A 288,358-nucleotide genomic window follows, 5' to 3' on the forward strand; every position below is an offset into this window, starting at 1 on the left:
TGGTTAACTTAGATTTCTGACAGTTACAAATTATACTTAATTGACTTAAAACTCTGATTCGCTAGGCCTATCATTTCATGCTTGTGGGACAAGGTAAATTAAATAATTCTCAGTTATTTTAGACCCGTAGAAAATGTTGTAGCTGTACTCTTAAGTTGTAGTGAGCAATCAACTCAGACCTGGTGTAAAATCTGGGCTAAGGAAGATGTTCATTATGTTTTACTCTTTTGATTTTTATGTGAGACCATTTTTGCCTTTAAAGTCTTACGTGTTTCTCATTCTCTACTTCTCGGTGTTCTGACTTGCCTAAATCAAGCAAAAGTTTCTGCATCTACAAAACCAAGCAAGCCCCAACCATGTTTACATTCTTTTCTGCATATTTCTTTGGCCAGCAGCACCTCAGCACTGAAGAGTGTTCAAGAGTAAACATCATTCTTTACATAGAGTCCAAGAAGAGGCAACCCAAGCAAATATCATGTGACTAGAAGTCTTTGAAAGCCAATATTTAGTAACCTCTTGTGTTCTTCACTTTCAAAATATTTGTCTCTGGAAATAATGTGAGAACGAGTTTGTCAAGGGGAAGTCAAAGTGGACAAAACTCAACTCTCAAATATTTCTCTCTATGGGTACCTAAGTAGGGGCTGTGAGTTGAACAGATCAAAGAGGCTACCTACAGCACCTGCGGTTCTTTTGCAAAGAACAAAGACTGTAATCTGAGATTCAAACTCTATACCTCAGTCACATTTGGTAGAGGAAGAAAACCTTGGGGTTTCAGTTTGGGGAATTTTTAGAGGATATAAAATTATGTGACATCAAGACAAAAGTACACATTGCCAAATTTAATTACAATTTTGGTATTTAAGTTCAATATTTTAAAAGTAAAAAGAAACCTTTTGATAATAATAAAAATAGATACTTGCTGTCAGACTTGTTTTTTAGACAGTGAAATGTTGAATGTTGACTGTTTAAATAAAGCACAGACATTACATTTACATCAAAATTTAAATAACTTTTTAAAATGGATGATAGAATAAGTTTAATAGAACACATTCTTTAAAGCAAACTAAAGATTTATTAAAGGACTATTAAAGTCTGCTCAGATGGTTGACAAATTCAAAATTACAACCAGATACAGACAGGTGGTCAATTATTTGAATTGCAAACTGAATTCAAACCCATTTATATTATTATTCCTGACAGTAAAGAACATAACATACTTACGTTTTTGAGAGGAGAGTTAAAATTATCTTCCCAGACTTAATACAAGTTTAAAAATTAAAAATAAATCCAATCTAAATACATAGTTAATATTACCACTAGAAATATGAATCATTAACTAGTACTTTGTAACCCAATAATTCACAAGAATTCATTCACTCAACTGATCTTTAATGAGCACCTACTATATGTCAGGTTCAGTGCAAGGGGCATGGGTAGAGTGTTGAACAAAGAAGATAAAATCCATTTTATCCTGGAGTTGGGAGTCTAGTTGGGGAGGAACAAACAAGCAGAGAGCCACAAGACAGAGAGTTAAATGCTATGATGAGAGAAGGACTGAGTTTACCGAGGGGTACCCAACCCATCCTGTAGAGTCAGAGAAGTGGCAGACTAGTGAACTGTTTGGGTCTATGGGTTGTCAGGAGGTAACCAAGTGAAGGGGAAAATCTTTCCATGCTTTATGTCCTTTGGAAGGGCCAAAACCAGCCTCACCATTAAGTAAGCTCTGTGAATTAGTAAAAAGGCCTTCTCTTAGTGAGGAGCTTGGTGCTGATACACTATGGCTCTGCTTTTGACCAAGAGGCTTATTTAGATTTAAGCAAGAAGAGAGGGTACAAAGAGAGATGTAGTTGGGTCCCCAAATGCCTGGAGTTAGAGGGATCTGTATCCTCAAAGGCTCCTCTCCAGGCATGGAAAGTAGGCTGTATTCCAGATGTTCATGTTCAAAGGGGCTTGGAGAATTCTGTCTGATTTGTAATGAGATGATGGTAACAAAGAAGCACGTTTATCTTGGCTTTAGTGAAACTCAACAAAAAGAGTCTATTGAACAGGTGCAGCCAGCACCTGGGAGACATGAAGCATTGATTGTAGGGAGAAGGCAGAAAGTTCTAGACTGTATAGAAAGGAGATCATCAAGAGATGTACAAATACCCTTGTAACAATAACCTTACAAGGGTTCAGTGGATTCCTCTGTCTAGCCCAGAAAAAGTCAGCAACCAAGGATCATTTAAGAGCCCTTGGGAATCCTTAGTGGGCCTGGGGAAGGAAGAGAAGATGGGACAAATCAGAGGGAAGCTGCTCAACTTTGTTCTATTTCAGTTGTGTTTTTGCTTATGCTTCACTGAACAAAAGCTGATTTGGCTTTAAAAATTTTTGAAAGCCTCAGATGCAGTTGTCCAGGCATATCTCTTAGCTTGGTTGTCTAGTAGGTGTGAATCCTTGGGGAATGTAACCTCTGTGTGCTTAGTGTTCTCTTGTGAGAATTTAGATAATAACGCCTACCTTAATGGGGTTGTTGTGAGGATTATATGAGCAAAGCCATGAAAATTGTTTCACAAAGGCCAGGAACGCTACCAGGTGTGGTTGTGTAGATTGGGCACTGTAAAACCCTGGGAGGAGTCTGAGGGTGCCTTGCTGAATTCTGAAGTTCAAAATCTGCATATCTGTATATGTTGGCTCTGGCAGGCATGTAGTAAGAAGGTGATAACTGGTACCCATTGTGAGGATGACAGGCAGAAACCTGTTATAAGAGTAGAGTAAACATAGAGAAAAGATAGAAGACAGCTATAATTGGATGGTAGGTAGTAAAATGATGGCCGGGGCACAACCCACCCACACCAATACTGAGCTAGGCAAAAAATTAACCCAGGCCTCATGGGTTGGTGTATCTGAGCCCAGCTCGAGAATGATGTAGGACAGAGCTGTTCTGGCAATGCTATATACTCAGAGGCCTCAGTGCTTGCTTCTAGGTAACCTTCTGCTAATATTCCCTTGGGGAAGAGTGTGACACATTTTTTGCTCTTGTTTTTTTGCTCTTGTTGCTCAGGCTAGAGTGCAGTGGTGCAATTTCATCTCACTACAACTTCTGCATCCCAGGTTCAAGCAATTTTCCTGCCTCAGTCTCCAGAGTAGCTGGGATTACAGGCGCCTGCCACCACATCCAGTTAATTTTTGTATTTTTAGTAGAGATGAGGTTTCACCATGTTGGCCAGGCTGGTCTTGAACTCCTGACCTCAGGTGATCCACCTGCCTTGGCCTCCCAATGCACTGGGATTACAGGCGTGATCCACCGTGCCCTGCCAATATGAATGATTTCCATTGAGCTTTGAAATCCTAATAGACAAGGGTTCTATGGAATTGAAAGCTGGAACAGTGGCATTTTTGATGTTGTAGGGGAAACCCAGACGTGAAAGGTGACCCTTCTGAATCCAGTGTCAGCAGGCTAGCATGGCTATCCGGATCACAGGTATCAGAAAGCCACTACCATCATGAGCACTTTGTGGTTTACACTGGCAGGTTACCAAGGCCACTGGTAGCAGATGCATTAGGTCTTTGCCTAAATGACCTGGCTTCTTTTGCAGTAATCAGCAAACTTTCTCTTGCAAAGTTTCTATTTCAACAAATTATTTCACTCTCAGAACAAGTTCACAATGAGAGTGAGAGGAAAAGATTAAAAGTAAGGAAATTTTCAACAGAGATTACACTCACAGTCTATTTTCCATGTATTTGGATTAAACAAAATGCATTTACAATTAATCTGAGATGGTAGAAGAAGAAATAAGATATATGTGTTGCTTCAATCACAGCTCGGTTTTCCTCCTAATATTACCTTCCACTTTACTGGGCTTTCCCACAAAATGTTAGAAATGAAACATCACTCCGGTGGAGGTACTGATACTTTGAATTTGTGTACGCCTGTGTTTAAAATGCCAACCGGCAGTGATCATTTGAAAGTAAGCATGACCTTCTGAGATTATAAGACCTTGAAGAGCAGAATCTTCACAAGGTTGGTCTTTAAAAAAAGAAATAATCATTTTGTTTTTGTTGCCATGAAATGACTTTAAATTTGATCCAGTTTAATACCTTTATTTAAAGATATGAAAATATAAGATCCAGGAATGGGAAGTAATTTCTGTAAAGTTCGGACATAAGACCTGCTGGAAGACAATCTTGCATGGGTATTTTGCATTTTTGCACATCTTGTGAGAAGAAACATTGAGGGTCTTCATTTTGTACTATCATTGAAAGGATGTTTGTTCAGCCTTGGAAGAAAGAGATAGAACTTTTCACAAGCAAAGGCCACACATGCTTACTCCTCATTATAAAAAGTTTAGATATCTTCAGCTCAGGGTTTCTTTCCTATGATAAGGGCACCTTATGTGCATGAAGCTATCTGGTCTCATTTGCACTGCCCCATGGGACTTGGTGGACAAGGGAAACTGATGCAAATAATGTTGCTGCTGATGATGCTTGCTGTGCTGTGAGTTAAATAGTCTTTTGTCTCTGACCCAGGAGTCTTGTGTTTTCTATCAACATCCATGAAACTGTGCAGGCTGATTTGTTAGCTTTCGAGTAGGATAAAATCTCAGACCCTTCACAATTATTGATCGGAGTAAAGGCCTGGAGCAGGAATTCTGATTCATGACTGGCGCTGTGGTGTTCGCTATTTAATATGAGGTTTGCAAACTGGTGTTTTTACTGAAGAATCTTTTCTAAATGAGTGAAACATGCCCACCCCCAAAACATACAGGAATGTTCCAACCTCAAACAGGACACAGATTGTGTGATTCTATGGAGAAATTATGATATTTTCAAACTCATCCTAGTGTCTTAGCTTGCAAACCAAGAAAGAAATGGAAATCCTGGTAATGTTTCTAGGATTTCCTCATTGGCATTGAGGTCAGGAGCCTGTACTCCTTCCTCTTCCTTCATACCAACAGCACTGGTATACTTTATTTCTATGGAGAGAGTCTATGGTTTATTTCTCTTTTCCCCATCCCTCCTTCTCATGTATGTTCAATTCAAATTCTTTTAAAGTCACTTTTTGCTCATAAGAACATATTTATCTCCTCCATTGTTCCACCTAGGAGTGTTCATTCTAGGTTTTTCTTCATTTTCATTGTTGACCCCAATGCTGCTGCCACCACCATTGCTGCCCTGAGTAAGAAATCTCCTCCTCCTGATTGCTATTCTCCTGAGCACACCTGTCATAAATCCTGTGGACTTCATTTGCCTTTGATCCTCTCTGACTTCCTGCTTGGTATTCAGAGCAGCAGAAAGGATGCCTTTCTGTTTCATCACCTTCATCCTGTCTGCTCAAATAGGAATGCACCCTTTTATCAACATGCCTCACAGCTTGCCCCGACTCTGTCATTTCAGGGAAGAGATCTGACTGGTGAAGAACAAGGAAATCAGAGCTGCTGCGCTGAGAAAAACAAGAGCTCTTGAGGTGATTGTAAGGATTTTCTAGGAATAATGAGGGAAGATTGGATTGTGCACAGGCGACTGTACTCCTTGGCATTCAAGAAACATCTTAGTTGGGGAACATACACCCGCCCAGGCTAATAAACACTTAAGCGTCGGTTTCAAGGACAGACAATAATTCAGGCTCTTGTACCCAAAAGCAAAATCATACTGATGATCATTACGGAATTTCTTCTTCTCTTTCAAATCCATTTTTGAACAGGTGCACACTCTATCCCCTGGCTCTCTTAAGAGCCATGAACATTTAATAAACAGAGAGAAAACTCAGAATTGCAGATGATGTTAGGGCATGGTCACAGACACCTCAAACTAGATTTTTACATGAGCCAGGAATATTCCATGGGAAACAAAGGCAGCTACTTTTTTATGTCTGGTAGTAATTTTATTCATTTTACATGTAACTTTTCTTTCCAAAAGAATATATCACTCCCCTTGCCAAAAAGAATGAATAATCCTTTTGGAGAGAAAAGTTACACGTAAAATGTGATTTTACATGTATACATTAAATACACACACACACACACACACACACACACTCACCTTACTGCTATCTCCTTTTGAAGAAAGGAAGTTCAATAGATGTTGCTAGCCTAGACAACACCACAAGGTACAGTTCAGTGTTTTCCAAGGTATCCCTGACCAAGTATATTGAGGGATATTTTGCTTGCTCCTTAAGGGACCCCCACTTTCTTTTTTATTCAATAGATAGAATGTTTCTGGGAAAGCATGGCAATAGAATCCCCCAAGGATTGCACACAGAAACACCCCTGAAGACACAGGCCTCCTAGAACTGCAGATTATCCTGTTGAGACCAGATCCTCAGAGATTCTCACTATAACTCAATTGCCTGAGCTGCCCATAACTTGCAGGCAGCCAACCCTGCTCCACAGGGCCACAGTTCTATGCTACATCCTTTCTGCTTCCAGTTCTAACACTGTCACACACATCAGGGTCATCTTGCAATATGTGTGTGCATTGATGCTTACCTAGAAGGTCCAGCCCTCCCTCTTCCCCCTGTGCCTTCCTCCCAGCAAAAGGAGTATGTAAGAATTTTGAGTTTTTGTATTACTCCTTTCTCATGCTGCTATAAAGACATATCTGAGACTGGGTAATTTATAAAGGAAAGAAAGGTTAATGGACTCAGTTCCACATGGCTTGGGAGGCCTCACAATCATGGTGGAAGGTGAAGGAGGAGCAAAGGCACGTCTTCCATGGTGGCAGGCAAGAGAGCACGTGCAGGGGAGCTCCCCTTTATAAAACCATCAGATCTCATGAGACTTATTCACTATCACGAGAACACCACAGGAAAGACCACCCTCATGATTCAATTACCTCCCACTGGGTTCCTCCAACAACACATGGGGATTATGGGAGCTACAATTCAAGATGAGATTTGGGTGGGGATATAGCCAAACCATCTTAGGGATGCTCTCATTATCTGTCTTTCTATCCTCCATCTTCAACACACACAGACACACGCATGTGCACACACATACACACACACACAGTGTGCTATTGAATTCCAGGCATTCTGAGGACAAGGCTGAGGTTATTGAGGACCCTGGTGCATAGACTGCGCTTGTGATTTATGGCTTCTCTTCCTCACACTTCCTGGTTAAAACCTCTTATACACCATCTTATGGAATCATCTGTTTGGAAAGAAATGCAAACAGTTATGATTTATTTTATTTATTCCTCTCTTTCCAGATGAGGAATGGTTTAAGCTGCATCTCATATGATCTCAGGGGACACAGCATCATCTCTAGAAGTTCCTTTAAAGAAGGGGGATTATGCTGGAATTATCTACTTTGTTAGAGCCCTTGAGCTGGAATCCTATCATGTCACAAACAATGCTGAAGGAATGTGCAAACTTCAAGAAACTAATCCCTAAGAGATGGTCTGCATTTCATCCAGATAACCTCAAAATTTATATGTAAGGCACCCAGGAACATGGGGCAGTATCAGTTTTTTTTTTAAATAAAGAAATTCTCCCTTGGCTTAACCCAGTCTCTTCCACCACCAAACACCATTTCTCCTGTTCTAGATATCCTGGTAATAGAGATTGACAGGTGTGCCTTCTCTTCTTAGAAGTCATTGAGCTTGTGAAGCAGGGCCTTTTCTCTCTTTGTGCAATTCCAATTCTTCCCTTGATTACCACACCATGGGCATGAGCTCCATGCCCAGTATTCAGCGTCTGGGTCCATTTCCTAGAGATTGACAATGTCTAGTGTCAGGGAGAGGAGTTCATCACAAAGAAACTATGCTGGAGATTTAGATTTGATTCACAGGCAAAAGAAAGAAAAAGGAAGGAAGGAAGGAAGGAAGGAAGGAAGGAAGGAAGGAAGGAAGGAAGGAAGGAAGGAAGGAAGGAAAGAAGGAAAGAAGGAAGGGGGGAATTTCAACAGCAATTCTTAGAACCATTCCAAAAAAATCCACCTCAGATAAATTATGCACAGTTAGTCCCCTAAGTGTACACACAAGGCATCTCTGTGAACTGTGCCTTTTCAGCTTCCGTCCTACTTGCATGCATGCCTGCTAATGGAAATCAATATTGCAATTAAATTGAGGAAGGGCACCTTCCCTCTAACCCTGTCAGCAATCATAGAACTTTGTTTATTCGCTAGTTTTTCTTCTTGATTCCTCTTTTGTATTCATGTATAATGATGATTAAAGGGGCTTCTGCCTGCCCTGCTGATGGTCATGCTTTACACTAGACTACCTTTCTTTCTTCTTATAGTTTATCCTTTAAGATCCAGTTCACTCATTATCCTTTGCATCATGTTATTCACCCAGCAGACAATATTTTGCTTGAACACTTCTAGTGATAGAAGATTCCCTGGTTCCTTATGGTGTCCTTTCACTATATTCTTAGAAAGGTTCCTATATGTTCAGCCATATTTAGACTTCCCTGTATCTTATGCCTATTGATTCTGATTCTACTCTTCTTGTTTCATAGGTTTATTTGTTCTGGAACCAATAGCACAGCTTTGTGTTGAATATGGTTTTATTTCCTTCATTAGCTTCAGCTACTTTTGCACCTCAGAAGATTATAACCAAAAGTCAAATGAATTGGCTCTTTGGTTTCTCCCTAATCCATGTCATTGGCAAGTTTGCTCAACAGAAAGTCAACTTATTTATTTCGTCATGAATAAAAATGCGGATCAAAGCCAGTCTGAGAGTTGAATTGGGGGTAGGTATGGAGTTGTTTAGCATTGCTGGAATCCAGTGAGAATGAATGTTCATTACATACAGACACCTATAATGAGAGTTAAAGAAATATGCTAATCATAGTGGTATGACAGCATCTAAGGCAATGAGACTTCTGAGTGAGTGACCCTGGAATAATGGAAGGAAGTCTCTTTTCCATGATTTCATAAATGGTTAAGTGGAAATTATTCAAAATTGGCAGCACACCAATTAGATTCTAGGAGGCATTTGTTTGATAATTCTTAAAGCCATATTAACATAACTGAAACCTAGCACTTCCCAGAGTGTACTTAATGGATTTCAATACAAATTCTTTGCAAAAAACAAAAACAAAAAAATCAGCCAAAATTTTGGAAAGTGCTGGCTTAGGCAAAGTTAAGCAGATTTCTTTCATTATTAGACTTCTTAAAGTTTAAATAGAGAGTTCTGACAAGTAAGTTTCTTAATGGTGTATAATTTATGGAACATTTCTTAAATTTATTTGCTGAGAGGACTTATTTTTTTCTCGGAATGACATGAAGGGTTATTGTTCTCTTGGGAAAGCCTACACTAATCAGGGTGGGACTAGGGTGAGGCAAGTGAGGCGCTAGCACCTGCACAACATTGAGAGCAAGCACCTCCTTAAATTGCACACCCTGGGTGCTTCATGGCTTGTACTAGTCCCAAACCTGGCTCTAAACCATGGGCAGTGGCACAGGCTAGCCAGGGAGAGACTTCTGGGTTTATGCATGAAGCTTTACCACAACATGTCTGCTGCAACCAGCCAGCTACTCAAACATTTCCTGAACAAATGAATTCAAACTAAAATGAAGAGATATTGTCCCTGACTACCGGGATCAGTAAACAAACTGGTATCATGGAACAGAGCACTGTGAAACGGTTACCAGTCCCAGGGAAAGACTCCAAATACATGGAGAACAGCGAAGATCATCAACACTATGCAAACCACCAGGAATAAACATCCAAACACTTCTGTCCATTGCATTTTGGTACTGACGTTGCCAAGGAAAACAAAGCAGTCAAGCACCAGATGGGACAACACTTTACTTACACAGAGAAGAGACAGAGCCAGATCAGCTTCAATGGCATGTCAGTCCTCCGTGGCCAGCAGGTTCGCACCCCACAACCCCTGGCGTCCAAGTAGGGCAATTTACCTAAACACACTCCTCTCCCATCACAATAGAAGGACTCTGACCCCTACCCCAAGGAATATGAAATACAGAAAACTGGAGACATGCCTGAGGGTCACTGACATTCATACTTAAGCAGAACTAAGGAATACTCATTGAGCCTGAAACAGGGAAAAACAGTCCCACACTTGGTAAGGAAGTGTTCCAGGCTCATGGCCCATTCTTATGTGGCCAAGCAGGGTCAGAAGACTGTACACATGAGACTGCTTTTCTCAGCAGATATCAACATAGCTATTCTGTGACTGAGCCCTTTTAATTCACCCTGTGCTGTGTGCATGAGTACGTGTACACACACACCATCTAGAATATGAAACTGCAGGCTTTCCTTGGTCCAGCACAGTCATGCGCGACTCTTCCTGGCTAAATACTGATGAACCTAAAGGCAGCATGGCTCATTCCCCACAGGGCCCCTGTTATATGCCAGGACTTGAGGAACGATTAGAACCCTGAGTTCAAGCTGAGAGGCAGTTGCCCTCTTCTATAGAACATGCCCTTGGCTTCTACTTCCCCATGGATGGAAGGTAAATCCTCAACAGGGTGCCACATCAGGATCAGGAGATCTTGTATCTGGGAGAGGCTCCACTTCACAGTTCCCCACCACTCCTACCCCTACGTGGCCTATCCATTCTTTTTCTTTTATTATCTCAAAGTTTCTGTGAGTCAGGAGTTTGGACTTGACTTGGCTATATTTTCTGCTTCAGAAATTCATAAAGTTGCAATCAATGTGTTGGCTAGGGCTGAAGTCTCACCTCAAGGCTCAGCTGGGGAAGGATGCACTTCTAAGTTGACATGGTTGTTGGCAGAATTCAGTTCCTTGTAGGTTACAAGACTGATGGCCTCAGTTTGTTGTTAACTATAAACTAGAAGCCTTCCTCAGTTCCTTGCCACATGGGCCTCTGTACAGGGCAGTGTACAACATAGAAACTTATTCCATCAAAACCAGAAAGGGAGAGAGTTTCCAAGCAATATAGACATTAAAATGTTATGTAGCATAATCAAGGAAGTGACATTCTGTCATTTTTGCAATGTTGTATTTGTTAGAAGCAATTCACAAGTTGTGCCCATACTCAAGGGAGGGGATCACATAAAAATGTGAATACTGGAAGTTAGGGAGAATTGACGCCATCCTGGGGAATGTTTTCAAAGTTCAGGGAGCTTACAAATATGCTTTGGTTTATATGTCCTGCATCTGCAAGGTCTTATTTTAAGCCAGTGGTGGGTAGCTCACTAGAGCCTTCTGTTGTTTCTCCTAAGCAGGGACACACAGCTTTGTGCAGGTGTATAGCCCCCCAGATGACCAGGTGTAAGTGGGATCTCACAAGGGTTCCTTTTGTCTATCTCATTTCACTAAATCTTCCTGTTACATTTCTGGCTGGTATGCTGTTCTGTTAAATCTCCCAACTAGGATGGACCCGAGGCTTATGTTATCCTTCCCTGTTTATGTTATGTTTGCCACTCGTAGCTTTCTTGTTTTCAACAAGAGGATTTTCCACTATCTGCCCCAAATGCTGCAAGTTCTCCTCTGGCAGGGGGCAGAGCTTCCAGGCATTATGATCTGTCCTGCCTGTCTGGATGGAACTTCTGCTCCATACTATCAGTGAGGGGGTGGTGCAGAGATGGGAAAAATTCCTAGCTAAAATGCCACAGTAGATTTTCTTAGATAAGTGCTTCTAAATTTTGTTGTATGTTCTTTGGCCAATTCCCAAAGTCTTTAAATAGTAATTTTTGGCAAATAAACTTAACACTGCTTTATGCAACAGTTTTTCAACTTCATCACTCAGCCATTCTGAAATTCCTGTCTCCAGACCTACAGAATCAGAAACCACATTTTAAAAATAGTTTCATGTGATTTGTATGCATAATAAGCTTGAGAAACAGTAGTCTGGGTGATTTTCAGAAATCCTAAATGAGAAGCATTCACATACGTACTGATATCCAAGATCCTCAGTTTGGAGGTTTCAGTACTATTTATTGTGGGATTCAGAAAAATTGAAAACACAATGCTTGTTTCTAGAATGTTAAATAGAAAAGTGTAACTATTTTCCCCATATATTAGAAAAAAATACTGTGCATATTACACTTATCCCAAATATACAAAAATAATAATTTATAGTTATTAGTGGGATATAGAGGAGTATAATCCTATCACCATATGGGATAAAGTACATCAACTCATAGTCCAATGCAGTGTCTTGAAAATGAAAACAATGGCACTGTAACTATAGGAGTACAATAAGAACTGAACTGATTAAATGTTTACCCAATTCATTAGAAAATTCTATTGACTCTACCTTTAAAAGCCATCTTGAATTTGTGGATACAATTGGTGTAACCATCCAGTTGCCATTTGGTTGGATACACCTGAAAGGCAATATGTGGAGCCGATCAAATCATAATTGACCCTTGAACAGCAAAAGTATTAGGGGTGTCAACACTCCTTGTAATTGATAGTCTGTGTATACTTTTTTACTTCCCCAAAACTTAACTACTAATAGCCTCCTGTTGACTGGAAGCCTTTATGGGTAACATAAACAGTTCATTAACACATATTTTTTATTTTATATGTATCACATACTGTATTCTTTAAAAATGTAAGCTAGAGAAAAAAATGTCATTAAGAAAATTATAAAAAAGAGAAAATATATTTACTCTTCATTAAGTGGAAGTGGATCATCATAAAGGTCTTCATCTTTGTCTTCACACTGAGTACGCTGAGGAGGAGGAGGAAGCGGGGGCTTGGTTTTACTGTTTCGGGGCGGCAGAAGCAGAGGGAAATCTATATACAAGTGGATCTGTGTAGTTCAAACACACGTTCTTCAAGGGTCAACTGTAGTTGACATCGAATCACCTTTATTCTTTCTAGCTTTGAGCAAGTTAGTAACTTCTCCATGTTTGTGTCCTCATTTATATAATGAGGGTAAAAGTATTTCATTTATAGGAAGCTGTGAGAATTAAATGAGTTAATATGTAAAAGATTAAAAACAGGGTCTAGCCCTCAGAAACACTATGTAGGCATTTGCTTTTATTATTCTCCAGTGTTACCACCATGGTCTGAGCCACTTTGATTTATTGTCTCTATTATTTAACAGCACACTGTCGACCTGGCCTTTCTACTTCTACTTCTGCTTCCTTAGCGTCTATTATCCATCCTGTTTTCATGGTGATCCTTTAAAAAATGTATAGGCCAGGCGTGGTGGCTCTCGCCTGTAATCCCAGCACTTTGGGAGGCCGAGACAAGGGAATCACTTGAGGTCAGGAGTTCGAGAGCAGTCTGACCAACATGGTGAAACCCCGTCTCTACTAACAATACAAAAATTAGCTGGGCGTGGTGGCACATGCCTGTAATCCCAGCTACTTGGGAGGCTGAGGTGGGAGAATTGCTTCAACCATGAGGTGGAGGTTGCAGTGAGCTGAGATCTTGCCATTGCACTCCAGCCCGGGAGGACAGAGTGAAAGTCTGTCTCAAAAAAAAAAAAAAAATGTATATAACTCTTTTACTTTCTTGTGGCTGCAATGTACTAGAGCTGGCCAGCGCTGACGTAGGAGAGAGCCAGTGGTGCTCATCTCTTACTAACTCCGCCTCCAGTGACTTCACTTTAGTATATTGGAATTGGCCATGGTAGGATATACACACCGTGGAGTTTGGCAAATGCTACAGATCACTTTCTTTTCTCTGGAAAGCTGTTTTTAAAACATTTACCAGCATACCACTAACTGATACCCTCCAAAACTTCTCACAACACTTCCAATAAGGTCTGAATTCCATCCTCTGTCCTACAAGGCCCTGAATGTTCTGAATCCTGCCTACGTCCCAATCTTTATTTCCTTTCTCTTTGCCTTGCTAAGTGCTCTCTAGTAAAATGGTTCTTGATCCCATCCCATCCCAGGACCTGAAAGCCTCCTCCTCATTCTCAGGGATTTCTTTTATTTCAAGTTTCTGCTCAAATATCATATCCTTTGAAAAGTCTTCCCTGACCATTTTACCTCTATCACTCTCTATCTCCCTATTCTTTGTTTTTCTTTATAACCCTTATAATTCTTTTATTATATTACCTGTGTAAACATTTAGTTACTACCCATTAGAATATAAGCATGGTGGTTCACCCCCATAATCCCAGAACTTTGGGAGGCTAAGGTGGGTGGATACCTTGGGCTCAGGAGTTCCAGACCAGCCTGGGCAACATAGTGAAACTCTTTCTCTACAAAAAACACCAAATATTAGCCTGGCATTGTGACTCGTGTCTGTAGTCCCAGTTACTTGGAAGGCTGAGGTGGGAGAATTCCCTGAGCCCAGGAGGCCGAGGCTGCACTGAGCCGAGATCATGCCACTGCACTCCAGCCTGAGTGATGGAGTGAGACCTTGTCTCAAAAAAAAAAAAAAATTATAAGATCAAGTACTTCATGTGTTTGTTCACTCTTCACTATGGACTACTCACTGTTCAGAGGAGTCCCTATTGCACGCAAGTTACCCAATAAATCATCATTAAATAAATGAATAAATTAGTGCTTCAGTATAAATGTATGACTTTGTTTAACCCCTAGCACACTAGGAGACTATTTCCCCTTACTCTCACCAACAATAGTAAGCTTTTAATGTTTGCGTGAGCAACAGAAAATGCTAAATGACACTTACCATGGGCTGGGTACTGTTATAGGTGCTACATATATGAAAACTTATTTCATCCTTACAACGATCCCTTTACTGATGACAAAACAGAGAGGCTGAATAACTTGCCCGTGGACCATGTAGCTAGTACATGGTAGAATGAAGTTGCAAACCTTAAACCCATGTTCTTAACCATTTTACTTTACAACTTCATTATTCCATTAAAAATGCTACCTATGATGATGAGCGGTGGCTCACGCCTGTAGTCCCAGTACTTTGTGAGGATCACTTGAGGTCAGGAGTTCGAGACCAGCCTGGCCAACATGGTGACACCCCGTCTCCACTAAAAATACAAAAAATAGCTCGCCATGGTGACGGGCTCCTCTAATCCCAGATACTCAGGAGGCTGAGGCCGGAGAACCCTTGAACCTGGGAGGCGGAGGTTTCAGTGAGCTGAGATCATGCCATTGCATTCTAGCCTGGGCGACAAGAGCGAAACTCCTGTCTCAAAAAAAAATGCTACCTATTGTTATTTTATTTTGCATTGCTTCTACTACTGGTGTGTGTGTGTGTGTGTGTGTGTGTGTGTGTAAGAGACTTTTGTATATTTAATGACCATGTGTATATTTTAATATAAAATACAACTGCAGGTTCTTTGCTCTCCATTTTTTTCCAACGTAAGTTGGGATTTTGATCTTCCCCTGATTTATTCATAAGAATCTTTTATATTTATATTTCAGGGCTACTGAATCTTTGTCAAGGGCGATTTTTCTTTGACAAATAAAACAATTTTTAGATAGTCAAATCGAGCATTTTTTTTTCTTTTAGACTTTTGGGATTTAATGATATGTTAGCAAATGCTTCCCTATGATTTAATTTTTATGTGATAATTTCATTTTAAAAATAATCCTTTGCCTTTAAAAAATATATAATGTGACTTTTAATCAGACTAAGTATCCCAGCAGTCTCCACTGTGGCAGCTCCCATGTGTCTGAGTCAGATCCTGAACCAACTGAATCAGAATTTCTGGAGTTTGATCCTGCATATCTTTACATTTCGGATGTGAACCCCAATGATATATTTTTCTTTCTGATGTTTCTTTTTTGCATACTAGTAAAATAATCACCCAGTCAGGGATATGCTGTACTTTAACCTTTCTTCACCTGACAATATATATTAAGTTTTGTTATCAGCATTATTGCGGTGTTGTAAAAGTTGTCTGGAAGTTTTCTTCTTCTGCTACCTCCTGGAACAATTTAAGTTGTAAAATGATTTCTTTTATTCTTATTCATCTCTACATTTAAAAATATATCTTGTGTTAATTCCGGCAATTTGTATTTCTATATGGAAATTATCTCCATTAAAACTTTAAAATATAGTTCTACATTTTTTGATCCCCCAGTATTTTTGGTTTTCAGTTAGAGTTCTAGCAAGTCTATATAAAATACACTGAGGATGGTAATCTGATGGGTTATAGTAGGAGCTATTCTTAGACTTGTATGGAAGCTCTGTTTGCATAGCATTTTATCTGAATTTGAAGAAAATCCATTGTCTGTGTCAAATATTAATATTCCAGAGATGTACACAAAGCAGATTTTCATGTATTCACTGTCTCTTTTCAAGGATATGGCTTCCCCTATAACTCCTAGATAGGGTCTGGAAAGGAATACAATTCTAGTCCCTTAATAGCATTAAAAGTAGGAAGAAAGATGTTTCAAAGTGAATGAGTCATGTAATGCTTGCCATTGTTTTTACCCTCACTTTCTATAACACGTACCGTAAATCTCTATTTCGCTTTGAGACGAATTGTGTCTTCTATACATTCTTTCCTGAATAAAGAAATGCCTGTCTTATTAGCACAGATTGGCTTTTTGTGTTGTTGAATCTTTACAAAAAAAGAAAAAAAAAGAAGGCTTTTTAAAATAGAGAAAATACAGAGTATCTGTAAGACTCCTTTCAACTATTATTTATATGCAAATAAATATCTACAATTAATCCTGCCAGATAGAAGGTGAAGAGGGTTAACAAGCATAGGAGCATAAAACTCAGGTTTTCTATGCGGCAGTTAGGATAATCCGATCCTGGGAAGACTGAGTGATACTATTAATCAGATGTGATGAAAGTGCAAACCAATTGCAATGAGCCACACAATTTGTGCAAGATAGAATAGCAAATTATATATCTGATGGGAAGTTAATATCATATATATTTTATTTTATTTTTGCTACTGAGTTGTTTGAGATATATATATATTTGAGATATATATATTTGAGATATATATATATATATTTGAGATATATATATATATATATATATCTCAAACAACTCAGTAGCAAAAATAAAATAAAATAACCCCAATTTAAAAATTGGCTAAGGACCTTCATACCATATGTAGATTGTTATTAAAAGATGTTAATAAATTTGATGACTGTTAGATGTGCTTTTGTGGGTGACTTTAGCTATTTAACAAGGATACCTTCAGTGTCTCTCATTATCCATCTCTCATTAAATAGACTCAGCCAATGATGATTCAAAATAACACCACCACCCATAAGAGTAGCTACCTCAGTTTTCATAATAATTGAAAAGTAAAAATTACCTAGAATGGTGTCCCCAAACAGGAGGTGGTTTTGACTAAATTATGTCACAATTAGTAGTGAAATATATCCATAAAAATTGATATGGGAGATTATGTAATAACATGAAAAGATGCTCGCAATATGTAGTATAAGGGGAAGAAGAAGTACAACATATTCTTTCAGTATTATAAAAACCCAAGAGAAAAAGAGAGAATAAGACCAAACCATAAATACCAACATGAAGAACAACTACTAACACACTAAATTACCTCCAAGTGTCGGGATTGAGGGTAAGCTTTGAATTTATTTTTAGTTTACATGTACCTGTTTTCTAAATTTCTAACTAGACATATTTCCTTTTAAAGAAAAGAGTTCTTGTGAGCACTTCTAATGTTTTCCTCTGCCTTCCATTTTCATCAGATTGATGACATCACATTCTCCTTCTCGTTGTCTTTTGTAGCTCCTTTCAATTTACTAGCTCACCAGCACACCCAGTCAGCAAACATTCATTGAACTCTTTGTAATCTGTGTATGCAAGAAATGGAGCTATGTTCAGATGATGTATAGGGAAATTAGACATAATCTCAAACTTCAAGGGGTTCACTATTCATGCCATGGTGCAGACTAATAGTTAAACGTAGCTCTACATTGAGTGCTCATGGAAGAGAGCACATGCTTAGAGTACAGGGCAAGGGCCTGGGTGTGTGTTGATAGGCAGGAATCAGGACTTGCTTTATTAGAATTGTGCCTAAAATGAAAAGGAACGCATGCAGGGTCCTCCTATGCAGGGTCTCCGTGGTATACTACAGGGACAATGGGGTATCTGTGCATCCACCTTAGAGAAAATGCTTTACTTGCTTTAGCGTGATGGAATCTTTTGCTTAAATGGCCCTGTGATATTGTTGGGTGTTACCAGAGTTTTGCTGTATGGTCCTTCTGCTGATCTTTGCCTTTTTGGGGGAGGAAGAGCTGTTTTCACCACAGCTTAGCCCCATCAAATTAAAGGGAAATAAACATATGTATAGAATGAACCCAGAAGAGGATTTGTGAATTCTTAATTTCAGAAATATATACTTTGTAGGATAGAGTTAGTAAAAACATAAAAAGGAGAGAATTCATTTTAAAGAGTCAGAATTATTTCGTGTACTTTAAAGCACAAATGCAACCCTTTAACAGTCTTATGAGATGTCATATAATCTGTTTCAGGCTTAATTAAAACAAAGCGATATATCTTTTCGATAATGCTACAAGTTACCATTCCCCACAATAGTTTCAGTCTTTACTTTTCTGATCATGCTAATATAGTAAACCCCTGAAATGTCTACTCCATTTTTAAGTTTGGGTTGATTTCTTATCAATGCTTGGCAAATACCTCTTTTCTATTGCCTGTTTTTCTGTGAGACCAACCTTGAAGAAGATGTAGATCTTTCTATGAAAGTGGTTGATCAGAATTCTGCATCTTTGTAAGTTCACTTGTTTCACTTTTATACCATATGTAGTTTGTTATTAAAAGATGTTAATAAATTTGATGACTGTTAGATGTGCTTTCTGGTTGATGTGAAAAATAATACTGTTAAGGAATGTGAACGTTCATCGATGAGTATTTATTAAAGTCTCAGACCTACCAAGCCTTTAGCTTAAGAGGTCAATCTTGGCTGCAAAAGTTGAAGAGAATCCAATTTGCTTATAACTAACAATATTTTGTTATTGCATCAGTATAACAGGTACTAGGAAACTGGCATACTCACATGCTACACAATACTTTGTGCTTTAAAAATCTCTGACATGTCTAGAAAAATGTGAATGTGTGATTTTTGCTGCAAACTTAAGGTGTGTTTAACTGAGCTATCTTTCTTAAAATAGAAGGTGGCCATTTTCCTTCATTTAGTGTTTTGTAGTATACAAAGTTTCCTGAACTGCTAGCCCTCGAAATGTTACATTTGACTGAAGCCAAAAGAACATGCTCTGAAAACAATATCCAGGTAATTGGGCACTTACATTTGAAATACACAAGCACAGCTATGATGGCCATGGCGAGGAAGGATAACATGCTGTTAAAGGTGATAGGTGCTGGGGCCACACTTGGGTCCAAGTGTTACTTCTCTCACGACTGGCTATGTACTTGGGGAAAAATCCTTTATACTCTATAAGAGTCCATTTTCTCATCAGTGACATAGAGATTATGGATATTATCTCACTGTGATTGTGAAGATTAAATGATATGCCTATATATAATGCTTGTAGCCTAGAGCCAGGCACATTGTCAACAGCCTTGATAACAGTTGGCAAATACTGTTTTATAAAGGAAACTGTGTAGTAAGTAGTTCTGCAGCTCTATCTTATTTTATTCTGGTTCTGTCCCTTACAAGTTTGTATGTTTTGGGGCATGTCACTTCACCTTATTACTCTTTAATTTTTTATTAAAAAGATGTAGATACCTAAGCCTAACTAGCCCACCTCCGTTTTCAGGTGTACTTGCAAGCTCCTATCAAATCTGGGTGGAAAGTGACTTTCTTAAAAAGATCCAGAGGCTGGGAGCTGAGGTAGACATGGAGACGCATTGCCCTGGTTCTGTCCAAGCTGCTCAGCCACCAGGGTTGTAGTTACCTGACAGCTGAGGCCTTGCTATTCTCGAGTGTCCCTGGTCAATGACCCAGCAAGGCGGGGATAGCCAGGGCCAGATCCTTTGCAGGTGATTCCCAACGAATACATGAGGAAAAAGATTCAAAAGAAGTAACTATTGTGGGGAAAGGTAACTTGTAGCATTATCAAAAAGATATATCACTTTATGTTTTAATTAAGTCTGAAACATAGATTATATGATATCTCAGAATGATGCAAGGGGCTGTCCAATTCCATTTCTGCCCCTCAGGAAATTTCAATCTTTGCTTGAAGATGCTTCAAGGCTGGTGGAGACCTGCCCAATACTCTGACAGCCCCACCTGCCCAATCCTGCTTCCATCCTTTTCACAGGTATTCTTCCCCAATAAACCTTTCTCACACCTATGTTCACCTCGGTGTCTGTGTCCTGGAGAACTCCACCTCAGACAGAAGCCAAGAGTAAAATAAATCAAGAACATCCAGCTGTCATCAGAATCAAGCAGGGTGACCAGGTAGACCTTGAGAAGCATTGAGGCAAAGAGGTTCCAGCCAGACCCTAGGGGAATGGCCCAGCACCAAGGCTCAGCTGAGGCTGTGTAGAGGGAGAGATGAGCATTAAAGCACCTAACTAATGTAAAACTGCCCCGTAAACTCCTAAAGCATGGTTCAAATGGCAGCAATTTTTCATCTGTGTGGCAATGCATTGTTTTGTACTTTGCAGCATTAGGGCACCTACATAATAAGGTTTCTGGGGTGTTGGGCACTGACTGCAGTCTTCTTTCTATTGGCAAAGTTGGTGTTATTTTAAAAAGCAGTCCTATACTCAGAGGGCTGAGGCAGAGTTAATGTGACAGCATTAAAATTCAGGATATGTGGAATGAACACAGGACCTTTGAGGCCAATGAAGTTCAGGATTTTTCTCTGGGCTGCCAGCTCCGGATTCTTACCTTAAGGGAAAACATGCTTCTGTTGAGGATTTTGATGAGCTGCATTTATGCAGCATAAGATAAGAATATGGAATTGTCAGAACTTGCTTTCAATAATCCCAGCTGTCTGTATTGGACCTTTATAAAGAAGTTTGTTGTTGAAAAATAACTGGATAAATTGTTAATTACAGTGCAAGAATGGAATGGACTTATGGCATTCAGCACGCATTTTAATGGACATTTGGTAAACGGTATATGGGGAAAAATGCACTGCTGTGTTCATTGCTTTTGTGCCCTTAGGATGGAGGCATTCTCTTTAAGCTACATAACTATCTTGGCTTCACTGTATCTGTAATAATAAATTCACCTGCACTTTTTTTTTTGGCCAGGATTCCTTTATATGACCAAATTTTATAGAACTTCTTGGTTTAAATGTCTAGCAGGACAAATTAGCTGTAAAGGTGTGCCACATATTCACAGTGCTGTGTTTTCCACTATAAAGATATACCTCAACACTTTCCACTAAGCACCTAAAACATACAGAAATGTTCAAGTGATGAGGGCAAAGAAAATCTGTATTTTCAATCTTGAGAAGTGTGGAAAACATGATGAAATGGTAAAAACTATTGTGTTTTCTAGTTAGAAACATAGAAGTTGTAAAATTTGGTTCCTTTACTAATATTGGGCATATGGAATTTAGAAGTATAACTATGTTTCAATATATTGTTGTTTATTGAAGTATAGGTTTTCCAAGTGAACTAACTTTTCATTAGATTTCATGTTTGTTACACCGGAAGCCTCAGTCAGGTTCTGAGAATCAAAACTGAATTGTAGAGGCTGGGCACAGGGGCTCACGCCTGTAATCCCAGCACTTTGGGAGGCCAAGGTGGGTGGATCACCTGAGGTCAGGAGTTCAAGACCAGCCTGGCCAATATGGCAAAACCTGTCTCTACTAAAAACATAATTAGCCAGGCATGGTGGCACGTGTCTGTAATCCCAGCTACTCAGGAGGCTGAGGCAGGAGAATCGCTTGAACCCAGGAGGCAAAGGTTGCCATGAGCCGAGACCACGCCATTGCACTCCAGCCTGAGCGACAAAGTGAGACTCTGTCTCAAAAAGACAAAAAACAAAAACAAACAAACAAACCGAATCAGAGAATATGTCTGGGGCATCGTAGTTTAAGTAACAGTAAAGTACTCTGAACTCTGACCTAAAACACCTTTGAGTAACAAAATAAAGTTTAAAAAAGAAGGAAAAGCATATAAACTTAAGCTACCTTTGCCTAATCAGCTTGATTTTTTAGCTATTGCTATCAAAGTTCTTGTTTGATGCATCTTTGCAATTTTTATCGATTTCTGATGTACAGTGTTTTATTTGATAGAGGCAAGGTACACAGAAGCTTTCTGTGAGGGGAGACACCTGGAATCAAGTTCTATACCAACGGGTTCTGTGACCTGGGCCCATCCCCAAAGCTAAGAACTCTTGGTCTCCTTATGTTCAAATAGAGGCGCTACATCTAGATAGGCTGAAAGAGTCTGTCTTACTCCAACCTTTAATTACCTAGTCTTCCCCATACTTATTTCTTAATTTTGCACTTTCAAAACACAAATAAAATTTTTGCATGAAACAGAAACCAGAGGTCTCTGAAGTAAACTATAAAAGGAGGCCGGGCGCGGTGGCTCATGCCTGTAATCCCAGCACTTTGGGAGGCCAAGGCGGGCGGATCACAAGGTCAGGAGTTCAAGACCATCCTGGCTAACACAGTGAAACCCCATCTCTACTAAAAATACAAAAAAAATTAGCCGGGCGTAGGTGGTGCACGCCTGTAGTCCCAGCTACTCGGGAGACTGAGGCAGGAGAATGGCGTAAAAGCCGGGAGGTGGAGCTTGCAGTGAGCCAAGATCGCGCCACTGCACTCCAGCCTGGGAGACAGACTCCATCTCAAAAAAAAAAAAACAAAAAAACTAGAAAAGGAACCCAAGACAATATTAGGTAAAATCTCTGCTATCCTCGGCCAGCTGCTTTCCTGGGTAGATCCCTTAGAAGTGTCTAACAGTTGTTAACCTTTGAAAGTAACTTTCACAGCATCAGATCCTGAGAAGTCCTGCCTGTTCATAGTCCCTTCAAAGGTGGTAGAAGTGGAGGCTCACTCTCATTACTTTGTGCCTTGAATCCAAGAGATTTGCAGCAGTATGAATTTTCTGACAGCAAAATTATTCTCTTTTCCTAATAGGCTTTTTACTTGGTTTTGCTTTGTACTTGTAAGAAGAGATGCACTTGGATTAACTGGGTCATTTGGGAAAGAATGTCTGCCAGATGTACACTGTATGATTCAGATATTGTTATTACTGAAGACATACCATTTTTTTCATCTTCAGGAAGTTTGACAGTTGAATCCAAACACATCTTCATTGATTGCAGTGTTTGTTATATTTCCAGACACTTTAAGAATCCCAATTATTACTGTTTCATGAAGAAAGTTTTTTTTTTTTCTTTAGTAAGCACCTGCCCTCCCCCAGACAACGTGACTCTTTCCCAAGGAGTTCCTATAGAGTTTGAGTGATGGTGTACGCTCGACTTGTTATTTTCTTGCCCATTCTTGAAGACAACTGCTAGGAAAAGCATCCAATAGAAGTTCACAAACTAGAAAAAAATTGGATTTTTTTTCTGGTTTTTCAAGTGAAAAATTCAGTACTCCCCAAAGACCAAAATTTGTTCTGCTTTTGATATTAAAAAGAATATTTTTTTCTGTTCATCTTCTTCCTTGGGATTATATTAATCTATTGCCATATATAATTTTACAATTACATGGGGCCATGGTATGATTAATATATATGACATAAATATGTATTATGGAACTTGCATGAATACTAAAGAAGAAGGACACTGATTCACTGCGGGACATTTGGGAAGTAGCTAGCTGACCTCCTGGAGACTCAAATCCCTCATCTGTGCAGGAGGCACTACTGCCCTCACAACGTTTCTGTAAGAACCAAATGAGGGGCCGGGCGTGGTGGCTCACGCTTGTAATCCCAGCACTTTGGGAGGCCGAGGCAGGCAGATCACGAGGTCAGGAGATCGAGACCACGGTGAAACCCCGTCTCTACTAAAAATACAAAAAAAAAATTACCCGGGCGTGGTGGCCGGCGCCTGTAGTCCCAGCTACTCGGAGAGGCTGAGGCAGAAGAAGGACGTGAACCCAGGAGGCGGAGCTTGCAGTGAGCCGAGATTGCACCACTGCACTCCAGCCTGGGCGACAGAGTGAGACTCTGTCTCAAAAAAAAAAAAAAAAAAAAAAACAAATGAGGGAATGCATGTGGATTGCAGCACAGCACAGTGTCTGGCAAATAGTACACTCAACAAATTACATGACAATTTATTTTCTCATGGAGAAACATGTTTTCAATTTCTGAATCATATTAACCACTTTAAATATTTTATAATCTGACTTAATACATGCTTGTAAGAGGGGAAGAAAAGTTTGACATAATATATTGCTCTGAGAATTTTCCTCTTTATTCTGGGAAACTATACATGTTCATGACCAACTGATGAGTGAATTTGGTACAGATCATTGGAAATGCCTTCCCCCCCCCCCAATTCTTGGTAAAGAACTTAGGGTTATGATATTAAGAGACATTTTAAACTGCTTCCTTCTTTTCTTTTTAAGCATCTTAAAGGCAGGTCGTCTAGATTTACTCATTAATATTTGCAAATTGTCATGTAAATGCTTATTACTAGTACAATTATGGCTTACCACATTGACAATAAACTGAAGAAAAAAAACAAAATATCTAAATCCAGCAGCAAAGATAAGAGCCTCCTTCTATGGATGACTCCAGGGAAAATGCTTACATACTAAATAGAAAGAGGTATTAGTTTAAGAATTAAAAACAGCAAGGTATACTGTTAGAGCTAATGTGGATCAAATATTACCAGAATCGGTCACTTTTTAGTTATTCCAAAACACAGGTAACATACTTTTACTTTCATAGAGTTGGAGAATTTTAGAAAAGTTAAACTGGTCTTTATGGGTAAACTTTTTCAGGTTTACAAAGTTTTAGTCAATTATAAAGCTTGAAGGATTAGGAGATAGCCAACCCCCTGCAAGCATTTCTAGAATACTGTCTATCTGCCAAATGTCACTTGATTATGTGCTTAAGGTGGACAGAGAGTTCATGTGTTTGACTTATGGATCAGAGTTGCCATAGTACTGGGTCCCAGGTGAGTCCACGGTATGACAAGGGGAGCTTTTATGGGGTATACAAAGCAAAGATTCATTTCAGGAGAGCAATTATGAAAATAAAGATATTTTAAAGTAACCCTAGTCCCTGACAGAAATTGGAAACTTAGGGCAAGAGGTGGCTAATGCCCAACAGTGTGCTGGGTAAAGGCTAAACAATTGGCTCTTACAGAGGATAAGTGGGAGGCCAATTTCTGTGGTGTAGAACCCACCATGGCCGATTTCAAGTTACCAGCATGAAAGCACTGAACACATGGATGGGTAAAGATACTAAGAATTGGCTCTCGCAAGATGAGCTCCAGCACACCACTGACTCTCTCAGTATGGTTGGCTCATCTATGCTTAATTTCTGGTTGGCTTATCATAAAATGGAAAGTCTTACCGTGGTGAATCATTTTTTAAAATATTTTCTTTCATTTTCTTACCAGGGACATAAGAATAAATTTAATCAAAGTAGATAAGGAGAAGCTGGATAAAGATGGCCCATGGTATAGCCTGGAGGGTGTCATTTATACCATAGTTGATGTGGATGGTGCCTCCTGGAGTTGTGTAGGATAGGGCCTGCATAGTTATATGTGGTGGCCCTGCCACACCTTCATCTGCTTGACTTCACCATTTGTCTCTCTCTCTCTCTCTCGCACACACACACACACAAACACACACACACACACACGTGCCCAGCAACTCATGATGGATTACATCATATCTCCTGCTCTGTGCTAGGCAGTTATTATTCCAGCTCATTCCCTTCTTCCAGTCTACACTTGACCTGTGACTATTCAGGCTCCATCTGGTACTGGTGGTTCTCACAGGATACTGGAGCAAGCCTAGAGGGGAATCAGGAAGAGGGAAATGGGGACCTCTGAAAACAGTGTTCATCAGCTATGTACAGGTGTGTTTCAGGACGCAGTATGGGAGGCAAGGGTAGAGAAGGCACAGGATACTCACAGTTCTGTCACTAGCTCAGGAGCACTTAGGCACAGTGTTCATTATCTGGGGGAGGAAAAAGAATAAATCAGTGCTTCTACATTCAGCTAAATTACCCTTAAAAGACCTCGCCACTCAATTGGCTTCCCCAGCTGAGTCATGGCTTCCTGAGCAGCCAGGGGGCCTAAGGAAGACTCTGTGGGTGGCTCTGAATGGGGCAATAACACAGTGCTAATCCCACCAACTTGGTCATGAGCTTTTAAAAAAGAACAAGCAGCCCAGTTGATTGATGGTGTTATTTTGGTTTTTTGTGGGAAGGAATTTACTTTGGGAGTATAGGGAAACAGACACTTGTGCTGCTCAGAGCTTTCAAATGCAGGGAGGATTTTAGAGGAGAGAATGTCATGTTCCCAGACTTTTAGGGCACACCTGAGAGCATTATCTGGCAGACCAGGACTCAAGGGACTTGGCAGCAGGCACAGTCAGGCTCTGCCTAGGCACAGCTCTAAGTGTGGTCTACGGCTGAGTGCACAACACTGGCGAACCGGCGCCCTCCTCTCCCACATACACATTTACAACATGCTCATCACCTCTTCCAAGGATGGGAAACCCAAAATAAATAAAAATAAATCTGGCTACCATGTTCTTTTCTGCCAAAAATAACGAATAAAGCAGTCATTATAATTTTTCTAGGATATTATGGATCTTTCAAACAGAACGCCAAACTATAAAGATGTGTGGAATATGAGCACAATATACACTGTGTGAGTAAAGAAGCTACAGGCTGCGGGTTAATAGGAGAACTACTTCAAAGAAGCTGTGGGAAAGCTAAAAGGAGTTAGAAGTAAGGGAAGGTTATTAGAAGGTCATTAGGCCATTTCATGGAACCCAAGAGCAGAAAGGCCACGGATGTATGGACTGGAACCAGGATTGGAGCATGGGGGAGCCCTGCACGGATTGGGGCCTTTTTCCCCAGAGTGTGGGTTCGTGCCTCTTCAGCTGCAGATCAGTACTCTGTACATAGGTCTACAGGACAGAAAAGGATGGCCAAGAGCTCCTGAATTTTACATGTTCCAGTCCAGGGATGAAAGAGATTTCTCTTTCCAACCCAGTCTACAAAATTGATGAGGAAGAAACTGGAGTTTCCCCAGGTCAGGTGTGACCCCTGATCAATCAATTGTGGATGGGCACAGAGTCTGGGGAAGGATTTTGATTAACCGGGCTCAGGTCTCCTCTGCCCGCAGAAGTGAATACTACTTTGCCTCCTGCTGGAATCCCTCTCTGTCCATGAAAATACACAATAGACTATAAGGGTCAGGGGTTTGGAGTCAGGCAAATCTGAGTCTCACTTATTAGTTTGCAACTCTGGACAAATCACTTAATCTCTTCAAAATTCAATGTCCTCATTTATAAAACTGGACTAAAACTATTGGCCATGCAGCATTGTCAATCTAAAAGGATGCTGGGTGGGAATTTTCCTCATGCCCAAAAGTGAGGCCAAAAAGAACTGCGAAGAAATTGACATTTCTCTGGCGCAGCGGTTCTCAGAGTGAGTCCTGGGAGCATCAGCATCAACCTCACCTGAGAAATTGTCAGAAATGCAAAATCTTGAACTCTAGCCTAGACTTACTGCATCAGAAACGTTGGACATGGCAACCAGTGATGCATGCCGCAGTTTGAGAACTTCTGCTCTATGGACCTAGAAGGAACCTCCAAAGAGCCCTCCAAAGTGGACCACAAACTCCTGGTGGAGGCCAGTTGAATCCAGTCCTCCCAGGTAACCTCTTCTCAGACAACAGTCTATAATGCAGGCTATGGGGAGGACAGGCACAGGAGGGAATCTCTGGAGTCCAAAATATTTGGATATCGAGGGTCTAGTGTGGTTTACGTGGGAAAAAATAAGATTTCTCCACCTTAAGCCAAGTGAAGATTAAAGATTGGGGGTGTTTGAAACAATGGGGAATTAAGTCTCCCCTGGCCAGGTGCTGTGTAGCTGTGGAAAATTGCAGGCCTGCTTTGATGCCAGCACTGTTGGAAGAAATTTTTGGGAAAATATTTCTCCTCTCTCAGAGCTTCTAGACCCTGAAGAGAGAGGGGAAGCAAAGGGAACTAGCAGACCATGTCTCCTCCTCACTGAAGGATAGGCCAGCCAGATAGGCAGGGGAGGGTAGGAGACTGTGGCTTTAAATGGGAGGAGCTAAGCCTGGCATACTGTAAAAACACTGTTCCAATACCCGGAGGTAAATAGATGCCATAGGATGTGACCCATATGGCATTGCATCATTGCAAAGAGTGATTTTTAAAAAGAGCTGTGTTGAAGGCAATTAGTAGAAAACAAAAAAATAAAAGTATTTGAGATGCTGTTTGGAAAATACATAAGCGTCGGGGATGGTTAATAAAGCATTGTCATTTATTGAGTGCCTCCACGGTCCAGACTCTTCATTAAGCAACTAAAAAAAAGAATCACATTACATTTTTATAACAACATTGTGAGGCGGTTGTTATAAATTCCCACATTACAGAGAAGAAAACTGAGGCCCAGGGGAGGGGAAACAGGTGGCCAAAAGCACACACTGAGTCAGCAGAACCCAGCCCTGGCCACCATGTGCCTCTCCCTGACACTGAAGCCGCATTGTAACCATTGCTTGTTTAGGGTGGCTATTTTAATAATACGTTAATCCCTAAATCAGGGATGTTACTCATTTCCTTCTGGAATGGAATCCTTGAGCATTCCGATTGCAGATCAGGGTAGGGAGACTGTCTCTCTGTGTTTCATTAGTTCTTGTGGATCACTACACAGGGGTCCTGGCCAGGGGCAGGCTCTGCGCTGCTGTTTCAGAACCGGGAGTCGGCTTTTCAGAGCCGGTATTTATTAGGTTGGTGCAAAAGTAATTGCGGTTTTTGCCATTACTTTTAGTGCCAAAATCGCAATTACTTTTGTACCAACTTAGTACATGACCCTGTTTTGCGACTTAAAACTCAAGGCAAAGACAGTCCAAGTGCTAACTTTGGTTTCTCAGACAAAGCTCTAGATAATGCCTACGAAAGGGCTCTGTAAATCTTGAAAGGGCCAACCAGTGTGCAGCCTCAGGAGTCACCTGGACTCCACTCAGAAAGGCTGCAGAAGTCTCTTACTTTGACAGTGGCGAGGGCTGGGCGCGGTGGCTCACGCCTGTAATCCCAGCACTTTGGGAGGCCACGGTGGGCGGATCATGAGGTCAGGAGATTGAGTCCATCCTGGTTAACACGGTGAAACCCCGTCTCTACTAAAAATACAAAAAATTAGCTGGGCGTGGTGGCGGGCACCTGTAGTCCCAGCTACTAGGGAGACTGAGGCAGGAGAATGGCGTGAACCTGGGAGGCGGAGCTTGCAGTGAACCGAGATTGCTCCACTGAACTCCAGCCCAGGCGACAGAGCGAGACTCTGTCTTAAAAAAAAAAAGTGGCGAACGGTGCTTGCCGGCGTCTTCCAGCCCTGAAAGTAAAATCGAAGCCATTCAATGCCTGTCTCTCCCTTGCACACACACACCCGTTTATGAGCATGAATCACAGATTTCCAAATAACAAATATGAACTTTAGAAAAAAAAAAAAACACCCACCGCATAGCCCAGAGCCTTCCAACCCCCCTTTCCAGCTGTCGATCAAGGCGGATTCTGACTAGCCCAGGAGGAGGGGGTGGGGAGGGGGAGCTATTAAATCAGGCCCCAGGAGGTTCAACACTTGCAGCAATTTGTAGTGAAATTACCAGCTGAACTTGGTTTAGAACCTGGCTGGAGCCCTCCCTGAAGGGTGTGGTGTCAGAGCTGAGCAATTTGCTGTGGGTGAAAGCTTTGTGGTTGATTACTGAGCTAAGGAACAGGTCACCGAAAACCAAAGGAGCCGGAGGGTGTACCGTGTACCGGAGAAGCTTCCAGCTGCGAGAAGCCATGCTCAGGTCACGCTCATTCTTTTCTAAGCATCTAGAAATACATTGCTGTTAATTCTAATAAAACTTCAGCAGGTCCTCAAATAACATCTTTTCATTCAACGTCTTTTTATAACATTGATGAGAAAAAAGATAAAAAATATCAATTCCTGGCCAGGGCTACCATCTGCGTTTGCAAGTTCTTCCCATTTCTGCCTGGGTTTTTCCTGGGTACTTTGGTTTCCTCCCACATTTCAAAGATGTGCATGTTAGGTTAATCTAAATGGTCCCAGTGTGAGGGAGTGTGGGTGTGGGTGTGAGCCCGCCCTGGGATGAGATGGTGTCCTGGCCAGGGCTGGCTTCCACCTTGAGCCCTGAGCTGCAGGGATAGACTCCAGCCACCTGAGACCCTGAACTGGGATAAGTGGGTAATCAATCACCATCCTTGTGTTTATTAATCTTCTGTCAATGTATGTATAGCTTGCATGTATTTCAATGTTGAATATTATAAGGGTTTTGGTCTTTATTTAGAAGTTTGGGGATGTTTCTGTGACCGGAAATACGCTGTAGAAACTTAACTCTTGTTTATCTCAATTAGCCTAGGATAAAACTGGTTTTGTTACACATCATTTTGCTTAATGCTGTGGCTTCCAAGAACTGATAGATGACATTAAGTGACGACTTTCTTAGCTAGCTACGCAGGCTGACTGGTTTGCAAAAGAGCTCCAACAACATCCTATTTGGAATGGAGACCAGTCTCACGAGGCAAAGCCACAGGAGCTTAGCTGTTGAGGAGTTGGCTCTTCCTTCCAAAGACCTGCCTCTCCTTGTCCAGAAAGCCTAGGCCACCCAAAGGGACTGTGTCCTGACAGAAAGGCAGGCTGCCTGCCAGAATAAGGATCAAAGCCCAGAAACTCAGCATCCCTCCCCCGACTTCATGTGGCTCACACAATATGAATTGATGCTCACACTTTACACTTGTAATTGTGTCTCTACATTTATTATTGATAAAGTACTATCTTAGGTATGATCTCATTTAATATTTACAACTAACCTGGGTGTGGTGCTTTTAAGCCTCATTTGACAAAAAAGCAAAATAAAACATCCAAGTGTTTGTCCCAACAGGCATAGTAATGAATGGCATAAAAATCAATGTTGAGAGATTTGTCCAGTATGTTTATCAGTACCCCCTAGTATATACTTCATGTGAGATCTTTTAAGAATTTGTGCACAGAGGCCGGGCGCGGTGGCTCACGCTTGTAATCCCAGCACTTTGGGAGGCCGAGGCGGGCGGATCACGAGGTCAGCAGATCGAGACCACGATGAAACCCCATCTCTACTAAAAATACAAAAAAATTAGCCGGACCCTGTAGTCCCAGCTACTCGGAGAGGCTGAGGCAGGAGAATGGCGTGAACCCAGGAGGCAGAGCTTGCAGTGAGCCGAGATTGCGCCACTGCACTCCAGCCTGGGCGACAGAGCGAGACTCCATCTCAAAAAAAAAAGAATTTGTGCACAGAAAAAAATCCTACAAGAAATCATCTGTTCTTCAGAGTCAGGGTCCTGTCTCTAATGATTATGGGTCGTGGGGCTCCTCAAGCTCTCCTTTTCCTCTAGGCTTCCAGGAAGACCAGAACAACCAATAGAGGGCAATTCTTGCAACTCTGTGAGCCTTCATGCATGGTATATTTGCTTTCTCTTTTCTTTGAGCTAATTTTTCTTCTAATTAACTTGTCTGTATACAGAAACTTTAGATTCTTTGGGAACTGAGGACAGCCATAAATAAATGCATAAATATAATAGCAACAAGCAAAAATGTGAATGAGAGAGCTGGCCTCCAAGACAGACCTCCTGATTCCAAATTCATTTCCACATCACCACATGGTCTCGTCTGGCATTTCTGCTAGAGGATCCTTGGGACAAAGTGCATTTTGCTTCCTGAGAGATAGTGTATTAGTCCATTATTACATTGCTATAAATAAATATCTGGGACTGAGTAATTTATAGAGAAAAGAGGTTTGACTGGCTTGTAGTTCTGCAGGTTGTACAGGAAGCAATAGTGCTGGCATTTGCTTCTGGGGAGGTCTCAGGAAGCTTGCAATTATAGCAGAAGGCAAAGGGGGAGCAGATGCCTTACATGGCAGGAGCAGGAGCAAGAGAATGTGGGGGGAGGTGCCACATACTTTAAAAAACCAGATCTCACGAGAACTCACTCACTATTGTAAGAATAGCACCAAGCGATGGTGCTAAACCATTCATGAGAAATCCACCTCCATGATCCAATTACCTCCCACCAGGCCCCACCTCCAACACTGGGGATTACAATTTGACATGAGATTTGGGTGGCAACAAAGACCCAGACTAAATCAGATGGGAAGGTAAGGGACATGGAACACTGCAACCACATTACTACGCCTTCACCTGCCTGAGCAGCAGGGATCTCAGGCCGCATCAGAGCAGAATGGTCTGGAAGTTGCTGGCCACATGCCACTGATTTTCTCTCCCAGGAGCAACCCAGCAGTCTTTCCTTGAGGGAGAAATTTAATTACAAGAAATTTGCAAACATATTTGGGAAGAAAGGTAGGGCAGTTATTCTTTAATTAGATAGAGGCTGGTTTTAATCGCTTTCCTGGCAGTGTGTCCCCTTGGGAGTCTGGTGCTTGTGCAAATGAAGACTTGAGTAGAGAATTAGAAAAGGAGCTTTGGTTTGGACATTCCTCGCCACTGGATTGGCTACCACATTCAATCCTAAACTGCAACCTGATAGAGTTATTTTCAGATTTCTGAACCTTACTTCCATCAATGTGATGTTGCTTCCAGTCTGCTGGAGCCGAGGGGCAACAGTAGAGCTGATTATTTGGTCTGCAATGGCCCTAGGTCAGAGCAACAGGCATGCTCAACAATCCTCTGCTGGAAAATTCCAAACTCCTCAGGCCCACTTTCCATATAAGGAGTCTGTGTGCAAGTGTGTATGTTCCAGAGTATTTGTACATGGAAATGAGAGTGTGTGTGTGTAAGCATGTGTATGTGTGATTGTGTGTGTGAGTGCATCAGGGTGGGTGAGTGTGCATGCATGCATGTGTACGCATGAAGAAATATGTGTTTCTGTGTGTATTGGAGTGAGTCAATGTATGTGTGCATGAGTAAGCATGTGAGTATAAGTGTGTGCGTGAGTGTATAAACATGCATGTGCATATGTGTTTGTGTATGCATGCCTAAGGGTGTACGAATGTGAATTGCATGAGTGTTTGAATGAGAATATGTGTGAGCTTTTGAGTGTGAATGTGAGTGATCATGTGGTTAAGTGTGTGCATGTGTGTTTGCTATGGTCTCTCTAGTTGCATTAGGAGGAGGAATGGGGGAAAGAGAATGAAACCAGAATGGGCAGATTGCTCCACCTCACCCTGAACTGATGGAGACAAAAGCGCAGAGTTAAAACTGTTGGCTACAGTGAAAACTGTTGGCTACAGTTATCTCCCTCTCACACCTAACCATCCTTAAATAAGTAAGCGAAAGCAGACAAACAAGATTCCCTGGAAAACAAGATAATGAAGTAATCTTCCCATTTGGCTTCCCATGCAGGGTCCACAGAGAGACAGGCGTGTGGAACAGCCTGCAGGCGGGTTCACAACACATTCTATGTCCACCCAAGCTTGTTCTGAATTGCACAGATGGGATGCTCCAGCCAGAGTGATTTCAGTGAGCAGCAGAACCAGTGACATCATTTTGGCTGTAAGAGAGTGGAGTCCCTAAGGAGGTCTTGTTTCCCTCATTTACTGAAAACACAAAACGCATCAAGGGCAGAACTGGGGCCAAACCCCAGCGTTCTTGATGTGCATTTAGAAGATAATTTATCCTGGTTGCCTCAGAGATGCCTGCTTACGCACGTATTGTCCAGTCTTCATACTAATCCCTTCTTCCCAGCCCATCAGATGCCGTCTGGCTCATGTCTGGGATATTTATGCTCTGTTATCACTGGTCTCCTTTTTCACCCCATTCTATTAATTACTTCCCCTTAATCAACTTTAAAATTGCCTTGAGGATGTCACTCCCTTGTTCAGAGATATTTGCTGGCTCCCCATTAATTAGAAAATAAAACCTAAGATATTTAGTTTGCAGCCAAGATTCAGTACAAGCTAATTCTCACCGTTCTTATTTTTGACATACCTTCTTCTACTTTATCAAAACTTGTCTACTAATTGCATAAGTAACATACCCTATTTATTCATTCTTTTATTCAAAAAATACATAATGAGCGCTTTTCATGTCCCAGGCAGCACACTAGAGACCATAGCACCTGCTGTGAGCAGCTATGCTACTAGATTCTCTGTAGGAAATATTAATATACAGGGCTTCTGTGTGTACCACTTCAGGGGTGCCATATACAGAGATCACAATATGATGATGCCTTTTGGATTTTGTAGTGTGTCACCTCTATGTGTAATTTTTACAGCCTTGAAAGGGGAGTGGTTACATTAAATTCATTTTATGGTTGGAAAAACTAAGGCACAGTGTGGGCATTGAAATTCAGGGACCTGTATTCAAAACCATTATGTATAATTAACATTGTTCTCTTCTGCTGGTTCTCCGGGAAGATACACGATCATACACTTTTTCTGTTTTTAATTTGTTTTGTATGCTAGATTTGATGAAGAGAATTAACCAATCAACCTTCATCAAGGCAGGTTTGCATTTTCTATTTCTCTGTAGCTGCATCAGCCCATCTAAATTCTAGACTAGAGTCAACGTTCTGTCATTGGATGGGCATGAGTTTTGGGATCTGACTATTCTTAATTCAAATTCTGGCTCTGTTTACTAGCCTAGGTAATATTCACCAAATTAGTTAACCCTATGAATAAATTTATCATTCATTAAAAGGTTATAATATATTACAGATATTAAAATACATACTATATATGTTGCAGAATTTGTAGATAGATTGAAATACAATGGAAAGCAGAGCCTTTAATGTAGTACCTGCCATACAATCTAGTACTCAGTGAACATTAGCCATTGCTTTCCCATCACTGTACTCAGATTAAGGGGAGAGGCTGCTATTCCTGCTATGAGAGGCTTCTCTGGGATGAATGCTTGACACAATTCTCTGCCATTCTCAGGGGAATAAGGTAAGAAGCATACTCTCAAAGGTGTGCCCCTCAGGCCTCTGTCAAACCAGATTATTTCTGGGTCAGCTCTGAAACACACTTCCACAAATTATTTCTAAGCCTTTGCTTGTGGACATTTCTGAACCACAGTCCAGGGATCTAAGAGGGAAATTATGTCCTCCAATGCCTGTGTTCCTGGGAAGGAACTTTCTATACTTTTCCTGTTTCTCTCTGGGTAACTTCCCATACCCTACCAAGGGCAGTAGGACGGGGCCCAAGGATTGCAGGGTGCCGCCCAGTATGCAGTTGGGATGCATCACAAATGCACAGTGTCTGTCACACAGTCACACTGCACACGATCACTGCCAAATGGTCTCTTCCCATTGCTCCAATCAGCAAGTACACTTTTAAGCCTGAAGACTTGGAGGTTATGAATTTCATGTTGGTTCTATGCCTGATGCCAAATTAGATTAGATTCTACTTTCAGGCTAAAAGAAAAAAAAAACAACTTTTCTTTGGAAAAAAATATTTTTTGTCCAATTTACATCTTAGGTTTACCATGGGGGCTTTAGCTTAAAGTTGTTCTCATTGGAGATTCTTGATTGGCTGGAAGCCCCTGGGCTGTGCTTATAAGAAGTGGCCAAATAACAATGGAATGATACCAATAGTGGTACTGGGTAATATATTTAAGCATCACGTTCATTGTTTTGCATTCATTATGTCACTGCCAATGACTCCAGGCCACATACCAGACACGCTAAAGGAGCCTTTCCTAAAATACAGATTTCCAGGCCACCACTCATACCTCAGAACCTAGTGTAAAATTCTATATTTAAAAAAATATTTTATTAGTGATTCTAGTGCATAGGAATACAGCAAAAGTGGAAAAAATCCCAAGGGTGATAACTACTATCAATGACTGGAGTAGGAAAAGTCATTTCCTAAGGTCCTTTAGGAAGGGGTGAAATTGTAGACTGGAACTCAATCCATCCTGATCTCAGAGCTTGAAAACATAACCCTTACCTTAAGTGAAACAGGTCCAAGAGCACAGACCAATCCTGTGGGATGCTGAGGGTCGCTACCTGTGTATTCTGACTCAATGGGTCTAAGAAAAGGCCCAGGAATCTACATTTTACAGAGCCCTCTGTTACCCTACATGATTTTGATGCAGGTGACCTGAGAACCATATTTTTATAAAACTCCTCTACTTCCTTCAATCTAAAGAAAAAAATGCAAACATGCTTTCTCCTAATTACTTGGCCTACTTCTTAGCTCATCTAGTCAAATCAGCCATTTCCACTGACATGTCATGAGATCCTTTTTGTTTTTCCATTTCTCAATCTTTCTTATCTCTCTATGAGCAGATGACCAAATAATTCTGGAGTCTAGAGTTCTGAGACCTTAATCTTTTTTTTTTTTGAGACAGAATCTCACACTGTCACCCAGGCTGGAGTGCAGTGGTGCAATCTTTGCTCACTGCAACCTCCCCCTCCCAGGTTCAAGCAATTCTCCTGCCTCAGTCTCCCAAGTAGCTGGGATTACAGGAGCGTGTGACAACGGCCAGCTATTATTTTTTTTTTGTATTTTTAGTAGAGATGGGATTTCACCATGTTGGCCATCATTCTGCTCTTTACTAGATTCAATCTTCTCACTTTAGTAGAAATTCCTGTTCACAATTTTCCTTCTCAGATCTACACAAATTTACATTATCTGTGCCTCCCTAAGTCATTTTCTAGCACTCTTGCTCCCATTTGCTAAGATGACTATGCTGGTCTTATTCTGTACGTATTACATGTGAGGAGTTCTCAGGCAATTTACTTAAAAGGCCTTCCCGTGCACAAAGTGAAAATTCTCCCTTATGTGAAAGGCTGTATGAGGAAGTGGAAGTGTTGGGTGTGCACTTATCATGACTATTAAGAACTGAGCCATGATGTGGACTTGACAACGTGAGAATTCTAACTTTGCCGTGCTGTAACCACAGCATCTTAAACAAGTTATTTAATCTTTTGGGGATCTCAACGTCATTATCCATGAAATGAAGATAATATCAGGACTATAACAAGAATTAAATGATAACACATGTAAATGTCAATTAGAATTACATTCAAAGTCAGACAGACTTAGATTTGAATTCTCCCTCTGCCACATGCTTGAAGTTAACCTCAGCAAGTCTCAGGTTATAAAATAAATTTAAAATTGTCTACCTCATGGGGCGTGGTGGGGAGTGAGTGCAAATGCTAATGTTCAGAAAATTCCCAGAACATTTCCTGGCACATAGGAAATGCTTCATAAAAGTTAGTTATTATCCCCATCTCCACTCCCAGAGGCCTGTTCAAAGAATCCACATTGCTAACAAGCCCAGATCACACTAACTCATAGAACCCCTGATGTTCCAGGTACCTAGAGTGAGTGTCTCAGAGAATGGGGCCCAATACAAGAGGGGAAGCCTGAAGAGTCTTCATCTTCATCTAAAGGGCTGACTATGGGGGTCCCAGAAAAACTCTGCATACCCTAGAGTCACATTATAAGAAGTTTTTTCTTTTAAATTCAGGAAATTGCCTATAACATGTTTCAGAAAAATGACCCTCAACCATGTCATGTTCCCACTGAGGCTGCAGACGCACAGAGCCTGTGTCCACCCCACTGCATATCATTCTTTGGGCTGAGTCTGTTAGCTGTGGTCTCAGAATCCTTCTTAACATGGCATGCATGCTGAAACCTTATTTGCTCTCTCTTCAAGAAAAGATCCCTAAGCTGAGCTTAAACTTCATTCCATCACATACCCTGCTCCAAGCCTGTCATCTCAGAGCAGTGACTCTTGACTTTTTGTTGGCTTCACATTTATCATATCTGTAGTGATTTTGCCACAGTTAACGATTAACTTTGCATCAGCCCAAAGGGCCCCACAGGCTCAGATGAACCAGAAGTATTTTGCCCCTTTATTTTCTTCAAACCTTTCTCTAAGAATAGCAACAAAACCAGAAAGCCCTGGAGCCTTCATCCTCATTTATTTCACTGCCTGGATATAATTTAAGGAGATGCACTAAAAACGTCAAAAGTGAACAAATTGAAAAGAGTGTTTCAATTCTCCAGGCATGAGACAAACTCTCCAGGAAACTAATCTTTAAAATATTTGGAACTGACCAAAGATTAATTTTAAACCCTTAAGTGAAAAGTGATGATTTTTGTCCTCATCTGCTGGGTACAATACTGCTCACTGAGGTACAGTGGGAAGACAGTCCCTCTTTTCTGTTCCCACCACCCAAGGCAGGGTCCCCCATAGCAGAGGCATCTATCTCTGCTTCCTGTTTGCGCCATTTCAAAGGGTGGCGCTCCCATCTCTTTAAGCTGCCGCTCTTCCAACTTGGCAGGGCTGATTAGGAAGACCCAGTTCCTGACCACTGATGCTTTGCTACGCTAAGCTGGAAAATGTCTCCCTCTGCCCTTGAGAAGGGGGTCTGAAAGTTTTGTGAGATTAACACCGCAGCAACATTCCAGTGTGTTTCACGCTGCTGCCTCCTGTTTCCCTTGAAGTTTTCACCAGACCCTGGAATTCTTTTTCACTTCCTGTTCTGAGCCATTGCCGGGCACTCATTACCCACCAGCTGTGGCCCAGCTGCTGCATTCTACACTAGAGGTGGCGCCCTGCACCTGGCGGGTGAGTCATTCCCCTTCTGCCTGCTAGCACAGTGCATTAAGCCTTCCGGGTGGGTCTTTGTTTGGAAAGCAGCTCTATAAATGTCAAGTATTACTAACTGTCCAGGAGAGAGGTGGGAAAACCAAAGGGCTTGGGAAGACTGAAGACCTGAGCAAAACCTTGTTTGTTTGTTTACTTTTTTTTCTCCTGTTCTTTCCTTTCTTATCTGCCACGCTACTTTGGATTTCCAGACTAGCCAAAGGATTGAAATGACCATCCCCATAAATACGTAAATTGACACAAATCTGGAAATACTAATCATTTTAAAATAAAACCGAGATCAGTAGTATTGCTCACATTCGTAATAACTTTGGCACATAAGATAGAAATGTAGGCAAATCAGGCTTATTATCTTATCCATAAAAAGCTTTCAGTCTAATACAATGAAAGACAATATGCACAATAAGTGTGTGTTCATGAAATCAGGAAATAGTTCCGTTTCCTTGGAGACAGCAAAGTGTGTCAGGGCGTGGGTATCCCATCTTGGTAGCTACTGTGGCTGTTTTTACAACTTTTTGTTTTTTTTTTTTTTTTTTTTTTGAGACGGAGTCTCGCTCTGTCGCCCAGGCTGGAGTGCAGTGGCGCAATCTCGGCTCACTGCAAGCTCCGCCTCCCGGGTTCACGCCATTCTCCTGCCTCAGCCTCTCCGAGTAGCTGGAACTACAGGCGCCCGCCACCACTCCCGGCTAATTTTTTGTATTTTTAGTAGAGACGGGGTTTCACCGTGTTCTCGATCTCCTGACCTCGTGATCCGCCCGCCTTGGCCTCCCAAAGTGCTGGGATTACAAGCGTGAGCCACCGCGCCCGGCCACAACTTTTAACTCTGCTTGTTTTTTGAGTCACTCCTTCTGATATATCCTCTCATTAGAAGGCCGAGTAATCTTCCTTAGATTCCAGTTTTATCAGTCTTTTTCTTTTTTGTTGTTTATAAAATCTTTCATGTTTATTTTAATTTGAATTTCAATGAAAATATACTCAAATTTTGTACACTTTTTTGTTGTTGTTGTTGCTTTTTATTATTATTATACTTTAAGTTTTAGGGCACATGTGCACAATGTGCAGGTTTGTTACATATGTATCCATGTGCCATGTTGGTGTGCTGCACCCATTAACTTGTCATTTAGCATTAGGTATATCTCCTAATGCTGTCCCTCCCCACTTCCCCCACCCCACAACAGTCCCGGGAGTATGATGTTCCCCTTCCTGTGTCCGTGTGTTCTCGTTGTTCAATTCCCACCTATGAGTGAGAACATGTGGTGTTTGGTTTTTTGTCCTTGAGATAGTTTACTGAGAATGATGGTTTCCAGTTTCATCCATGTCCCTACAAAGGACATGAACTCATCATTTTTATGGCTGCATAGTATTCCATTGGGTATATGTGCCACATTTTCTTAATCCAGTCTATCATTGTTGGACATTTGGGTTGGTTCCAAGTCTTTGCTATTGTGAATAGTGCTGCAATAAACATACGTGTGCATGTGTCTTTATAGCAGCATGATTTATAGTCCTTTGGGTATATACACAGTAATGGGATGGCTGGGTCAAATGGTATTTCTAGTTCTAGATCCCTGAGGAATCGCCACACTGACTTCCACAATGGTTGAACTAGTTTACAGTCCCACCAACAGTGTAAAAGTGTTCCTATTTCTCCACATCCTCTCCAGCACCTGTTGTTTCCTGACTTTTTAATGATGGCCATTCTAACTGGTGTGAGATGGTATCTCATTGTGGTTTTGATTTGCATTTCTCTGATGGCCAGTGATGATGAGCATTTTTTCATGTGTTTTTTGGCTGCATAAATGTTTTCTTTTGAGAAGTGTCTGTTCATGTCCTTTGCCCACTTTTTGATGGGGTTGTTTCTTTTTTTCTTGTAAATTTGTTTGAGTTCATTGTAGATTCTGGATATTAGCCCTTTGTCAGATGAGTAGGTTGTGAAAATTTTCTCCCATTTTGTAGGTTGCCTGTTCACTCTGATGGTAGTTTCTTTTGCTGTGAAGAAGCTCTTTAGTTTAATTAGATCCCATTTGTCAATTTTGGCTTTTGTTGCCATTGCTTCTGGTGTTTTAGACATGAAGTCCTTGCCCATGCCTATGTCCTGAATGGTATTGCCTAGGTTTACTTCTAGGGTTTTTATGGTTTTAGGTCTAGCATTTAAGTCTTTAATCCATCTTGAATTAATTTTTCTATAAGGTGTAAGGAAGGGATCCAGTTTCAGCTTTCCACATATGGCTAGCCAGTTTTCCCAGAACCATTTATTAAATAGGGAATCCTTATCTCATTGCTTGTTTTTGTCAGGTTTGTCAAAGATCAGATAGTTGTAGATATGAGGCATTATTTCTGAGGGCTCTGTTCTGTTCCATTGATCTATGTCTCTGTTGTGGTACCAGTACCATGCTGTTCTGGTTACTGTAGCCTTGTAGTATAGTTTGAAGTCAGGTAGCGTGATGCCTCCAGCTTTGTTCTTTTGGCTTAGGATTGACTTGGCGATGCGGGCTCTTTTTTGGTTCCATATGAACTTTAAAGTAGCTTTTTCCAATTCTGTGAAGAAAGTCATTGGTAGCTTGATGGGGATGGCATTGAATCTATAAATTACCTTGGGCAGTATGGCCATTTTCACGATTGATTCTTCCAACCCATGAGCATGGAATGTTCTTCCATTTGTTTGTATCCTCTTTTATTTCATTGAGCAGTGGTTTGTAGTTCTCCTTGAAGAGGTCCTTCATGTCCCTTGTAAGTTGGATTCCTAGGTATTTTATTCTCTTTGAAGCAATTGTGAATAGGAGTTCACTCATGATTTGGCTCTCTGTTTGTCTGTGATTGGTGTACAAGAATGCTTGTGATTTTTGTACATTGATTTTGTATCCTGAGACTTTGCTGAAGTTGCTTATCAGCTTAAGGAGATTTTGGGCTGAGACGATGGGGTTTTCTAGATATACAATCATGTCATCTGCAAACAGGGACAATTTGACTTCCTCTTTTCCTAATTGAATACCCTTTATTTCCTTCTCCTGCCTGATTGCCCTGGCCAGAACTTCCAACACTATGTTGAATAGGAGCAGTGAGAGAGGGCATCCCTATCTTGTTATGTACATCACCATCATCAAAGACCAAAAGTAGAAAAAACTACAAAGATGGGGAGAAAACAAGCAGAAAAACTGGAAACTCTAAAAAGCAGAGCGCCTCTCCTCCTCCAAAGGAACGCAGTTCTTCACCAGCAACGGAACAAAGCTGGACAGAGAATGACTTTGACGAGTTGAGAGAAGAAGCCTTCAGATGATCAAACTACTCCGAGCTACAAGAGGAAATTATCAGTTTTTTTTATTGCTTTTGTTAAAATCCTTAGAGACAACTGTGGAAAGAGCAAAGGCAACCCACTCAAGTGTAAGAGAAAATCTTCCTAAATTCATCCTTTCAGTAGCTAAAAAATTACCCCACACACACCTTTTTTAAAAAGCTGTGATAACTTATCTACTATTGTTTTGAATGGCATGATACGATAAAGATGTATATCCCAAGGTAGACATTTTTCAAGAAACTATTTATATAATGACTCACTCTTAAATAAGATTTTTGACTTTTGGAAGAGATTTTGTTAGTGTACGCATCTCCAAAGATCTATTGTCATTGATTAATATCCAGGATATCAAGCTTAGAAAATGTTATTTTCCTGATGTTTTGACTTTCTTAGGATGTAAATACTCAATACACCAAACCCAAGGCAGTATTAGCAAGTGGAAGCTTACAAAGTGAAAGACGTCAAATGAGCATTTGATTATTTAGGTTATTTAGCTGAGTCTTACAACCCACTGGAGCTTTTTCCTTTCATTGAGTTAGGCAAAACTCTTTGGGGGTTCTTGCTGGATTCAAAGTCTACTGAATTATGAGCAGGCCCAGGCTTCTCTCAAAGGGAAAACTGTCCAGTAAACTAAGAGTTATTTCCCTCATACTAATTTCAAAATGTATTTTCAAAACTGATTCCAATAAATGCCATACTCTGAGGTACGATTCATAGTTGAATAAGAACTTATGTTACATAGGCTTATCATATTAGTTTCCTACTGCTGATGTAACAAATTACACAAATGTAGTGGCTTAACACAGCACTAGTTTACTATCTAACAATTACGGAGGTCAGTTTCAAAATGGGTCTCACTGGGCTAAAATTAAAGTGTCAGCAGAGCTGTGTCCGTTTTGGAGGCTCTTGGGGATAATCTCTTTCCTTGCCTTTCCCAGTTTTAAGAAGCTGCCTGCATTTCTTGGCTTGTGGCCCCTTCCTCCATCCTCAAAATTAGCAGTTTTGGGTGGAGTCATTTTTCCATGCTGCCATCTCCCTGGGTCTTGTTTCTGATTTCTTCTTTCACTTTAGGTATCTTTGTGATTACACTGGGTCTACTGGGATAATTCAGGATAATCTTTCTATATTAAGGTCTGCAAAATAGCACTCTTAATTCCACCTGAAATCTTAAATCCTCTTTGTCATAGAAGGGAACATATTCAATATACACTGAAAAAGATTTTTCTTAAAAAAGAAAGAGGCTTTATTTCATCAAGCAGTTTGCTTTTGAGGAGATGCAGACTTCCACATAAAACTGAAGTGTGTTCTGAGAGAACAAAAAGAGGGGTTGAATTTTACAGAGAAAGTTCCCACCCAGGTTTCCACTCTGGTCCACCATGCAAATGAGGGATGCAAGCTTGTTTAGTTCAGATTGGTTGATGCTTGTTTTGTTCTGATTGGTCGAAGTAGGTCACAGTCTATTAGTTAGGTCCAGGTGATGAGATGGGGCTTTCTGGCTGCCATTGATTCAGGTGGTGTAAACAGGAACAGACAGGTATAAAAGTCCCAAAGTTACAAGAGCTTGTGGTTTCTTCAGGAGCCAGAGTATGTGTGTGACCTCTAGTCAGCAATTGGCTGCTTGGCTCCATTTTAAATTCAGCCCCAGCTAGCCACTCAGGATCCATCTTGAGGGGCTGGCTCTTTCAGCTTCACACACTGGGCCTACTGGTATGACCCAAGATAATTTTCCTATATGAAGGTCAGCTAGAGCAGTCTTAATTCTACCTGCAGTCCTTTGTCATGTAAGGGAACACATTACTAGTTTCCAGGCATTGAGATGTAAACTGCTTTGGGGCCAATATTCTGCCTATTATATGTAGTAATAGACATTTGAGGTTTTAAGTCAACCAGTTGGTGGGGGAAAGTGAATATTTAAGGGAAATTCAACCAAAAATTAAAATGAAGACTTGAGTGCTCTATGAAGTCTCAGATCCTATTCTGGGAGCTATGCTATTGGATGTTTATGAGCAAGCACCTACTCAGAATCAGACACTATCAAATCTGCAAGTATTAAAAAACAAATAAGAAAGTCCCCATCTGTCCTCCAGTAGCTCGCCACTGGGAGAGAAAGACAAGCACATTCACAGCATAAGAAGCAGACACTGACCGCTATGGTGCAGAGAAAAAACCGCTTCATCCTGGAGATGACATTTGGAAAGACTAAAACAATCAAGATCCCCCGCCCCCCACCCCCAGAGGCTTGCTGCCACAAAGATATGATAGTTTTAACCAAATAAAATGAATTTTCCTCATATTGACACATTTAAACACTTACAAGACCCTCTGACCACATTCCTATGGCTTCTCCTAGAGCCTGGGAAGGGGCCAATGTGAGAACACTGAAGTGTAAGTTTCACTTGTTTCTTCTCTGACAGTTGGACTTTGTTCTGCTGATTAGATCAGCTCCCACAAATGTCTTCATCCCTTGAACAGAGTGTCTCACATAAAGCAAGCTATATTTTTATTTCTCTCATAAGCCTGAGATGCAGGGACTTTTAGGGTTAACAAAAATCATGGGTTTCCCTAAATACGTTTACAACATTAAGGTCAGTTTCAAAAGACTACCATAGGCAGCCTGGCAAGAGAAAAGAAGTTAGAAGATGACAGCCTGGAGCTTGAGGTTGGGAGAATGGAAGTCTAAAAGCAAGCCTCATCTTGCAGTCCACTTTGTGACTCTATACCTCAGATCTTGTTTTGGATATCATGGCATAGGCTGTTAATTTCCCCCCAGAATCCATTGTCCTGACCTTTTTATAATACAAGCTTCCTCCTATAAACAACGTGTGACTTTTATCAGAGCACTTGGCTTTCAGGCTGAACTAACGTTTCCCAGCCTCCCTTGCAGCTAGAGGTATGATCGAGTTCTTGCCAATGGAATGTGAGCAGAAGTGATGTGTCTAATTGTAATGTCATTTCCTTTAAAGATATTGCTTGTTTTCCACTTTTTCTCCTTTCATTTCCTTTTGGTGAAGAAACGAAGAGAATCAGAGTACCCACCTTGGATTCTGATATGAAAGATGTAGGATAAAAGAGCTATTCCATCAGCCTGGAAAGATTACTCACCAGCAAACTCTTAGGTAAAAGTGAGAGAGAAAAATAAACTATTTTATTTCATCCACTGAATTTTGAAGGCTGTTTGTTACAGCTACTTAGACTGACACTTAACATGGTAAAATAAGTAGTTAAAGGATCATCTTCATTCATGGAAATGTTCTTCCTCCAACAATGAATATACTATTGCCCAGACACTTTCTGAAAAATGACCCACAACCCAGGTTGAAATCACCCAGAAAGTTCTCTTGTGTTTCTGTGCTCTGGCCTGGCCTTTGTAGTCCCTAACTACAGAAAATAGCTGCCCTTTGAGCAGTATCCTTTGAATGTGAAGAAGAAAATATGAGCATAATTATTTCATTTCTGTCATGTCCTCTTTGCAAATATGTAAGACTGAGTGCTTTGCCTGTGAAATTCTCATAGTGGGGACCTCTGTGCTTTTCTCCTGCTCACCTGCTTTTTCATTCAAACCTGTAGTGGGAGGAAACCTGTCAGCGTGTGTGGGTGACAAGAGTGAGTGAGAACTGGATGTATGGTCTGAGGTTACAGGAAAAGGTTGTTTATGTAGCCCCATTGGTACTCAGGAGATTGCAAAATGAAGCATTAAATTCAAATTTTCTGACTCACGATCCCCTTGAGAGAAGGACTTCAGAAGACACAGGTGTGCGGTCTACTGAGATGGAGGTTTCCTTTGCAGTGGATTTCTGTGGAAATAAACTTTGACATTCTATCCCAGGGGTTGCCTCTCAGAGAGACCCCTCGGGTGATGTGTATTTTGGAAACCTTGACAGGAATTTGTATTTAGGTGAGATTCACTTTTGGTAACGTCACTCACTCCTGATTTTCCTCCTCCCTCCCTGGATGGTGCTTCCTGCCCTTCCCCCCCGCCCCCCCACCACCTTTTTTTTCCTTCTGGCTCCTTCTTTTCTTCTGACTCCTAAGTGGTGACTACTCCTGGATTAGCCCTGGGCTAGCTTCTCTTAACTATAAACCTGTCCCATGGGTGTAAATGTCATCTAGGTTCCAGTGACTTCCAAATTTCCACCCCTGGACTTAGACATGACAAGTGCTTATGTGGCCTTATGCTTGTCTGAGATCTAGAACTTACCATGAAAAAACACAAAGGAAAATGGCAGAAAGACTTCTGTCTCTTCCCCAACCTGCTCCACATCCCATGTGTTAATGAAAGAAATTCCAGTTAAAGATATAAAAACCCCCAAATATATGATGGCTGTAACACAATCACACACAATAAAAGTGTATTTCTCACTCATTTCAAATTGAAAATGGGTATCCCTGATCAGCAGGAGCTCTTCTCCCTGTGGTGTTTCAGGGACCTGAGTTCTATAGCTGTTGTTCTACCATCTTGAACATATTGTTTCCAAGATCACCATTCCTGTCCCAATTAGTGCTCAAGAGAGCATGGAGGATCATCCATGGTAGTGTCCCATGGACAGTTTTAGAGGTGACACACATCACTTTTTCTTACATTTTACAGCTAAACTTCACCCGAAACTGCAAGAGAGTCTAAGAATGAAGAGAAAACTGCTTTGGCAAACAACTACCTAGTCTCTGACACAGTCCACCTTTTTGGTCAGCCAATATCCAGCTCCGCCTTGTCTTCTTACACAAAGCCCAGGCAAAGCCCGGGATTGCTAACTGTTGTACAAACCTGTTGGCCGGGCCTAGGTGGAAGCTTTCAACCCCATTTCAAGTCAGCTGGCTTATCCAACCCTGAAAGGTCTGTGATCTCTCAGTTCTTTTTATAAACAGGCCTCTGCTTGCAAACGGCCAATTCTTGCCTGAGCTCATCTCTTTCTTGTAATACTTTATGAAAGGCAGCCAATAGTAACCAATGCATAATTTTTTCCAACCAACTGGCCCAAAGGTCAGTAGACCTTTTTACCAAATGTTTCTCAATGTATAGCACGAACCTCCGTCTTTCTCCTCTCTTTTATCAGGTTCCTCAATGCCCAACAATTATGTCCATGCCTTTTACCTTAATTTTTTTCTTATGGCAACATTTTCTTCTAGAACTATTTCTGTACAGTAGCAAATGCCCTAAACTGTGTAAAACTGTTTGAAGATACTATTATTTTTTCTATTTTTATCGTTTGTTCCTTGGTCTACTCAATACGCTGCCTGCTTAAAACTCCCCTAGTGATTTTCTGTTGGATTTAAAATAGAGTCTAAACTCTTTACCATGGATTACAAGCTTCTCCGTTAACTGGTTGTAACCTGCATTTCCGGCCTCCTCTGGCACCACTCTTGTCCCACCCACTATACCACATTTCCTTTGGGACATTTTCTGCTTCTTGAACTTGCCCAGGTCCTTGCTGTTAGCTGGTCCCTTTGCCTATGATGATCTTCCTTCTTAGCATCACATGAACTGCAAAAAAAAAAAAAAAAAAAAAAAAAAAGAAACAAAAAACAAACTCCTATGTGTTATTTACATCTAGAGGTTTAAATGTAATCTCCTTAAATAGACTTTCTCTGACTTCATACACCCTGTTTTAATTCTTTGCATAGCACTTATTGCTGTCTGATTTCTTCTTCTCTCTCTCCTTCCTTCCTTCTTTCCTTATGCTGTCTTTCCATCCTACTTTCCTTCGTCCTTCCTTTTTTTCCCTCCCTCCCTCCCTTCTTTCCTTCCCTCCCTCCCTCCCTCCCTCCCTCCGTCCCTCCCTTCCTTCCTTCTCTCTCCTATTAGGATAGAAGCTCCATGAGACCAAAAATCTGTTTAATGTTATTCCATGGCTGTTACATCAAAAATATTAACAATGCCTCAGCCTTTGTAATTGTCTAATAAATATTTGTTAGGTGAGTGAATGAACTCATCTTCTCAAGGAATTTATAGTACTGAATTTTACAATGAATCCAAAAAAGTCTAAAACTGGAAGAAACTTTATTGATAATTAAATATATTCAATTCCCCAATTTCATAGATAAATAATTGAGTAACAGCAGTTGCAAGTTCTGGGGATATCTGAAACATCATCTCTTCTACCTTTAAATGTTATGATTATAAATTGTGTGATCCAAGTATACAGCTAGTTTATCTTGAATATTAAAAATTACAATATTTTTATTCATTTGCAGTCAATGACCAACTGACCTAGGTTACAATGGTCACTGTGTACCAGGTATTCTCTTTGCTCTAATGAGTCAGTCAATGCAATCAGAGATAAATTTATATATCACAATGGTAACTCTCAGAGAGTCTCCCTCAATAATTTGATTCTAAGGGGAGACAGATCTTTTTCCGTGTTGAACATTAAGCTTTGCAGCTAATAAACCAGAGGTAGACAAACTAGAGCCCATGAACTCAACCTGCTCTACCACCTGTGTTTGTCAATAAAGGTTTTTGTTTGTTTGTTTGCTTGTTTTGAGATGGAGTCTTGCTCTGTTGCCAGGCTGGAGTGCAGTGGTGCGATCTTGGCTCACTGAACCCTCCACCTCCCAGTTCAAGCGATTCTTCTGCCTCAGCCTTCCGAGTAGCTGGGACTATAAGCGCCCACCACCAAGGCCAGCTAATTTTTGTATTTTTTGTAAAGATGGGGTTTCACCATGTTGGCCAAGATGGTCTCGATCTCTTGACCTTGTGATCCGCCCGCCTCAGCCTCCCAGAGTGCTAGGATTATAGGCGTGAGCCACCATGCCAGTCCATCAATAAAGTTTTAAGGAGCTCAATAATATCCATTTATGTGTTATCTATGGCTGCTTTTATACTACAGTGACAGAGTCAAGTAGTTGTGTCAGAGATGGAATATCACTTGAAGCCTAAAATATTTACTATCTGGCCCTTTACAATGAAGCCTGTCAACTCCTGTAGTAAGCTATTTTCTCTGCAACCTCTCCTTCCACCCCCTATCCCACAAAACACCTTCTTCAGTTTATTAAAATGTAGGACTTTCTCATTGAGAAAACTTTAAAATACATACTACCTATTATCTAACTGTAGAGCAAGTATGATTCCTTAATAAATTGTAATAAAATTTTAACAGGTGCTGGAGAGGATGTGGAGAAATAGGAACACTTTTACACTGTTGGTGGGACTGTAAACTAGTTCAACCATTGTGGAAGTCAGTGTGGCGACTCCTCAGGGATCTAGAACTAGAAATACCATTTGACCCAGCCATCCCATTACTGGGTATATACCCAAAGGACTATAAATCATGCTGCTATAAAGACACATGCACACGTATGTTTATTGCGGCACTATTCACAATAGCAAAGAGTTGGAACCAACCCAAATGTCCAACAACGATAGACTGGATTAAGAAAATGTGGCACATATACACCATGGAATACTATGCAGCCATAAAAAATGATGAGTTCGTGTCCTTTGTAGGGACATGGATGAAACTGGAAACCATCATTCTCAGTAAACTATCGCAAGGACAAAAAACCAAACACCGCATGTTCTCACTCATAGGTGGGAATTGAACAAGGAGAACTCATGGACACAGCAAGGGGAACATCACACTCCGGGGACTGTTGTGGGGTGGGGGGAGGGGGGAGGGACAGCATTAGGAGATACACCTAATGCTAAATGACGAGTTAATGGGTGCAGGAAATCAACATGGCACATGGATACATATGTAACAAACCTGCACATTGTGCACATGTACCCTAAAACCCTAAAGTATAATAAAAAAAAAAAAAAAATTGTAATAAAATTTTAGAATTTAATCGTATCTAAGTCAAAGTGTTCTACTCTTTCTTTGAAGGAGGTTTCTGGTATGTAAAAGTGTCTCTCAAGAGATCAACAAAATAATATTAAGAAAAGTAGAGATTCAATGATAGGTCATGGGTAACAGTCTACAGGTTGTCTTTCATATTCATACTTCATTTTTCCTTTAGTAATAGAAGTTTTGGGTTTTAGCTAGTCAGGTAGATACCTGACAAAATTACATTTTTCCAACCTCTTTTGAAGCTTAGTTTGGCCACATCCTTAGGTTGCAGCCAAGGATGTGCATACAGAGGGGATGTGAACAATTTCTGGGCCTGTTTTCACCTTTCCCTTTCTACTTCTCACTGACAGGAATGCATGTACGGTGGTGGAATCTGGGCCAGTCACCTTAGACTATGAGATCAAAGCTTCATATCAGGTTGACAGAACAAGAGAGAAAGTGTGGGGAGCCCACCTCTGTGGAGTTGTCGTGTTGGTTAAAACTGTTGACTCAGACTAACAGGGTGAATTAGTTCATTCTCACATTGCTATAAAGAAGTATCTGAGACCAGGTAATTTATAAGGAAAAAAGGTTTAATTGGCTCATGGCTCCTCAGGCTGTACAGGAAGCATGGTGGCTGCTGGAGAGACCTCAGGAAACTTTCAATCATGGTGGAAGGTGAAGGAGAGGCAGGCGTGTCTTACATGGCCAGAGCAGGAAGGAAGGGTGGGGGAGGTGCTCCACACTTTTAAATGACCAGTTCTCACAAAAACTCCCCCACTATATAGTACCAAGGGGAGGGGGTGCTAAACCATTAGAAACTGCCCCCGTCATCCAGTCACCTCCCGCAAGGCCCCACCTCCAACATTGGGGATTACAATTCTACCTGAGATCTGGACAGAGACACAGATCCAAACCATATCTTAGAGTGACAGGAAATTATTAAGGCACTGTTTTTTTTTTTCCACTCTTTGTTCCCATACAGGAATCTATATGCTACCACCGATAATAATGATAGTATTAAAAATTCTCATTCATTTATAAAACACTGAATAGTGTGTAAAATACTCCATATTGAATTTAAGCATCTTACACATTTTACAGGAAGAAACCTGGATTTAGAGAGGAAAGTGCCCAGAGCACTACATGACCTGGATAGAACTTGGGATTGATTCCAAAGCACAGCATGGGACAGATGCGCTGCAATCCTAAACCAAAGACAACGAGACAATGAAGATACAGGCAATTTGGCAACTTTTGGGATTTTGATTTTATTTTTGGTCACTGGTCATTTCATTAGCATTCCCAACATCTCACTTTTGAATTGAAGAAACCGAGGCTAGCAGCAACTGACTTGCTGAGGAGATGCATTCACTCAGCAGGTGTGAGTGAGATTTATTATACATTTAATTTTTGTCTACTCCTAAGATTATAATCTTTGCATTCAGTCCTGGCACTCCCACATTGTCAGTCTTCTTCTATGTCAATACCCAGGAAAGTGTTTTGAAAACTCTTTCTCAGTTTTTCTTCCTGAGCAAGTTCAAAGTCAGTTACCTCAGGGTTCTCCAGGTCAGAGGTTGGTATGGCCACTCCGACTCAACCCCTATGTCTTTGGATTACACAGTCATCATGCCATCATGGCTTTTATTAGGAATTAATTCTGACTAACCTGATTCTTAAAGAGAGAAACTCCATAATCCCACATAAATATGGAAATTATAGTAATTAATCAAAGACGTGAGGTAGATTTTGTTAATCTTATTTTCTAGAATGGGAAAGACAGGAGAAGAGAGGACAAGAAAGTTTCTCAAGTTTACAAAGGAAGCCCCTAGTCAGAGCCCCTGTTCAGATCAAAGTCAGTGTGCTTCTGGTGATAGATTGCTACTTTAGTGGAACCCAATGAACCACATCTTCTGACATCCACATTCCTGTGTAGTTTCCTTCTACATTGGCTCTGGGCACGGTCATACCATTGGCTTTGTGTAATGATAATCATCTTAGTCCATTTGTATTGCTGTGAAAACACCTAAGGCTGGGTAATTTATAAAGAAAAGAGGTTTATTTGGCTCACAGCTCTGCAGGCTTCCCAAGAAGGATGGGGCCAGCATCTGCTTCCAGTGAGGGCTTCAGGAAACTTCCACTAATGGTGGAAGTTGAGGGGAAGCCAGCATGTGCAGAGATTTTATAGCAAGACAGGAAGCAAGAGAGAGAGCTGGGAGGTACCAGGCTCTTTTCAGCAACTGGCTTTTGTGAAAATTAAAAGAGTGAGAACTCACTCACTACCTCCAGGACGACACAAAACCATTCATGAAGGATCTGCCTCCATGACTCAATCACCTCCCATTAGGCTCCTACCTCCAACATTGAGATCAAATGTCAACATGAGGTTTGGAGGGGACAAACACCCAAACTATAGCACTAATGTAAAGTAAGCTGGGGCTTGATAAGTGTTTGCACATTGTGTCATGCTTTTATGGATTGCTAGCTCTTGGAACAGTCTCTGTCTCAGAATCCAGCCGCCATGCTGAGAGAAGCCCACCTTGCCATATTGAGAGGCTATTTGGGGGGAAATCTAGACACAGGGTGACAGCCCCAACAAAGCACCCAGGTGACAGCCAGCACTAACTTACCACGTGCATGAGACATCTAAGGTGGATCTCCTGGCCACAATCAAGCTGTCCCATCTGATACCACAAGGGGCACTTTTAATGGCAAAAACTCCAATTATGTTTGCACCAACCTAATAGTACCTTATGTACCATTTACAAAGGTATGCCTTGTAGAACTGATCAGCTGACTAAGGTCTACAGTATATGCCATGGGGACAAATTTATCTTTTTAAAGTTCAAGCTCTATGTGATCCTAGACTTTGTGACCAGGTCATATAAACACCATCCACTGATAACTAAGGCAAAAGATGCATAAGTTATTCCAGAAACAGAGAGAAACCAGTATTGCCAGTGAAACTTTTGGCTTCCTCATTGCATACCATGACCCACTGAAACTTCAGAGCTGGAAAATATGAAAGTAAAATTGGTGACATCTCTTAAAAAGCATTTTTTTCCCCTCAATTACTCCTACTCTGTCAATTCCATTATGGCATGATTCAGCTTTCACGATATGCAAATTATTTTCTCATTCTCTCTGCAGTGCTGCTGATAGATGAACACTTTGGGAATGAAATCCTGGAAGAAGTTTGAGATTCATGAAGTGGATAAAGACGTTGCTGGAGAACAGTGTAGCTTTTGTGGACCGAGATGCTGGGGTGTCTCAGAAAGGAGTAGGAAGTCATCGGTGATAGTGTGGGGATTTTGTAATTCCCTTTGCAAAGAGCCCCTTCTCTTTTTAAATTCTTTGTATTTAGAGAAGTCCCCTCTCCCTTTACCAGAGAAGTTTAGGAAGGAAATGCAGCAAAGTAAAAATAGTCAATGCATACCTCACAGTGTGAAATGCAAGGTAGTGATTGACATATGACAGCACTCACATGTCAGCCTTCCCTCTGTGATATTGACTTGCAACCTGTGAAGGAGACCCTACTTAAGATGCTCATGGATCAGAGCACAAAGAAAAAAAAATGTGTGTGATATTTTCTTCGAAGAGGGGAACTTTAGTTCAACTTCTATGGCAGGCAAGAAGAAAGCAGGAAGTCAAACATTAAATGTTGAAACATTGATGACAGCCTGGGGTGAGCCTAAAAAATGCAGCACATCTGGAGAGCTTATTCAGACTATTAGCTGGTTTGTCTGATTCCTCCTCCTCGGTTTCTCACCACTTTATGAGCAGGTTGGAATGAAAGAGGCTCTACCTTTATTAGGTTAAACCTAGGCACATCTTGTTTGTTTGCGAGTGTTCACTGTTTTATTCTGGGTTTGGGGGTGAGTTCGATATCTTACTGAAGTTTGTGCTGAAATTTGCTCAGGGCATTTGAGGCCCAGAGTGAGGAAGGCACATGGATACTGTTTCTCCTACAGAGGCTTTGGAGGAGACTTCTGATTCTCATGCCAAATAGTCCAATGTGTCAGTGACTGATTTGGGAAGAAACATTGAAAGGATATTTCCCAGTGTTTTGGAAGACCCAAGAATTTGAGATCAACCTGGGCAACATAATGAGATTCCATCTCTACAAAAAATAAAAAACAAAAGTTCACTAGGTGTAGTGCCACATGCCTATAGTCTCAGCTACTTGGCAGCTAAGGTGGAGGGTCGTTTGAACCCAGGACTTTAAAGCTGCAGTGAACCATGATCGCACCACTGCACTCCAGCCTGAGTGAAAGAGCAAGACCCTGTCTCTTAAAAACAAAAAGAATACCACTAGTTACTGAATTCAAATAGGTTCACAGAAAGATGAATTCAGCATAGTGTAACACATCCTTGGAGGGAGAAGTGATGTGGCAGTTTCTTGGGCTACTGCTTTTTTCAACTTGCAAGAAAGCAGCTTACAAATTGTAATTCAATCTAAAATACAGAATTCTGAGCCTTTGCCAGTTCATATTGGATTAATATTTCATTGCAGTAAATTGCAAAGTAAATCGAACTCAATTTAATATGTATTTATTGAGTACCTGCCAAGTACTTGGCACTAGGACCAACTCAAGGAATACAAGGACGGATGTATCACAACCCCAAGATCAGAGGTTTATCTGGCTTTACATGTAAGTCCAGATGAGGCATGTTCACATTGAACTGGATTGTGACTCTACCTGCATTCACCAGACTGCATCTAGTGTAAAAGTCCTTTCAACCATGTATTTCTGTGTAATCCCATGAGGTGGTTCACCTGAGCTTAGGTGCAAGTCTATGCCCAGGCTTCAATGGCATCTTCCTGCCCACCGTTGCCCCTGCTGCAAAAGACTCTAGCACCTTCCTGATGCTGTCACTGCTATCCTCATGGGCAGCACCATCAATGCCCTACACCTCAGCATGCCAGTGTGTCCCATGCACTGTGGCCAAGTAGAAGAACAGTAGGAGAACGCCTCCCCTTGTGTTTAGAGAGGGTTCTAAGTAGGACAATTTATGCCTCAACAATTAAATAAAACATCATGATCAGGTTTTACTTTTTGCACTGCTCCATCATCCTCTTACCACCATTCTCTCCCACTCCATGATCCAATATGGATCCTCAAGGCCAGACTAATGACGTATTAATCTACCAGAAACCACATTGTATTCAGAATCACTAATTCCCTCCAGCAACTCAGCTCTGAAGCTGATCCCTTCCTGCCAAGCTTCTTCTTTCCTTTGAAAGGGTTTCCCTCAATGTTCCTATATCCCAGTTCTTGAGTGTACGTATTCCTGACAGATCCACTGACCAGACTTTCAGATATGCTTAGACATGGGTAAATTGCCTAGACATGTTTGAATCGCTCATACACAGTAATGTGTACTTTATTTGAGTCCTGCATGGAGTCTTACATAGCAGGACCCTTTCTAGCATCTACTTCTCTATGACCCCTGCCCCCCTTGTCAGAGATCATTTCTCAATGCTTGTCCACATGCCTCTTACCTTCTGTCCAACTCTATGGAGTTATGGAGGTGCCTGTCTGTGCTGTGTACTGTCTTACCTCTGTATATTTGCACATGGTGCTTTCCTTGATCACATGTCTTCTCCTTCTCTACCTGATAAGCACTTGCTTATTCATATAGACTCTTCTGAAATTCTTCTTACTCTCTCACACTTGTTTCATCAGAGACCATCTGATTTTTGCTTTCACAGTATCTTGTGCCCACATTTATGTATCACTGAGGCCATTACAGTCTAAGTGTAATTTTACTTGCTTATACTCTTCTTTGAATTCTGAACTCCTCAAGGGAAAAAAAAAAACAACACTTGTCTTATTGTTTTATTCCCAATGCCTGGCACAGAAGTCAACACGATGAAAATGTGGTCAATAGTTGTCAAATAGATTTCAAGATAGATGTTCATGTTTAGATAAAAAAACAATAACTATAAATGTCACCCGGAATCATTAGTGATACATGTTGAAAGAAATTTTCCCTCTCTCCTCTGGGAGCTGCATGAATGAACATGAATGTGGAAATGCATGTTTAGACTTTTGATTTTAACTCAGAGGCCAATATCCAGCATCAGGGGCTTTATCCTAACACCCTCAAGGATGGCAGGGCAAAAGTTGAACGTAGGTATCTGCCTTTTTAGATTATCTCCTCTTTGAAGCTCTATAAAAACTATGCAAATTCCTTTTAGCAAATTATATTTTACTGTTAACCACTTTGTGTAAATAAACTCAGAATCGAAGCAGACATGGTTTGTTGAAATAATCATAAGAAACTTCATTGAAACCTCTTGGAGAAATGACCACAACTGGTGAAAAAAACAAATAAAACCAACCACAAAAATGATAAGTCAAAACAGAACAGAATAAAACAAGACAAACTGAAAGCAAAGCTTTAATAGCATTTTCACAGGAACTAAGGTCTCATTTATAATAATGTCAAATTGTAATGGCTGTTGGGATTCCCCTTTTCTGATGGTGGGCATCTGAGGTTCTGGGAAACTCATTTCTCCAAGTTACAGTCTAGAAAGCATGGTGCTATCTTCAGTCTGGTTGGTGCTGGAAGTCAAATTTCCAAACCTAAAGTCTCAAATACATTGACACTCACAGCTCTTAACAAAGGCTGGCTGTGCATTTTTACATATTTCTACACAATCCTCGTGTCTTCAAATGGTGTTATTTATATCAGTCAAATTTATATTCACAAATCCTGGGTGATGCAATTTTGCTCAAGTTCTTTACAGAACTCATTATATCATATGCCCTTTAGAAGAAAAATAAAGGCACATCAGTTGCTCATCATGTTGCTGAACTTAAGTGGGAATAAGACAATTCTTTTTGATAAATGTGTGAATCATGATATCTGTTAATCCTAAAACATATTCTGCAAAAAATGACATTCTGTATCTATGTAAAGAAATAGTGTCACATAAAGGATTACTTTATTTTAAACTTTTTATTATGGAAACTTTCCAACATACATAACAGAAGACATAGTAGTAAAAGTAAATTTGCATATAACCATCAGCCAGCCTCATGAGGTATCAACTCATAACCAATCTAGTTTCATCTCTATCCCTGCTTACTATTCCCTTCACACAGACATTCTTTTGAAGCAAATCTAAGACATACATTTCATGCATAAATATATTGGTAAGTATAAATAATTACTTTAAATATTATGAATTCAATTTTTTTTCAGTTCACCCAGACTTAAAAGAGAGGGAAAAGTTTTGGTCCAAATTACATGAGTTAACTTGTTTACTTCCTGTCAATAATATAGGAAGTCTATTCTTATTTCAACTGATGTTTTCACTCCATTTGATGTATCAACCAATGTAAAAAAAGAGTTCTATAATGAATAACAACCCTTATGTAATGCCTTAGTTTTCTTCATGTTGCTATAAAGGAATACCCGAGGCTAGATAATTTATAAAGAAAAGAGGTTTATTTGGCCATGGTTCTTCAGGCTGTGCAGGAAGTATGGCACCAGTATTTGCTTCTGGTGAGGGCCACAGGAAGCTTCCACTAATGGTGCAATGCAAAGTGGAGCCTGCATGTACAGAGATCACGTGGCAAGAGAGAGAGAAGGGGGAGATGTCAGGTTCTTTTAACAACCAGTTCTCCTGGGAATTGCATTAGTCTGTTCTCATGCTCCTAATAAAGACATACCCAAGTCTGGGTAATTTATTAAGAAAAAGATGTTTAATGGACTCACAGTTCCACATGACTGGGGAGGCTTCACAATCACGGTGGGAGGCCAAAGGCACTACTTACGTGGCAGCAGACAAGACAGAATGAGAGTCAAGCAAAAAGGGAAACCCCTTATAAAACCATCAGCTCTCATGAGATTTATTCACTACCAGGAGAACAGTATAGGGGAAGCCCTCCTATGATTCAATTATTTCCCACTGGGTCCCTCCTACAACATGTGGGAATTATGGGAGCTACAATTCAAGATGAGATTTGGGTGGGGACACAGCCAAACCATATCAGGAAGTAACGGAGCAAGAACTCACTCACTCTCTCCTCCCCAGGGAGGGTATTAATCTATTCATGAAAGATCCTCCCCCATGACCCAAACATCCAAGCATTCTCCCCTGGCCCCCCAAATCTCATGTTCTTCTTACATTACAAAATACAATCATTCCTTCCCAATAGTTCCTAAAATTCTTAACTTGTTCTAGCATCAACCTAAAAGTCCAAAGTCCAATGTCTCATCTCAGACTTGAGGCAAATTTCTTATGGCTCTGAGCCTGTAAAATCAAAAACCAGTTATTTACTTTTAAGATACAACGGTTGCATTTCAACTTTAGGTGAGTTTTTTTGCTGCTGTATCTAATTAGCTGTTAAAAGCAGCCACATCGCTTCTTGATGGCTTTGCTGTTTAAAAATTTATTCTGCCATATAGCCTAGGTCACCTCTCTTACTTCAGCCTTCCATAGAGCCCTATGTTATGAACACAAAAATGCAGCCAAGTTTTTTGCTAGGATGTAACAATGTTAACCTCTGCTCCAGTTTCCAATAAGTTCCTTATTTCCATCTAAAACCTCATCAGTATGGCCTTTACTATCTCTGTTTCTATCAGCATTTTGGTCACAACCAACCACTTAACCAATTTCTAAGAAGTTCCAAACTTTCCCCCATCTTTCTGTCTTCTTCTGAACCCTCCAAACTCTTCCAAACTCTGCTTCCACATTTTCAGGTATCTTTATAGCAACATCCCAATTCTCCATACACATTTTCTGTCCTAGTCTGTTTATTGTTGTCATAAAGGAATTCCTGAGGCTGGGTAATTTGTAAAGAAAAGAGGTTTATTTTAGCTCATGGTTCTGCAGGCTGTGCAAAAAGTATGGCACTAGCATCTACTTCTGATGAGGACCTCAGGAAGCTTCCACGCATGATGGAAGGTGAAAGGCAGCCAGTGTGTATAGAGATCACATAGCAAGAGAGGAAGCATGAGACAAGGGAGGGAGGTACCAGATTCTTTTTAACAACCAGCTCTTATGGGAACTAATAGAGTGAGAACTCACTCACTTCCTCCTACCCCAAGGGAGGACATTAATCTATTCATGAAGGATCCAGTCCCATGATTCAAACACCCCATTAGGCCCCTACCTCCAACATTGAGATTAAATTTCAACATGATATTTGGAGGGGTCAAATATTTAAACCATAGCAGACAACATGATAAATACTGAGTGACCTTTGATTATTCCTATTTAACCTTTGCTATATCAGTATTTTTGGTTTGTCTCTTGATTAATTCATTAATTCAATTATTCATAAATAATACACTGAGAACCTACTATGAACCATGCACCAATCCTAAGTTCTGGAAATGAAGAGATTTATTAGGCCTTTTGCACTCCGTGAATTTAGAGACTTGTCAAATAAATAGACAAAAAGCTAACTACAGAGCAGTATGAGGACGACTTGGCTACCAGTGCTAAGGACAACCCTCTTAGTACTGTAGGTTCCATTCTCTTCCTTCTTTGCCTCCTTGAGTTAGTAAGATTTTTTTATGAGTCAATGGGAAGATGCATTTTACAGCTATCTCCCTGGTGTCCCTGGCATTGCCCCTGATTTTCTAGCAGGTAGTTAGACTCTCTGCGGATTTCATGAAACAAGAAAATTACTCATTCCGCATGTTAGCAATGCCAAAGGGTGTATCATTCCTAGGCGCCTATGAATTTCTCAGCACCTGATATGATTCCTCAACCTATTTCTGATAGGACAACTTGTCTTTCTTCTTTCTTTTTTGGAAGTGGCATAGCTTAGTCTTAAGATAAAGCAAGTCTCCTGGAGAAAATCCAGGACAGCCTCATTACCCCCAGTGGAGTGAAGAACAGGCATTGTGTTCCTATGGCCTAGTCTTTCCAGTCTTCACAGGAGGGGGAAACAGTGCTCACATGCTATTTGTTTAGGCTGTAGTCAAAGGGCAATTGTTTTCTTCCAAAAGAGACATCTGAGACTATTTTGAGGAAAAGAAGAGAATCTTGCTGGGATTTTGAAAAGAAGAGCAGAAACATTTCAGAGAAAGCTTGGTAGGGCCTAAGAGGAGAAGAGAGGAGGGTCCACAGGGATGGGAGGCCAGCTTCAGCTACCAGCCTCACCTCAGGGGACAGGGCTTTGAGAGAACAATTATTCTCTGAAACACTGCTGAAGTACCTCCAGGGGCTGGACTAGACCAGAGATTCTCACTAACTTCTTTAAACTTTGGTTAAATTTTAAAAACATCAAAAATACAAAAAGTACAGTGCACTATATAGCAATATCCATAGGCCCATCATCCAGAATAAGTGAAATAACAACTAAATAACAGTTTGTCATATTTGCTTCATAGATATGTTTGTTTCGAAAACATATAGCTTATATACAATGCCTAAGATTTGTGTAATATAGATGAAATCCTATAGATGACGTTAACCATTCCTCTATTGATAGGCACTTTAAAATTGTAAAAAACAACACCATAATTATCAATATCTTATATATCACTGTGTGCACACTGTAAGAGTTATCAAGGTGTGTGTGGGGTGTCTGTGTATGTGTGTGTGATGAGTATGCATGTGTGTGTGGTGTGTGGGTATGTGTATGTGTGTGTGGTGTGTATGTATCTCTGTGTGAGTGTATGTGTGTGTGGGGGGGTGTCTGTGTATATGTGTGTGGTGTGTATGTATGTGTCTGGTGTATGTGTGTACAGGTAAGTGTGTGGTGTGTGGTGTGTGTGTATGTATGTGTATGTGTGTGTGGTGTGTATCTCTGTGTGAGTGTATATGTGTGTGAGGAGTCTGTGTATGTATGTGTGGTGTGTAGGTATATGTGTGTGTGCGTTGTGTGTGTTTGTGTATGTGTGTGTGGTGTGTGTGTATCCGTGTGTGAGTGTACGTGCGTGTGAGGGGGGTCTGTGCCTGTGTGTGGTGTGTATGTATAAGTGTGTGTGGTGTGTGTATCTGTGTGTGAGTGTGCATGTGTATGTGTGTGGGAGGGTGTCTGTGTATGTATGTATGTATATATGTGTGTATGTGTATTTGTGTGTGTTGTATCCGTGTGTGAGTGTATGTGTGTGTGAGGGCTGTCTGTGCCTGTGTGTGGTGTGTATGTATATGTGTGTGTGGTGTGTGTATCTGTGTGTGAGTGTGTATGTGTGTGTGTGTGGGAGGGTGTCTGTGTATGTATAGATGTGTGTGTGTATTTGTGTGTGCTGTATCTGTGTGTGAGTGTATGTGTGTGTGGGGGTGTCTGTGTGTGTGTGGTGTATGTATATGTGTGTGGTGTGTGTGTATGTGTGTGGTGTGTGTATCTGTGAGTTCTTTCTCTGTTTTTTGTTTGTGTTTTGTTTTGGGTTTTTTTTTTTTTTGCCTTTTGATTTATTTCAGGGATTTCCACAAATAACAAGTGATCCACTATTCATTCCTAAATGAGAAGGGATACCAACATGTTGAGTGTAAGCCACATCCACGGGAGGATTTGTGAAATGGCAAACTGAATTGGAGGCAAATTGAGCAGAGGTCCAGAAGCTATTCTGGGGGCTGCCAGAATGCTGATATCCCCAGGTCTTCTCTCTTGGATCATTCTACTCAGCCACTTTAGAATGTGTCAGCATCTTCCCTTGGGGTTTTGAGCCTACACTTTGGAACTAAGTGGGAGAGGAGGATAAGAGGATTTATTGTTCCATAAATACATAATTGTTTATTGAATTCTCCTGTTTGTGATTTGAATGGCACTACCCCTGCCCTCACCTGGGCATGGCATCTGGGCATACAGAGCTTTAAAAGGCTCTTTTTCTCAGAATAATCTTTATCTTTTGTTGTAGTTGAAGGAATGAGAGAAGAAAGGAGGAAACCTGGAATCTAGCTCCTTCTTGCAGAGAGTCTCAATTGATTTTTCTGCTTTTAAGATCCATTCCTTACTTTGCTTTCAGAGGTACACAGTGTTTCTAATTCCTAAGCTTTCTGCATTCCATTTCATTGACCATTTTGCTTATTTTTCGAAGTCCTCTTTCCTTATAGCACTTAGGGTTCTTTATCTGTGGTCATCTCATTGTTTTCCTTGTCCTTTTAGGTGCCTTTCTGCGTAGAAAAAGAATAGACGCATGGCAATAGTTACTATATTTAAACAAAAATCTTTTTGATACATTTTCAAATCTGCATGTTATTTTATTATCTTATTCCTTGTCATGTGTTGCTCTCAGGTGTAGTGTACACTATTCATTTCTGCATCTTTCACATACCGATTTCTTAGTCACTTTTCTCGAAATGACTGTATTCAGACCAGTCAACTTGCTGCTCTCGCGATAGATTCCTTCTGTGCTTTGTGTACACTTCGTCTGTTGACTTCTGAGACAATTCAATATTGGTACTGCTTTTTATAAGCAGATTTTCGGGGAATTAGTTTCAAGCTTGCTTCTTTTGGGGTCCTCCTTGTTTCTATGCTGGTCTCCAGTTTTTATATTAGTTTTTAGCTAAGAGTTTTCTCCACATTGTGAGAATTCCAGTTGCCTGCAGGGCCTGTACATTCACCTAAGCCTTGGCAGGTGGCTTAATTGCAGGGCATATGGCTGTTTGCAGAATGCAGATTTTGTGGACCGGACCACTTTCCCCAGATTCCAAGCTTTGTGCACAGAGTAGGTTTTTAGCTGCCGGCCCCCATCTACTTCATCCAGCACAGGGTCTGGGGCTTTAACACCCAGAAAGTGGACAAGGGCGATATACACCCAGCCCCTAAGGCACACATGTGGGCTCCTTGCCTCCTCAATCACTGGGCTTCAACTCCGACTTACCGCCTGAGGTATGAATTTGCTCTTCTATGGCATCTGGATAGTATCTTTCCTGTGCTTTCAAAGTCGGATACTTTTTTCTCATATTTTATCTAGCATTTTTACGTTGTGAAGGAGCAGAAGAACAAGAGGGAGAGAGAACCCAGAACCCTCATTTTATAACTGTTGAGCTGCTCAGTGTGTGTGCACGCATGTGCGTGTACATACACACACGATCTCTTTCCGTGCTTTGAGGCATTTCACCCCAGGTGGTTCCTAAGCCTGAAGAAGCTTTAAGACAACTCACAGGTTTTTTAAGTGGGAGGAAGAAAGGACTCCCGCTTCAGGGTCAAGTGATCACATCAAGGCACCCTGAGCACAAGAGAAAGTGGGCATGTCTATTACTAATACGAACAGAGGCTCACAGAAGTTCCCCTAACAAAATACCTTCCTCCTAGGCTATTCACACTTTGAAATCCCACTCAGACTGAGTCTTCTCTTATTTCTGAAGGCAGCTACTTTTAATCTGATGTCTCTCACTAGATAGACTTTAGGGGGTCCATGAAAGTCTTGAAATTTGATGCCAAACTATATGGATATGGGATTTATTTCAGGTGAAATAATCTAGAGTGTTTATCTTCTGATAATATACAAATAATCCTAGTGATGAAATACACTTAGGCTTATTTATCATGTTTATGCTTTGATTTTTCAAACATCTCAAGAGGGGTAGTGAGCTCCCAGGGACAGGAACAGGGTCTGCTGTCTCTTTATCCCCATTCTAACACAGCATCTGGCACTGCTTCAATGAATGACAAGTATCTGTTGAATGAACGCATGAAAAGAAAAGTGGTAGAGTGATAGAGAGTGGCACTGCTTTGAAAGGGGAATGTTGGATGGAGTGGCCCGGAGAGGAAACTTGATGACTGGGATATCAGAGATAAATCCACTGGTCTTTACAATATGTCACTTGGCTGAAAACAGTTAACCAAAGAATAAAAGAAAATTAGTTATTAAAATCCCTGACTGAGTAACTTTTCATAAATATTTCTAAAGCATAAACAATGACAAAACGTCCATGCTCTTATGCAGTAGAGGTAATAGAGATTAATACAGATCTAAATTGTGTGCTATTGAGCATCAGGGCAGGAAAAGAAGCCAGAGATATTCCACACATGGCCTCCTCTATTAACCCATTTAAAAATAATGGGGCAAAAAATTTGATCACAATTTTCAGATCAACTTCCCACCAGGCCTCCAGGGAGCCTCCAATTTTATCCCATCTCCATTATGCTTTGTAGAAAGACACATGACTTCTTTGTCTCTCAAAATAACAACTAGGCTTCTTGGACAGATGATGCAAGAAGGCAATTATGGGCACACCAATTGCTTCCACAGCTTGGAAGAGAAGTCCCTGATATACAAACACGCTGCTCTGCTCTTCAAAAAGCCTCTCAATCTGGAAGGAAGGTCACTTGAGCCCAGGTGTCCAAGGCTGCAGTGGGTTACGCTGTTGCCACTGCACTCCATCCTGGATGACAGACGGAGATTCTGTCTCAATAAATAAATAAATAAATATCTCTCAATTTGGACTGTGTTTGATTGCATAAGCCCTTTCCCCATCTCCAGCAGATTTTATAGTTAGAAGGGAAGGGACATTTGAACAGATATTGGGACTAATTGAAGCAGGATTTTTGAGACAATGCAGTTACAACTTTAGTAATAGTATCCTCCCTGCCAATCTAGTGGGGGCACAGTAAAAATAGATGAAGTGGCCTACACAGTGCTAAGTGGCTTCAGTCCCTCATGCTTTTTCAAATATTTCTACCAGGTTTCCAGAGCAGTGTCTGCTGCCAATCACAGAGGTTCACTGAGGAGGAACTCTGAAAGAGAAAGTAAATTATACGCTAATTATCTTAGTTGGAGATAGGTGGGGAAAGGAATGCATGGCAGGGAGGGTCAAGGGAATATATTAATAAATAAGTAAATTTCCTAACAAGTAAAATATGTCTTTTGAAAGCTTCCAGACTGATTATCTGTGGAGATTTCCAGAATCCCCCTGCCCCTGTGGAATATTCTACCATTTCTCTAACATCCTTATTTCCTATAGTAAATTCATAAAACAGAAGTTCCTCTCTGAAATGAAGTCAGCGTTCGGAGCAAAGAAACCCCAAAGCTGCTTAAAATTGTCTGGAGCTTTGGAAACACACCCAGAACTACTCAGGAAAGTACAAGTCATTGTTCCCATCTTGCCGGCTTTGCAAAAGAGCTCATGTCCCTCCAGCATCATAAATTATCTTTCCAGTATGGGCCCTGGTTGAGTAGTGCAAGTCAAAGACAAAGGGCTGGTCACAGGCACATTTTGAAATAGGTTAAGCTTGCTTCTGGAGTAGTCTGTTTTTCTGTGGAGCTCTGACCTACCTTGCTGGGTTCCTGAGCCTCTGCTTTCTATAACTTAGCTGGTAGCCTTGTCTTCCTCCCCTTCAGTCCCACTCCAGCTCACCAAACCTGGGCTGCCTCGGGCCAATTGCACTTTCACAACAACATTAGAGATGTATATTTCTAGGGTTCAGTGATACTTACATTTCTGCATTTAAGATCTCAGACTCTTTGGGAGGCCAAAGTGGGTGGATCACTTGAGGTTGGGAGTTCTGAGACCAGCCTGGCCAACATGGCGAAACCCAGTCTCTACTAAAAATACAAAAACTAGCTGGGTGTGGTGGCGTGCACCTGTAAGGTGCATGGGAGACTGAAGCAGAAGAATTGCTTGAACCTGGGAAATGGAGGTTGGAGTGAGCTGAAATCACACCAGTGCACTTCAGCATGGTTGACGGGGTGAGACTCTGTTTCAAAATAAAATAAAATAGAATAAAATAAAATAAAGATCTCAGACTCTATTTGGCTTCCAACCCCTCAGTCAATTATAATTTATTAGTTCTGTGATCTTGGGGGCAACCACAAGGCTTCAACAAGTCATGTTTTTTCATCTGCAAAATGCAGATTATAACTATATTTTTGGAAATTATTTTGAAAATTAAGTGCACAAATGTGTGAGGTATGAAATGTTGTTCTAATGCATGGGCAACACTCAATAAATATGAGAGGTCTTCAAGAAGTTCATGGAAAATGTGTATTATGGAAAAAACTGTCCATTGACCCCAAAATTTTTGCACCAAAATAATCTCATACTAACTTGCTATATAACACATCTAAATAGGACCTAGATTGAGGCACTAAGAAGGATAAGACATCACTTTGAAAAGAGCTTCTCTCAGAGCGACGTCAATTTGGCTATAATTGAAGCAAGAAAAAACATCATATTTATGATGAAGCATGGGTGGAAGAATGGTGAAATAATTGATGCTTTAAAAAAAAGTTTATGGGACAATGTCCCAAAGAAACCAGCAGTTTACAAATGAATAACTTGTTTTAAGAAGGGACAAGACAATGTTAAAGATGAAGCCTGCAGCCACAAACTATCCACAACAATTTTTGAGGAAAAAAATGAAACTTGTTCATGCCTGAATTGAAAAGGACCAATGATTAACAGCAGAAACAATAGCCAAGGTCACAGTCATCTCAACTGGTTCAGGTTACACAATTCTGACTAAAAAATTAAAGTTGAGCAAACTTTCCATTCAGTGGGTGCCAAAACCATGCACCCAGATGAGCTGCAGACAACAGCAGAGCTTTCAATGGAAATTTTAAACAAGTGGGATCAAGATCCTGGAGGATTTCTTTGAAGAACTGTAGCAGGAGATGGAACGTGGCTTTACCAGCATGATGCTGAAGACAAAGCACAATCAAAGCAATGGCTACCAAGAGGTAGAAGTGGCCCAGCCACAGCAAAAGTGGACCAATCAAGAGCAAAGGTCATGGCAACCATTTTGTGGTATGCTCAAGGCATTTTGCTTGTTGACTTTCTGGAGGGCCAAAGAATGATAGCACCTCCTTATTATGAGAGTGTTTTGAGAAAGCCAAAGTTTTAGCAGAAAAATGTCTAAGAAAGCCTCATCAGAGGATCCATCTTGACCACAACAATGCTCCTGCTCATTTCTCCCACCAAAAAAGGGCAATTTTGTGAGAGTTTTCTATGGGAAATCGTAAGGCAGCCACCTTATAGTCCTGATTTGGCTCTTTCTGACTTCTTTTGGTTCCCTAATCTTAAAAATATCTTTAAAGGGAACCCATTTTTCTTTAGTTAATTATGTTTAAAAGACTGCATTGACATGGTTAAATTCCCAGGACCTTCAGTTCTTTAGAAATGGACTAAGTGGCTGGTATCATTGGTTACAAAAGTATCTTGAACTTGATGGAGTTTACATTGAAAACTAAAGTTTATATTTTTAATTTTATTATTTCACTCAAATTTTCCACTAACTTTTTGAAGGCCCTTTATAGTACTATTATTACGATTGTTATGATCTAGATAATATTTAACCCAAACACAATATTTCATAATGATAGGTCCTTATAAATCATTAAGAGAAACAGGATGGAAAAAATTTTTTTCATAGGTTAACTCTGTTTTTCTGTCTATCTTACTATCTATACATCTTCATCATCATCATCATCATCATCTATATGTCTGTATAATAGGGGCACATGAGAAGATAATGGGTAAGATTTAAAATTGAAAATGTCTCCATTTCTAGGGCGCATGATTTTCAGCAATATGAACAACGTTACCTATATGAGCCATGGGTGTGCATTTATAGTATCTCCAATTTTAATGACTTTAGTCATTGAATTCATTTATTCACTCCATCATTCAATCAATATTTAATGAGAGCCACTAAGTGCCAGAGCTTGGTTTAGATGATGGAGCCATAGGAATAATAGCCTATGGTTCTTGACTTTAAGAAATTCATGGTTCCACTATGAAGCCAACAACTCAATAAAAAAATTCAAGATGAGTCCAATATTAAACAAACCTGTTAATGCTTGTTAACATCTTTCTATGTAGAATCTGACCCACCCCCAGTGGCCTCACAAATAATTCTTGAGAAGATATTCTTGTTAAGTGGCTCAGCCTCCCCAAAGGGGTGTTAACAAAACATTTCTCACTGGGGCCTATGACTACTTGTAGTAACTCCACACACCTTTGTAAGGAATAAAGGTTCATTTGAGAGAATTGTTTAAAAAGCACATAGACTATGAATTCTAACAGTTTTCTAAAACCTATTCTTTATTTAAGCCTGATCAACAGAGAATGAGGAATATGGACTCCATCACTGTCATTATCAATAAGCTCTAACCTTTAATATTTGTTCTTGCTCTGGTATCATTGGCCCTCACTTAGGGATGTGATTTTAAAAATCCTAGCAAAACCGTTATTAGAACAATTAAAAATATATTGATTTTGCCCCTTGGACTATTCTCTTTTTGCTACAATTTCAGTATTGTATCATGCCTTTCAGTGTACAAACATCCATCTTTAAAAAAATAAATATGCTCCCTTGACTACATGTCACTCTCCAGATACTTGACTGTTTCTCTGCTCTTCTTTTGAGCATCTTTTAAAAAGAGTTGTCCTCACCTCCAACCAAGCCTCCATCCCATACAGTGTGGCTTTTAGTCCTACCACTAAATGGAAAGACATGATTTAAACCATCAAGTAAATCATTTCTGTTACTCACGCTCTTATGTTACGTAGTCACTCACTCTCTTTCTCTTGAAACACCCTTTGGTCTCCAAGCTTGGCCTTCCTGGTAGCTCTCTCCTCTTCTCCCTCCCTTGTTGGTCTCCATTGTTGGAATCTGTCCCTCTTCCTGACCTCTATACTGATTGCTGGGGACTCAGTCCTTGATCTCTTCTAAAGTTACCCTTCTCACTAGGTGATCTCATCTATTCTCATGGATTTAAGCACTGTATTCAACGATTTATTTTTAAAAAACTAAATGTATGTCTGCAACTTGGAATTCTCTCTGAACTTTAGATACTTATCTCACTCCCTTGCACACACCATCAACATTTAAATGGCTCTTGAATGTCTTACACTTAAGCAGCTCTAAAAGAAGTATTTATTTCCCCTTTATCAGATATACATATTTTTAAACATCCTGGCTTCCCTGTCTTGGTAAATGATTCCACCGTTTTCTTCGGTACCCAAACCATAAACTCAGTAGTTACTCTTGATTCCTTCTTTTCTCTCCATTTTATTCCTAATTCATCAGGCATACTTTATGGACTCTACTTCCAACATACAGGGCACATTGGTCTACTCCTTTGACTCTCCAGTGCCAGCAGAGTGCTCAGGACTCCTTGGCTCCCAAATGGAATCCCACAACTAGACGCTGCTTCCAGTCAGCTTCTTCCTGACACACTCCCTACAAAACAGATGTGTTCTTAAAAGAATTGAATCTTACCACTGTTGCCAAGTGAAGAATGACTCGGTTTATAAACTTAGAAAAAAGAGCTTGATGACTCATCAAGGGTTGCAGCCTGCAGGGTGGCCATTCTGACAAGCTGGGACGTATAGCCTCCGGCCAGAAGGCAAAAACAGACACTTTGAGGGAGAGGCAATGGGAAGAAAATTTATGCTGAGCGGGGTAGCCAAATATACATAATCAAAAAGCTGGGAGGAGTCATGAATATTTATGAAAGGAGAAATATGTGTATGTGTAATTAAGCTTTATGCCCCTTCATGGGTCCCATGTTCAAAAAAATGGCAGCATTAGCATGATCTGAGAGTGGAGTTTTCTGGCCTCTGATATCAAAAGATGAAGCAGAGGACATTAAAACCCTTACTGCGCATTCTCCCTAGACTGGCTAGAGCCACTCCCTGGTCTCTTATCAGGAAAAAAGGAGGGGCAGTGTCAAGCAGTTGGTAAGTATCAGTGGTGGAGCCTTTTGAAAGGGCTGGTTTCTGTTGGACCCTTAGGGAAGAAAGGCTAACCATTGTTAGAGAAGGAGGGGATATCAGGAGGAGGGGATATCAGGAGGTGTATCCGACCTATCATTTCGCCATGGCCTAGAAATCAGTTTTCAAGGTTACTCTGGGATGTCCTTGACCAAGAGATTGTTCATTCAGTCAGTTGGGGGGCTTAGGATCTTATTTTTAGTTTACACTCTACCCCTTAAATATTCTAATAGTTCCTGTCCTTCTGGAATAACCTCTGAGTACTTTATCTTGGCCTACAAGGCCGTGAATGATTTCTCTTCAGCCTTATCTGATCCGTTTCAGTCTTTGAATTCCTCTGGCTGACCCAGTACTCTCCTGCCTTCAGGTTTTGCAAAAGCTCCCATCTATGCCTGAAATGTTCTCACCCTGACTCTTCACATCTTTTGCATGTCAACTTAAATGCCACCTTTCATAGAGGCACTTCATCAGTATCCATCTAAAGAGAGCCCATGTTATTCCCTATTCCATCCGTTATTTATGTCTGAATCATCGTTCTGAACATTCAGTGGATTTTTTTTTTTTTACTGATAACTCAATCTTTTCTTTCACTCTTGAAAACTGTTATTTCTGTCATTATTTCCTTTCCTCAATATTTCTGCTCTTTCTGAAGTTTTATTGAACAGATACTATACTTCCTACACTTATCTTTCGTAACATTTTACTTTCCTCATGCTAGCACTTGGTGTTTTTTTTTTCTTTTTAATCTGTTTTGAGAAATTTTCTGGGCTTTATGTTTTAGACAAAAATTTAGTTTCTGGCAATTTCTATTTTACTATTTTCTTATTTTTTTGTAATTGTATTTTTAATCGTCTCAATAGCTTTTCCTTATTTTTTAATTCTCTTTCATAACACTGTGTTCTTACTTTCTGTATTAGATAGTTTCTTAAACCTTTCTCTTTTTTTTTTTTCCATTTTCAACTCTTATTTTAAGTTTGGGGATACATATGCAGTATATGGGTAAATTGCATGTTGCTAGAGTTTGATGTACAAATAATTTTGTCACCCAGGTAGTAAGCATACCCTCACACTCCCACAGCCCTCCACCCTCAAGTAGACCCCAGTGTCTGTTGTTTGCTTCTTTCTGTCTATGTGTTCTCAGTGTTTAGCTCCCACTTATAAGTGAGAACATGTTATATTTGGTTTTCTGTTCCTGCATTAATTTGCTTAGGATAATGGCCTCCAACTGCAACCATGTTGCCACAAAGGGCATGATTTCATTTTTTATGGCTGTACAGTAGTCCCTGTTGTATATGTACCACATTTTCTTTACTCAGTCCACCATTGATGAGCAGCGAGGTTGATTTCATGTCTTTGCTATTGTGAATTGTGCTACAATGAATATGCAAGTGAATGTGTCTTTTTGGTAGAACAATTTATTTTCCTTTGGGTATATACCCAGTAATGGAATTGCTGGGTCAAATGGTAATTCTGTTTTTTAAGTTCTTTGAGAAATCTCCAAACTGCTTTCCACAGTTGCTGAGCGAATTTACATTCCCACCAGCAGAGAATGTGTTCCCTTTTCTCTAAAAACTTGCCAACAGCTGTTATTTTTTAACTTTTTAATAATAGCCATCCTGACTGGTGTGAGATGGTATCCCATGTGGTTTTGATTTGCTTTTCTTTAGTGATTAATGATGTCGAACATTTTTTTCATAGTTTGTTGGCCATGTGTATGTCTTCTTTTAAGAAGTGTCTGTTCGTGTCATTTGGCCTTTTTTTAGTAAGGTTATTTGGTTTTTGCTTGGTGGTGGCGGTTGTTGCTGTTTTTAGATGGAGTCTCACTCTGTCTCCCAGGCTGGAGTGCAGTGGCGCAATCTCAGCTCACTGCAACCTCCGCATCCCAGGCTGGAGTGCAGTGGCGCAATCTCAGCTCACTGCAACCTCCGCCTCCCAGGTTCAAGTGATTCTCCTGCCTCAGCCTCCCAAGTAGCTGGGATTACAGGGTTTCGCCGTGCTGGCCAGGCTGGTCTCAAACTCCTGACCTCAGGCGATCCACCCACCTTGGCCTCCCAAAGTGCTGGGATTACAGGCTTGAGCCTGTTTTTTGCTTGTTAATTTGCTTAAGTTCCTTATAGATTCTGGATACTAGACTTTTGTCCAATGCATAGATAACAAATATTTTCTCCCATTCTGTAGTTTGTTCACTGATAGTTTCTTTTGCTGTGCACAAGCTCTTTAGTTTAATTAGGTCCTATTTGTCTATTTTTGTTCTTGTTGCAATTGCTTTTAGAGACGTCTTCATGAAATATTTGCCAAGGCATATATCGAGAATGGTAGTTTCTAGGTTTTCTTCTAGGTTTTTTGTAGTTTTCGATTTTACATTTAAGTCTTTAATCCATCTTGAGTTGATTTTCGTATATGATGTAAGGAAGGGGTCCAGTGTCAATCTTCTGCATATGACTAGCCAGTTATTTCAGCATCATTTATTGAATGGGGAGTTCTTTCCCCGTCTCTTGTTATTGTCAACTTTGTCAAAGATCAGATTGTTGTAGGTGGGTTCTCTATTCTGTTCCATTGGTCTATGTGTCCGTTTTATATCAGTACCATGGTGATTTGGTTACTGTAGCCTTGTAGTATAGTTTGAAGTCGAGTAGTGTGATGCCTCTGACTTTGTTCTTTTTGTTTAGAATTACTTTGGCTATTTGGGCTCTTTTTTTGGTTCCATATAAATTTTAGAATTGTTTTTCTAATCCTGTGAAAAGTGACAGTGGTAGTTTGACAGGAATAGCATTGAATCTATAAATTGCCTTGGGTAGTATGGCCATTTTAGCACTATTGTTTCCTCCTATCAGGAGCATGAAATGTTTTTTCCATTTGTTTGTGTCATCTCTAATTTCTTTCAGTGGTGTTTTGTGATTCTCATTGTAGAGATCTTTCATCTCCCTTGTTAGCTGTATGCCTAGGTATTTCATTCTTTTTGTGGCTACTGTGAGTGGGACTGCATTCTTGATTTGCCTCTCAGCTTGAATGTTATTGGCATATAGAAATGCTACTCATTTTTGTACACTGATTTTGTATCCTCAAACTTTATTAACGTTGTTTATCAAATCTAGGAGGCTTTGGGCAGAGACTATGGGGATTTTCTAGGGATAGAATCATATAATCTGTAAAAAGAGTTAGTTTGACACCCTCTCTTTCTATTTGGATGCCTTTCATTTCTCTTACCTGATTGCTCTGGCTAGGACTTCCAGAAGCAGAAATCTTCTGGCTAGAAGTGGTGATATGTTGGATAAGAGTGGTGAGAATGGGCATCCTCATCTTGTTTTGGTTCTCAAGGGGAATGCTTCCAGCTTTTGCCCATTTAGTGTGATGTTGGCCATAGGTTTGTCATAGAAGGCTCTTATTATTTTGTGGTATGTCCCTTCAGTGCCTAATTTGTTGAGGGTTTTTAACATGAAGGGATGTTGAATTTTACCAGAAGCCTTTCCTGCATCTATTGAAATGATCACGTGGTTTTCATTTTTAGTTCTGTTTATGTGATAAATCATATTTCTTAATTTGTTTACACTGAACCAATTTTGCATCCCAGGGATAAAGCCTACTTGATCATAGTAGATTTGCTTTTTGATGTACTGCTGGATTCGATTTGCTAGTATTTTATTGAGTATTTTTGTGTCTATGTTCATCAGGGATTGATATGGTTTGGCTGTGCCCCCACCCAAATCTCAACTTGAATTGTATCTCCCAGAATTCCCACGTGTTGTGGGAGGGACCTAGTGGGAGGTAATTGAATCATGGGGGCTGGTCTTTCCCATGCTATTCTCGTGATAGTGAGTAAGTCTCACGAGATCTGGTGTGTTTATCAGGGGTTTCTGCTTTTGCTTCTTCCTCATTCTCTCTTGCCACCACCATGTAAGAAGTGCCTTTCACCCTCCACCATGATTGTGAGAACTTCCCCAGCCATGTGGAACTGTAAGTCTAATTAAACCTCTTTTTGTTCCCGGTTTCAGGTATGTCTTTATCAGCAGCATGAAAACAAACTAATACATGGATATTAGTGTGAAGTTTTCTTTTTTCATTGTGTCTCTGTCAAATTTTAGTATCAGAATAATGCTGGCCTCGTAGAATGAGTTAGGGAGGATTCCCTCCTCAATTTTTTGAAACAATTTCATTAATATTGGTACCAGCTCTTCTTTATATATCTGGTAGAATTTGGCTGTGAAGCCATCTGGTCCAGAGCTTTTTCTGGTTGGTAGGCTTTTTAGTACCAATTCAATTTTGGAGCTCGTTATTGGTCTGTTTAGGGTATCAGTTTCTTCCTGGTTCAATCTTGGGAAGTTGTATGTTTCTAGGAATTTATCCATTTCTTTTAGGTTTCTAGTTTGTGTGCATAGGGGTTCATAAGAGTCTCAGAAATTTTTTTTGCATTGTTCTGGGGCTGTACACCTTTCTTTGAATACTGATTAGATTTTTGTTGTTGATGTTTAGTTCTTTTCTAAGGGCTATTTTTCTTTTTATTTACGTAAAAATATTCTTGTGCAAGCTCTTGATTTTCCTCTAATGCTTTGTGACTTTTGGCTATTTGTGTATGTTTAGAAGTAAAGAACTAGCTTAATTAGTATGCTGGATACGTGTTTTTTCTATCATATGTCTCCTAAATGGGCCCCTCTCCTGAATAGGAGAAATAAATGTGAGTTTCGTAGAGTTTAATTGCATCTGTCAGAGAGGGCCACTTCTCCATTTTGTACATGGGCAGGGAACAGGCAGGTAGCCGAGAAGCAAGTAAATTGCCTGGGTAAGGAGACTGACACTCAGGTGGGAATATTTAATATGTATCTTTCTGGATGTCCAGATCTTATTTTAATTTAATCTGGATTCCCTTTTATGATCTTCAGTTATCTAAAGACTTTCCCTGTTTCTCTCTTAGACTTCAACATCTATACTAGGAGTCTTCTCTAAGATAATATTTCTAGTTATTTAGAAAATAGTTCATGGAATTCTATCTAGTGAACAAATGCCCCAGCCAGCTGCTCTGTATATGTCAATGACAGAATGGAGCTGGCTTACCTAGCTGATCTGGAAACAGTGCTTTAACCTTGAACTTGGATGATTGCCTCCAGCCCTCATTTACTGTGTGTATTTGTTAACCCCAGTGGGGTGTTCCTTAGACCTCTGTCGGGACTTCTCTCTGCAGCAGGCTTTGCCTGTGGGTACTTGGAGTTGTAGATTTTTCTATGTTGGTTGTGCTCCCATTCAACCTCTTCTAATTTCTACTTTTAAGAAATAGCTCACAATTTCAGAGCCACTAATAATATCCATTTGTGTTTTTAGCACAAAAGTTTATCATATATTTTAAAGAATCTTGACCATCATTTATGTGGGAATTTGGGAGGGATGGGAAGTAAATAGATGAGCTCAATGCTATCATTATTTATTGGAAGTTCCTCTACATCTGCAGCAGTTTTATCTCCTTCCCTAACCCTAACCATTTCTTTCTAGCTCTGGGGTCCAAGACTCTTGTTTCACAGGCCTATCTTACCATGTTTAATGCACCCTTGTTAGTCACCATAATACATGTGGCATGGTGTGAGATATTAGTGAGTTAAATAAAATACATATGAGAAACTCCAAGAGTCAGGTATGAATGATTTGTGGGCAAAAGAGTCAGTGACTAGGTGGAGTCATGGATGTGCACAGAGGAGCCAACACAATAGTCTTCACAGAGTGGGTAATTGAGCTCACTCTAGAAGGGAAAGAAGGCATTCAGGAAGGAGATGACCCCATGCAGAGAAGACAGAATTATCTGGGCATAAGGTATGAAAGTATTACACAGGATGGGAGCCCAGTGTGCAGGGGATGATACAGGATGCAAAATCAGGAGCCAGATCCTGAAAGCCTTATGTCTGTTGCGCTAAACGATTTGGAATTTACCCTACAGGCAGAAGTGACCCACTGAAGGATTTTAAACGTGGATGTAACGGGATGAATAAATGCTAACATTTATTCAGCTCTTAAGATGCACCAGGCAGTGCTCAAAGTGCATCCCAGGGGTTAAGTCATTTAATCATCATGAAGACCTGATGAGGCCAATGTGAGGAATATTCTCATTTTCTGCTGAAGATATTGAGTCCTAAACATAAGTTTCCTGAGGTCAGCTTCTTCATCTGTTCACAGATGGGCCCTGGGTTTCTAGCTCTGGGCCAGCATGATGAATGTATGCGGAATGAATGAATGAATGAGGCTCACAGGTTACACACACAGGGAAGGACAGAGCTAGGACCTGAAGAGGGGTAGCCTTACCCCAAAGCCTATACATTTAACCACTATCATCGTTTCTACATCAAAAAGATGAAAACGATAATTCTGGGTAGGGGAAGAGATTGGAATGTGATCTGACTGGCAGGAGATTAACAATAAAATTACACGCATTATAGTGTAACTCAAAATATAATCACTGAATATTAATTTGAAAATTAGCATTGTGGGAAAAAGTAAATACTATATATTTATTTGTTTAATTTTTTTACTTTTTCCACTAGAATCTGCTCTCCCTGAGGTCAAAGATTTTGTCTACTTTGTTTATTGTTGCATCTTCAGCACCTCAAAGAATTTCAGGCATAGGATGGTTGATCAATAAATATTTGTCAACTAAATGAATGGTTATGCAATTTTGAAAATATTGTATCTTCCTCTTGGTGTTTTATAACCTATATTAGTGTATTAATGGCAATAAAAAACTTTGATATTTTTAACCTAGTTTTTAAAAATTCTATTTACCCTCATACCCTTTTATTCTTAGAATTAGTGTTTTTCTTATAATTATTGTATTAGGATTAGATATACTTTGAGGTAACTTCTCTTCAGGAAGTTTCTACTCAATATATTGTTATATCAAGAAGTTATTTTACATGCTGGAAAATATCCATATAATTAATAATTACAAGTAATTCATAATTAATATTAATAATGATATCCACTCATTATTAATAAAACAAAGAAACTGTTTTAGACAATGGCATACCCAAGTAAAGCAAGCAAAGTGTGTCCTGTTTGGATTAAGTCAAGTTAGCATTGGTAGGGCTGCATGGAGTCTATAGAGATTCAGTTTCTTTTTTTTTTTTTTTTTTTTTTTATGAAGATGAGGTCTTGCTCTGTCGCCCAAGCTAGAATGCAATGGCGCAATCTCGGCTCACTGCAACCTCCGCCTCCCGGGTTCAAGCCATTCTCCTGCCTCAGCTTCCTGAGTAGCTGGGATTACAGGTGCCTGCCATTGTGCCCGGCTAATTTTTGTATTTGTAGTAGAGACAGGGTTTCATCATGTTGGCCAGGCTGGTCTCGAACTCCTGACCTCAGGTGATCCACCCACCTCAGCCTCCCAAAGTGCTGGGATTACAGATGTGAGCCACCGCACCCAGCTAGAGATTGGGTTCCTAAGGATACCCAGTGTAATGTGAGAAAGGTGGATGCTTATAAATTTAGAATAAGTTTGTACAGTGCTAAGGATTAAGGAATAAGAACCTGTGGTTCCCCTAGGCCTGCTTTTTTCACTACTCCTTGCCTTTCCTCTGCTCTGTCTTCAGCCATGGATGGTTAGGAGGAGGGGACATCTGCAGGCTGCATCTCCCAGACCTCCTGTCATCTGGCTTTTAGATGAATTCAGCCAATGGCAGGCACTGACAAGAGAAAGGAAGGAGATGCCAGGGCATTTTTCTCCCCTTTTAACTGGTTCAGGCAGGTCTCCAGTAGCAAGGCTGTCCCTCCACAGTTCTTTTTTTTTTTTTTTTTTAATGGAGATTTTTTTTCTTTATTGAGAAACATAAGACTTGGGTACATCAAATAAAACCAATTTCTGGGGGAAAAAATCAAAACCCACAATAGAAAAAAAAAAAAAATGTTAACACTGTCTGGGCCACAGCAGAACCCAGAGAACATATTCGTATCATTGAAAAATTCTAGGCACTCCACGATTGACCTTTTGATACAAAATGACCTATTAGATTAGCAATTTGTAGTTCTTGGTGTTGAGGTCTATAGGACAAGCTAGGAAGTCTTCAAACCTTGAGCTGAATTCCATGCGGGGTTATTTGGCGTTTGAATCGGTTTTTCCTTGTCTAAGAGGTAGCAGCAGCAACAGCGCCCACCTTCCGGGCAGCTTCTTTCTTGGCATGATGAGCCTGTAGAACTGCTACAGCTTCATCCACCTTGGAGCGGAGAGACTCGGGGGACTCTCACATGTGCAGCAGCTCAGAGTTGTCGATCTCCAGCAGCATTCCCGTATCTTCCCAGCCAGGTTTGAATGCATTGTTTGGATGAGTGGGAACAAGCGTTCTCCCAGCATCTGCTTCTGTTCCTTGCGGGGGTGCTGCAGCCAACATGGAGGCAGTCAGTGGCTTCTGCCCCTCCACATGGACCGCAGGCTGGGATGCCTGCAGAGGCTGTATGGCAGGATGAGGGCTGCGGACACAGGAGGCGTATTTGTAGGGGGCAACATCCTGGGGAGCAGCAGCGGCAACAACAGCGCGCAGCGCTAAATTCTGCACAGCTGTGGGAACGCCTCCAGATTGGCAGCTGTCAGTCAGCCCTTGCTGGGCGGCACCAGCCCCACCAAAGTCCATAGCCAAGCAAGACCACAGTTCTTTAGGATGAACTCAGCGCCAGGGATATGGGAGCACCACATCATCCCTTCTCTACTCCAGCCTCAGGATGTTGGCGACATCCTGATGTTAGTAATTCCTGAATTGCCTCATCGCTCCCTATTTGGTTTCTGAGATCCTTTACTACCTCTGAAAGCTGAATCCAATTCCCCCTGCTTTGAACACTTGGAGTTACTTTTGTTTTCTTAGTCCTGGCGTCAATGATATGGTCAACAATAACAAATAAAGGAAAGAGTGCTGCTGGAATAATTGTTCTAATCTGCAAAATGAATGACTGGTGGAAAGATGATTTTTCATTTTTGAAATTCAAAGATTCTATAAATGACATTTTCTAAAGTGCTGTCGAAGGGTCATCTGCTTCAGAATTCCTAGAAAAGCTGATTCAAGATGCATGTTCCTGAACTCATCTTTAACCTGCTAACTCAGAATCTCTAGGGTATGGCAGGGGATTGTGCAATATCAACCTACTGCCTATAAGATTCTTTTTGAAAAATGAAGTTTGAAATAAAATGGTCTACCCTATTTGAGCTTCTTGGGAATGTTTTGAAGAGAAGTGACACAATGTGCATTAAGGTATCCTGATGGATTTTCCATGTACTTTATTTCAAGAAATGTCACCTGTCAAATCAATAAATTTAGATGAGTTTGGTTAATTTTTAAAATGTCACATTGTATGAAACTTCCAAAAGTAAACTACGTCCTAAGCAGTGGTAAATATGTTGCACTTACCACTAAGAAATTTCATAATCTACAAAATAGTGAATACATAAATATAAAACTATGTACAAGCCAGATGAGTTGGCACACCCCTATATTCCTAGCTACTCAGAAGGCTGAGGTGGGAGGATCACTTGAGCTCAGGAGTTCAAAGCCAGCCTGGAGCTAGCTGCAGTGGCTCATGCTTGTAATCCCAGCACTTTGGGAGGCTGAAGCGGGCAGATCACCTGAGCTCAGGAGTTTGAGAGCAGTGGGGGCAACATGGAGAAACCCCGTCTTGACAAAAAATACACAAATCACCCGGGCACAGTGGTGCATGCCTGTAGTCCCAGCTACTCAAGAGGCTGAGGCAGGAAAATCGCTTGAGCCTGGGAGGTGGAGGCTGCAGTGAGTCATGATGGTGAAACTGCACTCTAGCCTGGTAGACAGTGAGACACTGTCTCAAAACAAAACAAAACAACAACAACAACAACAACTCAGCCTGGGCAACATAGCAACACCTCGTCTCTATAAAAAACAAAACAAAACAAGAAACCAAAAAGAAAAAAAAAAAAACTATTTACAGACCAAAATTGCATGCCATTCTTGTTAAACTAATGACTGCCAAACCTGTTTTATCATATCCTGAAAAAACTTAACTTATGTAAAGGGTAGTAAGTATTTTAAATACATTTCCAATCAAGATAAGTTTTAATACATTACTTAAAATATTCAATGTGCAACACTTTGAAGAGAAACTAAATAGGTCGGGTGCTTCAGTGATAAAATATTTTCTTAGCCTAGGTTTCAGCAAAAAAGCAAAGCTTGAGGCAAGCACTGAGTGCAAGTAGTTTTTTGGTGGTGGTTGGGGGGCGGTGGATTGGGGGGAAGTGAACTCAAAGTGGAGAAGCAGGAAAATGGGAAAAGAGGAAGCCAGTCCAAGAGTGCTATAAAGTTGATTGTGACTACGGGCAACTGAGGCTGGATCCCACCGGGCATACTTCAATGAGTCAAATAGAGTCAGTGCACTTCAAAATCGCCCTCCAGTTACACAGAAGAGGGAGCATTTATCCCTCAGTTCTTTTCCTTCATTGGTCAGTGGTTACCCCATGTTATGTTGACTTGTAACACTTCCAGGCATGCGTATAGGTTAGTCCCTGAATGGGACTTTGCAGCTAATCTCTGCAGTGATGGCAAAGTAATTCTCGTAAAACAAGAAAAGAAAGAAAGAGAGAAAGAACAGAAAAAAGACACACAGTAGAGCTGAGACAAGCTGCTGATAGGATATACCTGCAAATACCGGGTTACAGTAATAATGGCTTCTGTAAGAAAGTGGGCAAAAAAAATGAAATACAGCCTAAGGGGAATCTGATATACCTTTTAAAAGATTTTTAATAATTATCAGAAATGACTCCAGGCAAAGGGGTGTGGGTTTTTTCAAATGCATGAATTATAAATATTTTATTTCAAGAAATGGTTTTTGTATTTTTAGTCTAGATTCTGTTTATGCCCCATCTCTTCTCCTTCTGGCCTGATGGGAAACATTTGTCCCTTTGTAGTTAACATGCAAAACTTGGAAAGCACCCATGAAATAAAAGCAGGTTAAAATAAATTTCCTATGACATAAAATTAACCATCAGAGCTATGTCTTAGAATTGTTTATTTGGTGGCTGGAAAGAGTCTTGTTGGACACTGAGCAGATTACGGAGTTGCCACCAAAAGGACTTCTAAGCATAGGTTGCTTTTAAATCATCCTGGTGATAATGTAAGCTATGGTATGCTGGAAGCATTTGAAAACGTTCACGATGTGTCTCCAGCTCTCTTCTCATAAGCACGGGGAGTCATTGTTTTCTTCTCTGGATGGTCTCAAAATCCTCCACAGCTGTCTCTCCCCCGCTCTCCTTCTGTGATTTTCACTGCTCCTTATCGTGTTGCCTTCTATTTTGCCATTAATATTTTTACAGAAAAAAAACACTTTTTAAAACTTTTCTATTCTTTCTGCCGGTGTAGATCCATTTTTATTGATCTATCTCCAACCTGAAATTCCTCCAGAAACTGTTTAGGCTGCCGGTGCTGGTTGGCACCTGGTTCTTGTGTATTAGTAAGAGCCTAAACTCTGGAGTTTGTCAATCCTCTGTTTGTATTTGGGCTCCACCACTTATAAACCGCATGAATCTGAAATGTGTCTTAACAATTTGAGCCTCATGTTTTCTTCTGTGAAATGGAGATGTTATTTCTCACAGAATTATTGTAAAACCCAAATGAAGTAATAGATGAAAAAGAGTAAACTCTTTGTGTCTGCATTGTGTCTGCAGCATAATATACATTTGCTAAATGATAATTAACATCATTATTCAGTGCTATCATCAATTTATGTTTTTCATCTGTATCCTTAGATGTTATCTTGAATTTAACAATAAATGTAAAGACAGAATTACTGGTAACAATAACTTGACATCAGTCTTGTCTACCGGCTTTAAACTGATGCTCTTTGAACCACAGTGCTGATAAACCCGGTGTGTAGAGACTTGTAAACAGAAACAAGTCTAATCAAGTGTTATTTAAAAACAAACCTAGATGGCAGAAACAATTCTTCAGTGAAGCCTTCAAGCAACACCTCCAGACTTCTGACACACCTGGGAAGCAGTGCTGTAGAGCTGACCTACCTTGAATGAGACCTTTAAATGTGAATAGTTTTTATTGACTTTCTCAGAGTCACAAATAGCAGTAGATTTTGTTGCTGCACTTGCAATCATGTAAAAAAATTACAAGTTTCATACGTGGACAGTGAGGAAATGATTCTTGGTCTTACTTCGTGCTCTTCAATCCCACCCAAAGTGCAGTCAACACCACACAGTAAAAGAACAACATTTTACTCAAGTTTGTGGCTCAGACAGGTGACCTGAAGACCAAAAGCAAAAGAAAATAAAGTTGATTTTTGAAATCTAACTGTTAACCACACTGGCATGTGTGAATTAGCTTCTGGAGTGAACCAGAAACTTTTCTGCAAATATGAGGACAAAGAGTTTGGGAACTCCTCAAACACTTATTAAGACTATCTTGGTTGTGATATCAGGAAGGTGGGATAGGACTAGGATTGGAATGGGGCAAGTAGAAACCTAACTAATGGCCTTTGACTATTTGGAGAGACTCTATACACACAGAAAAGGCTGCTCAGCTTGAAACATGAGAAAAGGAATTCAGGGAGCCAGAATTTCACAGGGTTTATCTAAAGACCGCCCAGGAGAAAAGCTCACTGGCTATAATAAGCACAAGACTGTCATCATAAAGATGCTTTCTGCCGAGGAGCAGGGCTAACCTGATCTTCATGGGTACATGATACCATCATGGAATTCTTAGGAGATGACTTTTTGAAACTGGCCCTCAAGAATTGCTTGCAGGCATAGTTATGTTTAGACCTGAGGTCTGATTACCCCACATTAAGAAATGAAGTCTTGATGTTTTTTGTAATAGTTCGTATAGCAATCTTAACACTGGCAGTCTACTTTTTTTTTCTGAGACAGCATCTTGCTCTGTCACCAAGCTGGAGTGCAGTGGCACAATCTCAGCTCACTGCAACCTCTGCCTCCTGGGTTCAAGCAATTCTCCTGCCTCAGCCTCACAAGCAGCTGGGATTACAGGCATGTGCCACCATGCCCAGCTAATTTTTGTATTTTTAGTAGAGGCAGGGTTTCACCATGTTGGCCCGGCTGGTCTCAAACTCCTGGCCTCAGGAGATCCACCTGCCTCAGCCTTCCAAAATTCTGGGATTATAGGCATGAGCTACCACGCCCGGCCGAAGGTGGGGGCCTTCTTGCCCAACCAATTTTGTCCTTTACGTTACTGGCCCAGATGATTCGAAGAACGAAGATAGCTATTGGCCTCATCTCTCTCTATCTCTCTGTCCTACCCCACCACCCCTTCTTACCCTCTCTCCCTCTCTTCCCCTGTTCACCACTAGGAGCATAACAAGCCTGCTCTTCCTGAATCAGGGTGACCTCTGTGTACTGTAAGGATGCAACTCCTTCAAGATTGGCTGGGCTACCCAGGCTCTGATCACAGGCTTCCTCCACCAGTGAGCCAGCCTGCCAGTCAGTCATTCACGAAACATATATTTAGAATATGCCGTGTGCCAGATAATGATAAAAAAAAAATAAAAGAAGAAGGAATAAACTTGATCTTCCTCTTTGGTAATATGCAATTTATCTTTCAGATTTTTCGAAGGTTGATTCTCTAACTGCAGGTCAACTCTCCTTCAAGACTGTTGACTCCCTGGTTTTCCTTCTTGACTCACTGCTCAGGAGACTGCCCTTTTATTGATAATTCTGCTCCACTTCTGCTTTCAACCTGCGTATTCTTCATGAGGAACCTACTTGATCCTTGATCCTATACCCACCACTTCTCCACTGGGTCTCCCTTTTCTTAGATTCATCTGTTTCCATTAGCAGCCACATTCCTCCAGACACTGCCATCGCTATGACACTAATTTGGCTTGCCTTCTGGCAACTGAGCTATTATGCCTCTTAATACAGTCGTCCCATCTACTCCCTGAGGAGTGCCTGGGCAAGCCTGGTGTTCTGGGGACCTGGTTGCAGAATCGTATTAGCGGACAACCTTTCTATTGCTTTCTGATGCTACTGCAGATAGTGATGATGGTACCAGCATGCACACTTGTCAACATGATCACATTCAGTCCCACAACAGCAACAACAGAAAGGAGGTGAGGATATCATTCACACGTTAGCAAACAGAAGACTTAGCTCCCCAAAGCAAAGTAGTTTGCCCTATGTCACCAAGTGGAAAGTGGCAGGGATAGCTTTATCTGTTCCGGAAACCCAGGCTGTTTCTCAGGAATATCTCCACTATGCTGTATTGCTTCCCTTGCAACTCCGTTCGAGTCTCCTGACTCCTAAAAATCCAGAAACATGTCTCCAAGCAAAGCTAAATCAGTGCAGTATCAGAGAAAATGGTACAAGTTAGTCATTGTCTGTGAAAACTCTTTCTAAACTCAAATACCATTTACGATTTCCTCTCTCTCTTCTAAAATAGATAATTCACATTTATTTAGCATTTTTGCCTAAGTTAGCTCTTTGCTGATCATACTGGGGAAATGGCACCCTATTATTTGGGCCATCTTATCCAGCTGAACATTCATACATACTGGAATATAAAATCTTTGTGTAAAAAATAAAAGCAGTATCTCGTGAATAATTTCTTTACTGAGTACATGTAAAAAATACCATCATGTAGAAATGACAGTATTTTGTATCTACTGGGTTAATTATGTTATTAAAATGCAATCACTCTTGTAATGTGGCTACTAGCCAATCGTAAATTACATACACGGCTCACCTTATATTTCTGATGGACAGCGCTGGCCACTATAATCATAGCAATATCAGTTCAATCCATCAGCTTTGAGGTGAATTGTTCTACCTAGAGTGTATCATATTCTATTCTGTGAGACGGACAAATGCTATCCTTTTTTATTTCTGGAATTTATTTCTAGCATTGGGTCTTCATGAAATTATGTCCTTTGAGAATGGTATGCAGTTCTGTGGTGGGGGATGCCCAGGCAAATCTGTAAAGGTCAGTCTTATGGTTCAGCATTGGGACTTGCTTACAACAGCCCATTGTCTAAGCCAGACTTGGGCTCTCTTATGTGCTTGCATTTGTAGCGGCAATTATGGTTTCCAGGGTCAGACACTTTCAGGCAGTTAATAACCAGTTTGACTAAAGGTCCATCAGCTTCCTAGCCATTCATTAAATCCTAAGAAATGCCTTACCCCAAGGTCAATACTGCTTAGCTCAGTCATACTTTATGATTGAAAGAATGCTTTCCTCTTCCATTGTCAATAGTATTGATTGGCAGTTCTTTGGGTGGCCTGGTCATTTTTATTTGTCCCCCTTTGTTTTCAACTGTTAAAGAGATGACATCATCTTTTCTCTGACAATATGGAATTATTGCAATGCTGAAAGCTGAGTACAAGGAGGACCACTGTCAAACTTTAGACCTCACCTCTTCATTATTATTGCAGAGTGACTCACAGGGGAAAGGAAATTCAGAGGAACAAGGGGGCCCATGCCATAAACTCTACAAATCACCAGGCTGATAAACCACCATCTTTACCACCAGTCACAATGCTCCCATTAGACTCAAACAGAAGAGTAGGTATGACTAATTCTTCCCTTTGCCCGCCAAAAATAAATCACAGCACTGAGCTGGAATGAGACACAGACTTTTCCAGGATGAAGAGTTGAGTTGGAGGCTGAGACATAGGAAACATTTTGAAAAGGAGCCAGGCAGCTTGAGCAGAGGATTGCTGAACACGCTCCCCAGACCAGATCCTTCATGAAAGCTGGGTTGTTAGAAGCAGCTGCCGGGACTTGCAGGATATGGTGGCAGGTACAGCATTTTACTAGACATGAAATATGTATTGTCCGTGTCAAAAGGTTATTCCTTAATCCATTTACATAAGCCTCTGTCCTTCAAAGACTTTTACAAATTGTTCATGTTCAGCGATCATTCCAGTTCTTCCCAAAAGCCATATATCTAAAATTCACAGCAGCTTATGTACAAATATTTTGTTTGCATCTGATTCACTGACGTTCAACTGCATGACGCAAGGCAAGCAGTGCCCAGGATGTAAAAGGTAGCAGAAAGAACCTGGATATTGGGATCGGGCAGATTGAACTATAACATTTTATTTTTAATTTTGGATTTCTCATCTGTAAAATGGGAGCATTTATATGATTTGGTAGAATAAAATGTATAAAAGATCTATTGCAGTGCTAGTACCAAGTAACTATCATCATAATGATTGGGGTTAGTCCACAGTAGAACGAAATGGCTGAAGCTTTTCATTATTTTTGGTAAGAATCAATACATTTATCAAGCCAGAACAATGACTTAACACTGTTCTAGGAGTTACCTCCAAATCATGACTGGTTATTTGGAAACACCAAAAAATGATTTTCTTTTATGATTAAAATTATTATTGTACTTATCTAATCCTGACATTTTGGAATAATGTGGTATAATTTAGCATCAAAGATCTAGTTTAGAAAAGTCATTAGGAAGATGATGAAGATTTAATTCATGTAAAACTTCTTGGTGTTCACTTAGCTCATGCTTCAATTTCATAATATACAGCCTATCACTGTGGGATGGACATCTGTCCTTTATACAGGTTGGAGAAGACAGAAATGAAAACAATACATTCTGGAGTGACAGCTCCTTGCATATAAATCCTAGTTCTATCCCTTAACTATTGTGTGACCCGTGGTAAGCACCTCTCTGTACCTCGGATCCCTGACATATAAAAGAGAATAATGGTCCCAAAGAGATATTTGCACACCGATGTTCACAGCAGCATTATTCACAATAGCCTAAAGAGGGAAGCAACCCAAATGTCTATGGAGAAATGATTGGATAGACAAAATATGGCATATATACAATGAAATAGTATTCTGCCTTAAAAAAGAAAATTCTGACATATGCTACAACATTGACGAACCTGGAGGACATTATGCTAAGTGAAATAAACCAGTTACAAAGGACTAATACTTGATGATCCCTCCTACATGAGGTATCTAGAGTAATCAAATTCATAGAGACGGCAAAGCACGGTGGCTCACGCCTGTAATCCCAACACTTTGGGAGGCCGAGGCAGGCGGATCACAAGGTCAGGAGTTTGAGACCAGCCTGGCCAATATGGTGAAGCCCCGTCCCTACTAAAAATACAAAAATTAGCCAGGCGTGGTGGTGCACATCTGTATTCCCAGCTACTCAGGAGGCTGAGGCAGGAGAATCCCTTAAACCCGGGAGACGGAGGTTGCAGTGAGCCAAGATTGCGCCACTGCACTCCAGCCTGGGTGGCAGAGCGAGACGCTGTCAAAAAAAATAAGAAAAAAAAAATTCATAGAGATAGAAAGTAGAATGGTGGTTGCCATGATCTGGTGGGAGGGAAGAGTGGGAAGTTGTTTAATGGGTACATAGTATCAATTTTGCAAGACAAAAGGAGTTATGGAGATGGTTGGAGGTGATGTTTGTACAACTATGTGATTGTACTTAATACCACTGAACTGCACACCTAAGAATAGCTAAGACGGTAAATATTATGTTATGTTTACTTTACCACAACTTTAAAAATTAAAATAAAAAGCTGAATAACCATATAAATTTCTTTACTTTTTTGTTGTTGTGTTGATTAAATGGAGTAGTGTCTTCCATAATTTAGCCCAGTGCTGGGCACATACATACCAGCCCAATAAAGTGTAGGTATCAAAAAATACAAAAATAAAAACAAAACACCAAAAACTAGCTATGGATATTTTTTGGATTCATAACTCTTGGCTCTGAGCTAAGACTGTTAAGGCTGAACACAAGCTTAAAGTGTTCCCCAAACCTGGAGTGAGACAGCAGTTAGGGGCAAGCCATGGTGAAGTCCTCAGCAAGACAACACTCCATCTGAGCCAAGGTGAGTGTGTGTTTCTTACAGTTCAGACAGAATGCAAAATAGCAAGTGGTGACAAAGAGGACAAGCAAGGTGCCTTAGGACATGCCTGAGGGGAAAGGTCAGAAAGAAGTCTTCTGGATGGTGTCCCACTGTGGCGGGAGGTTGCTGGGTGTGCCTGAAGTCCAGTCCTCAGAACACAGCCCCTGACACTCAACCAGGCAGTTAATTTCCCTCATTATAAATGCCCTTCACAGTCCTTCACTCACTTGGATATGTCTTTTCCCTGAAACTAAGAAGCTTGGCAAATTTGCTCTTTTTCATAAAACATGGTGCCACTAGGAATATTTAAAAAAAAAAAAAAAAGAATGTTTCCTAAGCAGTTGAGATGGTTGAGTACCTGTCAGTTTTGCAGGGGTCATCTCACACCAGGATATGCCCAAGCCCAGTTGAGGCTACCTAAGGTCGGGCAGCAGGAATCTTTCTCAAGGGGCTGGGTTAATTTGCTCTTTCAGCTCACTTGCACCATCCCTGCAAATCTGGCCACGCTTCTTCCTACTGATCTAAAATATTCCAGTTTTTAATTAGTTCCAGGCCAGTCAATGCGACTGCCCCATCTGCACAATGCATTTGTGCCAATTCAAAGTCTGAAGCCGATGAACTAATATAGCCAACTGAAGACCTGTTGAAGGAGGCAAATGGAGCCGTGGTGCTGCTGGAAAATTTGCCTGGAGTGCCTGCCAGCCCCTGCGGCCCTTTCCAAGCCAGGCCTGAACCACAGGCCTGTTATGAAAGGACTAATGAATTCAGCCCTTGCCTCTCCAGAAACCAACGGGTAATTAAAGCATGGGATGCAAATTCCCCACAATATGGGGGATGTGTCTTATGATCTATAACATTATTGGCCCAGCACATGTTAACGGAAGTCATGAGCAAAATCCACCAAGGCCCAGCAGGATGGAGAAAAAAATTAATACAGGTACAGTTCCTTCTAAATATGTAGCCTCATTTGCCCCTGAAATACAGAGCCAAGCCATTTGAGTCTACAGCTCCGTTTCATCCTTTGCTTCTGCATTGGATAGCTTTAGGGAATTTTACATCCAAAATTGTCTCTTGATAGTATTGCTTTGCATTTCTCAATGATGAAAAGGAAAAAAATTCATATATCATATATATGTATAATGTATGCTAGTGTATATGTGTGTGTATAGATATAATTTGAGTTTGAATTAACATATTAAAATTCTGTATGTTTCTTCATATTACATTTTAATACAACACTAATGTGTAAATCATAACCCCCAAAATAAAATAATATGCGTCTGGTAAAATTTCTCGTGTCAACCAGGATTATGTTTGTTACAATTCAATTCAGGTTTAATTAGACACATGGTGAATGTTAAACTTTCTCATTTGAAGTGCTCTCTAAAAACATACTTTTCATTCATTCATTCATTCATTCATCCATTTGATGTATATTTCTTGAGTATGTGTAGCCACTATGTGTCAGGCTAAACCTACTATTTAGCAGTGAACAATAAAAAATTCATAGATGAAACTCCCTCCTTCATGGAACTTATATTGTCATGATATTACTTACCTTCCATTTATTTTCTTTTTAAAAAAAGAAAATAAATGTATCCCAAATACTTAAGATTCTCAAGTGATTATTGCTAATTGTTATATGGTCATCATTTCTCTTAGCTTTTAAATCATATTTACAAACTCGGTGGGTGATCTTTGACCTTGACAGTTTCCTCAATGTCATTGTCATATCACAGTGGAAATGGCATTGACCCCACACCTCTGCCATCCTGCAACTCAGTGACCAATCCCACAAAGACCCTCTGGGGCTCATAATGGTTGGATCACACTTTTCATTCAGGAAGTATATGCTTTCCCGGCCTGGCATGGGTACAAATTTTGGTTGAGATAGTAGGAAAAAGCACGGTCATTTTCACTGAACTGAATTAAAAAAGCAGTCACAAGATGGTTGGGTGCAAATCCCTCTCAGGGGAAAAAATGAAACAGAGACTCCTTGTGTCCCAGTAACACTGGTGCGCCAACATCAAGGTCTCATGTGAGGTTGGCCGTACTCCCGTTCTCCTCTCACTGGCTCTTCAGCATCCTGCTGGATTGCTCCTGACACTGCTCCAGCCCAGGTTTAAGGAGGAAAATGTCACATTACACGCCTGAGGATTTCTCCCGGCAACCTTCTGCTCCATACTACACCACAGTCTTATTTCCCAGTGTACAACCTAATCCCTACTCTTGCAACTTCCCGAGTAGCTTCTCCCAAGCCCTGGATGTCTGGTCACTGAAGAAGAATGTCATTACAGAGCAGGAAGAGTTTATCACAGAGGATCAGGTAGAAGGACAGAAATGTTTTGCTATGTGTCTGTTAGAAATTCTTCTTTACCAAGACAGTAAAAAACAAAAAGAAAACTGGGAAGCAGAAGATCTGGCTTCACCTAGTCAGAATGAGCTAGACTTACCTATGACCTGCAGTGTTGACCAGGCCTGTCAGTTAAAACTAAACACATTTCACAGTGGCAGCCAGCCAAAAACATAAATTCTGCCAAAAACTAAACACTGCACAAGGTCTGCCTAGTTTCAAAACATCTATGCCAACCCCACAATACACAGTGTGTTGTGAGTGTGATTTTGCAGAACCGCTGCAGGGACAGTCTGAAGGAAGGGGGTCAGCTCTGAAGGCCACTAGCTCTCTAGGTTTGGGGAAGGGTCTTGGGAATTCTCTTTACCTCCTATGACATAATAAAAGCCAAGTGTGGGGGTAATGTCTATTAAAAAGGTTCATTTGATTTGGTCATATACCCACTAAATATCTTTAAGAAAGGAAGTTTTCAGAGAGCCCCAGGGGAAGCCTGAGTAGTCTTTGTGGGTCACCTCTTTAAGACAGTTGAGGTTGCAAGTAAAAGCAAAGTGCACCATTGTAAGAAGGCGTAGCTTCAGGAAATAAGGACTATTGTTTTGTCTTATTGCTTATTTTAAAATTGGATGAGTCTTAGAAAATATAACGGCATCAGACTTGGGGATTTTGCATCCCAGGCTAGGAGAGGCATGATGACATTTGGGAACCACATGGATAAATCTAATGGCTTGAGAGCGTGAGAATCCATAAATAAAGGGCATACATTGTCTAAGAATATAAATACATGTGCATATTTTACTGCCTTTGTTTAACAAATATATTTGAGAGATTTCTGTGTGCTGGGTCCTGAGGGTAAAACAATGAACGGTTCTCTCCGAGCACTTAAAAATTTTCTGGGAGACTGAGACAAGCAAGTAGGTAGCTGTGGAGGGTGGGGTGAGTGCTAGCAAAGGGACAAGTACAGAGCTCTGTTGGGGTGGAGAGGAGGGACATCTTACTCCATCATAGGGGAGCAGGGAGTCAAAGAAATCAAAGGACTTTCTGGAAGGATATGAAGGACTATGGGAGTCAATTTAACGGAGAAAAAAGAAAGAATTAATAGTGAGCTTATTGGCCGGGCGCAGTGGCTCATGCCTGTAATCCCAGCACTTTGGGAGGCCGAGGCGGGTGGATCACCTGAGGTCGGGAGTTCGAGACCAGCCTGACCAACATGGAGAAACACCGTCTCTACTAAAAATACAAAATTAGCCAGGCATGGTGGCACATGCCTGTAATCCCAGCTACTAGGGAGGCTGAGGCAGGAGAATGGCTTGAACCTGGGAGGCGGAGGTTGCAGTGAGCCGAGGTCGCGCCACTGCACTCCAGCGTAGGAGACAAGAGAGAAACTCCATCTCAAAAAAAAAAAAAAAAAAAAAAAAAAGAGCTTATTATAGTTGGATTCTCTTCAATTCCAGATTAGAATTTCAGTTTTCATGCTCATCATAGTGAAGGACCCTGCACCAAGGTCTTCTTGATGAGACATTATTATGCAGCCCCACTTCAGCTGTTTCTTTCTCACAAAGGATACTGACTTCCTTCTCCCTGCTCTGTGCCAATGACCTGAATTACCAGCCTCGGTTTGCAATTCTATTTCAAAGAGGACTTCCCTGCTACCTTCAACTCCTGTTTAAACACAACTAGCCTGGAGGAGTCTGTTCTAGTTCTCCACCCATATGAAAAGACCAATCAGAGTATCAATGCTCTTTGGTAAATATTAAAGTGGTCACATCTCTGCAAAGCATAATTTGGATCTGCTGGGCAATCTGTGAGACATCATGCCCTCCTCCACAATCCTCTATTTCAACTTCTTTCCAAAAAGCTCATGACAATCAGGTCCTATTAGGCTTTGTGATTGAAGCTATGTAAGTTAAAAGCCAGGTGTGCTGGTGTTTCTGTAGTCCAGATGCTCAGGGAGGCTGACGGAGGAGGATCACTTGAGGCCAGCAGTTTGAGGCCATAATGCACCATAACTGTGCCTGTGAGTAGCCACAGCTCTCAAGCCTGGGCAACATAGCAAGATTCCATCTCTAAAAATAAATAAATTAATTAAAAACTAAGTAAATTATGAAGCTTCATTCAGTGTTTTTTGTTGTTGTTGTTGTTGTTGTTTTTTGAGATGGAGTCTCGCTGTCGCCCAGGCTGGAGCGCAGTGGCGCAATGTCAGCTCACTGCCAGCTCTGCCTCCCGGGTTCATGCCATTCTCCTGCCTCAGCCTACCGAGTAGCTGGGACTACAGGTGCCCGCCATCATGCCCGGCTAATTTGTGTGTGTGTGTGTGTATTTTTAGCAGAGACGGGGTTTCACTAAGTTAGCCAGGATGGTCTTGATCTCCTGACCTCGTAATCCGCCCGCCTCAGCCTCTCAGGGGATTACAGGCGTGAGCCACCACGCCCGGCTCAATTCAGTGTTTGATACTTGAAGGTGATCTGGGTCAGAGAAGACTGTATGAAAAAAGAGTTTGGGGTTTTAGGGCGGTAAAGTTTACCAACTAACACCTGCGGACTTGCCCTCTCTTATTTCCCCACTAAAATGTGTGTAAGTGCACAAGAGGAGGTGCAGAAATGGCAAAATTAAAGCTGAGACTACTGACTGTGGGCTCTCTCCCTGTGGGAAGACTTTCTCCTCCTTGGTTAGGATGGCCTAACCAGGGGAGGCTGTTAACCAGGTTCTGACAACTGGAGTTACTTCAATTCCTTTGATCTTTTTTAAAAGTTAATATCTCAGGCCCGGGCCAGGCCCAGTGACTCACGCTTGTAATCTCAGCACTTTGGGAGGCTGAGGCGGGCAGATTGCTTGAGCTCTGGAGTTCGAGACCAGCCTGGCCAACATGGTGAAACCCCGTCTCTGCTGAAAATACAAAAATTATTTGGGTGTGGTAGTGGGAGCCTGTAATCCCAGCTACCCGGGAAGCTGAGGCAGGAGAATCTCTTGGAGAATCGCTTGAAGCCAGGAGGCGGAGGTTGCATTGAGCTGAGATCGTGCCATTGCACTCCAGCCTGGGCAATAAGAGCGAAACTCTGTCTTCAAAAAAAAAAAAAAAAAGGTAATATCTCAAAATATATATTTATCTTCCAATATGTCAAACAATCCTGTATGACAAAAATGCAGTATTTATTTCACCTATCTAGACCCCAAATTCATGTTCCTCAGTAGCAAACACATACAATTCTTTAGATTATTCTACTGGTATATAACCAACATGTTTGATATTTTCATTTAGAGAGATTATCTATTGTCTTCCACTAAAGACGATGAATATTTAATTGCTCTTACATTCTCCGCACCTCCAGAGTGGGGGGAAGAAGAGATACATCTTCTTCCTCTCCTCCATCATTTCCAGACTCTCAATGGAGAATTCTGTTTGTGTTATTATGATTATACATGCTACCTAATGTTCATGAACTAAATTCTGTAGTGTGCTAGGATTATATTTATTTTCTTGCACGAAACTTTGGTTTTCTGGAGATTTTTGTTTATTTATTTATTTATGTTATTTTTGAGACGAAGTTTTGCTCTTGTTGCCCAGGCTGGAGTGCAATGGCGCTATCTCTGCTCACTGCAACCTCCACCTCCCGGGTTCAAGCCGTTCTCCTGCCTCAGCCTCCTGAGTAGCTGGGATTACAGGCCTGCTCCACCATGCCTGGCTAATTTTGTATTTTTAGTAGAGATGGGGTTTCACCGCATTGGTCAAGCTAGTCGTGAACTCCCGATCTCAGATGATTCGCCTGCCTCGGCCTCCCAAAGTGCTGGGATTACAGGCATGAGCCACCGCGCCCAGCCAAGATTCTTATTTTTTGTTTGCTTGGCTTGTTATGTGTTTGGTAGCAATTCTTCTTCCACAAAAACTCTGACAGATAAGGTACAACACATCCACAGGAAGTCAGACACACCAGGTAATCTACGAGGCCCATCTCATACATGTTACTCCCAGAACCATCTCTCCTTCAGCTCCAACCTGGGCTCGCTAGGTATGCTGCTCGCTGGGTGACGAACAACACTAAACCCGGCAGCTTTACACAACATCCATTTTATCATCTCTCACGGTTCTATAGGTTGCTCAGCTGAGCAATTCTGACTAGGACACCAAGACCTCAAGACTCCCTCCATCTCATCAGGCCTCAGGTGGCTCCATGTGGTGAGCTTGGGCCTCCTCATAGAATAGCCATCTCAGGGTTATTAAAATGTTTGGCTTTCTCCAGTATTCAAAAGCCAAAGGTACCAGAATTTCTTAATGTTTGGACCTCAAAAGTCCCAGAATGTAATTTCTACCCAATTCTATTGTTCAAAACAGTCGCAAAGCTAGTCCAGTTCTAAGAGAAGAAGAAATAAGCCCCACCTCTTCCCTGAGTCATAGGAAAGCCACATTGCAAAAAAGGATGTGAGATGGGAGATTACACGATCAGCTATAGCTGTGTATCTTCTAATTCATGAAACCTCCCTCTCCCATCATTTTGATAATTTCCTTTACCATCATCTAGAGCACATTTTCCAGTGTGGTGGTCAATAGCCACCTGAAGTTATTTAAATTATTATTATTATTATTGAGATGCAGTCTCGCTCTGTTGCCAGGCTGGACTGCAGTGGCACAATCTCAGCTCACTGCAACCTCCACCTCCTGGGTTCAAGTGATTCTCCTGCCTCAGCCTCCCGAGTAGCTAGGACTACAAGCGCATGCCACCACGCCCAGTTAATTTTTGTATTTTTAGGAGATACGGTGTTTCACCATGTTGGTCAGGATTGTCTCGGTCTCCTGACCTCGTGATCCACCCTCCTCAGCCTCCCAAAGTGCTGGGATTACAGGTGTGAGCCCCCGCGCCCGGCCAGAAGATGTCTTCATCTCTTCTGTGATAGAATCATTATTCACTTGGTCCCACATCTTTCTTTTTATAGTTTTATTCCTTTACCTTAGTGGAACATACCCATAAGTATATTTCCAAGAAATGGCATATAGGTATCAATGTTTCAGATGTTATATGCCTGTATATGTCTTTACTATTCTTATATTAATTAAAAATGTTAAATTTTTATGTTAGCTTCAGGGGTACATGTGAAGGTTTGTTACATAGATAAACTCATGTCACAGGGGTTTGTTGTACAGATTATTTTGTCACCTAGGTATTAAGCCCAGTACCCAATAGTTACCTTTTCTGCTCTTCTCTCTCCTTCCACCCTCCTCCACCTCAGTGTCTGTTGTGTCCTTTTTTGCATGTATAATAAGTAAGAACGTGTGGTATTTGGTTTTCTGCTCCTGCGTTAGTTTGCTAAGGATAATAGCTTCCAGCTCCATCCATGTTCCTGCAAAAGGCATGATCTCATTTTTTATGGCTGCTAGTATTCCATGGTGTATATGTACCACATTTCCTTTATCCAGTCCATCCAAGATGGGCATTTAGGTTGATTCCATGTCTTTGTTATTGTGAATATGTTGCAATGAACATTTGCCTGTATGTGTATTAACGGTAAAATGATTTATATTCCTCTGGGTATATACCCAGTAATGGGATTGCTGGGTTGAATGGTAGTTCTGCTTTTAGCTCTTTGAGAAATCACCATACTGCTTTCCGCAATGGTTGAACTAACTCACACTTCCACTAACAGTGAACAAGAGTTCTCTTTTCTCCGCAACCTCATTAACATCTGTTATTTTTTGACTTTTTAGTAATAGCCATTCTGACCAGTATGAGATGGAATTTCATTGTGATTTTTGACTTGCATTTTTGTAATGATCAATGATATCCATCAGTGATCAAAATTTTGAAAAGATTACATTTTGGGGGAAATATTTTCTCCAGGGTTTTGAAGGCATCGCTCTATTGTCTTTAAGCTTACAGTGTTGCCTTGAGAAGTTGGTAGACCTTCTGTTTCCCACCCTTTGTATGTGACTCTTCTCTATATATCTTAAAACATTTAAGATTAGGAAAATCATCTTCATTGTTCTGAAATTTTATAAGGATATGACCTGACAGTCATTTTTCACTTATGACATTGGATGCTCAGTGGGCCTTTTCAATCTGGACAGTCATGATCTTCAGTTCTAAAATGTGTTCTATATAATTTATTTTATAATTTTCTTTTCACCATTTTCATGACAGGACCCCATATGACAGCATCAATAGGTCTTTTTTCTTTGACGCAGTATGTTTCTTTAGAAAGGTGTTAAATTTATTTAACAAGTAAACATATTTAACAAGTAAATTTAACACCTTTAAAGTAAGATGCCATTGGCCTGAGGCAGTCTCCACGCCTTGAGTTTCTACTTAATGAACTGCAACCAAAGCCAGCAGACAAATGAACCAAGACCTAACTGTATTTTTTGTAACACATAGTAGGGTCTCAGCCAACTACAAGCAGCCAAGTTTAAGCCAGTCACGGGCTGTCAACTGATCAAACCATGTCCAAGGAAGACAAATGCCTAGCTGTAACCAATAAAACTATTTCTGTATAACACTTCCATTTTCAGTCTATAAATACCATTCATGTTGTGAAATGAAGCATGAAGCTCTCTGAACCACTTCTGGTTCTGGTTCTGAGTACTGCCTGATTCATGAATAGTTCTGTGCTCAAATCGACTCTGTTAATTTTTATATTATTTTATTTATTTATTTATTTATTTATTTATTTATTTATTTATTTTTTGAGACGAAGTCTCACTCTGTCACCCAGGCTGGAGCGCCGTGGTATGATCTTAGCTCACTGCAACCTCCGCCTCCCAGATTCCAGTGGTTCTCCTGCCTCAGCATCCTGAGTAGCTGGGATTACAGGCATGCACCACCACACCTGGCTAATTTTTGTATTTTGAGTAGAGACAGGGTTTCACCATGTCGGCCAGGCTGGTCTCAAACTTCTGACCTCAAGTGATCTGCCCACCTCGGCCTCTCAAAGTGCTGAGACTACAAGTGTGAGCCACCGGGCCTGGCCAATTCTGTTAAATTTAACTTGTCCAAAGTTTTCTTTGGTTTGTTTTGGCTTTTTGAATTTTGCTTTAACAAAGAATAATGCCCATACTGTCTTATTTGAAGTATGTGCTGGTCTTGCTGGCATCCTGGGAGCAGAGCAGGAGGATAGCAGTTGGATTCAATAGGTAAAATTTCGTTAATTTTTCTTCTTCTTCTTTTTTTTTAATTCTGGAGCCCTCCACACACCCCTCCCCTTTTCCCCTCTCAACCCCTTGGCCACCTTCACTTGTGCCTGATACTGCTGTGTCTAGAGCCTCCTGGGTTAAAACTCTCGATACAGAAAGTGTTGTATCTTATACAGGGAAGAAGAGGAGTAACCATCTCATTCCATGGGCTGTGAAGGAAAATGGAAAATCTCGCTGATCCTTATATACACTTCCATCAGTTTTCTTGCGTCAGGTCAACCCCACACCTTCCTTAAGTGGCACCTCAAATTCAGGACCTCTCCAAGGTTATGTACCATACACAGGCATGTAATGTTTTGGCATTCCTTCCTGCATGTACTGAGGAACTTTCTCCGCTTTGTCCGGGCAGTTGCTAGCCATCCAAAGCCAATCTCTTGGCATCTAACGGGCTTTCAGGAGGGAGTAGAGATGAGCCTAAATAAGAACTTGTTTTCTGAAGTATCTAATTTAGGATTTCTTTCCTTCCCCACCCCAACTTATATTTTTGTCTTGCCATCCATATGGAGACCAAAGTTCCAAGATACGTTAAACAAATAAAATAGGAAGAAGTTAGGAATGATATCCTTGGATATAAAGTAAGAAAGAGGCTGGGACTGGAAGAACAGATTTTGTAAAGTCTCATTTCAGATGTTGTTATTCTTCATACACCTTTTCAGCAGGAGGACAACAACAGATTAAAATGTAAAAAAAAAAAAAAAAAAGGCATGAAGAAGCTGGGCGCAGTATCTCACACCTGTAATCCCAGCACTTTGGGAGGCCGAGGCAGACAGATCACGAGGTCAGGAGGTTGAGACCATACTGGCTAACACGGTGAAATCCTGTCTCTACTAAAAATACAAAAAATTAGCTGGGCCTGGCGGCGGGCGCCTGTAGTCCCAGCTACTCAGGAGGCTGAGGCAGGAGAATGGCGTGAACCCGGGAGGCGGAGCTTGCAGTGAGCCGAGATCGCGCCACTGCACTCCAGCCTGGGCGACAGAGCGAGACTCCGTCTCAAAAAAAAAAAAAAAAAAATTAAAATTAAAAAGAAAAGCATGAATAAACTGATATAGTAAGAGGGCTAAGCAGTAGTACTTACTGATTCTTATTTTGTAGGCCAGAAGAAAAATACTGACTAAATATCTGCCAGTCTGTTGAAATTTAAAAGGGAATGTCTCCCAATATGCACTTCGGCTTAAGCAGGGACAGCACCACACTAACCAAAGGAAGACGTTAGGGACCCATTTGAAGGATGAGGATCCACATGAGGATCCAAACCCAGATGAATCTTCTGCATGTCATGTGTGTAGGCACGTGTGTGAATTCCTAGGCATACATGTTAGTTCTCCTTCACATAATCTGGTCCATTGTACAGCAGAGGTGAAAAGCTTCCCCTTTCATCTGTAAACATTGTAAAACTCTCTACCAAAAACTTCAAAAGTCCCCTAAAATTAAATATAAAGTCTGATTTTACATATGATTATAAATGCAAAAATATTAAATAAAATGCCAGAATATCAGTAGCAAAATATTTAAAAATAACCTCTGGACAACTATAACTTATACCTTGAACTGAAACATTTTTAACAACATTTATCACTAATAACGGATTATGATGTTAAATCAAAATAGACATTTGAACAAATTCACATCAATGTTTTTCTTTTTTTTTTTTTTGAGACGAAGTCTCTCTCTTGTCCCCCGGGCCGGAGTGCAATGGCACAATCTCAGCTCACTGCAACCTCCGCTTCCTGGGTTCGAGCGATTCCCCTGCCTCAGCCACCCAGGTAGCTGGGATTACAGGTGCCTGCCACCATGCCTGGCTAATTTTTGTATTTTTAGTAGAGATGGGGTTTCACCATGTGGGCCAGGCTGGTCTCAAACTCCTGACCTCAGGTGATCCACCTGCCTCAGCTTCCCAAAGTGCTGGGATTACAGGCATGAGCCACTGCACCCAGCAATTCATATCATTAAAAAATATATATATATTTAAAAATAAAAAAGAAGATGATTGATTCTAATATGATAAACAGCATACTATTTGGAATGTAGAAAAGCACCAAATAAAGTTTGATGCTTATTTGGAAAACTGAGTTTAGCTAACAGTGTTTAAAGCATATTAAATAACAGGTCAAAAGAAAACAAAGGCTCACGTCTGTAATCCCAGCACTTTGGGAGGCCGAGGCGGGTGGATCACCTGAGGTCAGGAGTTCAAGACCAGCCTGGCCAACATGGTGAAACCCCATCTCTACTAAAAATACAAAAATTACCTGGGTGTGGTGGTTGGCACCTATAATCCCAGCTACTCGGGAGGCTGAGGCAGGGGAATCGCTTGAATCAGGGAGGCAAAGGTTGCAGTGAGTCAAGATCACGCCATTGCACTCCAGCCTGGGCGACAGAGAGAGACTCCGTCTCAAAAAGAAAAAACAAACAAACAAAATTCTTATTTGCAGAGTAGCTCAGAGATTTTTATATGCTAATTATAGAATGAATTTGAATTTCAAATGTGAATTTCCAAGAAGCTATTTAATAGCCAATTTCACTATCAATCCTCCTCCCCTCCCTGCCAGCATGCTTTGAGACTCATTTTTCTCATGACAAGGGTGTTAATTCTTACTACTGTAATATGAATTAACATTGTTCTGGAAGATTCAGCCAATGCAATGTTCCATGAGGTTATGAGTATTATAATAATTTATCAATTTTTGCATGATAATAATTTATCAATTTTTGCAAGTGACTTACTTGCCTTCTCAGTAAAACTAAGTGAATCAACTAAATATTATGTATAGTGGAAAAACAATCTCTTTCCTAATAGCAAAAATAACAAAATGATACTTAGGCACAAGTTGAGCAAGACCTGGGTACAACAATAAGACACAATGTAACTTTCCCAAGAGACACAGAAGTCCTGGAGAAATAACACAATAGAATGTTACCGGATAAGAGTGATACAGAGATGTTAGTTTTCCAGAAATAATTTTAGGTTTAATATAATAAAAGTCACAACGCAATCTAGGTGGGAGTAACAGTAGAAAGGGAAATGTTTGATTATATGGCTCTAAAGAATATTTGAGGGAATAAATATTAAATAATTGCCCCTTGCTCAATCATGTAAGAAGCAAGGAAAATTGATCAGCCAATCAGATATTAAGACATCTTGTAAAGCTGCGGTCTGTAAGGTTATACTAATAAAGGAGCACATACGGAGAAAAATGAAGTAGAATTGATGGTATAGAGACAGGCTTTTTCAGTACATATACTTGTGAATATTACCTTGAAACACAATAAACCTGCTATACCAAATAATAAACTTTGCTGGGGCAACTTGTTTACTCTTGGGAAAGATTGAAGAAATTGCCCTTCCTCACCACTCAAACTAAAATCCATCAGATAGACTGAGTATTTAAATGTAAAAAGTGAAACCACACGAAATGAAAGAAAACATAGGTGAAGCTATATCTGATCTTGGAGGGAGAAGGTCTTTCTAACTGTAACACCAAAGGAAAAGGAGAAATGACATCACCGATGGGCTTGACGCTCTAGAGAGGGGAAAATTCTTTATACCAATCGACTTCTTAAGATTAAAGGATAAATACACAGTAGAAAAAACTGAAAAATACGAAGAGTGTTCATCAAAACAAATGACACATAAAGTAAATATAAATATGAATAAACTCATGACAAATTTACAAAAGTGAAAATATAAATGGTAAATATAAAAGCAAAACCCCAATGCAGTGATTATCAAAGAAATGCAAATTAAGATATAATGGTGATATGTTCACTAACAAATTAGCAAAGATTTTTAAATGCTCAGCTTTTGTAATGGAGCAATAGTATGCACAAGCCAAATACTGCTGGTGATAATATAAACTGGTATGGTTTTTTTAGAAAATAATTTAGTATCATCTATATTAAAAGTCCTGAAAAAGTTTGTGATTTTTAACCTGGTATTCCTCCTTTCGAGAATACAACCATAAGTCAAAAACATCAATGAAGAATTATGAGTGAAATGTTAATTACACTTCTTATTTATTAATAAAATTTATACGTATTAATCAAAATGGGAGGAAGATAATTACGCCAAACATGAAGTATAATCACATACTTTGTGACAGGTCCAAATAATGAAATGTCATAACAACTTTAACATGTATATTTTAAAAGAATATTATTTAATAGCATCAGAAAAGGTCATGCTAAAATGTTACATAAAGAGGCAGGGCACAAAAATGTATTGGTAGGATGATCCTGAATCATCTTCAAAGAAAACTGGAGAAAAACAAAAATATCAGTGTGATTATCAATGTGTGATTTCAAACAAATATTCAAAATTATTTTCAGTACTCCCCACCAGCATGCTTTGAGATTCATTTAATGAACTTTTATACGTTAAATGTTAGATAAACACAGGACATTCTATCATAAAATCTAGGTTAGTTGAATGCACGAATGTATTCCTCCTGCAGTTTTATTTTACTTCTGGAGAGAGCCTGGGGAGTCTACCCTGAGCTGTGTTTCTGACATGGCATTGCTGCTAGCCTAGAAGCTAAAGAATTGGATAAGAAGAGAACCTTGCCCATCCAATTTTCAAGAGACAAAAACAGAGGGACTCTAGAAAACTTTCTAGAACTAATAAAAGTACGTAAAATCAGCCATGCAAATTTAAAAGCCTACATTATATTAGTAACGTCACTTTTCTGAGACAACGGCCTAAACATAGAAAATAAGTATTTTCAGCAAGCTAGATGAACATTTGGGGATAGATCAGTGCATGATGATGCTTCTGTCATAATTTTTAAATGTTCTATCTGCTTTCTCATTAGTAAGATCTTATCATCTTTAAAAAACACAGATTTCCATCATTTGTTACATAATTCTCTTACTTTCCTTCCATAGTCAAATATTTTATAGTTTGTTGGTGGTAATTTCTGGTTGTTTGTGGTTTATTCCTTAAAAAGTTATTATTTAAGGAATCAATGTGGAAGAAAAATGTATGTGTTATTATTGCTTATGAAACTTTTGAAGTTTGAGGAAGAATCAAGCAATGGTGATGACGGTGGAACCGCCCCCTTCCTGAAATAAACAGCGATTTTAATTTTATTTAACTTGAAATAAACAGCAATTTCCTGAAATAAGCAGCAGCCATTAAGAATTGGGAAAAATTAGCCACATTATTTGGGAAAATAAATTGAGAAGCAGAACTTTTCTTGGAAGAACAGGTATTTTCGATTACTCTAATGAACCCAACCTTGGCTTTCTTATAGTAATCACCGCACGGAACATCTCTAACATCATTGACATATTCCTTGAGATCAAACTTTCTTCTTTATTTTCATTTATCTTGCTTTTAAATATATTTTTCGAAGAGAAGTTTCATCTCAATAAACTAAAGACGTGGTTCTCTTTTCTGGTTCATTTCTGTATTTTTATTTGTATGTTTCTCCTTATATGGTCCTGATCCAAACAGCTCTGAGTTTGTTCATATAGCATATAACACTCTGCTTCCAGCAAGAATTTTAGGTAGTTTACAAGACTAACAAATATATATACATATAGTTTAAAAGCTATAAAAGCAGCATTGACATCTTGAAGAATTTCTGAATTCTAGGGAGTAGCTCAGAATGTCTTACTTTATTTGTCAGGTTTCTTAATAGGGCTGCTAGCGAGGCAGAGAGAGCCCCTGGCAGACATCTGTGCTGAAGCACAAAGACCTCTGTCTCTTTGCTCAGTGTGAGCAGGAAACATTTCATCTCCAACAAATTAAAGCTTAGAGCATCGCCAAGTCTCATGGCTCAGGAAGCTGGTGACCCTTTGGTTATCAACACCAATTTCCATCCTCTATGGAACAGCTAGGTCTCCATATCCCAAAGGCAGCAAACGCAGTGTCCTCTGTCATCCTTGGCAGAGCACGCAGTGGCAGGCCCAGAGAGATCCTTATAGCTCTGCTGCTCAAGTACTTGGTTTTAAGTTGCCAGGTGGGAATTGTGCATCCAGAGAAATCTCTCTGATGCTGAAACTTCAAAGACATACAGATGGTGTTACATTATGAATTTCCATCTTTCTACATTGGATAACCCCTTCCACATAAAAGAAAAAGAAGGCTATACATTTTTACAAATTCGTTATAGTACTCCAAGCCTTAAGAAAAATTTATTTCCACCAATGTGTTTTCATGGCTCTCTGATAGCAAAGTCTAGAATTTTGTATAGTTTACTCTTTAACATCCATAACATCCATGCATGATAATGTCTGTTGCCTAGCGTAGCTGTTTATAAGTTATATCTAGCAGCATTTGTATTTTAATATTTACAAAGTAATTGTTGCAGTGGTTGCTAGAAAAACAAACTGTCTTTTCATTTGATTAGTGTTATGTAAATTTTCATTAATGTTGTATTCTACCCTTTAGGTGAAAATACCAGTTTCATATGTGTGTACCATTTGTATGTGTGTGCACGTATATGTGTATGCACATACACACACACACATATAATTTTTTCCCTCAAGCAGGACTTACATTTTGATATCTGTTGCATTAACTAAACTGAGTCCTTTAAGAATCATCGCACATGTTACAAGACCCTGATCACTGCTGCTCTTTCCTTATCTCCTTGACTGTCTTGCAAAAGACTAGTCACTGCGTGGAGAACCCAGGATCTAAAACAACATTATTCTTTAGTATTATAGTTTAAGTGCATCTGAAGGCAGTCTGGTGACATTTAAACAGCAACACCAATTCTCTTCAAGTCAGTGGGCTGTGTTCTGATGTTATTAGCGAGGGTGACCGCACGTGCTTGTGGAGCCTGTCAGTGGCATTTCAATGTCACCTCTGAAGGGCTCACAGCTACTCTCCATGCATGGATCAGAGAAAAACTATGCCAGCTCTCATTGCGGTTAAATATGCTACATTCCTGGTTAATTTGTATTTCCTGGATTTATAAGGTAGAGTACTGTAATACCTGATCTTAGCATATAAACTCCCTAAATTATCCAGCAGAAACTGCAGTGTGTCTTAGATGTGAGTTTTAAAATGGAAATTAATTCATAGTGCCAGGACACACTCTTTGAGGTCAAAGTTGACAGGACAGGAGAGGCATGCTTCGTCCGATAGACTTTCCAGCTGAGCGTAGATTCCACCCTGGCAGGCCAAAGTCAGCAGGGTTGGGAGTCATAAACGGGAGGTCTGGAACGGTCCCCCAAACCTTAGGCAACTGAAATCTGGCAGGGAGAGTCTGAGAAGTGAGTCAAATAGTTCCCCAAACACATCTGTGCGAGTGAAGAAGGATCTAGCAGAGCCAGTCAAAACCAGCAGGGGAGTTTAGATAGGAAAGGCTGAAAATTGCCCACTTGGCAGGAAAGTTGCCTGTCAACATGTGTTAAATGCCCAGGATGGGAGCAAGCACTGCACCAGGTAACCTGCAGGAGCAGTGAGGTGAATATGATCTTTAGATGGTGTGTTTGGAAAAGCTCAGATTCAGTTGGTTTGCAGGACAAGGGGAATCCAGGGCCACACATGTCACCTGGGACTTCCCTGTTACTCAGATCCCCCTGATCAATTTACGTTCTCATCAATAGCATGAGCTTTATGGCTTAGTTTTTGGTCAGAACATATCCCATAATAATTTGCAAACACCAGATTCTGGGGGAGGAAGCTAAAAGAAGGTTTAAAATAAAAAGGAAAAGAGAAAATATGCTTAAAATTGGAACTCTTTGAACTAAAAAGGACATAAAGAATTAAGGAAAGAGCTCAGAACTACAATAACAACAAAAAAACTAACAGAAGCCAGGCGCGGCGGCTCATGCCTGTAACCCAGCACTTTGGGAGGCCAAGGCAGGTGGATTGCCTGATGTCGGGACCAGCCTGGCCAACATGATGAAACCCTGTCTCTACTAAAAATACAAAAATTAGCTGGGTGTGGTGCGCACGCCTGTAATCCCAGCCCCAGCTATTGTGGAGGCTGAAGCAGGAGAATGGCTTCAACCAGGGAGGCGGAGGTTGCAGTGAGCCAAGATCGCGCCATTGCACTCGACAGAGGGCATTGCACTCGACAGTGGGTGACAGAGTGAGACTCAAAAAAAAAAAAAAAAAACCCTAATAGAACAAAATGGCCCTTTGGTGAAAAAAGAAGAGGCACAGGAGCTTTAAAAAATATCTGAAAGGCTGAGACTTCAGAGGGCCATAGTAAAGAGAGGAAGGCAGACTTCAGTGGCATCTCATAGCTGGAGCTATGAGATCTAATGGCTCAATTTTCAGGAATTTTGTGACCTGGTTGTTAAATACAGCCATTATCAAACAGTAAAATATACAAACAACGACTAAATAATCTTATAACAAAGCTAATAAATATTCAAAACACATCACTTTCTAATTATTCCACTACATTTTGCCCTTATCTATGCTCTTGGGGTTGCATTGTTTTACCTACATAGTGGAAATACTATGTAATGATGAGATACTCTGCCTCTCTTCCCAACTGTACTTTCAGTGACATCAGATTGGCAGCCAAAAATCACCATGGTGAGAATATTTACACTATGAAAATTGAAAAAAGCTAAAAACACAAACTTGGTCTATTATTTTGCTGCTTGTCTCAACTTAAGAAAGTGACTATGGAGCAATTATTTATAATGTAAAATAAACTTAAAATATGTCAAGTCTGTAGCCATTACATGGTGAATTGCATAGGAAATTAATGAAATTATATTTTGTAGTATCGGAAAACTATTATCTGACTCAACAAAAAAATGAGTAAGTAGAATTTTGACATACATCTTGATTAATTCACTTCCCTTTGATTAACTCAAGTAAAAGAACACATCAGTATTCATGTTGAAACTTCGCTTGGTTCATCAACTGCAGTTTTAGGTTGGCTATAGATACAGGAAGTCAGACAAAATCAACAATAGCATTCTGTGAGAAACAGCTGGTAATATGGAATTTATAATAAAGAGTACTGTATATTTTATTATTTATCAGTTGTTTGCCACATATCCTTTATATGGATAAAATTTATAATAAACATGTGGTGTCTGGAGTTGGTTCCTTCCTGTGGGTTGGTGATATCGCTGACTTCAAGAATGAAGCTGTGGACCTTCACAGTGAGTGTTACAGCTCTTAAAGGTGGCACTACTCAAAGAGTGAGCAGCAGCAAGATGTATTGTGAAGAGTGAAACAAGAAAGCTTCCACAGCATGGAATGGGACCCAGCGGGCCACTGCTGGCTAGGGTGACCAGCTTTTATTAACTTTTTTGTCCCCTCCCATGTCCTGTTTCTGTCCTATCAGACTGCCCTTTTCTCAATCCTGCCTGTGATTGGTTACTTTTAGAATCCTACTGATTGGTCCATCTTACAGAGTGCTGATTGGTCCATTTTACAGAGCGCTGATTGGTGCATTTTACAAACCTCTTGCTAGCTACAGAGCGCCAATTGGTGCGTTTTTACAGAGCACTGATTGGTGCATTTTACAAACCTCTTGTAAGACAGAAAAGTTCTCCAAGTCCCCACTCCACCCAGGAGGTCCAGCTGGCTTCATCTCTCAATGTGTTTACACTTTTATCTGCATTTTTCCCCAGACAGCTGGTCATTAAACATTTATCAACACATCATTGAGTAGAATCTATACAATAATTTAACAGCAGAAAATGGTAGGGTGTAGTTGGGAAACTTAGTGGTGGGACTGTAAGAATGGAACCTAAAATCATAATTGATTTTACCTTCAGATTGGACAGCTGATAGTCCACTTAATAAAGCAAATGTCAGACTTTCTGTGTGCTTGATGACAACAATGTAATAAAAGTCAGTGAATGTGTCTGAGCGTGTTGGCTCATGCCTGTAGTCCTAGCACTTTGGGAGGCTGAGGCAGGTGGATCACTTCACGTGAGGAGTTCGAAACCAGCCTGGCCAACATGGTGAAACCCTGTCTCTACTAAAAATACAAAAAAATTAGCCAGGTGTGGTGGTGTGCGCCTGTAATCCCAGCTACTTGGGAGGCTGAGGCAGGAGAATTGCTTGAATCCAGGAGGCGGAGGTCTCAGTGACCTGAGATTGCGCCACTGCACTCCAGCCTTGGCAACAAGAAAGACTGTGTCTCAAAAATTTAGGAAAAAAAAAAAAGGCTTCTACCCTAAGAAATATATGTATGCAGTATTTGTGATATATCAGTTTGCAAATGTGATATGTGATAGAGATAATAAGAGGGAGTGCCCTCTTTCTACCCCATGCACTCATTCACCTTCACCTTTTTGGGAATAAACTAAAAACACGAAGCGTTGTTACTCATATGTACACCATGTAGGGAGTATCTCTGATGTTCTGGACCAGCACACATTCTTCAGGATTAGAGTCCAGAATTCTGAAGATGAAGGCACTATGCCCCAGAGCATAAGAATGTTGAGTCACGGCATTTCTTACAGGGGATTTAGCTACTATCAGCCTCAATGCCTCTCCAAGGTGACTCCAGAAATCCAAGTTTCTAGCGCACAGGCCCTCTCTTCCTCAGGAATGCTATTCAAATAAATCTCCTGCCCTCCTCTCAGACCAAGTTCTGTCTTGTTGCGAACCAAGGAGGAGCAAAAAGCCCAGCTGCCTTCCACTCTGAGCAAACTGTGTTTCAGTGAAAACAGCAATTTCACAAGAGTTAAAGATGAGGAAATTTCTTGGCCGGGCTCAGTGGCTCACGCCTGTAATACCAACACTTTGGGAGGCCAAGGCAAGTGGATCACTTGAGGTCAGGCATTTGAGATCAGCCTGGCCAACATGGTGAAACCCCATCTCTACTAAAAGTACAAAAATTAGCTGGGTGTGATGGTGTGCGCCTGTAATCCCAACTACTCAAGAGGCTGAGGTGGTGGAGGTTGCAGTGAGTCGAGATCGTGGTACTACACTCCAGCCTGGACAACGGAGTGAAACTTGGTCTCAAAAAAAAAAAAAAAAAAAAAAAAAGCTTGAGGAAACTTCTTTTAAGACTAATTCAGCCAACGCTCTGGGTCAAATAATAACCACAGTTAGTCTCCCTCTCATACACATGAAAGTCTACAGAAACATGGAAACAAGATCCCCTTGTTTAAACTAACTCCAGATAAGGTGATCCAAATCTGGTACCCAAACTCATCGTGCAGATGTAATAAACAGCACTTCCAGATCAGAATGAGCCTTAATGTATCATCTGTCCTCTATGATGGCACGATGTACCTGCTATGTCCATTTCTGGACCCTTGCTGTTGATAGCTATCAACAACAATGTTTGGAGCAGTCTGAAGAACTTTAGAAAGACAACCGAAAGGCTATTTGGGAATAGCTTTTGAATACAAACTCTATCCATCTAGCTATCTATGCCCCCCATCTCATAGAGCTAATGTGATTGAAGTCTTTTTACTAGGGAGCCAGGCAGACATGATTTTTTACAAGCTGAATCACCTGGGGTTTAAAGGTGCCTGCAAGAAGTTTGTTTGTGAACAACTGGGTCTGCATGCAGCATTGTGTGGAGGGGAGGGGGCAGCAGAAGGAGAATGGAGAATGCTGCATGGTCGATGCGTTCTGTTCAAATATGCAGCACCTGGGACATGGAACAGTCATTCAACAATAAGTGTATTTATTGTGTGTGTACTCTATGTCAGGCACCATTCTAGGCACCTGAGATGTATTGAAGAACTGTTTCTGAAGAGCTTATGCTCCAGTGACATGATACTTCATATAAAAAATACATATGTATATATTTATATATATAAATCTAGAACATATATACAATGAGAATATATAACTACTATATATACTATAACATATAACTATTATATTCTATATACTACATATAGAATATTAAGTACTATATATACTACTATATTCTTTATAGAGAACATTATATACTATATATACTACTATATTCTATATATAGAATACTATATACTATATGTATACAACTATATTCTATCTACTATATAGGATATATAATTATATATAATATATAATGAGAATATAGTAGTTATATGTTATAGATCTATATATAGTATACATATAGAATATATATTCTCATATATAATTATATATAGTATATTACATTTAATATATAATACACTATATTATATAATATAATCTACATTATATAATATAGAGTGTATGTTAACAATATAATATATACTAATATGTCATATATTAGTATATATAGTATATAGTATACTATATATAGAATATAGTGTATATATAGCATATAATATTCTATATATAGAATATAGTAGTATATATAGCATATAATATTCTATCTATAGTATATAGAATATAGTAGTTATATGTTATAGTATATAGTAGTTATATATTCTCATTATATATATTCTAGATTTGTATAGATAAATACATACATATATATTTTTATATATCAAATATCATGTCACTAGAGTATAAACTCCTCAGAAACAGTTCTTCAATACATCTCAGATGCCTAGAATGGTGCCTGGCATAGATTACATTAGATTAAGTTTCATATAATCATGTGAAATTATATAAATTTATATAATCATATATTATATGAATTATATAATTAAACATAATAGTATATATAATTACATATTGTATAATATAATATATTATATAACATATACTATATATTATTAACATTGTATATCATATATACAATTATATATAATGAGAATGTATTATATATACTATATATAGAACTATAACATATAAGTACTGTATTCTCATTATATTATATATTGTTATATATTATATATTATTATATATTCTATATGGTATATAGAATATAGTAGTATAGTATATAGCATTCTCTATATAGAATATAGTAGTATATATAGTATATGGTACTCTCTATATATACTATATATAATATATAATGAGAATATAGTAGTTAATTATACCGTTTTAAGCCAATTAGATATGTCTCTAGCCAGGGAAAAATGAGTTCATCGGTTCACTAGAGGACGCATTGGTTGGTTCTCCAACATTTCTTCCTCCTTTTCCCTATAGACAAATGGTTTGCGTGGGCTGAGTAGACATCATGAATTGTCTAATCCGGTTATGGTAATGCCATCCTCCCCGACAGAGTGATTCGTTCAGGAAATAAAGCCTAGGACAACCACTGGTCACCAGGCAGTCCAGTCAATGAAATGCTCAGGAACATCGCTGGGAGCTGCGGAACATCCATGGTCTCTCTTTTTTCATAGATAGTGTGTTGCATGGTTGAAGTAGAAACTCAGAGGTGGGAAAAGTTGAAAGATACACAAAGAAGTAGAGCTGGAGCCCTGATTTAAAAAAAAAAAAAAAAAGTGCCTGAAACTTACTCCCTTTGTAGACTTTTTAATTGCATAAGTAAATAAATTCCATTTAATGTTGCAGCTAGTTTAAGCTACTTTCATTCTCTTGCAACCTGAACCATCTTAACTGACACTCAGCAAGATGTGGCACTGGAGTTTGGAAAAGTATGTCAGTAACTCAGTATTGTAAGGAAGTGGAAATATGTGCCTGGCCATGTCATCTGTGCATATTTCTCCTCCCAGGACTATTCTGATTCCTGGCCATCTCTGTCACTTCACTGGAGAAGCCATGAGTAACATTCTCAACTTCCAACATTCCTCTCTTATGGTTAGTCCTTGCCCCAACACGGCATGATTCTGAGACATATTGTCCAAATAATCATTCAATTTCCCTTAGGAGAAGGAGGGAAAAAATAGGAGGGAATCAGTGAGGAAGATTCACCAGATGTATTTTTTTTTTTTTTTTTTTTTGGCAACTAACAGAAACATCTGAGCAGCTCAAATCCAGCCCTTTTCTGTTAGAGAACACTTGCTGCTGATGTATATTAGTTGTATTTTGTTGACATGTGTTTTTAATAATAATGATGATGATGAGAAAACCCCCAAAAGTTGATAGCAAACAGAAAAATGCTAGTACTGACCAGGATTTTTTCCCTAAAGCCAGGGAGTGCATTTTTGGGATGACCTGGGGTCAATCCCCATCATCAAAATCTCGCTGTTCTGAGCATTTCTCTGCTGAGTACATTTCCTTTGGTGAACAGAGAATTATTTACTTTAAAAAACCCCTCTAAGCCTTTACTCTGAATTGCAACCACAAAGGTAGAAATGCTCTTGTTTTTGTCTGGGGCACTTCCCCCCACTATCTGCTATATCTTATTAAATCGTTCGGTGTCTGTGTCCATATTTCATTATTTTTTTCACAGATGAAACATTTTGTCAGCTGTCAGAGACTTTGAAAAAGTGACCATGTTAAGACATCTGGCTTGATTACTGGGGACACTGAAGCCGAGGCCTTCCAGAAGAGCAGACTCAGAACAAAGTCTTGTTCTTAACATTGTCTCAGAAGAGGCAGTCTTTAACACCTCATCTCCAAACATCATACCATGTTTACCTCTGGCACACGCCAGCCCCCCATTGTAACCGATTGCTGCAGCTTGGCTCCCTCGCTCAGCTGGGAAACTCAGGGCTCAGCCAGCTCTCCTGTTTAGCCCAGCACTGGGGCCAGCCTGGCTCTAACTGGAAGCCACCTTCAGTTTGCATTCTGACCTGCAGCTCTCACCTTCAGAAGCCAGACTTTCAGAGTATAACAATAACTTGGATTAACTTAAATATTTACAAACTTTGGGGGGTTTTGTGTACTTTACATATGTTCATTGCAGAAAATTTCCATAAGGAAAAAATCCCCCATATCCTACATTCCAAAGATAACTACTACTACTATTTTATGTACGCATTTTCAGATTTCTTTGCAAATATTTTTTCAACCTCATACACAAATATATATCCATCTATATCTATATATCTATATGGATATGGATAAATACATTTTTAAATACTCTAATGTGGATGTATAAGCCAACATAATATATAAATAATTATCCTATGCATATAGTTTTATAAGGTACTTTTTTATTTTCCACAAAGAAATTGTATTTTATTTTCAGTAAATACACATGTACTTTATCATTGTTAATGAGATGAGGTATTAATTATATTAATATCTCATGACTTACCTGTAATAAATGGACATTTTATATGATGACCCAGTTTTTTATTATTAAATAAATTGGTGCTTCAATTTTAACCAAGTTATGTCATTATCATCTAGGATACATTCTTAGAAGAGCATTTGCAATGTAATAGGATATAGATACTTTCTAAAGCTTTTGCTACATATCTGTATTTTGCTCCAGAAAAGTGGTACAAATTTATGCTTCTAGCAGTAGTGCATGAAACAGCTTAAGCTTTGACTGTATTTAAATGTTACCTCCAGGATCAACGATTAGAGGGATCATGAAGATGGCTTTCATGTTACCAGTCAGTTACTATTCAACCAGGTCAACAGTGGTCAGTACGATTGTTGATGTTACAAAGATTGTGAAATCCTTAACGAAATGACATAATTTAGTACCAAATGACAATTGACTTAAAGAAAATCAGACTTAAGATTCATAATATATTTGCAGAGCAAAAAGCACCCTAGCAAAAACCAAAAATACGTATTTCATGTAATTTTTACCACAGATACCGCATTCATATGCGATGCATTGAGATAGGGCCCCAAATAAGTAATCTTTGCCTAAATTTTCTCTTTGGTTCTAGGCCTATATTTCTCTCTTAGTGCAAGATATCTATCTATCTATCTATCTATCTATCTATCTATCTATCTATCTATCTATCTATTGTCTTCCTCTATATAGTTATGTAATCCCATACCTCCAGAGTCCAATTTCCAACTCTTTTTCCAACTTTCCGATTTCTGTTATGAACACTGTCAACTCTCCTGTTTCCCAGGCTCAGCGTGTCTGAACTGTCTTTAGCACATCAAAATCATTGCATTTCTCTGTAATATCCCTGCTTTATATTTCCACAAAACAAAATCTGGGCTTCATATCTTTCTCTCAACATTTCTGGTCTCCTTGCTACCTGGGTTTTTCCTGTTTCTCATTCACTTGCTATTTTATGACTAATTTTTAAATTTTCCTGAATCGTGACTCGGACTCAGCTACTCGCCACATCAAATGCTCTAAATGACTCCTGACTGTTTTCTGAAATAAACCCAAATATCATATCTGGGTATCCCAGGCCTGAATGCTTTCATCCCATTTAGCTGTCCCATGATGTCCCTCTCAATTCTCCCCTTCACGCATTCTCCAGTCTAGCTGAACTGGAGTATTGCTGTGCTCTAAACATGTTCCACACCGTTTTCATTTTAAAATTCACCCCGATTATTCCTTCTCCAGGATGCTTCTGCTCATCTACTGGTCCTATGTCTTTACTATCTACTCCACCTTTAATATTTCTTTAGAGTTTTAATTCAAAAGAGACAAGAAGCCTTCCTCCAGTGCATCTCCACTGCATATTATTTAGTCTTTGGGCATGATAGGCATTTGTTTCCTTGTATCATCCCTGTGGTTAGTCAGTTCAGCCGCTTGTGAGCAAGGGCTATGACTTGTTTCTGCGTAAATCTCCTGTAGTTACAGGGTGCCTCGAGTAGAACAGTTGCTCTAAAATAGCTGTTGGGTGCCATGAAGATAGGACAGGCTAGAAGGGGAATTTGGTAGGCTAGTGAGTGTTAAAAATATGCTTTAATACTTGAGAAGATGTAAAAATGACTTTCATTCTCAGTGGAAACTCAAGTCATGTTAGGTACTCCAAGTTACATGATACATTTTATACTTCTAGAAATCTCAGAATCTAGGAAGTGACAACGGGCTTCTCACAGATAAATTAACTCTATGAGGGCTACTTCTTATTCCAAGTGGCTGTTTTTTAAGGGCCAGTACCATCATAAGGCTTTGCTTGATCATTCTGTACAGTGATGAGGCTGTTCAGAAATTGTACTCCTCCCCTTCCAGTAACTAGCGTGCCTCATCTTATGTGAATTCTTGGTTTTTCTAAGAGAGAGAAAAAAAATCCCTTTAAATTTCATTGATATTCCTTTTTTTTATTTCTCAAGCTCCTATTTCTTAGAAACCTATAACACCCTGTCCTTTACAACTGGCGTGCTCCAAGTTGAATGGGTCTGTGAGGAAAAGTAACTTCCACTATTAATAAGGTTGCTGCCCCAATCCCCAGACCCCAAAAGGATAAGGAAGAAAAGACACCTAAAAGATTTATGACATTGTTTTTGGTTTTCATATTTTTAAACTAATTTTGAAGAAGCATAAAAACTAGCATTTTACTGGTAACTCAATTTCTACCAATGAGTGGAGTTGGATTTAAGGTAGTGAATTGAATAAGAATCTTGGGTAATAAATTCATTGATTTTGAGCCTATAAAATTATTTTAATACTGATACTAAGTCATGATACTCAACTGCTCAAAAACCTTCCGTGGGTCCCCACTGTCCCTAACATTTAGCCCACGCATGACCTGCTAGCCCCTTTTATAGTCAAGCTATACCTTGACTTGAAAAGTGTACCGTTTCATTCTTACTTCTACATAAAATAATGTAGGCATGTGATGCCAGGCTATAACATTTGGTTTAATCCAGTAAGCAGTTGGAACCATTTACCACAGTTAATATGGGGAGTAGCTGAGTCAGAGCCATGCCCTAGGGATAAAGGAGCAGAGTAGTAAACAGGAGCCCTCCGAGAGAGAGATGGGCACATTCACAGCATCACTCCTTGCATCCTTTAAAGGTTCCACTAGTCCAGATGCTGATTCTGGTACTCTAAACCCTATTCAATGCCTGTATTTGCGCATGAAACATTTCCAGGTTATTTCACCTTAAAGGGACAAATATTTCCCTTTTTATGCATTCTATAGCACAAATCGTCTGAGAGATCGTAGAAGCATTCAATTTGCGATTGCTTTGCTATATATCATTGTCTTACATGATCATTTAATGGGTTTGTAATGTATATTATTTGTTTCTTTGATTAGATTATACGTTCCTTGAGACCTGTGATTATATTGTACACATCTTTAGAACCAAGGGACAAGTTTACATAATGTATTTACCGTAGATATGCTATCAAAATTTGGCAAATATTGTCAATGCGTAATGAAGTTTAGTTTGAGAACCGTGATTGCTCTGTTACCTCTGGCTCCCTCTAGTGATGCCCAAAATATAACATCTAGCTGCACATTTCTATTTCATCCCATTTGTTAGAATTTTACAACTATCAGATGTGACGCAGAGAACAGAGTCAGCTACAAGCAAAAAAAAATTATAATTATGATATATAACAACATTATATATTAAATGGTTATGTGAGACAGTGATCATGTAAGACAATGATATACAGCAAAGCAACAGCAAATTGAACACTTCTACGATTGCACAGAAAATGTGTGCTATAGAATATCTGAAAAGAGAATAATTTGTCCCTCTAAGGTGAAAGGGACAATAAATTATTGTTGTATTATTTTTTGCTTGATTAATAATATCATAATTATTACAGCCAAAGTGCATCAATCTCCTATTTTATGCCAAGGGCTGCTGAAGACAATGATAACGTGTTTTCTCACCTAAACTGCATGAGAATCATGTGAGATAGCTACTGCTGTCTTCCAGCATTTACAGGTGAGGAGACCAAGACACAGCAATGTCTAGGGACTTGCCTAAGGACACACAGCGGGATGTCCCTCATTCTAGTGTGGACAGATGGGAGCATGGGAATGGATACCTTGAAACTCTGGAACAATTGGGCTGTTGGCCGGTGTGCTTTACCCCCAAATCTTACTCAAGAATGGATGGTTCTGACAAACACATGTGCATAGCAGGCAGTACTTAGTTTATTTTGAAAAGAATTGAACTGCATATGGCAATGGAAATAAAGGAAGCTTGTTCAAATGGCCAGTCTATGCTCAAATTTCTAAATGAGGAAACTATTTCAGAATAAGCCTTACTTTGTATTGTTTTGCCTATGAATTGACCTAATAAAAAATTAAATAATTTGCATAGTAATAACACCTGTACCTTCTCATCTGCTAGTATCACAACTCAAATGGAATTAAAATTAAAAATGTCATATAAAGTGGGAAAATAGTAACTCATGTTAACATTAGTATTGATCTCTTATTGTATGAGAGAGAGAATCCTATCACTAAATAAAGAACAAAGTGCATAAATTCAAAAGGAAAGTCTCTTTCACATTCTATGTTACCTTCTTGCAGGGAGGTAAATCATGTAGGTAGGTCTTACCTGAATGATGGTAGATTTTCAATACAAATCTATATTTCCATACAAATATACATGTTTCAGTACAAATCTATATTTCAACACAAATATATATTTTTAAGTATAAATTATACATTCTCCCTTGCTAAACAGCACTAATATTTTTTGGAAAACAAAACAAAACTTAAAATCTCTCTGTCTCTCTTTTCCTGAGCATATATTATTATTAACAAGAGTCATCTGGTTCCCATTAATATTGAGAGAAGAAATCTATCTTAGGAATTATGGTTTAAGTTGAATTGTAGGGCAGGAGAATTAGCCATCCATCCTGCTTCACATGCATTTGTAGTCATGCTAATCACCAGCAGGAATCAAGTCAGTCTCTCTCTCAAAATGAATTAAATAATGGAAAATCTCTTTCACTGTATTTAGGGCAAGTGAGCCATATGTGCATGTGAGATCGAGAGCATGAATGTGTGTGTGGGGTGTGTGTGTGTGTGTCTGTGTGTGTATGAGGAGACGGGGAAAGGAGGAGAGCAAGAGAGGAAAGTCCTTGGAAATAAGCCATCATGTTGCTGTTCATAGCAAATACTCCATCTACTACAAGAAAAACATCAGGTCTTACAACTTCTCCATGGGTTTATGAGTACTACTTTTAGGGATTATCCAGGTACTTGGAAAGGTAGTCAAAAAGTAAATGATTTCTCATAAAAAAATAAAATAAAATGGAATTTGCAGAGCCGAATGAGAAGTCTCCAGCAGTGAACAAGGGCCTGTAGCAGCCAAAAGATGTAATGTCAGTGAAAAGCAAGGCTGCTTAGTGCCCAGAACCCTTAAGTCTAAGCAGATAGAATTAGATTTGCAGCCTCTGCCTGCCAATCGTTTGCTCTGTGACCCTGGAAAAATTGCTCAGCCTTTCTGAGCCACCTCCTTTTCTTCACCTGTAAGTGAAATGATTGGTATTTATGTCACGGGACCATGGTAATGACTAAACTAAATGAAACCTTCTCTTTGAAATTCTTTTAAGGCCCACAGTGTGGCTGAAGCTCCCAATAATACTTGGATCCTCTTTTGGTTTCTTTCATCTTACCTTGGGAAGGCCTGTCGCCAGTCTGTCACCTGCTTGAAATATCTGCACATAGCCACGCTAGTCTCACATAATGGCAGATCCTGATTACCTTAGATGAAGTAAGATAAACAGATCAGAAGCTTCAGTTCTGCCTGGACTAATTAAATAATGGCTTGTTCATCTACATTTTGGCCCCCAGCCAGATGGGAGTCAAATATGCCGACCTTGACATTGCCCATGAAGACGCATGGTTCCCTTCTCTGCCAAAGGAAAAAAAATCAACTTTGAGTGACAGTTCCTATTTCTTAAAAAGTATTTGGGTGTGCACGTATACCTTCTTCTTTTGCTTTTCTTTCCTCCCTTCCTCTTCTCTCTCTCAACCCTTTCCCCCATTAAAAAAAAAAGGGTTTGATTGTAGAAAATGTCAACTGAGTTTCTCATTTTAATAAAATAAGCACCTAAGGTAAGTGGGGGAAAAGCATTTTGTGAAAATATGTCTCTCTTGCTTATGAAGTTGAAATCTTGAAGTAGTTTGTCATGGCTAAAATTTGGCACAAAGCGCTGAATATCCTTTGAATGATGATATTTAGAGGTCAAAAGAAGAAGAAAATTGTTCCACAGAAGGCCATTAGATATTCCCATAGGAAAAGTACTATAATGGTCCCATAACTATACACTGTTGAAACCACTGGCTCACAAAATACAGAGTAATGAAATGAGGCTTGTTTTATACTCTTGCTTCATTAGATTTTAGGTTCAGAAGTGAAGGGTTATAATATGTGGCCAGATGGGCTAGGAAAGCAGTTGGAAGAATAAAAGAGGCATCAAGGAGAGGTCAGATGTTCCAGAGTAAGAAACTTCTTATAAAGCAAATGGAAATGTAAATTAAGCCATGGCAATATGTCACAGGGGCATAATAAACCTTGACATTTCCACAATGTGTGATAACTGTTATACCCTGTGCTCTGCAGATCATATTTGCGAGATATTCTCTCGGATGAGGGCCATTGACAAGTGTTATCTTTAGAAATTGTCTTCAGTAGTCCAGGAATGGGAAGCAAAGACTCAAATCGAGTTGTGGGGGAAAGAAAAGTTATCATCATTGACTGAATGCCAGCTGCCTGCCAAGTACTATGCTAAGTGCTTTCCACATTGCTCAGTCCTCAACAAAAGGTTTATGCTTTCGAGATTGTTACCACCTTCTTGCAGATGAGATAACATTGTACTGGTACTACTAAATAATATGTCCCAGTCAACATGGCTGATGAGTGATAGCACTGGAATTTTACCCAAACCTTGATCAGTTTCGTAATGTTTATTTCTTCTCATTACAGCAAGTCTGCCATAAAGAAAATAAGTAATTTATTTCTCGGGAATCTGAGATGACTTTTGTAATCCAGCACTCCCAAAATGTGCTAAAGGGGACACCAGCCTTGGGATTATTTCCCAAAAAAATCATTTTTGTTTAATGTGTGTGTCCTTATATATTCTTTGGTGTCTTTTCAAAGATTCGAATGCATATTAGCTTACTTAAATTTCTGACAACCCCTATGCTAAAAGAAATAAAGCTGTTTAGCTTCATTTAACTGAACTTCAAAATTTTCTTTTGACCACAACACCTTTAAATCTCTGATTGAATCGGTGCTCAACCCAATATTCTTTGAGAAATGCCATTCCAAAAACCAACACGACATTCCTAATCTTCCTCTTGTCTGGTTGTTTCCATTGGCAATGGATTAACAAACATGCAGGATTGAAAAGTCATGGCCAGTAGGAGAAGGACCTCTTTCATTAAAAAAGAAGAAGTGAGGGTACATGGAGCAGACCAATGTAGAACATATTTAGTTTTGGTTTTGATAAACAGAGTTCAAATCTAACCACTGCCTCTTCTTGGATAGGCAAACTTGGACAAGATTTAATCTCTTTGAGCCCTGGTTTCCTCATCTGTATGATGAGAATCATAAATCCTACTTAATAAGATGATTATAAGGAGAAGATAAAATAATAATAATACCTATAAAATGTTCTGTAAACCAAGAAGAGCTAAGTGACATAATTTAAACCTTGCTATTTCTTTAAGTAGTCTCATTATTTCTTCATGTGTCTTGTCTTTTGTTATTGTAAAATCAATTGCAAGACATAAACATGAATGTTCTGAGACCTCAGGATTATACCAGTTGTGTGAGTAGTTAGGAGAGGAAATAAATTCTGCAACAACTTTCCATGGACGTTTACTGTGAAATTATAATTATGGTAAGACTGCCTTAATGTGATATGTAGCATTTGTCTAAAACCAAGACTTACCATGATATCTAAGGCCGAAACAGTGGGCTCTAGGAAATCTCACTTAAACATGTCAAAATATTCTTATTATTCCTATTAATTGATTTCATTCAGAAAATTCTAGACAACACATAATTTAAATCATATAAAATTGATTAAACACATAATTTAAATCATATAAAATTGTTTTCAGAGGTCAAGAGTTGGTGAATAAAGGACATGAATAGACATTTCTCAAAAGAAGGTAGATAAATGGCCAACAAACAGGGAAAAATGCTCAGCATCACTAGTCATCAGGGAAATGGAAATTAAAAGCACAATGCAATACCACCTTACTCCTACAAGAATGGCCATTAATAAAAAGTCAAAAATAGGTGTTGGCAGGATTATATGCCAACAACAATGCTTATACACTGCTAGTAGGAATCTTAATTAGAACAATCACTATGGGAAACAGTGTGGAGATTCCTTAAAGGGCTAAACGTAGATCTACCATTTGATCCAGCAATTCCACTACTGGGTATCTACCCCGAGGAAAAGAAGTCATTGTGTGAAAAATACAGTTGCACTTGTATGTTTATAGCAGCACAATTAACAATTGCAGAGATGTAGAACCAACCTCAATGCCCATCAACTATTTAGCAGATAAAGAAAATGTGATATATATATATATATATATATATATATATATATACATTTTTTTCTTTTACATTCCATAGTCTGTGGAATACTACTCAGACATTAAAAGGAACAAAATAATGTCTTTTGCACCAACTTGGATGGAGCTGGAAGTCATTATTCCAAGTGCAGTAACACAGAAGTGGAAAATCAAAAACTGTATGTTCTCCCTTATAAGTGGGAGCTAAGCTATGAGTAAGCAGAGGCATACAGAGTGATATAATGGACTTTAGAGACTAAGAAGGGGGAGGAGTGTGGGGGAACAGGGATAAAAAAACCTACATGTTAGGTACAAGGTACACTACCCAGATGATGGGTGCACTAAAACCTCAGAATTCACCGCTACGTAATTCACCCATGTAACAAAAAACCACTTGTACCCCAAAAGCTACTCAGGAGGCGGAGGTTGCAGTGAGCCGAGATCGCGCCACTGCACTCCAGCCTGGGTGACAGAGCGAGACTCCATCTCAAAAAAAAATTTTTTTTGAAAAAAAGAGTGGGCCAGGCATAGCGGCTCACGCCTGTAATCCCAGCACTTTGGGAGGCCAAGGTGTGTGGATCACAAGGTCAGGAGTTCGAGACCAGCCTGGACAACATGGTAAAACCCCGTCTCTACCAAAAAATATACAAAAAAAAAAAAAAAATTAGCGGGGTATGGTGGCACATGCCTGTAATCCCAGTTATTTGGGAGGCTGAGGCAGGAGAATCATTTGAACTTGAGAAGCAGGGGTTGCAGTGAGCTGAGATCGCACCATTGCACTCCAGCCTGGGTGACAGAGCAAGACTCTGTCTCAAAAAAGAAAAAATGAGTGGGTGAATATTAGCGATTTCCTATAGCTCCATCTAAAATATATCTGATTATCTACAAGAAATAATTCTAAATGCCCTCAAGCTGCACACTTGTGGAGTAAGCAAATCATTCTTTAGGAAAAGAGTACAATTTAACTGTCATATTAAAAGCTTATATACTTTTTTTTCTTCATACAATTTTGATAAGTTATGTGAGGCCATTTAGTGAACTGGACCTTTATGAGGAAAATTGCATGAGTTCCTCACAAAAAGGTGGAACCAGCTTGAGTCTCTGCTAAGATGTAAGGTTGACAAGGACACAGGGTTTTTCTATTCACTGCCCTGCTCTGTTGTCTAGAATTGATCCTGCTCAACCAGCTTACAGGTGGTTGGTAAATATTAGGTTGGTGCAAATGTAATTGCGGTTTTGCCATTGAAAGTAATGGCAAAATCCACTATTACCTTTGCGCCAACCTTATACTTGTTAATGAAGTTAGCAAGTGAATGGATAGTCACCATATGAGTGTGTATATTATAGGCATTTGCCTTCAGGAAGTTCAAACTTCCTCATGTATTTGATATTGCCCATAACAATTCTTGTGATTCAAAATGCCGTGTCCCACTTTACCTACTACTAGCCATGTAATTGAAAGAAAGCCATTTCTGTGTGTGACTCCCATGTTTCAAGCGGAAATAAAAGCATAAAATGAAACCATTTTCTATGATTTTGTGCCTAGTACATAGTGAGAATGAAAACCAAATTCCATCATAATGTTACCATCTCAATTCCTTCTTTAACCAAAACAACAAAATTGCAACCTCATTCTATTCCCTTATCCAGTGTTCTTTAAACAAAAGACAATTATCTTGCAGTGCTTCTATTACTCACTCACAGGAAAGAATTTGGGAAAATAAAGGAACTCTAATTTTCTTGGAGGCCCTATGCAGTGATATGGATAATATAAAAGCTGCGATTTATCAAGCATTTGCTCTCTGCCATGTATTATCCCTGATATCCAGAGATGGCATCTACTGCCCTTCATCTTGACCCTTGGCTGACTTGTTTGTAAGAAAAGAAGGTGGCAGTGTGGGTTCCAAGGCTGGGTCAGCTTCCACCATGGTCTCTTGGACTCTCCTGGAACCCTGCTACCATACTTTAAAAAGCCTAAGACACATGGAGAGACCATATGCAGGCATTCCACTTGAAAATCCCAGCTGAGCCCAGCCTTCAAGTCATCCCAGCCCAAGCCCCCAACCTGTAGCCTCCAGATGATTCCAGCTCCCAGCTGTCCCTGTCACCCAAGCTGTTCTCCAGTCTTACTAGCTGAGGCCTCAGAGGCTGTGGAGCAGAATCAGACCACCTCTGATGTGCTAGGTTTCAATTCTTGCCTCACTTGTAAATCATTATTAATCCTTTCTGTCCTCCACACACCACAGCCATAAAGTCAAAAACAAATGGGAATTGGCCTTAATTGGAAGGAAGTCACTGATTCCAGAATTTATTTTGCTGTGAGAAGGAAGAATATTGACATGGAGACACTCATTTTGAAGTTGACAGAATGCTGCCTGGAGGATTCTAAGAGAAAAGTAGCATGAGTCGTCTACCATGAAAAGGGAAAGATAGGTCTTATTATAATCATCCTGCCTAAAAGAATCCCAGCCAGTCAGTATAAATAAATAATCAGGAACCTGGGGAGGAGCCAAAGGTCCCAGAGAGCAAATTGTATCTATTAATACATTTTTAAACAGATGGAAGATAAATGAATAGTGTTTGGCACGGAATTGTAATATATTTTTAATACAGCCATTCATGAGATTGCCTCGGATGGTCAGTTGATGGGCAAGGAATAACTAAGGGAACGGGGCTAGGAACAACCAAGTTTTAATCACCCCCAGTGGTTGCTAGACTCTTCCCAAATAGAGTTAGGTGAGTCTCAGACTTACATTTAGGAAGCATCTGTAATTGACTAAAAGTATAAAAATTAGATTCTGGGGGAAAAAATACCGTAAGTGAAAGACAGTGTTATTTTTTATGAGATGTAAGGGAAAGACAAAGAGAGAAACATTTGTTAATGATAGTATCTTCAGACTTTTCTGGAAGGTGTTTTTGTGTTTGTTTGTTTGTTTGAGACAGAATCTCGCTTTGTCGTCCAGGTTGGTGTGCAGTGGCGCCATCTCAGCTCACTGCAACCTCCCGCTCCTGGGTTCAAGAGATTCTCCTGTCTCAGCCTCCCAAGTAGCTGGGACTACAGGTGCATGCCATCATGCCTGGCTAATTTTTTTAATTTTTAGTAGAAACAGGGTTCCACCACGTTGTTCAGGCTAGTCTTGAACTCCTGACCTCAAATGATCTGCCTTCCTCGGCCTCCCAAAGTGCTGGGATTACAGGCGTGAGCCACCACCGTGCCAGGCCATAAAATCTTTCCAGAACGTTTGTTACCCTATATCTTCCTTGCCCATTCCCTACCTTTTTCCAGTGTCATGCCCCTCATGTTTCTGAGGATCCAGCTCGGGCTTTGCTCATTTATTCATTCTCCTGGTATTTGTTGAGCATAAGTTTAGACCAGATGTCATGCTGGGTGCTACATTAACAAAATCAAATAGTACAGTTTCTGCCTTCAAGGAACTCCTTATTTAATGGGAGAGACTAATGCCTAAATAGACCATTGCAGGATAGTGTAATAAGTCTTCGATAAGGACACACATGCTGAGGAACCTAGAGAAGCATACAAGAAGGTGCCAAGCCCACCCTGTGTACCTCAAGAAAGGGCTTCCACAAGAAGTTCTGCCAGTCCTGAGGAATGAAGAGGATGGAGTAAGAAAAATCGTGATGGCGGAGGAGGAGAGTGAGCAAGAAGGGATCATTATCAAAGCAAGCAGGTGCCAGTGAGCAAGAAGGATCATTATCAACGCACGCAGGTGCCCGGAAAGTGGGAGAGATAAGAAACAAGAATTGTCTGGGAATTGCAATTTCTCCTTTGAGTAGCATGTCTTGACAGCCTTTATTCTTTAATTGCACTTTGTATGATCTCCCCCATAGCCCTGCTACATTATCAAATCCTTCGCTATCCTCATTATTTGATTGGTCTGTCTCCCTGGCTGGGTTATAAGCCCTTTCAAGGAGGGGCTAAGTCATTTATCTGAACATCCCTAGTTCCTAGCTCAGTATTCAGTATATGCCTAGTGATTTTGCCTGCCTGCATTTATTGTCAGTGTAAAGCACCAACTGATCCAGCTAGTCAATAAAATGGGTCTCTGAATTTGATTTCGAACCCAAGGGTTTAACTGGAATAAAATTGATTGCTACCAGGTTGATACCACTGATTTATCTCAGAACCCTGGCTTCCCTTAATAGGATCGACTCACACGATAGGGAGGGCATTTTCAAATCAGGAAGACCTTGATGGAACTCTGCTTTGCTCCCTGACAACTGAATGCCCCCCGATGCTTTCCACCCCTTTGAATCTTGTGGTTCGTAGCTGTAAAATAGGGAAGACAATACACTCAAAGGTTTACCATGAAGATTCAGTGAATAAAGGATTGGAATCACTTCCTAGTGATTGGTACACGCGAGGCACTTAAAAGAAGCAAGTTATATCTCCTTGGATCTCACCTCCCTTCTTTCCAGCTTCTATCTTTTATGAACTGGCCTGAAGGCCATAACCAAGAGAAATACGAATCATTAATGCAGCTCCTCTTTCATTGCTGTAGGCACCAGTTACTGAATTCTAGCTGCTGGGCTCTTTGCATACATTATTTCCAATTATTTCAGAGCATAGCTCAGTAGGAACTGCTTCTGGTTCCCAGGTGAAAAAACTGAGATCATTTGCCCCAGTTCGCACAGCTGGGCAGGGGCTGGAATTGTAACCAGGAAGTGGGTTTGAGTGAGCCTGTGAGAGCTGGCTGCTAAGTTTTCAGAAACTCCATGAGCCGATTGTTAAATAGAGCCATTCTCTAAAATTAAATTATTCAGGCTTACAATTAATTTAATTAAATACATTACATTAAAAAACAATGAAAACCCATCACTACATAATTATTTTCCATATTTTACTGTAATTTATGTCAAGAGTCAGCAGAGTGTCAAGAATCAGCCTCCTGGTTATGCTTGGCCCACCACCTCTTTTTGTAAATAAAGTTTTATTGAAAGACAGCCATGCCCATTTGTGGAGGGGGGGCTGTCATGTGCCAGGTGCTTTAGATAAGCAATCTCAGTCAATTTAGCAATATAACATTAATCAGTCACAATATTGACTAATAGGATAGAGTCAGAGCAACTGGGATTTAATTCGCACCCAGTCCTAACTTGGCAAGTGTGACTTTGGGGAAGTGGTTTAACTGCTCTGTGCTTCAGTTTTCTACATCTGTACAATGGTATCTTGTGTCTTGGTTCCTGGGGAATCAAACAAAAAACTGCTTACAGAGACCTTAGAAAAATTCGAGGCACTAGCAACAGGACAATAAATGTTAGTCATTATAGTTTGATCCTCTCCAGGAGATGGTAGGTCAGAGATCATCCCATGCTAGCCAAGAAACAGCAAGAGTGATCAAATGACTCACCGAAGTACAATAAGGACAGCGGTCTAGATTCAAACCCAAATCTTTCTGATATTTAAATCCATGCCATTTCCAATAGACCATATAAGGTCTAAATGACAGAGCACTCATCAGGGACCCAGCCCTGTGCTCAGCCTAGTTAATTGGAGATTGGGTTTTTAGTAGGAAAACAAAGAAAGATTAGGATGAAGAGGGTTATTGGAACTATACTATAGAGGTTTTTTTTTCTGTAATCCCAGAAAAAGGAACTTGTACTAAATTTGGAATTTGCTAAGGAGCTATCAAAAATTTCTCAGCAGTAGACAGACATGGTTTGTTCTGTCATATTATGTAGTAATCTGCTCCCAAATCAAGTAACAGTTGGTTGTGTTGGGTGACTAATCAAATCACCCATCTGTGGGAAAGTTCCAGCTGCTTCCTGCGTAACCCACTGGGTCCTCTGGCTGAAACTCACTTAACCAGTGCACGTCTCTCTTGGTGGCATCATGGTACACATTGCTTTCCAAGCAAGATCAATCCCCTCGGAGCATTTTCTACTCTTTCCTGTCTTTCACGATCACATCCCAATTAATTAAGGAAGTCTTGCCAACTACTACACCTTAAAGCTTTCCCTCCCTTCAGGCCCCCCGGAAACTACCTTCATGTCCAGCACCCATGGTCTCTCATGATGGCTGGAAGTCTGTATGGCACAGTGGTTACGGCTCTGTGTCTGACCTCACCAGACTGCTTGCGTGGTGTTCCTGCTCTGCCAGGTGGATAGAACACCTTGGGCAAGCTACTTAAACTTTCTGGCTCATAGTACTATTGAGGGATTTAAAAAGTTAATACTACTAATGTGCTCAGAACAGTTCCTCGTACATAGGAGGAGCTCAATAAATGCTGTTGCTGCTGATACTGATAACTAGATTGACAACATCTTGTAACCCAATATTTGTGGATCCAGAGTCTCCTCACTCTAAAGCAGTGTCCACATTAGTACCTGGGTCATATTTCTAAAACACTTGTCACCTCCCCAGCCCACTCTGCTACCAAACTACAATTTCTTAATGTCTGTGCCGATCTTGCCTACACTATTTACATTAATGTTGCTTAGTATGCACCTCAGATATTCCTCATTATACAGCTCTACACATCCCCAGGGACGTCATGCTTTATTCTCTTCCTGCCACTTTATGCTTCAGTAAGTACCAAGTATTTAAGATCCCTGGAACACGCACCACTGTGTCTGTTCAAATACATGCATCTTCAGAAGAGTCTCTTCCTTAGAGAGATTAAAGATCACTGTATTCAGGTCTCCTTTTCCTAATATTCAATCTCACTCTTATTATGATTTATTTTTCTTTGTAGCACTTGTATATTATATATTTACTTTTATATTTATTACGGGTCCGTAGCCCCTACTGAAAAAAAATACTTGGCAGACTCCTTGTCATCCTCATCCCTGTATCGCTAGCCCCTAAAAGGGTGTCTATTCATCTAAAATTGAGTTTGGGTGTACCAAGCTCCAGCCAATCTAATACGTCCTAAGTTGTTCAACAAAAGAACGAAGGACAAATGATGGTACAAATAAACAGATATCTCATGCGTTTGTGCTTTTCTATAGCCTGGTCTCTCTGAAACCAAAGCCTTTCCCACCTTGTCTTCCCTGAGAACTCTGATTCATGCATCAAAATCTATCTCAATGACCAACTCCATCGTAACACTGAGGCAGGAGAAAAATAGAGAAAATGAGGCCGGAGAATAGCAAAGGGAATTAAAAGTTGGATAAACAGCAGAATAAGTAAAAGCAGAGAACAGAAGCACGGTGAAGGGACGGGTGAACAGGAAGCGAGATAAAAAGCAGAGGTTCAGCAGCCAAAAAAAAGTGAGATAAAAAGGTGAGCAAGGACCCCATGACCAGCAAGATTGGGACCAAACCAGTAAAAGGCAGTGCTTCAGAGATGGGCATGCACATTAGAGAGAAACAGTATCCTTAACATAACCTTGTATGGCAATCAGCTATTTAAGGTTCATGCCTTCAGGCTGCATATCATGCATGTACTTAAAATTATGGGATAGAGGTGATGCACAAGTGCACAGGGGCCAAAGTAACTAAGCAACACACCTATCAATCTAAAGGGCAGACACTGGCTAGAGATTAGGCAGCCTTGGGAGGAGAAGAAAAAAAACACATAAAAAGAACCAAAGTACACCAAACTGACGCTGATCTCATCTCACAGGGGTCAGTTCGCTCTCCTGCTCTGAGAGTGTAATACTGCGCTTCATACACTTTCGTTGCTTTGCTTTGCTATGTATGTGTCTCGTCCAATTCTTCGTTCGGGACACCAAGAACCTGCAACTGAGTGGCACTATCTGGTAGCAACACCACCCTTGATTTTCACTCTAAGGTAAAACTTTCTATTTCTGCTGTTTTTGTGACTTGGACTTACAATGATCACAACATGTGCAAGTATTTAAAAAGTTGTCCCATATGTAGCCCGTAAGACCCTGGGGGCAGAGCAGAGACGGGACTTTGACGGGGCCAGCATAGACTTGGACATAGGCATTTGTGACCCTTAGTAGTAGGGGTTGCTGGATTGAACTGTGTGCTCCTAGGGGTCCTTAGAATGCCTTGCAGATGCCTGATATGACAGGGGGAGAGGACTGTGCAGGATCTCTTCAATCACAAATTCAGAGCCTCCAGGTCACAGGACAGAATCGGCTACCCACATCTTTCATCAGCCTTGGCCTCAGGGATCTGCAGCTTTGCTGCAAAAGAATCACAGAGGGCAGATGTTAATGGTGGCCTATGTTTGCATTTAGTGAAGAAAATTCAGGGAACTTGTATGCAAAATTAGCCCAAGCACCCAGCTCATGGCAGCCAGCCAATTCTGTCTGCTAGCCTCCTGTACCCTTCCTTTCAAGGTTTCGAAAAAGTCAAAGGAAGCCTGGAGATTCCAAAAGAATTTTCAGTGCAAAGCCATTTGCATGCCAGAAATGCCTTTTCTCTCTTCCAGTTAGGCCCTTCTTCTCCTTGTTATTGTTATTATTACTTTACATTGTGCATAGATAGAAAGTGGACTAAATAACTGGGGAAGATGAGTTTGGTTGTACAAATTCCTGCTGACCTAGTGAATAAATGTTAGCAATAGAGGCCAGTGAAAAGGAGAGGCTGAAGGGATATGGGGGAAAGAAATTGATAGAAGATGAACTTTTCACATTCAACGTTAATTCTGACCAGAGATACAAAAAAAAAAAAAAGATATTTTTTCACCCCTCAACTCTAGGGACATAGCTTGCATCAAGTGTTTCCAAGATTGTTTTAAATCTTTTCTGTGGCTTCTATAGGAACCCATAATCCCAGGTCTCTCTCTCTCTCTTTTTCTCTCTCCCTCTTTCTCTCCCTCCCTCTCTCTCTCTCTCTCACACACACACACACAGACACACACATCTCATCCTATCCCCCATTCTTGTCCCAAGTTAATCTCTTTATCTTTGCCATCCCTAAAATTGTTTTATATGTTCTTATGGCAGAGACTAAAGATGTGTCACATTGGATATTTTTTTACAAAGAATAAACCACTAGGACATAATCCCCAAAATGCCACTTTTCGGCCTGGGCTGGGATCCCTGGATGCAAGCTGCCACCATCCAGTATCTAGGTAGGAAAAGTCTATCTGACAGGATGTGTCTGAGGATATTTTGCCAAAAGCAGTGAATATTGGGCCAAAAGCAGTGATTATTGGGAGAATAGAGGGCTCTGATGAAAGACAAGTTCTCACTCAAACACAAAGGGTGAAATAAAGGCATTTCATGGAGACAGAATGGGGGAAAAGTCCCATTTTTCTCTGGCTTTCTGTTCCCTGTGAGAATCAGAGTGAGCACAAAACCATGAAAACAATAGGCCCAGCTGCAGGGGCAATAAGGCAATTTATTAGGGAGATGACATTTTTAATGAGAAACACTTGCTGGAGGAGAACAAAAGGGCTTGTTTGGTCAGAAAGATGCTCTTGAATCTCTTCTGAAGTGCATGAAAAAGTAATTTCATTTACGCGTCATACCCTGAGCGATGGAATTTCCTCAGGCTCCAGATGTTGTCCGGCACAGATGCTGAACAAATGGAACAAATGTCCTAAGAGGGGTTTTTTTTTTTTAAGCAACTCAAGGGAATTTTATGAGCTTTGTGGCCAAGAAAATCATTAGCAAATAATGAGCTTAAGAAAGAAAGGCTGAGGTTAGCAATATGTTGCTGGACATACAAAACTATTCACAATCATCTGCAATCGAGAGGGATCAGTTTTCAACTTAGGAAAATAGAAATCAGTGGGTGTGGCTGCTGTGTTTTGGGCTTCTTCACTGGCCTTCTGAAAGTGATTTGGTAAATATTGTTTTGGCTGTATTCCAAAAATAATTAAAAGCAATATATTTATAGCTTGAGATTTGAAAATCTAAAACACAAAGATTATTACCTTATAGTAGTAATTCAAATGCTTCCAGAGAAGGGGCAACACCACTCTTTTGGCTTGACTTCTCCTTTGAGGGTCCTGAGTTCTTCACCAGCTAACACACAAGGTGAGCCAGTGTCCCAAGGCAGCTGAATAGGAAAGCCTAATCAGGGTCCCCCTCTGTGCTGACTGCAGGGGCTGTAGTGCTCCCTGGGGGAGCCACCAGGGTCTCTATATGGCCTTTTTTTAGCCAGCTTCTTTCTCTGCAGCTCTGACAGGGGCCCGTATGAGTAGCTTTGGAAGACCATGGTGTCACGCAGGGTGTTTTAGGTCAGGATCTAAGAACCAACTATGTTTGAAAATTCAGGACAAGGCCGGGCGCGGTGGCTCACACCTGTAATCCCAGCACTTTGGGAAGCCAAGTTGGGCAGATCACCTGAGGTCGGGAGTTCGAGACCAGCCTGACCAACATGGAGAAACCCCGTCTCTACTAAAAATACAAAATTAGCCAGGCGTGGTGGTACATGCCTGTAATCCCAGCTACTTGGGAGGCTAAGGCAGGAGAATCACTTGAACGCAGGAGGCGGAGGTTGCAGTGAGCCGAGATCATGCCACTGCACTCCAGCCTGGGCAATAAGAGCAAAATTCTGTCTCAAAAAAAAAAAAAAGAAAGAAAGAAAGAAAAGAAAACAAAAAGAAAATTCAGGACAAAAGAAGTTCTGATTCAAGTGTTGAGATCTGTGCATAGGACTCAAGTCATGAGTGCAACTTCAGTCAGGAGGGCTGATGTTAGGAGAATAAATAAAGATACAGGTGCACAGACTGGTGCAGCCATGGGTGAGAAGGCAGAAGGAGTCAAAAGATACTCACTTCTATCCTTCAGCTAAAAGGGCCAGATGCTCTTTAAATGTCTCACCAAGCCCACGTATAACAGGGCTCCAAGCTCCGTGACATCACCTGCATCACCGTCAGTGTCATCAACATCACAAAAAATATGTTCTTATCAGCACTTACCATGTATTAGTCATTATCAATAGCTATGTATAACCCTTATCCTCAAAAATCTGCAAAGCAAATACTAATGTCCGTCTTCACATTTTAGGGATGAGACACTGAAGCCCAGAAAGGTTAAGTAAATTGTTCCAGGTCACACAGCCAGTTAGTGGTAGAGAGGGTGCCCAAGGCACCATCACCAACGCTCCTGGTCCTCAGTACTTGATAATGTGCTCATGCATCGATTCCTGGACCACACTTGTAGCATTTGGGCTTAACAAGGGGGAGATCTGTGAACTAGGAGGAGTGGCCATACAGACCAGCGTTTAGAGATCTGGCCAGGGTGTTGCACCATAGAACAGCTCTGTCCAGCTCTGGGAAGTGGTTTTTAAATAAACCTCTTCAAAGCAGTAAATTATCTTCTATCTCTTAAGCAGATGGATGATTTAAAAAAGTCAGTTAAGTAATGTCCATACATATGTTAACCTAGCAGTTGAAATGTGTGGAGATCTTTAATCTGTCAATGAGATTGAGTGGGAATGCTGTAAGCTAAGGCTTACATCAGGACAACTTTCGCTGCAATCAGTACAACTTTCCTGCATCAGGACAACTTTCACTGTTGTCTGTTTGCTGGCATTGTCTACCTGGCATTGACTCAATAATAACACAGAAGATGACATCTTGATCAAGACCAATTAACACATTCCTTGCAGCTGTTTATTGCTATCTGCAGTGAAGACGGCATCGGAGGAAGCAGCTGGCAGCCATTGCCTTTTCCAAGCAAAAAGCAGCTCTTTCAGCACAGAGATCAGGTTGGCCTTAAGCCAACAAGGGTGATAGTGCTTTCAAGAACAGAGGATAATCAAGGATTGTTTTTTTCTTTAACCGTAATATGACTGAATTCTGATCAGAGTGTTTGAATAGAAGAAATTGGCCAAAAAATAAAATGTCGTTGGTCTCCACGTACCTAGGGCTGGTGAATGGGCCTAGGGAGTGACTTTCGTAGATCTAAAACCCAGACAGAGCATTTAGAATTGCAAGAATGACTTGCAACACTGATGGCTACTAGCTATTGAAGACCTTCAATGCATAAAATGCTATGCCATCCATGCTGTGCGTTTTCCCGTTCATTCTTTCTAACAGTCCTACCAAGTAGTGACTATTGGTTTTCTTTTGAACATGTTAGGAAATTGAGGCTCAGAACAGATAATTTGTTCAAGATTACACAGCTGGCCAGAAATGGAGTTGGAGTCACAGTGAGTCTCCCTGAAGCAAAAGCTGGTACTAGCAACCACTTTTTTTATTTTTAATTTTATAATTTTTTTTTGTTTGGAGACAGTCTCCCCATGTCACCTAGGCTGATCTTGAACTACTGGGCTCAAGCGATCCTCCCACCTCAGCCTCACAAAGTGCTGGGACTACAGGCATAAGCCACCACATCTGGCCTTGTGACCACTTTAAACAAAGTTAAGACCCTTTATGTTTTTCTATAATTAACCAAAATGACCAGAACTTCCTAAGGAGAAGAGGCTAAGTAAATTAGTTTTGGGATGAAGAGAGAGAAATTTTGAGAAGGTGTTGTAAGTTTGTGATAAAGTAACACAAAAGCACTCAAAATGGCTCACATAAAAAACGGGGAAGAAATTGGTGCTAGTTTATAGTACTGAAAGACAGGAAGCAACTCTGTTTTTCAAAAGGGGCTGCACTTACATGTAGAAGCCAGCAGCAGCTTTCTTCATCATTCCTCTCTTTTTACCTGGTTTCATCCATGCTTGCCCCATCTTTACTCCCTTTCCAGACCACTTTTTCCTCCTGACTGACCAACCTCTCCACAGTGCACCAGTTCTCAGTTCAAACAACCAGTCCAGACTAATGAAAATGATAGCTTCATGATTATAATCTTCCAGAAGGAACTTTTATTGGTTCCCTTTGAGTTAGGAGCCTAATAAATCCTGCTGCTCCTCCCCAGCTTCATCTGGCACCTGCGCTCACCAACCTGGTGGCCAAGGTCCTGCCTTCTGAGAAGATGGAATGCACTAGAGAGCAGCCATCGTTTGCCTGTGTGGAGCCTTTCCTATGATTTCAAGCTAGTCTATTGGCTTATTTGAGCGGACATTCGTAATGTTTGAAGGATTTAGATTCAGAGGCAGACTGAATATAACTTATAGCTCTTAACACCTCAACCATTTACCAACTTTAACCGTATGGATCACTTACCTACACTGAGTCACAGCTTGCTTCTCTAAAAAGGAGCCAATCGTCATAATGACCTTACAGTATTGTTGAGAAGGCTCAGTGAAACCCAACCTTTCAGGTGTGGTGGCTCATGCCTGTCATGCCAGCGCCTTGGGTGGCTGAGGGAGGGAAGATCACTTGAGGCCAGCATCCTGGCTAACATAGGGAGACTCTATCTCAAGAAAGATGAAAGAAAAGAAAAGAAAAGAAAAGAGGAAGGAAGGAAGGAATGGGGGGGAGGGAGGGAGGAAGGGAAGGAAGGAAGATGAAGGAGGAAGGAAGGAAGGAAGGTAGGAAGGAAGGGGGGAAGGGAGGGAAGAAACAAAAGAAGGAAGGAAGGAAGAAGGAAGGAAGACAGGGAGGGAGGGAGGGAGGAGGAAAAGAAAGAAAAGGAAAAAAAGAAAAGAAAAATTCACTGGACACAGTGTTCACCAAGTGCTGGCAATTATTATCTTAAATGTTAGCAGAGTAAACTACTGTGAAGGTGAATGAGGCAGGAGACATTATCTCTTTTTAATAGATAAAGACACTGAAGTTCAGGGAGTTTCAGTGATTGCCTATTTTTTGCATAATTTGTAAGTGAACTACAATTAGATCCCAGAGGACTTCCCAAATACCATGTCTTTTCATGCAAGAAACTGCAGCCGAGAAAAATGGCCTCTATAGACACAAAGGCAAATAGTGAGTGCGGATGGGAGTAGGGTAGGATGGGTCTCCAGTGAACTCCTGCCCCTGACTCTGACTATTCCAAGATTCTCCCCAAGGGGAAGACTTTTACATGCCTCCTCTTCTGCCATCCTCCCACTGTGGATGTTACTATAGGCCCTAGGCCACAGGCTGTATGTGACAAATCTGAAAGAGTATGTTTTCCACATACAAGCCAGTCAATTTTTGTGCTTCATCTTCTTCAAATAAAGGTCTCCTGAAGTGGCTCAATAGAATTGACCAAACATAAGGAAATTAGGGAATGATGATTTTTAAATATTCAAACATTCTTCCAAGGGATTTTTGAAAATTTAATGAAAACAATCAATCCAAATAAAGTATTCCATTGATGGGGGTGTCATCCTGTCTCCTCTCCATGACTCTCCCATCCGTTCAATAATTTTTTGTGTGTGTGACCCACATACTGTGAAGGAGGGCAGGAGGAAGTAGTAGGTTGAAGGAAAACAGGAAAATGTGTTGAGGTTATCAGTCAAGTAGACACTCTTTTCTCCCCACCCCTCCAGAGTTTATCACCAATCCAACAGGTTTGTAAACTGTATTTTCTTTGTATTTAAAAGGCTATATAATTTACCAACCCTGGGAGTTAGAAGGATAAAGCTCTATGGTATCATAGCTAAATATGTGGCTATAAGGTATTCAGAGTTCTAAACACTAGACAGTGGTAAAATAAAAGAAGTTGGGGCATTTGAGGGTCGGGGGTGACTTCTCTCTTAGGTTGAAAAAATAATTCAAATGTGCATGTTCCAAGGGCGGTGCAAAGCCAGGCTCAAGGCATTTAGTGCCAGTAGGTCCCAATTTGTGGGTGAGAGAGAGCAGCAGGCAGCCCCTATCCTGGGCAATGATCTCCTAGTCAGGCAGTGCCAATAGATACAGACACTATAAAGTGTCTTGTAAAGTAATTCCAATAGAGGTGGCCAGGACTAACTAAGGGGATTCGATGGCGCTGGAGCCATAAGGGAGAGAGTCTGTAGATCAATGAGAGATATTGAGACAGGGAAGAATATTAGGGACAAAGAGTAATGTATGCATAAAGAAGAATGATGAGCCACAAGGCTTAATACACTTAGAAAAGTATATACTTTTATACCCTGAAAATTCAGTGTTCTGCTATACCGAGTCTTATCCTGGTATGGTGATCTTGAGGCTCTTGGCAGATGTTCTTGTTCTCCTGGGAACACAGTGGGATAAAACTTGTTTGCTTCTTTGAAGCTAGGTACAGCCATGTGATTTGACTTGGCTAATAAAATGACTAAAGTGATGTGCATTACGTATGAACTAAACTTTTAAGACTCACATTTTCTTCCTACTGCTGTGGAAATAGTGCAAGTGCATGTTGTAATGAAGCGCACATGATGGAGGGACCATGCTGAGTGAGCCAAGCTCCTCTGACAATCTTCATCGGATGTCATGATAGTTAATTTTATGTGTCAGCTTGACTGGGCTAAGGGATGCCCATATAGCTGGTAAAACATTATTACTGGGTGTATCTGTGAGTGTGTTTCCAGGAAAGACTGGCATTTGAATCAATAGGATGAGTAAAGAAGACTGCCTTCCCCAGTGTGAGCACCATCCAATCCATTCATGGCCAGAATAGAACAAAAAGATAAAGAAAGGGTGAATTTGCACTCTTCCCTTGGGGCATCTATCTTCGCCTGCACTTGGACATCAGAGCTTCTTTGGACATCAGCACTTAAACCGTTCTCCCTACTGTCCCTGTTCTCAGACCTTTGGCCACAGAATGAGAATTACACCATTGATTTCCCTGTTTCTTGGACCCTTGGAATAGGACTTAATTATACTACTAGCTTTTCTGGCTGTATTAGGCCACCCTTGCGTTGCTATAAAGAAATACCTGCGGCTCCGTAGTTTATCAAGAAAAGAGGTTTAATTGGCTTATGGTTCTATAGGCTGTACAGGAAGCATCGCTTTGGCATCAGCTTCTGGGGAGGCCTCAGGAAGCTTACAATCATGGTAGAAGGTGAAGTGGGTGCAAGCACTTCACAAGATGAAGCAGGAGCAAGCAAGAGAGAGAGGAAGGGGCCACGTACTCTTAAATAACCAGATCTCATTAGAACTCACTCACTATAGTGAAGACAGCACCAAGAGGATGGTGCTAAATCATTCATGAGAAATCTACCCCCATGACCCAAACACCTCCCACCAAGCCCCACCTCCAACATTGGGGATTACGATTCAACACGAGATTTGAGTGGGGACAAGTATCCAAACTATTTCACTGACTCTCTAGCTTGCAGATGGCATATTTTAAGACTTCTCAGCTTCCATAACCATGTGAGCCTATTCTCATAATAAATCTCTTATATCTATCTATGTATGTATGCATCTATGAATCTACGTATCTATATATGTATGTATATATTTATATAATCTATCATCTATCTATCCTATTTTTCTCTGTTTCTCTGGAGAACCCTGACCAAAATAAATACCTAGAATAATTTAGAATTAAATTTTGTTGTATAATTCACTGAGATTTGGGGGGGTGGTATGATTTTTCAGCACAACTTAGTCCATTCCAACTGATGCTCTTGCAACTGCTAATGTGTTTGTGGGTATCTGAAAAACTCTTTTACATTTTCAAAGCAATACCTGATTACTGGCAAACTCCAAGGACTCAGCAGCAGATTGATAAAGGAGGCAAAGAGGTGTTCTATCTTGACAATTACATCTTTATTCCTGGATTAAAGACCCTCTTACTCACCCTATTTACCACCTCTTGCCTTCATCTCTAGGCAAATTGGACTGGGACTTTAGGCTGGCTTTATTCCATAAAGCCTTTTCAAGATGGTCTCCTCTGTGAGGAGTCTCCACAAGGAAAGCTGGAAAAGGTTTCCTTAACTCCAGACAGATGAGCTCAGAGAACCACAAGAGGGCAGGTGTTCCCTAAATCAGATCTGATGGCTGCCTGGTTCAGACATTGGACTTGAAATTTAAATACTAGTTCAAGACTAACCCTTATTTTCAGTAAAGACAACATAAATGAGCACCGGGTTTGGAATAAGAAGATAACAGTTCTAATGCAGAGATGAGTCTTTGATAAGACTGGATGAGCTCAGGGAATTGAAACAGTTTGCTGGGGATCCTTAGAGGCACCAAGGAAATAACCGAGAAGGCAAGGGGAAGCCTGAACAGAGAGAGTGCAGGTCTGCATCTCAGCTTCCCAGTGCTTCTTGGCTTTATTGTCATCTATTGTGCTTCTCAGGAAGATTATTGGTTAAGAGAGGTTTATTTAGCTCTAATCATTTATGCCGTATTTCACCCTTACAAGTGAAAAGCTAGTATCTGACCCTGAGCCACCATTTTTTCACCCATTTTTTTTGGGGAGGAGACAGAAACATGGCTTTTTAAAATCAGAACCTATCTGGGTTGGAATCTCAATTTTACTTTCGTTAAATGACTTTGGGTAAATGAAGACCCACTAAATCTCAACATGCTAGAAAATCTAATCACCCCATAACTAAAACTCTGCCAAAATATCTATTGCTTGTAATTGTGGAAAGCGATTTCCAAAGGGGTTCTATGTATATTAAAAATTAATATCCCATTACATATATTTATGTAAGTGTATATATAATGGGATATTAACTTATAATATATCTAGAACTCCTTTGGAAATCACTTATATATAAAATATATAATATATATTATAATGGGATATAATATATTTTATAATATATAATATATATGGGAATATATATGGGATAACGGGATATTATATATTATATATTATAAAAATATATATTATAATGGGATATATTATATATTATAAAATATGATATATAATGGGATATTAATATAGATAATGGGATACTAGAGATAGATGTTTTAGTAAGGAAAACAACTGAGACTTTGAAATGGGCTCAGAACAAAAAGTGAGTGACTATCCTGTCTAGCTCATCCATCTCTTGTTCATAGAAATGCAAATCAATTGTGACTGGTGAAATGCAACCGATTATTGCCTCATGGATAGACCATCAATTTATAAATTCATTTCAGATTCCTAATTTCCTACATATGCCTCTGCTTTTTATACCAATTATAACATTTACCCATTCCCTTATTAATTAATAAGCTAATAAAGTCTTTGACAGCTGTTCATTTTATATCTACATAAAATTCACAATTATACCATGTCTTAAAAATTATCTTAATAGTTTCAAAGACATCTTCCTCTTCTAGCTTCCCCAGAAAAATGAGGAAATGAAGAGAGAGAGAAAGTACATTATATTTTTATAAGGTTTTTGACTCTAGAGAGACATCCCAAATTGCCATTTTCACGTCTCCAACTCTAACAAGAATGGAGCATATAAACCCTGGGAAAATCTCAAGTTATATCTTTTGGTTTATAATGAAGATGACTAAGGCTCAGGAAAGAAAGAGATTACAATAGTTAAAATCTGGGGGGGAAAATCATGAATTTAAAAAGGTTTTTCCTCTGTGTGTCTTTAAAACATAAATATAGAAGATTTATTTTGTAAATCAAGTGTTTGTTCCTTCTGACCGCCCAGGCTTTGGATCATTTTCCTATAGGATTCCACAGGCCATCGTTTTATGGATGTATTCGTGGACACATCTGGATGTGCAGAGCAGGATGGTCCAGTACGGCCTCCTTAGACAGGGCAGACAGCCAGCCTTGCCGTAGATCTTTCCATTATCCATGGCGTCCCTCTTGCTCAATGATGTGCAGCTGAAGGAATTGTTTGGGAGAAATGAGACCCAGGGGAGAGCAAAGGAAACTTAACATTGTAAATTAAGAGAGACACTCATGGCCTTTCCAACCAGAGGAAAATAAACAGGGTTACAATGAGAACACAAAAAATCTGTCTGGAAAATCCAGTATACGCCCAGAAATCTAGTTTTCTTCCAAAACATTGATAGATGAAGATTTAATAATTCCCCAATATAGTAAGTGACACATTAAAATAGAATTTCGTAGAATTAAACTTGTTTCTTAAGTCTCATAGGAGAAAGAAATTTAAAAACCATCACATACCTATAAATGGAAAATGATAAATGCATATGGAAAAAAGAGCAAATAACTGGGGTAAAATATTTTGTAGAGAAATAAATTGTAAGCAAAAAAAAAAAACAAACTTTTTACTTAAAAATTTTTTCACTGTTAGACCAGAGAAATGACAGTTGTATTCTAAGTAGTGGTATTAGTAATAGGAGTTCTATATCATTATTTCTTTTAGTTTTGTGTTTCTCCTGTTAAGTCTAGGATCTTAAACTATCTCTAAAGCAATTAGGTCACTAACGGCCTATAAAAACACATGTAGTATTCCTGGGGACATTCTTTCCAGAAGGCTGAAATTCCTTACATAGAAAGAATCTTTCACAACCATTGGTTAAGGTAAAAATACAAAACTAAAATAAATCTCTCATATTTGAAGAAAAACAATGAGATTTTCTACTTATTCAATAGTAAAGATTAATTTGTTGTTGAGGCCTTAAAATATGCAGGGCACACGAGCACTGAAAGGAGTACCCAGTTGCTATGGATGACATTGCTATCCAATGTAAGAGAGTGACCTGACAGTCTAAATACATTTCTGGAGGGCAACTTAACAATACTTACAACAACCCTTAAAGATTTACATAGTTTTTTGCTTGGCAATTTTCACTTAATGAAATTTGTCCTAGGGAAAAAAAGCATAGATGAACCTAAGGATTTAGCAGTGGGATTGTTTAACACAGTTTAGATTAAAATTGAAACTAATAAAGAAGAACAGCCCTATAGGAATAGCGTGCACATTATCATACATCTGTCTCATGATCTTGAGACATCCATCAGAAGTAATGTTGTGGAAAAATTTTAATGATATGAAAAGCAAAAGAAAAAGTCACAGGGTCACGATGTATTTTAAATGGAATAAAGCAGATGTAATGCGAGTGTGTGCATGTGTGTACAATGCATGTGGACACACATTTATGTTTATTTATTTATATTTACTTGTATGTGGATAAACATACCAAAATATTTACTATATTGAATTCTGAGAGACATAAATGCAGATTTTTCGAATTGTTTTATTTTGATTATTTCATTTTGAAAAATATGTAAAATAAATAGTAATGGTAACAATAAAAAATAGCTTATTTCCATATTGTCATTTATTTTTAAGGTAGAAGGACTGGAAGGAATCTTTATAAATACCTATAGCTGTGCCTAGTATTTATATTCATAATTGGATTTAAACTTTATCTGAAGCATATAAATAAGGTGTTCTTGTTTTATTTTAATATATGATCTAATGGTGACTAAGAGACACTCAATGGCTTGCTTAAGGATACTACAAGTAAGTGTTAGAGCTGACATTTGATCCCTGGTCTGTCTCCAAAAGCCTTTACTTTCTATTTAAACCTTAATCCTTTAAATGTCTTGGATCAATCAAACTAACAGCGAAATTATAAGTAAGCAAACTCAAATCTGTAAATATATTGATTTAAAAATTATTAACAGGTGTGATTAAAGTATGGTATGGATATTAAAATATACCTAATAGACATGTTTAAAGGATAAGGGAAAATGAAAATATTTAGAAACTCAATACCTCACCCTGAACCCCTATGAAACCGCTATACACTCCTGGCATATATACCCACCAAGTGACGACAACTGCATTATACCATTCTTACCAGGAATGCCATTATATTCATGTCTGCAGTGTACTGCCATTTGTAAAAATTGCTTTAACTATTGGTCCTTTTATACTTACTGCACTCTGCAGTTGACACTGGCTAAAGAAAAACACAAATGAAAAGTGCTTTACTGGTGACATTTCCAATCCTTGATTATCATCCTCAAGCAGACCAGTAGTGATGCCTGGGGCTCACGCATTCCCCTATCCATTTCTCTCCTGCTCTTGTAAATATACCAGACCTTCTTCCCGTTTTTCAAGCCCCAACACCTCTCCCTACTTTTCACTCTCAACTAATGACTCTGCCTCCTATTTCCCTGAGGGTGGAGAAAACCATGAGGAAAACTTCTCTACTTCTCTCTCTACCACACTTGCCCATTTGTGCTCTCAGCCCTGACTCAGCTTTTCTTCCTGTTACCGTGGATGGAAATTTTGATGCTCCTAGCTAAAGCCAAATTATCACAGAAATAAGGATACTTCTTTCACATTTCTCCTCTCTACTATTAGCTAAGACACTTACCCTTATTTCCTCTATTAAAAAAAATCAGACAAAAAACACTTGGCCCCTCTTCTCCCTTCAACAACAGTGCCATTCTTCTGCTCCCCCTCTACAACAAAACTTAAAAATTTGTCTCTACTTGCTGTTTCTAATTTCCTCAGCTCATTTTCTCTTGAACTCATTCCAACCAGCACTTTCCCTCAATACTCTACTGAAGATGCTCTTGTCAAGGTCGCAGCTATATGGGTTGGTTCAATCCTAGTCCTCATCATACCTAGCAATCAGCACCTTTGATAGAGCCCATCACTCTCCGTATCTTGAAGGTCTTTCTTCCACCCACCACTCTCTCCTGGATTTTCTTCTGTCTCACACTGGCTTCCTCACAATCACCTTCTCTTTATTTGTCTTGCTAACCTTTGATCTGTAGAATATCCTAAGATGCTATTTTTGGCCTCATTTTCTTCTGTCTACAGTAATTCCCTGGGTGAGCTCATCCATGTCACAGCTTCAAATTTTGTCCATATTCTTATTACCTCCAAGCTTATAATCCTTAAAGAGGTCCTCTCCCTAATTTGAACTCTCTACTGGACATATTTACTAAGTTGTCTAACAGGTACTCCAAGTTTAGCGTGTCCAGGGATGGAACTCTATCACTTAATCCCCCATCCTGCTCCTCCCAAAATCTTTCCTAGGTCATGAATGCCATTTCCAGTTTCCTAGCTGGGACACCCCTCCTTCTTGCACTTCTCTCATGCAAATACTGTTTGCTCAACCTACAAAACATTTCTCTACAAATCAGCCACATCCCATCCCATCCATAGCAATCACCCTGATTCAGGTAATCAGCATCACTTAACTGGAATCATTTCACTAATCTGTAACAAGTCATATGGATTCTGCCCTTTCTGCAGTTTATCTTCATCTTAAATTCAAGAGTAATTGATAAAATACTTCTGCTCAAAATTCTTTCCATTATTTCCCAATGCTATCCTCTCCCTACCTTCCTAATCTCATCTCTGTCCCTAGCTCACCCCACCCTTGCCACCCGGGCTTTCTTCCTATTCCTAGAAGGTGTCAGGCTTACCCTGATCTCTGGGGCTTGCCTTTGGGATCAGGAATACTCTTATTTCTAGAATATCTCCTCCCAGATTCTACGGGGCTTGCTCCCTCCCTTCCACCAGGTCTTTGCTCAAGTACCACTCCCTTATTTTAAAGTGAAATACTTTCCCATTCCAGCATGCTCTTTCCGCATTATTATGCTTCATTTTTTTCTTTAGTGGTTGTATGACCTAACACCCTATAGTTTACTTACTTTTATCATCTGTCTCCATTTGCTAGAATGAACGTAAGGGAGGGTAGGAACTTCTCTGTTTTGTTCATTACCCTAGCTCCCTTGGCTGGATTGAACATTACCTGGCAAAGTATACACTCAATAAATATTTGTTAAATGAATAAACAGGTACATGGAAAATTAAAATATGTGCATCTATACATGCAATTGATTAAAATTGTATAAAGATACTCTGAAAGATAGCAGAGATTAGAATAGGACCCTAGGATTAGAGTGAAAGGTGTATAAACAAGATTTATTACTACATATGCATATATATTTTTTAAGAGACAGGGTCTTGCTTTGTCACCTAGGCTGGAGTGCAGTGGCCACTGCAGCCCACATCACAGCCCAATGAAACCTGGAACTCCTGGGACCAAGAGGTGCTCCTGCCTCAGCCTCCCAGGTAGCTGGGACTATGGGCACACACCACCATGTGCCACTAATTGCATATTTTTTACTGTTTGATGCTTGAGTCATGCAAATATATTACCAATTTAAAAAAGCTATCAAAGTAACAAAAGAGGTCTACTTGCCAGTCTCCTGATGCAGCAAGATCGCCAGAGCTTTGCTAGATTGGATATGTGCCTCACATGTTTACATTTCTTTACCCGAATGCTTATTGTTTTCTACTTCACCTTCATCATATTTTCTATGAAACCTTTAGCCACTCCTTGTTGTATTTTCTCTGCTACTCTGATTGCACAATCTCAGTACCCAAATCACAAACTATTTCTGCAAAGACATCATTATGCCCTTTGTTGGTTAACAGTCAGTTGAGATTACTTTTCTATTTCCACTTATGAAGATTGCTACCACAGCTGAACCAAAAGCCCATCAAAGCCGTTCCAGTGGATTTAGCTGGGACATTTATTTCCACAAAACACCAGATGGTTTAGAAAATTCAAATAATTCAGTGAAGATCCTATTTGGATGACTAACAGGCAAGAAGGAAACTAACATTTATTCGGTCCCTACTATGTACCTGGAGCTGACCCAAGAACTTTTCTATGAGCCACTTTACATCACCAAGATGTCATTGCTTTTAGCCCCAGGAATGACCCTATGTAAACAATTCCTACAGATTCTTCCTAACTTAGTTTCACTGCTACCTCCTTTGAGAGGTCTTCCCTGATGCCTCCATTTGATTTAGTTTTTCTTCCTATGAGAGCAACCTATATTTAATTCTTAATTGCATTCTTCATGTGATTTTTCTTTTGCATTTTTTCACTCTATGTGTCTTGGAGGCAAGGATTCCCATGTGTTACTTCGTGCATTCTCTCTGGTGCCTGTCATGGTGATTTGCCCACAACAGATGGCCGGTGAAAACTTTTTGAATCAATAAGTAAATTAATTGACAAATTATTTACTATTTTCCATCTTTTTATTTTTTAAAAATTACAGAATTACCCAGAACTGCCCTGCAGTGGGTAATTTTACCTTGCAACGGGTCAGCAAAACATAGTATTTCTTTAAAAATTGAAACAAATACTAAAGAAATACTAAAACAAATGCTAAAGTAAATAAAAAACATTTCCCTATCTGCAAGGTGCCTGGCATGGATGTCAAAATGAATTCATAGCAGAACACGGTGCTTAAAAATAAAGAATCCCAGTGTAAAATAAAACATTTTCTTGACTAAGTTTTCAGTTTCATGATTAAAATACCTTTCACATCTGAGAGAGGAGAGGAGATAAGCCAAAATATAAATGTCAAGATAAAATTGTTTATGAAAATGTAGTAGAGTTTAGCTTATAACATCCTATGGAGAACAAAAGTGTCTCTCTGACCAGTACCCAGCATTAGAATTAAGTTATGGCCATTATCTCATGGAAAAGCTTAAAACGTGTCTGACAAGTAGGATCTCTCAATGAGATGGCGCAGAGGAGTTCAGAAACCTCAGAAGGAACCTCATTAAAATGAGAGTGTATTCAAAAAACAACAAAAGGGCCAGGCGCAGTGGCTCATGCCTGTAATCCCAGCACGTTGGGAGGCCGAAGTGGATGGATGGTTTGAGGCTGGGAGTTCAAGACCAGCCTGGATATCATGGCAAAATCCAATCTCTACAAAAAATACAAAAATCAGCCAGGCATGGTGGCACATGCCTATAGTCCCCACTACTCCAGAGGCTGAGGTGGGAGGGTCACTTGAGCCAGTGAGGTCAAGCCTGCAGTGAGCTGTGATCATGCCACTACATCCAGCCCAGTCAACAGAGTGAGACCCAAAAACCAACAAAAATATGTGACACATAGGAATATTTCAGCCCCTATCTCTGTCTCTTTGTGTGTGTGTATCTTTCTCTCTCTCTCTCACACACACACACACACACACTCATACACTCATGCCATTTTCTTGTGGCTCCCACATAATATGCAATGCTCTTGGTATTCTAGCTGACCCCAGGTGACAATTAACAGGAGATGAAAGAGAAGGAGGAGAAGGAGGAAATGGGAAAGTGGAGTGAGGAGGACATACACACACACACACACACACACACACACACGACATGCATGTGTACACATACACGGTCTCATTTGTTTTTCCAACAATATTCCTGGGTTGAAAGAAAGGATGGGGATTGCTATGATCATTGCTAGGATATAAAAACTGAAGTAGGAAAAAGCGAAAACAACGCACACAAGGTCAACACCTCGGACCAGGAAACCTCTGAAGCCTGGGCTATAGATTTCATCAGGATAAGAACGTTCAGTGTTACATTTTCGCTGAAAAGAATTCCCACTATTTTCCACATACAGCTGCACTGACCGTTTTAAGTGAAATAATTGTATATGTGCAAAGGTCCTGTATAGCTTTTCTAAAATTTGACAATACTACTAAAAACTTACTTGAAAATCCAATAATAGGGCTTTGGTGTTTACCCAAAGGAGTGGAAAACTTATGTCCCTACTAAAATCTGCATGTTTAGAGTAGCTTGACTCATAATCGCCATAGCTTGGAAGCAACCAATATATTCTCCAATAGGTGAATGGATAAATAAACTATGATACACCCAAGCAGTGGAATATTATTCAGTACTAAAAAACAAATAAGGTATTGAGCCATGAGAAGACATGGAAGACACTGAAATCCATATTACAAGTAAAAGGAGCCCATCTGAAAGGGCTGCATACCGTATGATCCCAGCTACATGATCTTCTGATAAAGGAAAAGCTATGGAAACAGTAAAAAGATCAGTGGTTGCCAAAAGTCAGGGGGAAGTTAGAGATGAATAGGGAGGCACCAAGGATTTTCAAGGGCAGTGAAATTATTCTGTATGATACTATAATGGTTAATGCATATTATTATACATTTGTCCGAACCCATAGAATGTACAATACCAAGAGTGAACCTTAATGCAAACCACAGACTTTAGGTGATAATATGTATTAATGTAGGTTCATCAGTTATAACAAATCTACCACTCTAGCGGAGATTGTTGATCCCGGGGGAGGCTCTCTATGTGTGGAGGCAGGGACTATATGGGATATCTCTGTACTTTCCTCTCAATTTTACTGGGATCTTAATACTGATCTAAAACAAAGTCATCTTTTTAAAAGTGAAATTTTAAAAAATGACATAAAGCTAAGATTTTTCCAAACTATCCATAATAAAAAATAAATTTCTGAACTATCATACTTGAGGAATGCGTGAATTTTCTTTCTGTTATTTCAAAAGGTGATTGTGACAGGACTAAGAGCAAACTGCTGCATCCTGGGACTTAGCAATGGCAACAAGGTTAAGACTGTTGCAGAGCTGTAGGACTGTGACAGAACTGGCTGGGGTTGCCAGGGCCAGGGCCTATAGGTGTATCTGTCACCTCATCATCAGAGCTCTGGCATCTGGGTGTTCTTTCCTGCGGGGACCCTGGAGGTCAGATGCCAGATCTATGACAACTGAAGAACCATGAAAGGAGAGAGAGTTGCTTGTAGAGGCCACATAACCTTCAGGCCACAGACGGAACTGTCGTCTTTTCAGCTGACACGCATACAATTCCTAATAACAAATCCCCTTTCAGTAAAAAGTAATAAATCTCCTTTTGTTTCAGGAATAGTCCTTTGGGATTTCTGCTTTTGCTTTCGGAAAACTCGTATGAGAAAAATTGAATCCACATGGTTTGGTGAGAAAAAGATAGGCTAAATAATTAGATGGGATTTGACCATCTAGCAAGCAGGCTAAAGACAGGATAGCAGGCTTGTATTTCAGACTAGAAACGCTTTTGTTCGGTGGGGATACAGAAGACCTAGACACGTCCATTCTTCCCTTTCCCAGGTTTTGCCAGCTTCATTCTCAGTTGGCAAATATCACATTCCAAGTGTTTACTACTTGAGATTTAATACAAATGTGGCCTCCATAAATAGAGAGGAAAGAACCATTGAAATAAACTTCTAATAATAGGCTGATAAGGAAAAATATGTGCATACACAATTATATATATGAACATGTAATTTTTAACCAGAAACTACTTTTCTGTGCATCCCATAAATGATACACTAGATACAGCTTATTTTTTTCACCTTAAATTTGACCTGTCATTAGACTCTCATTAATATTCTATCCTATTCTCTGTCTTCCATGGGGTATAGCATAATGGTTACGTGCATGACATGTGCCCTGTAACCTGCTAGTTCACAAGAGGCTTCAGCCTCTCCTGCTGGCTGATCTTTGGACAGTTAACCTTACTACATCTAGGTTTTCTGGTCTATAAAATAGACACTAAAGTAATACTACTGTGTTTCCTCTGAGGCCTACAGATAATCCCTATTCTGTAATTATCAGGGTAACTGCTATGCAGTAAATGCTCAATAAATGTTGTTATTATTTTTACCTCCTCATGAATCCATTTCCAAGCTGTAAAACAGGGATAATATTCATACTTATATCACAGGGTGCTGTATCACTACGTGAGTCCTTGAAAAATGTTTTAGATGCCTATACATGCATAGGTATCTAAAAAATTTTTGTACTCAGAGTGTACATTCCATAAGAATTCACTATTGTTCTTCTCTCATTTCACCTTGTTCTTGGTCAGGCAATTTATTAGTTTTTAACACACCCTGTTTCTCTCGAATAATTTAAAAAGGAAAATATTTATCATAGTGAAAGGGCTGCTCAGGTTTCTTTTCCCAGATCTCTCCAAGGCAGTGAATATCAAATCTAAGAGCTAGCAGCTAATGACAGGAATTAACAGCTCTTGCTCTGGACATAGTTGAGAGAACATTCCTCACACCTAAGTCTCACTTCTATGCTCAGATGCTTACACGGGGCACCGCTCACTTCAGAAAAGTAGGTTATACTAGAATTAAAGTGACTTTTACTGGCTTAAAGACACAGTTCACCAAATATAATTAGAAAGATTAATTTAGAAACTAAGAACATAAAAAGAGTTTTATAGTGCCTCAAGAACTACAATTGACTTTTTAAAAATCTTTGCAACTTAACTGGGTTTGCCTTACTGAATCTTAAATTCTGTGTTCTGTGACCAGTTGGTTTTAGATTTGCAAAGCTAAGGCAGGCAAATTGGTTATTGTTTCTACCGGAAGGCAAATATGCAGGATTGACTAGATGTGACAGATGAATTCTATTAAATTTACAAGTCTAAGTGAAACTGGCTAGTTCCAATGGAAAATCTCAATAATTTGAATAATAAATGCTATTTTCATCAACTATGGATGACAAGGAATTTAGAATGTAAATTATTTTAAAGGATCATCATCTGAAGAGCCATGGGCTGGTGCACTGGTGCATTAAAATACCTATTCTAGACAAATCTCCCAAACAGCAACCATTATATTTCAATGATCTTGATTCTCTATAGTTTTATGAATGTCCCTGTCTTGATTGAAAGAACTGGGAAGAGTGGTGGCCAGTCAGACAGATGTTCCATAGGGTTAAGGCTGGGGCCAACTCTTACCTATAACCGTGGTCAATTCTTCAAAGGTCCTTACAAAACAGAAGGTAGAAAACAAAGGTCAGCAAGTCAGAAGGGAAATTTGAACAGATCATCCCATCAAAGAGACAGGCCAGATAAAGTATCAATATTTAAACCTAAAATGCAGATATGAGGTCATAGATCTGGGGAGCTAAAGAAGCAGGGAGCAACATTTCAGGCAGGGAGGGCTGGCTTAGATAAATTGTAAAATGCGCTATTGCGTGTGGAGGCTCCTGGTGTTGTAGGTAAAGCTCACACGTTTAATGAACCAAAAATGAAACTGAGACCACCTTGTAAATGTCATCCTCTGAGTGCTAGACATTGTGTATTCATGTTCTAACCAGGATCCGTCGTGATTCCATCTCTAAATTATGTTCATTTCTACTGCAGAAATCAGGAATTGGTCATAGACACACACACAGAAAGAAAAATGCATAAAATAATACCTATTGTTAATAATCTCTCCTACCATCTTTACTTCAGAAACCGCACTTTTCACAGTAGTCACCTATGTAGATGCCACAGCCCTAAACTGTATCTGAATTGTATTTATTAGATAAAGAAAAGTTATATGTGGTAGGTATGAGTTATTAATGTCAATGAATGAGTCATTATTTTTATTGCGCAAATTACTTTTGTGAGTAGAAAGCATATATTAGAATATTTGCATAAAACACACAGCATATGCAAAATTTAATATATATAAAATATATACAAGTAAAATTATTTTAAGAACTATCTTAGATATATTGTTATGGTTACCTAATATAAGACTATTTTTGCTTCCCATTATAGTCAATCCATAAACCTATGTGTGGGAGACTAAGAGAGTAACTTCTGGCAAAAGAAAGATTTTTGTGGTCTTTGTTGGCTTGGCCTAGAGAAGGGTTTTCTAACTTGACATGGGAAAGTTTTCATGAACATGACAACAGAAATATGAGTCCATGACTGAGTGAGATTCTCATCTATAAGAACAAGACATAATGAGGAAGTGACAAGTCACACAGGAAGCTGAGTTAATTGATTATATTCATACGGAACACGGTAAGAACTAAATTTATGTTGAAAAATTCAAATTTTAATGATAGTCAAGATACTAAATTTTCAGGTATTAACTTTCTGTTGTGAGTTTTAAAATTTGTCTTTGTTATGTACAAATATCTTTTTACCCTGAAGCTATTTTTTTCTCCATTTCTGAATAGAACACTGGATTCTTCATAGGCTCGTGAGATCACTACTCTTCTGATAAAATGCAGGAAAGGAAAAGAGGGAGCCATATGAACACCTTCTTCTCATTTTTCAGTCCCATTTGCAGACTAATGAACTTTATGCTAATGAACGTTGAACTAATGAACGTTTCCCTTGTCAGTATTAAATCTTATCAGTGCCACCATCTCTAAATGATTACTGATCTTATTTTCGATCCAGAACTCTTTCCACCAAATACGTTAAAGTTCGTGCTTTTCCTGCTTCTCTCCATTCTCTCACCAGGCTCTGGATTCAACAATCGCATTTGAAAACATCTGAAACCCTTTAACTTAGTTCTTTCTTTATTCTGCCCCACAGATTTGGTTTTCCACATTTTCAACATTTACCTTATACTCTGGACATGTAGTCTCCTCTTCACTTTGAAAACATACAAGCTTACTTCTGATTTGACACATGTTCTCAGCATTATCCCTCTTTGCTCTTCTCTTTTCTGCCTATATATATAATTTTTTTTTGTGAGACAGTTTCGCTCTTGTTGCCCAGGCTGCAGTGCAGTGGTGCAATTTCAGCTCACTGCAACCCCTGCCTCCCAGGTTCAAGCGATTCTCCTGCCTCAGCCTCCCAAGTAGCTGGGATTACAGGCACCCGCCACCATGCCCAGCTAATTTTTTTTTTTTTTTTTTTTTTTTTTTACTAGAGGAGGGGTTTCACCATGTTGGCCAGGCAGGTCTCGAACTCCCAACCTGACTTCAGATGATCCACCAGTCTTGGCCTCCCAAAGTACTGGGATTACAGGTGTAAGCCACAGCACCCTGCCTATATATATATAAATTCTATAATAATTTGAGACAAATATCTAGCCCTCCTCCTTCCATAATATCTTTCCTCTCTACTAGAATAAACCATAATTTCTTCCTCCTCTGAATTTCTGCACTTTCATACAGAAATCATCAACAGAGAGTGAGCCTTCTTCTTAGCTGGAGGTGTTTGAGCATAATCTCTGACCAATTGTTGACTGAACACTACCAGAGCACTAAGATTCAGGCTGAAAAATAATAAATAAAGGAACAAATAAGTGAATAATTTCTAAAAATAAGCAGAGCAGGGACATTCGTGGCCACACCAGGTAGGAGAGACAGAATTCACAGATTTAATTCATGCATGTTACAAAAGAAAACAACAACCCTCAGAGAGAAAAGGAGTCAGAATCCAGAACTGACACAACATATTATCTAGAATGTCTCCACTTCAAATAAAAATTATAAGGTGTGCAAAGAGACAAAAAAAAGTGTGATCATATTTAGAGGAACAAAACCTGTCACTAAAAGTTGTCTCTCAGTGTCACCGGTATTAGATTTGTCAGACAGTGACTTTAGAACAGGCAGGTTCACTGTGTTCAATGAATTAAAGGAAACCGAACTTAAAGAATTAAAGGAAACTATGTTAATTATTTAATGGCTCGGCTGTCTCAATAAAGAAACAGAAGTTATAAAAACGAACCAAGTGGAAATACAGGTTGAATATAGCAACATAAGGATACAATGTAAGGTTATCTAAAGCAACAATTATGGCACTGCATTGTTGGGTCTATAACATGAATATATACATGTAATACTGCATGTGAAAACAATAGCACAAAGAAAAGTGAAGGAAAATGATGGAGTGGTTACGAGTTTCCATATTTTACCAGAATTTAGATAAAAATTATAACTGTAGTAAAAAAAATTAAGTAGAGAGGGTTTATAGGAAATTTGATATGACAGAAGAATCACCAAACTAGAAAAAAGATCAATAGAAAATACCAAGCTTAAAGAACACAGAGAAAAAAAATGAAGAAAAATAAAGGGAGTCCTAAATACCTGTGGAACAGCTTTAAGCGTAACAATTTAGGCGTAATGTTATTTCTAACAGCAAAGGATAAAAAAAGGAGAAGAAAAATATTTCAAGAAGTGGTGCCTGAAAACTGTCCAAATTTGATGAAAATCATTAATCTACAAGGAGCACCGATAATCCTCCCAAAAAAACACAAAAAGATTCACACCTAGATACAACACACTTAAACTCTTAAAATTCAAAGACAGAGAGAACCTTAAAAGCAGTGAGAGAAAACACAGGAGAATAAGAATAGATATAATAGCTAACTTTGTCAATCAGGGATTCTAAACCAAAAAAAAAAAAAAAAGTTTTTTGTTTTGTTTTTTTTTCTTAATGAAGATGAAATACAAACCTCTCCAGACAAAAACCAAGATAATTCATCATTTGGACACCTGCCTTATCAAATTTATTTTTAAATTACTAAAGGAATTTTATAAATATGTAGGTAAATATATAAGACTTAATGTAATGTATTTTCTCTTTTTTCTTAACTCCTTTAAAAGACATAAGGTTGTATAAAGTATGTTTATAATACTGTATTGTTAAATATGTAATATATCTATATCTATCTGTCTGTCTATAATACATGTGTTGGTAACACAAGAGCAAGTATAGGAAAAAGTAGATATAGTAGAGCAAAGTTTTAATAGTTGATCAGAAATTTGTTAGTATTATTTTGAAAGATACTGTGATAAGTTCAGATGCACACTATAATCTTTACAGTATCTACTAAGAAAATCAAGACAAGTATGAAAATGGCACACTGAAAATATTTATTTAACATAAAGGCTGGCAGTAAATCAGAAACAGAGGAACAAGAAAGACATGGGATAAATAGAAAACAAGTAGCAAAACAGCTGATACAAATCCAACCATGTCAATAATTACATTAAATGTGAAAGTACCAAACTCTGCACTTAAATAGCATAGAATGTCAGAATGAAGTTTTAAAAATTCATCAGTGCACTGTCTAAAAAAGAAATATGCTTGATTTTAAGATACAGGTTGGAAGGAAAATAATTTAAAAATATATATCATGTAAACAGTAACCATAGAAGTGCTAGAGTGGCTACATTATTATCAAATTAAAAAAAAAAACAGGAAATATTACTAGAGGCAAAGAGGGTTACTTTACAATGATAAAAGGCTCATTATATTAAAATGATTTAAAAATTATAAATATGTGCCTACCTACCTCAGAGCTCCAAAATACATACAGAAAAAAAACTACAGACTTGAGAAAAGAATTAGAATTAGACAACTTAGCAATAACAGTTGAATATATAAATAAGCTAATCTCAGAGAAGAGTAGAAGAGCTAGATAGAAAATCAGCAAGTGTATAGAAAACTCAATACTAGCAATCAATTTTATCTAACCAACATATACAAAATATTCTACCAAATGACTGTAGAACACTTATTAAAGTGCACATGAAATATTCTTCAGGGATCACTGGGGGTGGAGCCAAGATGGCCGAATAGGAACAGCTCTGGTCTACAGCTCCCAGCCTGAGCGACACAGACGACAGGTGATTTCTGCATTTCTGTTTGAGGTACCGGTTTCATCTCACTAGGGAGTGCCAAACAGTGGGTGCAGGACAGTCAGTGAAGTGCACTGTGTGCGAGCCGAAGCAGGGCGAGGCATTGCCTCACTCGGGAAGCGCAAGGGGTCAGGGAGTTCCCTTTCCTAGTCAAAGAAAGGGGTAACAGACAGCACCTGGAATATCGGGTCAGTCCCACCCTAATACTGCGCTTTTCCAACGGGCCTGGAAAACGGCACACTAGGAGATTGTATCCCGCACCTGGTTCGGAGGGTCCTATGCCCACGGAGTCTCGCTGATTGCTAGCACAGCAGTCTGAGATCAAGCTGCAAGGCGGCAGCGAGGCTGGGGGAGGGGCGCCCGCCATTGCCCAGGCTTGCTTAGGTAAACAAAGCAGCCAGGAAGCTCGAACTGGGTGGAGCCCACCACAGCTCAAGGAGGCCTGCCTGCCTCTGTAGGCTCCACCTCTGGGGGCAGGGCACAGACAAGCAAAAAGTCAGCAGGAACCTCCACAGACTTAAATGTCCCTGTCTGACTGACAGCTTTGAAGAGAGTAGTGGTTCTCCCAGCACGCAGCTGGAGATCTGAGAACGGACAGACTGCCTCCTAAAGTGGGTCCCTCACCCCTGAGCAGCCTAACTGGGAGGCACCCCCCCAGTAGGGACACACTGACACCTCACTCGGCCGGGTACTCCTCTGAGACAAAACTTCCAGAGGAACTATCAGACAGCTGAATTTGTGGTCTCACGAAAATCCACTGTTCTGCAGCCACCGCTGCTGACACCCAGCCAAACAGGGTCTGGAGTGGACCTCTAGTAAACTCCAACAGACCTGCAGCTGAGGGTCCTGTCTGGTAGAAGGAAAACTAACAAACAGAAAGGACATCCACACCAAAAACCCATCTGTACATCACCATCATCAAAGACCAAAAGTAGATAAAACCACAAAGATGGGGAAAAAACAGAGCAGAAAAACTGGAAACTCTAAAAAGCAGAGCACCTCTCCTCCTCCAAAGGAACGCAGCTCCTCACCAGCAACGGAACAAAGCTGGATGGAGGATGACTTTGACGAGTTGAGAGAAGAAGGCTTCAGACGATCAAACTACTCTGAGCTACAGGAGGAAATTCAAAACAATAGCAAAGAAGTTAAAAACTTTGAAAAAAAATTAGAAGAATGGATAACTAGAATAACCAATGGAGAGAAGGGCTTAAAGGAGCTGATGGAGGTGAAAGCCAAGTTTCGAGAACTACGCAAAGATTGCAGAAGCCTCAGTAGCAGATGCGATCAACTGGAAGAAAGGGTATCGCTGATGGAAGATGAAATGAATGAAATGAAGTGAGAAGGGAAGTTTAGAGAAAAAAGAATAAAAAGAAATGAACAAAGCCTCCAAGAAATTTGGGACTATGTGAAAAGACCAAACTTACGTCTGATTGGTGTACCTGAAAATGACGGGGAGAATGGAACCAAGTTGGAAAACACTCTGCAAGATATTATCCAGGAGAACTTCCCCAATCTAGCAAGGCAGGCCAACATTCAGATTCAGGAAATACAGAGAACGCCACAAAGATACTCCTCGAGAAGAACAACTCCAAGACACATAATTGTCAGATTCACCAAAGTTGAAATGAAGGAAAAAATGTTAAGGGCAGCCAGAGAGAAAGGTCGGGTTACCCACAAAGGGAAGCCCATCAGACTAACAGCTGATCTCTCGGCAGAAACTCTACAAGCCAGAAGAGAGTGGGGGCTGATATTCAACATTCTTAAAGAAAAGAATTTTCAACCCAGAATTTCATATCCAGCCAAACTAAGCTTCATAAGTGAAGGAGAAATAAAATACTTTACAGACAAGCAAACGCTGAGTGATTCTGTCACCACCAGGCCTGCCCTAAAAGAGCTCCTGAAGGAAGCACTAAACATGGAAAGGAACAACCGGTACCAGCCACTGCAAAAACATGCCAAATTGTAAAGACCATCGAGGCTAGGATGCAACTGCATCAACTAACGAGCAAAATAATCAACTAACATCATAATGACAGGCTCAGATTCACACATAACAATATTAATGTTAAATGTAAATGGGCTAAATGCTCCAATTAAAAGACACAGACTGGCAAACTGGATAAGGAGTCAGGACCCATCAGTGTGCTGTATTCAGGAAACCCATCTCACGTGCAGAGACACACATAGACTCAAAATAAAGGGATGGAGGAAGATCTATCAAGCAAATGGAAAACAAAACAAGGCAGGGGTTGCAATCCTAGTCTCTGATAAAATAGACTTTAAACCAACAAAGATCAAAAGAGACAAAGAAGGCCATTACATAATGGTAAAGGGATCAATTCAACAAGAAGAGCTAACTATCCTAAATATATATGCACCCAACACAGGAGCACCCAGATTCATAAAGCAAGTCCTGAGTGACCTACAAAGGGACTTAAACTCCCACACAATAATAATGGTAGACTTTAACACCCCACTGTCAACATTAGACAGATCAACGAGACAGAAAGTTAACAAAGATATCCAGGAATTGAACTCAGCTCTGCACAAAGTGGACCTAATAGACATCTACAGAACTCTCCACCCCAAATCAACAGAATATACATTTTTTTCAGCACCACACCACACCTATTCCAAAATTGACCACATCGTTGGAAGTAAAGCTCTCCTCAGCAAATGTAAAAGAACAGAAATTATAACAAACTGTCTCTCAGACCACAGTGCAATCAAACTAGAACTCAGGATTAAGAAACTCACTCAAAACCGCTCAACTACATGGAAACTGAACAACCCTCTCCTGAATGACTATTGGGTACATAATGAAATGAAGGCAGAAATAAAGATGTTCTTTGAAACCAATGAGAACAAAGACACAACATACCAGAATCTCTGGGACACGTTCAAAGCAGTGTGTAGAGGGAAATTTATAGCACTAAATGCCCACAAGAGAAAGCAGGAAAGATCCAAAATTGACACCCTAACATCACAATTAAAAGAACTAGAAAAGCAAGAGCAAACACATTCAAAAGCTAGCAGAAGGCTAGAAATAACTAAAATCAGAGCAGAACTGAAGGAAATGGAGACACAAAAAACCCTTCAAAAAATTAATGAATCCAGGAGCTGGTTTTTTGAAAAGATCAACAAAATTGATAGACCGCTAGCAAGACTAATAAAGAAGAAAAGAGAGAAGAATCAAATAGATGCAATAAAAAATGAAAAAGGGGATATCATCACCGATCCCACAGAAATACAATCTACCATCAGAGAATACTACAAACACCTCTATGCAAATAAACTAGAAAATCTAGAAGAAATGGATAAATTCCTCGACAAATACACCCTCCCAAGACTAAACCAGGAAGAAGTTGAATCTCTGAATAGACCAATAATAGGTTCTGAAATTGTGGCAGCAATCAATAGCTTACCAACCAAAAAGAGTCCAGGACCTGATGGACTCACAGCCAAATTCTACCAGAGGTACAAGGAGGAACTGGTACCATTCCTTCTGAAACTATTCCAATCAATAGAAAAAGAGGGAATCCTCCCTAACACATTTTATGAAGCCAGCATCGTCCTGATACCAAAGCCTGGCAGAGACATAACCAAAAAAGAGAATTTCAGACCAATATCCTTGATGAACATTGATGCAAAAATCCTCAATAAAATACTGGCAAACCAAATCCAGCAGCACATCAAAAAGCTTATCCACCATAATCAAGTGGGCTTCATCCCTGGGATGCAAGGCTGGTTCAACATACGCAAATCAATAAATGTAATCCAGCATATAAACAGAACCAAAGACAAAAACCACATGATTATCTCAATAGATGCAGAAAAGGCCTTTGACAAAATTCAACAACCCTTCATGCTAAAAACTCTCAATAAATTAGGTATTGATGGGACATATCTCAAAATAATAAGAGCTATCTATGACAAACCCACAGCCAATATCATACTGAATGGGCAAAAACTGGAAGCATTCCCTCTGAAAACTGACACAAGACAGGGATGCCCTCTCTCAATGCTCCTATTCAACATAGTGCTGGAAGTTGTGGCCAGAGCAATCAGGCAGGAGAAGGAAATAAAGGGTATTCAATTAGGAAAAGAGGAAGTCAAATTGTCCCTGTTTGCAGATGACATGATTGTATATCTAGAAAACCCCATTGTCTCAGCCCAAAATCTCCTTAAGCTGATTAGCAACTTCAGCAAAGTCTCAGGATACAAAATCAATGTACAAAAATCACAAGCATTCTTGTACACCAATAACAGACAAACAGAGAGCCAAATCATGAGTGAACTCCCATTCACAATTGCTTCAAAGAGAATAAAATACCTAGGAATCCAACTTACAAGGGATGTGAAGGACCTCTTCAAGGAGAACTACAAAGCACTGCTCAATGAAATAAAAGAGGATACAAACAAATGGAAGAACATTCCATGCTCATGGGTTGGAAGAATCAATATCGTTAAAATGGCCATACTGCCCAAGGTAATTTATAGATTCAATGCCATCCCCATCAAGCTACCAATGACTTTCTTCACAGAATTGGAAAAAACTACTTTAAAGTTCATATGGAACCAAAAAAGAGCCCACATCGCCAAGTCAATCCTAAGCCAAAAGAACAAAGCCGGAGGCATCACGCTACCTGACTTCAAACTATACTACAAGGCTACAGTAACCAAAACAGCATGGTACTGGTACCACAACAGAGACATAGATCAACGGAACAGAACAGAGCCCTCATAAATGATGCCACATATCTACAACTATCTGATCTTTGACAAACCTGACAAAAACAAGAAATGGGGAAAAGATTCCCTATTTAATAAATGGTGCTGGGAAAACTGGCTAGCCATATGTAGAAAGCTGAAACTGGATCCCTTCCTTACACCTTATACAAAAATTAATTCAAGATGGATTAAAGACTTAAATGTTAGACCTAAAACCATTAAAATCCTACAAGAAAACCTAGGCAATACCATTCAGGACATAGGCATGGGCAAGGACTTCATGACTAAAACACCAAAAGCAATGGCAACAACAGCCAAAATTGACAAATGGGATCTCATTAAACTAAAGAGCTTCTGCACAGCAAAAGAAACTATCATCAGAGTGAACAGGTAACCTACAAAATGGGAGAAAATTTTTGCAACCTACTCATCTGACAAAGGGCTAATATCCAGAATCTACAATGAACTCAAACAAATTGACAAGAAAAAAACAAACAACCCCATCAAAAAGTGGGCAAAGGACATGAACAGACACTTCTCAAAAGAAGACATTTATGTAGCCAAAAAACACATGAAGAAATGCTCATCATCACTGGCCATCAGAGAAATGCAAATCAAAACCACAGTGAGATACCATCTCACACCAGTTAGAATGGCCATCATTAAAAAATCAGGAAACAACAGGTGCTGGAGAGGATGTGGAGAAATAGGAACACTTTTACACTGTTGGTGGGACTGTAAACTAGTTCAACCATTGTGGAAGTCAGTGTGGTTATTCCTCAGGGATCTAGAACTAGAAATACCATTTGACCCAGCCATCCCATTACTGGGTATACACCCAAAGGACTATAAATCATGCTGCTATAAAGACACATTCACAGGTATGTTTATTGCGGCACTATTCACAATAGCAAAGAGTTGGAACCAACCCAAATGTCCAACAACGATAGACTGGATTAAGAAAATGTGGCACATATGCACCATGGAATACTATGCAGCCATAAAAAATGACGAGTTCATGTCCTTTGTAGGGACATGGATGAAACTGGAAAACATCATTCTCAGTAAACTATCGCAAGGACAAAAAACCAAGCACCGCATGTTCTCACTCATAGGTGGGAATTGAACAATGAGAACTCATGGACACAGGAAGGGGAACATCACACTCCAGGGACTGTTGTGGGGTTGGCGGAGGGGGGAGGGGGGAGGGACAGCATTAGGAGATATACCTAATGCTAAATGACGAGTCAATGGGTGCAGGAAATCAACATGGCACATGGATACATATGTAACAAACCTGCACATTGTGCACATGTACCCTAAAACCTAAAGTATAATAATAATAAAAAAAAATATTCTTCAGGATAGGAAAAAAGGTCAGAAGCTATCTCAATAAATTTAAAAAGACTGTTATCACACAGAGTGTCTTATCTGATCACAATTAAATATCCACTATAGAACCAGAATAACAACAAAGGAAAATACCAAATACTTAGAAAGCAAGCAAACTTCTAAATAATCCACAGGTTAAAGGAGAAATCACAAAAGAAATGTAAAGATATATGAAATGGCACAAAGTAAAAGTCCAGTATATTAAAATTTATGGAATTCAGGTAACCAGCGCTTGAAGGGAAATGTTTACCTTTAAGCACCTATATCTGAAAAAAAAGGAAGTTTTCAAATCAATAAACTAAACTTCCACCCTAAGAAACTAGAAAACAGTAAACTAACTTAAAAACAAATAAAAGAATTAATAAATATTATATTAGAAATCAATGAAATAGAAAACAAAAATAATAGAGAAAATCAACAAAATAAAAAGTTCTTTGAAAAGATCAACAAAATTCACAAGACTTTAGCTAGACCACTTAAGAAAGAAAAAAAGAGATGCAAATTAACCAAAATCAGAAATGAAAAAGAAGACATCACCATCAACTTTACAGGAATTAAAATTCTTACAGGAGAATTTTATGAACAACTTTATGACACCAAATTAGATAACTCAGATGAAATAAACAAGTTCCTACCAAGACACAAACTACCAAAACTGATGCAAAAGTAGATGTTTAAACTTTGAATAGCTTATACGAAAGCTTATACACAAATGTTTACAGCAACATGATTTCCAGCACTCAGACTAGAAACAATCCAAATATCCATCAACTGGTGAATGGATAAACAGATATGATGTATACATCCAATGAATACCATTCTTCAATAAGATAGAATAATATATTAATGCATACCACAATACGTACAAACCTCAATTATTATACCTATTGAAGTTTAGGCTTAAAAACATATATTGTATGTTCTATTTGTATGAAATATTCAGTAAATGCAAATTTATGGAGATACAAAGCATATTAGTGGTTGACTGTGGCTGCTTATAGGAGCAGGGATTGACCATAAACAGGCTGTAGAGAATATTTGGGGGATAAAGGAAGGTTCTGAAAAACTGGATTGTGATGATGACTGTTTAACTCCATATAATTTTACTAAAACTCATTGAATTATACACTTAAATTGAGTGGATTTTATGGTACATAAGTTATACTTTCATGAGGCAGTAAAAATAAGCAACATAGATGATGTTGCATTCTTTCCCGTTGCAACTAGTCAGAAGCTTATGATGTCAGGTTGTTTCATCATTTTGGTTGGTCACTTGGTTCAGGTGGTGTCTGCTAGATATCTCCATTGTAAACACACCTTCTATGGTCTGAATGTTTCTGTCTCCCCCCAAATTCATCTGTTGAAATTCTAACCCCCAATGTGGGACCTTGAGGGGTAATTAGATCACGAAGACAGAGCCCTCATGAATGCAATGAGTGCCCTTATAAAAGAAGCCTGAAGGAGCTTGTTTGCAACTTCCACCATGTGAAAGCACAGTAGGAATACGTGCATAAACCAGAAAGCAGCCCTTACCAGACACTTAATCTGCTGGCGCCTTGATCTTGAACTTCCCCCACCTCTAGAACCATGAGAAATAAGTGGCTATTTATAAGCTATGCAATCTACAGTATTTTGTTATAGGAGGCCAGATAAACTAAGACAATATCTTTTCCATACATAATTAATAAGTAATCTAAGGGGCAATATTTTGATACTATGTGAATGCTCCATTTCTAACAAATGCTTGCTATCTTATTTTATCATTTCTTCTTCAGCTTCATTAGCTATCATCCTTCATGAAAATGAGCTCACTCTCCGCTCCGTTTTCTTTGCGTATCACTATGGACACCTTTATTCTTTTTCATTCAATATGTTATAATCGATCTATCTCTATTCTATTTTATAGACTTATTGCCCTGACGTCGACCAGCTGGAGTCCCTTCAAGTTAGTTCATTTTCCTTTTGACATGTCTGCATCAGCCTCTGAGCACTTCATTGCTTTCCAGCACAGCAAGATGTTACACATTCATTCTGTCCTTTTCCTGACCCAGCCTTTCTCCATGTATTCCTGGTAGATTTGGGTGGTTAATGGTGTTTAAAATCAGAAATGATATCTTCTTTATCCTCCCTTCTCTCCACCCAATTGGAACTCTAAAGAGTTGCTGAGTCCATAATAAATATTTCCAATAAATGCTGGTGAGATTTAATCTCATCATAATGATCTGGGAACGCTTGAGAGTCTTGTGATGGATGTGTCGGTGAGCAAAAGGAGACAAGGGGGTGGACTCAAGCTCTAGCTGGCATTGCTTCATCGGGTAGCCTCTGTAGGTCAATACATAGTCAGACTTACTCTCTCCAACTGTAAAAATAATTACCTGCTTCTTCAGAGTTCTGGGAAAATTAATTTGCTAATGCCTTTAAAGAGGTTTGAAGATCAAAAGGTCTATGTATATGCTAATATTATTATCTTAAATGGTTCTCTTGCTCCTGACTGAAACTGAGATGGCTAAATCACAGTGTCATTGTAAAACCACATACAATTCCCTATGACTTTAATGCCCAAGCAGTGCAAATCTGAATGGTGGCATTGCAGCAGCAACAAGCAAAATGCAGAACAGTAGGAGTGGTTCTTGAATCTCAATATCTAGGTGTGCATTTAGTTGAACCAATACTCATTAACTCTCCACTATACCTACCTACTAAGTGTAAACTATTGGGCACAGTCCCACTTTCTAATTTTATTTATCTTCATTCCTCTCTGAACTTGCAAAGATCTCCTGTAGAGGCCAGATAAAAGTGTGCAAAACAGATAATTATGTTACATTGAAGAGAAGCTGTCAAGAGCAATGAGGAGACCTGGTCTTAACCTCTGCTAATAATAAGAGCTGACACTAGGTGAGGCAAGTCATTTCTCTGTGACCCTGACCAGTGGTCACATTCAGAAGCCATGATGCTGTGATTCTGGCTGTTGAGACTATTGACTTTGCATGAAGAACTGCAGAGACCAACAGCAAGGGCCAGGATATAATGAACAAATGAGAGAAAGGCAGGCTGGACTTTGTGAGCTACACAGGGTGATACTGCAGCCTCCATTGGTTGGTCTTTAGTTGTTCACTGCCTACATAGTCATGGGCATAGATAGATAATTGTGACTTGGGGCTATCAGGTGTTTTAGTAGTTTGTCTATAAAGGTGGTTGTGATAATTCTACCCTTCCCTGTATGCGCACCTCTTTTGCAATGTGATCTTACCACTTCTCCCATAAAAAAAATAGGAAGGAATGTTTCCCCTCGCAGGAATCTGAACTGACTTTGGGATTTACTTTAATCCAGAAAATGAAAATTAATGAATGTTGTGTGACTCCCGAACCTTGAATTTAAGAGGTATGCAGCTTCTGTTCTAACCCGTTGGACACTGAGACAACATGCCCCAAAGAAATCCAGAAGAAAAAAGCACGTGGGGAGACAGACCCAGCCATGGCAGCCTGTCCTGCCATCCTACAGAGCTGAGCCCCCCATAGGATGAGGGAGCTCTAACAAGACCAGTGGAGAATCCACCAGAACAACTCACAAACACATGAGAAATGATTATTCATTGTTAAGTACCATAATGGTGGAAATAGAAAGCTAAGCCAATAACAGAAATATGTATTGAACACTTACTTTTGTACTCATTCAAACCCTTTCAACGTAATAACTCATAGAATCCTTTTAAGAACCCTAGAGGTTAAGTTCTATTTTTACTTCAATTTAACAGGTGGTGAAACTGAGTCAGGCAGGGATTAACCAACTTGCCAGTGCTTTCACATACATTAAGTGGTGCAGCCAGGATTCAGTCACAAGTAGGTTTAACTTCGGAGGCTGTGTCTTAATCCCTATACAATATACACAGAGTGGGCACCTCCCCAGTGGCCTGGGGGCATCCTTATGACGTCTGATTTTTTCCAGGTAAATAAGCAGCATAATTTTTTACTCACTAAAATCTGTCCAGCAGCCCAATATCAAAAGAAACCACTCATCCTCCTTTCAATAGGTCATTGGACTGTGGACGTGTTTTTAGACCTTTGAAAGACCATTATCAATCCTGAGTGTTTACTCTTGATAACACTCTTCAGCTATGAGAGGGTGCAGAGTCACAGGGTCCAGACACGTAGCTCTGGGATAGAAATGAGGGCAGAATTTGTATCACTAAATGTGCTTGTCTGGGATTTCAGGACAGGTCACCTTAAAGCAGCAAGCTGGTTAGGCAGGGAACAGCCACACAGTTTACCAATATACAGACCAACAAGGGAGTCAAGGTTGTAACAGGATCATATCTGACAATAGTACAAATGAAGTGACAAAAGCAATTGCCTTTTGTACACAGGCAGATAAACAATCACCCGCCTTTGCCTTCAGAAACGGGTCCACGCATTCAAGAAGGAGAAATGCTAAAAGAAACGTGGCACTAATGTGTCAAAACATGGCGCTAATGTGAACAATGACTTTCTTGCTTAAGGTGATAAAACAGCTCCTGACAAAGAATGAAATAAACATCGCATGGGAATAATTGTAATGAGGAATATCTCACTCTTCATTGAAATATCCATGAACATCATCTTATTCACTGTGACAAATATAATTACAGAACTGACCCAGACTGGAAATGTGAAGAAGCTATAGCTAAAGACTGGCTTATTTGGATAAGGTTCCACTATTTGCTAATCGAAGAAAATTACCACGAAGTATTTTTGTGTCTTCTGCAATATATCTTATTTTAAAATATTGGAATATTCATTGAAGACTATCTAAACCTCTTAAGGAATTGCCCTGGTTGTGTTTTTTAAACCTCTTACTACTGAGGATATTACATTAAAGACTGAAAACACTTCCTCAGATATAAATTGAAGGTACAAGAAAAAAAAATAGATGCATCAGCAAGGGTGCTTCCAGCCTGCTACATAGGTTGTGATTCTGTTCAGTAATAACAAAGCAGCTTTCTAGATTCTCCATGTGAATATGACTATGCGAAGAGATACATCTAGCTCAGCGAGGATTCTATGTGTCAGTGACACATATTCCTTTAGAATCCCATATTCCATAAGAATTTTTGAAAATATGGATGTCAGTGTGAGCACTGTGAGAAGTAAATAAAAGTAATAGCAGCAAGGAGCTATGAAGCATGCAAAGCTATTCAGTGCTTATTAATATATGGTAAGCAATATGAATATCTTACAGCTCACAGAACAACCTAATGAGGTAGGTATATTTTACATTTTTGAAGAAAAAAAAAGAGGCTCAGAGAATAAGGAATTTCTAGACGTTCAGAGCCAGGTACCACTTTGTCTCCAAAGCTCTTGCCTTCCTAGGATACATGCAGGAAACCCGGCTCTTTGTCCCCACTCCAAACCAACACACCAGGTGTAGCTCCAAATATCTCAATCACTACCAGGCTCTCATTTTTCCATGCCTCCCCTCCAAGTCATCAAAACCCTCCAGCCCTGTTTTGTTTTTGAGCCACTATTTAAAAGAGTAGGAAAATCAGTAAAAAACTTTTTCCACTGTCTTGAGAGATGTAGAACCATTCTTGTTTCTGTATATTGAGGAACCAGCATATTACTTATGTCTTCTAGTTTTTCACTTTTAATCATTCGCTTAACTTTTTTTTTGAGATGAACTCTTGCTCTTGTCCCCCAGGCTGGAGTCCGATGGCGCAGTCTCGGCTCACTGCAACCTCCACCTCCCGGGTTTAAGCGATTCTCCTGCCTCAACCCCCTGAGTAGCTGGGATTACAGGCGCCTGCCACCACGCCTGGCTAATTTTTGTATTTTTAGTAGAGACGGGGTTTCACCATGTTGACCTCAGGTGATCTGCCAATAGAACAACTGCTAATGTGCAAGGTGCTATGCTATGCATTACAGAATCAACAAAACGTAAATGATGCCTGCCTTAAACAAAGAATTACAGAAATAAATACGGAACTCTAAATGTGCATTAAATCCTACAATAGAGAAATTAATGATGCTATAGAGCTACACTGTTCAATACAGTAACCACTAGCCAACTGTGGCTATTGAATTTAAATTTACTAAAATTAAATAACATAAAAAATTATTCTGTCACACTAAGCTACATTTTAAGTGCTCAACAGCCTCTTGCAGCTATTAGCTACCAGATTGGAAAGCACAGATATAGAATATTTCCATTATTGCAGAAAGTTCTACGGAACTACTCTTATGTCTTTTCTTCATAACATTTAGAACTACTCTTTAGTTTACTTATATTTATTTATGTTTGCTTTATGTCTATTTCACTAGAATGTAAACTTTCCCATGCCAGAAATTTTAATTCCTTCTTGTTACTAGAGGTTTACTCTAAACTGTGCCTGGTTTGTCTAGAGCTCAACATCCATCTATCCCTTGCTAGATTCTCCCTTTACCCACAGGCCTTGCATGTGGTTTGACAAAGCAATGCTACCCATTGGCCAAGGTCTTCACCAACAGTGTCCCAAACTGTATCTGGGCTCAATGCATGCTTTATTGAATAGCTTAGCTCCCTAGAAGAGTCATCCCGGCCAGGCACGGTGGCTCACACCTGTAATCCCAGCACTCTGGGAGGCCAAGGCAGGCGGATCACGAGGTCAGGAGATCGAGGCCATCCTGGATAACACGGTGAAATCCCGTCTCTACTAAACATACAAGAAAATAGCCGAGCCGGGCGCCGTGGCTCACGCTTGTAATCCCAGCACTTTGGGAGGCCGAGGCGGGCGGATCACGAGGTCAGGAGATCGAGACCACGGTGAAACCCCATCTCTACTAAAAATACAAAAAATTAGCCGGGCGTGGTGGCGGGCGCCTGTAGTCCCAGCTACTGGGAGAGGCTGAGGCAGGAGAATGGCGTGAACCCGGGAGGCGGAGCTTGCAGTGAGCCGAGATTGCACCACTGCACTCCAGCCTGGGCGACAGAGCGAGACTCCGTCTCAAAAAAAAAAAAACAAAAAAAACAAAAAAAACAAAGAAAATAGCCGAGCATGGTGGCGGGCACCTGTAGTCCCAGCTACTCAGGAGGCTGAGGGAGGAGAATGGCGTGAACCTGGGAGACGGAGCTTGCAGTGAGCCAAGATCGCGCCACTGCACTCCAGCCTGGGCGACAGAGCAAGACGCCGTCTCAAAAAAAAAAAAAAAAAAAAAAAAAAAAAGAAGAGCCATCCCTTGGAGTTGGTATTTTCCCCGTCTCTCATTCTACTGATACCATCCCCTCTCCCTTTTGTTTCCTACTAGTCAGTTGTGCTGCATGACTTGCTCCTGAGCATATCTGAACTATGAAAGTCCTGCATGCCCATTCCTACACTTCCCAATGGCACAGTGGGTTGCATGAGTGAAACTCGCATACATCTTATTATAAAAGCACATGAGCTGAACTTTCCATCTTAAACTCTCTTCATCCCTTCAAGGACAAGTGAGATGATTCTGCTCTGAGAAGCCCAAAGAAGAGAGCAGAGAATAGAAATCAATATGATGCTTAGAAAGATTCTCTAAGAACTTGCACCCTATGCCTGATGACCACTAAATAATGCCCTTTGTAGCTAGCATGGATTGTGCTGTACTGACTTGCTCAGTGTTTTTAGTAATTTGGACACTTGATATAAGACTTTAGGAAAACAATTTAGAATATATAAAAACAGCAATAAAGCTGTCATAGCAATCTGACAGAGACAGATTAAATAGATAGATGGATGGATAGATAGATAGATAGATAGAGGTACAGATATATGGATATAGATATATGTAGCTAGGGATGGATGGATAGATAGATAGATAGATAGATAGATAACAGATAGATAAAGGTATAGGTATAGATATATGGATATAGATATATGTAGATAGGGATGGATGAATAGGATGAATAGATAGACAGATAGATTGATTGATATAAGTATAGATATATGGATATAGATACATATAGGTAGAGAAGGATAGACAGATGATAGATAGAGGTATAGGCATAGATATACGGATATAGACATATGTAGGTAGGGATGTATAGATAGAGATAGATATAGGTATAGGTATAGATATATGGATACAGATATATATAGGTAGGGATGGATAGATAGATAGATAGATAGATAGATAGATAGATAGATAGAAGATAGATATAGGTATAGGTATAGATATATGGATATAGATATATGTAGGTAGGGATGGATGAATAGATAGATGATAGACAGATGGATATAGGTATAGGTATAGATATATGAATATTAGATATATATAGGTAGAGATAGATGGATGATAGATATAGGTAAGGGCATAGATATATGGATATAGATATATGTAGGTAGGGATAGATGAGTAGATAGATAGATAGACAGATAGATAGATAGACATAGATAGATATAGGTATAGGTATAGATATATGGATATAGACATATGTAAGTAGGGATGGATACATAGAGGATAGATACAGATATAGGTATAGATAAATGGATATAGATATATGTAGGTAGAGATGGATGAATAGATGATAGATAGATAGATAGATAGATAGATAGATATTACAGGTATAGGTATAGATATATGGATATAGATATATATAGGCAGGGATAGATAGAAGATAGATAGATATAGGTATACATATAGATATATGGATATATATAGGTAGGGATAGATAGATAGACAATGGATAGATAGATAGATAGATAGATAGATAGATAGATAGATAGATAGACAGATAGATGACAGATTTATTAATGCCCCTGTTCTCTTTTACCCTGCATTAAGAAGAATACCCCTTTGCTTCTCAGCCTCCTCCCACCCCTCCTGTGACCCCCTCCCATGAGCCTTTGGTAGATAATCTCCTGCACTCATATTAGATGCAAACAAGGTAATTGCTAAACTTAGAAAGACCAGAAAGTTATTGGTAAGATGGGAGGAGGTGACAACGCAAGCTTCAGTGGACTGAATTGTATGGGCAATGAGAAGAAGGACTTTAGTGGGAAAGGAGACTTTGAGGTTACGATGGGGGTGGGGGTGTGCATGAGGAGGGAGAAATAGAGGTTTGCACAAAGAAGATGTTATGTTTTTTGCTGCTTATTGGAAATATTTTTAAAAATAAAGCAGTAAACACTTAAATTTCTTTCCATTGTTTTTTTATGCTGAGCTGATTATTTTTAAAAACTGGGCAATGTCCTGGGAAGGGGACATTAAAAGAGATTTACATGGATGTATTTCTGATGTTCAACAGATAATTTGCCTGGAGAAATTCAAAGAAAGAGAAATTTATGTGCACAAAAATATGTACCCAAGCCTTACTGACAATATCAGAATTTGCAGATATTAATGTTGCCATCAAATAGGAAATGAATCAAGTAAACTATGGCTCTCAACTGGCTAGAGACATCCACCACCACAACCCTACTTAACCTTTACTGAATTTCTCCTTTGAATCATTTTTCTAAGCATTTTGCATATAATAACATTTTTCATTTTCACAGTAACCTTATGAGGTAGATGCTTACTATTGCCATTTAACAGATGGGACTATTGAAGCACAAACAAGTTAAGTCCATTAATCAAGGCCACCAAGCCAGGGAGTCTTTTTTTTTCCCCTTTGAGACAGAGTTTTGCTCTTGTTGCCCAGGCTGGAGTGCAATGGTGCGATCTAGGCTCATTGCAACCTCCACCTCCCAGGTTCAAGTGATTCTCCTGCCTCGGCCTCCCAAGTAGCTGGGATTACAGGTGCCCACCAACATGCCCAGCTATTTTTTGTATTTTTAGTAGAGACAGGGTTTCGCCATGTTAGCCAGGCTGGTCTCGAACTCCTGACCTCAGGTGATCTGCCTGCCTTGGCCTCCCAACGTGCTGGGATTACAGGTGTGAGCCACTGCACTCAGCTCGCCAGGGTGCCTTATTTTGGTATCAGTGCTTTCTCAATCAATACACCATACTGCTGTTAATAGCGTGCATGATGGACATGAGGCAATATATAAGAAAAGAATCATTTATGACAAGTTATATGAAAATGCAGAACCAACATTTTGTGAGTTGTTATAACCACAGGCACTCACAGATGTATGTGGATATGAGCTGGACCTGGAGAGGAAATGGGTTCTGGCGATGAGCTTACGGCCGATCTACCTGAATCTTTTGAACTTTCATAATATTATTATATGATTTTTACAAACAAAAGCACGAAGCCAGGGTAATCAACAAATGCTAATTCAAAAGTCTATTTCAATTATTTACATTTCCTCCATATGATTGATTTTATATATTTACTTGAACAAGTTTTTCCTTGCTACTTTTCCTCTTTTAAAAATGTGTCACATACAACTTCTTCAATAGGATTTTTAAAGAAGGTGATTAAATCCACGTATAAACATATGGTTATGTCTAGTTACACAATGTTAATATATGGCATGTAATCATCATCTAATTGGAATTATATAGCATGTGGTGACATAATTATAACATGTAATGATGGCAAGATCCTTATTTAAGCCGAGTGTAATGACTGCAGTTTGAATTAGATTATGCTTAAATTATAATTTCCTAGTTGCTTTAAGAGTCCCTCAGGGACAGGAACAGGCTGAGCCATGCCTATTGTTAGGAAGAAAAAAGAAAACAATTTAAGTACCTAAGAAAATAAGGTGATCGGAAATGTGATGTTTTCTGTCTTAATCAGGCAGAAAAGAAAGGGCTTTAACTAAAGCATATTTTTATATTATTTGTTAAATAAAACTTGCTTTCAAGCTGTGACCCAAAAAAAAATGTCACTTTAGGCCGACCTTTGGGATTCACCTCATCGGTCCACAGAGTGTATCCATTAATCACAGAATGGGGTACAGAGGGAAAGCACTGCCATCCTGGTGATGTTCACCCCCATCCACAAGTCACTTCACTCTGATCCCCCATGAGTTTTTTTTTCTGCACCAGACATCCTGTTACAAATGTCTTGTCCTTTGCAGAAAGTTCTGCTTCTGAAAAGGGCAAAAGATGACATTCTCAAACTCGCAGCAATAATTGGAAGGAGAGACACGAACTCCCCTTTGCTCTGGAGAAAGTGATGAAAGTTCCCGGGGCCCTGGCTAATGACAGGAAACACATAAGTGGACCGAGTATCAGGTATCAATAAATGAGTCTGGGAGTAATAAAACAAATTAGGGAAGGGAACATGTAAGCTAAACGTGGAAGTGTCTCTTTGAGCTGAGCTGCATGAAGTGCAACAGCCTGCCACGGAGAAGAACGCTCTGAGCCGCCCACGTTTAATCAGTGCAAATCCCACAGATTTAGATATTGGAGATGAGAAGCAGCAGGACTTGCTGAATAAGTAGCTCTCAGACATGGAGTTTGTGGAATATTTTTGTTTTGCTTTGATGCCTTAAAAGCTGTAAGCATGCCTCAGCATTGGGGCTCAGAGGCTTTGGAGTGGGCATTCTTTGTTTTCAAGTTGTTTCTGCTGAGTTTTTCTTCCTTGCTTTAAATGAACTGTGGGAAACTCCATTGGGAAACCCGCGGTTCTTGCAGAGTCCCGTTTAGGAACCGTAGCTGAGGCCTTTGCTTTTTGTACCGGGTACTATTCCTGGAGGGTGGTAAGGTGGGCTCAGTGTTTCCAGGAGTGTTGGACTTGTGGCTCTGTCCCTAACCTTCTCTGTTAGAGTGGATGAGCCAATTTATCCCTCTAAACTGTATCCTCATATGTTAGATGAAGGTGTGAATAAGAACAGCTCTAAGCAACCTTGGACAAAAAATAGATCCTTTTTGTTAGAAGCCTCCATGATTTGAATTCTAAGCCATCAGAAAGGGTGGCCTTATTGGGAGGGACTGATGGTAGCTTTGGCCTCCGTCAGCCTTGGGATTCCAACCTCTGACTCTGTTTAACTCCTAACAACAACATTCACTTAACCCGCAGGTTTGGGCCAAATCAGAACACACCAAACCTGCAGAATAAAGTGGAATGTGGCTCATGGCCATCTTGAAGTAGGAATTATCATGATTTTATAACCAGGTGAATCAGTCTCAATTTGGAGGTTCTTGTGGGCTTAAACCCACCAGGACAAACCCACCTAAGAAAGTGCGATTATTTAGTCTTTTTCCTTTGACCATTGTCTCAAAGAGTGGCCCTTGTCCACTGGAGGTCCTCCGGTCCTCCCTCAGGTCCTTATGGATTAGAAGAACCATCATTAGCTGAGGTCAGACTCTTATGCAAGCAACCAGGGATGGTAGAACGGGTGTGTCCTCCAGGTTCCTTGGGGTGCAAAGGCTGAAAGAATGAGGGCTCTGGGCCTTCTTGGTGGGCTGTCATTCCCTGTTCTCTCTGCCACAAAGAGCGTCCTAGAAGCAGGAGTGAATTGGACTTGAGAAGGTTTAGAGGAAGGTGGGGAATGGCATATGGGTCTACCTCTTATTTATCCAGGCATGCTGGTCCTGCCAGACCTAGCATAGTGGTGTCCCAATTACTATTCTAGACCAGCCCCTACTTGTAGAACAGAATGAACCCTGGATTTCTCCCAGATTGTTCAGGGAACTCCAATAGGTCTCTCCCAAGTTCTATGGATGCTAACCTTTCTTGTAATCATTTTCCCTTCTTCTGATTTTATCACCAGCCTCTTGGGAGTCCCAGGATACAGTTCAAATGCCAGCTTGTCTGCTCAGGAATTAAGGGGTTCCTGCCGCTGCTCCACTCTTCAGGTATTTGAGGAATTTTGACCCTTCATGGTTCTCTTCTGATTATTTGTTGTAGTGCAACAAACAGATGCATAGAGACACAGGGGTGTGCATACTTAGTTCTTTATGCACAGGGTAATGCAATTCCTCTTTTGTGCCGTTGTCATATTCTTTTATTAGAAGCCTTCCTATCCATCTGGCCATCTACTTAAACTTGGGGGCCCAGTCTGGAAATCAATCTAAGACACACATTTCCCTTTAAGCCTAAAGTATCTCTAACCTTGTATGCAAACACTTGGTCTTTGGAACAAGCTCTGTTCATGAATTCAGGCATGGAGGCCCCTGCTAGACTTCCCTGTGGCTCCCCAACCCATGATGAAGAAAACCTGAAAGCTCCAATGAGAACAGGACTTAGGGAAGATTCTGGGTCTCCAAATACAAGGGTCAAAGCAAATGACAAAACTGCAAGTGGGTTGCATGTGTTGACATGATGTTAAAATTGATTTCTTCACTGGGTGTCAAGGTACAGTAGACATTGCACACTCACTGGAGGTTGCAGATTTCCAAAACAAATGAACTAGAACTAGTTTCACAACTCTTGGACTCCCCAGACAGAGTCCCCTGGTCCAGTTTGAGGCTATATAACCACTGAAGAAGTTAAAGAGAGAGATTTTTGAAAGAGGATTGTTAGAGACGGCTGTGGAATCTGTCAGGGCCTCTCCCCACACCCTATCCCAGAGCCAATGGTTTGGGGAGGAAGGCCTTCTTACCTAAACTTTAGTGATGGGAGTTTGGAGCAGGCATTTTGGAACAGGATATGGATTCTGGCTGTAAGCAGAGGAGGCGATGAAGGAGAAAGAGAAATGGTAGAAGAAAGAAGGAGCTGTAGGAGGAGAAAGGATTTCACATTAAAACAAGTTTTGGTAATCCAATTTCTGAACAGAAACGATGTTTGCTATTTAAAGTCACTTGCAGGTCTGTCTCTGGCCTAAGAATGAATTGAATATTCTGGGATACCCGATAAGGCAACTGGAGACAGCAGTCAAGTTAAGTTTCCAGGCAAACTAAACATGTCCTGCCCCTGCTTGCAAGAACCTTATGTTGTGAAACAGGGAAAATTCATGATAAATCATTAGCTTCTCATATACACAAATAACAAGCAGAGGGAGGATAGACCAGGTTTGAATTCTGCCCCATTGTAGTACTTAGAAAAATATCTTATCTTCCCAAACCTCAGTTCATCCATATGTCAAAGAGAGATTTCAACCCTTGCTTTGTTTGGTTATCACAAAGACTTCATGAATCATATTAGCAAAGTGCAATCAGTTAACCCAACATCTGGCATATAGCTAGGTGGTCAAGAAATGCTATTTCTCTTTCCCTTTTTATAGTCAAGGGAAGAGGAACATTCTTCCTATGGTTCAGCATGAAAGCTGAACCATGGAAACGTTTTTGTACCAAAGATCTTGCTGGAGAGTAGTTGAGCATCACTGAGTTCTTAGAATAACCTGAGGCTGAGTAATTATTTAATCATGTTGAATAATTAGATGAAACCTATGAATTAGAACATGAATAAGCACAAATATGAATGTAAAGCCCAACCTCGTGGGAAAAGACATCTGTCCTCAAAAGCTTTCTCAGTTAGGAAAGAAGGTTGCCTCAGAAATTCTGTTTAAAAGCTAACAATAAATATACAAGGAACTCAAACTATTTAATTCTGGGTTTTTGTTGTTGTTGTTTTTTTTTTTTTTTTTTTTTTTTTTTTTTTTTGAAACGGAGTCTCACTCTGTCGCCCAGGCTGGAGTGCAGTGGTGCCATCTTGGCTCACTGCAAGCTCTGCCTCCTGGGCTCCTGGGTTCACGCCATTCTCCCGCCTCAGCCTACCGAGTAGCTGGAACTATAGGCACCTGCCACCATGCCTGGCTAATTTTTTGTATTTTTAATAGAGACGAGTTTTCACCGTGTTAGCCGGGATGGTCTCAATCTCCCGACCTCATGATCCGCCTGCCTTGGCCTCCCAAAGTGCTGGGATTACAGGCGAAAGCCACTGCACCCAACCTATTTAATTCTGTTTTAAAAGCTAACTGGAATATATAAAGAGCTCAAACAACTTTACAGAAAAAAGATCTAATAATCTGATCAAAATATGGGCAAAAAATTTGAATAGACATTTCTCAAAAGAAGACATACAAATGGCAGACATATGAAAATGTGCTCAATATCATTGATCATCAGTACAATTGCAAATGAAAACTATAATAAGATATCATCTCACCCTGTTAAAATGGCTTATACCCAAAAGGTAGACAATAACAAATGCTGGCAAGGGTGTGGAGAAAAGGGAACCCTCATATACTGTTGACGAGAATGTAAATTAGTACAACCACTATGGAGAAGAGTTTGGAGGTTCCTCAAAAAACCAAAAATTGAGCTACCATAAGATCCAGCAATCCCACTGCTGGGTATATATCCCAAAGAAAGGAAATCAATATATCAAAGAGATATTTGCACTCATATGTTTGTTGCAGCACTGTTTATAATAGCTAAGATTTGGAAGCAACCTAAGTGTCCATCAACAGAAGAATGGATAAAGAAAATTTGGTACATATACACAATAGAGTATTATTCAACCATAAAAAAAGAATGAGATTCAGTGATTCGCAACAACGTGGTGGAACTGGAGGTCATTATGTTAAGTGAAATAAGCCAGGCAGGGAAAGACAAACATCACATGTTCTCACTTATTTGAGGTACCTAAAAATCAAATCAATTGAACTCATGGACCAAGAGAGTAGAAGGATGGTTACCAGAGCTTGAGAAGGGTAGTGGGGGGATGGGGGAAGGTCGGGATGGTTAATGGATACAAAAAAAAAAATAGAAATAATTAATAAGACCTACTATTTGATAGCAGAATAAGATGACTAAGTCAATAATAACTTCATTGTACATTTTAAAAGAACGAATGGCATAATAGGATTGTTTGTAACACAAAGGATAAATGCTTGAGGGGATGGAAACCCCATTCTCCATGATGTGCTTATTTCACATTGCATGCCTGGATCAAAACATCTCATGTACCCCATTAATATATACGCCCACTATGCACCCCAAAAATTTTTTTAAAAATAAGTAAAATTTGCCAGGCGCGGTGGCTCATGCCTATAATCCCAGCGCTTTTGGAGGCCGAGACAAGTGGATCACGAGGTCAGGGGATCAAAACCAGCCTGACCAACATGGTGAAACCCCATCTCTACTAAAAATACAAAAATTAGCTGGGCGTGGTGGCGGGCGCCTGCAATCCCAGCTACTCAGGAGACTGAGGCAGGAGAATTGCTTGAACCCGGGAGGCGGAGGTTGAAGTGAGCCGAGATCGCGCCACTGCACTCCAGCCTGGGCAACAGAGTGAGACTCTGTCTCAAAAATAAATAAATAAATACATAAATAAAAAATAAATAATAAATACATAAATAAATAAAATGTACGTCTGATCTAAAAAAAGCTAATAATGATAGCTCCTTTATTGAGTGCTTACTGTGTGCCTGAGATGGTTCCAACCATTTTCTTTACAGGTTGCTTTATTTCCTCCACCTGCACAGATGAAGAAACTGTGGCACAGCCAGGTCCAAGCACTTGCCCCAAGCAGTTATTCAGTGGCAGAAGCAGCTTTTGAATTGAGATAAGCCTGTGCACTAATCTGCTATGGTACAGACCTGCCTTTTGAGATATACCGAGCCAAGACTGGCTTTGTCTAGTATGCCAAACGAACAAGGCCCTGGGAAATTGCTTAGCAGTGACAGTCACGTCTCAGGAATGGCTGCTGAATATGAACAGAGACTGCCAGACAGCTGCTTCCTGATCTAATGGCCTCTCTTTCTAAGGGCTGTCTTCCACATCTACTACGTGGATCACATTCAAAAGCAGGGCTATGCTTCTTCTGGAAGCAAGCAGCTACCTTGAATACAGAAAAATATTCAGGTCTTTATTGCCATCGTAAATTACTTGTGGCCTTGTGAAAGGCTGAGGATGTCGCCAAGCAGGAAACTGTCAATATACCATCAAAGACTCCCCCAGCCCCTAATCTGTGCATTGATTATTGTTCTACAAAACCAGCAAAAAATAAATGTTTAAACTAAGTTAAAAAATGAAGCAAAATAATACCCTCTAAACATATGTCTCTCTGTGTGTATTTAATGTATCAATTTATAGTCAAAAGCTAGAAATTATCTACCAAGGAGGCAATTCATACTGTATTTTTTGTCCCTAGAGGAAAAAATGCATGCCTTCTCACAGAATAGCAAAATTAGCAATATGATTGTTTTATATATATTTTAGGCCATTTGTGCAACAAATAAAATATTTTTAAATCAACCAGAAACAAGTCATATTTTGTAATAGTATTAAAAAATAGAATCTATTAGTTACCTGCCTCATTTAAAAAGGCTGAATTGTTGGTGGGCAATTTGAGGATATTAGCTGCATGGAAACACTTGCTTTGGATGGTTGATCACGATTTTATGTTTTAATTCTACACAAGATTAGTTGTTATTTTGATTTGTCCAACTCTAATATCATTGAATATTAAATCATTCACCAATACATTTTCTATTTCTCATTTTTTATTTTGATAATGATGAATATTTAAAAAATAAAAATGCCATTCAAAAACAGGGCTTTCTTTCCTATATTGTTGATGCAATTTTCTACCGTGTAATTCTGACTATATTCCACATATATAACTAATGTGTTTGTGAATCACTCATTGATTCATTCATTAAAAATATACTTATTGAGCCAGGAATATATGTCAGGAACTGGGTTAGCTGCAGAGGGACAAAATGATGAGCAATATGGTCATATTTCCTGTTTTTAAGAAGCTTATGGTCTTGAGCAAGCGTTGGCAAAGCTTTTCTCTAAAGAGCCAGGTATTTTAGTTTTGTGGGTAGTTGCAACTACTTAACCCTGCTGTTACAGTGTGAAAGCAGCTATGAACAATATGCAAATGAGTTAACGTGCCTATGTTCCAGTAACACTTAATTTTGCAAAAACAGATGGTGAGCTGGATTTGACCCGAGGGCTGTAGTTTTCCAATCCCTGGTCTAGGAAGGAAAATAAATATTTATCAAATAATCAGCTGGATTATTTGCCATGGTAAGTTTGCTAGTTGTAATTCCCAATTGGCTTAAGGGCCATGAATGAGAGCTGCCTTTCACTGTAAGCATGAGCAATAGACTGGTTCCATGTGGACTAAAAGGTCAGAGAAGTATATCCCTGGGGAGGAACATCTGAGCTGAAGTTTGAATCAAGAAGTAGATGTTAACCTGGTGAAGACCCAAGGAAAGAGCATTGCATGCAGCGGGAACAACATATGCAAAGGCCTTGGGATGCAAAGGTGATCTAGTTTTAGGGAGTGAAGGAAGACCATAGTGATCGAAACAAAGTAAACAAGAGGGAGTGCCATACAAAATGGAGACGTGGACAGAGCTTTTCAGATGACTAGAGACTGAACAATGCTAAAGTGAAGAGTGTTTTGTTAGGTCTCCCCAAAGAGCCAACTCTCAGCTTCCATTTATAAATCTGGACCGGGAGCCCAAAGCTAAGGTCATTTCCCCCAAACCAAAGCAAGGCTGTGAGGTTCAGTCATGTGTCTCCTGAGAGTGGAAACTTGGCCTTAACTGACTTTACTACTGTGGGTAGACACATGGCTAGAGGCAGTGAGGAATAAAGGAGCCAATCTGAGGGCAGCCAGAAGACTCAACTGGAGGTTGGCTTCCCCATGTGATCTTCATGAACTCATGAATACTCATGATGTAACAAAATTGAGAGATCATCCAGCTCTGCAGTTTTCACCTTGTATTTCCACGATCCCCAGATTTCTGCAAAAATACTCTGGAAGGCCCGGGTAGGTGAGGAAGACAGTGGGCAACCAGGGTTTCAAATCATTCTGCTCTACTATGATCTATGAAAAATAATTGAATCCTGAATAGGACTCCACATTCTTAAAGGTGACAGAGGGGAGGAGAAAAGAGCTTGAAATCTATTACCCTCTAGACAATTTCTATTACATTATAGACACCTCCCATGAAAACAAACCAGCTCCCCTCACTTTCCACTGTGCTTGCTGCTGCTCAGCTTGAGCTACACCTCCTGTCTGATTTCTTATGCAAGGTTCTGGACATCCAGGAGAAAAAGCTCCTCCTGGGAGATTTTCTCAGATGGCCTTTGGCTGCAGTGGTGCCTCTTGGAAAAACCTGAGGCTTCTGCTGACTGGTAGTACATTGTGCACCATGAGCCTGTCCTCTGAAATAGATACCAGTTCACCCTCCCTTCTTCTGCACAGGCCTGTGGTCCTATTCAAGGACATCAGATGGGTAAATAAGGTAACTCTGCAGACACTGAACTGCAAAATGTAAATGGGACACGGAAACTGAAATGTCCTGTTATAATTCAGGATATTTCAATTATTTATTTCAGGACTAATTCAACTATTTCTTTCAAATTTTATTTTAGATATGGGGGCACATATGCAGGTTTGTTGTGTGAATATATTGTGTGATGCTGAAGTTTAGGGGTCTGAATGCTCCTGTCACTTAGCAGAGTACCTAATAGTTTTAAAACCCTTTCCTTTTCTCCCTCTCACCTCCAGTAGTTCCCAGTTTCTATTGCTCCCATCTTTATGTCCATGAGTACCCAATATTTAGTTGTCACTTACAAGTGAGAACATGCGGGCCTTGGTTTTCTCTTTCTCCACTAATTCTCTTAGGATAATGGCCTCTTGATGCCTCCATGTTGCTGCAAGGGACATGATTTTATTCTTTTTTATGGCTGTGTAGTGTTTCATGGTGTATATGTGCTACATGTGCTTTATCCAGTCGACTAGGTTGATTTCATGACTTTGCTATTGTGAATAGTGCTATAATGAACATACAAGTGCATATGTGTTTTTGGTAGAATAATTTGTTTTCTTTTGAATATATACCCAGTGACGGGATTACTGGGTTCAATGGTAGTCCTGTTTTAAGTTCCTTGAGATATCTCCAAACTGCTTTTCACAGTAGCTGAATTAACTTACATTTCCACCAGCAGTGTATAAGTGTTATCTTTTCTCTGCAACCTCACAAGCCTGTTGTTTGTTGACTTTTTAATAGTAGCCATTCTGACTGGTGTGAGATGATATTTCATGGTGGTTATGATTTGTGTTTCTCTGATAATTAGTGATGTGAAACTTATTTTTATGTTTCTTGGCCACTTGTATGACTTTTTTTTTTTTTTTTTGAGAGGGAGTCTCATTCTGTCACCCAGGCTGGAGTGCAGTGGAGCAATCTCAGCTCACTGCAAGCTCCACCTCCCAGGTTCACGCCATTCTCTCCCTCAGCCTCCCGAGTAGCTGGGACTACAGGTGCCCACCACCATGCCTGGCTATTTTTTTTTTTTTTTTTTTGTATGTTTAGTAGAGACAGGGTTTCACTGTGTTAGCCAAGATGGTCTCAATCTCCTGACCTCGTGATCTGCCTGCCTCGGCCTCCCAAAGTGCTGGGATTACAGGCGTGAGCCACTGCATCCAGCCATGACTTCTTTTGAGAAGTGTCTATTCATGTCTTTTGCCCATTTTTTGATGGACTTATTTATTTTTTGTTTGTTCATTGTGAAGTTCCTTATAGATTCTGGATATTAGATCTTTGTCAGATGCAACATTTGCAAAAATTTTCTCCTCTTCTGTAGGTTTTGTTTCCTCTGTTAAAAGTTTCTTTTGTGTGCAAAAGCTATTTACTTTAATTGAGTCCCACTTGTCAATTTTTGTTTTTGTTGTAATTGCTTTTGAGGACTTAGTCATAAATTATTTCCCAAGGCTGATGTCCAGGATGGTGTTTCCTAGGTTTTCTTCTAGGATTCTTATAGTTTAAATTTTTAATTAATCTAGAGTTAATTTTGCATATGTTGAAAGGTAGGGGTCCAGTTTTATTCTTCTGCATATGGCTGGCCAGCTATTCCAGCACTATTAATTGAATAGAGAGTATGTTGACTTTTTTGAAGATCAGATGGCTGTAGATATGTGGCTTTATTTCTGGGTTTTCTATTCTCCTTCATTGGTCTGTGTGTCTGTTTTTGTACCACTACCATGCTATTTTGGTTAATTTGCAGATGATATAAATCTATACCTAGAAAACCCTAAAGCCTTCACCAATCAGCCATCAGCCATGAGTTCCAGGCTCCAGAAACTGTTGAACAACTTTGGTAAAATTTCAGGATACAAAAATCAATGTACAAAAATCAGTAGCATGTCTATATACCAATTATATTCAATCTGAGAGCCAAACAAAAAAATGCAATCCCATTTAAAATAGCCACAAACAGAATAAAATACCTAGGAATGCATTTAACCCAGGTAAAAGATCTCTACAAGAAGAGCACTGCTAAAAGATATAGTAGATGACACAAACAAATGGAAAAACATCCCACACTCATGGATTGGAAGAATCAATAACATTAAAATGGCCATACTGCCCAAAGCAATCTACAGTTTCGACATGATTCCTCTTAAAGTATCAACATCACTTTTCACAGGACTAGAAAAAACTTGATTTTTGATTCCTGTCTTCAGTGTGGCTCTAAGGTTCGATTTTCAAATTCAGTAATTACTGCCTTATTGAAGTGGGATAACTTCTACTGGAATAAAGAGGCCTGCATTCTTATCTGCTTCTTCCATTGCTTTTTTTCTTTGTTTGTCAAGACAGAGTCTCACTCTGTCACCCAGGCTGAAGTGCAGTGGTGGGATCTTGGCTCACTGAAACCTCCACCTCCTGGGTTCAAGCGATTCTCCATCCTCAGCCTCTCAAGTAGCTGGGACTACAGGCAGGCACCACCACACCTGGCTAATTTTTGTTTTTTTAGTAGAGGTGGGGTTTCACCACATTGGCCAGGCTGGTCTCGAACTCCTTACATCAGGTGATCTGCCCACCTCAGCCTCCCAAAGCTGGGATTACAGGTGTGAGCCACCATGCCTGGCCTCCATTGCTTTTTAATGTCATCCCATGTTACAGTTGGCATTCCTATCACAATTTTTCTTATGGGACCCTTGAATTCAATTTGTTGCTTTCCGATCCATGTCTTTTGCTGCACAGGCCTGCCAATTCTTGCCTCTACTTATTTAATGCCAACATCAAACAGAATCTGGTAAATAAAGGAGCAAATTCATTCCTCATTTCTGAGGTTGGGTTTAGCTGTGATAAACCTGTTGTGTTCCAATTTAGAAATGTACCAAATTTAACTACACTTCTCCCAATACAGCCTTTGGATCTGAATTGGCAAATGTTTCATCGGACAAGCTACAAACAGTTCTGACTGCTGAAAATCTCCAAAGTGGATGTTCCAAGGGCTTTTTAGCCAGAAACTACCTTAGATAAGTGATGGCCAAAGTGTATAGGTGACTCAGCGATTTTAGCTACTTGGTACATTCTAAATTTATACGACCTCATTCTCCAGCTCTTCAACTGAGCATATGGGAGAGACAAAGAAGATATCCAAATAGCTGCTCCCATTAAAATCCCCATGTGTATGAACTCATAAAGCCCCATGTCCCTGTTTCAGGCTGGGATTCTGCATTTCAGCTTTGCTGTTGGCAGCAAGATGCTGTCAGGTCCCTACAACTGGTTCTTAAATGTGCTATGCTCTTCTCCCTTGGTCACGGAATTGGACTGAATTGTTATGATAAAAAGTGTGTGCTGTTTGGATTCCCAGAAGGCAGTATCATAAAATATCCACTTGTCGAATTTTATGTGAGTTGATTATACATTTATCCATTACTCTTCCACTGCCCTCAAAAAAGAATAAGAAAAAAAAACTTTTTGATTGAGTTTTAAAATAATCATCCATATGAGTGTTCTTTTTTAATTTATGAGACCGATTTCAAATATTAAAGCTTCAGAGTAAAGAGAATAAAGACCTACTCTGCAGTAAAGTAAAAAGGCACAATGAGAGCTGCAGTCTGGAAGAATTTTTAAATTGCTGCTAATGGGAAAAATGAAATGAGGCAAGTGGGGATAAAAAGCATGTTCTTGAGATTGTTCTTTAAAGACAGAGCCTTCTAATGCCTGCGGAAATGTGTATTGCAGAGACCAGAAAAGTGGATTTACTTATTGTGTAATAATCTACATTTTCTGTAAGCATAAATCTCTTATGTGATGTCTGAGCATTCATATTCAGAAAGACTTCAGTATGCCACTTCTGAATCCTACAAGGTATTACATGGCAGAGAAATTCGCAAGGGGTTTTTGTTAATGCTAAAAAAATCAAGATACAAAAAGGTATACTGAATTAATGAAAAAATGCCATTTAAAAATTGGAGAGAGTATACCAAGCATTTTGCATACATTTTCAAAATCTGGTCATCCGCTTTACAAAACAAGGAACACTAAAGGCCAGTAGTGTGTTGGAGTCAACTTTCACTAAATCAAGTCAACTTTCACTAAATCATGATGGCTGATTTTTAATTTCTAGGAGTCTTGTGAAGTGGTTGCTGAATTTAACCATTACTTTAAAAACGCAGAATATAAACTCACTATTAAATACTTTATAATAAAACAAAGGCAATATTCAAAATTTAACAATTTCCATTTTTCTAATATTTTTGTCCTTAAATTACTTATAGTTATTATCACTGTATGGCGCAAAGATTATAGATTGATGTAATACTGTACATCTCCCCCTACCTTCACATTCAGTAGGACAAACTGTCACTTGAAATAGACCACAGTGGGAATTTTTACACCCCCAAAATCAGCAAATGATGTAAACTACAGCTTAATTCATTATTTTGTTGTTTGTCTAGACCTAAGATAATTATGGAGAAAATGTTCATGAGGCAGATTAAATTTAAGAGAAGGAGGTCAGGGGCAGTGACTCATACTTGTAATCCTAGTACTTTGGAAGGCCAAGGTGGGAGGATTGCTTGAAGCAATCAGGAGTTCAAGACCAGCCTGAAGAACATAAAAATTTAAATTAGCTTGGCATGATGGCACCCACCTACAGTCCCAACTACTGGGGAGACTGAGGCGGGAGGCTGGCTTGAGCCCAGGAATTCGAGGCTGCAGTGAACTGTGATCACAACACTACACTCCAGCTTGGACGACAGAGTAAGACCCATCCTTGCCTCAAAAAAAAAAAAAAAAAAGGAATGTGTTCACAGCTATTAGATTCTGAAAAGCACAAAAATTCTTTCAGAAACTATTCTTTCATTACTCAAAAATTATCATTTGATTTGGCAACAACATCACTTAGGTCACTAAGTGATTAGTGATATTATTTCACTAATAAATAAGTGAAATTCTCACATGTGCCTTTGTTGTTTCACTGTTATCCTATTGTAAATTTAAATTAAACAGCAACAAACATTCATTTCAGAACTACATTTACAGTCACTCAGTCAATCCCAACCACAGTTTAGCTGTGAGTGTAAGAGTAGGCAAAAATCAGTGAAATGATTCTGCAATTAACAATCTGCTATAGGAAATTTATACTACAAAGTATTGTATATTGTATTTATAAAATGTATGCTACACATCTTTTATATCATTAAAATCTATGATAAACTCACGTGTGTATATATGTACATACACTTTCAAAACACTTACCAGCACACAGCTGAGTAAGGCTCAGAGACTGTCTTCCCCGAGGTCACACAGTGAGTATTAAGGAATTGAGGCTGGTAATAGTGAGTAGCATCTATTAGAGGAGGTGAAAAGTGTCGATGCCCCAGGAGTTTCTGCAACCCTTTCTTTACAGAAGTCACCACTGCTTTCTATGCAATCTCCTGTTTGTTTTTTTTCTGACAATTGCTGGGAAGGGTTGGTCTGATAAAACCCATGGCCACCTCAATCCTTTCCCTCTTTCCTTTTTTTTTTTTTTTTTTTTTTTAAGACGGAGTTTTCACTCTTGTTGCCCAGGCTGAAGTGCAATGGCACGATCTAGGCTCACCACAACCTCCACCTCCCGGGTTCAAGAGATTCCCCTGTCTCAGCCTCCCCAGTAGCTGGGATTACAGGCATGTGCCACCATGCCCAGCTAATTTTGTATTTTTAGTAGAGATGGGGTTTCTCCATGTTGGTCAGGCTGGTCTTGCACTCGCAACCTCAGGTGATCTGCCCGCCTCGGCCTCCCAAAGTGGTGGGATTACAGGCATGAGCCACCGCGCCCGGCCTCCTCCTTCTTTTGATTATATAATTAAATATGCACAAGCCTAACCAAAACCACATGTATGCGAGTCTTTCATCAATTATGTTTCCAAGCCTCACCACTGTCAGCCCTCTGCCTCCCTTTCCTGTAAAACATAGGCACAAATTTTAAGGAAATCGTTCTCTCACCCTTTTTAAAGTAATGTCACTTTCAGACAAAACATGCTCTTCAGTAGTTCCCTATTGTAGGAGCTAGCACTTAGAATAGGCACATGACCACTTTTATCTGAAGTTTTTCTTGCTGTGTAACAGCAATAAAATAAAGATCTTACATTTTTTACAGAACTTTAAGCTTTATAATGTATTTTACCACCACTGTATCTGTTGACCCTCATTACAGTGGTGAGTGAGATATGTAGGCTAGATCTCATTTAACTTAAAAGGAAATTGAGGCTCAGGAAAACTAAAGCATGTCTCTATGGTTATTGCCCTATCATATTGTAACTCAGGTTTTATTTTTCATCATCACAGCACCAAACACCCTGAAGTGGAAATGTAAAAAGAAAAAATTCATAAGGTTTATTGGACAAAGCAAGGCAATAAAGAAAATTACAGAGTCCAAATAAATTGAGCAGGAAAATGCCCATCAGTTCCTCATTACAGAAACAGAAGATCAAGGATAGGAGAGAAAAGGCATTGGAGACAAACATTAGTTTTTTGCAGGTGATTTTTCTCAAAGAAATAATGATTTCATGTAACCAAAATAATCAGATCAGTTCTTGATGTAAATTCACAGCATCGATGAGCTGATTGTTTCGTTGTAGAATAAGAAAAATGAAAAGTAATTGAAAAGGTAATATGTATTAGTATTAGCTCACCTCTATGAGCAGTTACCATGTGCCAGACATTTTACCAAGTGTTTTAAGTCAATTACTCATATACTTCTCAAAATAATCCTGTGAGGCAACACTGTGGTCATTCTAGTCTATAGGTGAGAAAACTGAGCCTTAAATACATTTTCTCAAGTAAAACGTCCAGAAACTTTTATTTGAACCCAGGTTTGTGGAACTCCAGAACCTGTACTCTTAACCCGTATGCTAATCTAGAGATAAAGTAGATTGCCTGTTGCTATCCATCTTGAGGCATTTTACAGCTGCTGCTTCTGCTCAAAAAGCCTATGTTTACTTGACACAGAATTGGGTAACTCCAGGAGCAACGTAAGCTTATAATCCAGCTCTGGACATCGGTGCAGAGCCTGCCCATTGGGGTCAGTGAGAACTAACAGAGGAACCCCGCCTTGGCATGGATTGGCTGTATTTCTTTGGGCACATGGCATCATCTCTGAACCAGCTTCTTTATGATAATGATAGGTGAACTTTTGCAAGGGCTCATTGGGACAAAATGTATTAAATTGCCTCATACTGCAATGTCTGAGGTACTCAGTAAATGCTACTGCATCCTTGCACATTTTGGATTTGCATCATAGGAATGTTCCACCAGAAAGATTCAAATAAAGTTCCCTAGGTGTGAGCTGGACCCCAAGCAGAATACACCTGCCTGGGAGAACTGCACAAAACAGGAGAGGGCAGATGTCTATGGCTTTCCATATTCCACACCTCACAAGCAGGGAAATGGCACTGATGGGGTGTATGTGTGATCACTCAGAGGTAACCCTGTGCATTTATCCTCATTTCTCCATCCAAGGCCTTGCAATGATCTGAGGACCCACACAGCCCTCCATGGCTATGAGTTTTAAAGGTTATTAAAACTAAACATCTTTCACTTTCACCATCCTTTCTTCTTTCCAAAAGGAATTTTCCTCTATTTCCTCCAGAGCGCTCTTGATCCTCTGCCTTTTGCTAGGGAATTTAATTAACGCATCCTAATAAAAAGGAGAAACCATGTGAATGTGAGTTAGCAGGCTGAAATTCAGGCCACTGCTATGTCTCATATCGATTATTGCTTCATTTATTTTACTTGGCTTATCGACTTTCAGCCTCACCCCCATTCTGGTTCATTCCACATGGCGATCTTCCTAAAACTCAGATATCATCTTGCCCCTCTACAGTAAACATTTCTTCATTGGCTCTTCATGTCTTCAAGGGAAATTCCAAATCGCATTGAAAACCTCCCATTGTCCTTCAAGCTCCAGTACCTGATCAATTCTTCAGCCTTATCTCTCACCACTTAAATACCATCTGATACTGTAGTTACACTGGATTATTTGTAGTTCTGCAAATTCAAGACTTTACTCAGATTATTTCTGCCTTTCTCTTATAATTCTTCTAACCCAGACTGAGTATCACCAGTGTCTGGAGAACCTGGGCTGAAAGGCAGTGGCTATTTTGTGCTTTTTTACATACTCTATCACACTCTATCTATCTCTATCACAGCTCTTACCTGGTAAGGTGATAATTGTTGCTTACTTATCCCTTTCACTAGTTCAGGAGTCCTTAAACAACAGGAACTGTGTCTTTCTTTCTCTATATTACCAGCATTCCTTCTAGGGCTTTGTATATAGAAGGCAACTTGGAAATGTTTATTAAATGAATGCATCTTACTTATTGACATAAAATACACTCAGACTTATAAACCTGTATAGTCATAACTATATCTCCATCCACCTCTGCAATTTTAAAACGATCATGTATAAATAGAAACTGAAAATCAGAAGAGGTAAGTTTCAGTTTCAGCTCTGCTACTTATAAACTGTGAGCATTCGGGCAAGTCCATGAACTTTTTAAATCTCTTTATCAGTAAAATGGATGAATACATCCACTCTATCTATCTCAGAGAGTATATCATGACTAGATGTGACTGCAGGATGGATCTGGTCGTACCCCAGCCAAGTCTCCCTTTTGGAGTGAAGGACCTATTAATTTCACCAAGTGATGGGCCAGATAAGAGCAACAGATTGTTAGCTGTCACCCTATGGGGAGTGACTTGCTCAAGATTAATTCCTTTTCCTAGCAAGGTTCTTATTTAGTGACTTGGTACGGGTAAGGGTACAAAGATGGGGAAGAGCAATCCCATCTTCAGAGCTTCCCACGGGGTTTGAGGTCTTTTCTGACACCATCACACAGCTCCACATCTCCCTGTTCCCATCCTGCTGTGCTTCAGTCCATACTACAGATGCTGCTTCCAGGGACTCTCTCCATTGTACCTCCTGCATGCTAATTTATTAATCTCCAAAATTCCCTTTATAAAAAAAAAAAGTTATCTTGAAAAGGAGTCATGAGCACAGACTTCTAGTGTTACTTAGTATAGATATTGTAAAAATAGGGTTTTATATGGAAAACTGTAATGATAGAGCAACAATAAAGCACATATAATCCAAGTTCTCCCATCCCATTGAAAGGTATGCTTAGGTTACATAAAGCTAAAATAGATCCATCATGGCAAATGATCCAATAGAATGGTTATGTTTATACCCCCTCCCACAGCTAAAGTTTTCTTTTTTTTTTTTTTTTTTTTTTTGAGACGGAGTCTCGCTCTGTCGCCCAGGCTGGAGTGCAGTGGCACGATCTCCACTCACTGCAAGCTCCGCCTCCCGGGTTCATGCCATTCTCCTGCCTCAGCCTCTAGGAGTGGCTGGGACTACAGGCGCCCGCCACCACGCCCGGCTAATTTTTTTTTTTGTATTTTTAGTACAGACGAGGTTTCACCGTGGTCTCGATCTCCTGACCTCGTGATCCGCCCGCCTCGGCCTCCCAAAGTGCTGGGATTACAAGCGTGAGCCACCGCTCCCGGCCTTAAAGTTTTCTATATATTTGTAGGGGGTGTGTGCAGGGACTATCTGTGTGACTGTATAACTATGGAAAAATTACCTTGCTAGAAGGAGGGACTATGTGAGGCCCAGCAGCTAGAATTAGCTTTTTCTTTTTTTGAGCTATTTTGCACATGCTGAGCCAGCTTCTGTTAAAATACTAAAAGGGGGAGAAAATGAGGACCATCCAGATTTGCCTGTCTTTGACTCAAGCCAAAAAAATTCTCAAAGATGCTCATCAAATCTCCACCAGAGTCTTTCTGAATTACATAATAATCATGAAGTCTTTCGATGATAACCTCTAATGTCTACAGTCTAAAACTTATAGATGTGTTATCTCACGCAATCTTTTCAATAATCCTATAGGGTAGAAACTATTATGGAGACTAGATGGGAAACTAGAACTTAATGAAAGGTTAAAATTCTCTCAAAGTCTCATAGCTGGTAGGCAGTTCAGCTGGCATTGGCACCAAGCCAGAAACTAGGGTTTTAACTACTCTGATCCATGACTTCTAATGAGTTTCATCAAAAATAAATTATAGTTATAATATAATGTGTATTAATATCAGTAGAGTACATTATGATACTCTGTCAGATAAAACTAGATTACCTTTCAGATAATGCTATACTAAATAATTGTCTTAAAATATTTTTAAAAACTCTTCATCATCAAATTTGTGGTTTTTAAACTATAATGTATATAGAAATCACAGGAAAATGCAAATTTTAGGGCCCAAGAAGGTTTTAGATAGGCCTAGAAATCTGCCTTTTAGAAAGAATCTTCAGTGATCCTTATTGAGATGGGTCTCAATCCACACTTTGAGACATGTGAATCTAGCTGTTAGGTATAGCATTTAAAACCACATGGTCACTTAAATGTACGCTTGATATCATTCTACTAAAAACAAAATTGAGCACTAGATACTTAACTATGACTATTATTAACTTATCTCTACCACATTGTAGATTTTATTTTCACTGTTTTTATTTACAGCAATTTTAATGTCTATACGAGAGGATTATGTATGTTCAATAGAGGTAAATAGTATAGTATCTATTATGTGAAAGGCACTTCAACCCATTATAACTAACCCTTACGTCACCACGATGATTCCTATAAATTAGAAAATTGAGGTTCAGAGAAGTTAAGAAGTACCTCCACATCACACAGTTCATAAATGCCAAAGTTAAGATTTAGATACTGGTTCAGCAAATTGAGTATTCAATATTGTTTTCACCAAGACACAATTTTTCCCAGTCACAGTCTTCAAATCTGTTGAGTTGCTTCATGACCTCTCACAGATAACTCAAGTCTAAGTCCTTAAAAAGAGAGCCAGGGTTAAAAGTATTCGGTTCATCTTATGGTGAGTTCTTTTCAAGCCACATACACATTAACTCCTCTTCATCTAGAAACAGGGAATTGCCTACGTTTTTAATACAGAAGAGAGAGGCTAAGTATTTGTGTGACCATTTCAAACACTTCCAACTGCTACCACCCCAACAATAAAGGGAAAAGAAAAAAGAATGAGAAGAAAAGAGAACAATTCGCATTTAAGGTACTTATTTAGATTAATGAAGCAAAATGTGCCTTCAGAATCTAGGACTAGAAGTTTTGATTCTTTTTTTTTTTTTTTTTTTTTTTTGATGGTGGGTGGGTGGAAATGTGCCATATTTATCTAAACACATCTTAAAAAATCATCTGGTGTAGGCACAAATTCAGTCTCCTTGCTTCTGGTCTCTTTTTCTTCCCATTCCCTCAGGGGTAGCTTTCTGGGAATTGCTAATTCATCGAGGATGCTGAAGAGGACAAGACCCATGCTGATGACTCACATTCTTTCAAATGTAGTCAAGGGTGGGCCGGAGGACTGCTTTGGTTGAATCCCGTTACACACATCCTCTGGCTCTCTACAAGCTATTTGTAGAAGCAGACAGAAAGCTCCAGGAGAGACGGTCCTTGTCAGAGGGCTGGGAACAGCACCAGAAAAACTGTTTCACCCCATCTCTGACTCAGATACTTCCTGCCCTGGCTGGAATCAGATGTTGCCAAGACAGCTGTGAGAGAAAAAAAAAAATGGAAGAAAACCTAATTTTTCAAAAGTAAGTTTCTATTTAAATGGAAGTTAATCAAGTAGTTGAATTTGGACAAAGATTCAGGTTGTGACTGCCCGATGCCACCAGAAAGTCTGAGCTCAGTGCCAAAGTCCCTCGTGGCTAAATCCACCAGCTCTGGCTGGGTGGGTCTGAGGAATGCACTAGGTGTTAGTCACATCCGGACTCCGCAGATTCTGCTAGGGATTCACCTGGTTGACAACAACCGAGCAGCCAGGTTGGGGGAGAGTGAAATCTAAAATGCATCTCATTTTCTTTCGTATTTTTTAAAGTAGTGAAGAGCTAATTTCTACTGTATTTATTTTCTTTAGTATTTTTTAAATACAAAAAAAACTCATTTTCTTTAGTATTTTTTAAAGTAGTGAAGAGCCAATTTCTACAGTATTTATTATTTGTGCTGACTATAGAGGCACTGCTTGATTAAAATAGAATGTGGACAATTCACTAAAGCATTAATGGAAAAAGCCACCTAAAGTCTTACCACCCAAAGATAACTACTATAAAAAATTGTGCACTTGAATCCATATCAGAACATTTATACTCTTTTTTTCTAGTCTGTATATATGTATATGTATTATATAAGTGACCTCATATAATATTTTGTACCAATTTTCCACTTTATATGAGGTTATTAAAGTTTTTATAAACTTTTTACAATACTGATTTCTTTCATTTTCTCTCAAATTGTTTTCTTATATAAAAATAACATCTCATACTTACTAAGTGCTCACAATGTGTTGTCACACAGTATTCTAAGTGCTGTATATACACGTGCTAATTTAATAGTCACAGCAAAGCTTAATTTATATCTGAGGCAACTGAGACTCAGAGAGGTGAACTGACTTGCTGAATGTCACACAGCTGAAAAGAGGGGAAGCCAGAACTTTTCCAAGTGATCAGATAAAGAACTCATACTCCCTGTATATACCTCTTGTCTCTACATGATCAATTCTTCCTTAAAAAAATAGGTACATTTTATCATCAGATAACTTTTCTCCTACCATAATACTCTCTCTCCAGGGAGCTATTTGTTTAACAAATAATCACCGGGATCATACACTAGTCCAGACACTGTGCTAGTTATTGGGAAAATACAAAGTTAAAGGGGACACAACTCTGATTCACTCATTAATTTATTAAAGCATAATTTGCTGAACACCAAATGTATCCATTGTTCCAGAAGCTAGAGGTATAAAAGGAAAATGGTAGAAGGGCTTGTTTCATGGAGTTTATACTCATTGGATGGAGAGAAGACAAAAACTAAGCAAACAAAAATATTTTGTGATGCCAGTGTTGTGGAGAAACAGCAAGGCAGGAGGTGGGGAGGTTCTGCTGCTCTTCTCCGTGGGTGCTTGGGGAAGGAAGCCCTCACAGGTGAATGGCATTGAAACAGAGACATGGGAGAAGTGAGGGAGTGAAGCACGTGGCTGTCTGGAAAAAACCATTCTGCAGCATGCCACAGTTCTGAAGAGGGGCATGAACATAAATATAAATAAGTGTTTCATAGCAGGGAAAGCAAGATACAATCCATGGACGCAAAGCCCAGCAAGAGCAAGCCATCGAACATGGCAGGAGGGAAGGCTGTGCATGCAGGGGTGGTGAGGGATAAATGGCCAGAAAGTAGGTGATAACCACATTATAATGAACTTGAATGTCAGATTGTCTTACTGCAGTAAGAAGCTGGTCTACAGTGAAATATCACCTCACACCTGTTAGGATGGCCATTATAACAAAACGAAACAAGAAATAGAATGAGTAGGTCAGATGCGAAGAAACTGGAACCCTTGTAGACTGTTGATGGGAACGTAAAATCACACAGTCATGATGGAAAACAGTAGGAAAGTTATTCTGAAAGTTGAAAATTGAGCTACCATGGAATCTAGCAATCCAAGTTCTGGGTATATGTCCAAAAGAAGAGAAATCAAGATCTGGAAGAGTCATCTGCATTCCTATGTTCGCTGCAGCATTACTCACAATAGCCAAGATATAGAAACAACCCAAATGCCCACTGACAGATGAATGGATAGAGAAAATGCGGTAAATACATATAATAAAATACTATTCAACCATAAAGAGAAGAAAATCCTGCCATTTGTGATGACAGGGATGAAGCTTGAGGCTATTGTGTGCTAAGTGAAATAAGCCAGTAACAGAAGGACAAATACTGTATGATTCCACTTATATGAGGTGTCGATAAAAGTCAAACTCAGAAGCAGAGAATAAAATAGTGCCACAGGCTAGAAGAAGGAAAGAAATGCGGAGTTGTTGTTGAATGAGTATAGTGTCTCAATTATGTCAGATGAGTAAGTTTTAGAGATATGCTGTACAACACAGTGCCTATAGTTGACAATATGGTATTGTGCACTTCAAAATTTGTTAAGCAGGTAGATCTTACCACGTACACACACAAAACAAAACAACATAATAAACAAAGCAACGTAAGAAAACTTTGGGAGATGTTGGATGTGCCCATTACCCTGACTGTAGTGATAGTATCCACTGGGAGTTTAACCCAAACTCATCAAATTGTACACATTAAATATGTGCAGTTCTTTGTTCACTATACCTTAATAAAGCTGTTTTTATAAAAAGCTGTTCTGCAGTCTTCTATCTCTAGAATTCTGTCATCAACTTGTTCCCTGTTTTGATAAACCCCAATGAGAAACTTCATACTTTTTAAGTCTCGATCATCAGAAACCCAAGAAACTCAATTTTTAAAAAAGGTTTTGGTGTTCAACATTCTTTAGAAAACACTAACAACTGTCTTTGCCCTGGACTCTTAAAGGAGCAATAAAAGAGACTTTACCATACCTAAGACACAGCAACACTTCTTCTTTTTTTTTTTTTTTTTTTTTTTGAGACAGGGTCTCACTCTGTCACCCAGGCTGGAATGCAGTGGCACAATCTCGGCTCACTGCAACCTCTGCCTCCCAGGTTCAAGCGATTCTCCTGCCTCAGCCTCACAAGTATCTGGGATTACAGGTGCACACCGCTACCACCCAGCTAATTTTTTTATTTTTAGTAGAGATGGGGTTTCACCATGTTGGCCAGGCTGGTCTTGAACTCCTGACCTCAAATGATCCACATGCCTCGGCCTCCCAAAGTGCTGGAATTACAGGCATGAGCCACCACACCAGGTCCAGTAACATTTCTTAAACACCTTCTTTATAACTCTATCCCTCCCACAGCCTCATGCCACCTATTAGTGGCTATGGTCTTCCTTCCCTTCTGGTTGTATGGGACCCCCAAGTTCACACAGGTGTCTTATTCACATCTGCCTCTTGTTGGCATCCCTTTCTTGTCCAATATCATTTTAAATGACTGTGCTCTTGACTTGGAGCATGTCTCACCCTGGAGTGTAAATCCTCCATCACTCTTTTTTTCAAGAAGAGACACACTTGTCAAAAAACAAAAACTTCCTTCCCTTGAAGAACAAAATTATTGATTCTGTTTGCAAATTATATACATTCACAAAACCTTTAGCTCATAGCTCCAACCGAAATATCCAGCCCCTAAGATCCCTTGTTCCTAAAACTGTGAATTTAATATATCAGTAGTTGGCACCATTTCCCTCTCACCTTGAGTTGAAACCATGAAGACCAGAGGACTCCTTTTTTATTGGCTCATGCTCCCAGCAGCCTGGCTGTCATGGGGAAGGTGCACTCTCTGTTTCCTTCTAGAAGGGATGCTGGAGCCTGTACGTTAGGTCCCCAGTCCCTTATGGAAGGCTCTGAAACATTACTTCATTATCCCTGCCTTAATGCATGGTCAGGATTTTATGTCTTGTGCTGCATTTGAAAGACATAAATCAATTAAAAATTTTTTTGATAATACAATATAGGTCTCATAAATAAGCAGAGATGCACAATTACACAACTCACAGCAACGGTTCTTGTTAAATCTCTCTCCCTCTGACAACATAAAACATTCTTTTCCAATTCATTACCACCTCACTCATTCTTTTCCGCCTACTGAGCATAACTTTGAATAGAGTCTATACTTTCCAAAATCCTGTGCCCTTAACAATCCTTCTTGAAGCTCGAAATTCACTGCAGAGTATAGTCTGTGACAATAGCATCCTGTTGAATTCCACTGAAGAAACTTCTACTACATAACAACCGGCATAACATTAGTGTTCACATTTCAAAAAAACAACAATGAAAATGTAAATCCTCGTAACTTTGGTATCAAGTCACAGTTATTTGGTATCTAGTCACAGTTATTTGTAAAGATATTAAATAAATATAATGAATTAGAAGTTAAAATGACAGTTTAACCTGAAAATTTCCGAAGACAAAACACAGCACAAGGAGTAGGAGATAAATGGCAAGGACTGCTAAGGTCATTCTCCCATAAAACATTTTTGTATCCAAACCTAAAATAACTTCACTGATTTTTTTATAATTGTAAAACAATAAAAACTCATTATGAAAAGTTCAAATTATATAAAACTCTACAGAGCAATAAAAATAATGGCACCGAGAGATGACAATTATTAACATTTTGTTATACTCCATTCAAGACAATTGTAATGTGTATGTTTATAAATATAGATATGCTTTTTTAACCTTAAAAAATTTCCGTGTTTATATGTCATATCATATTTATCTTTATTTTCTTTTTAAATTTTTTATACTAGAATTTATTTGAAATTATAAAAGCAATACATATTCATTATAATAAGTGAGACAATTCAAAGATGTGAATAAAAAAATTAATCATCTTCTTTGATCTTTTCCTTTTTTTGTCCCCTGAGCTAACTAAACCCTCTCCAAGAGTTTAGTTTCCACATAACCAAAACATTATTAATTTGTAAGATTTTTGAAAAACAGTATAAAAATATAGAAGCATAACATGTTTGGGAGTTGTTTTTCACCAGCAGCAGCCTTCCTGAGAGAAGAAAGATTAATTTGACTGCTCACCAATATTCTACCGATTTTGCTATATATATTTTAATGTTTATCCTTAAAATAACCAACTTTTGATTTTGATTTACTCTGTTGTTTCATTATTTCATTATTTATTAGTTCATTAATTTTTATTCTAGTCTATTATTTTCTTTCTTCGATTTGCTTTGTGCATAGTTTAATCTTTTTAAACTAGTTGCTTAGGGTAGGAAATTACGTGATCAATTTGAGATTTTTCTTAAAAAATAGTTCTTCATAGTTATAAATTTCCCTTTAGTACTACTTTAGCTGTATCCAATGAGTTGTGGTATGCTATGTTTTTGGATTTTGTTCATTTCAGATGTTGATTTTCAAAGGATTTTCTAATTTTACATGTGATTTTTTTCCTGTGACCCATTGATTATTTAAGAGTATTATTGTTTTTTAAATTATCACATATTTGTAAATTTCCTTCTGTTATTGCTTTCTAGTTTTATTTTGAGTCAGAGAACATACATTTAGTTATATCAATTATTTAAAATTTATTAAGTTCTTTAAAAAATATTGCCTATTGTCCATTCTAGAGAATATTCCATGTGCATTTAAGAATGTTTATTCTAAACAGGGCATGGTAGCTCATGCCTGTAATCCCAGCACTTTGGGAGGCTGAAGCAGGCGGATCCCGAGGTCAGGAGATCGACACCAGCTTGGCCAACACAGTGAAACCCCGTCTCTACTAAAAATACAAAAATTAGCCAGGCATGGTGGTGCACGCCTGTAGTCCCAGCTACTCAGGAGGCTGAGGCAGAAGAATTACTTGAACCGGGAGGCAGAGGTTGTGGTGAGCCGAGATCGCACCACTGCACTCCAGCCTGGGCAACAGAGCAAGACTTCATCTCAAAAAAAAAAAAAAAAAAAAAAGTTTATTCTACCATTTTTGGGTGACGACTTCTCTAAAATTCTGTTAGGTCTAATTGCTTTATAGTCTTATTTAAGTCTTCCCTTTCTTTGTTGATATTCTGTCTCATTGTTTTTCCTAGTATTGAAAACCCATACTGAAGTCTCCAATTGTTTTTGACTTGTCTATTTCTCTCTTCAATTCTATCAATTTTAGCTTCATGTATTTTGTGACTTTGTTGTTAGGCATAGTACATATTTATATACACACACACATACATGTGTGCATATGTATATATACACATATATGTGAATATGTGTAATTTATAATATTACATATAATTACATATATAGTTGATAAAGTAATATTTATGTCTTCCATTTTGCTCTTTGATTTCTGAAGATCTTACTTTTTTTCCCTTTATTTCTCCATACTGTCTTCTTCATACTGTAAGATATTTCTAGTATACCATTTTAATTTCCTTTTTTTTAAGCTATGTATTTTTAGTAATTCTCTTAGCGGATGCCCTGGGAGTTAAAATTAACATCTTAAAACAATCTAGGTAAGATTAATACCAAGTTAATTTCAATAGTATGTAAAAACTCACTTCTGTATAACTTCACTCCCCCTCCCATTTGTATTATTATTATCCTACAAATAACATCTTGATTCATTATAAGCTCATCAACTCAGCTTTACAGTTATTGCTTTATGTAGTTTCCTTTATGTCAGACAAGACAATAAAAGTTTCAAACAAACATATATTTATACTGTTTTAAAAGTTTACCTATGTATTTATCTTTTTTGGTTTTCGTTATTTGTGTATGAATTCAAATTACTCTAATGCCTCTTCAACTCATCTCATAATCAACTCATCTTGTAAGACTTATTTTAGCATTTTTTTTTTGGCAGGTCTGCTAGTAACAAGTTTACTCATTTTGTTTATCTGAGAATGTCTTAATTTCTTCTTTGCTTTTGAATGACAGTTTTGCTGGATATTAAATTCCTGGTTGAAAGTCTTTTCCTTTGAGTACTTTAATTATGACATGCCACTGCCTTCTTTGCTCCATGATTTCTGTCGGTAAATCAGTTATTAATCTTACTGAGAATCCCTTGTATATGATATGCCACTTTTCTCTTATTGCTTTGAAGATTCTGTCTTTGTCTTTGTTAAAGGACCATTTAACAATGGCATATTTAGAATAAATCTCTTTGAGTTTATTAGACTTGAATTGATTGGTAAATTTTTGGCCATCATTTCTTCAAATATTCTTCCCTCCCCTTTTTTTCCTCTTCTTTTGGAAATTCTATTATAGATATGTTGGTATGCTTAAAGTGTACTAATGTCTCTATTCATTTCTCTTTATTCTTTATCCTTTTTGTTCCTCTGAATGTATACTCTCAAGTGACGTTTGTTCAAGTTTTTTCTGCCAGCTCAAAATGTTGTTGATTCCTTCTAGTAAATTCTTCATTTTAGTTCTTATACTTTCCAACTCAAGAGTTTCTATTTGGCTCTTTTTTAGAGTCCCTTCACTACTGAAGATCTCTTTTTGGAAAGAGATCATGCTCATAGTTTACTTCAATTTTTTAGACATGTTTTTCTTTAATTCCTTGTACTTTTAAAATTTAAACTATTTATTCAGTATAACATCTGTGCTTCTTGAAGTAATATTTCTCTTGAGTACTTTTTTCTCTTTGTGTGCCAGACATTTTTTTCTTTGTAAGTCTCATTAATTCTTTGTTGTTGTTGAAAACGAAACATTTGAAATAACATGATATGGCAACTCTTGAATTCAGATTATGCTCCCCTACTTTTACAACGTTTTTTACTTGTTGCTGTTTATTAGAATTGTTTAGTGACTTTCTCATACTAATTTTGTAAAATTTGTATTGTTTTGGTCTTGTGCAGCCTGTGAAATACCTACTTAGTTAGCTTAGTGATCAGCTAATGGATTGATGAACATTTCCTTACATTACTTGTGTCAATAATTCTCCAAATCTTTGCTAAGTGGCTCTGTGTGTAGATATAGCGAATGCCTACAACACTCAAGCAGACAGTTCCCAACTCTGCCCTAGCCGTCACTTTTGGCTTTCACAGTAAGGGAGGAGACCACCCCTCATATTGTCTTATGCCCAATTTCTGCCTCCAAAGAAAGAAAAAGTAAAAACTAAAAGGCAGAAATGAAATCGACAAGCAGAGAGCCCGGCGCCACACCCTGGGCCTGGTAGTTAAAGATCGACCCCTGACCTATCGGTTATGTTATCTATAGATTACAGACATTGTATAGAAAAGCACTGTGACAATCCCTATCCTGTTTTGTTCCCATCTAATTACCAGTGCGTGCAGCTCCCAGTCACGTACCCCCTGCTTGCTCAATCGATCATGACTCTCTCACTCGCACCCCCTTACGGTTGTGAGCCCTTAAAAGGGACAGGAATTGCTCACTCGGAGAGCTCGGCTCTTGAGACAGGAGTCTTGCCGATGCCCCCGGCCGAATAAACCCCTTCCTTCTTTAACTCAATGTCTGAGGAGTTTTGTCTGTGGCTGGTCCTGCTACAACAGAGTCTTAAAGGCAGACAGAAATAAGGGATTAGGGTGCTCTCAGGTCTTTATGGGTATGCATACAGCCCTGGCCATGTGCAAGCACAAGAGTATGATGGTTAATTCTATGTGTCAACTTGAATGGGCCACAGTGTACCTAGATACCTGGCTAGACATTACTTCCGAGCATGTCTGTGAGCATGTTTTCAGAAGAGATTACCATGTGAATTTGTGAGCTGAGTAAAGCAGCTGGCCCTCCCCAACATGAGTGGCCATCACTTCATTCATCAAAAGACTGAATAGAACAAAAAGACACAAGAAGTTTAAATTTGCATTCAACCTGATTGTCTGTGTTGAGACACTGATCTCCTGCACTTGGCACTTCTGATTCTCAGGACTTCAGACCTGGGCTAGGATCTACACTATTAGCTCTCCAGCTCTCATGCCTTCAAACTAAACCACTAGCTTTCTTGGATCATCAGCTTACATATGGCAGATCATGGGACTTCTCAGCCTCCATTATCACATGAGCCAATACCTTATAATAAATCTGTCTGTCTATCTACCATTTATCTATCTATCTATCTATCTAGTCTATTTATCCATCTATCAATCATCTCTCCTGTTTCTCTAGAGACCCCTGACTAATATAGCAGCCTTCTAAATGTCCAGGAGTATGCCAAAGCTTTCAAAGTCCCCTATAATTCCCCCATATTTCCTTTTAAGTTTTTGATTAGCCTTTTGTTAGCTCCAGCTATAATTCTGCCTCAGGCAACTGCAAAGGTAAACAATTGCCACTGGTTGTTTTCAACCAATGAACTGCAAATAAGGCCATTCACACAGAGTAGCTGAGTCAGGTCAGTTAAAGACAAGCCCCAAGAATGATGCTTTTCAAAGTACTGCAAGACAGGTCAAATAGTGACAGTAAACGGAATGGTGTATTTGGGTAGCTCCAAGTCCATTCAGCTCTTTCCAGCAGCTGCTAGGTTACTGTTTTTCAAATGCACCATGGATCTTTGGAGGAAAGATGAGATTAGGTCAAATTGTAATGCCATAGAATTTATTGTTCCACTAATATTTAGCCATTACTCTTAAAGAAATTTCTTCAGATAGTTGCAAACCTTTAATTAATTTCCAGAGCTCTGAAAAAGTTGATTTTGACAGTTTTAAACAGTATTCTTATCGCTTTTATAGAGAAAGGGGTTTTTTAAAGATTTTTCGGAAGTCTTCAGTCATTTTTTAATAAAAATTGTTAAGACTATACATAGTTTCTGAATACAATTTAGCTGTGTTCCAAATATTCTAGCATAGAGTGCTCTTCTACTTGTTATTTTTAATTATTTAAATTTAAAAATTCATTATTGAACCAAAACTTGATTTTAGAAAGTGTTTCACATTTTCCATGTATATACTCTCTTGGTTTCTTTATGTTTATTTTAGTTTTAATGTATTAAAGAAAAAGTGTGACCTTGTCAGTCTTGACTTTTGCATGTTTATTAAAGTTTTCTTTGTGGATACTTCCATGAATGATTTTTGTAAATATTTCTGGAAATAAAATTATATATTTTTTGTGTATGGGTACAAAGTTATATTAGTCAAAGACTATATGTTGCTGACCTACATAATCTGTAAACTTTCCATTTAATTCATATTTTAAGTATTTACCATTTTAGGAACTTTTTCCTTACGGTTAGCACATAACCATAATGTTTTATTTGCATGGGACATTTTCTTTCACAAAATATCTCCCATTTTCATATTTACTGTTTTGGCCCTTGGTAATTCTTCTGCATCTAATGTTCCTCTAATATTACTATTATTATTCTTGCTTTCCTTACTTGTATTTGTCTAGTATATATTTTTCTAACTCTATATTTTCAGTTTTTATTTTATCATTTTCTCTTGCCAATTCAAAACTTTAACTTATTTTCCTGATAAATTATATGAACCCACAAAATCTGAGACAGGTCTCAGGTAATTTAGAAAGTGTATTTTACCAAGGTTGAGGACACCCCGTGGCACAGCCTCAGGAAGTCCTGATGATATGTGCCCAAGGCAGTTGGGGTGCAGCATTTTAGGGAGACATGACATCAATCAAGTACATTTAAGAAATACATTGGTTTGATCCAGAAAGGTGGGACAACTCAAAGTGGAGGTGGGGGTTCCAGGCTATAGGTAAATTTAAACATTTTCTGGTTGACGATTGGTTGAGTTTGTCTAAAGACTTGGGATCAATAGAAAGGAACGTTTGGGTTGAGATAAGAGGCTGTGGAGACCCAAGTTTTAACATGCAGATGAAGTTTTTAGCTAGCAGGCTTCAGAGAGAGCAGAGAGAAATGTTTCTTATCAGACTGAAATGTTTGCGTTGATGTTAGTGCCTGAGAGGTACAATGAGGCATGTTTCCACCTCCACTTCCCTTCATGGCCTGAACCAGTCTTTCAGGTTAAATTTTAAGAGCCCTGGCTGAGGAGAAAGTTCGTTCAGATGGTTGGGGGGCCTTAGAATTTTATTTTTGGCTTACAATTTAGAGTTCTTTCATATTATTTGTTTTCAATAATGTCATCAGAGAGATATATGTTATGGAACAACAATAACAAATACTTAGCTCTTCCTTAGATATTATGTATACAAATGAGTCTTATTCTAGATTAGCGGCAGGTCTGGGAAGAAATCTATGAAAACGTAGATTTTTAAATTTAGTTTATTTTCCCTTTATCCTCATAAGGCACCAAAGAATATCAAGTCTCTGTAGTTGATATGTCAAGATTTTTAAATAAAATAAAATCTAATGCTAAGTTTAAAATAACCTGCTGAGTGTGATGGTTCATGCATGTAATCCCAGCACTTTGGGAGTCTGAGACAGAAGGATTGCTTGAGGTCAGGAGTTCAACACCAGCGTGGTCAACACAGCAAGACCCTATCTCTACAAAAATATTAAAAAATTAGCCAGGAGTGGTGGTGCATGCCTGTAGTCCCAGCTACTTGGGATGCTGAGACAGGAGAATCACTTGAGCCCAGGAGTTCGAGGTTACACTGAGCTACAATTGTGCCATTCACTCCAGCCTGTGTGACCAAGTGATACCCTGTCTCTAAAATTAAAAATTAATAAATAAAATAAAATCATGCTAATTGGAATTAGTGGCCTTCTGCAAAAGAATGAATGGCAACGCTTTTTAGTAAGTGCATAGAAGATATTATAAACCACAATTGCTATCCCAACTTGGACAGTTTATTTAAGGTCTGAAAAGTAATTTGTTAAAAATGTTATCTATGACCTCATGCTAATTATTTTATTAATATTATTTCATTTAATTCTCAAAGAAAGTGATAGTACATGGGAAGTGTACGGACTGGAATTTTGTATATATTAAATATGCAATAAGTGTGAGCCAGTTTTATTGTGAATATGAATAACTTATGATTAAGAGCTACTTATGGATTTCTTATCATCACCTGTAAAGAGGTTAAGTGACATGATTGACCAGATCTACTTGGTTAGTTAGTAGCAGAGACAGAATTCAAGTTTCTGTAAATTTTATTCCAAACCCAATTCTTTTCCTTCTTTGTCTTACTGCTTTAAAAAGAAAAAAATAAACAAATATAAAATGTTGAAAAGTCATTGAGGCCCACTTTACAACATAACTACTGCAACTTCCAAAGAATCCTCAAATATAAAGAAAAATACTTCTGATTGTTTATTTTCATTTTCTAAATACACCTTACTCATTTTACTAATGCCAAATGATAATTTACTAGTTCCCAGTAGTCATGACAGGGCTTCTGTGTAGCAGGTGGTATTTAGACAAGTCTCAGGATGCTATTTGACAATGAACTCTGCCCAGAGAGAAGAAAGTTCTATCACCATGAAAGGAAGCACTCACCCCTGGGAAGGGCAGTTACCAGTTCCACCACTTCCAGCACGGCCCCTGCTCTTACGGAGCCATCAGAGAAGATGCTGCTTCAAAAAACAAACTCATTTGCAAATCTTTCATAATCCTTCCTGGGGATCTCAAGGTCCCACTAACTTCTATCCTTCAAAAGCCTTTCTCATCTGCATTGCAGAGACTTAAACTGATCTCCAAATATTCTGCTATATCCTCTTCAACAGTGTCCTTTCTCTTCTTCCTCTCCCTGCCTCCCAACCTCGCCTAATTCTCTTACATATTCCACAAGGCCACATTCAATTAGCCTTGTTCTATGACAATTTCTCTAAACCATTCAGTCTACATCAACCCTTGAAATGCGAACAAATCATATAATATTTTGTATTCTTTAACCTCAAATAAAGTGTAATGTCCTGCAAGAACAGGAACTGTCATACGTATATTATCACCCAACAAGAACTAATGTAGTTCCAGACACATAATAGTTACCAAAATAAAATTCCTTAAGTTAAAAAAAACTTTGGGCCAAGTGCAGTGGCTCATGCCTGTAATCCCAGCGCTTTGGGAGGCTGAAGTGGGTGGATCACCTGAGGTCAGGAGTTCAAGATCAGCCTGACCAACATGGTGAAACCCAGTCTCCACTAAATAGAAAAAATTAGCTGGGCATGATGGCGCATTCCTGTCATCCCAGCTACTTGGGAGGCTGAGGCAGGAGAATTGCTTGAATCCAGGAGGCAGGTTGCAGGGAGCCAAGATTGTGCCATTGCACTCCAGCCTGGGTAACAAGAGCAAAACCCTGTCAAAAAAACAAACAAACAAACAAAAAACAAACAAACAAAAACTTTAGAATAGTATAATGGCTACATTTATATATGTCTTTAAATATGTTCTGTGGATTTAGGGCAGCTGTATTCCATGAACAATTTTTGGTGGTGTTGTACTGTAGTTGTGTAATTATAAAATGCAATAAAAAACAACCCAAAAAACCTCCCTAAATCCATGTAAACATTTTTAACCTTAAACGAATTTAAGAGTTTAAACATTATTAAATGTCAAACCAGAGCTTTGCCTCCTCATTAATCAAAGTGAAAAGGAGAATTAAGACCATTGTTCCTAATTATACCAAAATTTCAACCTGCTTTTCTACTAATTTTATATTCCTTAAAAAATATGACATGGTATAAAGTAAAATAAGCATGTACTAAATTTTGTTAGTAATTATTTTAGCCAAACATTTACATCAAAACATAAAGATAGATATTTTAACAGAAAATACATCACTTATCTACCTTCAAAATCACTGTGTAACTTAATCCAAATTTCATTCCTAAATTTTAACATGTCTCTGGCTTCAGAATGACTTTAATCAACTGGTTTGTAGTCTCAAATCTCTCTTCGTAGAGACAAGTCTTGAACTCTAGAACTTCAGTTCTATAGGAAAACTTACTATAAAAATCCCATTTTCACTGGCTCATTGTGAACTTTGCTATTTCTGATTTTAAAATGTCTTTATCTCTTTGCTGATAGTTGATATAAAAATGGCTTCATTTCTGATATCATATCAAATTATTTTTCTTGTGTCCTTGCAGGAAGAAGAATGTCCACTGTTGGTGTGCTGCCAACATCGCTTCTTCTAGTCCACATTCCACTGTGTGTTTGTTTATATACATAGAACCATATATAATCCATTTGACGAGGTCTTTCTTATTTTAAGGAGACTTGATTTCTTTTCATATTTCTTTACTTTCTAAATATAATGAAACTTTTCAACAAAACTATAAAATGGTTTTGTGTTCATGAATTCTAAACTTCCAATGTTCAAGTATTTCGGAAAATGCTTGAACCTGTTGTGCCTCCAGTTCTCTCATTTAATCTGATGCACAAAAATTTCTGAATACCTGCTATGTGCCAATTACTGGTAAGAGACCATTTGTTTTAAGTGCACATGCTTTCACACAGAGAAGGTTGGCATGTTCTATTCTAGATGTTTCCAATGCCTTTGTCATTGTGGAAATACCATTTGTTCCCAGCCCAAAAAAAGTACTGTGAAAATGTCTCAGCCAAAATATAAAAATCAAAGGTGTTTTGTTTCCCTAAATACTCTCTAGCCTGTGGAAATCTGAACACCTTATCTTTCATGTGCTGCTCCTGCTGCCAGGTAGTTTTAGGTGAGTTGACCATCCTTGCTTGTCCACACTTGCTTTCTAGCTTCTGAAAATGCAGTGTCATTATACGCTTGGCCTGACCAATGAGTTAATGACTAGGGATCACTTTGAGTGACAGCATTCCAGTTCTACAGCAATAATACATCTGACCCAAAGGAGAAACCACTGATCAATAGGATCAGCAATTAGAAATCTATATGTAATTGCCCATCAAAGACTGGCCCTTGAACTCACTTTTTGGGTGCATTCTGCAGGTTATATATGGAACCTAGAAGTGAACAAATAGCAAACGGCATGAAAAGATGCACTTTAAGCAGCACTCTGATGCTGTGACAATCTGGGAGCCATCTGTACTGAGAGATAGTGTTCCTTTGTTTAAAAAGAAGACATCTTTTATTAATAATCTCTCACACCAGCATACTCATAAAAGTAATGCAATCCCAATCTCACATGGTCTGGCAAGGAAGAAGCTGGTAAAATACTAGCATGAGCATCTAAGTCCTTAGCAGACTAGAGATATTACTAAAATATTGAGTAAAGAGTCTTCAGATTATGAAGGGATTAAATATCTATTATAAATTTTAAAGTAAATTTAAAAGTAATCAATAAATCCTAGATTAGCCATAAAAAATATGAACCATCACATGGAACAAATAATCTTTTAGTCTATATATTAAATTCTACTGAGGTTATAAATAAAGTTATGTTTAGGACTCAGGAGTCAAAAGCTGAATTTTTAATAATGAATATTATCAATCAAAAAGTGAAAGTAATATTGACATAAGGTGAAGGAGAATCAAGGGAGTTCTGAGAAAGTATGTTTCAATAAAACAATCACAAAACATTCCTGATCATTTTATCTGTGGTCATTCCTTTGGAACATATATAATACGTATTTTTATCACATATGTTTCCAGTGGACCATCATGAGAAACGCAGAGATGTTAAGCATCACCTTAAATCTACACAAACACTTTAAAAAGTGTTGAGATAGTCTCACTTGAGAGGGTGCCGAAAGGAAGACAGCTTCTAAGGGACTAGACATTCTTAGTGGAAATCCATATCCACCTCAGACAGATGGCCTTTGCTATACCTATATATTTGTCTCTCATGGTTTAATTTTTTAATGGACTTTATTGCCCTTCAGCCACATCAGTTCTCATCTGTTGTTAATCATCATACAGACACAACTGTACTTTGACTTCAGTCAGTGTTTTTCATCTGTGTAAAAAACAACACAAAGGAACAAGGAGAGCGAAGGACAAAGACTGTGGCAAATATTTAGAAGGAAGAAATATATGCATTTTTATAAAATAAAAAAAATCCACATGACATTTTGAGTTATCTTGTACTTGTGTTAGAAAAAAGATATTTAAAAATTGGCATATAGTTTTCTGTGGCATTATTTGTGACATTACTTGTCACACATCTGAGATGTAATGTGCTATTACTGAAGTACTCTTCCTATCTTCCATTCTGCAGAAAAACCTGAGATATAAGCAAAATGGGACAATATCTGGTGTCTTGGTCCATTTGTGTTCCTATAAAGGAATACCTGAGGCTGGGTAATTTATAAAGAAAAGAGGTTTATTTGGTTCCTGGCTCTGCAGGCTACATAAGAGGAATGGCACCAGCACCTGCTCTTGTTGAGGGCTCTGGAAGCTTCCACTCATGATGGAAGGCAAAGGGGGGGCAGGTGTCATGTGGCAAGAGAGGAAGTGAGAAAGAAGGAGGTGTCCACCTCTTTTCAACAAGCAGTTCTCACAGGAACTAAGACTGAGAACTCACTCGCTCCTGCAAGAATAGGAGAATGGCACCAAGCCATGAGGAATCCGCCCCCATGACCCAAACACCTCCCCCTAGGCCTCACCTCCAACACTGGGGATCAATTTCAACATAAGACCTGGTGTGGCCAAACAAATTATATCCAAAATATAGCACCTAGTTTGTTTGGTTAATTTTAAAATTGAATCAAAGTAATAAATTATTAAAAATGGTTTGTGCATGTCTCAGAGAACACATTGTAAGTTAATATCTATTAATGTAAACTCATTTGGAAACCATTTGATGTAGGGCTAGAGCTGATTTGTGTATGTGTGTGTTCACTATAGATGGAGCCTGCAGGCAGGGCGCGGTGGCTCACGCTTGTAATCCCAGCACTTTGGGAGGCCGAGGCGGGCGGATCACGAGGTCAGGAGATAGAGACCACGGTGAAACCCCGTCTCTACTAAAAATACAAAAAAATTAGCCGGGCATGGTGGCGGGCACCTGTAGTCCCAGCTACTCGGAGAGGCTGAGGCAGGAGAATGGCGTGAACCTGGGAGGCGGAGCTTGCAGTGAGCCGAGATTGTGCCACTGCACTCCAGCCTGGGCGACAGAGCGAGACTCCGTATCAAAAAAAAAATAGATGAAGCCTGCTAAGTGAATATCTGTGTCATCAGTTTTGTATGTTATATCCATGTTTCATTATATAAGAACTCCAATTTTGGTTTCTTTAAAGGATGTCTGGAATTTAAAGACAGATACAAAGCTATCTGAATGCAAAATTGTTCTAGATTTGTAATTTTTTTCTTCAATCATTCTTATTTGCTAGCATTTTTAAACGAATTATCTTGATCAAGTTATTTAAGTCATTGTTCAATGCTATTGAACTTCTTTTGAAAAATGAATTTCTTTCCACACTCATATTCCACTGCTTTGAATAATTCTTATTTAAATTATGTAATTAAAATAACAAATATACCTGACACAAACAACCTTGGAAGTAAAAAGCAAAAGCTATCTTTTGGTTTGAAAAGAAGTGTGTAGCCTATCAGAACTTAAGCATTTAGTGTTCTATGGGCATCTGTGAAGGAACAAAGTGTCATTCTGGAGGTTGGATAAATTGAAGGTCAGTTAAGAGCTTTTTCTATCATGTTTAAAATAACATCTGAAGATCAAGACATTTTAAAATGTGGTCAGTGGGGCCAACTTTGTAAAACACAATATTTTATTCCCTCTCGCCTGAGAAAAGAAAATTTATTTTCTTTGAAAGCTTTATCATTGCCTTGAAAACAGGATAATCTTTTACTAATTAGCAGTTAATAATATTAAGTGATAAAAATCAAACATTATTGAAAGAAGATAGGATGAAGTGACTTGGCATGCAAATTTAGGAGATAATTCATTAAAGGTAATCTTGAATGGATGACACACAACTTATTATTAATGTCAATTATATTGTCTTTATAGTATAAAATGTAGATTTATCTAACAGCAGTGCTTACTCTTCATCAAACTATAAATTTTTATTATTGGGAAAGCCTGTCCCAAATAAAAAGAGAGGTTGATATAATGATGTAGAAAAAAATTGCTAACATGTTTCCACCAGTCTGGGCAAAAATGAAGAAAGCTGAAGAGTCATAGAGTGTTGATGAAGCATAAATTGGTAATTCTTCCTCAAAGAAAATCTGGGAACATTCATTAAAAACTTTAAAAATATATACACTTATTTACTCAGCACTTCTGATTCTAAAAATCCTCTTGAATAAACTATTACAAATATGCAAAATGATATGTGTGTTACAAAATTCTCAACAGGATTGCATAGGAAGGAAGGAAGGAAGGAAGGAAGGAAGGAAGGAAGGAAGGAAGGAAGGAAGGAAGGAAAGAAAACAGGAAGCAACCTAGTAGCCCCTACTGACTTCTAAAAGGATCAAGTTCATTTATGGTTATAAAAGATTAGTTGAATTATGCTGGTTATATTTCTGGAACTGAATGACAATGAAAATGGTTGTGGTTCATTCATTTTCACTAGCAGCACCATAACTAGACTATTTCAGCTATGTGCCCACTCACCTCTGTAGTTTGTACATACAAAAAAAGCTTACCATTCCATCTTGGTTTCTGCATAATTTTTGAGTTGCCAATATCCTTCTAGTCAACTCCATTCTGTTTATTATCAGAGTCAGAATTGGTTTCCCTTGCTTGCAGCAAAAACTTTAAATGGTACACATTATTAGTTATTCTTCTACAATAAGATTAGCATAGTATTCTGTCACTCAAGAATGTATCAGTGTGCTTTTTAACCATTCCTTTATTATTGAGCATCTTAACTCATTCCTTTCCTCCTCCTTCCTTTCATTGTTGCTAGCAACAATGTATTTCTTGATTTGGACGCTGGTTATACACTTTGTTCAATTTACAAAACTTCATCAAGTATACTCATGCATCCTTTCCATTTTTTCACTATAGAGATTACACTTGAAAACAGATTCTACTTATAACTACAGACAATCTAATATCTCAAATTTTTTAAACTGGCAGAAAGTCTGAACTGTCTAGATCGATAGTCCCTCTTTCTTTTGCTCTCTTGATATCCCATTCAAATATTGTGAAACTTTGAAATAATGTTAATTTTAAACACCATAAATACTACCAATATAATATAAGTAGAAACATAATGGAAAGAGAAGATAAAATATTTGTCACAATATAAGAAAATAAAAAAATAAAATTTGCATAGACTGCATTCCTTATTTCTGCAATTGGTCCTGCCTATTACTCATCCTATGTCCACCTGATATTCAGCCAGCACTCAACTGGTCAGAGTTCTTTGTCAAGTAGACCAATACAAACCAAATTATTAATAACTGAGCTGAGTTCTTGGTGATTCTCCCAACATAGAATAGAGGTTTCAATATCACTGTGCAGAGTAGTTTCAAGGACACTCTCCAAATGGTTGGATCAGATAATGTCACATTCATCAGGAACAGTTTGGATTGTGTTCAAGAATTTAGAATCTAGCAGAGCCCAGAATTAAAACAAGAGGCACTGCACACAGAATAGCTACTTAACCAATGATGATAGGGCTTTGCTTCCAAATTCTAGATGTTTCTTTTGTGATTCATCTAACAGAGCTTACTATAGTTTCCATAAAGCACTCTGAATCACCACTGAAATTCTAGTGATCATTGTATTTACTGAGCCCAAAGGGCCAATTTATGTAATTATTTGTACAGGTAGAGAGATATGTCTGTCTTAGGTTCCATCTCAAACTTCCAGGTTTTCAAGCCACTTGGTAAATTAATTTAGCAGCACATCAAACTCTCCAATACTGCCAACAAAATCCAAAGACAGCAACTGAGAGATGTGTCTTCTGTCTTCTTAAGGTAGGGAATGCAAAGTGAGCCTACTGGTTCTTCACTTCAAAAGGGAAATTTATTCCAATATGCTGCAATTCTCGGGATTCTCAGACATTTCACAGAGGTGGTAGATGTTAGTGTATTCACTTTTTTTCTATCTTTTTTCCAATGGAAAACGTGTCTCAGCAGGGTGCCTAATGTTCCTGCTATTTCCAGTTTCCAACAAATTATCAGCATGATTTTGCCCATTTAATGTAAAAGTGTGATGTCGTGTGATACAATGAGTATATTTTAGCACAGATCTCTAGAGACAATTTATCCATGAAACAAGAAAGTAAGGAATACTACTGTTCCTCTCAGATGAAAGTAAACTTCTGATGTTTTCTGACTATAAGAATGAATAGGGGAAAAGCATTTGCCAGATCGAAAAGTGCATGCCAGGTGCAAGGGCCTTGTGGATTGTGTTATCATTAGTGTTTTACAAATATTTGTTGTTTGAAGGCTCTTTGTGGAGGGGTTATTCTTTATTCACACCCTGTCGAACTCAGACACAACCACGTGCTTGCTTGGACCACATGTCTGAAGAGATGTGAAGTTTGTTACTTTTGAGCAGAACGGGGTTTAGCAAGTTCTCTTTCCACTAATGCCTTGCTTATGGAAGCACGAGTAAGGATGCTTCATGAGCCTGGGTTCCTTGAAAGGGTATGTTCTACACATGTGGGAGGGAAGAAAGGAGAGAGGAAGTATTTCTTTCTTCTTTTTTTTTTTTTTAGAGACGGAGTCTCGCTCTGTCGCCCAGGCTGGAGTGCAGTGGTGCAATCCTGGCTCACTGCAAGCTCCACCTCCTGGGTTCACCCACCATTCTTCTGCGGCAGCCTCCCGAGTAGCTAAGACTACAGGTGGCTGCCACCACACCCAGCTAATTTTTGTATTTTTAGTAGAGATGGGGTTTCACCGTGCTAACCAGGATGGTCTTGATCTGACCTCATGATCTGCCCACCTCAGCCTCCCAGAGTGCTGGGATTACAGGGGTGAGCCACCGCACCCAGCCGAGAGGAAGTATTTCTACAGCAAGGTCAGAGGAGTTGCTTCCTTGACTAAGGAAAACTCAGGGTGTTTATGTGTGGGATCTTTCAGAGGGGTTTACAGATTTAAGATGCCATGAATACTCTAAATATGCTCAGATTTCCCTAATTTAATCATTGAGATCCCACTCTATGCACTCTCAACCAATAACATAATTTTCACATGAAAGACTAGACAAGGCTTTTAATTCAATTTATGTTGCAACTTAGCAACCCACAAATCAACCTCAGAATGCCTTCTGATGATCCTAAATCTGGGGCAACATAAGCTAAGAATCATGCAGCATGGTGTCAAAACTTAATGAGATTCGGTCTATACTTTGAAATGAGAATTTAGGTTGTGAGCTTCCTGACTTTCAGTTACCATTATGCTATTAGAAGCAGCCATTGTACTATGACACCCTAGAATTTCTTCTAAAGGTTTCTTTTTTGTACAGCAGCAGTTAATCAGTTTCTCTCTGGCTGGCCAAAGTGAGCAGACTTCCTAGTGACTGCAAGAAGAGCCTAATTTGCTATTTTGCCATAAAGTTTCTCAAGCTACTAAATATACATTCTAGCATAGGAAGAGAAATTTCATTTCATATCTATTGCTACTAATCTATTTTCTGGCACCAATTTCTCTACCAGTAGAGTTCTGTCATAGTGGTAACACAAACTATGGCTAATTTACAAAAAAACAGAATTCACTGGAAAGATACTAGTATTTTAAATGGGAAAGTTGAAAAACCAAGATAGCTATAGAGGGCCAGCCATCAGACCTACAGCAATGGTATCATAATAGGAACACCCTAGCCCGAGCATTGCCACTGGTAAACTCAATTGTTTGTCACTGTCAATCTGCTAAAATTCAATGGAAGAAGGATTCAGTGGCCTAGTTTGGATTACTGGCTTGACAAGAAAAGGGCAAAGCCATTCATTGAAGGACGATTTCACCAAACAAGACTGTATACCAAAGAAAAAGATACTTCCTCAGGAGGAATTATTGACGCTCTTAGGAAAGAAAGCTGGAAAGCCAAAAATATAAAATAAAATAAAATAACAAAATGGCATAATTTTCGTGATATAGTGTTAAGTATATATAATATATATTACATATAGTAAGTAATATATATCATATTAACCATTATCACTAAGTGGTAGGATTACCTGTGCTTTTATAGTTTTCCTTTGTACTTTTTGAATTATACAGATTTTTTATTTAAAAAGTTTATATATGCTAAAAAAAATAGGAAAACACAGTAAATGTAAAAATAAAAGAAATCGAAGGGCTATTTGGAAGTGGCACTATAGTACTGAGGAGCTGATCATATATCAGCTGTGCATATTTCAGACTATTTGCTTCCCCTCTTCTCCTTTTTTCTAAACACTAATATTTCTGTTTCTGAGCTTTAGTACAAAATGGGGAAAATATCATGGGAAAGGAAAATAATGGACAATAAAAATAATATTAGCTAATTTTACCAAGTACTCATGCATCCCCATGTCACTTTTTAGATTCTACAAAAACAGTGTTTGGAACCTGTTTCATCAAAACGCAGGTTCAATTCTGTGAAATAACACAGCACATCACAAAGCGTTTTCACAGATAGCTTGTTTCACAGATAGCTTGGCACCGTCAACGTTTCCGAACCTATTGAGGACTTATAAGGAAATATGAATATCCAGACCTAAAAACTAGAAACAAGCTATCTGTGAAAATGCTTTGTGATATGCTATTTTATATCACAGAATTGAACCTGCATTTTCCTGAAACAGGTTCCAAACACTCTTTTTGTAGAATCTAAGAAGTGACATTCTGCCAGCATAGGCACGCATAAGTACTTGCCAGGAGTGACATACTGCCCAGCGTTTTGCTAAATGATATGATATAGGTATTATAATTATTCCCATTTTACTTCATATGATATAGGTATTATAATTATTCCCATTTTACAGATGAAATACTTGAGGTCCAGAGATGTTAAGTTCTTACTTAACGCAGCTCACTTTAGCAAATAAATAAAATGAAATTCAAATGTACATTTCTTTCAGCTTTTTGGGAATTTTGAGGAAGTTTAGGAAATGTTTGTGCATACTGTTTGTTCATGAACCTTCATGAACACATTTGGAAGGATTTGAAGAGATACAGGAATGAGTTCTGAGCAACAAAAATTTTTTACATTTATGCTTCAAATATTTAGTGAGCATTCACTTTGTGCCAAGATGTCTAAGGTTTGTGCTGTTGAAGACATAAATGCTGTCTCTCTAGGTCAATCCATAGCTGTGATTTTATAAATTCTACATGAGGTTTTGATTCAATTCACTTTTTAAAAATTTGTCTCATCTGATAACTCAAGACTTTCCATAAACTGGCAATAAATAAAGCAAATAAATTATTGAGTGTAGGGAATAAATTTAGAATATAGAGAAAAGTATCTCTGGAAGGCCATACAAGATATTTTAGTGCTCATAACTTTGCAGGTTCAATATCAAAGTCAAGAATAAATGCTTGCATTGATGGATACCTCATTTACTCTGATTTGATTAATTCACATTGTATGCCTGTATCAAAATATCTCATAAACCCCTTAAATATATACACCTACTATGTATCCATAAAAACAAAAAAAACTAAATAAAAAGTCAACGTCCATCTATAGTCATAATACTCCAGCCACAGCCACAATTTTGCTGAAATTTTTCCACATCAGTAGCAACTTACAAGGATGAACTTTAAATTTGATTTCTCTTGGTCAGATTGCCATTTCCCAAGCACTTCCTCACTTCTCTATATTTCATAAGATTTATCCAATTTCCATTAGAATAAAAATTTCACTGAATTTGTAAGGTGACATTTCCATTCATATCTTGGGATTTCACTTACCTCTGACATTTAGAAGTTCCTTTGGTAAGAATACATAAACAAGGCAATGGCTTACATTCTTCATCCAGGAAGGAAGAAAGGGGAAATACTTCACTGCAATAAATGTCATTACCTTTATGCTAAAATATGTTATATGGAACTTAATTTTGTGGAATCCTGTCATTTTCAAAATGCTTTCCTGTATTTCAGAAACAACAACAAATAAGCTTTGAGAACTTACCAAGTGGCAGGCGCTGTAGGAGATGCCAAATGCTCATCATGGACCTTCATGTTGCAGCTTGAGCCCGTCTTCCCCATCTCATCTCCCAGGACTCAAACTAGCAAATCTCCGTAGGATACTGTGAGGAGGATGGATTAAAATGAGGAAAAGGCTGAAGCAGGGGGAATTAATTAGGAACCTGTTACAGTATAATCAGGGACAAATTATGATGGTCTGCATCATTGTAGTAGTAGTAAAAATTAATTAAAATGGAGAGATTCAAGAAATATTTAGGCAATAGATTGACAGCATTGGGTGGTTAATTGACCTTATTGTGAGAGTTTGTGTGAAAGATGGGAATAAGTGAATGATAAATCTCAGGATTTTGTTTGTTTTTAATGTCTACAAATGGGGAGAAAGTTGTGGGACTCCTTGTTCATCTTTAGGCATCTTTAGGCATAAGTTACCTGAAGGGTAGTCAAGAGGAGATGCTTAGTTAGCACTTAGGTTATAATACAAAAGAGAAATTTTGTTGGATATACAAGTTTGTGAGCAATTAACGTGTAATAAAAGTAACCAGATCACCCCAGGGAAGCTTTTATATTGACAGCGAGGGGAGCCCAGGAAAGACCCCAGTGCCTATAAAAGTGCCTGGCAGATACATAGTTGTCAATTGATAAGTGCATGAAATAATTAACTAATGAAAGAATGAATAGACATAGAGATATCTCTTGCTGATGAACAGATAGATGTATAAACCAGTAAGATAATTCTATGGGCTATAAATGAAGTACTATTGAAAGAAGTAATATTAAATGTTTCCTACAATAATTCATTAAATTTTACAATAAATTAGACATGGAAGAATATTTTCTTATTTTAATCATGATACGATTGAGGCCAAGAAGGGTACTTTTGTCCAAAGCATCAAGGGTGCAATTTGTAATGATAGAATCAGGACTATAACCAATTTTCTTTTTTAATATTAAATGAGAATTTATTGAAATAAAGGTTATGTGTTTTTTTGGAATATAGAATTCAGAAAAGATAACAGAGGCAGAAGAGGGAAAATTTGCTCTTTGGACTATAATGCAAAATAACAAGAGTCAGAAGGCAGCCCTGTAAATCAAAACAATTTGAAATAAGTGGAAGAAGAATAGAGAACCATGGTCCTTTCTGCCTTTCTCAAAGCCAGCACCAGTACTCCTTTTCAAAGTCACCCTAGAGTGGGCCCGGAAAAGACTCTTATCCTGCTAGATTTTCAGAGTCCTGGGTCTGTCCCTAGAGAGGGCCCAGAATGGACTGTTTCCTGCTAGATTTTCAGAGTCCTGGGTCTGTCTCTTATCAGTGCTAAAGCAGCAAGATTTGTATTAATCATCCTGTTCCCCAAATGCATAACCTGAAGTTCTTTTCAGATATTCAGGTTGTTGATGGAAATTTTGTTTGGAATTTAAACTGCATAACAAATTGAGGCTCCTTTGCCCTCATAAATCAGAAAGCTTCTTTAGAGGGGTTTTAAGTCTCTAAGTTGCATTAATGGGTGTTTTAACATGTCCAAAAGGCAAATATTCTTAATGCAAGTATCTCCTCTTTTTTCATCCATCAACTAGAAACTCATTCCCACACATTGCTTGTGCATGTGTGTGCTTCTCTCTATCTACTCGAGAAATGTGGGATTAGGTAGAGGGGAGGAGCGATACATTTTTAGACTAATCAATCAATCTTTCCAGGGATCTCTATGGTATTAGGTTACTTATGACTTCAGGGCATATTTTCTTCTGATCCACATGGACATTGCACTTTTTAGAGAATAAGAGGGACTGATGTTTTCATCACAATGACTGTCATTCTGAAGTCACTGTGTTTTCAGGATAGAGCATAGGATTGCCTTTCAGGAATCCCAAGAGAGGGAATCTCAAGTGAAACAATGAAAGTAATGGCAAATTCACAATAAACTACTGCCAAGGGAATAGAATCTTTTAAATGGAATTCTGTCATCAACACTATTCTGTTCTGGTGTTAATGACAGAATACAATTCTATTTCCTTGGAACAGAATAACCAACACTTTCAGACTATCTAGGGGAATATCCGTTGTCTATTACACCCAGATTTTAGGACTTGGAGTTATCTCAGTCTCTTCCCTTTCTAATGAAAATCTCCACACTTGACTCAGCTGTTACTATTCATGGCAACCCTTCTATTCCCACGGCCACTGCTTTATTTCAGGCATTTACAGTGGCCCTGGCTGGAGAAAAGGGACTCAGATTTAGGGAATCACTCTCAATTATACAGAACTAAACATCATGAGATATTTATTAAGAAATCTTAGCAAGGGAAATATTAAGAACATCAATTTCTTCTATTATCTAGTTACTGGTGCAACCAGCAGGTCTCCGGTTTGTTATCTCATATTCTAGTTTGACGTACTTTCCAGAAGAAGGTTTTCCTTAAGTAAGTGATAAAGGCCAGTTGTCTTAATAGATACATCCTGAGGGTACCTTAATGTAGACTCTTCCAATTTATTCAAGACTATTGTCATTTGATTCTTACTGACAACTTCAAAGCCTAATAGATATGGGGTAAACTGGTAAAACTGAGTTCCTTAGACTGCAAATCAGTGAGACAAAAACTGAACCTTGGGCTTTCATCCAGGAGTATCCAAATCCCTTGCTGCAAAGACAATGAACTTCAGACCCAGACAGTCCTAGTTTGAGCTCTCTATTCTCTCTCTCTCTTTATTTTATTTTTTATTTTTTTTGAGATGGAGTCTCGCTCTGTTGCCCAGGCTGGAGTGCAGTGGTGTGGTCTCGGCTCACTGCAACCTTCACCTCCCATGTTCAAGCAATTCTCCTGCCTCAACCTCCCGAGTAGCTAGGATTACAGGTGCCTGCCACCACATCCAGCTAATTGTTTGTATTTTTAGTAGAGATGGGGTTTCACCATGTTAGCTAGGCTGGTCTCGAACTCCTGACCTCATGATCTGCCCGCCTCAGCCTCCCAAAGCACTGGGATTACAGGCATGAGCCACCGCGCCCGGCCTGAGCTCTCTATTCTCTAATTGGTAGAAAGTTATTTAATCTGATTCTGAATGTCCTCATTTAACAAATGGGTATAATAATACTCACATTTAAAGTTTTATATAATTATTTGTGATGGTATATGAACTATCTGATGCATAGTAAATGCTATTGATATCTTAATTGTAATATTATTATTAATCAATCAAGGATTTGTAGTTACTATTACTACAACTAGTATTGTGACTGTTACTACAACTACTGTCACTGCTATCACTACAATTACTCTTATGACTACTAATACTACAAGGACCAATCTATTTTATAGGGTTGTTATGAAAGTGGCTGTATGTAAAGCTCGTACATAAGTGCTTGGCACACTGTATGCACTCAATAACTGTTCATCTTCCTCCAAGTGACTAGATATACTCAGATTGATGGGGTTGAAGAAGGATGATAACCTCTATTTGAAAACTGTGAGATCTTAAGGAGATTTTAATGATTGAAGATGTTGATAGAACTTTTCTCTGAAATTGGCTTTATAATGTGGGAAAGGGCAATAATATTTATGGTATATTGAAGGGTATGGAAGATCTACAGGCGTCATTTTGTTCAAGAATCACAAGAAAACCTGAAAGATATGTTTTGATTCCATTTAACAGGTAAGTACGGAAGTTGAGTAAATTGTCTTTTCCACTGTTTTTTCAATAACCTCTTCTTCAGCGATGCCTATCACTGTTGCAATTTCAAACATCACATCTCTAAAGATAACTCTCCAAATCCGAATCTGCAGGTGGGACAGTGCTCATTTCTACTAAGAGTCTGACTGTTCTTGAAAGGGGAACATATTTAATACTAAATTCATGGGTTTTCTTACTAACCAATACTTTCATGTTGGGGGAATATCTATTGTCTATTGCACTCAGATTTGAGGACTTGGAGTTACCTTATTTTTCTCCTTTTCTGACGAAAGATTCTCCACTTGATGCTGCTGCTGATATTCATGCAAGCCCTTCAATTCCCATGGTCCCTGTTTTATTTCAGGCTTTTATTAGCTCATGCCTGAACTAGTACAATAGCATTGTAATAAAATTTTCTATTTCACTTTTTTTTCTGTTTTTAGGCTTTACTTTACTGTCAGATTTAGTCTTCTTCAACTAGCAGTATGTAAGTTTTCACTCCCTAGTTACAAATTTGATGGATTCCTTTAAAATTTAAATCCAAACTCCCTGGCATTCAAGACCATAAGACAATTTTCTCCCAATATATCTCTACAACCTTGTACGTAAATGCTACCATAAAAATAAGGTTTAAACAACCCACCTCTAAACACGCTATACAGGCCAGGTGTGGGGTCTCACACCTGTAATTCCAAGACTTTGGGAGGCCGAGGCAGGATAATTGCTTCAGCCCAAGAGTCAAGACCAGGCTGGACAACATAGTGAGACCCCATCTCTATAAATAACAAAAAAAATTAGCCAGGCATGGTGTATCACACCTGTAGTCCCAGCTGCTTGGGAGGCTGAGGTGGGAGGACTGCTTGAGCCCAGGAGGTTGAGGCTGAAGTGAGCCATAATCACACCACTGCACTCCACCCTGGGCAACAAAGCAACAAAGTGAGACCCTGTATCTCTCAAACAAACAAAAACAAAAAACAAAAAGGAAGAAAGAGAAGAAGAAAGAAAAGAAAAATAAATAAAAAGACATATAGACATGCTATAGAGTTATTAAGGGCATACAGTGTGCCAAGCACATATGTATGAGCTTTACATATAGTGACTTTCATAACAACCCTATAAAATAGAATGACCATAGTTACAGAAGTAGTCATAATAGTAATTGTAGTAGCAGCAGTGATGGCACCGGCCACCTGTCTGGAGCAGCCGCTGCAAAGACACCGGCTGCAGTAGGGGAGGTGCCGCCAGAGCTGCGCACTCAGCAAAGCCAGGGTGGGTAGGGGGCGGGGCGGGGGGAGCTGGGAACAGGCAGGAGACCCGCCCCCTACCGAGTTAAAGGGTGGGGAGCCCCGTGCTTGGGGCACAGCTGCAGAGCTGCCGCCGCAGACCCAGGCATCCCTGTGCTTTCGGGGGGGCCAGGAAGCCCCTGACCCCACAAGTTCAGAAGTGCCTGCTAGCTCCCATTCCTGGCCTCTGCCTGCTCCCTGTGCCCACTTCAATTTTGGAGCAAAGTTACGGCCAAGCCTGGGTGCCGTTGCAACCTGGCCAGGTGTGCGCATGCTCAGGGAGGCGCTGTTACACCAGCCCCCTGCCTCCTCAGCCCCCTTTGGACTTCGGGCACTGATGAGCACGGGAGAGAGGCGAGGAGGCGCTCTGGGCTGCTGGGCTCAGGCCTAGAGGCGCCCTTCAAAACGAACAGCCTGGGTGCTGTGGAGGGCATGTTGATGGCAGGAAGAGGAAGACAAGTTACTGGACAGAAAGGGACGGGTCCCAGTGAAGCAGCCCCACCTTCAAGCCAGGGACGACTTCAATCCTGGAGGCCGCGCTGTCAGTTCCGGCCGGAGTCTGTGGCCTGGAGTAAGCACTAATGGTTCTTTTTCCAGGCCCGCCCATGGCCACCGATGGACCAATCAGCATGCACTTCCTCCCTTCTAAACCCATAAAATCCCCCGGACCCAGCCAGACTCGCGCGAAAGTCAGGAGTACCGGCTGCGGGACGGAGCTGCCCACTGTGGGTTTCTCAACTTGTCGGGACAACGTTCCTGCGGAAAGGAGAGACAACCTGCCTGCAGAAAGGAGCTACCTACTTCAGGTCTACTGAGAGCTGTTCTGCCACTCAATAAAGCTCTTCTCCACCTTGCTGAGCCTCCAGTTGTCCGCGATACCTCATCTCCCTGGACGCAGAACAAGAACTCAGGACCCGCCTGACGGGACTAAAAGAGCTGTAACACCAACAGGGCTGAAACACGGTCCCTTGCTTGCCACGTTGCGGGTGACGAGAAGGAGAGAAGAGCTGTGTTCCTTTGGGGAGCCCAGACCTAGGGTCTCCCTGAGCCAGGGCTGTGACACAACCTTTGGGGCTCTGTGGTTCCTGGCATCTTCAAGCTTCCAGGCGCCACCACGTTCCCCTCATCCAAACAGGTGCCCACAGCAGAATCCACATGCAGTACATCTGGTCCAGCTACAGCCTCACGCAGAGCCACAATTGTGCTGGCGTATGGAGCTGCCAGCCCCACTGCAGCAGCCGGTATGGCTGGCTGTTGCCGGACCCTGCGCTCATTCACCCACACACCCCTTGCCGCTCCGCGCCTAGCTCTCCCTGGGCAGGTGCGGGATCCGCGCCTAGCTCTCCCTGGGCAGGTGCGGGATCCGCGCCTAGCTCTCCCTGGGCAGGTGCGGGATCCGCGCCTAGCTCTCCCTGGGCAGGTGCGGGATCCGCGCCTAGCTCTCCCTGGGCAGGTGTGGGATCCGCGCCTAGCTCTCCCTGGGCTGGTGGCGGGAGCCAAGCACAGCCTGCCAGGCCAAGTGGGTGGAACAAGCCCAGTGGGCACGAGCAATACTCAGGCAGAAGGTGCCGCCAGCCACAGAAGTTTCTGGCTGATGAAACGACACCTCAAGGATCCCATGACAGCAGTAATAGCAGCTGTAGTAGCAGTCATAATAGTAGTTATTGTACTAGCAGACATAGTAGTTGCAACAATAGTTATAATAGTTGTCTTAATAGCAGTGATAGTAGTTACAGTAACAGTTAAAATCGTTGTAGGAACAGTAACTGCAAATCCTTAATTGACTAACTATTACAACTAAGATATTTGTAGTACTTACCATGCACCAGATAGTTCACACACATTATTCTTTGCCTTTTTACCATTTTCGTCCTTTGAGATAATTGTCTCCTCATCTGTCTCTCCTCTTTCTCCTTTAGGCATTTCATCTGTGAAACTATTTATATCCCTAAGGGATGCCCCTCCCTATCTTTATATCTACCTCTCCTTCATCCCAACTCCAGTATTGTGTCTTACCATCATTATGTTTTGTAAAAGGAAAAAAGAAGCCATTCCGTACTTTAAACTTCTCTGCTTTGTATCTAGGACTGACATTCAGTAATGGAGCAAGTTGGACTGCATAGGGACCCACCGCTGAGATTAACGCTGTCTGTAAAGAATAGGGATGGCGGCTGGGCGCGGTGGCTCACGCCTGTAACCCCAGCACTTTGGGAGGGCGAGGCGGAAGGATTATGAGGTCAGGAGATCGAGACCATCCTGGCTAACACAGTGAAACCCCATCTCTACTTAAAAAAAAAAAAAAAAAAAAAAATCAGCCGAGAGTGGTGGTGCGCCTGAAGTCCTAGCTACTTGGGAGGCTGAGGCAGGAGAATCGCTTGAACCAGGGAGGCAGAGGTTGCAGAGAGCCAAGATAGCAGCATTGCACTCCATCCTGGGTGACACAGCGAGACTCCGTCTCAAAAACAAACAAACAAAAAGGAGTAGGGATGGCTGTGCTGGCCACACTCTGCCTCCATCCACCTTTCCTGACACTCTACTCCATGCTGGCCACTTGGCATGTTTGACCTTCCATCACTGACTGCCCTGAGCGAACCTACTTTTTTGGTCTGTCATTTTCCATATGAGCAAATCCCTAACAAAATCTTAAATTTTTATGAGGGGATGTAGGAGGGGTATTATCTATGGATTTTAATGGTATTTTTCATATTTGCCATCTTTTCTAATTTAAAAAGGCATAATATTCAGAGTAGGAAATCTGTAATACACAAGGTTATAAAAAAATGATCCTTTATGTAATCACACATAATCCATCTACCTCTAGGGCATCAGAGGTAGGAGTGCAGTGGCGCGATCTCGGCTCACTGCAAGCTCCGCCTCCCGGGTTCACGCCATTCTCCTGCCTCAGCCTCTCCGAGTAGCTGGGACTACAGGCGCCCGCCACCACGCCTGGCTAATTTTTTGTATTTTTAGTAGAGACGGGGTTTCACCGTGGTCTCGATCTCCTGACCTCGTGATCCGCCCGCCTCGGCCTCCCAAAGTGCTGGGATTACAAGCGTGAGCCACCGCGCCCGGTCATTGTTTATTTTTATTTAGCACAATAATGTGAACATCTCAAAAAATACTCATTCTTCAAAAGTGTAGCTTTTCCAATAGTGCCCAGTGAAACCTTTTATGTATATATTTACAAAGTTAATACTGAATACTGTAATTATTTCCTTGTTTTCAGGCAAAACCCCTTTTACTATTTTTATTACTTATTGATACATAATATTTGCACATATTTATGGGGGACATGTGAAATTTTGGTACACACATAGAATGTGTAATGACCAAGTCAGGGTATTTGAGATATCCATCACCTGGAATATTTACCATTTCTTTGTGTTGAGAACATTTCGTATCTTTTCTTCCAGCTATTTTGAAATACACAACATATTGTTAACTACAGTTAACCTTCTGCACTGTCAAACACTAGAATTTATTCCTTCTGCCTAACAGTGTACTTTTAAATGGATGCATAGATCATAATTTACCCTCATTTTTGGTCATTGAGAGTATATGTAGAGTGTATACTTATTTAGGACAGAGTGAGGACTAGGGTTAGTAAAGCCCTCTGCCTTCCCTAGTTCTTCATTATCCTGTTTGTACACAAGCATTAGGACATAACGCTTTTCTGCGTCTCACCACTAGCTTTCAAAAGTTTGTATGGCAAAGAAAAACCCATCCTTGTGTTTATTCCCAGAACTTGCTTCCTAACAGTTATCTGGGGATGTTCCAGTGTCCCCTTACCCCATCTCCAGGACCTTCCTATTCCCAACTGCCTTTCTCTGATCTTCTCTAGTAGTGATATTTATATGCTGGGAACTGTGCTAAAGGTTTTCTATAAGATACATTATCTTTTTTTTTTTTTTTAATTCTCACAGCTCTGAGAGACAATTATTATGCTTACATTCTCTCATGCCTTCCCCTCTCACCTCTAACCTTAGAGGATATACTAATTTGCATACTGGTTTAGAGAGAAGCAGAGGGCTATGTGTTTGAATCTAAGCCGGGAAACTGTTTGCCTTTGAAGACTTTCACTGAATGTGCTAAGAGGAGAAACCCCTCTGCAGACACACACAGGCGTTCTGCAGTTTCCCAATTTCTGGTGCAGCTCTGGCCTTTTGGGGCTTCAAGGGCTTTGGCTAAGGTAAGAAGAATCTGTCATTTCTTCCCGAGGCTCAGAATGGGCAATTATAAATTGTTCTTGACAAGTTTAAACAGGCCAAAGGAGCTTTTCTCAGATTTGGGGAATTCCTAAATGATTTTTTTAATACAAATCTTTTTTTTTTTTTAATGATGCAACATTATACTCACAGTTCTTGCCTTTTAAGACTCTGTTTGCATTGGATTTTTTTTCCTATTTTGAATATCCAAAGCTGGAAAGTTTGAGGTTTGTATTCTGCCAGGGCACTCTGAGTAGAACTTGAAAGTTTGGCTTGAGAGACCTAACAGAGCTTTGATAGTTTTCACCCAGTTATTCTATAAACGATTATTTCGAAAGGAGGATTTCAAGATCCCTCAAATGTAGAGCCACAGATAAAATACAGATGCCCAGTACAATTCGAATTATAGATAAACAACAAATAATTTTTAGGATTTATGTAAGTATGACTCATGTCAGTTGGGATATACTTGTGCTAGAAAATTGTTATTTATCTGTATTTTTTATTTGCTAAATTCTGCAAACTTATCCAAGTGTTTATAATTAACTGCACTGGTGAAAACGCCAAATAATGAATGTGGCCTAATATTTCCTGAGGACTGTGTTAATATAATTTCATATAATCTTTCTAACAATACTATGATATACACATAATCAATTCTATGCAACAGAAAAGAGAATTGAGCTTCAGGGAGTTTTAAAATTTTGGCCCAACTCACACTATTGGTAAGTGGCAGATCTGTGAGTTAAAGACAGGTCATCTGATTCCAAAACCCACCTTCGTTCCAACTCGCCTAAGGTGTTTAAAATGTGTTAGGAACACTGAGCAGCCCTTGCTTCCCCATGAAGCAAGCAAATACCTAGAAAGCTGACCTGAAGTGCCTGGGGCCCACATTTCAGGTTCACAATGTAATTATAGTGCTTGGCATTCAATGCAGACACACACATCATCATTCTAATTAAGCAACTGTCTTAATTATCAGGTTCTCCAGGGAGGCTGCTCTGCCAAGTCTGGTATTTCATGAATAGATCTGAAAACAGACATTATCTCTTCTCCCAGTGAAGAGAGAGTGATGAAGTCTCAGGACAAAAGGAGGCAGTGGGATGATGCCACCAAGGGACCATTCTGAAGTGCCATCAGCAAAAAGTAGCCACATCTGCTTATGTGGCTCTGGGAAAAATGATCTGAGCCCTGACATAGAACTTAGACGTAATAAAGCCCATTGTATTGAGCCTTCTCTGGCACTCCTCCCAAAACAGACAGACAACAGTTCTGTTATGTTTTGTTTGGTTTGGTCTCCCTCATCTCATCAATGAGCCTTTTTAAAAAGAAGAATTCGGCACTTTCTTTAAAGGTGGTAGAATTGACTCTTATTCTAGTCTGTTTTCTCCTTCCTAAGGGAGGAGCATCCTTCTTGTTAACACAGGACCCCAGACTATCTGATCAGAAAGAAAATAATTCAATCTGCTGTTTGAATTGACTTCCAGCAGCATCTTAAATTTTAATTGGCCCCCGGCCTAAAACAACCCCAAATTGTATGTCTTCCATACACCTCTCACCACCACCATCACCACTGCCACTACAACCACTCTAAGCATAGTACACATGGTGAACATACCATGATATTGAATGCTATTCTCACTCTTCCTTCTCTTAATCTGATCTTACTCAGGTTCTGACAGTTGACGCTGAAAACATTTTTTGTTGTTGTTGTTGTTGAGATGGAGTTTCACTCTTGTTGCCCAGGCTGGTGTACAGTGGCACGATCTCGACTCACTGCAACCTCTGCCTCCCGGGTTCAACGGATTCTTCTGCCTCAGCTCCCCGAGTATCTGGGATTACAGGCATGCGCCACCATGCCCGACTAATTTTGTATTTTCAGTAGAGACGGGGTTTCTCCATGTTGGTCAGGCTGGTCTCGAACTCCCGACCTCAGGTGATTCACCTGCCTTGGCCTCCCAAAGTGCTGAGATTACAGGCGTAAGCCACCATGCCCAGCCATGACACTGAAAACATTTTAAAGGAGAAATAGATTGCCAATTATCCATAAAGATGAGAATTATCTGGCAACCTTTGGTTAGGTGAAAACTGTGACTATACAGCTAACAAAAACAAACATAACGAGCACTAGATATCTGCCAGGCATCGTTCAGAGCCCTTTTTTTGGTCTCGTTTGATCCTTGCTGTAGGTCAGGAATCAACAAACTAAGTTTTCATCACTTGTCAGGGGTAAAGCTATGTCAGTCTGAGTCCCAATGCCACACTGTTAGCCACTCTCCCACACTGCCTGCTCCAACTATTTGAAGTAGGAGAATGTTTTTCCAGTTAATAAAGTTAATAGTTAAAAACTGAAGGATGCCCTTTGTTTTTTAACTTTTATTATTAACCAAAACTTGAAAATATATATCCTCCCCCAGTGATACCTCGGTTTAGAATATTAGAATGGATATTTGGTACTTAGCCTTCTATTTTCCTGGATGAGTAACATTTTGAGGCCTGTGCAGTTGTTTAAGATACAGATCATTCTGTCTCATAGTAAGAGGGAGTTTCCATGCTCTTCCATGTTGGGCTGGCCTTGTAAGTTTATTTTAATATGGTATTAGCATCCATCGTCACCACTAATTGCTGTTTACTAAGGAATCACACAGTGCCTGCTATGTACATCAGAGACACACTTGACCGAGCTTACTCTTCACTAGGAAGCAGGAGGCAAAAATATGAATTAGCTTCTTTTTATGCATGTGAAGATGCTTGTCTGTCTTTACTACTTCCCAGGAATACTGCCAGTGAGGAATGCTCTGGAATTCTAATCTATTAGCACTGAATAACATAATGAAGCTGACATGAGTACGAACGACAGGGTGTAGTTTACACGTCCTGGTATTAACGTCAAGAGCCTGAGCACTCACATGAAAGCAAAGGATTAACCACTTCTCCTTTGGGGATCTTGTTCCGTCACTCTCTGTGCAAACATTCACCTGTAGAAAAATGAGATTTGGAATTAGGCTTTAGGAGTCACTGGAGGGTGATCAGTAGAGAACAAAATGCCTTCCCTTGAGAAAGTCCTGGAAGCTCCTAGCTCAATCTCTGCTCTTGATCACCTTGCTCTCTTGGTTGGTTGGCTGCTTGCTTTCCCCCTTAATAATTCTGAGGCTATGACTTTTTCACATTGCACACGTTTGTCTTGCAAAAAAAAATGCATGCATATCTGTACTTATAAAAGACATTTATTGGGAAGTTGTCATCTATTTAGTAGAATAATTAATTTTTTCTAAACACCCTGATTGAATTCTTTTGAGGCATGAAAAAGAGTATCAGACTCAATATGGGGAAATAAAGATCTTTGGCTCAAAGATCTTTGGCTACTTCTCAGGGATTCTGAGGCTTCTTTTCATGAACTTGTGATACCATGCCTGATGCATAGAAGTTTACGCATCCACAGCAGGCAGACACCATCCTGCTGCATCCTTCCATGACAATCGTGATGTAGTCGAAACTTACAGAGGACTTACCATGGCTGTGCATGTGTTAAGTAATTTGCTTGAATCATCGCCAGTGGGACCACAGATGGTCTCTGAGGTGCCTCAGAAACATAACCAGCCTCTCTTAGGCACTGACATGATAACTCATTTCTGTTTGATTGTGCTGTATGTAACATAAGCATTAGAAAGTTGGAAAAACTATATTTAATTTATTTGTCCCAGAGAAGTGAAGAAATTCGTAAGATCATGGTCTCCAGAGCCAGAAGACTTGGGATCTTTGGGCAAGTAATTTAACCTCTTTGTGCCTTCTATTCTACATGAATAAAATGGGAAAATGAATGTTTTTGAGAATAAAATGAATTAATAGATGTGACATGCTAAGAACAGTGTCATTATTGAATTAAGGTTAGCCAATAACCAACCACGTTAAAGTTTAGTAAAGAACTATAGACCAGATGGGGATTCTTGATTTTACTATCATACTCTCGTTACATTTCTGGAATAATCTCTCTACTTGATCATCAAGTATTATTTTTAAATGCTCTACAGTAATCTGTTTATTAATATTAATGTTAATAATCAAATATGTTAATATTACATATTTTATGATATTCTGTGAAATGATACTTATATTATTCCTAAAAAAGATAGGGCCTGCTTATTAGTCTGTTCTCACACTGCTATAAAGACAATACTTGAGATTGGTTACAATTCAAGATGAGATTTGGGTGGAGACACAAAGCCTAACCATATCAGTCTGTAGTTTTCTTTGTAATATTTATCAAGCTTTAGTAACACTAAAATGCTTATTTCATATGAAATATCTGGAAAATTTTTCTCTTCATCTTCACTATAGAATAATTTAAATAACATTGTAACTATTCTTTAAATGGTGATATAATTCCCCTAGTGGTATTTTTCCCAGGGCAGTTGTTTTTCTAACAACTTTTATTTGTTCCTTCTACAGAAAGTGGACTTATGTTTTATAGTCCCTCAGGACTAAGTTTTAGTAATTTCACTAAAAATTTTCCATTTCATCAAGATTTTCAGATGTATATACATAAAGTTGAGTAGTACCATTCTTACGACTTTTTAAATTTACCTTGCTTCTGTCGTTACTTTTTATTTTATGTGCTTATATTTTCTTTTCTTTTGTCTTGATTAGTTGATAATCTATTAAAAATCAGCTTTTAGATGACTAGTTTTACTTCTTTTTAAGACTGATTTTTAACTTTTTAATTTCTTAATTTATTTGTCCTTTCTGTCTTCCTTATGTTCATCTTGCTGTCTTTTTCTAACTTCTTGTATCAGATGTTAAGTCTTAGTGTTTAAAGATAAGAATAGCAAAGCTTTTGAGTTTTCTTTTGTTAGTTGTATCTCATATTCTGTTTTGATTTTTATAATTGTCTGGATAAGCTGAGGTTATACACTATATATTTTCTTGGTACTGAGAATTCATTAAGAAATAACTTATCAATCTCCAAGTTGGTGGAGTATTTTTTTATTATAATTAATAGTCATTGAATTATAACAATATAATGCTGTCTGCATATTTATTATTTAGAATTTATTGTGGTTTACTTGGTGACTTAATTAATACATGACCAAATTTTGAGTGTGATCTCTCAGCAAGGTATGTTCACTCTTATTATACAAAGTATGATTAATATCAATCAGGTGTACTTTTTAAATTAGGGTATTTAGATACTCTATACCTTTGCTTATTTTTTGTTCATTTGATCATGAAATACAGATGAATTCAATTATCTTGCTAACATTCGTGTTTCTTTAGATAGTAACTATTAGTCTTGCTATGAGCAATAATAAATTTTCTCTTTATTATCACCAGATTTTAGTCCATAATTTTATCTTTGGGTTTACTTTGTACACCTAAATATACTTACTTTTCTATTACATGGTCTATCAGCATGTAATAAATAAATGACTTCTAGCCCAGCTATGATTAATGAAGCAATCAGTTAACTTACTTTACCTCTCACCTTTCTTCTCTTCCCAATTTGTGTTGTTGAATCATTTCTATTATACATTGTCAAGGCATTGGAAGTGTGCAATATGCTCTCTCATTCTCATATGCACTTCTCTTTTAGTCTTTCTCAATCAAAATGGATTGAATATATTCACCACCTCCAATTCTTTTGTCTTATCTCCTCAGCCATTCCTTGGCTCGTTGAAGTTTTGTTTTCTATTAATTTCATCAAGAAAGGATAATGGGTAAATATTTGCTGGACATTCCATGTTCAAAATTGCCAGCTAAGAAAGCTTAGCTGGATATAAAATCTTTGTCTAACACTTTCTTTCCTTAAGGATTTTGTAGATGTTGTTCCACTGTTTTCTGCCAATGAATGTTGCTTAGGATAAATCTGAACCCAGCTTGATTTTTGTTTCCTCTTATATGTGACTTGAACTTTCACCTTGTTTGCCAGAGAAATTCTTTCTTTTATTGTAAAAAACCACTAATGTCAACGCAGTGTATCACAGTATATATTCTAGTATTAACTATTAACTACTCCCTGATATATTTTGTGCCTTTTCAATAAGTAGGTTCATAGTATTTATGTGGCAGGAAGTATTTTTGAATTATATATTCAAGAGTTAGTCTTATTCAGTTTGGCTTTCTTCTTCAAGGACTTTAATGACCGGCATGTTAGATATTCTTTGTCTATATTGTATTGTTTATTATTTTCTTTCCAAACCTTTTAGACTGTTTATTTCCCTGTTTATGTTTGATTTCTTCTATCTTCTGTGGCTTTACTGTGACTTTCTCTGTGTCTATCCTATCTTGGTGCCTTTCAACTATATCTTCATTTCTGTAACGGCTTTATTTTCCCATTTTTTCCCCTGAAATTTCCCAGTTCACCTTTCATATCCTTCTGCTAAATTTATTATCTCTTCTCTGAATTCTTACATTTTGGCTTCATGGTGTTCCTCATAGAAGTAATTAATTATTCTTTGGGATTTTAAACTTTTCGTCGAACATACTTGGTCACAATTTTTATCTATTCCATGGCAAGTGCGTGTATTTGAGGTCTAAGAACTAAATTGGTCTCCTAGTTTCACTAAACACAATGTACTAAGTTGTTGTTGTTTTTCTTTTTTGGTATATTTTAGGTGACTTCTAGGAAGAAAAGAAAAAGTTCTGATTAAACAGCCATATTCGTGCTGGAAGTCTACACTTTGAATTTCTTGCACTCCAAGATTCTAACTATTGACCAGTTATCAGCTGACATTCTATAAATGTTTGATGAGTAGCTGAATGGCTGAAAAGATTAGTGCAAACTAAAGAAATACTAAAGTCCTGAATATGATGTTTGGTTATGCCTATAATTTATAGAATTTTCCCTATTATTTTGAATGCTAACATTTCATGGAAGTATATTTGAACATAAAAGATTATAAAATTACTAATCCAGCATTTTAAAAATCCCCTGCTGAATTTCTTAGAAGCACATATAAATAATATCTTCTCTAGGTAATTTCATATATTTATTTTTTTCTTTCATGTTCTAATTTTGTTGAGATAAAAAGAGAGCTTTTTCTTTCAACCAAAATAATCAGAAATCTTATCAGTTTAGTAATTAGGGATTGAAATACAAAGCTAGCGAAGTAAGGCTACTTTGCAAGGTCTGATAGTATACAGTAGTTTAATGTTTATTTCTCTGGCACCATGTCCTCTCTATAAGAGAATGTGTTGGAAGATTAAGTACAAATATTTTTTTGCTTGACATGCTATATTTCGTCATGCTGCTAATTAGAACAAATACTTACTCCAAGAAGTGAGATCATTACTTTCTCTGGTAGTAACTGAGAGGTTCTTCGTGTTGGAGAAAAAGCCCAGGTGTCCAGCTTGAAATAGCAATTACCACCCAGGTGTCTATCCTACTAACAACAAAATACTTTAGCTAAAAATCCAAGAAGAAGAATGGAACTGCTTCATTCTTTCTATGTTGGATGGCATTCACGAATATGTATTAGTAAATAAAATAATTACCTCTTGCTGCGTAAAAAACTACTTCAAAATTTAGCAGCTTAAAACAACAAGCATTTATTATCTCACATGGTTTCTGAGAGTCAGAAATCTGGGAGCAGCTTAGCTGGGTGGCTCTAGCTCTGGACGTCTTGTGAGGTTTTACTCAAGCTGTTGCCTGGACAGTCACCTGAAGGCTTAGCTGGGGCTGGAGGATCTCGTTGCAAGCCCCCTCATCTGGCTGTTGGCAGGAGGCCTCAGTTTCTCACCGTGTGGGCCTCTCCATAGGACTGCTTGCAACAAGGCAGCTGGTTTCTATCAGGGTGGATTATGAGAGAGAAAGAGATAAAAATTGAACGTCTTTTATAGCATACTACCATCCTTTCTACTATATCCTATTGGTCACATTGACCAACTCTGGCACAATGCAGGAGGGAACTACAAAGAGTGTGAATTCAGGAGGTGGAGATTATTGGGGGCCATCTTGGAAGCTGATAATCACCAGGTACTAAACTTGTTCCAGGAAGTACACCAGGAATAGATAATACATGTATGAATAGGACAATTTATTTATTCCTTTTATTAATCTTGTGATCAATAGAACATGTATTTAATATCTACTATACACCAGCATCTGTGTTATACAAAAGGTATTCTAAAGTAAATAAGACATGAGCTTATCCTTATATTCTGGGGCTGAGAGATAAATATGTCAGTAAATAGACAATGATGTTCCACTCTAACTAAAAGAGATTACACTAAGTACTGTAGGGGTATTTTGGAGAGAGGTTGCATAGAGAATGTGCAAAGTTGAGCAATTGCTCCGAAGTGCATTTGAGTAGGATAGAACGATTAGCATTGAGAGCTACAGCCACTCAGTATTTTAGAAGAATGAAATAACATGCATATAGATTTACTTTTGCAAATACGGGTGCAACAGTGTCTCTCGCCCTATGTGCTCTTCTTTAACGCGACCTGGACATTTTCCCATCTAGAAGGGGGGTCTATTTCTCTGTGCTCTTAAATCTGAGGGTCTCTGGAACTGCCTTCACTAATAGACTATGGTAGAAGTGTTGCCATGCCTTTTTCTGTTGTAGCCTTTAACTAGCTGGGCAGTTTCTACTGCCTGCCTCTTGGAATCTAGCTTCCATGTAAAAAGTGAGACTTCTTTTAGATACCCTTGCTGCGAGAAGGTAAGCCAAGTGAAGAAAACCTGGAGGATGAGAAGCCACATGAAGAGAGAGAGGTCAAGAAGCCCTAAGGCACCAGATGTGAGTAAAGAAGCTATTTTGAAGATTTTTCCACCCCAGCTGATGCAATATAGATCAGAAACGACCACCCTTTGGAGCCATTTCTACATTCCTTACCCCGAAAAATCATTAGCCAAATAAAAATGATTGCTTTTAGCTATTAAATTTGGGGGTAGCCAGTTGTCCTGCAAGAGATAACTGATAGAATGAGCATGTCACATTACATAATTAGTAAACCATATAATGGAGCTAGCCTAAATTACAGACTGCGGCAGGCCAGCGTGAAGCTGGCACAAAATTCAATGAAAAACAAAACATACTTGTTGTGTTCTGCCAAATGCTGTTAGGAAAGAGGTGGACACGCTCAACTCTTCTGAATGGCAGAGTGGCATAATGAGATTTGTGATCAGTGATGATCATACCGGGAGAAATTCAGAAGATAAGTGACACGGTGGAGACATTTGAGGAAAGCAGCACCGTTCTTCTTTTATTATTATTATACTTTAAGTTCTGGGATACACGTGCAGAACATGCAGGCTTGTTAGATAGGTATACATGTGCCATAGTGGTTTGCTGTACCCATCAACCTGTCATCTAGTTTTTAAGCCCTACATGCATTAGGTATTTGTCCTAATGCTCTCCCTCCCCTTGCCCCCAATCCTCCGACAGGCCCCAGTGTGTGATGTTCCCCTCCCTGTGTCCATGTGTTCTCATTGTTCAACTCCCACTTATGAGTGAACATGCAGATGCAGTACCTTTCTTATACATGTTCTTGAAATTGACCATACAAGGATGATGAAGGCAGGCAATGGAAGAGTCACAGCATGGAGAGGAGCAACACACTTGGAAATAATTAATAATCAGAATCACGGAGGTTTGATTAGGAGAAAGCAGTGAGACAACAATTGTTGTCGATGACTCTACAATGCTTTGCAATTGTCTAAGACAGCAAACACAGGAGAAGGAGTAGCTATAGTGGGGCAAAGGTGGCTAATGAGTTGGTTTCAAATGTGTTGAATTTGAGGTGCCTGTGGGATTTTTAATGATTGCAGTCAAGTATTGGAAAAGCGATTGTACTATGGTTTACTCTGCCATCATTTTCCCCTCTCTCTCACACTTCCTAATTATTTTTAATAGAGGGCAGCAATCCAAGAGATGTTGGTTGCTGCTGAGTTCCCACTAATAGCTTCATACAGATTCTCACATTGTAATGGTCCTAACATCCCAACAGCCCACTTTTCCCATTTGGTATTTTTTTTTTTGATATCTAATTATAGGCATAAGATCTCAGTAATGACTGGGTTACATTTTCTGCTAGACAAATTATGGACATAATTATAGGCACATGGTCAGTATAATATTGAAGCATGTGATGCTTCTATAGAGAAGATAATTGTCAATCTTTGTAGTGTAATTAAGTCTAAATGGGAATCCTCATCATTTTCCAAATGAGCAAACAGTGAGCTAGTCTTGATTGGCTGTGTCATGGAAGCCAGTGAAATAGATTTGCTGTGTAGGTTAATTAGTCATGTATGAATGTCACAACCCTCAGAAAACTCGACATTAGCTCTAAGTATTAGAGTTAATTAGCAGTACATTGTTGCAACTCTCCATGATATTTACCTGGCTTATCTTTGGAAATCTAGCCTTTCATTTTTTTTTCCTGAATCTTTCTTCTCATAGTGATTCAGATCATTTAAATTTTCTACCCATGAATTCCAGTACAGACACGAGAGAGCACAGGAGCAAGGATTTACAGTGAAACAGACCTGGGTTCAAATCTCTTTCAATTTCATTCTTATGGTGAAAATGTTGACTATTTACTGTTAATATCTCTCAGTTTCAGTAGTTTATCCATAAATACATGTTTAATCTTATTTTCAATGCTTTTTTAAATAAACTTGAGGCATTAATAAGTCTTTTCCTTAAGTTTTTATCCATACATATCATTAACTACAGTTCAATATTTGTTTACAGCCTTTCCTTTGGTGTAAAATGTATTGTACAAGGAAGAACACAAACCTTAACTCTATATATGCTAACTTTTGCAAATACATACACCTGTGGAACCCAAACCTCCATCAAGAAATAGAACATTAATATCATTCCAGCATGTTCCCCTAGGCCTCTTCCCAGTCAAATCCCGTCCTACCCCTCTAGTGGAAGCAAGTTTTCTGATATTTTTCCACAACTTTTGCTTGTTCTTGAACTTCATTTGAATGTAATAATGTAGTCTATAATTTTTTATGCAAGTCTCCTTTTTCATTAAATGTCATGTTTTGAGCTCCATCCATGTTGCCATTATCAATACACCCTTCCTGCTGCGAGAACTAATATATCTGAAAATTTCTGTTGCTTAATATAATAGAAACCTATTTCTTGTTCATGTCGGAGTACAACATGGGGGGTATTTCTGGTTCAAGGACAGCTTCCTGGATATGGTGAACTTGGGCCCCTGCCAGTTGGGGTTTCACCTTTTCCTAAGGCCTGAGCAGAGCTGCATTCAGCGGCTGATGCAGAGAAAAGGGACAGGAGGTAACCACAGTGTAAATATCCAGCCCGGAAGTGGCACATATTGCTCTGCACACATGCCATTGGTGGGATGGAGGGTTGGGGGTGGGAGACGGGCACATGGCCATGTGTGAGGAGCACAAAGGTGAAAAGCGTAAGTCCTGGGTGAGCAGCCTCGTTCCTGTACACGTTCCACACTGTGGAAGGAAGAGTGCACATTTCTGATGGAAAGATGGTTCTCTGCCACAATGTCTCACCTTAATCCCATGACCTTCCCTTCATACTATGCTCTTTCCTGGGTTCCTCTGTAAGGATAAATGGAGCATAAGCCCTACAAACCAATGACATCATGTCCACAGATTCCACACATCTCAAATCTGGACGTCAATTTCTGTCTATCCAATTGCAGTTTCCCTACAAACTCGGCTTGTCCATGAGCATTCTGCCACTTGCATGGGCTTCTGGATGTCCTGCAAGACTGTTTCTAATGTTGCTTCCACTTCTGTATTGAGATCTCTCACCTCTGCTAACCTGTTCAAATGTTAGTAATGAAAAAATATTTCCTTAGGTAAGGGTTGGCCTGGTACCCAGAAGCTGTTTTCAAGCAAAATTACTAAAAATACACATGGTCCCTGGCATACTATGGTACAATTTTTCAACTTTACAATGGTAGAAAAGTGATAGGCATTCAGTAGAAACCACATTTCAAATTTTTAATTTTGATCCTTTCCCAGGCTAATGATATGAGTACCATACTCTCTCAATGTCTGGCAGCAGTGGTGAGCACAGCTTCGTTAGCCCCGCCATCTCAGGGATAAACAACAAATGCTCTACAGTGTACTGTGTTGCCAAGTGATTCTGCTCAACTATAGGCTATTGGAAATGTTCTGAGCCATTTGAGATAGTCTAGGCTAAGCTGTGATGTGTGGCAGGTGAGGTATATTAAATGCATTTTTGACTTAAGACATTTTCAACTTTATTGGTACACAAACCCACCGTAAGTCAAGGCACATCTGTACAGAAATCTTTGACTGGAAAATCCCCTAATCATTCTCTTAACTTTTTTTTTCTTTTCAATCAAGCCATTATCAACAAGGCTCCTAGAAATGTATCAAGATATTTACTATGTGTCTGGCCCTTTGCTAGAACTTTTCACATATATTATCTAAATTAATTTAAAAATGTTATAAGACACACATTATTGTTATTCTAGGATATAGGATGCTAAGGTCCAGAAGGTGAATGGTATTCCTAAGGCAGAATTAGAGAATAACCTGGGATTTGAATTCATGTAATTTGCAGTCTTATGATTAGAAAAGATACTAAAGATTCTCTAATTCCTTCATTTCAAAGATAGGGAAATAGAAGCCTAAAGCACACCAGTGATTTGTCTACATCCAAATGCTGGGGAGAGGCTAAGGCTTCTAAATCTATTATGTCTGTTTTTTTTAAAAAAACAATAAATGTCATTATTCCTACACCCTTGCACTACACCTGAATTGATTCCTAGTTAACAGTGACCAGTAGGGCAGTTTCTGTTTGGAGGCTGCCTATCAAAATACTCTCAGCTTCCACCTGAATGCTGATGTCACATCAACTAGCTATCTTCCTACAATGATCAAACCACACTTTGCCTTTGCTAAACACTTTTTCTCTTAAAGTCTTCCCAAAACCTGTTTAGCAAAGGCAAAAAGGCTTTGACAAAATTTCCCCTAGTTCAAAGGTATGAATTCACTGCATAGGTGCAATTCAAAGTTTTTGCTACCACAACAATCAGCTTCTCATATTTCCTTGCTATCTTTGCTTTTATTGTCTGAACGCAAATCAGCTTGGCTCAGCACTGGCAACAATGTCTTATTTAACTGCTGTAAATATGTTTTCCTCACTATCAGGTGTCTTTATTTACTCTAAGTAAGGCAATAAACTAGTGTAGGTTAGGAGTCACCTACATACTGAAAATGAAATGGAAAAACATTCCTGCCAAAAAAATACAGTATCTTTGAAAGGTGACATGCCATATTACTTTTGTTAATCCCTAGTTGGAGGCCTTGTAAACACACAGCTAGAGTCCGCTGCAGTAAATACGTACGATGATATGAATCTAAGTGAGTGGGTATAAAAGGAAAAGAGAAAATATTTTCCCCCTAAAGAACAATAACATACAATCTTGTAAGCCAGTTAGCAAAGCACTCTGGAGAGACCTCACTTGCTGGAGTGATATGCAATTTGTGGGAAGCCACTAATTGCAACTTATAGAACATGGTTTTAAATCTTTCCAGAGTGACTTGCTTATTCAAAATGAGGCACTTAAAGGCTGCAAAGCTGCCAAAAGCTCTTGCCCATGGTGACTGGCATTTCCCTGTCCCGGAGACAGAGTGGGTCTAACATCTTATAATAACGATTGGACTCAAGTGTCCCATGGGGAGAGTGGAGATGTTGGCCAATACTAAAAAGTAAAATGTAAAAAAAGAAAGCTACCATTTGCTTGAGGACAATCTGATTTCAGGATATATATATATATATACACACACACACACACACATATATACACACATACATATATACACATACATATATACATATATGTATATATATCTGTCTATATATATGACTATCTGATTCTGATTTCAGGCTCTCTCTCTATACATATATATATATCTATATACATATATATACACATAGATATATAGATACGTATATATATATATTATACTTAATAGGTTTTACCTTCAGCAGGAAGGCTCTGCTAGATATCTTCTAGGAAAAAAAAGTTTCTAAAAAAATCAGTTGCAAACCACTTACTAACCAGAACACTGCTTACTTTCTAGAAGTCAGTTAATGCACAGTTTTTGAATGATGAATATAGTCTTCACTAACTGAGAACATATCACACCTCTGGCATTCAGGTCAAGTCTATCCCCTGCTGTTTACCATGTACCCTGCTGGGCTTTCTTGAGTGTTTCAGGTCTTTTCTCATGCTGTATTCTTTTCCTTCCTGCTCTCTCCCAAAAGCTTCTCTGTCTAGCTATCTACTCCTTATTCTTCCACACTCAGTCAAAATGTCTAGCAACAAGTAAAGAGTTATAAATTAGGGATTGCCTACCCTGGAAGCTGAACATTTCCCTTGAACTTGTATCTGGCGACAATTTCCTTCCATGATCCTAGTCTATGCAGACGTCATGCTATGCATCCCTATAGGATGCTTCACTTTTTCTTTCATGTCACTGGGGACAATTGTGATTGCTTATCAAAGCCTCTTGATAGGAGCCCTAGAGTGGGAGAACATGCTGGTCTTGCTTCGTTTCATCTTCTGTGTCCTCTTCCCTTGATCCAGTTCCTGTGAGGGCACATAAACATTTGTGGAATAAATGAATCTTCAGTGAATTCTCATTAATACTGTAAGATAGGAATCATTACCCTTAATATACACATAAGAACATTGAGGAAGATTAGAGAAGAAACTTCTCTGGGATTCTTGAGGTAATAAATAATAGAGCTAGTTTGCAAAGCCATGTCTACCTTTCTCTAAAATCCGTAACTTTCCACCCTATCCTACTTTGCCTTATGCTTTAAAAGGAACTCTTACCACATGAATTTAGGATATAAAAGTGAAAATAGTACCAGCAAATACAAAAAAAAAAATGCAAGTGAAATTTACATGTGCAATGAATGGGTAGGAGATGTAGGAGATGGCCAGCAGTTTTAGTGTGTTTAACTTGCTTTTTTTTTTTTTTTTTTTTTGCCTTGGTGCCTCATGGGTATTAGCTCAGAAACCAGCAGTTCCTAAATATATCTCATGGTTACTTAAAAGGAAGTTAGGAGGCTGAGGATGAAGTGAAGCCAACCTGTGTTTTCCTCCCCTGGCACAGAGTTTGAAATCTGTAGGAGTGGCTTCACTAATCAAGTCAGGACTGAAACATACCACAAGGCAGAGGGCAGTCACTTACTCTGACTCTGATGGGGAAAATGATCCCTATAACCAATCTCTACTCACCATTTAGTTTGGTCTGTGACTACTTCAACCAGAGGTAATAAGATTATAGCCATGTGGAACGCTTTCAGAAGATGACATCCTTTGAAAGGCATATAATTGGTGGTCTTATTGGAATACTGCATCAAGCTAACTTTTATAAATATGCAGAATGCCTGAGAAAAGCTGAAACTCTATTGAATGATTTGGAGAAGGCAGACATTGCCAATTTCCACACTACAGTGCTTATGAGTAGATTATGTGGAGACTGGTGCCCATAGCTTGAATCAAGTGCTACTTAGACTTTGTGAGAGCGGTTCACAGTTTCAACTGGGTGATGGTTCCTCTTGGAATTAAAAATGACAGAAATTATTGAAATTATCATTGTCAAACATCTCACCAAGCTGTCAACCTCATTAAATAAATAAATAAGTAAATATTTATTTACTTATTTATTTATTTAAAGCCCAATTATGAACAAGTTTGTAAGTGAGAAAGGGTGGGGCTGCTCAAGAAGTCTATTTTTTGGATAGACCAGATAGGCCAGACCTCAAGCCAAAAAAAATATAAAGCTCCTAAATGTAAACCACTCTTTGTATGCATTTGGCACATTTAAATGTGAACCCTCAAATACAGTGTCAACCTAAGGTATGTAAGGTATGACCCAGTGGTGGCTTGAGCATTGCTTGAGTAAGGGGAGGACTCCAAGAGGACTTGTTGAGCTAAAGGTGAGAGGAGAAGCCAGGCATGGTGGCACACCCCAGTAGTCTCAGCTACTCAGAGGCTCAAGTGGGAAGATCACCTGAGCCTAGAAATTCAAGTACTACCTGGGCATCATAGTGAGACTCCACCTGTAAAAAAAAAAAAAAAATTGAGGTGATGGGTAAAAGAGGAAATGCATAAGGCTGAAAAATTGGCATAAAATTATGGGAGGAGCATAAACTTCATGGCCAGGAACTAATTGTTTTCACGGATTAAAGAAACACAATTGGGTGCTCCAGTGGGGCAATCTGTTAGTGTGTGGTACTTATACATAAATACACATGAAACATTTTTATAAGTCATTTTAGGAACAGTGCTAAATCCCAGGAAGAGGAAAAAGAATCATACAAGGTAATTAATAAATTATTTTTTGATATGGTTTGGCTGTGTCCTGACTCAAATCTCATCTTAAATTCCCACCTGTCGTGGGAGGGACCCAGTAGGAGGTAATTGAATCATGGGTACAGGTCTTTCCCATGATGTTCCCACGATAGCAAATAAGTCTCGTGAGATCTGATCGTTTTAAAAAGGGGAGTTTCCCCGCACAAGCTCTCTTCTCTTGTCTGCTGCCATGTGAGACGTGCCTTTCACCTTCCGCCATGATTGTGAGGCCTCTACAGCCACGTGGAACTGTAAGTCCAATAAACCTCTTTCTTTTGTAAATTGCCCGGTCTTGGGTATGTCTCTATCACAAGTGTAAGAACAGACTAACACATGTTTCTTTACTGTGATTTCTTAGTTTTGTGAAGGAATGAGACATGTGGACAGATATTTACCTTAGTAGACAGGAATTCACAAGATACAATTGGCACACAGCACAGAAAGAACTACACACTCAAACACTGAAGAATTTCTAAAGTAAGTTATGCAAGCAAGTGATCCTTGAGGAATATTTTCCAGAATGCTAGTTATGTAATACATTAGGATAGGCCAATACTAGACAGGAGGAAAATCTCCAGAATGCTATTGTAGCAACTCAGGCTCCAGTGGGATATGGCTTAAAGAAATAATATTTGGTATTAGAAGCTGATTTTATGAGTATTCAAGAAGAAATTTGCTTTCCCGTTCATTCCCTTGCATGGCTCACATTGTGTGTGTCTGTGTGTGTGTGTGTGTGTGTGTGTATACTCAAACTTCATCAGTCCACACTCATTCAATAACTAGTTATCTATTTATTAATCATTTATTGTGTCCCAGAAACTGAGATAAGAACTGCCGGAACAAAATGGATGGTGTAAGAGCCCTATCCAATAGGTACCACTAACTGAATGACCTTTTTGTACCTACCTAAAGACTTAGCCTAAGTTAAGCAAAGCCTAACACTATTTAATCTCTTATATTATGGCATCAGGTTGTGGGGGTAATTAGTTGAAGTAAAAAGAGCATGGTCTAACTAGACAGAGGGTCTCAAACTTGAGTGTGTATCAGAATCACCCAGAAGACTAAAACAAGGATTGGTGGACCCTGCCCCAGAATTTCTGATTCAGTAAGTCTGGGTGGAGCCTGAGATCTTTAATTCCAACATATTTTCAGGGAATGTTGGTGCTACTGGTCCAGGAATAATACTTTGAGAACCTTTGGAGATATACTAGCTTCTCGTTTCTCTTTCTTTATTACTCTAGCTCAGAGAATCTATCCTTCCTTGTCAACACTAGCAGCACCAAAGGTTGAATTCTACGTGGTTCAGCTTTCTGCTTAACGTGAACTCTTCTCTCTCCAGGACTAAGTTGTAATCTGTTGGATTTCTTTGAGTTTTGTTCTTGTCCAGGGAAAGATGTTCATTAAATAGTAGCTGATGTGGCCAGGCACAATGGTTCACGCCTATAATCCCAGCACTTTGGGAGGCCGAGGCGAGTGGATCACCTGAGGGCAGGAGTTCGAGACCAGCCTGGCCAACATTGTGAAAACTTGTGTCTACTAAAAAAAAAATACAAAAATTTTCTGGGTGTGGTGGTGTGTGCCTATAATCCTAGCTACTTGGGAGGCTGAGTTAGAAGAATCTCTTGAACCTGGGAGGCAGAGGCTGCAGTGAGCCGAAATTGCGCCGCTGCACTCCAGCCTGGGAGACAGAGTAAGACACCATCTCAAAAATAAAAATAAAAATAAAATGAAAAAAGAAAATAGTAGCTGATGTAGAAAGTGTCATGATCCCCAGATTCAGGGGAAGAGATGTGGCCTCTCAGATGAGGGTGGGTGAAGTTTAGTAGCAAACTTTCATGAAGCACCTCCCAAATGATACCTCTGCATCACAACCTGAACATGTGTGCCTTGAGAAAGCAGTCTTTACCCAAAAGTGTGTGTCCCACAAACTCAAAAGAAGCTCTCAGTGTTTAAAATGAAAAAAGCTCAATCATGACAATAGAAACCATATTCACTATGCAGGAAATTGAAGTTCAAGTCTTACCTATATATCCGAGAAAAAGAAAAACCTGTGTTCAACCTCGGAGTAATCCCTAATGAACTACAAGAATCTCTGTGTGCCCTTTATCAGGTGACCAGCTAGCCACGCAGTCAATTCCCATCACTGCAGAGCATATGAGGAAAGATGCACTACATTCGTTTTCATGCACTTTTTACATATCGAAGTCAAAACTTCAACGTGTAAACTGAAAATTAAAAAAAATAATTAGCACAATTTCCTCCAGGATTATTTGGCTTGCGAAAATGAAAGCGTAGTTTTATTTTAAGTGTTTTTGGGTGTACTCCCTATCGAAGTCTGGCTACATATAGATTTTATCTCATTCTTATATGGGGAAAATTAAGCACTATTTCAGCATATGTATAAGGACCGCTTTGCTGCATGTACAGAGACCCAGGGCACTGGGGAGAAGACGTGTTGCATTTGGCCAAGCTTTGATAAAGTAGGGTAAGATCTGGGAGGACCTTGCACAAGCAAGGTTTCCATGTTAGAAGAATGAGAATACACAGATTCCCACCAAAATTATGAATCTCTAGCCCAGTGCTTGGCACATTAAAAGCGCTCCATAAATACTTTTGATTTGGAATTTAGTAGAGAAAAAAAGAGCCAAGATTTGTTGGGTTTTACTCTTGAACTTGTAACTCATTTTGTTCTGAAAACATTCCCCAGTAAAAAGGCTTGGCCATCCATATACAGCCTTGGCCATCCATATATATTTCTCTTAATTTTCCACAATATGTCCTCAGCAAGTGTAAAGTTGTAGAAAGGTGAACACCATGGTGTCCTGTAGAGGAAGTAACTTAAATAGGAGGTCATTTTCCAAGATGCATGGTGACTCTAGACATGGTCAGGCCTCACTGTAAAACCTTGCTTTTCCAGATGGTGGATGGATGTGAAAAGTTTTACAAGCACTTCTTTTCCAAATGTTGAAGAATTTTAATTTTTTTCTTGTTGTAAAATGTTGATGCTCCAGCCATTGAAAATAGTGCAATATGAAAACTTGCTGATCTGCTTTTTGTCTAGAGAAAGAAAACAATTTGTTTGGCACAAGTCATTGATTTTCCAGTAATTTGAGCAATAAAGGGACTAAATTCTTAGAAAAAATACCAAATCCAACCCCACCTGCCTGATGTTTTCATAAGATACTGCATACTCAGCTCAGAGTCCAGAAACATTTATAATTTGCAGTTCTTAATGAACTGATGGAAAGGCAAAGATGTTAATAACTTCTACATTTTACAAGCTAAAGGTATACTCATAAATTCCTAAGTAATTATGAACAAAATACTTAAACTCTTGGCTTCAATTTTTTCAGTGATAATGTAAGCACAATAAACTACCTCCTTCTCCAAATATGTATTAATAAATAATAGTAAAAATGATAATAATGACTCCTTTTTGAATGCTAGTGTTTTCTACATGTCAGGCATTATGCTAAAACCTTTACGTGAATTAGCTCATTTTGTTCTTATCACAACCCTAAAACATGTTCTGTGATGTCATTTTACAGATAGAAAAAACCAAGGTTATTGAGAGGATAAGCAACTTTCCCGAGTGAACAAAAACAGACCTAGGATAAATTCAAGTCTACCTAACTATAAAAGCAGTGTCCACAACATTTGTCAAAATACTCTCAGATTAAATATTATTATTTCCCCCTTTAAAAGACATATATGGGCATGCACTAAGCCATGAAGTAAATGATAGATAATAGATAGATAGATGATACATGATAGATAGATGATAAATAGATAGATAGATAGATAGATAGATAGATAGATATAGATAGATAGATAGATGACACACATACTTGTTTCTTTCCAATTCCAACGGCCCACTCTGTTTTTTCCATGACTCTGAATAGATTGTTTCTGTTACTTTGGATAGGTGGGTTGATTTCATAAAACAAAAAATAAAAATAAAATCTTTTATCACCTTTAGATATAAATGACTTGTTTTTGCAATTCATATATCTACTTAAATAACAAAAATTCAAACTTGTTCCACAGTTAAAACTTCTTTCTTCTCATTTCCAGAAGTAGATTCAGATTCAGGGGCCTAATGCTCACACACTTTGGTGTAGAACCCATTTTTTGAAAAGGGATGCAAATTTTGAAATATAAAATTAGATACAAAAGTGAATATTTAGTGTGATGTCAGCAAGAGGGTGGATTAGGAAGCTCCAGTTCATAGAAGGCAGTGGTACTCACTGTAGTACATGAAAACCGAAGAGGTACTTCAGACCATTGAACATCTAGAGTCAAGAGATTACAGGCCAAGGAATGCAATAGAACATTTAGAACCCCCTAGAAAAAGCTAGAGTGAGATATTTTGGGAAATTAAGACACTTAAAAGAAGCCTGGAAACACACAGAGACAGACATACACACAGAGGCCCAGACAGAATGCATACCCAGAAAAGATCTGAAAAGAAATTAGGACTTCAACCCAGGCTAATGTCAAGGATAGGTGGGCCCACTAAGCAGTAACAGTCTTCCACATCAGTTTGCAAAGATAGTGAGAGGTGTCTGCTTTTTCAAATACCCAACTTTTAACAACAACAAAAAAAACATAAGGCATAAAATGAAATCGGGAAATATGACCCTTGTAGAGGAACAGCATAAATGTTGTTATATGTGTATATATAAATATATATATAATTTATATATATATACACACATGCAATGGAATACTATTTAGCCACAAAAAAGAATGCAATTATGTTATTTTCAGCAATATAGATGAAACTTGAGGTCATTATGTTAAATGAAACAATCCAGGGACAGGAAAGACAAATACCACGTGTTCTCATACGTGGGAGCTAAAAAAGTAGAACTTGACCGGGTGCAGTGGCTCACACCTATAATCCCAGCACTTTGGGAGGCTGAGGTGGGTGGATCACTTGAGGTCAGGAGTTCGAGACCAGCCTGACCAACATAGTGAAACCCTATCTCTACTAAAAATACAAAATTACCCAGGCCTGGCGGTGCATGCCTGTAACCCTCGCTACTTGGGAGGCTGAGGAAGGAGAATCGCTTGAACCCAGGAGGCAGAGTTTGCAGTGAGCTGAGATCTTGCCATTGCACTCCAGCCTGGGCAACAGAGAGAGACTCCATCTCAAAAAAAAAAAAAAAATTCATGAAAGTGATTAATAAAATGCTAGATACCAGAGGATGGGAAGAGTGTGGGTGGGAGGGAGGATGAAGAGAAATTATTTACTGAGTATAAACATACAGTTAAAATAAATAAACTCTAATGTTTGATAGCAGAGCAGGGTGACTATAGTTAGCAACAGTGCATTTTGTATTTTAAAGTAGCTAGAAGAGAGGGTTCGAAATGTTCCCAACACACAAAAATGATAAATACTCAAGGCGATGGACACTCCCAATACCCTGACTGGATCATTACACATTCTATGCGTGTAACAAATGTACTCACATATACCCCATAAACATGCAAAATATTATGTATCAATTTAAAAAAGGATGATTCCAAGTTAGTAACTTAGCTTCATACTTTAAGATACCATAAAAAGAATAAACTAAACCTAAAGCTAGCAGAAGCAAATAAATAATAGAAGTTACAGCAACAGTGTGGAAGTTCCTCAAAAAATTAAAACATAGAATTACCATACGATTCAGCAATTCCACTTCTAAGTATATAACCAAAAGAATTGAAAGTAGGATCTCAGCAATGTATTTGTACACCAGTGTTCGTAACAGCATTATTCACAAAACCTAAAACATGAAAGCAACCCAAGTGTCCATCAACAGATGAATAGATAAGCCAAATATGACATATGCATTCAATGAAATATTCCACTCTAAAAAGGAAGGAAATTTTGGCATATACCACTACGTGGATGAAGCTTGAGGATATTATGCCAATGAAATAAACCAGTCACAAAAGATAAATACTGTATGATTCTAATTAACCGCAAAATAGTGTCTTCATCCCAATACTTGCAAATGATCAGAGAGAGCAAAGAATTGACAGGGTAACCATTGGATGCTAAGGCCTAAGTAAAACCTGGGATACGTAGTTCACTCATCCCAGCCATCCTGTGCTTTCTTGCATACAACACTTCGGTTGTCTTTACCACACTTTGTCAGGATAGAGAGGCAATCGTGTCTATTTGTGTAACTCCTGTTCCACTCTCCACAGGCCAAAGGGGAGCAACTAAGAGAGGGAGAAATCTTTTCTTAAAATAGATTCTGTCCACTCCAAGTACTAAATGTTAGAAAAAGTAAATACTTGACATACTATTCATATCTTAAAATTGGCTAGTTACCATGAATACTGCAAAATTTTAAAAATAGAAACATCAAAATCAAGTATTTATGACATTTCCTTAAAGGACCATCTCTCTCACAGCAGAGATCAATCAATATTGGTTGCTCAAGATTACAAATATGTGTATAAAAGGGTCAAAGCTATGAAAAGAGTAGTTTCTCAGTAAATTTAAAGCAGCAACGAAATACGAAATTAGAATAGATACAGCATTCTATATTATCAAACACATTCAAGCCAGTTAGTTCATAACATCTGTTGATATTTATCCACAATAGCCTAAAAAAATCACTTTCCTGTATCAATGCTTGCTACCTCTAATTTTTACAACAAATCAGCAAGCTAGGTATTATTTTGCCTATTTTACAGATTCGGAAATTGAACAACAGGAAGATTCAACGCAATGTAGTCAGGATAAGAATGAATGAGAAGAGGCCCAGTACTTAGGAGGAATTGTAGCTGTAGATCTCCCAGTGATCCTCCAGCCTTGAATTTGTTTTAAGGTGTATCTGAGCTAGTACTTCCCTAGGAGTTTCTCAGAAGCAAATCCAAATCTCCCCTTAAGTAAGGTATTTACTCAAAGATATTCAAATTATTTCTACAAATAACCATACAGAGTTAAAGATTTCCAGGTAACAGAGTAACCAAAGACATCATGACCAAGAACCAACAAAAAAGAGAAGCTGACCCACAAAATATCTAGATTTTGTGTGATCAGTCTTTAAAATAAGTGACCGTACTATGTGTAGAGAAACAAAGATAAGCTTGAAAATGTAACAGGGAACAAAAAATGATAAAATATAATACAGCATATTATAAACTAAAGAATGAAACTAAATTTCTAAGCCTAAGGTACAATAATCAAAATCAATTACTCAAAGAGTAGGTTTAACACTAGATTACATACAGCCATAAGGAAAATTTTAAACTAGAAGATAACTCAGAAGAAATCATCTAGAATATAGCATAAAAAGGACACAAAGGTGGAAAAATTAGAATAGTATGAAAAGATATAGTAGATTCCATGAGATCTAGCCTTTACTTGAAAAATTGTGGTCCCAGAAGAACAGAAAGTTAAAAATGAGGCAATATTTGAAGAGATAACAGCTCAGAGTTTTCTTTAACAAGGCAAACGCTTCAACACACAGATTCAAGAAACTCAGTGGTACCCAGTAAGATAAATAAAAATAGATATTCAGCTAAATACACCAGAGTAAAACTGCTGAATATCAAGTCAAAGAGAAAATCTTAAAAGCAGCAGAAATTTTTTTTAAAAAGACATTACTTTTATTGAAACCATAATTACAACTGATATCTCAAAAGCAACAATAGCTGGAAAACAATGGAATGACATTTTCAAGGAAACAAAAGAAAATAATTGCTAAATTACTAGATCTAGGAAAATGCAGCTTAAAAATGAAGTTGAAATAAAGGCATTTTCAGACAAACAATAATACAAGACTGCAGCAGACTGTACCAGACAATTAAGAGAGGAGCCTCTGACATTAAAAAAGGTAATCCTGTTCAAAGACATGGGTTGATGGAAGAGATAAAGGGCAAAGGAAGACAAATTGGGATGGGAGTAATTCCAAATGCAAATCAAACAATGTTTTAGTTATATATGATTTTCTTTTCTATTTCTCTGATTACTAATAAGAATGAACATTTTTTTTCCTGTGTTCATCACCATTCATGACACTCCTTTAAGAAATGCCTACTCCTGACCTTTGCCTTCTTTTCTATTTGGTCATTTGTCTTTTCGTGATTTGTTATTTATTTCATATAAATTATACCATTTTTAATTATTTTTGCTGTGTTTTGATCTTAAAAGTTTTTATTTTTATGAAGTTAAATGTATCAGTTTCCCTTTATAGATATAACTTTTACTTTAATGTTTAAGGAAACTTTTATATCTCAAGACTAAAAAGTAAAACTCAATAATGGTTTGATTTGCAACATTAGAAAGGAGGGGTTGGAGATGGACTCTCAGTTGACAGCTTGTTTAAGTGGATGGATGGTAAATCTACCCACTGAGAAAAAGGGCACTACAACAGTACCAGGTTTTAGGGAAGGGGAGGAAGATTACAAATTTGTTCTTGGCCATATTCAGTTTGAAATGCCTTTGAGTCTTCTATGATTAATATATCAAGAGGGAAAATGGTTACATGGATCTGGTGCCTCTAGCAGGTTTCAGAGATGGAGATGTTATTTATTAATTGTTTGTATGACAGGGGAAAAATAAAGCCATGAGTGTAAATGAACTCACCTAAAACGAGCAGAACAGTGGTTCTTAACTAAGGGTGATTCAAATGTCCCACGGAACATTTGACAATGTGTGTAGACATTTTTTTGTTGTCACGACTTGGAGGAGTGAGAGGGGAGTGCCTCTATCAGACAGAGGTCAGGGATTCTGCTAAGCAACCTGCAATACACAGGACAGCTACCATCATGAACCCCACTTCATAACAAGAAATTGTCCTTCCCACAACGTCAGTAGTGCCACAGTTGAAAAAGAGAGAACGCAAGAATCGTCTGGGTGTTAGGTTTCTGTGCTCCAGGTTAGCTAACTGGGAGGTGAGAGAGCAGAGAGAAGAGGGCACAGGCCATGTTTTGAGCAGCATTTGGTGGCTGTGCAGAAGAGGGCAAATTTTCAAACGACATTGAGGAGAAGCAATTACTAATTTAGGAGGAAAGCCAGGAGTGTTAAGTCATGGAAACCAGAAATGAAAGAGAGAAAGTGATCAGGGATGTCAAATTCTAGTGAGTTTATTCAAGTTAGGAATAAAAAGTATCAATCAGACAGAGATCATGTAAATGAAGGTTTTGATGGCCTTACCAAGAGCTGTTTCAGTGGTGTGATAAGGGCAAGAAGGGAGCAAAGTCAGATCAGAAGGTGTTGAGGATTGAGTGGGAGATAGAGAAATGAAATTAGCAAGAATAAGTAGCTCTTTCAAGATATTTGACTGCGAATGGAAACAGGTGTGAAGTGGAGTGAGATTTCTTTTCTTTTCTTTCTTTTCTTTTCTTTCTTTTCTTTTTTTGAGGAGAGATTTAAGAATACTTAAAAGCCAATGGACAAAAATAGCAAACGCTGGCAAGGATGCAGAGAAAAGGGGACTCTTGTACACTGTTGTGTAATGTAAATCAGTACAGCCATTGGAAAACCGTATAGAGTTTCTACAAGAAATGAAAAAATAGAACTACCACACAGTCCAGTAATCCCATCACTGGGAATTAGTCCAAAGGAAAGGAAATCAGTATATCACAGGGATGCCTGCACTTCCTTGTTTATTGCAGCACTATTCACAATAGTCAAGATGGGAATCGGCCTGTGTCCATTCATGGATGAATAGATAAAGAAAATGTGAGTTGTACGCACAATGGAATACAATTCATCCATTAAAAAGATGATACCTTGTTATTTGCAGCAACATAGATGGAACTGGAGGTCACTATGTTAAGTGAAATAAGCCAGGCACAGAAAGACAAATATCACATGTCCTTACTCATAATGTGGGAGCTAAAAAGTTGATCTCATGGAGGTAGAGAGGAAATGATAGTTACCAGAGGCTGTGGTAGGAGAGATGGATGTGGTGAGAGGGATGAAGCAAGGTTTGTTAATGGGTACAAAAATACAATTTGATGGAAGGGATAAGTTCTAGTGTTCAATAACCCAGTAGGGTGACTCTAATTAACAACATATTTTATATTTTAAAACAGCTAGAAGACTTGAAATGTTCTTAACACAAGGAAATGGTAAATGTTTAAGGTGATGGCTATCCTAAATACTCCAATTGATCATTACACATTGTATGCATGTATCAAAATACTGCATGTACCTCAAAATATGTACAAATATTATGTATTGATAAAAATCATAAAAATAAAAAAATTTAAATAGAAGCAGGGCTACCCAGGTGCCACCATGCTTCAGAAGACATCTGTACGTACCCTGGCCAGTGACCCCAGCTAAGGCCATTCCCATTGAGACATCAGCCATGTGAGCAGAGCCATGGCAGACCTCCCAGCCTGACCATCTGCCTGCTGAATTCCATGGAGGGACCTTAGTCAAAAGAGGTGGAAAAGAAGACTCGGCCAACCAAAAGGAGCTTGAATTTCTGACCACAGAATTCCTGACCATAAAATTATGAGCTCTAATAAAATGTTGTTTTTAAAGGCAAACAAACAATGACAAAGGCCAATGGAGTAGATCCAAATGAGGGAGAACGAGAGAAATGTACTAGAGAAATCCTGACAGTGCATGGATGTGGAGGATGGGAGAATTCAAGGGCCAGAAGGAAAAGATGACTTTAGATAGGAGGAGAAATGGCTCTGCCAGTGTAATAGGGAGAGAGAAGATGGAATGTGTTATGTGTGGGTGGATGTGCGTGTAGGTTTAGGATCAATACTTCCAATCTAACAGCTTCTACTTTTAATCTGAAGCAGGAGGCAAGTTCAACTGCTGAGAATTGGGAAAGAAGTGTGGAATGAGATTGTAGAGAGTGGAGACAGTTTTAAATATGCCTTGTGTTTGGTAGAATAGTCAGTGATAAAAGAAAGGTAACAAGATAATACGATCATCCATCTCTGTCTCATTTCAGTCACCATCTCTCCCTCACTCTCTCCCATTTCCTCTCTCCCTTTCTTTCTCCCTCCTTCCCTTTTCCCTCTCCCTCTCTGTCTCACCTCTCAACCAACCTGGAGCACAAATACCTAACAGCCAGCTGATTCTTGAGTTCTCTCTTAAACATCAAGTATTAATAGAGTTTTCATCCCACACAGGACATAGTTACACAGAAGACATTTCAGTAGAACATTTATTCTCTGATTTTTCTGCCTTAGGACCGCATCTTTACATTTTAAGTTTCTAACTTATTATACAGTCATCAGAAATATGTTCAAATGAATCCTATATAAACTCACTATTTTAGACCATTGCTACTCCATAAAGTACCTGAAATGAATGATAACCTAACACAATAGGTCTCTGCTTATTTCTGCTCCTCAGCAACCAATTATGTCTTCCCATGACTGTCACAAGTGGTAGACTTAGTGTAGTCAGATTCACTTCAATTCTGATTCCTTTAATTCTAATTTGTGTGAAAGAAATTTGACAAACTTACTTAAATTCCCCAAGACACTGTTGACTAATCATTAAATGGACATTATGATAACTGTCTTTCATAGGCATTGTGAGTAGTAACTACTTATATACTTAGAGTGATCATAATTTCTGATTCAAGCTAATTGTCCTGGCATTATTATTAACAATGTCTTCTTTCCGTTCTTTTTTTGTGTGCTTTTTCTTCTTTTAACTTTTATTGTAAGTTCAGGGGTACATGTGCAGGTTTGTTACACAGGTATACTTGTGTTGTCATGGGGGTTTGTTACACAGATTACTTTATCACTTAGGTATTAAGCCTAGTACCTGTTATTCTTCCTGATCCTCTCCCTCCTTGCACCCCTCACCCTCTGGCAGGCTCCGGTATGTGTTGTTCCCCTCTATGTGTCTTAAAATTGCCCAGATTTAAATAGCAAGTTATATGGTTACCCCTTAGGGCCACCAGTGTGTTTGTAAATGTTTGAAAACTAGTTCTCCAGAGAGATAAAAAAATGATTTGCAGCATTTGTAAATTTCCATGGTGTAAATATTCGCTCTGTGGCCAATGTGTTTTGCTTAGAATTCCTGAAAAGTTAATAATTGGCTTCTGTGAGCTAATAAGAGCTGGCTCTAGCACCATTGAAAGTGGCTCTCAAAATTAGCTGCACATTGAAATGACTTATGTAGCTTTAAATATGTTGGATTCCACCTGTATTGGTCTGCAGTTAGCCCTGGCAACAGAATCTGTAAAAGCTCCCCTGGTGATTCTGCTATGCGGCTAATCTTAAGGACCCTTGCCCTATACACCCAGCCTATGGTAAGTGATCAATAAGAGGTGGCCATTTCCATTGGATAGGCTCTTCTTGTGACAATTTTCTCTTGAATGACTTCCTCTCTTTTCTCTCTGGCTTTAATGTAAATATTAATAAGTAAGTTTGGGAAACTATTAAAACCAGAATTCTGAAAGACTTCTTGATTCGGGTCTTTCTTCACGGATCACTCCCCACTAGAAAATAAATGTGTTCTTCTGTCAATCTGTATGCTATTCTCCTACTCAATTTTCACCACCTTTTCTATTTTTACTTCTTAGCTTTACCCATCCTGAAACTCTCTCCTTGAGAGTCTCATGTGATATGAAAGCGGGAAACACAAAGTGTGGAGGTCACCCAAATGGATAGCAGGGTCACGATGTGGACAAGGCACACGAGAATGTCCATGCCATGAGCTATTGAGGATAAGAAGAAAGCAGGAATTCAATCATAGGCAGGAAATGGCAAACCACCCCCAAGGGACAGGAGCAACTTGAAATTGATCAGGTATGGATTTGATATTGAAAGAGGTCTAATCCAGTTGTCAAAACACGGCCACAGAGTCTGTAGGCAAGCATGCTATTCTTAGAGGCGGGAGATGGCAATCACTGTTTTTCTGGCCAGTCTATTGCAGGGGTGAAGGAGTATCACACAAAAAGTCTAAAATATAAGATTCTTATTTTCAAGTAGTTAAAACTCTCTTCTTTCATTGTAGAGATAGATATTTTATGATGGTAAATGAGTCCCTGAAAGTCCCTTAAGTTCCTTAAGCTTCATAAGTTACTTTTCTAGTCAAGCAGTAGTTCCTATACTGTGTTCTAGATAAGGTTAGCTCACTGGTGGCAAGCTGTGCTATGTCACCCTTCTGAACAAAGGGGAATGTTGAGTGTCTATATCCCTTCCTAAAAGTCCTAATTTTGACTTCTGTCACATTTACACTCACATTTTATTATGAGACCTACGTCATAGTAATTGAGATATTGTTAAAACTTGTTAAAAGACTCAGCTCTAGATTATCAACACAGCTTTGCAAACATGTTGATAAACCAAAGATATAAATTCTTCTTGAGAATACCTTCTGCAAGACTGACAAGGGAACCTGGTTTATATCAAAATGGGCATTATACGAAAGAACAAGATAAGAAAATGGCATTTAGCATTTATCAGAATTTGGTGTTTTAATTTATGAATTATAGAATTCAGTTTCAACACAACCAGTGGAGTAAGAATTATTATTCCCAATGTACAGATAAAGAAGTTGAGGTTATGAGTAATCGCTAGGACCAAGATGAGAACCTAACTCCCCTTTTCTCTGTCAATGATACATCATGACTTCATGTTGCCCCAATTAAATGAACAAATAAGGCTTTTGAGGAAGAGGCAATTCCAGCTATGGAAAGATTAAATCCAGAGCTTGAAAATTGAGTATGCATTCAGTCTTCTGCTACTTTTCCTTCGCCATGCTGAAATCTGCAGGGGACAAAGAGATTGCTAGTATGATATTCATTCTCAAGGAACAAATGTTGGTTTAAAATGAGTCAGAGGACAATATAAGATCATCAAAACAAGTTCTGAAATGTGTGGCACAGATGCAAGGAACTTTGGGACTCTGGAAAGGAGAAAGAGGTCAGTGTGGCCTGAAGGCCTTGAGATGGGATTTGTTGGCGGAAGTAGGAGTAAGACAGGTTTTTAAACTAAGTAATATTTAGACAGCTGGAGGAAAGCAGGCCAGGAGAGCTGCTCCTCAGCTAAGCAGATTTGTAATATAGCAGATCTTGTTCAATCAGCAGATGATGAGATTAGGTTATTATTTCCTTCCTTCCAGGGGAAATTTGTGGAAAGATGTCCTCCTGCAACTGCTCAAAATGCAACACGCTGCCCGGGTCCTGCTTAGACCACTGACAACTCAGAAGTTAATACTCAGAGTGGAAAGGTGAGTAAAGGCTGTCTAATGACCACCCCATGAAAAGAGTCAGAATTACCTCCCTCTTGATTCCTGTTTCTTTCTGAACAACGTAACTGTAATGTTAGCCAAGCTAACACATGCTGTTTTGTGGTATATAATGGGTTTTCTGTAGCCAGATGTGGTGCTGATTATTTTTTTTTTTCTGCAAACCTGTGTTACTGTCAGTGTAGCAAAGTGTAGTACATGAGCAAAGGCTTTCAAGTCAGACAGAATTAATCATCTCTGTCACTGAATTTGAGCTCATGGTCTGCTGGACAACTGTGCTGAGTGGGAAGGAAGCCTCTGATGGCTAAGTCACTTGTCCAGCCTCAGACAGTGGCAGAGCCGGGATTCAAACAGCCAGACTCCAAATGTGTTGCCTTTAACCACTTTTCTACCTTTTCAACTTGATTCCACACATCACCACTGGGAAAGCTTAGGTGAGTGAGTCATGTGGGCCTTGGTTTTTTCATCTGCACGATGGATAGACTGAGACCTTCTTCCCCCATGCCTCTGAGGATGACATAAAAAAACCCACAAAATCCCCAGTCCATTTACCTGCTCACAGATATTTACTGAGTGAGCATCTGATTTCCATCCCACTGTCACCTTCTCCCTAGCTGTCCAGACACCCTGCTTGCCTGGCCAATGCGATCAAAGAATGGAACCTGCTTTTGTTCCACACTCCGTGGCCAGAAAAAAGAGAGAGTTGTTCTGGCATGTTATTGTTTGGTTTTATTTTACCTCAGGGATTAAAAATAATGACTATCAATTATAGCAACATCAGGTAGAGGGTTTGGTATACATTTCCAATGAGCTTAGATTTCTCTCAAATTCTCATACATTTAAGATTTATTTTTAAATGTGAGCATTGAAACTTAACCAATCCTTTAGACTCTTACTCAACAAGGGATTCTAAAGAAAATTTCTCAGTAGGAATTAATCATTTATTTTGAAACTACATATCTGACTTGTCTACTATGGGAAGGATATGGAAAGAGAAAACCCAATTCTTTTTATTTTTTGGAACAGCTGGGTCCCTAAACCACCAGCAGCTGCTTCACAAATTGCCTAGCCATTAAGTAATTATTTCCTCATCATAAGAGCAGCTGGAAGAGGTAGTCTCTCTCCCTCCCCAGTGCAACTCCCACTTCCTTCTGCCTCCTCCACCCTGTCCTGAAATGGGCAGGCCAAGAGGTATATGGTATTGGCTTTCTTTATGTAACTGAAGACTGGGATTAAGCACTCTGATAGCTGATTATTTTTCAACAGCCCTTACCTTAAAGGCAACAAAGGATGACTTGGAGTCTTGTAATGCTAGATCTCTACGTGACATGAAATGTTGATATCTACGCATGTAGGTCACTTCCCTCATTTGGTTGGTAAGGAACTTAAGTGCAGAGAAATGGTTTATTCAAAGTCCCATTTAGCAAGTGGCAGAGCTGAGTCTTGGATTCAGGTCTTACCACTTCTGGCCCAGTGTTGACTCCACTATCCATGACAATGGACCACAAACTAGCCTCATCTTCCTACCAGTCATCTACTATCTGGGGACTGAAGAAACAAATGAAATGGGCGATGTTTTCTGTTTCATCAAAAGAAAAAGATAATGTTGAAGTTTTAGCAATTGCATATACTTTCCAAAAGTGTATAGACAGTACAAAAATGCTTCATAAAACCACAAACTACGCACTCAAAAATATCAGTCAATACCATCAATCTACTCCATACCCAGTCAAAGTCAAGGAAAGTTCACGTTTTATGGGTAAACAAAGAGCTTTAGGGAAAGATTAAATCTTCCAAAAAAATGGCCATATTTGGAGTTCAATCAATTTTAAGTTCTGTCTCTATCCCCCCAAAATATAGTAAGATATTTTGATACTTTTACTTCCAAGCTTCCTCAGAATAGTGGTTCCTCCTCTGGAAGCATTTTGCTTTGCTCTAATCCAGTGTTTCATAATGTGTCGTCCATGAAAACTTTGTGTATATCCTAAGGATCCAGGATAGGAACAGAAGGGGAGGATGGGGTACTTGTTAAAAGTGCAGATTCCTGGGCCTTGCCTCAGACATACTTAATCTTAATTCCTGAAAGGTGGAGTGAGGGATGAGGTTAGAAGTAGTAATTAGCATAATTTTCCTTTCGCATCTGCCTCTATAACTTCAGACAACTACCATGTCTTAGTCTGTTTTGAATTGCCATGAAGGAATATCTGAGGCTGGGTAATTTATAAAGACAAGAGGTTTACTGCAGACAAAGGAAATACTTATACACTGCTAGTGGGAGTGTAAATTAGTTCAGTCATTGTAGAAAGCAGTTTGGAGATTTCTCAAGGAACTTAAAGTAGAACTGCCTTTTGACCCAGCAATTCTGTTACTGGTTATATACCCAAAGTAATATTAATTGTTCTACCATAAAGACACATGGACATGTATGTTTATCTCAGCACTATTCACAATAGCAAAAACATGGAATCAACCTACATGCCCATTAACAGTGGACTGAATAAAGAAAACATGGTACATATACACCATGGAATACCATGCTGCTATTAAAAAAGAATGAGATTATGTCTTTTGCGGCAACATGGATGGAGCTAAATGCCATTATCCTAAGAAAATTCATGCAGGAACAAAAAACCAAATACCTCATGTTCTCACTTGTAAGTGGAAGCTAAACACGGAGTACACACGTACACAAAGAAGGGAACAACAGACACCAAAGCCTGCTTGAGGGTGGAGGATAGGAGGAGGGTGTAGATCAAAAAACTACCTATGGATGCTATGCTTATTTCCTGGATGACAAAATAATCTGTATACCAAACTCGTACGGTATGTAATTTACCCATGTAACAAACCTGCACATGTAGCCCCTGAGTACATGTTTCTTAACAACATAAATGTAACATTAGTCAAGCTAATACATATGTTTCTTCAGACATTAAGTAGTAGATAACTATTAGGAAGATGAGGCAAGTTCATGGCCCATTGTCACAACACAGTGGAGAAAACACTCCACTGGGCTTTTATTTCCCAACTAAAACAAAATTTGGGATGAGAAACAAGAAGAAAGGTTTGTCTGGCTCATGGTTCTGTGAGCTCTACTAGAAGCATGGCACTGGCATCTGCATCAGGTGAGGCCTCAGGCTGCTTCCACTCATGGCAAATGGCAGAGGAGAGCTGGCTATGCGGAGATCACGTGGTGATAGAGGAAGCAAGACAGGGAAAAATAGTGCCAGGCTGTTTTTCACAGCTGTCTCTCATGGGAACTAACATGGTGAGAACTCAATCACTCCCTGCCCTCAGAAAGGGCATTCATCTCTTAGTGGGGATCTGCTCCTAGTACCCAGACACATTGAATTAGGCCCCCCTCTAACACTGGAATCAAACTTCAACATGAAGTTTGAGGAGGTCAATCAGCCAAACTATAGCCCAGCCTGTAGACACAAATGAGGTAACTTCAGTGCTTAAAACCCACTCTGCCAGACTGCAGCTTCCACGGGTACCCTCAGAATCTTTGCATCACCCCACATGACTCTAACTTGCCATGAATTTCAGTTATTTGGAGCATCATTGACAGCTAACAACCACTTCTCTTACGAGGTCTTTATTCTGGTCTTCACATGCTGTGCCCACTCCCAAAAGCCACCGTAGACACATTTGGCCAAACCATCCCCCCCGAGAACACCTCTGCTTTGATCAAAATACCTGCTGCTGTGCTGTCAGAGACGGGAGAAGCTCCAGGAGTCCCAGTGGTCCTGCACTGACTTTTGCCATCACCACACTGCAGGATTCATGCTGGGATCTGCTCGAAGTGGGGAGAAGGAGCCTGTCTCTAGTCTGGGGTTGCTTGTTGTCACTTGAGCTCAGGCATTTTACTCCTTGTCTCCGATCTCACAGAGTCTATTGTAAAAAATGACTTCCTCAGCTTTCACCTCGCTCTTCCTTCCTCTTGGGGTCTGACTCAAGTCTGGGAACATACTGTATTATTTGCCCGTAGCTCAGTCTCTGGCCCTGACACAACACCCCAAACACCCTCCTCTAGGTCCCCTTTTTCCCATGGACAGAACTCTATCATACAGGCACGTGGGTTTTCCATAACCTCAAAACTCAGCAGAAAGTCTGTGAATCCTAGTTATGGTGCCAGTGAAATATCCCCCTCCCTTCATTTTCACTTGCAGGCATCCATTATTTTGAAAATTGCTTTGTGCCTCATATTCCCATTCCATTCACATATTCATTCCCACATAAATTTGGGAGAAATGCATGACAAAATACTAACAGGAAAGAAGAAATAAAATAGAGAAACATAAAAGGGCGGAAACAACATTAGGGACATAAGAAAACTTTAAACAGGAACAACAGAGAAATGGGGAAATAGAACCAGAAATGCACAGAATAGACACGTGGGTAGGATAAAGCAATGAAGAAGCACACAAAGAGATATGGAAGACACGAAAATAATATTGGCTAATATTTATTGAGCACTGATGCTGCGACAGGCCCTGTGCTATGTGCTTTACTTGCAAAATCTCTGTTAAGCACCATAAGAACCCTATCAAGTAAACACTATTTGAATTTCCATTTTGTATGAGGCAGGTGAGACTTAATCAGTCTTGGAATTAACAGGCTGTGGCTTCCACATCTGTGGTAAATCTGCTACCTTGATTCCCCGGAGCATTCTCCTGTACTCTGGCTACTCCAAACCCTCCTCTGGGTCACCTCCTTTGACTGCTCCCCACTTGGCCTGTTCCCCTCCCTGCTTTCACATGATCCAGTGACTCAAAGCTGAGCACCTGGTACAGCAGGAACTCCCAGTACCTGCTCCTGGGCTGTGCTGCCATCTGCTTGAACTGGTTGAGCCTCAACAGTTTTATCTATTTTGACTGTGACGCCCGATTAGAAGTTTAGTAAATTTCCCAGCTACAGTAGTCCGTGAGGACTACAACCCCCCCTGCAGTGGTTGCCAGAAACCACAGATAGTACTGAATCCTATGTATGTTATGTTTTTTCCTGTATATGGATACCTTATAATAAAGTGTAATTTATAAATTAGCCACAGGAAGAGATTAACAATTAATAATAAAATAGAATAGTTGAGCTAAATAATTGAATACAAGCACTGCTGCAATACAATGGCCGCTGGTCTGATAACTGAGATTGCTGCTAAGTGACTAACAGGCAGGTAGTGTCTACAGTGCAGATATGCTGGACACATGGATGCATCACGTCTCAGGTGGGATAGAGAGGGACAGAGAGAGATGTCATCACGCTAATCAGAACAGTGCGTAATTGAAAACATATGAATTATTTCTTTCTGAAATTTTTCTTTTGATATTTTCAGACTGTGGCTGACTAGATAGCTGAAACCACAGAAAGTGAAACCGCAGATAAGGGGGGACTACTGTCATAAGTGGTAAGCTAGGATTTGAACTAGGGCAGACAGTTTCCTGGCAAGAATAAGGCCCCAGTGAAATATGATGAAAAATGATAGAAATGATGAACTGAAATTTTTAAAAAAACTTTAAAATGGTCATTTGATGAATGATTTAAAAAGTAAAGTGTAGGAGAGGGTCAGGCAGGAACTGGAAAATGAGCATTGACTGCCCCTCCTCCTATTTTGTCCAGTGAAAAAACTGAGGCCATGGTCTTCCCAGCCATCCCATTGGGCATGCCCGGGGTGGGGATGGCCAGGCTTCACGTTTCTGCTCTCTCCAGCATTGGGAGGATTCTAAAATGATTTTCCATAGGATGCTGATAGTCTATGGCAGCGACCATTATGGTAATACACTAGAAAAAAAGAGCAACTGAAGAAAATGCAAATGTAGGGGCAGATGTGCTTAAATTAAGGCAACAGCAATAAAAAACTAGAGGTAGAAAGTGTTAAGCCTTAGTTACCGCACCAAACAATTGACATGCTTCCTACCCACCCTCAGACCTGGGTTGTTAAATGAAAGTTATACATTATGCAGACCTGATAATGAAAATCTACATTCCATAATTTGCAACCTGCTGGCTCTGTTATGCCAAGTGCATGTTAAAGAAGGCATCCTTCAACCTAATTGCACGCAATTTTTCCCCGTTCTAATTGTGTTATGAAAATACTGCTATCTCATTCAAGCACAACCAGATCACTTTGCTTTTCCCCTAAAGCACACATCAGTAAAGCAAAACAAAACTGATGACTTTCTATTTCGCTATGCACCCAGGAATCCCAAATAGAAGTGTAATGGTTACTGGCAAGCACTTTTCTCTGTGAGCCTCCAGGTCAGATGTTGGGAGATTTTTCTTGTTTCCAGGGTTAGGATTGCAAATAATAGCAACCTACACACATAGATAAATGTCTTAACCAAGGGTGATTTTGTGCCCCCTCTACCTCACTCCCCAGGGACATTTGGCAAATGTCTGGTGGCATTTTTAGTTGTCACATCAGGGAGGAGGGTACTTGTATGTAGTGGGTGCAGGCCAGGACTGCTGATAAATATTATACAATGTTCAGCACAGCCCTTCCACAAAAGGAAATATTCTGCTCTAGGTATTCATATTACCAAGGTTGAGAAACCCTGGAGTCTAAGGTAATGTTAAAGGACACTTGGTTAAACTCACCCATGGTAACACATTGATTGTACCCTTGTGTGTGAAAAGTCAAAGAGTTTTAGGCCAGGCGCGGTGGCTCACACATATAATCCTAGCACTCCGGGAGGCCGAAGTGGGTTGATCACGAGGTCAAGAGATCGAGACCATCCTGGCCAACATGATGAAACCCCGTCTCTACTAAAAATACAAAAATTAGCTGGGCATGGTGGCACGTGCCTGTAATCCCAGCTACTTGGGAGGCTGAGGCAGGAGAATCGCTTGAACCCAGGAGGTGGAGGTTGCATTGAGCCGAGATCGTGCCACTGCACTCCAGCCTGGCGACAGAGTGAGACTCTGTCTCCAAAAAAAAAAAAAAAAAAAAAGGGAAAAAAAGAGTTTATTTGAAAAGACCACTCGTTCATGTAAATGAAATACATACTGTGTGTTCATCTATGAGAACCATAGCCGATTTCCACCGATGCCCTTGCATGTGAGCTGTGGCCGCAGAGACCACGATGATCGTCTCCACCTGAAAGGGAGAACTGATTAGTGCCAGAGCATGGGTCTGCCAGGGCAAAGGTAGCCTATTCAAGTCCTCCAACAACAAAAGTTTCAAAGAGTTCATGGCAAAAAAATGTCCTTGGAGAGCATCGAGGAGAAGAAGTCAATATCTCAAATTCAAAAGGGTGGGAGAGTCCAAAGATGAGCGGCAAGGCTGAGGGTCCCGAGAATAATCAAACAGTGAGAATAGTCTGCAGCAATAAATGCACATGTTGCTGCAGGAAAGGCTTCTGCTAGGATATCGCAGAGTAGCTGCAGGATGTCCTCATTGGATTCACACACACAAACACACACACAATCACGATCTGCACAACAATGTAGTCAACAATGGACTGCACATACAACGGTGGTCCCATAAGATGAAAACAAAGCCACAAAATTCCTATCATATAGTGACATCATAGTCATTGTCGTGTCACAACTCAACGCATTACTCACGTGTTTGTGGTCATCCTGGTGTAAACAATCCTACTGTGTTGCCAATTGTAAAAAATTATAGCCCACGCAATTATGTGCAGTACATAATAATAATAATAATAATAAATGACTATGTTACTAGCTTATGAAATACATACTATACTATACTTTTCAACATTATTTTAGAGCGTACTTATAAAAAAGTTATTTTGAAGCAACCTCAGGCAGGTCCTCCAGGAGGTATTCCAGAAGAAGGCACTGTTATCACAGGAGATGACAGCTCCGTGTGTGTTTTTGCCCCAAAGACTTTCTAATGGGACAAGAGGTGGGACGAGAGAGTGATATTGATGATCCTGACCCTGTGTAAGCCTAGGCTATTGTGTGTCTATGTCTTCATTTTTAACAAAAACTTTAAAAAGTAAAAAAAGAAATTTAAAAATAGAAAAAAAGTTTAGAATAAGGATATACAAAATAAACTAACTTTGTACAGCTGTACAATGTGTTTGTGGTTTAAGTGTTATTACAGAAGAGTCAAAAAGTTTTTAAAACTTAAAAAGTTTATAAAGTAAAAAGGTTACAGTAAGCTAATGTTAACTTATTATTAAAGAAAGAAAGAAGTTATAAAGGTAGCGTGGCCTAAGTGAACAGTGTTTATAAAGTGTACAGTAATGCACGGTAACGTCCTAGGCCTTCACATTCACTCACCACTCACTGACTCACCCAGCACAACTTCCAGTCCTGCAAACTCCATTCATGGTAAGTGCCCTATACAAGTATGCCATTTTTTATATTTTATACCTTATTTTTACTGTACCTTTCTATGTTTACATACACAAGTACCACTGTGTTACAACTGCCTACAGTATTCAGTACAGTAACAGGCTGAACAGGTTTGTAGCCTAGAAGTAATTGGCTATTCCATACAGCCTAGGTATGAAGTAGGCTATGCCATCTAGATCTGTGTGAGTACACTCTGTGATGTTCATACCATTATGAAATTGCCTGATGCACTTCTCAGAATGTATCCCCATCATTAAGCTAGAATTAATATAATTATCTTTTGTCTCTATGCTCATTCAACTTGAACTGTTTCAAACTTTGGAGACTTAATTATGCTGATTCCTTTATTTAATAAAAGAAAAAATTCAGCTCTCATGGCTTGTGGCTTTTCTTATGGCCACTGCATGGACTCTGAACCTCTGTCTCAGCCAGGCATGAGGAAGGAGAGAGGTGGTGAACTGAGGGCTGCAGGATCTCACTGTTTTGTTCTAGATCAGCACTTTTTAAACTTGAATGGGTGCAAATCACATGAGGATGTCACTAAAATAAAGATTACAATATAGTAGGTCTGGAATGAATCTTAAGATTCTGCCTTTTTCACAAGTTCCCAGCATATATGGTGTTGTTCTTCTACAGACCACACTTTGAGGAAAAAAAATTAAAAAGCTCTAGATCTTAATTCAAAACTCTTATTTTTTTCAACTTGGGGGTGGGAATGGTGGTAAGACAATTTGGCAAGATTTGGCAATAGGGACTGCTAGTATAACAGACTATTTCTCTCATCTATTCCCCTCTTCACCCCTCTTGACACCCTGCCAGAATGCATGTGACCTTCCAGAAAGGAATTATGCTCAGCAAAATGCCCTTGAGGTGTTAAATAATGAACTAAAATAAGACTCTTTTTTTTTTTTTTTTTTTTTTTTTGGAGACAGAGGCTCTGTTGCCAGGCTGGAGTGCAGTGGCGCAATCTTGGCTCACTGCAACGTCCAACTCCCTGGTTCAAGCAATTCTCCTGCCTCAGCCTCCCAAGTAGCTGAGATTACAGGCACATGCCACCACGCCCAGCTAATTTTTGTATTTTTGGTACAGATGGGGTTTCACTGTGTTGGCCAGGATTGTCTCCATCTCCTGACCTCGTGGTCCTCCCACCTTGACCTCCCAATAAAATATGACTCTTAACAAATATAAAATAAATGTATGTAAAGATTTTCTTTAAGTAATGAGTGAACCAGTACGATGTTATGATCAGTATGAGGGAGCATTCAAACAACACACACGTCCGTGTAATCAGAAATGCTGAAATAAATAAACACAGAAGATGTCAATAGTTACTGGGCAATAATACATTTGATTCTACTGGAAAGTTTATTTGCATGCCTAAGAAACAGTCATTTGCATTCGCATAAGCTTTCTACACATTACAGATTTATAAAATGGCTCAAAAGAAGTACAGACCCCTATAGAATTAGGTAACATGGAAAGGCAGCGAAACAGGACACCTAGTAATTATTTTATCCATTTCAAAGTCTTTCTACAATTTTTCCTGACAGAGATGACACTTCAGGAAAAATATCCTAAGTTAATTGAGAAGCCGTGTGAGAAATAATATAACTATTGCCCCCAAACAAGCCCTGGCCTCTTATCCCCTCCTAACCACACACTACCCGGCATCAGGAACCAGGACATAATCTGACAGCTCCTTTCCCGTCTCTTCTTTCCCGATCGTACAATGCACATGCCACTTGTTCACCATTTTTTTCCACCCCTCACCATCCCATACCCACATAGATGTTCTCTTTCCCATTCTCCTAAACTTCCTCCAATATTCTTTCTAGGAAGGCTTATCTCAAATATCATCTCCTCATGAAATAACAATAATGATGATAATAAACATCACTAATTGATTCCTTAGCTCTTTAGCTCACCACCTCACCTTCACAACTATCCTCAGAGGTAAGCTGTTATCATTGCAATTTTACAGCTGGGGAAACCAGAGCTGAGAGAGCCCGAGCTTTTTTAAAAAGGTCACAAAACTGTTATGAGGTGGTAAATGCTTTACTACCATGAAATAAAAAGATTTCCCCTCTCTTAGAGCTTTAGCACCTTGTCCATGCGCTCACTTAGCTTTTTTATCACGTACCATGTATGGCTGTTTGTCTTCTAGCTCTCCCATTTCTTCTTTATCATCTTTCTTTGCATAACCACATCCTCCCTGCCTCAAAGTTACCTGTGCATCTGCTCCTCATGAGAAAGCAGATAGCATGTCCTATCCATGCATGGGTCCATATACAGGGTAAGCTTTTACTAAATGGAACTGAAAGGTGAGTTTCATGACAACATAAACACAAATATATTTATGTCATTATATTCTCTTTTGTACATTACCTGTAGCAAATTAACATGTAGGTATTCAATAATATTTTCTTCAAATCTGATCTCCAAGGGAAATTGGAAAAGAAAATCAGAATTTCTAAAACACAATTCCACAGTAAGAAACACTTTTTAAAAATATTTAATTTTAAAATTAAAGACAGGGTTAGCTACGGGCAAAGTAATCAGCATGACGAATGAGGATGGGTGATTTGGTCTCCTACTCCAACTTTGCCGTCTGAGTCCCCTGGGCTCTTAGAGGCTCAGAGAATCCCAGGCTGGACGGAGTCTGATAAACTCCGTGAATGTGTGAGCACTGTGAGCTGACAATGGAAGCACTGGTATGGTGTCTTAGAAAGTATTCCTAACATCAGTCCCTCTTACCCTCAAAGGACTTGTTCAGAGCCAAATGCCAGGGACTTAGGTGGAGGAAACATTTGAGAGAAGGAGAGTTTTTATTAAGTTTCCAGACTCACTCTGTGAATGTCAGGTAATTTGACCTCGTGTGAGAGGCAGCTGGCTGTGGGAGAACTCGAGTTTGGGTGAGCTTCAATATGTTTCCTTCATATGGTGTGACCTTCCCTAAGTTATGCAAATCTTTGAGTACCAATCTTCATGCTTAAATGAAAATGATGCCTGCCTGTTACAATTGCCTAAGGAATTAAATGGAGGTTTTCTCTATTTGCATGTGTGTGCATGTCACAATACACACAGAGAGTAACCACCAGGCAATGAAGACTGATTCCATCCCTCCCCTGGTTAGTTCATATGATTTCTGAGCCTGCCAGAATTCCTTCCAATGAAATGAAACAAAGGGAGAGAAACACCCCAAGGCCTGGATGCCTGGAAAGATTTTACCAAATGAATTTTCAGTTTATTTGTTATAAAAGTGAATTTGGTCTGATTGAATCAAGGTATTCACAGATTTTCTGTGCTTTAAAATGTCATTACAAAAATGCAATACTTGAAATCTGATGGGTGGAGCCAAGATGGCCGAATAGGAACAGCTCCAGTCTCCAGCTCCCAGCCCCAGCGACACAAAAGACGGGTGATTTCTGCATTTCTGCTTGAGGTACCGGTTTCATCTCACTAGGGAGTGCCTAACAGTGGGTGCAGGACAGTCGGTGAAGCGCACTGTGCACGAGCCGAAGCAGGGCGAGGCATTGCCTCACTCGGGAAGCGCAAGGGGTCAGGGAGTTCCCTTTCCTAGTCAAAGAAAGGGGAAACAGACGGCACCTGGAATATCGGGTCAGTCCCATCCTAATACTGCGCTTTTCCAACGGGCCTGGAAAACGGCACAATAGGAGATTGTGTCCCGCATCTGGCTCGGAGGGTCCTATGCCCACGGAGTCTCGCTGATTGCTAGCACAGCAGTCTGAGATCAAGCTGCAAGGCGGCAGCGAGGCTGGGGGAGGGGCGTCCGCCATTGCCCAGGCTTGCTTAGGTAAACAAAGCAGCCAGGAAGCTCAAACTGGGTGGAGCCCACCACAGCTCAAGGAGGCCTGCCTGCCTCTGTAGGCTCCACCTCTGGGGGCAGGGCACAGACAAACAAAAACTAAGCAAGAACCTCCACAGACTTAAATGTCCCTGTCTGACTGACAGCTTTGAAGAGAGTAGTGGTTCTCCCAGCACGCAGCTGGAGATCTGAGAACGGACGGTCTGCCTCCTAAAGTGGGTCCCTCACCCCTGAGCAGCCTAACTGGGAGGCATCCCCCCAGTAGGGACAGACTGACACCTCATCCAGCCAGGTACTCCTCTGAGACAAAACTTTCAGACGAACTATCAGACAGCTGAATTGGTGGTCTCATGAAAATCCGCTGTTGTGCAGCCACCGCTGCTGACACCCAGCCAAACAGGGTCTGGAGTGGACCTCTAGTAAACTCCAACAGACCTGCAGCTGAGGGTCCTGTCTGGTAGAAGGAAAACTAACAAACAGAAAGGACATCCACACCAAAAACCCATCTGTACATCACCATCATCAAAGACAAAAAGTAGATAAAACCACAAAGATGGGGAAAAAACAGAGCAGAAAAACTGGAAACTCTAAAAAACAGAGCACCTCTCCTCCTCCAAAGGAATGCAGTTCCTCACCAGCAACGGAACAAAGCTGGATGGAGGATGACTTTGACGAGTTGAGAGAAGAAGGCTTCAGATGATCAAACTACTCTGAGCTACAAGAGGAAATTCAAAACAATAGCAAAGAAGTTAAAAACTTTGAAAAAAAATTAGAAGAATGGATAACTAGAATAACCAATGGAGAGAAGGGTTTAAAGGAGCTGATGGAGCTGAAAGCCAAGTTTCGAGAACTACGCGAAGATTGCAGAAGCCTCAGTAGCAGATGCGATCAACTGTAAGAAAGGGTATCGCTGATGGAAGATGAAATGAATGAAATGAAGAGAGAAGGGAGGTTTAGAGAAAAAAGAATAAAAAGAAATGAACAAAGTCTCCAAGAAATTTGGGACTATGTGAAAAGACCAAACCTACGTCTGATTGGTGTACCTGAAAATGATGGGGAGAATGGAACCAAGTTGGAAAACACTCTGCAAGATATTATCCAGGAGAACTTCCCCAATCTAGCAAGGCAGGCCAGCATTCAGATTCAGGAAATACAGAGAACGCCACAAAGATACTCCTCGAGAAGAGTAACTCCAAGACACATAATTGTCAGATTCACCAAAGTGGAAATGAAGGAAAAAATGTTAAGGGCAGCCAGAGAGAAAGGTCGGGTTACCCACAAAGGGAAGCCCATCAGACTAACAGCTGATCTCTCAGCAGAAACTCTACAAGCCAGAAGAGAGTGGGGGCCGATATTCAGCATTCTTAAAGATAAGAATTTTCAACCCAGAATTTCCTATCCCGCCAAACTAAGCTTCATAAGTGAAGGAGAAATAAAATACTTTACAGACAAGCAAACGCTGAGTGATTTTGTCACCACCAGGCCTGCCCTAAAAGAGCTCCTGAAGGAAGCACTAAACATGGAAAGGAACAACCGGTACTGCAAAAACATGCCAAATTGTAAAGACCATCGAGGCTAGGAAGAAACTATAGCAACTAACGAGCAAAATAACCAACTAACATCATAACGACAGGATCAGATTCACACATAACAATATTAACGTTAAATGTAAATGGGCTAAATGCTCCAATCAAAAGACACAGACTGGCAAACTGGATAAGGAGTCAGGACCCATCAGTGTGCTGTATTCAGGAAACCCATCTCACGTGCAGAGACACACACAGACTCAAAATAAAGGGATGGAGGAAGATCTATCAAGCAACTGGAAAACAAAAAAGGCAGGGGTTGCAATCCTAGTCTCTGATAAAATAGACTTTAAACCAACAAAGATCAAAAGAGACAAAGAAGGCCATTACATAAAGGTAAAGGGATCAGTTCAACAAGAAGAGCTAACTATCCTAAATATATATGCACCCAACACAGGAGCACCCAGATTCATAAAGCAAGTCCTCAGTGACCTACAGAGGGACTTAAACTCCCACACAATAATAATGGGAGATTTTAACACCCCACTGTCAACATTAGACAGATCAACGAGACAGAAAGTTAACAAGGATATCCAGGAATTGAACTCAGCGCTACATAAAGTGGACCTAATAGACATCTACAGAACTCTCCACCCCAAGTCAACAGAATATACATTTTTTTCAGCACCACACCACACCTATTCCAAAATTGACCACATAGTTGGAAGTAAAGCTCTCCTCAGCAAATGTAAAAGAACAGAAATTATAACAAACTGTCTCTCAGACCACAGTGCAATCAAACTAGAACTCAGGATTAAGAAACTCACTCAAAACCGCTCAACTACATGGAAACTGAACAACCTGCTCCTGAATGACTATTGGGTACATAATGAAATGAAGGCAGAAATAAAGATGTTCTTTGAAACCAACGAGAACAAAGACACAACATACCAGAATCTCTGGGACACGTTCAAAGCAGTGTGTAGAGGGAAATTTATAGCACTAAATGCCCACAAGAGAAAGCAGGAAAGATCCAAAATTGACACCCTAACATCACAATTAAAAGAACTAGAAAAGCAAGAGCAAACACATTCAAAAGCTAGCAGAAGGCTAGAAATAACTAAAATCAGAGCAGAACTGAAGGAAATAGAGACACAAAAAACCCTTCAAAAAATTAATGAATCCAGGAGCTGGTTTTTTGAAAAGATCAACAAAATTGATAGACCGCTAGCAAGACTAATAAAGAAGAAAAGAGAGAAGAATCAAATAGATGCAATAAAAAACGAAAAAGGGGATATCACCACCGATTCCACAGAAATACAATCTACCATCAGAGAATACTACAAACACCTCTATGCAAATAAACTAGAAAATCTAGAAGAAATGGATGAATTCCTCGACAAATACACCCTCCCAAGACTAAACCAGGAAGAAGTTGAATCTCTGAATAGACCAATAACAGGTTCTGAAATTGCGGCAATAATCAATAGCTTACCAACCAAAAAGAGTCCAGGACCTGATGGATTCACAGCTGAATTCTACCAGAGGTACAAGGAGGAATTAGTACCATTCCTTCTGAAACTATTCCAATCGATAGAAAAAGAGAGAATCCTCCCTAACACATTTTACGAAGCCAGCATCGTCCTGATACCAAAACCTGGCAGAGACATAACCAAAAAAGAGAATTTCAGACCAATATCCTTGATGAACATTGATGCAAAAATCCTCAATAAAATACTGGCAAACCGAATCCAGCAGCACATCAAAAAGCTTATCCACCATGATCAAGTGGGCTTCATCCCTGGGATGCAAGGCTGGTTCAACATACGCAAATCAATAAATGTAATCCAGCATATAAACAGAACCAAAGACAAAAACCACATGATTATCTCAATAGATGCAGAAAAGGCCTTTGACAAAATTCAACAACCCTTCATGCTAAAAACTCTCAATAAATTAGGTATTGATGGGATGTATCTCAAAATAATAAGAGCTATCTACGACAAACCCACAGCCAATATCCTACTGAATGGGCAAAAACTGGAAGCATTCCCTCTGAAAACTGGCACAAGACAGGGATGCCCTCTCTCACCGCTCCTATTCAACATAGTGCTGGAAGTTCTGACCAGAGCAATCAGGCAGGAGAAGGAAATAAAGGGTATTCAATTAGGAAAAGAGGAAGTCAAATTGTCCCTGTTTGCAGATGACATGATTGTATATCTAGAAAACCCCATTGTCTCAGCCCAAAATCTCCTTAAGCTGATTAGCAACTTCAGCAAAGTCTCAGGATATAAAATTAATGTACAAAAATCACAAGCATCCTTGTACACCAATAACAGACAAACAGAGAGCCAAATCATGAGTGAACTCCCATTCACAATTGCTTCAAAGAGAATAAAATACCTAGGAATCCAACTTACAAGGGATGTGAAGGACCTCTTCAAGGAGAACTACAAACCACTGCTCAATGAAATAAAAGAGGATACAAACAAATGGAAGAACATTCCATGCTCATGGGTTGGAAGAATCAATATCGTGAAAATGGCCATACTGCCCAAGGTAATTTATACATTCAATGCCATCCCCATCAAGCTACCAAGGACTTTCTTCACAGAATTGGAAAAAACTACTTTAAAGTTCATATGGAAACAAAAAAGAGCCCGCATCGCCAAGTCAATCCTAAGCCAAAAGAACAAAGCTGGAGGCATCACGCTACCTGACTTTAAACTATACTACAAGGCTACAGTAACCAAAACAGCATGGTACTGGTACCACAACAGAGACATAGATCAATGGAACAGAACAGAGCCCTCAGAAATGATGCCGCATAGCTACAACTATCTGATCTTTGGCAAACCTGACAAAAACAAGAAATGGGGAAAGGATTCCCTATTTAATAAATGGTGCTGGGAAAACTGGCTAGCCATATGTAGAAAGCTGAAACTGGATCCCTTCCTTACACCTTATACAAAAATTAATTCAAGATGGATTAAAGACTTATATGTTAGACCTAAAACCATTAAAATCCTACAAGAAAACCTAGGCAATACCATTCAGGACATAGGCGTGGGCAAGGACTTCATGTCTAAAACACCAAAAGCAATGGCAACAAAAGCCAAAATTGACAAATGGGATCTCATTAAACTAAAGAGCTTCTGCACAGCAAAAGAAACTACCATCAGAGTGAACAGGCAACCTACAGAATGGGAGAAAATTTTTGCAACCTACTGATCTGAAAAAGGGCTAATATCCAGAATCTACAATGAACTCAAACAAACTTACAAGAAAAAAACAAACAACCCCATCAAAAAGTGGGCAGAGGACATGAACAGACACTTCTCAAAAGAAGACATTTATGCAGCCAAAAAACACATGAAGAAATGCTCTTCATCACTGGCCATCAGAGAAATGCAAATCAAAACCACAGTGAGATACCATCTCACACCAGTTAGAATGGCCATCATTAAAAAATCAGGAAACAACAGGTGCTGGAGAGGATGTGGAGAAATAGGAACACTTTTACACTGTTGGTGGGACTGTAAACTAGTTCAACCATTGTGGAAGTCAGTGTGGCGATTCCTCAGGGATCTCGAACTAGAAATACCATTTGACCCAGCCATCCCATTACTGGGTATATACCCAAAGGACTATAAATCATGCTGCTATAAAGACACATGCACACGTATGTTTATTGCGGCACTATTCACAATAGCAAAGAGTTGGAACCAACCCAAATGTCCAACAACGATAGACTGGATTAAGAAAATGTGGCACATATACACCATGGAATACTATGCAGCCATAAAAAATGATGAGTTCGTGTCCTTTGTAGGGACATGGATGAAACTGGAAAACATCATTCTCAGTAAACTATCGCAAGGACAAAAAAGCAAACACCGCATGTTCTCACTCATAGGTGGGAATTGAACAATGAGAACTCATGGACACAGGAAGGGGAACATCACACTCCGGGGACTGTTGTGGGGTGGGGGGAGGGGGGAGGGACAGCATTAGGAGATACACCTAATGCTAAATGACGAGTTGATGGGTGCAGGAAATCAACATGGCACATAGATACATTTGTAACAAACCTGCACATTGTGCACATGTACCCTAAAACCCTAAAGTATAATTAAAAAAATAAAATAAAATAAAATAAAATAAAGAAAAAAAATGCAATACTTTTTAAATATCTATATTTAAACTTTATTTTCTAACTTCAATCAACCTCAGGCCTTGATAAAAAAAAAAAGATGCTTAGTGATGTTTTGCCTTAGCAAATATTAAAAAAATGTTACTACCGTAGGTTTATTTGACATCCAAGGACACATATATAAATAATTCAGAAGGTGGATGTCATGGCAGAGGTCCATTTGTGATTAATAAGCCTGGAGCCTTATCAATAACATAATTTGAAGACTTTCAGCAAGCTCCCACCTAATGCCTCCTAGTCTCAAAATAAACACACTGATGATGTAAATAGTGCTCTTTTTCTTTTCTCACTTGAATGTATTTTTCCTCGCATTCCATGCTTTGAAGAGTAATACCTTCAGCCATGTAACTGGAGTTACTTTCTCCTCCTCTCCCTCTCTTTATCACCCTGTCTATCTCAGCAGGTATCTACTGCAGCCCCTTATACCTTTAACGTATTTATAGAATGTAACCCATTTTCACTATCAGTTTGGCCACTTATTCTTTCATTGATGAATGTTTATTGAATCTATACCATGTTCAGCCACTCTCTAAGATAGTTAGAATCCATCCGGAAACGAAACCCAAACACCTGCTGTCATGGAGTCTACATTTCAGCAGGGACAACGGGACGATGTACTTAATAATCGAGTAAATTATTTTACTATGGGAGAAGGTGGTAAGTGCTGTGAGGGAATAAAGAAAAAGTGGAACTGGATAAGGAAGAATAGGAGCGCTGAAGTAGGTGGCAATTCAAATATGGTGGCCAATGTGACATCTGAACAAAGACTTACAGAAGGTAACAGAGTTCACTATACAGTTATGTAGGGGAAAAACATCCCAGGCTAAAGCAACAGCTATTTCAAAGGCCTAAGGCAAGAATGTCCTTGCGTGTTGGAGGCAGGGAGAGGCTGCCACCATGTCTGGAGCCAAGTGACAATTGGAGAGAGTCCTGGGAGATAAAACAGAGAGGTCAATGGGCCAGACCATGTAGGGATTTGTGGGCCATTGTATGGACCATGTCTTTTGCTATAATTAAAATGGGAACACTGGAAAGTTTTGTGATGGGCAGTGACATGAACTGACTCTGGCTTAGATTTCAAGAGGACCACTGGGGCTGCTGCCTTAAGAATAGCCTGGAGGGACACAAGGACGTAAGCAGGAATCCAAATGAAGGATCTGGTGCAATACTGCAGGCAACAGTCAAGGTTCCTAGGATCAGATAGAGTTGGTAAGAAGTATTTGGATGCTATTTAAGTTGAAGCTTCCATCCTTGTATTATTGCAGAATGTCCCCCACCAGTTCTTCTCTCCAGTCCCCCACCAATTCCTCTTCCCACATATCCTTCTTGATGCCATCTGCATGATCTATCCAAACCATAGTTCTAATTACACCTCCCCTTTGCCTGAGCATTCCTACAGCTCTCTAAGATGAAGACTAAACTCTTTAGACCAGTACAGAGAGTCCTACAAAGTGATGCCAGCTGCATCTCTCCATGTGCAGTTGCTTTGCTCCTCTCAGACTCTTCCAGCCACCATAAGCTGTGGCTCCTTCCTCAAGCAGGCAGCACCCTATGGGGCTTCCATGTCTGTCTTCATGTTGTCTCTGTACCATGTGCATATTTCTTCCTTCTCTAGCCAGAAGATTCTTGCTTCTCTGCCATATACAGCTTACATTTGCCAAAAGAGAGAGACTGCCTCTCTTTTGTTCACAGAGTACATACATATACTAATTTCTAATTTTGTTTTTAAGACAGAGTCTCACTGCGATGCCCAGGCTGGAGTGCAATGGTGCAGTCTCAGCTCACTGCAACCTCCACCTCCCAGGTACCAGCAGTTCTCCTGCCCCAGCCTCCTGAGTAGCTGGGACTACAGACACACACCACCATGCCTGGCTAATTTGTGTATTTTGAGCAGAGACAGGGTTACACCATATTGGCCAGGCTGGTCTCGAACTCCTGACCTCAATTGATCCACCCACCTCAGCCTCCCAAAATGCTGGGATTACAGGCATGAGCCACTGTGCCCAGCCCTAGTTTCTAAATTTATGTAGAAATTCTCTTATTTATCTAATTATATGTTTATTGCCTTTTTTCCACTATAAACTGTACTTGCCTTAATGGCACAAAACACCTGTTGTTCATATGCCTAATACAGAGTCCAATCTATGACTATGTAGCCAATAAAAGGGAATGAATCATTGGAGGACAGTATTTCCTGGCATCGAGCTCTGTGCACCAGAGATCACGCTGCAAGCAGATAGGAGCTGACTGACCTTAAGTGACTCTCAATCTAATAAAGACAAGGCCAGAAATTTTGGTCTAGCAACATTAAAGCCAGTGATTTGGAATTTATTTCAGGTAAGTTGAAAGTAACAATTTGATAAGCTTTTTGGGATACTGAGTATCCCATATGATGGAATCAGGTTTCAAGCAAATCAAAAAACAAATGAAAAAAAAAAATCTACTTCACAAAAAGTATTGCCTGCCAGGGTTAATAATAATATTAGCACATTGGGATGTGTGTGTGTGTGTGTGTGTGTGTGTGTGTGTGTGCCTTGCTCTTGTTATTGCTATAGGAAATGATTCATTTTTAGGCCGTTTTTCCCTTTGATTATCATTTTTTGTTGATACAATTGAACACCAGAAGTGCAATACTTTGTGTTCTGAACATTGTGTTGAAGATTGCTGATTTTTTCAATTTTCTAGAGTTTTGTCTTCTCAATTCTTATTGATTTGCCAGTCTATGAGACTGTGGATGAAAAGAAGAGCTTTGAATAGTTCATTCCAAGAATATAAAAGAAGACCAATAAAGATCCCATTTCCAAATGATGAGGAAGGCATTCAGTATATGCTTCTGAAACAACTATCTAGCAACCTAGAGCCAAAGAAAGTTACATCTTTGCCTCATACTCGATACTAAAAGTAATTACTCATGAATTAAATACAAAATATAAAAGCATAAAATAATAAAAATATTAGTGAATGTTTTATAAATTTGGGGCATGAAAACTTTTTATATAGGACATCCAAAGCAGATGTAAAAATAAAAATATTTATAAATTTAAATAGGTGAATCGAAATGTTACTATGCAAACATCATGTATTAGTCCATTTTCAGGGAAATGCAAATCAAAACCACAATGTGATACCACCTTACTCCTGCAAGAATGGCCATAATTAAAAAATAAAAAAATAATAGATGTTGGCGTGGATACGGTGAAAAGGAGACACTTCTACACTGCTGGTGGGAATATAAAGTACTACAAACACTATGTAAAACAGTGTGGAGATTCCTTACAGAAATAAAAGTACAACTACCATTTGATCCAGCAATCCCACTGGATCCACCCAGAGAAAAAGAAGTCATTATACAGAAAAAAAACTTGCTCATGCATGTTTATAGCAGCATAATTCACAATTGCAAAAATGTAGAACCAACCCAAATGCCCATCAATCAATGAATAGATAAAGAAACTATGAATAGAATAGAGAAACACAATGGAACACTACTCAGCCATAAAAAGGAATGAATTAATGGCATTCATAGCAACCTGGATAGGATTAGAGACTATTATTATAATGGAAGTAACTCAGAAATGGAAAACCAAACATCATATGTTCTCACTGATATGTGGGTGCTAAGCCACGATGCACAAAGGCATAAGAATGACACGATGGACTTTGGGGACTCAAAAGGAAAGGGTGGGAAGAGGGTGAGAGATAAAAGTCCACAAATTGGGTTCAGTATATACTGCTTGGGAGGTGGGTGCACAAATATCTCACAAATCACCACTAAAGAACTCACACATGTAACCAAATACCACCTGCTCCCCAGAAGCCTGTAGAAATAATATTTTAAATACCCCAACTGCCTGAAACTCAGTAATTTATAAAGAAAAGAGGTTTAATTGACTCCCAGTTCAGTATGCTGGGGAGGCCTCAGTCATGGCAGAAGGCAAAGGGGAAGCAAGGCACCTTCTTCACAAGGTAGCAAGAAAGAGAATGAATGCAAGAGGAACTACCAAACACTTATAAAACCATTAGATGTTGGGAGAACTCACTCACTATCATGAGAACAGCATGCAGAAACAGCCCCCATGACTCAACCACCGCCACCTGGTCTCTCCCTTGACACATGGGGATAATGGGGATTACGGGGATTAATTTTTTTTTTTTTTTGAGACGGAGTCTTACTCTGTTGCCCAGGCTGGAGTGCAGTGGCACAATTTTGGCTCATGCAACCTCAGCCTCCTGAGTAGCTGGGATTACAGGCATGCACCACCATGCCTGGCTAATTTCTGTATTTTTATTAGAGATGGGGTTTCACCATGTTGGCCAGGCTGGTCTCAAACTCCTGACTTCAGGTGATTCACCCACCTCGGCCTCCCAAACTGCTGGAATTACAGGCGTGAGCCACCACACCTGGCCAGGGATTAAAATTTGGCTTGAGATATTGAGTGGGTACACAGCCAAACCATATCACATCGCCATGATATAAAATGCAAAGGGCACACTGGAAGCAGGAGAAGAGTGTGGGTAGGGGAATGGAGAAGAAGTGGGTTTGAGCAGGTGGAAGACTCAGAGAAAAGAGGGGAAATGGAGAGAGTGAGCACACAAAAAATACTTTCAAGAAGTTTGTGCAAAGACAGACAGAAAATTAGAGTGGGCCATAGAGGGAGATGTGGGCTGGAAACATTTTCTTTCAAAAGAAGAGTCTTAATGTTTAAAAGTCAGGTAGAAGGTTCTAGTTGAGAGTCTAAGAACCATATTACAGACATAATGGGACCCCTTCAGTCCTCATCTTACCTGACCCAAGGCATATGGCACTGTTCATGCTCCTTCTGGAAATATCTTCCTTGGCTTCCAGGAGCCTACATTCTTTTTTATCTCCTTTCATCCTCGGGTTTCTTTAGCTTTGGCAGGCTCATCCTCCTGCCCCAACACACCTGATGGAATTTCTCAACATGATGTCCCAGGTCTTGTCTTTTGTCATTGTCACTGTCTCAAGCAAGATAATCTCCACCCATAGCTGCTACTAAATGCTGATGACTCTCAAACCATCTTTCACTCAAAGACTCTTCTCTGAACTTCAGACCTATGTACCCAGCTGGCCATTCAAAATCTCTTTCTGGAGGCTTGCCAGCCATATTAACCACATTGATCCTGCCACAATCAACCCAGGACCAAACTTTGAATCTCTCTGCACCCCAAGCCAGCCGTCTTAAATCTATTCAACTGCATAGGTAAGCAGGCCAGGAATCAGCCTAGTTATTTTCATTTCCTTCAACTCTGATACTCAAATTATCACCAAGTGCTATTGATTTTGTCTCCTAAGCAATCTTGAAATCTATCCAGACATCTCCATCTGCCCTGCCAATAACCTAGTTAATGCTATCAGCTGCTGTTACGCAAACTCCAAATAATATTAACTCATATGGCCTCCAAGCCATTGTCTGTTTGACTGACAATAGTAAGATCTTCACAGCAATTTCCCATTTCTCCCCTGCATGATCTGAAACTTGTCTCTTTCTCCATTCTCCTCTCGAGTCACGTTCCAAGTCGGTCTCTAACTTCAGCATCCCTAGCCTTGTAGTTTTGAAAAATGCAGCCTCTCAGGTTTTTGCTGTGTACTGACCTTTCTGTCTGGAATGCTCTTCCCTTACTCAGCCCACTTGGTCTGGCTGACTCTTGTCATCTTTCACATCTCAGGTTCACCATCACCTCCTTAAAGACCTCAGGAGTCCGAGTCATGTTCTGTATGTGATGTGCTCTTCAAGATCAGCCTTCCTTTCCTTCACGGCATTTACCTCAGTCTGCTGTTATTCAATTATTGGTGTGATTATTTGTATATTTGATTTAAACTACTCTTCTCCACTAGTGTATGATTGCATGAGAGGAAGAGTCATGTTTATTTTTCTAACCTATATCCCAGACACATCACACAGTGGCTAGTACAAAATAAGATCATAGTAAAGGATAAATACATTAATGAATGAATAAATGAATGAATCAATGAAATAACTAGGGGACCCCAGACAAACTGCCGCACATCTCTGTGTCTTATTCACCTATCTACAGAACTATTACGAAGATAAAATGAGAAAACACATGTAAAGGCACATTATAGGCATCATTTAACTGAAATTGACCTACTGCTCATGGCAGGTCTCACATCCCTCCCTCTCCATGAATTAGACTTGACAAAGCTCCAAGCAAGCACTGTTCATGCACAACTGCACACTCACCTCTGCAGACTGGTCTCCACGACCCAGACTTCAGCAACATTCACTTGCTAGATTTAAAAGTTTAACTTGACAGTGAGAACACCTGGTTGATTTGATTGTTCCTAATCTTTTTCAGTGCTTAGGGTAAGCAGAGTTCACAAGCTTAAAATCCTCTTCAACCAGGAGTCTAGGGGATAGAATCTTATTCCAAAACAGTTTATTTTAATGTCAGGGTGTGGAGCGGACACAGCTGAACGTTTAAGGCCAAGGCCATGTGTGTGTTTTAGCATCCAGCACATGTGTTGAATACTCACACCCCAACACACACATATACACACATCCAAAACAAGGAGAAAATAATAAATTCTGGGTGGCCCCAATGTTTGGAGAATGAATAAGATGAGCCATTCTGATTGCCAACCTTGGGAGCAACCGGGAGACTTTGCCTTTCTGAAGATTCTGACAATTATTTAGGTAAAAAAATAAATAAAAATAAATAAATAAATAAATAAATTAGTATTTAAAGGATTACAAAGAAAAAAAAAACCCAACTTGATCCATCCTTGTCTTCCTGTCTCTACTCTTTAATTTTAAGCCACATCTACAACAAAGTTATTGAATTGCAAAATAGCCAAGGAAGCTTAAGGACCATAAGAAATGCATCAGAGGAATACACAGAGGCCAGGAAAAGTGAAGACAGCAATGGGGAGGGTGAAAGGTTTTCACAAATGTCTGTTATGGCAAGCACTACGACGCCAGCACTGGGGTGAAGGGGCTTGCACCCCACCCATCCCCACCCATTCCCAGCCACAGCTGTCCAGCCGACAGACTATGTAAATTATGGGCTGGCTTGCCAGCTTTCAGCTGGTGTGATTCAGCATCTGCAATTAATTGGAGTTCTAAAATCTTCCCACCTCCCTTTTCCACAGCAAATATACAAAATTTAATTGCAAGAAAGTAAAAGGGGATTGAGCAATTCTCTGCTGTGTTTGGTCAAGTTCATCAGTTCATTCAAATCAGCCCAAAACAAAAACAAAACAACAGATGAAGCTTTGTGACCAAGAGAGCAGGTTTGAGAGTATAGATGGCTTCTTTTAAAGTTTAAAAAGTTTTCAGTGAGTTTAAAAAAAAAAAGGAAATATAAAAACAAAAATTTCTAAAGTCAAACATTTAAGACCTAAATAATTGCTGTCATTAGAGCGAGACTCCATCTCAAAAAAAAAAAAAAAATTGCTGTCATTCAAAAAAGTAACAATTCATGTGATTATAATGTTTAAGAGCAACACCTGTTATGAGTCTCTAGTATTTATTTCAACTAAAAACATTATTTTCATGTATCCTGTATTCCTATCAATTTATCCCTTTGTTTATATACTTTTTTCTCCTCCCTCCCTCCCTCCCTTCCTTCCCTCTCTCCGTCCCTCCCTTCCTTTCTTTCTTTTTCTTTTTTCTTTCTTTCTTCCTTTCTTCCTTTTTCTTTTTTTTAAGATGGAGTCTCCCTCTGTTGCCCAGGCTGGAGTGCAATGGCGCAATCTCAGCTCACTGCAACCTCTGCCTCCTGGGTTCAAGCAATTCTCCTGCCTCGGCCTTCCGGGTAGCTGGGACTACAGGCGTGTGCCACCATGCCCAGTTCTGGGGTACATGTGCAGGACATGCTGGTTTGTTGCATAGGTAAACAAATGTGTGCCATGGTGGTTTGCTGCACCTATCAGCCCATCACCTAGGTAGTAAGCCCCACATGCATTAGCTATTTTTCTTGATGCTCTCCCTCCCCCAACCCCACCAACAGGCCCCAGTGTGTCTTGTTCCCTACTCCGTGTCCACGTGTTCTCATTGTTCGGCTTCCACTTATAAGTGAGAACATGCAGTGTTTGGTTTTCTGATCCCGCATTAGTCTGCTGAGGATAATGGCTTTGAGCTCCATCCATGTCCCTGCAAAGGACATGATTTCATTCCTTTTTATGGCTGCATCATATTCCATGGTGTATATGTACCACGTTTTCTTCATCCAGTCTATCATTGATGGGCATTTAGGTTGATTCCCTGTCTTTGCTATGGTAAATAGTCCTGCAATGAGCATATGCATGCATGCATCTTTATAATAAAATGATTTATATTCCGTTGGGTATATACCCAGCAATGGGATTGCTGGGTCAAATGGTATTTTCACCTCTAGATTTTTGAGGAATTGACACACTGTCTTCCACAATGGGTTAAACTAATATACTCTTCCATCAACAGTGTAAAAGCCTTCCTTTTTCTCTGCAACCTCGCCAGCATCTGTTGTTTCTTGACTTTTTAATAATTAATTCTGACTGGCGTGAGATGGTATCTCAATGTGGTTTTGATTTGCGTTTCTCTAATGATCAGTGATGTTGAGCTTTTTTTCACATCTTTGTTGGCCGCATGTAGGTCTTCTTTTGAGAAGTGACTGTTCATGTCCTTTGCCCACTTTTTAATGGGGTTGTTTGTTTTTGTTCCTGTAAATTCGTTTAAGTTCCTTGTAGATTCGGGACTTTGAAATTCCCACAGGTAGACCCTACCCATTGAGGAGGGACGACAGATCAGGGGTCCAGCCTAACGAGGTAGTCTGGCCACAATCTTCCACTGTGTCTGTGCTTCCCTGTGGGGAATTCTTCCTGGGTCCACATTGCTCAGTCTCTCCCGTTCCAGCAGTTGCCTCGGTTGCTGGTGCAGTATTTACTCCTTCTGTTCCTCTCGGTGGGAGCCTCTGACCACAGCTGTTTTTAGTCAGCCATCTTGCCAAGTCATTCTCACATTTTTTGTTTTCCTGGAGCATTTTTTAAAATACCAGACAGCCTATAATTTTGTGCTTCCATAATTTAATAAGCAAATAATAACTTTTTTTTTTTTTTTTACATGGAGTCTCACTCTGTCGTCTAGGCTGGAGTGCAGTGGCACGATCTCGGCTCACTGCAACCTCCGCCTCCCAGGTTCAAGAGATTCTCCTGCCTCAGCCTCCCGAGTAGCTGGGATTACAGGAGCATGCCACTGCACCTGGCTAATTTTTTTTATATATATTTTTGGTAGAGACAGGGTTTCACCATGTTGGCCAGGCTGGTCTCAAACTCCTGACCTCAAGTGATTCACCCGCCTCGGCCTCCCAAAGTGTAGGGAGTACAGGCATCAGCCACCATGCCCGGACAATAATAACATTTTTAAAAACGTGACTATGAGTCATAAGCTCAACTATAAAAAATAAAAAAAAACCTTATTATCTAATTAACCATCCATATTCACATTCTCCTAATTAACGCCAAAGATACCTGTTTACAACTGGCTTGTTCAGATGAAAATCAACAGTTCTACATATTGCATTTGATTGTTATGCCTCTTTCATATAATTGAGTCAAGATTTTCTAAATCCACTTTGCTAAACTCTGCCGTTTGATTGGTGTATTTAGACCACTTGTATATAAGGATCTTAATGATATGTTAGTATTCAAATCTGCCATTTTATAGCTTCTTTTCTATTTTTTTCTATTTCTTGTTATTGCCATTCTGTTGGTTGCTTGAATTTTTTTTTCTAGAATTCCATCTTGATTTATTTATAGCCTTATGGGGTGTATTTTTGTGTATAGTTTCTGTAGTGGTTGCTGTGGGCATTACAAAATACATATGTAATAATCTACCAGTGTCAACATTTTATGACTTCAAATATAATATGGAAACTTCATTCTGTTTAGGAAGCCATCTTCTTCACTCTTCAATATCATTACTTTAAGTATTGTGTTATAGTTTTTGTTTCCGTTATCAAATATAATTTAAAATCCTTGTCAGATAATTACAACATTGAACTTAGTGCAGTGTCAAGTGATTTTCTTTCTCATTCGAGTCGTCATTTCCTTGGTTCTTGGTGTGATGGGTAGTTTTCTACTGTATCCTCAACATTTTGCCTAGTATGTTAAGAGACTCTGGGATCCTCTTTAAATCTTTTATTTTAACTGGCAGTCACCCTGTTTAGGTTTATCACATACATAAGTCTTGGCCAACTTTTTTAGGCTATGGCTCCAATGGCAGTTTAATTTTCAGAGACTTTGTGGTGTTACATTGGACTACTTAACATGCCTGGTGTTTCTCGGGCTCCCACTGGTTCTTGCTGGTGCTGCTTGAGGAAGGAGAGTGATTCCCCTGACTGCTTATTGATAGGTCTCCAAATTGATTCCTCCTCAAATGTAGTGTTGGGCTCGCCTGATGCAGTGGGGCTGCTGATGGATCCAGGAGAGCAATGAGCCTATATGGGTTTCCATCTGTTACTCTGTTGAGGCAGGAAAATACTGGGTCTAGGTGTCCTTGTTCTTTTAAAAGCAGGCATGAGTGTCACCCTGCCACTATGTTGTTCTTAGGGTCTCAAATCAGTTCATCTTCTTCCACTGGTGTTTATAGTTCTCCTTTGGTTGTCTCTTGAGTAATTTTCAGGGGTTACAGTTATACTTAGCAGGGAAGAGTGGGAAGAAATGGGTCTATACCATCTTTTATCAACTGAATTCTTCTGAGTCCTTTTGATAACATTGCATGATTTCTCTTTCACAGCTCCATTGCTTTCTGACCCACAAAATGTCTGATCCTTCTCAGACATTTCCTTACCCAGATGTGAAATGACACATTTCTCCAAAGACTCTGGTTCCTTCCTGGTAGGAAATGGCATTTAGGACCACAGTCTGGCTACACATTGCTTCTATGTGTCTTCACTTCTAGGCCTTTTCAGTGAAGAGAAAATATATATATATTTTAAGAGAAAAAAGTCATAATTTAAATTGATGATTCCACTTCAAAATTATGATTATTAAATGACTTTGATTTTAAACTTGTATTTTTTACACAAAAATTCTGTTTCTAATATATTCAAAATTACTTATTTGTATCAACTTATAGCATAACTATAATAGTTTCAAAATAAGAATGTAAATATTACTAACAATAATAATGCTAAAAAAGCATAAAAATTATTATGAGTATTTTTCCTTTAGAATACATCTTACTGGAGGTGCTCAGTTGAAATATGGTGTTTAAAGTCACTTGAAATAATTATTTTCTCTGTGTGATTATGCAATCCTTTGATAGAGATATTTTGTTCATTTATTTACACTTGCTCTGAAGTTTAGATATTACTTTTTCCCCTTTTTTGTCAAAATAACTTTTTTAAAGTATATATTTATCTAATACCAAATTATGTAATAAAATATATTCACTTAAGTTTCGTTACAACTCTCCTTTTCTATTTTGTTCTCTGTCTCCCCAGGGAGGACATCATTTTACTTAGGTGTGTGTTTATCCTTTCATTAATTTGTTCTGAAAATATAAGTAACTATATTTCTAAAAAGTACCTATACTTTTTAAACAAAAGTTAGTCTGCCCTATATACTCTTACACATCTTGCTTTTATTTTACTTTATTCCATAATTAATTTTATTTTTATTTCCTCCATACTAACATGTAGAGCTCTCCCTGTTAAAATAATGAGATTTAATAATAAAATTATAGAATATCTTCCCTCCCCAACATCTTACTACCATATCAACAGGGTTCCCATATAATAGTGGATTAAACCTGAAAGAGCTGCAAGATTCAGATAGACCCTCTGTGAGTAGCAGTCCTCAAGGCACTCAAAGTCAACAAGGGAGACAAAAATAAGGACCCTAGAGGGATTTGAAATCTCTGGCACCTACACCTATATCAAACACTAAACATTGTCCAACGCCGACCCAAACTAACTTAAAACCATGTATTAATATCGTACTTATCTCAGTTTCCATTATGCAGTATGTGGTGTTCAGCTTTTAACAAAAACTTACAAATCATGTTGGAATGTAAGCGATAACACAATTTGAAGAGGAAAAGAATCAATCAACATTACTACATTCAATATGACAAAAATGCTAGTATTATGAGACAAGAAAATTTTAAACTGTGATTTATATGATAAGGTTTCTAATAGAAAAATTAGATAATGTGAAAAATAAGCGAATAATATAAGCTGAATAATAGAAACTCTAAGCAAGAATTTTTTTAAATGCTAGAAAAAAAATGTGTACAACAGAAATGAGCAATACCTTTAACGGACTTATCAGTAGACTGGGCAAAGCTAAAGAAAGAATCTATGAGCTTGACCACAGTCAGTACAAGCTCCCCAAACAAAAACATGGGGGGAAAAATGAATAATAATATTTTAAAAATGAAAAAAATGCAAGAATTGTGGGTATGACATATGCAGATTTGGCATACTAGAAGATATGAAAGTGAGAACAGAGCAAAACAGTAAGTAATTGTTTGAAGTAATAATGGCTGGGAACTTTCCAAAATTAATGACAAAGTCTAAACCACAGATGCAAAACACAAAGCCCAATAAGTACCAGACAAACAAACAAAATAAGACAAAACAACAAAACACCTACAGTTAGCCATATCATATCCAAACAGCAGCAAACCAAAGACAAAGAGGACATATTGAAAGAAGACAAGGGAAAAAAAGCCTTATCTATAGAAAAAAAAAGGATAACAGTTACAGCAGAATTCTCATCAGAAATCATGTACAAAAGAAGAGAATGGGGTGAAATATTTAATGTTCAATAACAAAATTTACCAACTTAGAATTTTGTATCCAGAAAAATTATCCTTTATAAGTGAAGGATAAATAGGAAAACAAAAAGTGGGAAAATTTATTGACAACAAACCTGAAACAAATATTAAAAGATGTTTTTCAGGAAGAAGAAAAATGACATATATATAAGAAACTCATATCTATATAAAGAAAGAAAGAATATTGGAGGAGGAATAAATGAATCTATTATAGAATCAAGTCCTTTATTTTTCTTGTTCTTAATATATATAAAATACAATGCTTTGCCTAAAGTATAGTAGTAGCAATTTATTAGGAGATTATAACATATGGATAAGGAAAATGAATGATAATGAGGTCATAAGAGATGGAATTGGGAATACTTTGTTATAAGGTGACTATACTTTAAATGAAGCAATATGATGTTATTTTAAAATGGGCTTTGATTAATTAAAAATATATATTGCAAGTTCTAGGACAACAACTAAATTTTTTAAAAGAAGTAAAATGTGTATGTTAAAACAGGAGATAAAATGGAATCATATAAAATGCCTCATTAAAACCAGAGCCTAGGCATGGTGGCTCACACCTGTAATTCCAGCACTTTGAGAAGCCGAGGCTGGAGAAGCACTTGAGGCCAGGAGTTTGAAACCAGCTTGAACAACATAGCAAAACCCAATATCTGCAAAAATTAAAAAATTAGCTGGGTACAGTGGTGCACACCTGTAGTCCAAACTACTCAGGAGGCTGAGGTTGGAGGATCATTTGAGCCCAGGAGTTTGAGGTTACAATGAGCTATGATCACACCACTGTATTCCAGTTTGAGTGACAGAGTGAGACCCTGCCTTTAAAAAAAAAGACCTAAAAACAATAACTAAATAAATAAAATTATAAAAGGCAGAGAATAAAGGAAAATGCAATGAATAGAGAACAGTTACAAACATAGTAGATATTAATCCAAATATAAAAATACAAGACCCAACTATACCTTGTCCGTGAGAAACCCACTTTAAGCCTGGCCAACATGGCAAAACCCTGTCTCTACTTAAAAATACAAAAATTAGCCTGGCATGGTGGTGCATGCTTGTATTCCCAGCTACTCAGGAGACTGAGGAAGGAGAATCACTTGAACCCAGGAGGCAGAGGTTGCAGTGAGTCGAGATCATGACACTGCACTCCAGCCTGGGCAATGAGCAAGACCCTGTCTTGAAAAAGAAAGGGCCAGGTGTGGTGGTTCATGCCTATAACCCCAGCACTTTGGGAGGCCGAGATGGGAGGATCATGAGGTCAGGAGATCGAGACCATCCTGGCTAACATGGTGAAACCCCATCTCTACTAAAAATACAAAAAATTAGCCAGGCATGGGAGTGGGTGCCTGTAGTCCCAGCTACTCTGGAGGCTGAGGCAGGAGAATGGCAACAACCCGGGAGGCAGAGATTGCAGTGAGCCAAGATCGTGCCACTGCACTCCAGCCTGGGCAACAGAGTGAGACTCTGTCTCAAAAAAAAAAAGAAAAGAAAAGAAAAGAAAGAAACCCACTTTAACTATAAAGACACAGATTGGTTAGAGAGATAGAGACAGAGAGAGAGAGAGAGAGAGAGAGAGAGAGAGATGGAAAAATATATACCATTCTAACAGCAATCAAAAGAAGGTTGGGATAGCTATATTAATTTCAAACAAAGCAGAGTTCAGAGAAAAAAAATTTCAGGGTTGAAGAGGAACATTCAATAACAAAGCCATCAATAATAGGCCAATTCTCCAAGAAAATACAATAACGGCCCTTAATATGTATGTTTCTAACAACAGAGCATCAAAATATGTGAGGCAAAATTGACGGAAATGCAAGGTGAATACAAAAATCTGCTATTGTAGTCAGAGACTTAAGCATCCCTACTTCAGTAATTAATAGATCAAGCACATAAAACATTAGTCAGAATATAGTTGAGCTGAACATTACTGTCAATCAACTTAATCTGAATCCAAAAACAGCAGAATACACATTGTTCTCAAGCTCATATGGAACATTCTACAAGATAGACCACACTTTAGCAAATTTTAAATAGCAGAAGTCATACAAAGCATGTTTCCAGACCACAATGGAATTAAACTAAAAATCAATACTAGAAATATAGCTGTAAAATATCCAAATATTTGAAAACCTGCCTAAGTAACATAGTCAAAGAAGTCTCAAGAGAAATTTTAAAATGTTTTGACTTAATGAAAATGGAAATACAACCTATTAAAATCTGTAGGATGCAGCAAAAGAGGGAAATTTAAAACATTAAATGCATATATTAGAAAAGAAGCATCTTAAATCAATAATCTAAGCTTCCACCCGAAAAAACTAGAGAGCAATTTGAACCTAAAAGAAGTAGAATAAAAGAAATAGTAAATTTAGAGCAAAAAATATATGAAATTGAAAACAGAAAAACAATAGGGGCAAATCGATAAACCCAAAAGCCGGTTCTAGAAAAGACCAATCTTGCTTATATTTAATGTTCAGAGCTTTACCCTAAACCTATTCTTATTTAATATTAATCTTATTAATCTTCACTTAGCAACAGTCTGAAGGCAGCATGGAGGAGACTTGATATGTGGATTTCTACCCTTCTCTGAGGTTTTATTAAACCAGTGTTGACCTACTCTTACTTAGTATTATACCCAACCCTGTGTGACTTTAAGGCCAACCTCAAAGGTTCCCCTCACTTCCAGTGAGTCTTGGACATGTGATGGAGCTGGGAGGCTTGTACTTTCATGGATATTTTTGTTGTCAACATCTACACATCTCCAAACAGAAACAGCAATGAGATGTTTTCAGAATTTTGCTGATGTTTCTGGTCACTTTTTATGCTTTCATGGGCTGTAAAATTAAGAACTCCCTTTTGTGACACCTTACAGAACTGTATATTCTAGAAAACCTAGCTTCTCCTTCAATGGCCACAGAGGCAGCATCCACACACTCTTTCTATCTTTGAGTGCCACTAGTGTATTTTTGCTGTATTTTAAGTCTGTTGAATGAACAATTTTTAAATCTTGGAGCAAGAAAAAATTTAAGATTTGTCTTATCTTAGCCTCCTAACCCATTAGTTTGTGAACTATGTTAACATTACAAGCTTTTGTCCTCTCTTTGTGGATAACAGCTATAGATATTGAATCACAGAGAGATAGGTGGTGGGGAAATTAATATTTACTAACTGCATACTGGGCTCTACAATTGTGGGTATTTAATTTTGTCATTTTATTTAAACTTCACACAAATCTATTTGCTAAGTATTCTGACTGCCATTTTACAGATCAGAGAATAATGGTTGTGATAGTTAATACTGAGTGTCAGCTTGACTGGATTGAAGAATGCAAAGTATTGCTCCTGGGTGTGTCTGTGAGGGTGCTGACAAAGGAGATTAACATTTGAGTCAGTAGACTGGGAGAGGCAGACCCACTCTCAATCTGGGTGGGCACCACCTAATCAGCTGCCAGCACAGCTAGAATAAAGGATGCAGAAGAACGTGGAAGGACTAGATTGGCTGAGTCTTCCAGCCTTCATCTTTCTCCCATGCTGGATATTTCCTGCCCTCGAAAATTAGACTCGAAGTTCTTCAGCTTTTGGACTCTTGTATTTATACCAGTGGTTTGCCACAGGCTCATGGACCTTTAGCCACAGACTAAAGGCCGCACTGTCAGTTTCCCTACTTTTGAGATTTTGGGATTCAGACTGGATTCCTTGCTCCTCAGCTTGCAGATGGCCTATTGTGGGACTTCACCTTGTAATCGTGTGAGTCAATACTCCTTAATAAACGCCCTTTCAGATATACATGTATCCTATTAGTCTTGTCCCTCTAGAGAACCCTGACTAATACAATAGCCAGAAGAGACTAAGAAAGATATCCATTATCTACACAGTCAGTGAACAAGAAATCAAGCCCATGGCTAAGTGGCTTTATGTAACTACAGTTTCTACCCATTAGATGCCGTTGCTGGCATAAGCATCATGGCATCTGTCTGGAACAAGGCAGGGAATTCAGGGCATATCTACCCAAGCATTGGCAACTCTGACCATGAAGAAATCTGTTTAATCTTTTCCACTCACTAGATATTATTTAAGGGTCATTCATATATCAAAAAGTAGCTTTCTGGGAAAATAACCCGAAGTGAGAAGTGAGAAAGGGAGTTTTAAATCATTCTACAGATGACAATGGCAGGGATGTGTAATGAAGGGGCCAATCTTCCTGGGAGCCACTAGCAGTTGGAGCTGACTGCCTTTAACTTCAATCCACACATCACAGAACAATGGTTGCAAGGAAAAGTGTTTGCAAGGCCAAGCATAGCAACACTGGCTTCCTCCCTTGGTAAACGGTGGCAAAGACGGTGGTGGGGAAGAACAGTGTGAAAAGAATAAAATCTATATGGCAGCCAAATGTTCAACTCACAATAAGTAATTTTTCAGTGTCACTTTCACAGCTCACAGATCCTGGATCTTCTGCTTTGAAGAAAGATTGGGCTTTGGCAGAATCGGGTGCTATTAGCCCAAAGAATGAAACTGATCACTTAAGAGTTTCCATCACGACTCTTGCAGGGGAAGCATTCTTTCCCAGTCACACCTCTCTTTGTCTCTGGGTTTCAGGAGCAAAAGTTCTGCAAGAGTCTCTAAGGTGAGTCAGTGCCTGTGAGCCCTGGTTGCTCTTCCAATTTAAGACCTCAGGGTTGAAATAAAGCCGGACTATGGAGCAAACCCTAATCCCTTGGAGTTTGGATGTTTGTTCATGCAGAATTTAGTGCTGTCTCAACAGACAAGCACAAACATGTTTCTTAAAGCAGGGGTGAAAGGCATGCGAGGCAGGAAGAAAATATCAAATCGAGCATTTAGGAGAAGCTTCAATTCTCTTCTCTAGTTCTACAAGAGTGTGTAGAAAACCAATATACATTGTAAACCAAAAATAAAATCCTACATCCCCCAAATGACTGAATGGACCCCTCTGGGCCAAGGGGAACCTGAAAAACTGAATTCCTGACCATGATGGGAAAAGAGCTCAGACATACCTCATTATACCCCCTCACTTTTGGAATTTAGGCACAACTGACCAGCGTTAACATTAAAATAGAGATCATAT

At 39.4% G+C, this 288,358-nt stretch overlaps 2 long non-coding RNA genes and 1 pseudogene across 2 annotated transcripts; 2 read left to right on the forward strand and 1 right to left on the reverse strand.

Moving 5' to 3' along the window:
* Nucleotides 1–3,404: 3,404 nt before the first annotated feature.
* LOC134736764 (uncharacterized) lies at nt 3,405–213,725 on the forward strand. The gene is made up of 9 exons (XR_010120999.1): nt 3,405–3,463; nt 26,454–27,537; nt 110,002–110,086; nt 128,496–128,623; nt 136,114–136,524; nt 148,576–148,824; nt 169,475–169,631; nt 171,113–171,197; nt 212,852–213,725. It is a non-coding gene; the product is annotated as an uncharacterized lncRNA (long non-coding RNA).
* LOC134736742 (polyadenylate-binding protein 4-like) lies at nt 77,086–82,960 on the reverse strand (annotated as a pseudogene).
* A 3,990-nt stretch (nt 213,726–217,715) lies between the features above and the next one.
* Nucleotides 217,716–218,696, forward strand: LOC134736761 (uncharacterized). Its single transcript, XR_010120995.1, has 2 exons — nt 217,716–217,829; nt 218,441–218,696. It is a non-coding gene; the product is annotated as an uncharacterized lncRNA (long non-coding RNA).
* The last annotated feature ends 69,662 nt before the right edge of the window (nt 218,697–288,358 follow it).

This window comes from Symphalangus syndactylus, chromosome 5, assembly GCF_028878055.3.
Source record: "Symphalangus syndactylus isolate Jambi chromosome 5, NHGRI_mSymSyn1-v2.1_pri, whole genome shotgun sequence".
Taxonomy (NCBI): domain Eukaryota; kingdom Metazoa; phylum Chordata; class Mammalia; order Primates; family Hylobatidae; genus Symphalangus; species Symphalangus syndactylus.